The 270,249-nt window shown below is 43.6% G+C and overlaps 5 protein-coding genes, 1 long non-coding RNA gene and 2 pseudogenes across 14 annotated transcripts; 4 read left to right on the top strand and 4 right to left on the bottom strand.

Moving 5' to 3' along the window:
* Window positions 1-39,604: 39,604 nt before the first annotated feature.
* Window positions 39,605-176,118, bottom strand: SPPL3 (signal peptide peptidase like 3). 3 transcript variants are annotated; one of them, XM_030292343.2, is made up of 11 exons: window positions 175,947-176,118; window positions 88,626-88,703; window positions 64,431-64,519; window positions 56,950-57,069; window positions 55,617-55,695; window positions 54,584-54,696; window positions 44,564-44,670; window positions 44,140-44,303; window positions 43,189-43,388; window positions 42,088-42,197; window positions 39,605-41,436 (listed from the first exon to the last, which is right to left on the bottom strand). In XM_030292343.2, the coding sequence occupies exons 1-11, from the start codon at window positions 175,967-175,969 to the stop codon at window positions 41,365-41,367; spliced, it is 1,155 nt and encodes a 384-aa protein (XP_030148203.1). In that variant the 5' UTR covers window positions 175,970-176,118; the 3' UTR covers window positions 39,605-41,364. The 3 variants fall into 3 exon arrangements, with proteins under 3 accessions (XP_030148203.1, XP_030148204.1, XP_030148205.1); XM_030292344.1 differs by lacking the exons at window positions 88,626-88,703; window positions 175,947-176,118 and adding exons at window positions 78,912-79,055; window positions 79,698-80,269 and having other exon boundaries at window positions 39,610-41,436; XM_030292345.1 differs by lacking the exons at window positions 64,431-64,519; window positions 88,626-88,703; window positions 175,947-176,118 and adding an exon at window positions 60,717-61,168 and having other exon boundaries at window positions 39,615-41,436.
* Window positions 51,523-70,256, top strand: LOC115498729. Its single transcript, XR_003963930.1, has 3 exons — window positions 51,523-51,533; window positions 54,127-54,134; window positions 70,204-70,256. It is a non-coding gene; the product is annotated as an uncharacterized LOC115498729 (long non-coding RNA).
* Window positions 61,111-61,945, top strand: LOC115498727 (annotated as a pseudogene).
* Window positions 70,657-73,691, bottom strand: LOC115498728 (annotated as a pseudogene).
* Window positions 175,968-176,446, top strand: LOC115528061 (RNA-binding protein cabeza-like). The gene is made up of 2 exons (XM_030335838.1): window positions 175,968-176,074; window positions 176,161-176,446. The coding sequence occupies exons 1-2, from the start codon at window positions 175,968-175,970 to the stop codon at window positions 176,444-176,446; spliced, it is 393 nt and encodes a 130-aa protein (XP_030191698.1).
* A 30,892-nt stretch (window positions 176,447-207,338) lies between these two features.
* CD3H12orf43 (chromosome D3 C12orf43 homolog) lies at window positions 207,339-248,511 on the bottom strand. Of its 7 annotated transcripts, none has more exons than XR_003973242.1 (10): window positions 248,333-248,510; window positions 243,185-243,227; window positions 242,893-242,991; window positions 240,859-240,932; window positions 240,246-240,336; window positions 224,896-224,985; window positions 219,063-219,194; window positions 212,891-213,062; window positions 212,019-212,219; window positions 207,339-208,440 (listed from the first exon to the last, which is right to left on the bottom strand). XR_003973242.1 is itself a non-coding variant. In XM_030336451.1 (9 exons), the coding sequence occupies exons 1-8, from the start codon at window positions 248,481-248,483 to the stop codon at window positions 213,279-213,281; spliced, it is 711 nt and encodes a 236-aa protein (XP_030192311.1). In that variant the 5' UTR covers window positions 248,484-248,511; the 3' UTR covers window positions 213,020-213,062; window positions 213,277-213,278. The 7 variants fall into 7 exon arrangements, 3 of the variants coding, with proteins under 3 accessions (XP_030192311.1, XP_030192310.1, XP_030192309.1); XR_003973241.1 differs by lacking the exon at window positions 207,339-208,440 and adding an exon at window positions 210,194-210,757; XR_003973240.2 differs by lacking the exon at window positions 207,339-208,440 and having other exon boundaries at window positions 211,504-212,219.
* Window positions 217,113-237,244, top strand: HNF1A (HNF1 homeobox A). The gene is made up of 10 exons (XM_030336448.1): window positions 217,113-217,605; window positions 224,572-224,771; window positions 230,152-230,338; window positions 230,780-231,021; window positions 231,857-232,008; window positions 232,149-232,350; window positions 233,259-233,450; window positions 234,571-234,692; window positions 234,781-234,925; window positions 237,034-237,244. Exons 1-10 carry the CDS (start codon window positions 217,277-217,279, stop codon window positions 237,159-237,161), a joined length of 1,899 nt encoding a protein of 632 aa, XP_030192308.1. The 5' UTR covers window positions 217,113-217,276; the 3' UTR covers window positions 237,162-237,244.
* Window positions 248,512-250,081: 1,570 nt separating the features above from the next.
* Window positions 250,082-268,094, bottom strand: OASL (2'-5'-oligoadenylate synthetase like). Its single transcript, XM_030336794.2, has 6 exons — window positions 267,895-268,094; window positions 264,064-264,346; window positions 262,724-262,899; window positions 255,415-255,656; window positions 252,143-252,290; window positions 250,082-251,107 (listed from the first exon to the last, which is right to left on the bottom strand). The coding sequence occupies exons 1-6, from the start codon at window positions 268,090-268,092 to the stop codon at window positions 250,607-250,609; spliced, it is 1,548 nt and encodes a 515-aa protein (XP_030192654.1). The 5' UTR covers window positions 268,093-268,094; the 3' UTR covers window positions 250,082-250,606.
* Window positions 268,095-270,249: the final 2,155 nt, after the last annotated feature.

Raw genomic sequence — 270,249 nt, 5'->3', positions numbered from 1 at the left:
ATTTAAATTCTTTGAAATTTGTTGAGATTTACTTCATGGTCCCTAAGTCACCTTTTCGTAAAAACCAAATCGTGTTTAAGAGATTCTTTTTCCCACTTTGATATGTCGACCGTAGTTCGTTTATTTCGATTCCTGCCTGGTGTCTCACTGTATAAATATACTTAGGAAGTTTCGAGTTTTGCACTGTCACAAACCGGTGCAGAGAACATCCTGGAATGTGTCTCCTTGTTCGTGTGTGACAGCTTCTGAGTATTTAAGTAGAAGCGGTCTTTGCTGGACTTTGGACTGTTTCTTCAGCTTTCCCAGATGTTGCCACATTGCCTTCCACAGCAGTTGGATTAGAACGCAGCCTTCTAATAGGGCAGGAGCGTGTCTACCCCTCGATGCCATCAACTTTACACTGTTTCTTCACTCTGATTGTGATTTTAACTCGCATCTCCTTGGTTATTACTGCACGGCTTTTTTTTTTTTTTTTAATTTTTTTTTTTAATTTTTTTAATTTTTTTTTTCCAACGTTTATTTATTTTTGGGACAGAGAGAGACAGAGCATGAACGGGGGAGGGGCAGAGAGAGAGGGAGACACAGAATCGGAAACAGGCTCCAGGCTCTGAGCCGTCAGCCCAGAGCCTGACGCGGGGCTCGAACTCACGGACCGCGAGATCGTGACCTGGCTGAAGTCGGACGCTTAACCGACTGCGCCACCCAGGCGCCCCTGCACGGCTTTTTCACATGGTTATCGACCCTTGTGGTTTCTGCTGTGAACGGCCATTCCCGTCTTTCGTCCGCTTCTTCCCTTACTGATTTGTAATTGTCTCGTGGGTTATATTTTGGATGCTAATCATCCGTCAGCTGTCTAGTTGCAAAAAGGCTCATACAGCGTGTGGCTTCCACTTTTTAAAATGGTTTCACATTTTCATGTTCACTCTTTAAAAAGTTGTTTTAGAACTACGTTTTGTTTTCTGCGAACATTTCAAATACATATTTTGTGGTAAAATGACCATCCCTTCTCAGCGATAGTTCCGGTGCATCATTCCAGACCTTTCCCTGCGCATCTGTGAACATCTCATTTATGTGTCCCTGCCCCCACAAGACGCATACTCCATGCATTATTTAGCTTTATTCACTTTACATTTTTTTCACGTCAGTACATTAAAAAAATTTTTTTAAATTACATTTTAATTTTATTTTTGAGAGACAGAGCGTGAGGGGGGTAGGGGCAGAGAGAGAGGGAGACACAGAATTGGAAGCAGGCTCCAAGCTCCAAGCTGTCAGCACAGAGCCCGACACGGGGCTCGAACTCACAAACCGTGAGATCATGACCTGAGTCGAAGTCGGATGCTCAACCAACCCACTGAGCCACCCAGGCGCTCCCATCTGTTGTAATTATTTTGTATTTTGACTGATTTCTGCCATTTTATATTTTCCCTTCTCCATTTTATTTTGCTTTTCATTTTTCTCCCTCTCTGCCTTTGCACGCACTGAATTTTATTTGTTAAAGTCATGCATTCTAATTGTATTCTTCTGCTGGTTGAGGTAACTTAGGCCAGTAGTTAGACTTCATTTTTCCTATCAATTTATCTAACTTCCATCTACATCCTTTTTCTCAGGTAAGGAATTTTAGCATTTTCTCATCTGGTCTCCTTACTCTTCTGTGCCCCCCTCCGCCCCTCCCCCACCAGCCGCATTCACTTCCAGTGTATTGGTTCAGGGTTGTTTGAGATTTCTCCTCCCCTCCCGTTTCCTCCCTCCCAGTCACTATGAACTACCAAGGTGTTTTGTCACCCTTATTTCCCCAGTGTCTCCACATTCTGCTGCATTTATTAATATTCTTGCTGAAGGACTTTATCCAAGGTTGATTCATTGAGGTCCATTGAGGTCCATACAGAAAATGTTCTGAGAGCAGATCTCTGTCTTCTCACTTCTGCTGTCACTCTTGAAGAGTCTGACCCTATCTTTTTTCTTTTCTGTTGTAAATTATCTGCTCTTTATCTCTTTGATCTCCAGAAGGCTTTCCATTTTTTTTCCCATTGTTTTTCTCCTTATCTTTGAGGTTCTTAAGTTTCATCATAATGTGCTTGGTGGTGGGGTTTTTATCATTTGGCTTCTATAGCACTCAATGAGTCTTTGTCTTTATTTGTCTTATTATTTTTTAACATTTATTTACTTTTGAGAGAGAGGCAGAGCAGAGTGGAGGAGAGGGGCAGAGAGAAAGAGAGAGAATCCCAAGCAGGCTCTGCACTGTCAGCTCAGAGCCCAATGTGGGGCTCGAACTCAGGAGCCACGAGACCATGACCTGAGCCAAAGTCAGATGCTTAACTGACGGAGCCACCCAGGCGCCCCTGCCTATATCTGTCTAATTTTGAATTTTTTTTTAATGTTTATTTATTTTTGAGACAGAGAGAGACAGAGCATGAATGGGGGAGGGGCAGAGAGAGAGGGAGACACAGAATCGGAAGCAGGCTCCAGGCTCTGAGCCATCAGCCCAGAGCCTGATGCGGGGCTCGAGCTCACAAACCGTGAGATCGTGACCTGAGCTGAAGTCGGACGATCAACCGACTGAGCCACCCAGGCGCCCCATATCTGTCTAATTTTGTAACATTCTTGGACATAACATCATGATTGAGTAGCTATGTATTCTGTGATCTCTAGGGCCTTGGGGTATGATGGAACAGATTATCAGATGTTAGAATACTTACCGTTAACATTAGGGCTTATGCTGTGCATCTGGTATCTGTTTTGGGGTCCTGAGCTGTAGTTACCACGGCTAGTCACGTAGCAGGGATGTGCCTAGGTGGGCATCTCGTAAGAGTTCTGGATTCTGAGGCTTGAGTGGCTGCCCCGGGCAGAGACGTCTCACATCTCTGTGGTTCACAGAGGGCCCCTGGAAGACCGTGCCCAAACACACAGCCAGTGGGATGTTGAGGAATGGCGGTTGCCTCTCCCGTCGGTCACAACCACCTCCTGTTACCTCCTAGCCGGACCTGGCTTTCCCTGGAGGCTGCCACAGTGGGGAGGTGGCACCTGGGAGGGGCCTGGCTGTGCTCGGCTGGGCTCAGTGTCGGCATCGGGACCCCTCGGCCTCTAGGTGCCCTTGGCTGAGAACTCATGCTCTCACAGGCCACAGAGTGACTGCAGGCCAGGGAAGGAGCGGGACCCCTGAAAACCTTCCGTCCCCCTGCCATCCTCCCTGCCGCACCCCATCCCCCTGCGGCTCTGTGGATGCTGTTGTGATTACAGTTGGCGTATTGAAGGGGTTTTATATTAAGTATGTTTGGTCTAAAAATAAAAAGCACTTCATCTAAAAGAAAATCTGTGCAGCCCTTGTAGAGGGTCTGCTCTTGACCTCTCTGGACGTCACCTGTGTGTGTCTTTTTCCTGCTGCTTCTGTATTGTATCCTTTGCTTAATAAGCCTTAGCTGTGCTGTAACTTGATCTCAGATCATCCACATCTTTCTAGTGAATCACCGGGAGTAGAGGATGGTCATTGGACCCCTGACCTATCTGCTGCATAGCCCCTGACTCTGCTCTGGGCTGCTGTTGATCCCTCTGCGTTTGGTTGTCAACCACCCTCTGTCCCTGGAATTTCACTTGAGTTCCTTAATGCTGGTATGCTCTCCTTAACCTCTGTAGAGCATTCAGGGTTTGGCTAAGGAGGGGACCAGCAACCTAGGCCAGCTTACTGTCTTGCAGGAAACCAGAAATCATCTTATTTACTTATTTATTTTATTTATTCATTTATTTACTTATTATTTATCTATTTATTTATTTGAGCACAAGCAGGGGAGGGGCAGAGAGAGAGAGAGAGGGAAGCACAGAATCTGAAGCAGGCTCCAGGCTCCGAGCTGTCAGCACAGAGTGCAATGTGGGGCTCGAACCCACCAACTGTGAGATCATGACCTGAACCGAAGCTGGACGCTCAACTGACTGAACCACCCAAGCGCCCAATCATCCGTTATATTTTTGAAAATTGTTTATTGCTGATGTAGTTAAGTTCTTTTATTTCTGTGTGTTTATCTGGTTATGCTGAAGAGCTTTCTTGTTTGTTCTCTCAACGGATTGCCTACTCAGAAGAGCTGAGTCATCACTGCCAATGATCCGTTCTGTATTATGCCTCTCATTTCTTTTTCTTATCATGTTGCATTGACACCTGCATGGCCACCTCTGCTTCATGGGAACGCCTCAGGGTGTCACTGTTAGGTATGACATCTCTTTTGTTACACATTTCTGGGGAGGTAGCCATTAGTGACTTCAGAAAATTTCCATCTGTTTCTAGTTTATGGACAGTTTGTTTTTCTTTCTTTTTTAACGAGGAAAGGGTTGCAGATTTTTAAGATGTGTTTGAAGGTGATGGCTTTTCTCTCCAGTTGTAATGTGTGGGAATTACGTTAATACTTTTCTCCTGTTTGGTATGGCTGTTATGCTATGAAGCTTAACTGGTCATGGTTTATTATTCTCATATAATGCAGGATTCAGTTGTTAATATGAGCAGTTTTGCATATATATTCATATGTAGATTGATCTGTAAAGTTTTTACTTTTTATTCTGACCACAGGGTTATGCCAAACTTGAGAAGAGTTAGGTTGTTTCCAACATTTATATGCCCTGGGATAGTTTAATTAGCAATAAAAGTTTTGTTATAACTCTCAGTAAAACCATCTGGGCCCTATACTTTATTTTTCTAGTGAAAAGAAAAAAGAGGTGTAACCTGGTAAGTTCCACAATTTTAAGGGTACAGTTTTTATGGATTTTCCTGCATGACTGTCCTGGAATAACCACCATCTAGGTAAGGCTATGGAACGTTTTCCAGCACCCCGCACTTCCCCTCGCGCCTCCTGATGAGTGAGTGGCTCCCGAGGTGACCGCTAATCCAATTTCTATCACCATAGATTAGTTTTGCGTGCATTTCAACTTCACATAACACTGTGATACATACAGCATGAACTATTTCGATGTCTAACTTTCTTCACTCAACATTACGTCTGTGAGATTCATCCATGATATTGAATTACGGTCACTAGTTCATTTTTTAAAAATAGTTGTCTCTTCACTGTATGAACTTACCCATTCGTTCTACTATTGGGTTGTTGGGTTTCCAGTTTTTGTCTGTTACAAATCAAGCCGATATGAATATTCTTGCCCCTGGCTTTCGGGACACGATCACTCTGTTCTGTCGGATGCTCATAGGGTATGCGTGTGTTCAGTGGCTGCTGCCCAGCATTTCTCCCCAGCAGTTTTACCAACTTACCCTCTCATCCACGACGAGAGAGTTGCCCCAGATCCCCACTGACGCCTGCTATGAGATGCCTTTTTAAGGGCAGGGGACAGATTTTTTTTTTTTTTCCAGTTTTCAGACTTTACACGGCAAAATGGGGAGGAAGGTAAGAGAGTTGCCATATGCCTTCTGCCCCCACACATGCACAGCCTCCTCCTCCATTATCAACATCCCCCACCAGGACGGTACATTTGTTACAATCAACGAACCTCACTGATATGTCATTATTACCCCAAGTCCATCGTTTACATTAGAATTCACTCTTGTTGTACATTCTGTGGATCTGGATAAATGTGTAATGACATATATCCACCATCATAATATCATGCAGAGTATTTGCACTCAGGACAGATGTTTAACTGCTTTTTTAATTTGTTCTAGACTTACTAGTCCATTCGGGGGTTTTTTTGTCTGCCTTGTCTAGGATCAATTTTGTTAATTTATGTTTTCCTAGACAACAGACTGTTTGCATAGATTTTAAATCTAATCAGCATAATTATTATAGGTTTTGATGTGCAATGTTTCCTTTAAAAAAAAATTTTTTTTAAACATTCATTTTTTTTGAGAGTGAGAGAGACAGAGCGTGAGAGCAAGGGAGGGGCAGAGAGAGTGGGAGACACAGAATCAGAAGCTGTTTCCAGGCTCTGAGCTGTCAGCACAGAGCCGGACGTGGTGCTCAGACTCCCAGGCTGCAAGATCATGATCTGAGCCGAAGTTGGACGCTTAACCGACTGAGCCTCTCAGGCGCCCCTGTAATGTTTTCATTGTATGTTATTTTTCTTTAAAGTAAAAGTACAGTGGCTCAGTCAGTTAAGCCCACCAACTTCGGTCCAGGTCGTGATCTCACGGTTTGTGAGTTCAAGCCCTGCGTCTGGCTCCGTGCTGACAGCACTGAACCTGGAGCTCTGCCTCAGATTCTGTGTCTCCCTGCTCTCTCTCTGCCCCTCCCCACTTGTGCTCTGTCTCTTCTCTCAAAAGGAAACATACATTAAACTAAACGTACAAAGATTAAATAGTATTGCAAAACTGTAACAGACCACCTCAGTGCCCTGCCTTTTCATTTCCTTTTCATTTCCTGGCTTCTTTTGGTATATACATATTTAGGCTGTTCACTCAATTCTTGATTTATAATTGGGATTCTATAGGGTCATGTCCTGGTGAAAAGGCTGCCATTTAGCTTTTTCCCCAGCCTGCCCTCCCACTTCCCTTCCCCCAACATTCTCAGCCGGGTTATGTCATGATTCTTGGCTTAATCAGTATTCAGTGTTGACCTCATTATGACCATGTTACTACTGTTACCACCAAGCCAAGGAGTGATTTCCTCCTCTCCTCTTCCCCCTCCCCCTCTTTCTCCTCCTCTCCTTCTCTCCTCCTCCCCTCTTCCTCCTCCTCCCCTCCTCCTCCTCCTTCTCCCCCCTCCTCCCCTCCCCCTCCTCCTCCCCTCCTCCTCCCGCTCCTCCTCCCCTCCTCCTCCTCCCCCTCCTCCTCCCCTCTTCCTCCCCTTTCTCCTCTCCCTCCCCCTTCTTCCTCCTCCTCCCCTCCTCCTCCTCCTCCTCTCCTCCTCCTGCCCTCCCCCCATCCCCACCCCTCTCCTCCTCCCCTCCTTCCTTCCTTCCCTCCTTCTCCTTTCCTCCTCCCCTCCTCCCCCTCCTCCTTTTCCTCCTCTTCCCCTCCTCCTCCCCTCCTCCTTCTCCTTTCCTCCTCCTCCCCTCCTCCTCCTTTCCTCCTCCCCTCCTCCTCCTTTCCTCCTCCCCTCCTCCTCCTTTCCTCCTCCCCTCCTCCTCCTTTCCTCCTCCCCTCCCCCTCCTCCCCCTCCTCCTCCCCTTCTCCTCCTCCTCCTCCCCTTCTCCTCTCCCCTCCCCCTCTCCCCTCTCTCCCTCCTCCTCCCCTCTTCCCTCGTCCTTCTCCTCCTCCTCTCCTCCTCCTCCTCCTCTTCCTTCTCCTTCTCATCCAGGGTTTTTTTTTTCTGGAGTTAGTAATTGTCTCATTTTTCTACTTGCTTATTTCTGTGAATCTGTCATGGATTTCTCCAATCTCTCCAACAAAGTGAAAAACCCCTCTGATTTAATTTTCTACATGTTTACACACATCATATGTCTTGTAAGTTCCATGTTTTTGTTGGTGCCATCCCTGTAGGAGGCTTCCTGTGTTGGTCTAGGACCTTTAAGAAGTGACACCAAGATGGGATTAAGTATGCAGGGATTTTTTCTTGAGGAAATACCTGTGTGAGAGAAAACGAGGGAGCCAGCCCCGGGCTGGGAGAGCCACGGGGCTGAGATGTAATTACACCACGTGGAGGAGAGCAGAAGGGAAGGTCGGGTGGACGCATCCTGAGGAAGTTTCTGCAAAGCCATCAGGGAGTCCTGAAGCTAAGATTGGCTATCACAGGAGTCCTGGGTCCCCCAGGAATCACCTGCCTCAGTTACCCTGTTGTCCTGGGAGGGGCCCATGGCAGGCGAGGCCTCCGTGCAAACTGGAGGATGGAGTTCAAAACTAGGCCGCGGGGGCTATTGGTCAGCTGTTCTCCCTGATGCTGGAGGTCCGCGAGGCACATTTTCAGTTGTTTCCCTACGTAGGTGTGGGGAGCAGCAGTTCTGTGGTTTCTGTGGGCCTTTCTTCTTCCAGGGAAACTCGGGAGGAAGCCAGTGAGGTGAACCACGGTTCTTTGTGCTGCGGTCGACCTTGGGTTTGCAACTTCCTCCTCACTCTCCTCCACTGTCCGTTCTACATTCATCTTGGCCCCAGCAATCACCTTGTGTTGGTGGTTCTGCCTGGTGGAGTGGCCCAAACCTTCATTTCTGACGGGTCTGAACACTTACCGGCAGACCCTTTTCAGCCTGGGGTTGCTGCACCTGTCCGTCCACGGTGGGAATGGGGCAAGAGAATACCAGAAGGTGCCCCGTGGCATCACCTGGATTCCCTACAGACTGTTCCCATCCTCCTTCCTCCTGATCTGCCGCCTCTGCCAGCACAGTGATTCCCGTTTCCTCCTGCTGCCTCCTGCAGACGTCCACCGTGCCCTGGCAGCGGCCGGAACTTGCAGTGCACCAGGATTCTCTCTGCTCCCCCCTCTGGTGACGGGGACTTCCTATCCTGCCGAGCCCCAGGGTGGTGGCATGGGAGGCACAAAAATGGCAAATGGGGGCAACTCCTGTTCCCACTCCGTTCCAATCGAGAGCCATGTATCCTTCCTATGAGGTCTCAGAACTAGATAGAAGTCTCTGATTTTTTTAAAAGTGTTTTTATTTATTTTTGAGAGACAGAGCACGAGTGGGGGAGGGGCAGAGAGAGAGGGAGACACAGAATCCGAAGCAGGCTCCAGGCTCTGAGCTGTCAGCACAGAGACTGACATGGGGCTCGAACTCAGGGACCGTGAGATCATGGCCTGAGCTGAAGTCGGGCGCTCAACCGACTGAGCCACCCAGGCGCCCCAGAAGTCTCTGATTTAATAAAAACACGGTGTTCTGATCGACAACACCTATTCTTTGAGAACATTTCCTTAGCTGGCATTTCAGCTGTGCCTCTCGGCCACTGAAGCTTTGGGTGAGGCGGCTTCTGGAAGGCCCAGTGTGTGACACAGCCAGTGGCTCCCCGAATCGTGGGTGCACTTCTACGCCTCCGTCACGGCCACACGCTGTGCTTGCTGTTTGGCCCGCAGGCCTGGGCGTCAGGCTTTCTGTACGCCCCTGGACAGTGGTGCTGGCTGAGGCTCTGTAGTTGTCTGTCCTCATGAGGACGAACCACTGGCCCTTCCAGGATGGAAAAGGGTCAGTGTTGACTGGCTACCAAGTGGTCTTCCCAAGGAATTATGCCATAACGGGAGCTCAGGGTTGGTCTCTGCTGCTGACCAGCTGGACATCCTGAGGCAGGAGCAAGTAGCTCAGTCTTTTTTTTTTTTAATGTTTATTTATTCTTGGGGGGGAGAAAGAGAGAGCACAAGTGGGGAAGGGTCAGAGAGAGAGGGACACAGAATCTGAAGTAGGCTCCAGGCCCCAAGCTGTCAGCACAGAGTCCGACGCAGGGCTCGAACTCGTCAACCTTGAGATCATGACCCGAGCCGAAGTTGGACGCTCAACTGACGGAGTCACCCGGGTGCCCCTAGATCAGTCTTGATAGGTGGGAGTCCATGCTGTTGAGGGCATTTGTGGCCTTTCCATCCATGCACCTGCTGTGCCAGTTCTAGGGTGGCTGGTGGTGAACACTGGCCAGTGTTGATCCACTGGGTCATTTTGTCTGCTTGGTTGTGCAGCACCTCTTCCTTAGTGGGTAGCTGCGTGTTAGTGTGCGGGTCTGAGTTTCAGAGGTTTCCGTGTGGCCTTCTCTACTATGACAGCCCTCATGCCACACCCAGGGACATAATATGGGCATCATTTCAACTGCCAAGTTTATCGATGCCAATTGTACAAGCAGGGACTGGAGCAACGACCTGGATGTAGGTGAATCTACAGACCCACTGAACCCACTGTGAGGTGGCCTCTAGCCAGGATGCCATCTGGGACCTGGCCCTGTCAGCCCCCACTCTAAGGAGGGGGGACTTGGGGCGCCTGGGTGGCTCAGTCGGTTAAGCATCCGACTTCTGGTCAAGGCATGATCTCGTAGTTTGTGGATTCAAGCCCCGCGTCGTGCTCTGTGCTGACAGCTCGGAGCCTGGAGCCTGCTTCGGATTCTGCGTCTTCCTCTCTCTCTGCCCCTCCCCCGTTCATGCTCTATCTCTGTCTCTCAAAAATAAATAAACGTTAAAAAAATTAAAAAAAAAAAAAAAGGAGGTGGACTATGATGAAACATTGGGCCTTTGGACATCAGGGTCAACTTAGATCCTGTGTCCAGTGGTCCTTGAAATATCTGGTTAGTCCCTTTCCCCCCGGTCTGCGTTCACCCAAGTAAATGACCCTTCTTCTTTTGGGGAATGACTGAGGGGAATTCTCCTGGTTTATATGCTTGCCATGATGTTACAGGGTCCATGGTGATGGCTGGGGTGTCCTTGCTTCTCAGGACCTAGCCACTTTTCAGTCCAGGGGTCCCACAGCAGTCCCTGTGAAGAGATTAAATCTGTGACTCAGATCCCTGGAGTCACCTCAGCAGAAGCGAGAAATAGAGATGAGATTATCTGGGAAAGATCTGTGGATGGCCCTCTTGTCCACTGGTGTGAATCCTTGTGTGCACGGGTGACCCACAGAGTTCTTGAGAGTTTTATACCACTGCCAGCTTGGACTGAATGGGACAGAGAGGGACCAAATGAAAGGAGGCTGTCTTTTAGAATTCTGCAGGCGGGAAACCACCTGAGCAAACATGCCGCATTTCACAAAGAAGGGAGGGTAGAGCCGTAGGCCATGAGAGTTACTCCCAGGCCCTGAAACCTAAGGGGGGGTTTGCCCAGCTGGATTTCAGAATGGTTTGGGACCATGGTTCCTCTTTTCCTCCATTTTCTTCCCTTTTGAATGTCTGTATACTTGTCATCCTATAGCTTCCTGCTGCCAGATTTTGGGAGAGGATAATTGGTTTTCGAGTTTCACGGGTACACTGTGCTCTGGGATGGAGTCTGCTTGGAGCCTGGCTCACAGCTGACCTAAGTGCTGTAGAAGACGAGATCTGAGGCTTTGAGTTGCTGCTGCAGTGGGTTGAGACTCTTAGGGACCAAAGCAATTGGATGGATGTATCTTGCGTGTGGATGGATATGAATCACCGGGGGCTAGAGGGAGGACTATGGCAGGCAGGATAATGCCTCCCCACCCCCCAAAGACATCCACATCCTAATTCCTGGGACATGCACAGAGAAAGGGACCTTGCGGGCACGATGAAGGGTTGGACTGTGAGGAGGGGAGAGTGTCCTGGATTCGGAGTGCCTTTCCAGGCTGCAGTTGGAGAGGGAGAGATGGGCTGTAGAGGGGGTGGGCTGTCGGAGATTCACAACATCACTAGCTCTGAGGATAGAGGAAGGGGGCCAGGAGCCCAGGAACACGGGTGGCCTCCAGAAGTTAGCAAAGAAAAGGCAGTGGTTTGTCCCCCAGAGCCTCCAGGAAGGAACGTGGCCCCTACTGATGCCGTGATTTTACCCAGTGAGACCAGTGTGGCACTTCTGACCTCCGAAGTTGTAAGGTAACACGTTTGTGTTGTCTTAAACCGCTAAGTTGGTTGGTGCAGCAGAAATAGAAGAATAACAGGACATCATACAGCGCCAGGCTCCCCTGACTCCCCCACCAAGCCGGCTGGTCTTCCAGCAGTTGCGCTTTCCAGCTTCTTGCTGTCGGCGCCACCCCTGGACCATGTGATGCGTCACGAGGCCAGCTCTGTGATGGCCTCTCCTATCAGTGCTGGCCCGCGGAGGAGAGCCACCTCTGGACTTCTCAGCGACACGTGCCCCCCCCTCCACTGCATTCCTGATGGCCTCCTCCTGGCCGTGTGTGAAATATCTATTCCGGCATGCCCACTTAACTTAGGCTCTTTATTCTCTTGCCCAATCATTTCTGGCTTTTCCGGGATTCTAAGAGCTAACCAAGCAGTAAGTTGGCTCCAACTCCTGGGTGCTTGCTTGGGTGTTAAACCCCAATCCCGAAAGAAGTGCAAGCAAGTCAACTAATTATCGTGTATCTCACCTTACGTTCCAGCTTTCTTGCTTCAATTCCACCCCGGGACCACTGCCCAGGCTCCTGCTGGTGCGTGCCAGCTACTTCTTTAGTGTTGTGATAGGCATAATTCTACTTTTTTTTTTTTTTTTAATTTTTTTTTCAACGTTTATTTATTTTTGGGACAGAGAGAGACAGAGCATGAACGGGGGAGGGGCAGAGAGAGAGGGAGACACAGAATCAGAAACAGGCTCCAGGCTCTGAGCCATCAGCCCAGAGCCTGACGCGGGGCTTGAACTCACGGACCGCGAGATCGTGACCTGGCTGAAGTCAGACGCTTAACCAACTGCGCTACCCAGGCGCCCCTCTACTTTTTAAAAAATGTTTACTTATTTTTGAAAATAAATAATAAAATAATAAAATAAATAAAAATAAACTGAGAGAGCGAGCGGAGGAAAGGCAGAGAGAGGGGGAGACAGAGGATCTGAAGTGGGCTCCGTGCTGACAGAAAGCCTGTTGCGGGGCTCCAACCCACGAACCGTGAGATCGTGACCTGAGCTGAAGTCGGACGCTTAACCGACTGAGCCACCCAGGCGCCCCAACATGCGAGAATTTATTAAGAGGGACGTGTCTGTGATGGAGAACAGGGAGGGAGTTAGAGAAGGCTGGATGAGCCAACAGCCCCAAGGGAAGGAGAGAAGTTTGGGTGGAAGCATCCTAGGCTTTTGTGCAGCATCAGGAAAGTTCAGCAAAGCCTTCGGGAAGTCTTCCAGCCGAACTGAGCCATCAGGGGAGTCTCACGTCTCCTGGGAAAAGGTCTACCCTCTTTCCCTGTGGCACTAGTCACTGACTGGGAGCACCTTGTGGGAGGTGGCCTTGGTGCAGATGCCAGCGCGGATTTTAGAGGAAAGCGGCTGAAGTCTTCGGCCAGTTGTATTCCCTGTACTTGGGGGTCTGAGAAGTCCATTTCCATGGCCCCCAACCTCCATCTTCATGTTAATCTGGACCTACTACCCACAGTATCATTCTGGAACTTTCCTTGTCATCTTTCTTGTGTTAGATTCCTTGTTTCTTGGATCCTGGGTCTTTTTTGTTTTATTAAGTAGTTTTGATAGAGTATTTTCTCTAGGAGGTTCCTGAGAAAAGATGAGTGAGAGGCAATTTTTTAAAGGCCTTGCATATCTGAAATATTTTTAGTCTATTGTTTATTGAGCCCTTGGTAGCGAGGCAGGGTATAGAATTCTAGTCTGGAATTATGATTCTTCGGAATTTTGAAGGCATTGGTTGTCTTTTAGCTTCCAATGTTACCATTTAGAAGTCCAGAGCCATTTTGTTCTTGAATCTTCGTAGGTGACATGTATTTTCTGAGAGTGCGTAGCACCCTCCCCTTGTCTCCAGTGTTCTGAGAGATGTTTTAGGTTTTTTTTTTTTTTTTTTAAATTCATTTTGAGAGAGAGTGTGAGTAAGCTGGGGAGGGGCAGAGAAAGTGGGAGAGAGAGAGAATCCCAGGCAGCCTCCGAGCTGTCAGTGTAGAGCCCGATGTAGGACTTGAACTCACGAAATGTGAGATCACGACCTGAGCCAAAACCAAGAGCTGGACACTCAACCAACTGAGCCATTGAGGCACTTAAGGCAGTGTGTCCTGATGTGGGTCATTTGCATCCATTTAGCTGAGCGTTTGCTGGGCTTTCTCAAGCTGGAGATTCATATTCTGAGCTTCTGAAATATTACATTATTTCTTTATTCATTTTATTCTCTTTTTGGTTTTCTTTCTAAAACTCCCATGAATCTGATGTTCAGTCTCTTGTTAATTGAAACTCGAATTTTTTCTCTCCTTTTTTCCTTCTTTGTCTCTCCGCCCTACTTTTTGGGGCCCTTTAATTCCATCTTCCTGTTCTTATTTGTTTGACAAACACATATTGAGCACCTGGAATAGGTGTTGGACAGCAGTGAATGAGACAGAGTTCTTGCTGGGTTTTATTTTTCATATTTACTTCTAGTTCTACTGTGCAATAGAGAAAGTGGTCAGTTGTCTTCACTCTTCAGATTTCGAGGTTTGTGAGGATTGCGACTTTCATCAATATTCTGTAAGAACTAAAAAGGTTATGATTTCTAGGATAGTAAATAGGTATTCATAAGATTGATCTAATAAATGCTAGCAATTTGATCCAGATTTGTTCTACTAGTGTTTATTATAGCACCTAGTACATTTGGGATACTGTACAAGCCACTGGGGGAAATAGGAAAAAAACAAAAATTCCTTTTCTTACAGTCCTTATAGGATAATGGAGGTGGGGATGGGAAGCAGACAGACAAGTAATAGCCTGAATAAATACAGTGCAAGAAAAGAATGGAGTTCTATGAGAGCATAACATAGAGGAATCAGAGCTCGAATGGTAGGTCACAGGCTTCCCTGACAAGGCGACAGGTGAACTGAGATCTGAAAGATGAGATGGCATTAATAAGACAGAGAGCCTGGAGGAGAACAGTCCCAGTCTAGGGAACGGCTTGTGCAAATGTCCTGTGGTGGGAGAGGAGGATGGTCTTTAAGGAATGGAAGGGCATCTTGAGGATGGAGGGAGGGAGCATGGTGTGAAAGGAAGCTGGAGAGGCAGGGAGGACCATGTGGCCCCAGCCCTTTGTGTCACATTACAAATTTCTGCCTTGAGAGCAACAAGAAACCACTGGCCCACTTGACTCAGAGGGGTATATGAGAATATGTCCATTTTGGAAAGACCACTCTGGCTGTGTTGTACAAAGCAGGTAATGGGAGATGGAAGGGGAGGGTGGTCAGAGTGAGTTAGAAGGCTCCTGTAATAATCTAGGGATGAGATGGTATTATCTTGGACCAGGGTGGAGACAGAGGAGATGGAGAGAAATGGATTGATCCCAGGGGCGTTTAGGAGTATAAACGACAGGGGTCAGTGATGGATTGACTGGTCATGGGGGAGAGCACAAGATCTGCCGCAAACATTAGGAGCCTTTCTATATACATTCTTTTAAAAATGTTTTTCATGTTTATTTTTGAGAGGAGGGCAGGGGCCGAGAAAGAGGGAGACACAGAATCTGAAGCAGGCTCCAGGCTCTGAGCTGTCTGCACAGAGCCTGATGCGGGGCTCAAACTCACGAACTATGAGATTGTGACCTGAGCTGAAGTTGGACGTCTAATCAACTTAGCCACCCAGGCACCCCTCTGTATATATCTTCAACTACATTTTTATTTCTATCAATTTCTTGTGTTTCATTTTTGCCTATGTAATTTGATATGTTTGGCAGTAAAAGTTCGTAACAACATCAGATTTTAAGATTTCTATTTTACTATTTTTTTTAGAGAGAGTGCGCGCACGTGCACGCACAAGTGAGGGGGAGGGGCAGAAGAAGAGAGAGAGAGAATCCCAAGCAGGCTCGACACTCAGTGCAGAGCCCAACGTGGGGCTCGATCCTACAACCCTGGGATCACGACTTGAGCTGAAATCAAGAGTTGGATGCTCAACTGACTGAGCCACCCAGGTGCCCCATGATTTTTATATTTAATTGCTAAAATAATAACTGAAAACACTGTCATGAAGCACTCAAAATTATGGACAGTCCCTATTTATGGCTCCCAGTCCTGTTTCCCTCTCTAAAAGAAACCTTGGCTCACAGCTTGGGTTGGACAATGATAGATTCAGTGTGGATTAAGGTCTCCACCGTTATGAAACTTTTGTTTTGCTTAATTTACCAAAATTCAACTTTGCTGGACCTATCATGTCCTTTCTTTTCATGTATATTTGCTTGGTACATCTTTGCTTGAACTCTGACTTTGGAAATTTTGAGTCACTTCTCAGTGGTTGGATTTATCTTTTTGGTCAGATTTGAATTTTTTCTTCTAACAAGTGACTTTATCCCACTTATGTCAGTACCAGATTCTTGATCTTTGTTTTCACCTTTTTCACATTGTCCCCTTTTAAATGCTTCCCTATTATTTTCTTTGCTCATCTTCTGCTGTAGTGCCTTCACCTGGGTTATTTGGAAAATTGACATTTTTAGTTCTCCTAGTTGCTATCTTTAACTTTAATATATTTAGGTGTATATTTCCAGTTTCTCCTCTTCAGAAATGAGTCAGGATGCTGACTTCTCTGAGGAAGAAGAAATAAGCATGCATTCCTTCTTTCTTCTCTGCCCTGTACCTCACACATCTGTTGGTGCTTCCCAGTAGATTATTACTGCATCATGTATCATCCGCTTTAGGAATGGTGACAAGTGACATCACTTTGTGATCTTAATTCTCTTCTGTAGGAAAGAAGAGGAGGTGGGTCTGTCTTGCTCTTTTTCACCACAGGGAATGACTGGCCTGAGGCACCTCTGCCCCAAGAGGAGGGTGTTTGCGATGGGACGGCGTGTGCAGCCTGGTTCGGCCAAGAGCCTGGCCTGTGGCCTGAGTCTGTGGTTAATAGCATGGCTTTCCTTGGGTATACTTGGTGACCCACTGGCTCTTTCCTGCCTCTGGGCCGTGCACTGGCTGTTCCTGCTGCCTGGCCAAACGTTCTTTCAGTGACGTATTTTTTTTTTTTTATTACTTAATATAGGCCCAAGTTAAAAAACTCAGACAGTACAAAAGTGCCTGCTGTAGTGAAGTCAGTCTCCTTCCCATCCCACATCCCCGCAGGGCAGCAGCTATTATGCATCCTTACAACTTCCTGGAGACGTCTGTGTGTGGATGATGGTATCGGTCTGGATCACTTTCGCGTGAACAGGCCCACACTGTTCTGCATCTTGCCTTTTCGAGTTAACAATGTCTCTTGCGGATTACCAGATCTGTACTTGGAGATCTGCCTTGTGCTTGTTAATAACTTCATGGTACTCGCTTTTATGGATGTACCATGATTTAAATCTCCTGATTTGAGGACATTTTTGCGGTTCTAGCCACGGTGATCACTGTGCAGAACATCCTTGGCACCTAGTAAACACTGTGCATGTTCGCTTTGATGACGGTCTTTCTTGTTCTCAGAACAAATGTGAGTGGCAGGCACTGTCCTTTCCACCTGGAATTCCTGGGAGATGCAGTTCGGACCCTCTTGTCCTGTTGTCTATGTTTCATAACCTCTCTTTCACATTGTCATCTGTCTCTGTGCGCTCCCTTCTGGAAAATTTCCTCAGCTGTTTCAGGTTTAGTAATTCAGTCTCCATATTTCAGTCCATCAATTAAATTACATTGTTGTTGTTGTTTTAGAATTTAGAAGTTTGTTTTCATATCTAAAAGATTTTAAGGATAATTATTAGCACAAGCATGTGCAAACTAAAAAAAAATGTGATGTCAATTATACAGTTGATTAAAGCAGTGCTTGGAGGAATCCTGAGCAAAGTTTAAAACTGACACCCCAAAACAGGGATTCCTGAATTTGCTTTTTTCCTCATACTTCTATTGTCTGCTGATTTCTTTCAATAAGTGTGATGGTTTTGTTTTGTTTTGAGTCTATTGATATGAATGACATTGATTGATCTTTGAATCTTAAGCCACACTTGCATTCATGGAATAAACCCATCTTGGTCATGATGTATTGTCCTTTCTGTATATTGTTGGATTCAATTTGCTAAAATTTTGTTGAGAATTTTTATGTCTGGGTTCATAAGGGATACTGATCTGTAGTTTTCTTGTATTGTCTTTCTGGTTTTGGTACAATACTGACCCTGCCCCCACCCCACCCCCCTCCCCAGGAAATATATTTCCTTCTTTTCAATTTCTGGGAGAATTTTAGAGAATTAGTATATTTCTTCTGGAATGTTTGGTAAACTCACTATTGAGGACATTGGGCCTGGAGTTTTCTTTATGTGGAAAGGTTTTAAGCTATAAATTCCATTTAGTAGATTCAGGACTACTCATGTCATCTGTTATTTTTTTCATTGGGCTCTGGTAGTTTTTTGTCTTTCAAGAAATTGTTCCATTTCAATTAAATTCTCAAATTATTGGCAGGAAGTTATTAATATTTTTATTAATATCCTTTTCAAAGCTGTAGACCTCTGTGGGATGTTCCCAGTCTCATTCCTGGTATAGTAATTTGTGCCCCTGATCAGTTTGGTTAAATGTTTATGAATTTTATCAATCTTCTCCAAGTATCAGCTTTTGGCTTAACTGATTTTTTTCTCTATTATTTTTCTGTATTTGATTTCATTGCTCTTTCTGCTTTAATCTTTATTATTTCCTCTTATGCTTACTTTAGGTTAATTTGGTCTTCACGTTTTAGTTTATTAAAGTGAAAGCTTAGGTATTGGAGACTTTTCTTCGTTTCAAATATCAACATTTAATGCTATATATTCCATCTAAGCACGGCTTGGCAGTAATCCCCATAGGTTGAAATATGTTTTCATTTTCTTTCCATTCAAAGAGTCTTTTTTTTCCCCTAAAATTTCCTGTGATTGCTCCCTTCTCCCTCTTGATCCATGGGTTATTCAGAAGTGAGCAATTTAAGGGGCTCTTGGGGGAGCTCAGTCAGTTAAGTGTCATACTCTTGATTTCAGCTCAGGTCTTGATTTCATCTTGTGTCATGAGATTGAGCACCACATTGGGCGCTGTGCTGAGTGTGGAGCCTGCTTGGGATTCTCTCTCTCCCCCTCTGCCCCTCCCCCGCGCTCACATGCTCTCTCTCAAAATAAATAAATAAACATTAAAAAAAAAGAAGTGAGCTACTTAAGTCTCCAAATATTTGAAGATATTTTTAGATCTTTGTTAATGATTTTTAATTTAATTTTGTTGTGTAGAGTGTTCTAGAAGTGTTAATAGGTCAAATTAACCTATTAATTGGTTGACTATGTTGTTTGTCCTCATTTTCTATTTACTTACTCTGAATTAGTGAGAGGGATATTGAAATCTCAGCTACAATTTTGAGTTAGACTACTTTTATCTCTATCAGTTTGCTCCATGTATTTTGAAATTGTATTATTAGCTGCATAAACACTCAGAATTTGGGCTTCTGATAAATTAATCACCTTATTATTATGGGATGATCTGCTTTATTCTTGGTAATACCCCTTGTTCTGAAAACTATTTTGATATTAACATAGCCACTCCAGTTTTCTTATGATTTGTGTTAGCATGATATATATTTTCCATTCTCTTACTTTTTATCTATATGTGTCTTTATTCTTAAAGTTGGTTTCTCAGATTACATATAACTGGGTCTTGATTTTAAAGTCCTGTCTGAGAATCTGCCTTTTAATTGTGTCTTTAGACCATTTACATTTAATGTGATTATTGATGTTTGGTTTTAAATCTACCATCTTGCAATTGGTTTTCTACTCTTCTCATCTCGTTTCTTCCCTTATTTTAGATTATTTTTATGATTACATTTTATCTCATTTGTTGGCTTACTTTCTTATTTTAGGATTTACTCTAGGATTTACAGTATACTTCTTTAATTTGTCTCAGTTTATGTTTAAATATTATACTATCTAACATATAAGAATATTAAAACAGTATATTTCCATTTCCTCTCTTCCAAGTTTTGTATGATTGCTGTCATACATTTTACCTTATGTATCTTATACGTATATATATATATATATATATATATATATATATATAATATAATCTTATATATATTATCTTTATATATTATATCTTACTTTTATATATCTTATCCTTTTGCTCCAAACAGCCCATTAGCTTTTAAAGAGATTGAAAATATGAAAGTCTTTTATATTTATCCACATAATTACTATTCCCAGTGCTAATCATTCTTTGGTGTAGATATAGTTTCCATCTGGTATCATCATCCTGCCTGAAGAAATTACTTTAACATTTCTTGTGGTACTGGTCTGATAATGATGAATTCCTTTTGGTTTTGCATACCTGAACTGAAAAAGTCATTATTTCACTTTAACTTAAATAAATTTATTTGTATATGTAAAATATACATGGCATAGTGTTTATCGTAATTATTCAGAAGTGTACAATTAAGTGCCATTAAATACATTCACAATGTTGTAGAACTGTTACCAGTAGCTATACCCAAAACTTTTTCATCGTCCCCAACAAAAACTCTGTAGTCGTTAAACAATAACTTTCTTCCTTTCCTTCTTCCAGCCTCTGATAACCTCTATTCTATCTCAATGAATCTGCCTATTTTAGGTACCTCATATAAGAGGAACCATACACTATTTCTCCTTTTGTGTCGGCTTATTTTTTTAGCATAATGTTTTCAAACTCTATTCATGTTGTAGCATATATCAAAATTTCATTCCCTTTTCTGGCTAAATAACATTCCATTGTATGTATATACCACATTTTATTTATCCATTCATCTGCTGTTGGACACTTGAGTTGCTTTTACCTTTTGGCTATTGTAAATAATGCTGCTATGAGCATGGGTGCACAAATAATCTGAGTCCAGGCTTTCAGTTCTTTTGGATGTATACCTAGGAGTGGGGTTGCTGGATCATATGGCATTTCTATGTTTAACCTTCTGAGAAACTTCCACATTGTTTTCCACAGTGGCTTTACCATTTTACACTACCATCAGTGATGCACAAGGATTCTAGTTTTCCACATCCTCACCAACACTTGTTTTCTGTGTGTGTGTGTGTGTGTGTGTGTGTGTGTTTTAATATAATAGCTATCCTAATGAGGGGATGTGAAGTGGTATCGCGTAGGTTTGATGTGTGTTTCTCTAATGACCAGTGAGATTGAGCATCATTTCATGTGCTTATTGGCCATTTGTATATCTTATTTGGAGAAATGTCTATTCAAATCCTTTATTAAGTTTTTAGATTGGCTTGTTGTTGAGTGGAGGAGTTCTTTATATATTCTAGATATTAACCTCTTATCAGATACATGATTTGAAAATATTTTCTCTCATTCAGTAGGTTGTCTTTAATTTTTTGATAGTATCCTTTGATACAATCTTAATTTTGATGAAATCTAATTTATCTATTTTTTTCTATTGTTGCCTATGTTTTTGGTGTCATATCCTTGAAGTTGTTGCCAAATTCAATGCCATAAAGATTTTCTCCAATCTTTTCTTCTCTTTTTAAAATTTTACTTATTTAAGTTCAAGTTAGTTAACACACAGTGTAGTATTGGTTTCAGGAGTAGAGCCCAGTGATTCATTACTTACATATATAACACCCAGTGCTCATCCCAACAAGTGCCCTCCTTAATGCCCATCACCCATTTAGCCCATACCCCTCCCCACCCCAGCAACTCTCAGTTTGTTCTATTTAAGAATCTCTTATGGTTTGCTATAGTTTCATTTCTAAAGTTTAGGACTTTGATCCATTTTGTAAATGGTGTAAAGTAAGGGTCCAATTTCATTCTTTCGCATGTGGATATTTAGTTTTCCTAGGATGGTTTGTTGAAAAGACTGTCCTTTTCCCATTGAATGGCCTTGGTACCCTTGTTGAAAATCAATTTACTATTTGTGTGAAGGTTTATTACTGGACTCTCTATAATATTCTATTGGTCTATATGTCTGTTTTGATGTCATTGTCATACTGTTTTAACTATTATAGCTTTGTAGTAAATTTTCAAAGTTGAGAAGTGTGACTCCTCCAATTTTCTTCTATTTCAAGATTGTTTTGGGAGTTCCATATGAATTTGAGGATTGGCTTTTCTATTTCTACAAAGACTACTGGAATTTTGTTGTTTTTTTTTTTGTTTTTGTTTTTTTTTCAATATATGAAGTTTATTGTCAAATTGGTTTCCATACAACACCCAGTACTCATCCCAAAATGCCCTCCTCAATACCCATCACCCACCCTCCCCTCACTCCCACCCCCCCATCAACCCTCAGTTTGTTCTCAGTTTTTAACAGTCTGTTATGCTTTGGCTCTCTCCCACTCTAACCTCCTTTTTTTTTTTTTTTTTCTTCCCCTCCCCCATGGGTTTCTGTTAAGTTTCTCAGGATCCACATAAGAGTGAAACCATATGGTATCTGTCTTTCTCTGTATGGCTTATTTCACTTAGCAGAACACTCTCCAGTTCCATCCACGTTGCTACAAAAGGGCATATTTCATTCTTTCTCATTGCCACGTAGTACTCCATTGTGTATATAACCACCATTTCTTTATCCATTCATCAGTTGATGGACATTTAGGCTCTTTCCATAATTTGGCTATTGTTGAGAGTGCTGCTATAAACATTGGGGTACAAGTGCCCCTATGCATCAGCACTCCTGTATCCCTTGGGTAAATTCCTAGCAGTGCTATTGCTGGGATATAGGGTGGGTCTACTTTTAATTTTTTGAGGAACCTCCACACTGTTTTCCAGAGTGGCTGTACCAGTTTGCATTCCCACCAACAGTGCAAGAGGGTTCCCGTTTCTCCACATCCTCTCCAGCATCTATAGTCTCCTGATTTGTTCCTTTAGGCCTCTCTGACTGGCGTGAGGTGATATCTGAGTGTGGTTTTGATTTGTATTTCCCTGATAAGGAGTGACGTTGAGCATCTTTTCATGTGCCTGTTGGCCATCCGGATAAGACTACTGGAATTTTGATAGGGACTGCGTTGAATCTTTAGATTGCTTTGGGTAGTGTTAACATGTAACAGTATTAAGTATTATCCATGAATATGGGATTTTTCTATTTATGTTTTTAATTTCAGCAATATTTTATAGTTTGTGTACATCTTTCATCTTCTTGGCTAAGTAAGTATTTTATTATTTTTTTTTTTTTAAATTTTTTTTTTTTCCAACGTTATTTATTTTTGGGACAGAGAGAGACAGAGCATGAACGGGGGAGGGGCAGAGAGAGAGGGAGACACAGAATCGGAAACAGGCTCCAGGCTCTGAGCCATCAGCCCAGAGCCCGACGCGGGGCTCGAACTTGCGGACGGCGAGATCGTGACCTGGCTGAAGTCGGACGCGACGCTTAACCGACTGCGCCACCCAGGCGCCCCAGTATTTTATTATTTTTAATGCTATTGTAAATGGAACTGCTTTCATAATTTCCTTTTCAGATTGTTCATTGCTAGTATATAGAAATACAACTGATTTTCATGTGTTGATCTTATACCTTGCAACTTTGCTGACCTTGTTTATTAGCTGTAATAGCTTACTTGTGGATTTTGACATTTTCTCTACATAGGATCATGTCATCTGTGAATAGAGATAGTTTTATCTGTTCCTTTCCAATTTGGATGACTTTTATTTCTTGCCTCATAGATTTGGCTAGAACTTCTAGTACAGAGTTGAATAACAGCAGTCAAAGTGGGCATCCTTATCTCATTCCTCATCCTAAAGCTTTCAGGCTTTAATCATTGCATATGAAGTTAACTGTGGAATATTCATAAATACCATTTTTCATGTTGAGAATTTCCCCCCTATTTCTAGTTTTCTAAGAGTCTTTATCATGAGAGGGTGTTGAATTGTCAAATGCCTTTTCTGCACTAATGGAGATGATCATGTCGTGGGGGGTGCTTTCATTCTGTAAATGTTGATTTTCTTATGTTAAACCACTCTTGCATTCCTGGGATGAATCCCATTTGGTCATGGCAAATAAGCCTTTTAATGTGCTATTGAGTTTGATTTACTAACTTTTTTGTTGAATGTTTTTGCATCTATATTCATAAGGAATATTGGTCCGTAGCTTTCTTGTGATGTCTTTATTTATTTACTTTCATAAAACTTTTAGAAGTTTATTTATTTATTTTTTGAGAGAGAGTGTGAGCAGGGGAGGGGCAGAGAGAGACGCGGATAGAGGATCCGAAGTAGGTTTAACAGAGAGGCCGATGTGGGGCTCAACCTCAAGAACCTCAAGATCTGAGCTGAAGTCCAAGGCTTAACCGACTGAGCCACCCAGGCACCCCTCTTGGGATGTGTCTTTAACTGGCTTTGGTATCAGAGTAATGCTGGCTTCTTAGAATGAGAGAGGAAGTGTTCCCTCCTCTTCAATTTTGGGGAAAATTTGGGAAGGATTGTGTGGGATCCAAGGAATTTAACAAAAATCCCCTACCCCTGGACAAGCAGAGCAAGACTAATTCCATTTTGTGCTACACCCACCATCTCATGTATAACCCCCACATGACCTGCTTATTGCTTAAGACACTCCCCCACCCTAGTCAAGCTGCTGAGCACACCCTTACTGGAAACCGACTCAAATACGAATGCGGAACCCCTAACGGCCAAAGAATGTAAACCCTGCCTTTTGCCCGCCAAACTTGCACGCAAATTCTGACCAGAGTGATAGGCTAGTTCAAACAGTTACTATAGGATAAATTATAATTCAATTGGCCACTGCGTGTGGACTGGCATGACTATGCAACTTTCTGTGTGTGTTACAATCTCATTGGCCACTGGCCCCTATAAAACTGCTACGCCTTTTAACCTAGAGGTCCAAGTCCCTGCTCCTCTGTGTCGGGTATACTTGGGCCCAAGCTTGAGCTTGCAAATAAACCCTCGTGCGTTTGCATCGGTATCGGCTCCTTGGTGGTCTCTTGGATTCAAAATCGGGGGCATTACAGATTGGTGTTAATTCTTTGTTCAATAGAATTCACTGGTGAAGCCATCTGGTCCAGGCCTTTTCTTTATTGGAAGATTTTTCACTACCGATTATGTTGCTTTACTTGTTAGAAGTCTGCTGAGATTTTCTATTTCTTCTTGGGTCAGTTTAAGTAATTTGTGTATTGTAAGAAATTTGTCCATTTTTTATAGATTATATAATTTGTTGGCATTTAGTTTTTATAGTATTCACTTGTAATCCTTTTCATTTCTGTAAGGCCGTTATTTAATGTTTTTACTTTCATTTTCAATTTTAATTATTTGTCTCTTTTACTTTGTTGGTCCAGTTAAAGCTTTGTCAATTTCACCTATCTTTTCAAGGAACTTCTGGTTTTATTGATTTTGTTTTTCCATTTTCTACTTTATATTCTAATTTTTATTATTTTCTTCCACATGCTAGCTCTGTGTTTAGCTTGCTCTTCTTTTTCTAGTTGCTTAAGGTGTAAACTGTTACTGATTGGAGATCTTCATTTTTTTAAGTTTATTGATTTATTATTTTGAGAGAGTGCATGCGTAGGGTAGGGACAGACAGAGAGGGAGAGAATCTCAAGCAGGCTCAGCGCAGAGCCTGATACACAGGTCTACTGTGTGAGCCTAATATGGGGCTCAATCCCCCAAACTGTGAGATCATGACCTGAGCTGAGATCAAGAGCCTGACTCTTAAGCGACTGAGCTACCCAGGTGCCCTGAGATCTTTCTTCATTTTTAATGTAGGTATTTATAAGGATAAATTTCCCTAGAGTACTGCTTTTGTTGTTGCCCATAAGTTTTATGTGTATTTCATCTTCATTAAAAAAAAAAAAAATTTTTAAAGTTTTAGCGCACAAGCCAGGGAGAGGGGCAAAGGAAAAGAGAGAAAATCTTAAGAGGCTCCATGCTCAGCACAGAGCCCAATGTGGGGTTTGATCCCATGACCCAGGGTTCCTGACCTGAGATGAAGTCAAGAGTCAGATGGTCAACTGAGCCACCCAGGGGCCCCTCATTTTCATTTCTGAAAGACTTTCTCTTAGAATTATGAGACAATTTGGAATTCCTTAGAATTTTGATCCGGGACTTGTTTATTTCAATACTTTAGAGATGTTGCTCCCGTCTCCTGGTTTGAGTTGTTTCTGATGAGAATTTTGTTGTCATTCTCACTTTTGTTCTGTATTCTCCTCCCCACCCCACCCTGCCCACCATCACCACATGGCTATTTATAATTTTTTTATCATTTTTTTCCAGCAATTTGATATGAGTTCCTTGGTGTAGTTTTCCTCATGTTTATTCCACTTGGGGTTAATTGAACTTCTTGGATTTTGGGGTTTATAGCTTTCTCCAAAATTGAAAAAAAAAAAAAAAAAAGCAACCAAACAAATCTGGAGAATAATTTGGCCATTATTTTTTTAAATGTCTTTTTCTATTTTTCATCATTCTCCTCTGACACTCAAATTGCACATATATTAAGCTATTTAATGTTGTCTTATAATTCACTGATGCTGGTTTTTCTTTTTTTTCTGTTTTTCATTTGTTGGTAGTTTCTATTGTAGGCTGTTTTTAAGTTCACTGATGTTTTCTTCTGCAATATCCAAAGTACTGTTCATCCCATCCAGTGTATTTTGTATCTCAGACATCATAGTTTTCATTTTTGTAATTGTGATTTAGGTCTTCCTTCTGTCTTCCATTTTTTCTTTCAACATGCTCATGTTTACTTTTTTTGGATATGTAGAATATAATCACTTTTTAAACATTCTCGTCTACTATTTCTATTGCTTACATAATTTTTGGGTCTGTTCCTATTGATGGAATTTTCTCTCCTTTGTGGGTCATATACATATTTTTTACTGGATACCAGACGTTGTGTATTTTACACTGTACTTTGTAATGTAAAATGTACATTTTGTGCATTTTGTTGGATATTTTGTATCATTTGTTTTCATTTAAATATTCTTGAGGTTTGTCCTGTGACAGTTACTTGGAAATAGTTGGATCTTTTTAAGGATTATTTTTATGCTTTATTAGGTGGATCCAGAACATCCTTTCATCTGTGGCTAATTTGCCCCTACTTGATACCTGAGAACTCTAATTGCTGCCTCATGTGTTAGCATGTCTTTTTATTCTGATGGTGACAGTATAAAATATTCCTGGCCATGTGTGAGCTCTGTGGATTGTTCTTTCTGCTCCTTTCTTCCAGTTCTTTCCTTGACTTTGATAATTTCTCATACATATGTACTAAAGTCAAAGGTGAGCCTTTGCAGATCTTCAGTGATCTTTTGCTCTCTGAAATTTTCTTCTCTCTTACTCTGTCCCACAATTCTAGGCATTTTGGTCTTACCGAACCATGCACTCTCTTCAACCCAAGGAAACATCTGGGTTCTGTTGTTTTTTTTTTTATTTATTTTTATTTTTTTAACATTTTCATTTATTTTTGAGAGACAAAGACAGAGCATGAGTGGAGCAAGGGCAGAGAGAGAGAGGGAGATGCAGAATCTGAAGCAGGCTCCAGGCTCTGAGCTGTCAGCACAGAGCCCGATGCGGGGCTTGAACCCGTCAACTGTGAGATCATGACCTGAGACAAAGTTGGACACTTAACTGAGCCACCCAGGTGCCCCTGGGTTCTGTTCTGTTCTCTCTGATCCATGGTCTGGAAACTCTCTACATGTTGTAGGTTGGGGCAATTGTACGGCTTACTTCATTAGTTTTCCTTCTCTCAAAGATCACTGTCCTGTGCTGCCTGTTGTCTGAGACAGGTCTGAGACCTGTTGTTTCATAGATTTTTTTTTTCATAATATCGGATTTTTAAAAAATGTACATAGACTCAGGCCAATTTCTGGGTCTTTGGTAGTACAAAATGTACGTAAATATGGAGAATAGCACGTTTGCATATAACTCAGGCATATAAAGTCATTTGTGGTTGCATGTTCTTAAGAGACGATTCCTTTTCTGGCCCTTCAGAAGTTACCTCCATCTATCTTCCCTCTGTTCCCTATTTCAGTGCTGAGTAAAGCCACTGGCTCTAGAGGCTTGCAGACAATTTTCCCAATAGTGTTTCCCCACAATGAGCTCTACCTTTTCTGCCACTTCAAAAGTTCCTTAAGTTTGAAAACGTTCAAACTGCCTGCTATGAAGTACCAGTGTCCGTTTGGCATTGTATACATTCTGGATCTATAATTTTCTAAAGCCTTAATGGTCTTTCAAACTCATCCACTATCCTGGAGCACCCCTGTTTCAAGTCCTCAGGGCTCTAATCTTGGAGCTCTCTCTTGATACCTGTTCTTCAGCCTAGTCTCATCATAGACAAGCATTAACACAGAACAGTGATGTAGCAACATTTTAGTTTTGTGTTTTCAAACTCAAAAATTATTATAAATTGACAGATGATTTGGAGTAGGGAAGTATTAAAGGTGTTTTGATGGCAGAGTGGTGACACAGATAATCACTGCATTGGGAGGTAGATTTTTTTGTTTTAATTGTTTAAGGGGAGAGCTTTAATCTCCTTTTTATTCTGTCAGAAATATGTTGTCAGTCCATTATTTTCTTAGTCCATTAATACTTAATATAATTATTGATATCATTGGTCATTTTGCTATTATCTTCGTTTTCTCTTTTCCTGCCTTTTAAGCAAATAGTTTTTAGTATCCCATTTTAATCCTCTTATTGGCTTTTAAAGTTATTCTTTTGCATTTTATTTTTACTATTCATTTTATTGTTAATTTTTTGGAGAGAGCACACATGAGCAGAGGGAGGGAGGGAGGGAGGGAGGGAGAGAGAGAGAGAGAGAGAGAGAGAGTGAGTGAGTGAGTCTCAAGCAGACTCCATGCCCAGCACAGAGCCTGACGTGGGGTTTGATCTCATGACTGTGAGTTCATGACCTGAGCCCAAATCAAAAGTTGGACACTTAACTGACTGAGCCACCTCATCTGCATTTTCTTATTTTTTAAGTATTTGCTTTAGGGATTACAATATACATCCTTAACTTTTCACAACTTGCCTAGAGTTACTATTTTACCAGTTCACAAAAATATAAAAATATTGCAACCATATAGGTCCATTTACCTACCACCCACATTTTATTCAATAGTTGTTACAGGTATTATATCTTCATATATTACAAACCTCACTATACAATGTTAAGTTTTTTACTCAGTTATAGGTATATTAATGAAATTTAGAGAAAAGTCTTTTATATTTAATCCATTGCCAATTGTATTAGTTATCTATTGCTGCATAGCAAGTTACCTCATATCTTAGTGACTGAAGACAATGATAAATACTATTGTCCAGTTTCTGAGAGGCAGGAATCAGAATTGGCTTAGCTGGGTGATTCTGTCTTGTGGTTTCTTCGAATGAGATTACAGTCAAAATAATGGCCAGGGTTGCAGTCATCTGAAGGCTTGACTCCAACTGGAGGATCTGTTTCTGAGTTCTCACATTACAGCATATTGATGGCTCAGTTTCACGCCGTATAGACAGAGCCTCTCTCTATAGCTGTTTTGAGTGCCCTCATGAATATAGCATCTGACTTCTCCCAGTGTGAATGATCTGAGAAAGATGAAAGTGGCAGGGTTTGTTTTTGTGTGCGTTTGATAAATTGAGATATGACTCTCATGCCATGAAATTCATACTTTTAAAGTATACAATATTCACCAAATTATGGAATCACCCCTTTCCAAAAGGTGGATTGTTAGCAAGTGCAGTTACTGCACTTGTTAACTGTTATTCCCACTTCACTCTTCCCCTGGCAAACAATAATCTCCCTTCTGCCCCCATGGATTTGCCTATTTTTGACATTTGATATAAATGAAATACTTTATGTGGTCTTTTGTGTCTGGATTCTTTTATTTAGCATAATGTTTTCGAGACCCATGTTGTATCATGGGTCAGCACTTCGTTTCTTACCAAATAACATTCCATTGTATGGACACTCATCAGCTGAACATTTGGGCCCCACCTTTTGGCTATTATGAATAGTGCTATTGTGAACATTTGTGCACAGGTTTTTGTGCTGATATAGATTTCAAATTCTCTTGTGTATATAACCACTAGTGGAACTGCTAGATCATATGGTCACTCCACGTTTTACGTTTTGTGGAACTGCCGAACTGTCCTCCGAAACAGCTGCACCATTTTACCGTCCCACTAGCAATGTGGGAGTTCCAATTTCTCCACATCCTTGCTGTTATTGTCTAGCTTTTTAAATTTACTTATTTTTAAAAATATTTTTAAAATGTTTATTTATTTTGAGAGAGGGAGAGAGAGAATTGCAGGCAGGCTCCACGCTTAGTGTGGAACCTGATGTGGGGCTCCATCTCCAGACCATGAGATCATGATCTGCGTTGAAATCAAGAGTCAAATGCTTCACAGACTGAGCTGGCCAGGGACCCCCTCCTGCCCTGCTTTTTAAAATTATAGTCATCTTAGTGGATGTGAAGTGCTATCTCATGACTGATTTGTATTTCTCTGGTGATTAATGATGTTGAGCGTCTTTTCATGTACTTATAGGCCATTTATATATCTTCTTTGGAGAAATGTGTATTCAAATCTTTTGCCCACACAAAAAATTGAATTATATTTTTATTGTTGAGTTGTAAGAGTTCTTTAAATATTCTGGATACTTAATCTTTATTGGTGATTTACAAATAATTTATCCCATTCCTTGGGCTTTTTATAGTCTTGATTGTGTCTTTAAAGCATAAATGTTTTAAATTGTGATGAAGTGCAATTACCTATTTTTTTCCTTGGTTGTGTTTTAGGTATCATGTCTAAAAGAATCATGCTTGGGGTGCCTGGGTGGCTCAGTCAGTTAAGCGTTTGACTTCGCCTCAGGTCATGATCTCATGGTTCCTGAGTTCAAATCCTGCATCAGGCTCTGCACTGGCAGTGCTTTAGATCCTCTCTCTCTCTGCCCCTCCCCTGCTCCCACTCTCTCTCTCTCTCTCTCTCTCAAAAGCAAACATTAAAAAATATTAAAAGAATCATGCTTAATCCAAGGTTATGAAGATTTATGCCTATATCAATGTCTTTAGTGACCTAGCGTTGGAAATCTTATACTGTCATTTCACATTCTGTGGTGGCCACACAGACCAGTCCTGATAGCGTGGGAGGGGACGATATAGAGAACATAAATACCAGGAAGAAAGGATCACTGGAGACCATTTTGAGATTAGACTGACTTCTTAATTCCTGTAAATCTGGATTCCCATCTGGGCTCATTTCCCTAGACCTGAAGAACTTTTTAGTAATTCCTGTAAAGTAGGTCTGCTGCTGCTGACAGTTTATCTGAAAATGTCAATATTTTACCTGCATTTTGAAGAGTATTTCCACTTGGTATAGGATTCTGGGTTGACATGTTTTACTTTCACACCTTTAAATATGTTTTCTCATTGTCTTCTAGTCCCTGTGACTTCTGATGAGAAGTTTGCAGTATTTCATATAATTGGAATGTGGTTTCTTTGTAAAGCGTCATTTTTATTTTGGTGCCCTTAAGATTTTCTATTTTTAGTTTCCAGCAATTTGACTATGAAGTTCTTGAGTGCAGCTTTCTTTTTATTTATTCTGTTTGGGGTTTGTTGTGATTCTTGAACTTTCTCCACGTTTGGAAAGTTTTGGCCATTATTAAAAAACAAAAAACCTGAAGCACCTGGTTGTAGAGCATGTGACTCTTGATCTCAGGGTCCCGAGTTCAAGCCCCACGTTGAGTGTGGAGCCTACTTAAAGAAAAAGAAAATCCTCTTTCTACCTAATTCTTTCCCTCTTCTCATTCCAATTATGTATTTGTATGTTAGACTGTTTGTTGTTGTCCCACAGATCAAAGATGCTCTGACCATTTTTTCAGGGTTCCCCCCCCCCCCCCCCCCCCCGTTCTTCAGATTGGATGTCTATTGTTCTATTTCAGGGTTGAAAAACTGGATCACTCCAGGCCACATCTGTTTATCCCTATTCATTTACCATAGTTGCTTTCACACTACAGTGGCAGAGAGGAGTAGTTGTAATGAAGACTTTTGACCCTCAAAGCCAAAAGTATTTACCATGATTCATCCCAGAAAAGTTTTACCAACCCCGCTCTTTTTCAAGCTGAATGATCCTTTTTTTTTTTTTTTTTAATTTTTTTTTTTCAACGTTTATTTATTTTTGGGACAGAGAGAGACAGAGCATGAACGGGGGAGGGGCAGAGACAGAGGGAGACACAGAATCGGAAACAGGCTCCAGGCCCTGAGCAGTCAGCACAGAGCCCGACGCGGGGCTCGAACTCACGGACCGCGAGATCGTGACCTGGCTGAAGTCTGACGCTTAACCGACTGCGCCACCCAGGCGCCCCACAAGCTGAATGATCCTTTAACAGGTCACTGTCAATGTGTTGTTAATCCCACCTACTGAATTTACTTTCAGGTCTTGTATTTTTCAGTTTTATAATTTTTATTTGGTTCATTACTTTTTCTCTGCTGACAATTCCTCCTTGTGCATTCATTATATTTTCCTTTATATTTTTTGGCATCATTGAAATAGTTGATTTAAAAGTTTTAAGTGTTAATTCTAACATTTGGGTCATCTCAAAGGCACTTTCTGTTAGTGCCTCTTCTCTTTGGTACAGATCACATTTTCTTGTTTTTCATTATGTGTAGTAATTTTGAATTCTCTCCTAGATACTGTAGAAGTTCTGAAGACTATTTTGAAAACAGGCAGTTAGGTTGGCTGACCTCAGACTAAAAATTTGATTCCCCTGTGCCGTGCAGCAGCTACTCCTTTTAAGTTCTTCTAGTTGGCTGCTTGGAGTCTGCTAAGTGTGTATTTAGAGATAAAAGATTTAGGCAGAGTTTATACATAGAACATGGACCTCTCTGGGATTTACTCCCTCATTTTTTAAGGTGCTAGGGTCATGCTAAACCATTTCCTTTGGTGGCTGAAGCAATAACCAGGTCCCCTGGCACCTGGGACCTGACCTCAGGCAAAAAGCCATGAACATGGGAACTCACCCCGTGACATTTCCCTCCAACCGTCAACTAACTCCCTTTCAGTTTCTCTCCAGTTTGGTTGCTCTTCACTGCCTTACAGTGGTGGTTTTCTTCATTTTCTTGAGAATTTATAGTTGTCACTTGTGGGAGGGTTGAATGAATACTTCTACCCTTAGCAGAAGCAGAATCTTCTTTACTGCTTTATAGAAGACACTTTCTAGATTTTAAAGTTATTTTTAGCAGGAGGATTGGTTTGAATTACAGCCCACCATTACTGGAGATCATAACAGCAGCTGACAGTTGTTTTCATTTATTTTTATGGTTTGTTGTTTTGTTTTAATGACAGCAATGGGGGATTCATCATTTTAACATTAAAATCTGGTTGCTTCAGATGCCTCAAAGAGAGGTTTTGTTTGGTCCTGGCCCCTCCTTCTAGGGACTCCTGATTTGTACAAGAACAGTCTTTCAGTTAGTCCACACGGCCATAACATTACTGGGAGGAAGGCCTCGCATTATGCCTCTGAACAGCAGCTGGGTCAGAACAGGGCCCCGGGCAGCCCAACTCCAGCTCTTCCCTGCCTAACAGGGTTGGTGGTCACTGACCTCCAACAGGACGCTGTTTGCGCAGTGCCCTGTTTACGGGCCCTCCACCCCCTTTGTTTAAGCCACACAAGTCCTATCTACAAAACCTGGGTGGGACTGCTTTCCGATAAGCTGGGCAAGGAGGCAGGAAGATCTGAGGCAAATTATCTGACCTTGAAACTCCTTTTTCTGGTGTGTAAAATGGATAATAAAATCTGTCTTCCCTGTATCATGAGGTTTTATTAAAAATACGAGGTGATTACCATCTTGGCCCCCAGAGGTGGAACATGCGCTGGATTTGGGAAGATCCAGGCAGAGGTGGTTGCAATGATCATTATTTGCTTTGGGCGGTGGTTGGGCTTCAAATGTTTCGCACCCAGTAGGCCAGAGAGCCGTGACAGAGTGTCTAATGACTTAGCTGTATTTTGAGGGTGGGGACTATCTGTAGTTCTGTGCTGGAGAGGAAGTACAGTGGTTAAGGTCACAGGCCAGCTTTTAGAGCAAATTCTGCCACTTGCCAGATCTTGGGGGCTTGGCGAGTTCCTCTGTAAAACTGGTGGCGGTAGTGGCACTCACCTCAGAGGACTCTTGTCAGGCGAGGCGGTCCTCATCTCTGGGGTCTGGCTATCACTTGCCAGGACTCTCTCCATCCAATTTCCCGGTGTTCAATGACCTGTCCTGGCCCTCTGAGCTCTGTCTGGATCATGGTTACGTTTTCTCCTTGCTTCGTGTCCTCTTCCACTTTGCTAGCCTGGCAGTCGTGTCCTTAGCCACACTGGCAAGAGAAACGTTGGGCAAGGCTCAAGACAAAGACGAGGCCGTTCCTCCCAGTTACTGCCAGGCCATTCCTCTGCTCATTTGGAACAGAGCCATTCAACCAGTTATTAATCCACTACAACAATGACGTGTGAGCATCAGTGATACTCAGCCCTGACTTCCCCACCTTGTCCCTGAGGATAATTTTCCAAATGCTTGCTGGCGCAGAGGCGCAGAGAGAGAAAGGCATTCTCACTTTTTACTTACACTGGCTCCTGTTCCCCTTCTATCTTGTGGACTGCAGCCAAGTGGCTTAGAATGACGCTGCTCTTTATTTTAAAACAGACTGCAAGTTTGGCCCACTGAGTCTTTTGTTCCAAAGGTGTTCAAGAAAAGCCTACAGAGTTGGGAGCTACTACAAGCCCACAATGACTGAAGGGGTGGTTTCACAGTGCAGCGGTTAACTTTTCCCTCAAAACACATAGCAGGACTCTAAAGTACACCAGTGTAAAAGAGGGCATATGTGGCGTTTATTACGGAAAAGAAATGTACTACAAAAAAGTGAAAACGTCACCAGTGGTTGTTTGCAGAATCTGGTTACAGGTTGATACCCTTGGCCTAGGCGGCCAAAATGTTTAAGGACCTATTAGGCAGAACCTATCCCAACTGTGTTACTGGAAAGACTAATGTGGGGACACGTCACGTTTCTGTTGTGAGCATTCTGCTCAGTCTGGGCTGCAAAAAATTAAGGCCGAAGCTGCCTCATAATGAATGGCTAAGGGAAGGCTCTAAAGGTTCTGGGAGGCCATTCCTTAAACTTAGCCAGGGAGAGGCATACCGCTGGGTCCCACCCAGACATCCCAGGATATGCAGATGTGGGAAACTGCTACACACTCCCACCCATCATCCCTGCTTTGTATCAAGTCCTTCGGTGCTTACAGGAAAATGTCAAGACCCTGGTCTGGCCTGGTTTTATGGTAAAGATCCTATTACCTACGCAGAATCCATTCTGTTTTGGAAGACTGGACTAGGATTCAAGTGCCAGCTCTCTCTTCACGTCTCAACAGTGGAAAGATAACCAGTTTCTTCAGTGATGAACTGGAAGCATTTACAGAAGCTGTGGTTGTTTAGATAATGAAAGTGTGACATCTGTTTAAATAGGGTTATCTTAATTGTATTCTAACTCCATGAAGACTGGTAAATTGTGTGGAATACACGAAAACTCAATAGACCAGTGTAGTGCCTAGTATTTATTTAATATTCTATTCTTTAAAAGCTAGATTTTTAAATGTTTATTTGTGAGAGAGTGCACATGATTGGGGAAGGGGCAGAGAGAGAAAGGCATAGAGGATCTGAAGCAGGCTCTGCACTGTCAGCACAGAGCCTGATGTGGGGCTCAAAGTCACGAATGCGAGATCATGACCTGAGCCAAGGTTGGACGCTCAACCCACTGAGCCACCCAGGTGCCCCTTTAATACTTTAAATAAGGCATTGTTATCCCCAAGGTTCAGAGGGGCTTTGTCACCAACCCCAGGCCACATGTGGCTATGTGAGGCTAACTGCTGACGATGCCTTACCACACAGAATGTCATGGGAGTCACTCTCCTGCCTCTCACTATTGCCCTCACCTTGGTATTTAAAGCCTCGGGGAATGTATGTTTCTATCTTTAAGACATCCCAGTTCTTTTTTAGCTGCTCTACTGGCTAAACCAGAACTCTTCTCCTTTATCTTTCCTTTCTCTCAGTTCTGGCAAATAGCTGTTCAGGTCAAAAGCTGAGGGGTCTCCTTCCGGTCCCCATCCTCTCCATCCAGTATGGCAGAGGGTTCTTCCCAACCCTTAGTCCCAGCCACCTTGCACCGGGACGGCACAGCAGGGGACCTGCTGGCAGAACAGCTCCGTGAAGACCACGGTGAAGGCCAGACCGGATGGCAGCAGGGGGACACATTAGGTGACATCCAGTGGCACAGGCCCTGATTGCACCTGTGGCTGTTGAAAGGGCCAGGGCAGTGGAGAATGGGGGAGGGTGTCTCTCCATTCCCCGAGCTTCTGGGTAGGGCTGGGGCTCATGGCCCGAGCTGCCAGCAGCCTTGGGGAGGGCAGCACTGTCTCCACCGCTGTCATCCATACAGTGCTTTGTCATCTTGGAGGCCAGCGGTGCTCCTTCCTGTACCAGCAGGTCCTTAACCTCTCTTTTGAAATTAGCTGTCTACCCTCCCCAGGAAGCTGCGTAAGTGGGCACAGCAGCCCAGGATGTGCTACTGCATACCCACCAACTGAAGTATGAGGAAATCCACTGTCTCTAGGGGAAAAGGTTCAACTACAAAGGCCATAAGTTAGGTACACGTGCTACCTGCATCTCAAAGTCCAGGCGAGCTGTGTGAACGGTCTCATTAGAAGGTGGATAGGTAGAGGCACCTGGGCAGCTCAGCTGGTTAAGCGCCCAACTTCGGCTCAGGTCATGATCTCGCGGTTCGTGAGTTCGAGCCCCGTATCGGGCTCTGTGCTGACAGCTCGGAGCCCGGAGCCTGCTTCAGTTTCTGTGTCTCCTCTCTCTGCCCCTGCCCTGCTCGCACTCTCTCAAAAAGTGAATAAACATTAAAAGAAAATTAAAAGAAGGCGGATAGGTAACTTGCTTGGAGCCAGTCTATTTGGCAAGGCAGAGGAACTGGCACTCAGAACCCAGAGGCTGGGATGCCGGCATGTGGCCACCCTGCTGCCCTCTCTCCATCTCTTTGTTCTCTGGACACCCCTTCCTTTCTTTCATTCCTCACGAGGCAAAAGCCCACTGGTTGGCATACTTCCCGACTCCCAGTCTCAAGCCTTGTTTCCTCTCCCTAACTTGGTTCCCGTTCCTCAGTCTTTTTTTTATTTATTTTTTTATTTATTTTTTTTATTATTTTTTTTTTCAACGTTTATTTATTTTTGGGAGAGAGACAGAGCATGAACGGGGGAGGGGCAGAGAGAGAGGGAGACACAGAATCGGAAACAGGCTCCAGGCTCTGAGCCATCAGCCCAGAGCCTGACGCGGGGCTCGAACTCACGGACCTCGAGATCGTGACCTGGCTGAAGTCGGACGCTTAACCGACTGCACCACCCAGGCGCCCCTCCCGTTCCTCAGTCTTGTGGATCTAGTGAGGATCCCAGGACTCAGTGGGGGCTGGAGCAAGCTCACGGACTCCTCTATTTCAGGACCACTGTTCACCTGCGAACCAGCGGAAAGTTACACAGTTCTACTTAACAGGGGATAGACTTCTTGGAACTTAAACAATTGACTATGCAGCATCCAAATGAGAGGAGCCATAAGCCTGAGTCCACCACATGAATTTTTAATAATTCAAGTATCCAAGAGCTCTATAGCACACCAAAGTGCTCACCACTAGAAAGCACTGCAGAAAGCTAGAATTGCCACAAACGAACTGCTGGCTCTTGGTAGTGAGACTTCCAAACCATGCTTCAGAGACAGAATGCGCTCGGTGCTTCCTTCGGTGTCGTTTATACATTTAGTCAGGAACATGGCTTCTTCTGCACCATGGTTATAACCCTGCTTTCAACTTTGTTAGTTGGGCGCATCCAGTCCCGTGAACAAGCATTCCCAACTATGTCTTTGCTATTTATGGGAAAGCCCAGAGTCCTGGACTGAAAGCTCTAGAACGTACTTGTCAAAGGTGAAATAAAATGGAGCCGGGAGGCCATTAAGGAGGTGGGCCTCAGGCACATCCTCACCAGGTGGGGCCGTGAACTGGGCTAAACTGCAGATACTCCCAAGGACTCTGCTGGGGCCTGCAACTTGCTACAGTGACAAGCTTTCGCCTTCCAGGGGACAGCCTTAACAACCCATTATGTTCTGCCAAGATTAGTTGTCTGCCGCCAACACCAATGAGAACTCTTCGTAGACAAGATCTATTCGCTCAAAAAAATCCTCTGGTTTTTGCCCCCTAGTGGGACACTACTTGGGATGCTACCCAAATCGGTATACCCCAAATTGCAATTCCTTGATCCCAAATAAACACCCCTGCTTACTACTGCCTCCTGACAATTTTAGGTTGATGCACTCTGACAACTCAGTGCTGTGCTGCTGGGTAACATCATGTGCGGGGACAACGTTCCATGGTTAAGCAGCCCCTGCAGCAGACCACTAGAGTAGGGCATCGGCTGTTGGGTTTTGTTCCCCGGAGCAGCCAGTGCCTGACACGGCTTAAGTTGAAACATGACTGAATTACCACCTATGGGTGGGAAAGGGTTTGAGTTCCAAAGGAAAGGCCAAGGAGGAAACCGATTACATGGCCGAAAAGGAGGAGTGGACAAAGTACTGTCCTGGAAGAGGCTCCATTCACATGAGAAGTTAGACTCCGAACCTGCAGAAGTGAAGAGTTCATTCAGTCTCGGAAACAGGGAGCAGTCTGTAAATTGCACCAGAATAGAAATAACTCATGGGTAAAAAAAGGTCTTACCTGGCTTATCCCTCCCGGAAGAGAGAAGAGCCCGGGTTCTGTGGCCACATCTGCAGGACTTCATACAGACTCCATGGCAAGGCTGACACCCGTGTTAAGAGCCACTGTTCTTGAAGTGATTTCACGGCTGGAAACTGCCAAGGTGATGTGACGGAGCGAAGGGAGGAGGCCGTGCAGGCCATTGTGCGCTGGAACACCAGAAGTAGGATGCGTTGCTTTCCTTCGGAGCCTGTGCGGCCTGGCCTGCCTTGCTTCCGTGGAAAAGAACCGCAGTCGAGATTCCTGAGGAGTGCGCTTCGTGTATATACAAAACGATTACATTCCGAGGCTCTGACATAAATGTTGGCCTTCACCAAACACAAATGTCTACATACAACGCTGGATCTGGTTAGCGGTAACGTGAGAGCTGCTCTGCAGACACGGCAGAATCTATTTTTAACACTTTGTTGACAAAACAGAACTCCCTTCGCTCCAGCCTCACAGAGAACTAGCCTTTTTTCTTGTAGGTAACGTAACTTACCTGTTTAACCAAGGCCTGTGCTGGCATGCTACAAAGGCACCCCCCAAGGCCCCCAGTGCTGATTTGCACCATCCCCACACAAGGCGCTGTGTAGTTGTCTTATTCAGAAAAACAGAAGCTGTAATAACAGTGATGGAACATACAAGACTTTGGGTAAACTTTGCTGTCTTATCTTCATTAGCTCAAATTAGAAGACAGTTACTATGAGAGTTTCAAAGTGCAGTCTCTCTGGAGGTGGAAGAACCTCAGACCAGTGAGGAAGGAAGGGGGACTGTGCTAGAACTTTGTCAACATGCCTTGCCTAATGCAAACAAGACTTCTTAGAAAACACCAGAAGTCAGAGCATCTGAGAAAACAGAAAAAATAAGAGGAAGACAGAAGTCTGTATGAGGCAGGGGAGGGGAGAAGATTGTAAGGAGAAACTGAAATAATGTGCTATAACTGTAGCTGCTCCCTGCCCCCCAAGAGTCCTGTTATTTCCAGAACTAGGGGAAATTCTAATGTGTCTTTTGTGGTTGATTTAAAACAAAGGGAATATTTGCGGTTCCTGTGCCAAAGTTTTAAGGGCTTTGAGGACTAGCAGCTGTAATCCAAATTACTTTCAGGAGACCCGTGTGGGTACTTTTCCCCCTAAACCTGCACAGGAGCAAGGATGACAAAAAATTATATTGTCCGGATTTTAGGTTTTTCATGAAAAGATAGTTAAATAAAGATAATCACTGCCAGGATACTACCTCTAACCATTACTAGCACTTAGTCACTTTGGAAGAGTTCCCCCACCCCCTGCCTTGTTTAATTAGCATCCTCAAGGGCTGAGGAAGGATACAGCTGATGAGCAGCGAGCACATGAGTGTACCTTTGGTATTCACCAAATCCAGAGGCTGTTATGAGTGCTGTGGGCAACGGAAGCTTCAATTCTTTGACATCTCTAGGACTGAACCAGAGCCACGGGTGACCTTGTCTGGAGACAGGGTCTTCCCATCAGTCTTCTGGAACAGGCAGAGCAGGTAGGAGGTGACGGGAGCTCTGTGTGGTACCAACAACCAAAAGTGAAGATGAGGTGACAAAGGCTAGAAAGGAGTCATTTATTAAAAAAACAAAAACAAAAACAACAGAACACAAAAAACAAAACAGCCCTCAGCAGGATTTGAAGACACAACAGAAGAACGCACCATCCTGATCGCTTCCCGCCCTCACGCCCTGCGACGCGCACAGCCTACGAGCTCTGTCCACCGTGGCTTCTGGCAACGGGAAGCCCAGCACACCAGTTCATCACACAGGTTGAGGCAGAGGCACGTCACCTGCCAAAGGGAGAAATCAGGACACGTGGGCCCTTCTCCGACCTCTGCTGTCAGGTAGCCAGGATTCTCTCTGCCTGTACAGTGGGCAATTTCTTACCGGGCTGGGGCTGCTGAGACAAAGGCGAGCTGACACGATCACACTTAAATTACTACCAGAATGCCAGCTCTCCAGCAAAGACCACAGCACATGGTCAGATTCTAAGAGGACAGAGCAGCTCGCTCCTTCCACAACTCCTAGAAGGTAGGGCCCAGCTCAGAGGGGCATGTGACATTTGTCCCCAACACCCAGTTGTCACCACAGGTAAACCAAGACCATAATCACAACAGCAAGGACAGGATCGTGTTGCTTTTTTCCTTTTTTTTTCTTAAAGGAGTGAGGGCATGGAAAATACAGCACACCAATGAAACAAAATGCCAAAAAAAAAAAAAAATACAAAAAAAAATAGAAAATAGAAAAATGTATTTACAAGTAGTACATTACTATGATCAGAAAGCACAAAGACACCTGCTGCTATATTACATGCATTGGTTCAAGAAGAAACTACTAAAAACCCTGCAAGGGAGAAGCCTGTAAAAACAAACAAAAAAAGGGCCAAAAAGTTTTAACTTTTCATCCCTAATTTGCTACACTGATCAAAACCAAATGAGAGCCCCCTAAAGTCCATGAGTATATCAGTACAAATACTATACTGGTTTTTAACTGCACGTTCAGTTGTGGAGGGAAAGACAGCAGCTTATCCATATACAAGAAAGCCAGAGTAAACTGCTCTACATGCTAAAAATTACAGCAAGTCCCTGTCTGCTACACAGCATGATCTTAGCAGGTTTTAATTTTTGTTTATTCATATATACCTATGTGCGTGTGTGTGTATGTATAAAAACCGTGCCCTCGTTCACTGCCAACACAACATCTGGGTGGACATGAACTCATTACAACAAATTCTTATGTTTATGTTGTAAGAAGTCACTCAATGTCTGTGGATTTAATAAGTCACTTCACACCACAGAAAATATTTAATAAATCCAAAAAAAGGAAAGAATAGAACGACAGAAGAGCTTCTGTCTCAGTTCTCTGAAACTGAGTCCCCCATAGGAAACTGGTCCCAAAGTTCTTGAGGGTTCACTGAAGAAACTTCGGTTTGCTAATATTTTTCATCCTTTTAGTGTTCAAAAGGTACAGAACGACTCCTTGCCGTTGTCAGTTTTAAACAGTCACATCTCCATCCCCCACGGGTAACAGTCTGGTGCAGATTCATAAAAACGGGGGAGGAAGGAGTGCTGGGGAGGGCCTGTCACTTCAGGAGGGGCTCCGCCTCTACAACGGCAGGAAGAGAAAGAACCAAGCAGGGCTCCAGCACCTCGCTCCTGCAAACAAGCTCCCTGCAAACGCAAAATCCAGTCACACGTCAGTTCCTTAAACAGGTACATCTCTGAGTACCAGGCCAGCTCTAAGAGGAAACAAAACCACGCGTTGACAGAAAAGGACTAAGATGGCCATTCTGGTCACTCTCTGGGATCCATCATACTTCCAGGAATCGGGAGCTGCTGGACTTGGAGTGGAATGGCTCAGACCACATCCGCCGAAGGTCACCCTGGGAAAGAAGGAACTTTACTAAGTTACAGGTTTAAACGTGAGCCACACACATCTACAAGTCCTTTTTGATCTCAGACCACACTGCTTCTGCAGAGAATCAAAGAACATTTCAATTTCATGCACTGAAAGATAACCACCATTCTTTGAAGAACTCACTAGAAGAGCTCTTAGGCCCCTTACGCCAAGAAGGGTGTAAGTTCTCTCATTTCTCAGTGAGATGCTAAAGGCGAGTTAGTTTGCCTCTCTGCCTCCTCCTCTGTAAAATGGGGATAATGCAAATATTATAAGGTAATGCTCCAAGTCTAGCTGTAATCATACATTTCTTATTTCCAAACTTTAAGGCAGAGTACTAAAAAAGCTGTTAAGTGACAATAGGGCGCTGCTTTTAAGGGAAACAGGAAGTCTCTGCAGCTGAGCTCTAGGGATTTCAGTTAGTCCATCCAAGACCAGGTGGTGTGAGTAGTCTAACTCACTAGCATTTTCTGCCAATGGCTGTAATAGTCTGGAAGAGGTTGCTAATACCAGGTTAGCAAAAACCCATCAACCCACTGTCAAGACCAAGAGCTCTGGGGCTTAAGGAGAACCACCTCTGGCAAGGAGAATATATGCCAAGTTATTGCTTTCATAGGTTTTTAACTGCTTCTCTCACCTTTAAATAGGCCATCGTGAGGAGTGGCAATAAGGTAAATGGCACCAAATAGAGAAGGGCAGGCTGGGCTGCTCGGTGAATGCGAGATGCCACAGTAGCGGTGAGCAGACCTATAAGGAAAGAAAAACACTCGTGAATAATGCCAAGGGGCCAGCCCCGAGAGAAAAGAACCTGTAATATGGCTGCTGCTTGCCAGGGTCTTCAGACTGGACAGCTCTACTGTGACACATTCTGTCCAATAGGTAGGGTATGAAATGCCCAGCCCTAGCAGTTAAAGAAGCATGGAACACTACAGCTTTAAAAATGCTAGCATTGCAAGGACGTGTGAGTGGCTCAAGTCCCTGTCTGTGCTCAGGTTCCTGGTTCAAGCCCTCACTTCCGCACTGAGCGTGCCTGGTCTTCCTCAGTCTTGTGTGGTATGTGATGCCAGACTCGGAGGCAAAAGACCTGGGTCCAAGTTCCAACTGTGCTACTTACAAAAGCTGTGTAACCCTGGCTACGGCACTTCACCTCTCTGAGCCTCAGCCTCCTCTACTGTTCAGTGGGGCTAACACCACTTGCCATGCCTGTCTCTTGAGTTTTTGTACTGAAATGAACCACTATGCTGTAGCCATTGTAGGTGCAGACAGGTTACCGCTATTCCTAGCCCAATCACACAGGTCTCTTACTGCTGGTCCGTAAGTGAGCTGCCTAGAGAAAAACTAGCCTAGTGAGAGTCTGAGATTAGAGGTGATAAACATATTAGAACAAATGAAGGGAAATACCTGTTTAAAAAAATGGGAAATTAAGCAAGACATGGATTAACTTCAAGCTGAAGATTTAATTAGGCACACAGACTGATCCATGATCACTGTGTGGTAGAACTGACCATACTCTTCTTCCAATGTTCTTCAGAGATTACTGCTGGATCGGGAACGGGCTGACCAGTAAGGACAGCACCTGTCATCTCACAGGCCACTGTTACTTGTCCTTCGTGGTTGTCTGTAATAGCAACCACAGTTACTGCACTCCTTCCATCCAGCATCTGCAGCTAGAAGACCTGATTTAACTCCACGGGTTGGAGGACAGTTAGTGGATCACATGCCTCTCCCACTGTCTTACCTACAAAGTATCCAATGAGGGTGCAGTGAAAGTAGGAGACCTTCTGCATGCGTCCAGAGATATTGGCGGGTCCAGAGGCACCGCAGGAGTCACCGTTGGCTTGTTTTTTGTAGTTGTCATAACGAAGGACAAAGCACAACAGGAGTCCAGGCATCACGATGTCCCCAATGCCCAACATAGAGAAGTGACTGCCGGTGGAGCTGGAATGCAGTGGCACAGGTCAGGGATGCCACCCTCAACAATCCCATTTCTCCTCCTGTGCAGAGTCATTTGTCAGCTTTTTTTAAGAAGTTGGACTTACCTGAATGGGAGGCAATCTCTAGCGGTGGAACAGCACTAGTTTGTAAGAGTTTAGAGATTACAAGCCAGAAGAGTACTGACGATGAATGTCTTTGACCAGGCTCCCTCACTGCTTTAAGAGAGCACCTCTAAAGTGACTGCTAAAGTCGTCTGTTTAAGTACTGTCTCCTCTAGAAATGTCAAGCAATTCAGTATTTGTCACACATTCACTGCTGTGACTTCAAACAAGCACCTGACTACTACCAGACACGGATATTAAAGCAACACAATTTTTTCCAAGATTATATTACCAGCCACTGTATAATTTTAGCATTAGGACATATTTTTACAAACATCTTAGAAGAAAAAAGGATCCAGATTCTCCTGTGAATTCCCTTCAGCCAACTCCAAAATATGGTAACAGTAGTAACATATGGTTATTTGAGAACATTAATCAATAATAAAAAGTAGCACCTGTATCATTTAGTGACAAATCTTTGCAAGTCAAATCAATATTCTCTTTCTCATTTGTATAATGGACAGATGACTCACAGCCCTTTTCCAGTCTAGGATAAGAATGCTGATGACAAAGACCAATCAAGGAGCACAGAGGCACAGGGAGAAGACAGTGTATTAACCATCACAAGACGAGGCCCAACATGCTAGTCCTACCTGGGAAAGACCAGTTTTCCAGGCAGAGACAGGCGAGGAACATCACGCCCAACATTGGGCCCCAGGTGGAGCTTCCGGGATAGAACGTCAAGGGGATTGTCAGCCGGTTGTGTGGCCACCTTCACCATGACATTGCTATTGAAGATGTAGGCGGAGAAAAACACCTGCCGAATGGAGAGACGTCTTCAACAGAGGGAGCTAGAAGCAACCTGATCTCAGCATCAGCCCTCCTCGTTCTTAAGAGCAAAGTCTCAGAATATTACATCATCAAGCTTTTTTGACTGCATGTTTTGGAGGTGAAAGAAAATCTTTGCTCCCAGGGCACAGAACTTTGCCTGCCTGCTCTCCCCCCACCCCAAGAGACACACACGTACTCCAATTAAACACAAAAGAGAACAGTGGCTTCAGGGAAACAGACACTTACCCAAAAGACATCATAGATTAGAAGCCCTGAGAGAAGCAGGCAGGAGACCTTGAGGCTGGGCAGGCGGACAAAGGCGATCATGGCGACACAGAGACCCATGGCCAGGGCTGGGGAGGAGGCCACAGACATTGGTCAGTGTGGAGTAGACTCATCCTCTTTCCACAAGCTATTCTGCTTATAAACCTAACAGTCTCTAAGTCCCCTCAAAAGTCAAGCGGCCCAGTTTAAGCTCCAAGTTAAGACATTTACACCCTACTTGTGCAAAGTGCCCACTTTAGCCCATTCTGACGGACTGGTTTTCGGGGACATCCCTTTTCTCATGCTCTTGGATAGTGCTCAACTGTGTAAGACCCAGGAGATTGTTTTGAATGATAAAGCTCTGGGTTGCCTGGATGGTTCAGTCAGTCAAGCTTCTAATTCTTTTTTTAAAGTTTTTTTAAATGTTTACTTATTTTTGAGAGAGTGAGAGACAGAGCATGAGCGGGGGAGGGGCAGAGAGAGGAGACACAGAATCCGAAACAGGCTCCAGGCTTCAAGCTGTCAGCACAGAGCCCTACGCGGGGCTCAAACTCATGAACTATGAAATCATGACCTGGGGCGAAGTCAGTCGCCGAACTGACTAAGCCACCCAGGTGCCCCTATCCTCATTCTTAGGTCAGAAAACTCTTTTTCAGGGAGTCTTTCCTGATCCATCAGATTAAGTAGGGTTTTGTTTTTTTTTTTCTTTTTGACACCACAGAACTCTGAAATCTCTCTCAACTTGCTCACCCATTCTGTAACAGTGTGATTATTTATATACAAGCAAATTTATTGCTTAAATTTGGTACTCCTGGTTGACCAAAACCATGGCTTATTCTTTCTGTGAAGCCCCAGCACTTACCAGAGTAGATGTTCAATAAATATTTTCAGAATGAATGAAAAATTATGTTCCATCTACTTTAAATTTAAAATTACTCCAAGGAAAGTTAGAAAAGTGAGGCCAGATTACACATGTATATCATTTTAATAGAATTGGTGGTAAACTGTCAGGACATGTAGCTAAGTGGGCAAATAGAGCAGTCTGGCAGACCCTGGACATGTCAAATCAACTCATGTTTGGGGAGTTCCTACCATGGGAATGGTGTTGCACAAACAAGAGGAGAAAAACCATTCCTAACCCTGGAAGACAGTGCTAACACTGGGAAAAAGAACAAACTATCTGGATTCTTCCTCTGTCATACCGTTATCAAGCACTCGGTGATCTCCACGCTGTGTACTGCAGTATGCATTTTGGAGAGATGTGGTTGAACATAATTTCTGATTTTACGATAATCTAGGATGTGCTTGTTTTACTAGGGTCTCCTTTATTTTTTTATAAATTTCTAAGAACAGAACCAAGGCCCATGATATAATCAACCCATATGCATTTTTTTTAAACAGGGTTTCCCATTATAATGATCTCCAGAAACAAATAGTTGGCTGTGCTGTGAATCGATAAACAGGGCACTGGCAGGGATAAGCTCAGCTGGCCTGAGGAACAACAGTGGTCAGTGGAGGGTGGGAAGCCCCTGGGGCAGAGGAAGGGGTGAGGGCAGTAGGGTAGCAAGTGATCTGTTCAGGAACTTACAAGTGCAAACGTGGGGTGCAAAGTGCACCAAGGGAACAAAGGAAGAGATGTGTGGCAGTAAAGGTCAGAGGGCTGACTGATGATAACCAAAGGGGCAGGTTCCCAAGGTTAAATGTATATGCCTCTGTGACACATGCAGGTGACTGGTCCGTTCCAGAATTTTTCAATTTACCATACAGTCCCTTAACCCTAAACTGGGAGAAGCCTTTACAGGCCACAGGGTCTAAGCATCCACTCATTGCTTTGTCACTCCTCTTATGCTGATCCTACCCCACCTGAGTCACAACCAAACACGGACAAGACAGAACTGCTCAGGGACATTGTCATTCTATCTCTATCTTCCATACAAGAAACTCTACATTCGTTTTCAATTTATCAGTGTTTCATCACGTGCACTCCATCCACGGCCATTCTGTGTACCACCCTTTGTTGTTACAGCACACCTCGGTCACACTTCCCTAGTTTGATGTGCGTCCTTCTTCACTTTCTCTCTTTCCCACTTACTCTTCACTGCCACTGTAAACAATTCACTTTGCATCATTTCCTGCCTTACAGTCACTAGGCTCCCTACTCTGATGGATCAAGTCTAATTATAAGTCCCACAGCATTGGGCACAACTCACGGGATGGCGTGTCCCCAGAGTCTGTCTTCCTTTGTTCCTACTCCTCCCCAGTTAAGCTGAGCAATACCCTCTTCCCAGTCACGCCAACCAAGCGTCGCCAGCTGTGCTGTGAGTTCCACATTTGAAGCAGAATGCATCCCTTCTGACTGTTTCAGATAACGAGTATCACTCCTACCCCCAAAAGAACACTGCCACAATCTGTCCCATCATAGGAACATACCCTCAAGTATTCTAGTTTGCCTCTCTTTTTCTCCATTTTCATTCAAGTAACTCTTCATAATCTTACCTCCTCCTTAGCACTTTTCCAAGCCAAAATTAAGAGAAGTGATAACTTTCCCTCATTCCATGCTGCTTGAGAGACTCAAGACTCTCCCAAATGGCTTTACCAACCATCTTCACTTTGGGTTAATTTACATTTAAAATTAACCAAAAACGTTAAGAGTAGTAAATTATTAATCTTAGCCACTTGTCTAGAATTACTTTCAACTTAGTATCGATATAATCTTTGCGTCGCTTTGTCTTCCACAACCAGTAGGGTCAGGGACAAAGACAATGACACCAAACCAAGCCAAAATGTTCTTGAAAAGCAACATGCAACCTGTAAATTCTTAAGCAGTGCTCAGTTCTAAGATAAAGGATCTGTAGATAGCTAAGCCCTATGTGGACTAAGTACCAGCGTCTAGCATTTTAAAATTTTTTTTTTCAACGCTTATTTATTTTGGGGACAGAGAGAGACAGAGCATGAACGGGGGAGGGGCAGAGAGAGAGGGAGACACAGAATCGGAAACAGGCTCCAGGCTCTGAGCCATCAGCCCAGAGCCCGACGCGGGGCTCGAACTCCCGGACCGCGAGATCGTGACCTGGCTGAAGTCGGACGCCCAACCGACTGCGCCACCCAGGCGCCCCGCGTCTAGCATTTTAAAACAAGAAAACAAATCAATTGCTAGATTTTTGGCACTGAACATTTTCTAATCACAGATTAGCAGCAAGTGTATTAGATGAGGGGGCTGAACTAGACATCTGTTCAAGACTCTTCTAGTCCCTGAGCTGGTCAGTGGATCCACACTGTGAACCTGGTTTAACGATCCCTGAACAGTAAATGTGTGTGCACAAGATTCATCAGCTTTTAGCTAATGCATGATACCACCTATTGGTCAAATTCTCTCAAGATTTCCCAAATTTAAAAGGTTAATTTGCCAGATGAAACTGAAAGTAGATAAAACTCTAGATTTAGTTCAAGAACACACTGAAACGTCTTCTTACTATTAACGCTTCTTAGTATATAAAATCCTGAAAACACACTTCATGCCAGGGCACCTGGGTGGCTCAGTCGGTTGAGCGTCTGACTTTGGCTCAGGTCATGATCTCACGGTTCATGGGTTCAAACCCCGCATCGGGCTCTGTGCTGACAGCTCAGAGCCTGGAGCCTGTTTCAGATTCTGTGTCTCCTTCTCTCTTTGCCCCTCCCCCAGCTCACACTCTTGTCTCTTTCTCTCTCAAAAATAAACATTAAAAAAAAATTTTTTTAAAAACCATACTTCATGCCTTGCCCTAAAACAACCACATTTATAATTGTCTTCACTTTAAATTAACTTCAAAGAACAGGCTTTAACTGAGAAACATTCATTCAAAAAATTTCTACTACCAAATTATCACTGCCTACAAGATGATTTCTGATTGTGCAGAGAAGTCTGTAAAGATAATTTCCATGTCAGAGAAGAACCTATTTCAAAACATTAAAGACCATGGCTAGAAAGCTACATTTTCTGTAACAGCAGAAAACAAACATCAAACACTAGAATCTGAGAAACAGTAATTGTAAGAAAAGCTCAGGGGCGCCTGCGTGGCTAAGTCGGTTGAGCATCCAACTCTTGGTTTCGGTTCAGGTTGTGATCTCACGGTTCGTGGGTTCGAGCCCCGTGGGCTTGGGATTCTCTCTCTCCCAGTCTCTCTGCTCTCACTCGCAGGGGTGAGCACGCGCGCCTTCTCTCTCTCTCTCAAAAATATATAAACTGGGGGCGCCTGGGTGGCTCAGTTGGTTAGGCGGTTGATTCTTGATTTTGGCTCCGGCCATGATTTCATGGTTGGTGAGTTTTTTGTCCCTGTGTCGGGCTCTGCTATCAGTGCGGAGCCCAATTCATATCCTGTTTCTCTCTCTCTGCCCCACCCCCGCTCTCTAAAAAATAAATATTAAAAACTATCATCAAAATAAATTTTTAAAAAGCTCAAAAGTTCTTTTTTTGGGGGTGGGGAAAATTCTACTCTTGGTCACGGGAAGTTCAACCAGTGCAAACTGGCAGGGAAAAGAGACTCCTGGGTAAGTAAATATTGGGGAATATCAATAATGACAAAAGGTGATGGAAACGTCTACATGTTAGGGTTGATTAGGGTTTGGGGAACCTCACTGGACACTCAGAATTTTAGCTATCAGGTGAATTTCATGATGGAAATGTATTTCTGATGGGTCACCGGGAAAATAAAGGTGCCTCTTATGGGCAGCTTTCTATCGGCTCCACAGTCTAGAAGAAATGTTGCAGTGAAATGTACTCTGCAGCTATCTTACAGACAACTGTTTACCCCATTCTGCTGTCAGCGAGTCTAGTAAGCCTGGCCCCGGCCCCTGCCCCTGCCTGTAAAGGTACAATGAAGAAAATTCTGCTAACTTGTTCTCAAGTATGTGTTTCAGATGGCTGTGTAAATCAGCGTATCTTGAAAAGAATGTCACCTTCTATCATGCCAACTTCTTCTTTTTTAGTGACATACTACTAGAAAATAGGTATTTTTCTCTTCTATGCAATGCCTGGGAAGAGTAGACAAGAGAGTATAAAGAACATTGCTTGCTGTTTTGAGAGGTATCCCTTTTTGGGTCAGCAGCTTGGTAAATTTAAAACCCTTAGCAAAACCTATAAATAGTATCATGTGTGTCTGGACACACGAATAAAGGGCTCCACGAAAGCAGAGTCACCAAAAGTTAGTGGGATTACAGAGAACCTCAGACCACAGAGGGGGCTGACAGACTTCAGGTAATTTTTTTTAATGTTTATTTTTGAGAGAGAGAGAGAGAGAGAGAGAGAGAGAGATTGCGCAAACGAGCATAAACAGGGGAGGGGCAGACAGAGAGGGACACACAGAATCTGAAGCAGGCTCCAGGCTCTGTCAGCACAGAGCCCGACGTGGGGATCGAACCCATGGATTGGACCATGAGATCATGACCTGCTGAGATCATGACCTGCTGAAGTCTGACGCTTAACCGACTGAGTCACCCAGGTGCCCCAAGACTTCAAGGTAATTTACATACCATTTGTCATCAGAAGGACTTTGGGTTTTCCAGTGTTGAGATGAATCAATGTGGTGATGATTCAGGTGATGACTGCCCTATATTACTCTAGTTAAAGCAGTGGCACCTGAAGCTTTTTATCATCTCATTTCACATAATATTTGTACAGGGAGAATCATTATGCTTGCAGTATTCTTATGGATTGGTGTTTACAGAAGTGGACTCTTTCATTTAAGGACATTAGCATAAAACAGTTTCTCTTCAGAATATATAGCTAAAAGTCATTTTATATGGACTGAAATAATCTGGTTTAGGTATTAACCAGCTAACGAGCATTTCTAAATAGTTTTTGTTCAAAAGTAGTAGAGGAGAAATGTCTGTGCTGCCTGCTTTCTCATCAGGAAGCACTGGTTTAGGTGAGACTGAAGGATGTAATCATAAAAGCAGCTATGAGATTGATGTGGACTAATACTTACTATCTCTACTCCAGTCATTATCATGATTAAGACTCCCTAATTTTCTGTAACAGATTTAAAAAGAGATTAGGCTCTATGAAACTCTTTCAAAATCACCTACATGCTTTTCAGGTTAACAAGTCATTCTTCTGCAGAAATCAAGACTTAATCTCAGGAAAAGTCAAACACACACACTTGCTACTTCATCAATACTCTTAATACCTAGTATATAAAAATAGGCATTTACTCTTCTACAATAAGCCGGGCAAGCAATTTATGTGATTTCAGATGTAACTTCTTTTTCTGAACTTATTCTTTATCAACCTCCACAAGCACTGAAGTATCAAGCACCAATCCATAAGAATACTGCAAGCACTGATACTAGATTTGGGAAATTTAATAGTTCTGGTAACTACTTAAAAATCCTAAACACTGGGGCGCCTGGGTGGCTCAGTCGGCTAAGCGTCCAACTCTTGATTTTGGCTCAGATCATGATCTCACGGTTGGTCCTGAGATAGAACACACACATGGAACCTGTTTAAGATTCTCCCTCTCCTTCTCTCTCTCTCAAAAACAAACAAACAAACAAACAAACAAACAACCTAAACACTGCACTTCAGGATGCTTATATACATTCCAAAGCAAATGATCACAGAAATGTTTTTTTATAAGGCAATTTAAGATGCTAAAATAAGAGACCAAACCGGTCAGAAATCAGCAAATATGAATTATCACATGGTCAGGCAGATTTTGACACTGTTTTCCATTCTGACTCATTAAAGGCCTCTAAATAAATCTAAGGGGTAATGTGGTCTGCAACCTCATGGAACTTTTTCTTAAAGTTCATTTATTTATTTTGAGCGAGAGAGCATGTGCAAGCAGGAGTGGGGGCAGGAGGGGGAGAGGGGAGAGGGGAGTCAGTTTCAAGCAGGCTCTGCACTGTGAGCGCAGAGCCAGATGCAGGGCTCGTTCCACAAACCATGAGATCATGACCTGAGCTGAAATCAAGAGTCAGGTGCTTAACCAACTGAGCCATCCAGGTGCTCCAGGAACTACTTTTGGGTCTCAAGAGCTTGGTATATGGTAGGCACTCAATAAAAGTGATGAACAACAACTATGACAACAATTATATACAAACAAATTATGTATTTATAAAGTTATACATATTTTATGTAATATTTAAGTATTAAATATTTTATGAATATGTGTAACATTTGAAGATTAACAAACAGTAATATTGATAGTTTTTATTTAGAGGTAATTCAGTGAATTTTAACACAGGCGTAGACTTATATAGCCACCACCACCCTCAGTGTGTAGAATACTTGTATCACCCCAATAAAATCCTTGAGCTATAGTCACACCCTCTCCCCCACACAACCACTTGTCTGTTCTCCATCACCATAATTTTATTGTTGTTTCTTATTGTTATTTATATGTTGTTTCTTATTCTTATTGTTTTTAAAAATATTTTTTGCTGAAGAAGTATACTGGGTATCTCTGCATGATTTACAATTTAAAAAGCGCTTCTCGGGGCGCCTGGGTGGCGCAGTCGGTTAAGCGTCCGACTTCAGCCAGGTCACGATCTCGCGGTCCGTGAGTTCGAGCCCCGCGTCAGGCTCTGGGCTGATGGCTCAGAGCCTGGATCCTGTTTCCGATTCTGTGTCTCCCTCTCTCTCTCTGCCCCTCCCCCGTTCATGCTCTGTCTCTCTCTGTCCCAAAAATAAATAAACGCTGAAAAAAAAAATTAAAAAAAAAAAATAAAAAGCGCTTCTCTATAATTATCACCTACGATTAAAATCACATGTGCCATTTACCTATAGCTTTACAGAGCTCTCAATCCACTCTATAGCTTGTTTCCTTACAATACTCAGTTTCTTAGAGTTTTTCACTAGTTAACTTGGCACACATAAATTTCAAATTCTTGAACTGGTACAAGACAGAAAAAAAAAACCCTTGAAACAAAAGAATAAGATTTTAATTTTCCTCAAGGTTTAAAATTTCCTCCTTATCAAGATTATATTACTAATTCTGGATCACACGTGCACACAAAGTTTAAAATCCTTTTTGTCAAGTTCTATCTGATTTGACCATGAGCAAAATATTGCGATACAAGTGTGAGCTACTCCTGAACTTGAGGCATGGACAGTGAGCATCACTCTCGCTGGCTCTGTGCTTAGGCAACACTGAATGACAGTTCCACAGTTAAGCCATCCTCAGAGCTGCAGGGACCAGTGCCTTAGTGGAGAGGAGCCTCTCAGACCTGGCAGTTGCTTCCAAAGAGCTCTGTTTCCAAGGTCTTGATTAGCCTTGTAGTTGCTTGGAATGGATAATGGGAGTAAGTGCAATCCATACCCATAATCTCTGATTTTTAAATTCCTCCTTTAAAAATTCTTTAGATAGTACTACAAACAGTATAAAATCATCTTTTGTATTTTAACTTCCTTCCCTTCTGAAACACCAGAGGAAAGGAGAAAGTGAACAGACTTTGTGGGGCAGAGCAATGGTTAAAGTTTCTTGAGATCAGGAAAATGAACTGTGAGAACAGGAGTCAGGACTGAATGAGCAAGGAGATGGAGGTGCTTACATGGTCTTTAAGAAAAATGAAAAACGTCTTAGGGGAGAGAAAAGAGTAAGGGGGGATTTTTGGAAATGTCCTTCCAAGATATTTTGAGAAGTATCAAGTATACACAGGAGTTCTGTGACTGGGTAAGTGACTTCTCTGAACTTCGTTTCCTTGTCTATAAAATGGAACAATAACAGTACCTACTTCAAAGACTTTCCAGGATTAAATGAGATAATCCACGCAAACACCCAGGAAAGCACCCAATGCGTAAGAAGCACTCAATAAATGTTAGCTGAATAATACTGCCATTATTATTTCATCATTATCATCACCAATGAAGGGAAATCCTCACATGCTATGGACAGGAGTATAAACTGCCACAGCCTTTCTGAAAGGCAGTATAATAACAGATAAAAAAACTTTTTACTACAAAAACCCTTTAATCTAGGAATTTAATATCTAGGAACTCATCCATAGAAAAATAATCTTATTAAGTAATCTGACATGTGTACCATGAGGTGGAACAAGAGTGTTTACCTCAGGATTATTTATAAGAGAAGATTAAAATCAATCTAAGGGCCCAGCAATAAACAACATACAATGGAATACTCTGGAATTATTAAAAAGGATAGGATACATCTTTATGTAATGATACAGACATGTATTTGTATCATTACATAAAAGAGTCTATTGTATATAATACATATATGGCATATATTCCACATATGTATTTTATATTACAGTATTCCATTTACGTAAGAAAATACATAGTCTATAGACAAAAAATTACATATGAATGTTCATACTAGTATTACTCATAATAGCTAAAAAAGTGGAAACTGATGAATAGATAAATAAAATTGGCATATCTATACAACTGAAGAGTGTTTGGCCATAAAAAGAAATGAAATACTGATTCAGGTTACAACATGAATAAGAACCTTGGAAACATCATGCTAAGTGAAAGAAGGCAGACACATAGGTCATATAATGTTACGATTTTACTCTCTGAATATACTAAAAGCCACTTCAAGTAGGTAAAAATGTGGACTATACCTCAAAAAGCTGTATTATTAAAAATATCTTGAGGGGCGCCTGGGTGGCGCAGTCGGTTAAGCGTCCGACTTCAGCCAGGTCACGATCTCGCGCTCCGCGAGTTCGAGCCCCGCGTCAGGCTCTGGGCTGATGGCTCAGAGCCTGGAGCCTGCTTCCGATTCTGTGTTTCCCTCTCTCTCTGCCCCTCCCCCGTTCATGCTCTGTCTCTCTCTGTCCCAAAAATAATTATATAAACGTTGAAAAAAAAAAAAATTTTTAAAAATATCTTGAGAATGTGGGTAAAAATAATAACTCAACAATATGTAACACCACCACCTTTGGACACCTAATACTCATGGTAATCAGAGGAAATATTACTAAAACACAAAAAGCAGAGGAAGGGAGGACAAATTTAACTATAAACTGTATTAACACTTCAACTTGTCACATGTTACTCACCATCCATGAGAAGCCAATGGCCAGTGAGAACCCAGATAAGGACGAGCATGACAGACAGAGAGAATGACAATAATTCAGCAGCAGTAAAACGCCCACAGCAACCAAAGGAAATCCTGGAAAACACATGATATTTATTGGACTAACAGCTGATACATTATATTCAATAATCAAACTCTCCCTTGGTTCTTCACGATCAGAGTTCATCAGGGCCAGATTAGAATAGCAGGCAATACCTAGACTCCCAGAAATTGAAAACACCCAAACCTCTTTGGAGTAGGCTACAGGAAATGCAAAGGCATTAATGATCCTTCTGCAGCCCTCTGATATTGTAGTTGTTGTCCCGAATTATCAACATGGATGTTTACAATTTAAAGTGACAATACCAATCTTAGGAGAATGAAGTACACTATAGGGTAATTCTGTTTTTATGAGGAAAGCAAAATCAAGAAGGTCAATAGTTCAATCCACTGGGTGATGATGAATACATATTTATAAAATGGTAACAACTCTATCTGGTTATCACGAATTCCTGGGAAAATCAGCTGCTCCTAGTGACTGGTTTCCTTACGTTCATATGGGATCTCTATTAACACAGCACTTGGTGTCCATGAAGCAATGGCTTTAGGAGTTGAGATGTGAAAGGTGTGCACACTGGGTTTAAACCCAAGTGGTTAGTATATATTCTTGGTCACCAAAGACAAAAGGCAAAGAATGTCTGAGTTGATCACATCCCATTAACTCACTAGTCAAGAGACAAAAGCATTGCTTCAAAATGAAACTGCTCATCTTTCAATAATCTGAGCAGGAAGCATGTTTCAACGACTCCGACTTCCTAAGATTTGTGTATATTTCCTCTCCTATGAAAAGGTGCAAAAGGAAGTACTACCTTCCAGTCTTAAAGATCAAACGTCTCCCTTCCCAGTCTTCTAGCATTTGTGTGCTCTGGTCCATACCAGAAATTTAGACTCCTAACAATGTTATCAAGTGCGACATAAAAACATTTAAAATTTAGAGAAAAATCCCAAGTCCTTACTTGTTCTGAGGTGAACAGGGTCTTGTTAAATACTGGCACATCGGGAGAAGGAGGAAAGCAAAAGCTATTGTGGCAAGAACTAGAGAAAGAAAATATATGGTTAAGTTTTGTTGTTTATTTTCAACACCTATAAGAAAAATGGCAGGACTTATGGAAACACTGACCAGGATACTCTTCTCAATAAGTAGATACAATTAATTAACTACAGAAGAAAAATATCTTCCTTTAGCACTGTACAAATAAAGTCTTGAAAAACAAACAGTACCTGGTTTGAAGGAATGGGAAGCATAGACAGGTTTTCTCATTCTTTTCTATCTTAACACGGAAAGATAAATGGCGAGCCAGGGGATGATCTAACATGTCTGGCATTTTGTTGATGTTCTATACATTTCCATCATCTCTTGACTTGAAAACTGATCAGAGGGTTGACAGTCAAATTACTCTGATTAGTTACCAATGCGTCTGTCTACAGAAACATTGGTGGGGGTTGCCAATGACCTCTTCGCCACACTGGACCTTCTGGACACTTTGACTCCAGACAAGGAGTCAAAGTGGTCCTGTTCTGGTGTCATAAAGCTCACAAGTTTTCAAACCCCTGGCCTTTTGTTCAGACTGTGCTGACAGTCCTGAACTGATGATACGGGTATCCAATGGTTCAAGGAGAAGATGGGGAAGAAAAGCCAGACTTATGGAAAAAAACTTGCATGGCAGGTTGTATAGGTCTTAAGTTTTGAATGATGATTAAAAAGAAGTACACAGAAGATCCTGGGTTCGAGTCTCAGTGGAACCTTGGTTCCAGGAAACTTACCTTGGTTTCCTTTCAAAAGAAAAAAAAGACGTGAGAGGTGCCTGGGTGGCTCAGTTGGTTAAATGTCCAACTTGGCTCAGGTCATGATCTCACAATTCTTGAGTTCGAGCCATGTGTTGGGCTCTGTGCTGACAGCTCAGAGCCTGGAGCCTGTTTCGGGTTCTGTGTCTCCCCCTCTCTTTGCCCCTCCCCAACTTGCACTCTGCCTCTTTCTCAAAAATAAATAAACTTTAAAAAAAAAAAAAAAAGAAGTGAAAAAAATTTCCTTTTAGGTTAATGTTCAAGAATAGAGAAACATGGGACACCCAGGTGGCTCAGCTGATTAAGCATATGACTCTTGATTTCAGCTCAGGTCATGATCTCATGGTTTGTGAGATTGAGCCCCAAGTTGTTGGGCTCTGCACTGATACGGTAGAAAACCTGCTTGGGATTCTCCTCTCCCTCTCTCTCACTGGTGTGTGCATGCTCTCTCTCTCTCAAAAATAAATAAACTTAAAAGAAAAAAGAACAGAGAAACTTATTTACCTGCTGTACATATTGTAAAAACTACTTGAACTGAGTCAAAGAAGAAGAACATTACTAGGAGAGAGACAGATGCTCCAATTGGAAGGAATAGGGCCTGGGTAGAGTCAATAGTTTGGATACCTGAAAGAGAATAAGGGACATATTAATGACTTATATGATAAGTACTGTGCCCATGTACTCCAGAGACATTAACCCATTAAAATGCAGACAGTCTATGGAGCGCCAGGGTGGCTCAGTTGGTTAAGCTTCTGACTCTGATTTCAGCTCAGGTCATGATCTCACAGTTGGTGAGATCGAGCCCAAGTGGGGCTCTGTGCTGACAGTGCCAAGTCTGCTTGGGATTCTCCCTCTCTCAAAATAAATAAATAAACTAAAAAAAAAAAAGTACAGACAGTTCTAGGAGTTAGTATATAAGATATAGATTATCTAGGACCTCTGATTCTTTCCTTCCCACTGAAATTATGAGGTCCTTGCTCTCCTCATGGTGCATTCGTTATAGCAGGTACTCAAATACTTGTTGAACTGAACTACTATCTCCTGGTGCTAACAATCTGGTTGACAGGCTGAAGGAAGGAAGAAATAGGAAGAAGAGGGGGAGGGAGATGGGGGGGTAGAAAGACGAAAGGAGGGAAAAAAAAAACTAAGAACATCAACAGGTAGTAAAAAGATTAGTCAATCTGAGTACATCTGTAATCTCATGTACAGGTTTGGTAAAAGGTAGTTTAAAGCCACTGACTAAAATCCTTTCTCATTATCTACAGATTTACTCATGTTCACTCTTCCCCACTGTTGCTGAGAACTGACTCTCAGTGGAGCATAAGAGTGGAGGGAACAAGACATCTGAAAATCAAAAATCAGAAAGATTATTCTGTGGGAACATCGTAAGGACCAAACAGGAGCTAAATGGGGGAAAATAATTACTTGGGATATAGGATTCTTGGTTAATCATTAGAATCATCTGGAGAGCTTTAAAAATTACATGCCCAGGCACAACCCCAGAACAATTAAACTGAAATTTCTGGGTGTTATTAGGCCCAGCTGAAAACTCTCCACAAAATTTTATTTTGCATATAGAGTTGAGGAACACTAAGTATTTGGTAGAGAAGAGAAACACGGCACAATCTGGTAACTACTGAATGAAAAGAAAAAAAATTACTAATCTTGTGTGCTACTTCCAAATTAACACTGCTGAGATATAAGGTTCTTGAGTGGAGTAAAAAAAAAAAAATGTTCATATGAGCTATTATAAAGAAATACTAGGGACGCCTAGGTGGCTCAGTTGGTTAAGTGTCCGACTTCTGCTCAGGTCACGATCTCATGGTTCATGAGTCTGAGCCCCACATCAGGCTCTGTGCTGACAGCTCAGTGCTCAGAGTCTGTTTCAGATTCTGTGTGTCCCTCCCCCCACCTCTCTCTGCCCCTTCCCAGATTGCGCGTCTGTCTCTCTCAAGAATAAACATTAAAAAAAAAAAAAATTGTAAGTAAACATCTCTCTCCATTAAATTAAGGCAATGAATAAAATATAATGTGACCAGGATTAACATAACTAGGCACAAAGGGTTGTAATTATCAACCAATATTTAAAAATGGTTCTTTGATATATGAATTTACCTGTCCCAAGAAAGCTATTTAGGGATTTTAGTTAAATAAACTATTAAATATTTCTACAAAACACAATTGCTTCCTACTGGCTAGATACATGAGTCAAATAATTCACTTAGGAATAGGGCATTTCAATTTAGGAGGAGTGGCTACGTGTCAAGACAAATAGAGATGTTCTTCAGAAGACAGCTGGCCAGAAGTGCAGTCAAACTTGTCTTCCTGGCCCCTTGATCGTGTGTGTGTGTGGGGGGGGGGGGTATCTTACTTAAAGTGTCTTATGGACATTTACAAAGTAAAACTCTATGAAATCTCTAACTGAATTTCACCTAGTTTTTTATCTGAGTGCTCTACACTAGTTCAAAGAACTACTAGAGGAAACTACAGATTTCAGGTGCCTTTCACAACAGAAAATAATGGTTTCTCAATGGCTCTGCACTGACAGCATGCATAAAAATTAAATGGCTGGCGAAAACAAAAACTGTTTAGTAAGTCAGGTATATGAGAAGTATGTGTTTATAATAAATCTAAATTTTATCAGTTTAGTCTGCAATTAAAATGCAAAGCTGAATACAAAGAGCCTTTCTAGAATATTAGATAAGAATGCATAGATTTTTGTTTTTTGAAAGCACAGATTTTAAAGCAAGAGGTATTAAGACACTGCTTCCATTAGTTCTATAGAAGAATGCCTAAGGGAGTTTACCAAACAGCAATGTCACAGGGTAAAGTGAAGTTCCTTTAGTTGCTGACAATATGCTTCCCAAAAAAATACAAAATTTCAATATTGTACTTCCTAAAGGTCTGGAGATAATAGTCCTGAGGGAGATGGAGCTAATTAATTAGAAATTTCAGTGACTTCAAAACAAAACAAAATAAAATTCTCTGTCAGTATTCTAGCTTTATATTAGATCCTTGGTATTTCCTCCCTCTTAGGTGGTGACTTTAATCTGTCCTGTCAGTCACTCCTCAAAATTAGGAGGAGTTACTCAAATGCAGTGGGCATTACCTTTAAAGCCAAAATTATCATAAGAAATAGGCATGGTTTTCTCTTCACGGCGGACCCTAGAGATAAGACGCTTTAGGACAAAGGCAAGAAGCTGCTGGAGCACAAAGAGATAGAGGGCAGTCTCAAAACAAAAGAAATAGGCATGGTGACAGAAAAAAATATGTACAGAGAAATTATTTTTAGCTTTCAGTGAACAAGGCTACAGGCTAAATACATGGTCATGAAATAGATACTGAACAATACACCAATGTATTATTGACAATCATTAAGAAAGTTAATGATTTAGCACCTCCGTGAGAGAAGCATGTTTTGGCTATTTACTGTATTACACAGTAGGTAACACGAGGGACTGAAAAACCTGCACAATCTTCAGATATATTACATGGGTAGCCTGGTAAAGAAAGGCCTTCAAGATGTCAGATAATGGGGGTGAGGTTGGGAGTTGTCCTTTTCAACCCACCTAACACCGATTCAATGTAGGACTGGTGCGCCAGGGGAAAAAGTATCTACCTAGGTTTCTTGGAGCAGATGTAGGGATGAAACAGGATTTAGAACAAGGTTAGGGAGAATTAGAGAGGCCCTGGAGGGCACTCCCTCCTCCCCACTTTCGAACTCTTTTTATTGCAAAACATAACACACATACAGCAAAGTACATAAAACAAAAATGCAGAGTTCAGTCAATCATCAAATGGCTAATACCACCCAGGTCAAGCTTGCCAAGCCCAGAAGTCTTTCTTGTGCCTCCCAGTCACTACTCTTCCTCCCAGAGGGAACTACTACCCTGGTTTTTATACTTCCTTCTCTGCTCTGATATGTTTTCCACCCAAGCATGCATCCTAAAATACTAATATTTATTTTGCTTGTTTTTGAACTTATTACATGCCTTGAATTACTAGGATTTTTTTTTTTTTTTTTTTTTTTTTGCATCTGGCTACTTTTGCCCAACATTGTGAGCAACATCCATGCTATTTTATGTAGCTGTACATCACTCATTTTCCTGTCTTTTTCAAATTCCTTGATTCTTACTTATTTTGGGAGTAAGCAACCACAACACTTATTTATTTTTAATTCTGCAACCTTTAAAAACCACCTCATCTATCTACACTTTTTCCTTCAATCAGTTCAGAACACTTTTGTCAAAATCTGAACACTAAATTCATACCTTCCTTTCCTGAGAACTTCCCCTTAATTGTTATCATTCAGGACTTCAATCTCTTTGGTGCCTACACAATCTCTTGTATTTCTCTGTTTATCTTTCTGGCTGTTATTTCCTTGAGTTTGATAAATGTACCATGTTTTCCATGCCATCCCTTCAATCTGGAATGATGTCGTGCTCCATGATCAAGTGCTGGCCTTCCCTGCAGCAACAGCCATTTCTTTATGTTTTTTTCTGATTATGTGGAAGTGGAAGGCATTCTCTCCTCATCTATCCCTTTTTGGTATCCATGGCCCAGAAGAGGCACTGAGGAAATACATCTGTGAGGATAATTTAGTGTAACACAGGAGACAGATTTAAGACAATGACTATTTAGCCATTTGGCTCCCTGAGCAGCGCCATGGTGGTAGGCAAGAACAAGCGCCTTAAGAAAGGTGGCAAAAAGGGAGCCGAGAGTGGCTGATCCATTTTCAAAGAAAGAGTGGTACGATGTAAAAGCACCAGCAATGTTTAATATAAGAAATATGAGAAAAACACTAGTCATGAGAACTCAAGGAACCAAAATCACATCTGATGGCCTCCAGGGTCCTGTGTTTGAAGTAAGCCTTGTTGATCAGCATGATGAAGATGCATTTAAGAAATTCAAGCTAATTACTGAAGATGTTCAGGGCAAAAACTGCCTAATTTTCATGGCATGGATCTTACCCGGGACAAAATGTGCTCCATGGTCAAAAAATGGCAGACATGATTGAAGCTCACGTTGATGTCAAGACCACTGATGGGTGTTTGCTTCGTCTTTTTTGTGTTGGTTTTACTAAAAAACACAACGATCAGATTCAGAAGACCTCTTATACTCAGGACCACCAGGTCTGCCAAATTCGGAAAAAGATGATGGAAATCATGACCCTAGAGGTGCAGACAAATGACTTGAAAGAAGTGCGTCAATAAATTGATGCCAGACAGCATCGAAAAGATGTAGAGAAGGCTTGCCAGTCTATTTATCCACTCCATGATGTCTTCGTTAGAAAATTAAAAATGCTGAAGAAGCCCAAGTTTGAATTGGGAAAGCTCACGGAGCTTCATGGCGAAGGTTGTAGTTCTGGAAAAGCTACTGGGGATGAGACCGGTGCTAAAGTTGAATGAACTGATGGATATGAGCCACCAGTCCGAGAATCTGTTTAAAATTCAGGCATTTAATGGTGATAAATAAAAAATCTTATTTGTGATGTTTAAAACAAAACAAAACAAAAATGATTATTTAAAGCAGGTTATGATCTGACAGCTCATGGGTTCGAGCCCCATGACGGGCTCTGTGCTGACAGCCCAGAGCCTGGAGCCTCCTTTGGATTCTGTGTCTCCCTCTCTCTCTGCCCCTCCCTTGTGTTCTCTCTTTCTCTCTCAAAAGTAAATAAACATTAAAATACATATATATCTAATAGAATATCTAAAAAATACACATCTGATAAAGTGCATGACAGGAACCCAGCATCAAGCTCTTAACAAATCAAGTCTCTTTATTTATAATTCAGTTCAGATGCTGGTAATGAGAAATAGAAAACTGACATAACCAGATACCCTTTCACTGTATGGACTGAGGATTTATTTATTTGAGGATAAAATTATACTTAGACACACAGTATCGATTTCTCTTAGGTTTCTGTGATGGAATGTACAATGGATTTATAATCTGATTTAAGTACATCATTTGCATATATGCTATGTAACACAGGACTTATAAAGGAGTTTCAATTGTATAAGGTGATTTGGCTTAAAATGTTGATAGAAGTGCTTTGTAATAATTTAACCTGAAAATTAGATATTGACACTGGGTTTTACCTGATTCCTAGTAAGTTGGTGGTATGGTCTTTTACCTCATATAAGGATCTGTGTCCTAAGAAAAGCCTCATTATGTTTCAGTGATTCTACTTACTAGATTTATAATGCCTACTTTACACTGCTAGGGACAACAAACGCATTTAACTGGGTGAAAACTGGGCAAGTGTGATTTGGCTGATGGGGTAGTAACTAGAGAAACTGAAAGTGATCTCTTAACAAGTTAACTTCTAAAATTCTCCATCAGCATTCTAGTTTTATATTAGATCCTTAGTATTTCCACCCCCTTAGGTGGTGACTTTAATCTGTCCTGTCAGTCATGCTCATTCTCTCCCCTGTGCCTATTACATGCTCTTCCCACCCAGAATGCCTTCTTCTCCAGCAATCCAAGTTCACAGTTTCAAATTTCAAGTCACACTCACCTTGTCTGGGAGGAAGTCCCTTATTAAATTGGCCCTCTGTGGCTCACCCTGACTTGCCTCTTTACTCTCTTTGTACATGGATGTCAAAATCACTTCATCTCTAGTGTGTATTCTGATCTACTGATAGTAGATGCTGATTCAGAAGTATTCTAAGGCTATGGTAAGGGTCTGTGAGAGGAAGTACCTGCTCTAGGGACAGGAAGTGGTATTTGCTATCTCCGTCTCAGTACTTTATTAACACTTGAGAAAGTACTTTGGCCACAATGCCTATGTGACAGCTTGGGTGCAATCTCTTGTACTTCTGCAGCTTTCAAAATATGTAACAGAATATCCAGGGGCACCTCGGTGGCTCAGTTGGTAAAGGATCCAACTTCAGCTCAGGTTATGATCTCACAGTTCATGGGTTCGAGCCCCGCGTCGGGCTCTGTGCTGACAGCCCAGAGCCTGGAGCCTCCTTTGGATTCTGTCTCCCTCTCTCTCTGCCCCTCCCCTACTTGTGTTCTTTCTTTCTCTCTCAAAAGTAAATAAACATTAAAAAAAAAAAAAAAAATATATATATATATATATATAATAGAATATCTAAAAAATACACATCTAATAAAGTGCATGATAGGAACCCAGCATCAAGCTCTTAACAAATCAAGTCTCTTTATTTATAATTCAGTTCTCTTTATAATAAACGTCACCAATTTTATATAACTCTACTGAGGCACAACTTATATATATTCATCCATCTTCACTGTACAGTACTTGCCACATAACTACAAATCTACTTTCTGTCTCTCCATATTTGCCTTTTTGGAAATTTCATACCCGTGGACTCACACAATACGCAGCCTTTCCTGTACGGCTCCTTTCATAATGTCTTGAAGGGCATCCATGCCGTGGCATCTACCAGCACCTCATTCTTGTTAACGCTCAACAGTATTCCTTCGTGTGGATACTTTATCCACCCACTACTTTATTGATCTTTGAGCTGTTTCTACTTTTGGGCCATAATAAACAATGCTGCTAAACATTTGCCATATAGCACACTTCTATTTTTTATAAAGCAAGCTTTATTATCAGGTTGCCACAATACTTAGCTTTACAAGTACTTCAGAAGTAACTATCTTCAAGAACCACTGAGTGAATTTATGATCAACACATACAAAACTATCAACCTCACCAAAGGATTTAAATGAAGTCTTAAGCAGGTGGATACCTATTTTCCTACTTATTTTTAAGAAAATAAAGAATCTCAGCAGTAAGCTTTCAGGCATGAGTTAAAAGCAGTACACAAAGTACACAAGAAATCTGTAGTTCAGATTCAGAATGTAAGCATTTTTACAAATTCTACCATACAGATTAGATTTTATTATTACACCAAACAAATCCTTAACCCCAGTAAATTAACTTGGGTTATAGAAACAATCAAATTAAGCCCAGTGCATGTATGAAAGTTAATTGACATAAAAGGCCTTACTATTATTGGTGCTGTTGCCATTGAAAGACCCAGTAGAACTGCTATTGTCTTTCTCCTTATCTTGATTTTCAAAGTCCATATTAAGGGACCTGTGGAAAAATGTATAGGCAAGTTTTAATTTTGCTTAAGAAATGAGGTCAGAAAAGTCTGTTACGAGATAATATTTTAACATGGAAGGCATCAGGGAAGATAGGAAGGTCTCTTTTGAACAACTCTGCAAAACAGTTCTTGTTGGTACATTTTGGAAAAACCATCTACATCCCTTCCAATATGTCAGTTCAAGAGTTCTCCTGACTGAAGATTAAAAGCATTCCACCGTGGCTGATCTTCCAGACACATCTCCGTGCACATCCTTAATTACCTACTTATGATAAATACCTAGAAAGAGAAATGTTGGGTCAAAGGGCAAGCACAATTTTGAGACTTTAACATACTACACAACTGCTTCCAACAAAGTTATACCAATTTGCTCTCTCTAGCAGTGTATGAAAGCATCTTCTCTATACCTTGTCAGCTTTCATTTAACAACAGCATACACTTGAATTTCTGCTATATATAGGACTGCTCTAGGCAGTGGAGGGATGATAAATAGTGCATAAGACAAGTTTTCATGGATTGTACATTCACAGAGGGGGGATGCCAACAATAAACAAGAAAAGTAAGTTAAATGGATATTAATGGTAACAGCTAATGAGAACATGCAGGAAATGAAAAGACTAGATTTGAAATTTTAAATAGGGTGGGCTGGGGAGTCAACACTGGCATGATTTCCATGTCAAGACATGAAGGAAGTGGTCATTGTCCAGCTGGGGAATGAACAATGCAATCTCTTAAGTTAGCGTTCTTTAACTACTAAACAATTTTGTGTATGTGAGCTCACTCATTTTTTCCTTTTTTGTAAACTATTTAAGTCCTTAGCTCATCTTCAACTACTATGTTACTCTAAGGTGTTTGTGCCCTAAAGAACTTCCTGCAATGATGGAAATGTTCTGTATCTGAACTGGGTAGACATTAGCCACATGAACACTGAATACGTGGGAGTGCAACAGGAACTGAATTCTACATTTAATTTTAAGTAATTTAAATTATTTGGGGGCTATGGGGCGCCTGGGTGGCGCAGTCGGTTAAGTGTCCGACTTCAGCCAGGTCACGATCTCGCGGTCCGTGAGTTCGAGCCCCGCGTCGGGCTCTGGGCTGACGGCTCAGAGCCTGGAGCCTGTTTCCGATTCTGTGTCTCCCTCTCTCTCTGCCCCTCCCCCGTTCATGCTCTGTCTCTCTCTGTCCCAAAAATAAATAAACGTTGAAAAAAAAATTAAAAAAAATAAAATAAAATAAAATAAATTATTTGGGGGCTAAAACTATAAAATTCTTAGGTGAAACATAAGAATAAATCTTTGTAATCTTGGATTGGGAAGTAGATTCTTACACATGATGCCAAAGATACAAGCAAAAAATTGATAAATTGGACTTCATCAAAATTTAAAACTTGTGCTTCAAAGGACACTATCAAAAAAGTCTCTAACCCAAAGGATGGGAGAAAATATCTGCTCTTATACGTCTGTTAAGGGCCTTGTATTTAGAACATATAAAGAACTCCTACAATTCAATAATAAAAAGACAACCCAATTAAACAATAAACAAAGGATCTGAATAAATACTTCTCCAAAGAAGCTATGCAAATGGCCAATAAGCACATGAAAAGACTTTTCACATCATTAGTCATCAGGGAAATACAAATCAAAGCAAAATAAGATACCACTTCATACCCATGACGATGGCTATAAGCAGAAAGTCAGATAATAACCAAGTGTCAGCAAAGACATCACTGGTGGGAATGGAAATTGGTGCAGATACTTTGGAAGCCAGTCTGACAATTTTCAATTTCTTTAATAAATATGAGGCTATTCAGGTTATCGATTTCTTCTTAAGTGAGCTTTAGCAGGGTGTGTCTTTCAAAGAATCGGTCCATTTCATTTAAGCTGTCAGATTTACTGGCATTAAGTTGTTGATAGTAGGCCCTTATTACCTTTGCAATACCTGTAGGTTCTAGTAACATCACTTCTCTCATTCCTGATACTGGTTTTAGGTTTTCTCTTTTTCCTGATTAGTCTGACTAGGGTTAAAAAAAAAATTTTTTTTTTTAAGTTTATTTTGAGAGAGACAGAGACAGCATGAATAAGGGAGGGGTACAGAGAGAGAGAGACAGAGAGAGAGAGAGAGAGAGAGAGAGAGAGAATGCCAAGCAGGCTCCACACCATTAGTGCAGAGCCCAATGCGGGGCTTGAACTCATGAAACTGTGAGGTCATGACCTGAGCCAAAAACCAAGAGTTAGATGCTTAACCGACTGAGCCACTCAGGTGCCCCATAGCCTGGCTAGAGATTTACCAACTTCTATTGGTCTTTAAAAATTAGCTTTTGGTTTCACTGATTTTTCTCTACCCCTAGAGAAAATAATTCACTTATTTTGGCTTTGATCTTCATTCTTACCTTTTGTCCATTTACTAAATTGGTTTCAATTTGCACCCCCCCTCACCCCACCTAGTTTATTAAGTTTAAAGTTTAGATCATTGACACCTTTTTCTTCTATTCTAATCCAGGCATTTAGAACTGTAATCACTCCTCTGAGTACTGCTTTTGCAAAATTCCATAAATTTAGTGTTTTTCACTTTCTTTTCATGCACAATATTTTCCTTTTTTCTACATGACTTCTTTTTTGATGCATGGAAGTGTTATTTTTGTTTTAAAATATCTGGGAATTTTCTAGACATCTTTCTGCTATTGATTTCCAATCTGATTCAACTGTGATCTGTTAGGGACTGAATGTGTCATTCTCTAACCCCCAAAAGTTCATTTGTTGAAGCCCTAACACCTAGTATGATGGTATTTGGCGACTGGGTCTTTGGGATGTAATTCTGTTGTGGTCATGAGGGTGGGGCCCTCATGACGGAATCAGTATCCTTCTTAGAAGAAATACCAGAGAGCCTGCTGAGTGGGCACACACTGAGGAAAGACCATGTGACCACACAGCAAGAAGGGGTCTTTCTGCAAGCCAGGAAGAGTGCTCACCAAAACCCAATCCTGCTGGCACCCTGACCTTGGATTTCCAGCCTCCAGAACTGTAAAAAAAAATAATTTTCTGTTGTTTAAGCTACCCAGCCTGTAGTATTTTGTTATGGCAGCCCCCCGCTAATTAACAGAGATCAGAGATCATACTTTGTATGCTTAGTATCCACTTACTGAGACTTACTTTATGTCCCCAGATATGTTCTAAACTGGTAAATGTTCCATGGGCACTTGAGAAGAATGCATATTTTCCGGTTGAAGGGAGTGTTCTATGAATGCCAATTAGGTGAAGTTGGTGGAGAATACTATTCAAGCCACTATATCCTTACTGATTTCCTGACAACTTGTTTTATCGAATACTGAGAGGTACTGAAATCTTCAGCTACACTTGTGGATTTCTTAACATTTATTTTGGGGACAGCACAAGTGGGGGAGGAGGAGACGATCCAAAGTGGGCTCTGCGCTGACAGGCTGACAAAAGGGCACCCAATGTGGGGGGCTGAACTCACAAACCGCGAGATCACAACCTAAGCCAAAGTCGGACACTCAACCAAGTGAGCCACTCAGGCACCCGTTTTATTTCTCCTTAAAGTTCTATCAATTTTTGCTTCATGTATTTTGAGGATCTTTTATGAGATGCATAAACATTTAGGATTATTACGTCTTGTTGTTTAATTGACCCCTTTATCATTATGAAATAGCCTTGTCTGTAAATATTCCTTGCTCTGAAAGCAGCTTTTGTCTGGTATTAATATAGTTATTCTAGCTTTCTTTTGATGATTATAAGGTATATCCTTCCCCAACCTTTTACGTTAAATCTTTTTCTGGCTTCATATCTGCTTCTTGTAAGCACCATGTAATTGGATCATGCATTTTAATTCAATCTGATAATTGTTGCCTTCTGATTGTAGTGTTTAGGCCAATTTCATTTTACGTGATTATTGTTATGATTAGATTTGAGACTATCATGTTGCTATTTGTATTTTTTGCTGTTCTCCTTTATCTAACTTCTTTTGGATTAATACACTATTTTTAATGATTCTATTTTATCGCTTTTGTTGTCTTATTATCTGTACTCGTTCTTTTATTTTAGTGGTTGCTATAACATTTATATTAAACATCTTTAACCAATACAGTGTACCTTCAAGTTATATTATGGTACTTCACGTACAGTATAAAAACCTGACAACAGTTCACATTTGTTACTCAATCTTTGTACTATTACCATGCGTTTTACTTTTACATGTTATGCTACAAATTCCACAATATATTGTTAATTTTGTTTATATAGTCAATTATATTCTAAAAAGTTTTAAATAATAAGAAAAAATTATTTTATACTTATCAATGTTGTTACCACTTCTGGTGATCTTTATTCCTTTTGTGTAAATCCAGACTTTCAGCTGGTAGAATTTTTAATGTGTTTGAAGTACTTCCTTTCACACTTCTTATAATGGAAAGTGGTTGGTGATAAATGTTTCAGGTTTGGGGTATCCGAAAACAGCTTTATTTTGCCTTAATTTTTGAAAGATACTTTTGCCAACAGAATTTGTCAACAGGAGAATTTTATGTTGACGGTTTTTCCTTTCTGTACTTTAAAGCTGTTGTTCCACTGTCTTCTCATTTATATTATTCTCAGTGAGAAATCCAGTGTTCACCCTTATTTTTGTTCCTCTCTGTGTAATGTGTTCTTCTGCCTACTCCCACCCCCCCGCCATCCACCTCTGGCTCCTTTGGATTTTCTCTTTTATGACTGGTTTTGAGTGACTTGATTATGATGGGCCTTGGAGTAGTTTTCTTCATGTTTCCTGTACTATGGGTTTATTAAGTTCCTTAGAGCAGTGGGTTATAGTTTATTTCAAGTTTGGAAAAATTTTGGCCACTAATTCTTCAAGTGTTTTTTTTTAATGTTTGTTTATTTAACATTTATTTATTTTTGAGACAGAGAGAGACAGAGCATGAACGGGGGAGGGACAGAGAGAGAGGGAGACACAGAATCGGAAGCAGGCTCCAGGCTCCGAGCCATCAGCCCAGAGCCGGATGCTGGGCTCGAACTCACGGACCGCGAGATCGTGACCTGAGCTGAGGTCGGACGCTCAACCGACTGAGCCACCCAGGCGCCCCAATGTTTATTTATTTTTGAGAGAGAGAGAGGTAGAGTGTGAGCGGGTGAGGGGGACAGAGGATCCGAAGCGGGCTGTGCTGATAGCAGAGAGCCCGATGCGGGGCTAGAACCCACCAACTGTGAGATCATGACCTGAGCCGAAGTCAGATGCTTAGCTGACTTAGTCACTCAGGTGCCCCTTCAAGTATTTTTCTTTCCTTCCCTTTCTTCTCTCTTGTAGAGACCCCAATTACCCATATATTAGCCCACTGGAGGTTCTTCTTTGATGTTCAATGATAGGTCAAAGACACTCTTTCCATTAAAAACAATTTCCCCCTTTTCTCTATTCCATTTTGGATATTTTCTGTCACTGTAACTTCAAGTTTATTAATCTTTTCTTCTGTAATGTCTAATTGCTGTTAATCTCATCCAGTGTATTTTTTTCAGGTTTTAAAACTTTTTATTTACACATTAAAAAAATTGTGCATTCTAGTAGTTAAAATAATTTGAACAAAAAAAATAATGCTCTGATGCAACTGCATTTTACAGCCTGCGGGACATCTTGGAAAGCTTGAATTTTACTCTAGATTTCACTGTTGTCCCAGCTAGCTTCTTCCTTCACCAACATGCAAGTTCTTTTCCTTTCCTGCCAGCCAGAGAGGCAGATGGGAGGTGTGGCCTTTGTCGTCAGTAGTCCTAGATTTTTTTTTTTTTAACATTTATTTATTATTGAGAGACAGAGAGAGACAGAGCTTGAGCAGGGGAGGAGCAGAGAGAGAGGGAGACATAGAATCTGAAGCAGGTTCCAGGCTCTGAGCTGTCAGCACAGAGCCCGACGTGGGGCTCAAACTCACAAACCACAAGATTATGACCTGAGCTGAAGTTGGAGGCTTAACCGACTGAGCCACCCAGGCGCCCCCGTTTTTTTTTTTTTAATGTTTACTTATTTTTTGAGACAGAGTGCAAGCAGGGGAGGGGCAGAGAAAGAGGGAGACACAGAATCGGAAGCAGGCTCCAAGCTCTGTGCTTACAGCACAGACACGGGGTTCAAACCTACAGACTGCGAGATCATGACCCGAGCTGAAGTCAGACACTTAACTGACTGAGCTACCCAGGGGCCCAGCCATCGATTCTTTGATGTGAAAAGGGGCAGCATTTAAACTTGATCCAAATTCTTTACAATTCACAAAGTTAAAGAGCTAGAAGCAGCAGAATAAGTAGGCAATGCATGTGGAATGTACAGTGCATATTGTTAGTGCACACTTCACTACATTTTGCCTGCTTGCTTCTTCTGGTTAGCTGTTTCTTTTGAAGGAAGTAGATATCGCGTTTCTATATTCTTCAGTTTGACTTCTTGAATTTCTCCCTATCAGCCATATCGGGTTTGTCAGACATGGTTGCAGAGGAAGCAGAGTGAAGTACATGAGCCTGCAGAGTCTGGTCTGAGCGGTGGCTGCCACTGAGTGCCCATTCGGTGTATTTTTGGTCTCAGACATCGTTGTTTTCCTCTCCAGAGGCTTGATTTGGGTATTTTACAACATCTTCCATCTGTATCTATCTAACTTTTTGTACGGATGGAATATAATTTATAGTAACAGGTTTGATGTATTTCTCTGCTAATTCCAACATACATGTGTCAGTTCTGGGTTGGTTTTGATTATTTCCATCATTGGTCATGTTCTCCTTTTTCTTTGTTGCCTGGTTATCTTTGTACTCCAGATATTGTGAGTTTTACCCTACCGAATGCCACGTGAGTCATACAGTTTTCCAATCTGGCTGACAGGAGCAGGTACTCTTTTAACCCCTTCACATTATTCCTTCCTTAGCCTTAGGTGATTTCCTTACATGCACACACTGATTGATACTCTGATGAATGCTCAAGGAGTGCACCTGCAGATCTCTGGGACTTTCTCTGTTTGTTGCTCTTGTCTTTCATACTCTGTCCTATTAACTCTGGCTGCCTCAGGCTTTCTAGACTCCCAGCTCTGTCTCCACCAGGCAGGGAATGTTTCTCCTACAAATTGTCTTTAATGTTTTCCCTTTTTCTTAAATTTGTTTCTGAGGAGTAAAAACTGTACTATTTACTGTACACAACATGATGTTTTGGTGTGTATATACACTATGAAACAATTACCACAATAAAACTCATTAATATACCCACTGCCTCCCATAATTACCTTTTTTTCATGGTCAGAATACCTGAGATCTACTCTCTAAGCAAATTTTAAGTATATAAATACATTATTATTAACTATAGTCACCACAATGTACATTAGGTCTCTAGAACTTATTCATCCTAGATCTTTCATCAGTCTCTCCTCTTTCCCCCACCTTCCAGCCTCTGGTACTACCACTCAACTCTGTTACTATCAATTCAACTTTTCTGGAGGTGAAGAGGACAGAGAGGACTATCTTAATACAGCTAGAAAAATAGTTTATCATCTCTCAGGATTTGTCCTTTGTTGTCTGATGAACAGTATCTTAGAAATCACTATTTCAGGTGGGATAGTAAGTCCAGTTCCTGTTACTCCATCTTGGCTGGAAGCAGAAGTGCTTCTAGGTAGTTCTTTTAAATATTCAGGTTCCAAACTGAGCAGATTTTGAAGTGAAGGAGAGGTCCCCTTTTATTCTTATTCATGCTGTTTTTAAGACCTTGAGGTACTAGAACATTGTTGAGGTACTGGAACCTTGTCTTTTTAGGAAGAATACAGGATGCTGTCTTGAACATTCAGAATTCTTCCTGGAAGGGACTCTTAACCAAACCATGAGGCTCAGGTGGTACTCGAAATGTTCTTCACTTTATAGTTTCCTACGCTTACAACTCAAAATCTGCTAGATACAGGAAATCTGCCTCCTACTTTAATAGTTTGACTTTGCCATTTGGCTTCCTGTTCTATCAACCACTGTCTAAAACTCCCTTATCTGTTACTGGTGCTGAAGAAGCCTCAATTGGTTATGACTTCAGTTAGAATTGGTGACCTGCCTAGAAAAGCCTGTGGAGTATTGACTAGTTAGGTACCTTTCACCCTGGTCCTCTGTAAACTCGGCTAATTAGTTGCTTAGCAAACTGTCCCACTGGAAGGGCAGCCCTAATGGGTGACAAATTCTCCAATAAGACCAAAGGAGACTATATACGTATGTATATAGATGTGATAGAATCCCTAAAATATGGCTAACACTCCTCTTCTGAATACGGTCAGGACTCTGATGTGTTGGCCTTCCTGGGAGTTTTTAATTAAAAAAAAAAAAAGGCCCTGTATTTTGGAACATTCATCTTTTCCTGTCTAATACTGGGGGCTTCTATTTCTCTGGCAATCAGAGGAAGACACTTTAACAGAGATTAGCAAGTATACGGGTTGTTCTCACCTCAGTCAGCCCTGGTCATTGCTACAGGACTGGCTCTGGGGACAAACTTTACCCTGTCAATTCTGTTTAGTTCCACAACAAACTGGACATAATGTTTTGCATATATTTCCCCTGCTAAGACACCTGCCCTAGTTTTCAGTATATGGTTTCATTTCTATGGTTTTTAAACTTTAATTCATGTTTCTCATGGAAGTGCTAACGATTTGTGGACAGTTAAACTCTAAGACTGGTGGTGCAAGTCATGAGGGCCTGTGTGGAGCCACGGGGATATGAAGACTGCTTCTTCCTTGTGGGCATGCTTTGGAAAAGACCTGTAATAATTTAAACTGCATTTTTCAGATTCACTTATGAATGGATTGACAACAACATTTACTATGCACAGTCTGGTTCTCAGAATCCTGGAGACAGCATAGTAAATTTACAGAAATTGTTAACCCCCATCTCTACCACTGGGACTGGCTAGCAGGCATAGTTAGCTTCTCCTATGCTTTCTGCTGGCATTATATATTGATGTCTGGACTGGAAAGTTGCCAGTCATCTCTGATTTGACCCTAGGCACAGCTGGTACAGAGCCTCTGTCTTAAGACTGGGTAAATGAAACAGGGTGCTGAGAGTACTGCCAGATAGGCTTAGGGGTAGTATCTAAGTCTAGTTCAATTTTTACTAACTGAGAACTATTTAAGACTCTATCCTGGCTTTTTTTTTTTTTTAAGTGTTTATTTATTTATTTTTGAGAAAGACCGAGAGGGTAAGCACAAGTCGGGGAGAGGCAGAGAGAGAGAGGGAGATACAGAATCCGAAGCAGGCTCCAGCTGTCAGCACAGAGTCAAGTGCAGGGCTCAAACCCACAAACTGCAAGAACATGACTTGAGCTGCAGTTGGATGCTTAACTGACTGAGCCACCTAGGTGCCCCTATCCTGGCTGTTTTAAGACAAGGATTCCTCTTCTTTCCAAACACTGGTAGGCTGTGGTTACCTTAAAACCAGTTTTAACTGTTCCATTTTCGTAGAACCTAATTTAAGAACTGTTGCAAAGGACGTGAAAGCTTTAGACAGACTAATGAGGTATTGGGGTGGTGGTGTGGTGGGGTGCAGAGTCAGCAAGCATGTCATATAATCTGAAGCTTACTCTGAATTTCTTATTGCCTCAAATAAACTTAGCTAAAATCAAGCACTGCCTGATCCTTAGAGGCAGACCATGGGTGACTACTACACAAAACAGAATGAAGTTGGTTAGATGAAGTGGTGGGGCCCCACACATTTGCTCAAACAGGAGGTTCATGTATTGTAGCTTTACAAAACAAGATCAATGAACCTGGGTTTAACAGATTCCAAGCCACTGTGACTGAAGTCCAATAAGAGTTACCCATACCGTATAGCTAACAACCAACTTAAGCAGTTTAAGTAAAAAGTCTTTGCTGAAGACTCTGCCTCCTGAGCTATCCAGGGACCATTCTGAAATATGGGCCTTTATCCTGCCTTACTTGGTAATCTCTATTAACTCTACCGACATGAAACTGCTTGGCTGTATCTAGAACAGTTTATTCCATCTTCATAAAAGACTACCCTTCACTCTTCTCCCCTCTCTCCCTGCCATCCCAATTTTACTGTTATTACTACACAATAACATACATTAATTCATCATGATGTTATTACTAGACATTCCAGCCAAACTGTATCTGGGCTATTCACTTAACCTAAGTCTGGGTTACTGAAACCAATGTTTAAATACTCACTGAAAGACTTGGGCTATTGCTATTTCATCACAGACAACCATCTACCATCACAGAAAAAGCCATCTAAATTATAGCATGTTATTTGCTATTGTTCGTTGCCTTGTCATCAACTATGACTGAACAGGAAATAGTTATGGGTCAAGCTTTAGGAGGCAGACAAATTTCCAGTTATTGATGCTTGCAAAGAAGCTACACCAAGCATCTACTACTAAGAATCCAGGTAGAAGAGATGGTCTTTTGCCTAGGAAACTGAAAACTTCCTAAAGGTTAAAATAATGATAATAGTTCACCTTTACTGAGCTTATACTGTCAGGCTAATTATGTAACTGCTTTATAGGCAAGATTTCTTTTGTTTCACAGAATAACTATAATTAGTAATGTTGACTATATTTGGAGACAGAGCATTTAAAGAGGTAATTAAATTAAAATGGGGGTAGATAGGGTGGGCGCTAATCCAATATAATTGGTGTCTTTATAAGAGGAGGACATTAGGTGAGAGAGACCGACCAGACACATGCACACACAGAAGGCCAGGGGAAGAGCACCATCTACATATGAAGACAGTAATCTATAAGCTGTTTCAGAATGAAACCAACCCTGCCGACACCTTGATCTTGGACTTTTGGCCTCCAGGAATACATTTCTGTTTTTTAAGTCACCCAGTCCGTGTTACTTTGTTATGGCAGTTGTAGCAAACTAATACAAAGATGCTCTATTACTGTCCCTACATGGTTAAGGAAACCAAGGTTCTCACTGTACACCTTGCCTTGGCTATATATTATCTTCCCTTCTAAAACAAATGAACATCTATTTTTTTTGGGGGGGGGGGGAGAATATATATGATTACCAAAAAACCTCAAATGATAGAAAAAGGTACAAAATAATGGATTCCCATAATCTCTAGAAATAATCTCTAGAAATAAATGCACTTGGTATAAAATTGCCTTTTTGAAAAATGAGGATTAATATTATTTCACAAATTAAGCTTTCATTCAATAGTACGTCAAGGGCATCCTTTTACATCAATACATACTGCTTTTTCTCATTAAAAAAAAATAACTACACAGTATTTCTCCTTGAGTTAATGTGATCCAATATCATTTTTGGATGAACTGCATATATCCTGCCTTGTTACAGAGAAATATTAAGACAAGCAACCTTTTATAAGCAGATGATATGGTTTTATCTTGAATTGGGTGGGGTTCAACTGACAACTGAGCCTGCCAGTTAATTAGTGTCAGAAGAACAACAGGGGCGCCTGGGTGGCTCAGCCAGTTGAGCATCCGACTTCGGCTCAGGTCATGATCTCATGGTTTGTGAGTTCGAGCCCCGCGTCAGGCTCTGTGCTGACAGCTCAGAGCCTGGAGCCTGCTTCAGATTCTGTGTCTCCCTGTCTCTCTGTTCCTCCCCTGCTCACACTCTGTCTCTCTCTCTCAAAGATAAAGAGAAAAGAAAGAAAGAAAGAAAGAAAGAAAGAAAGAAAGAAAGAAAGAAAGAAAGAAAGAAAGAACGAACGAACAACCACTGATCAAGGTTCTTCCAATTTAAATTAGTGTATAAGTATAATCCTAAGTGTGCCTTTTTGGGGTCACTTTGATGTACAACACAATATATCACAGACACTACATCAGGAAGTGGTTTAATATTCCCTGAGAGCTTTAAAAGATTTTATTTTGGCTAAGGTGGAGATCTGGTCATCGTATTTGCTCTAAATTTTTTGGACTAAAGCTAACTCAGCTATAAGGAACAGAACTTTAGGAAATCAACTACTCATGTCTTTATGTACTGGACTGGATTATACAGGATTTTCTGAGCAAAGTCCTAGGCCTGTGGGAACTTCCCACTGCTTGCCCAGCATAAGGGGAAAGATGGGCTTGTCGTTAGGCCTTTTTAGGTTCCTTGGTTCTGATGAAGATACAAATGTGCTGTGAGCACTGCTAAGACAAAGAGGTCTATATTCAGCTGGCAACAGACTACATGTCTAGACTGCTGCCAACATTTATCAAGAGATCAATACTCAGGAGTAATCAGTTGATGAACTAACAACCCATTCATTTCTCTAGATATTCTAAAACACAATATTAGACGAGCGTAAGCTAGCAATCTGGACCACCACTTTCTGCTGCTGGCTGTGTGCCTTTTTTTTTTTTTTTAATGTTTATTCATTTCTGAGACAGAGACAGAGCACGAGTGGGGGAGGGACAGAGAGAGAGGGAGACACAGAATCAGAAGCAGGCTCCAGGTTCTGAGCTGTCAGCACAGAGCCCGACGTGGGGCTTGAACTCACAAACCAGGAGATCATGACCTGAGCTGGTCAGTCGCTCAACCGACTGAGCCACCCAGGCACCCCTGTGTGCTTCTAATTTTGGCAAAATTACTGTTGCTGAAATGTATTTTCATGAAATGCCACTAGCTTATATTGAAGGGCACTATAATTCATTCAACAAACATTTGAGTGCTTACTGTGAAATGCTACAAAACTCAAAGCTGCATCCTCTTTTTGAGGACCTTCGGGATAAAGGTCTGATCTTAAGACCAAGAACAGATGCAACTCACCTGAACTGGGTTCTTTTTATCCAAAGGCACTGTGAAGTTTTTTTTTTTTCTTCTGAAAGTTGGCTGCTAGAAAGCTTACTGTGGTTATTTGTGGACAACCAGTAGTAAAGGTGTTGGCCAATATGGTTTGCATTTTTAGAATTATTTCTGGCTCTCTGTTTCCACCCATACTTTTTCTTTTCTTTGGCCCCATTTTAATTTACCTTATCTCATCACAACTTGGAAAACAGCGAATGGTCTGAAATCCTTTTGAACAGGGCAGAGCAAAAACAGACAATCGCAGGAAGCAAAACGGAGCCGAGAATGTATTTACTGAGTTACATTTGTTCATTCATTTGAATTCTGATAACAGAGTACACTGTGAATACTGGAGAAGAAAATTGGAACTTTTTATCTTAATATTTTACTTTAAGAATACCACGTTTTTTGATCATCCTAATAGTAGAAGCAGGTGCAATGAAGGAGAAAATGCACTTGGTCAGGGTAAACACTATATGGTTGAACTGGATTTAAGCTAAGTGTGTGTTCCTAAAAAACTCAATGGTTTTTATAAATGGAAAAATATACCGCATCCTACCCTATATTTTATGATATTTTTTAAAAGAGTTGATGAAATTGTTAAATATATCAAGGAACTTGTCCATATACATTACAATGTACACATAACCGTTTCCTACATTACCTGATAAGTCAGATTTCTGTATAGGACGTTTTCTTAAAGTAGGACAGGCTCTGAGAAGGCAACGAGCAGCTCAGAAGGTAAAACATCACACACCATTGTGTGATAAACACACATTCTGACACTGTCAAGCATGGTGGGACTTGTTTTTGTTAACCTGGTCTGATTTTACAATTATACACGTTTAGTTTGAAGGGCAACACCATCATAGAAAGTACATTTCTTGTTATCTCTGTAGTCTCATTAACCTGATGACATTGTCTTCCTAGACCAGGTTAGGGTATAAGCAAATAAACTACTTTGTCATTAAAGAGAGCACAGGTATGGGGCGCCTAGGTGGTTTAGTCAGTTAAGCATCTGACTTCGGCTCAGGTCATGATCTCACAGTCTGTGAGTTCGAGCCCCTGTGCTGACAGCTCAGAGCCTGGAGTCTGCTTCAAGTTCTATTTCTCCCTTGCTCACGCTGTCTCTCTCTCTCTCAAAAATAAACATTAAAAAAAAATTTTTTTTTTAAAGAAAGCACAGGTACTGTTTTTTGTTGTTGTTGTTGTTTTTTTTTTTTTAACATTTATTTGTTTTTGAGAGACAGAGACAGGCAGAGCATGAGCAGAGGAGGGGAAGAGAGAGAGAGAGACACAGAATCCGAAGCAGGCTCCAGGCTTTGAGCTGTCTATTAGCACAGAGCCCGACACGGGGCTCAAACTCACGAACTGCAAGACCATGCCCTGAGCTGAAGTCGGACGCTCAACTGACTGAGCCACTCGGGCGCCCCAAGGTCTTTAAAAGGTAGTAGTTACCCTGCAGTTATAGAAGTTTCATTATTCCTTCATATAGCCAACTTTAGAGATTATAGATAAATATATAATTATTTAGGGAGAGAGGAAATAAAGTATATCTCCCTTTTGATTTTTTAAGATCTATCTCAAACCTGTTATTTTTCTATGATTCCTGACGGGACAGAAGTCAAGTGTCTTACCAGTAATGAGCTGCAGTTAGAAGTTCGTATTCTCTCTCTGTCTCTCTCCTTCTGTTAATGCTCTTCTATAGTTTGTCAAACTCTTCAGGGACATACTGATTAGATGAGTAATTATGCTATGTTTTTTCTGAGTAGCTGGAAAGACTAAGGAGAGACAGGTGTCAGTTGAAGTAATTTAGGAAATCCAGCAGAGCTCAGCCACGGGATGGCAAACATAAGGATTCCTAAACTGAGGATTTATTTTGGCTTTTAGAATCTGGTGTTTTGCGGTATAGTTTTCCCCTCTGTACTTAAAAACGTGAAAGCCTGATGGGAAATAACCAGTACAACTGACAAATCTTTTATCCTAAATTTTATGATATTCACCATGTCTTCACAGCTTTTAATAAATAAAATGTGGGGACACCTGGGTGGCTCACTTGGTTGGGCACCCAACTCTTGATTTTGGCTCAGGTCATGATCCCGGGGTTGTGGGATTGAGCCCTGTGTCCATCTCTGCTTAAGATTCTCTCCCTCTCTCCCTCTGCCCTTCTCCTCTGCTCACACACATTCTCTAAAATACAATTTAAAAAATAATAAAATGTGGTAATTTAACTGAGCAAATAACATATTTTTATGGTCTCAGGGGAGATATGAAAATATTTGGTTGAGTAGCTGGGGGCAATACAGACACAGTTCTATTCAAATTCAAGAAACATTTTTTTGTGCTTGTCTATGGAGGGTAGCAAAAAAGTGAATCACGGAAGCTAAGAGAGGAGAAAATTTCAAGAGTAGGTGGTGGCATACCATCAAGGACAGCTCAAAAATGAAGTCTGGAGGGGAATTTTTTTTTTTTTTTTTTTTTTTTTAAGCAAAAGGGAAAAACTCTTGAGACATCTGGAGAGTTTCAAATAGACCTGTAAAGGGTAAATAACATATTAACGAATGGGCCCTGAAAATGCTATCAGCAATTAAGAACTAACGACTTAGAAAGTTAAGGAAGTTTCCAGAAAGTGTGTTGTGCAGGCCACTTGAATAGGCTTGGGTCCTGGGCCCCCAGGTGAAGCCCAGTGAAGCAATCTTCTCCAGGTGATTTTGATGCACGATAAAGCCTGAAGACCACTGCTAAAGAAGAAAAAAAAATTCACCAAAAAGGGATTTATAAGAAAGCTTCCCATTCCTTCGGGCTTTACTACGAGATCAATGTATTTGGTTCAGAAATGAAATTTTGTTATTGTTCTCAATGGCCAAAAGCAGTAAAGTACTTAAATCCCAGCTCCATCACTTGCTACATTACTACTTAACATTTTTGGGACCAGTTTCCTCATTTGTAAAATGGGAATATCAATATCTATCTTGCGGCACCTGGGTGGCTCAGTCAGTTAAGATCCAACTCTTGATTTCAGCTCAGGTCATGATCTCAGGGTTTGTGAGTTCGAGCCCCATGTAGGGCTCTGTGCTGATGCCATGGAGCCTGTTTGGGGTTCTTTCTCTTTCTGCCTCTCTCCCTCTCAGGTGTCTGCTCTCTCTCAAAAATAAATAAACATTAAAAAGAAAAAACCAATATCTATCTTGTTGAATTAATATGAGGATTAAACAAGACTTTATGTAACACATTTAGCACTGTACCTGTCACATAAATGCTTAGTAAAATATCAGCTATTTTCTTCATCAGATTTCTTTAATATAGTCAATGTCAAAGTAAAAATTTATTAACAGGCAACAGAAACCACACATCTCTACCCAACCTGCTCACGCAAGCAAGAGACATCAACTCGCAATAATTAAAAAGCATCTAAGCTGTAGAAAACCCAAATGGTGGAAGTCAGACAGCAAGTGGGCTATGAAGCATCATGCAGAACCCACAGGGTACCCAACTGGCTATGCCTCAATGGAGAAGTCTCTGTAAATATTTTCATCAAGGAATCTATGTTGAAATAAGTCACTGGCCAGTTCTTCAACCAGCTATCCTGCGTTTATGTGAAAGCAAAAATCAAGGAAATTACTTTGCTACTGATTTTACCTCATATTTCAATTCTCACTTCTATTATCACAAAGAGATGTGTTTGAGAAGAGGCATAAACACCCTTACGTGACCCTAGGTCAATGAGTAAAAAGAATCTATCAGGTTGAACTACATGAAACTGCTAACATTTGACAAGTTTTGATCTACCAGAGCAATAATTACAGTATTGCTTGTTTATTAAATACTTAGAAACAAAGAGATGTGAAATTTTATTGTAAAAATACGTTTGGTTAAGCACTACTAAAATATACTTACAACTCCCTCTGAAAGCTTAAAAAGATAGCATTACAGTCAGAGTATAGTTAATATGACACTATTATTGTTATAAATTATAGTAATACTTGTAATTAATCAAGTATCAATCTTCCAGATGGGGTCTGCAGAGGTTAAGTTTAATTTACCCCAAATTAAACAGTTTGGGAAGAGCCAAACTAGAACGAACATCAGTCTCTTGACAAATTGTATCTGCTTTGTAGATCAAGCTTCCATGAAAAATCAGCTTCTTTTACAGAGCTTTCCATCTCAGAAACTGCATCATCGTTGGATCCAGTTGTTTAGGCCATACACCTTGGAGGCTTCCTTGCCTCCTCTCACACACACACTATCCATTCTATCAGCAATCATGTCCTAAACCCACTGACATTTCACTCCACCACTATTAACTTAGTTAAAGCCACCATCATTTCTTGGGGCTCGTGGGTGGCTCAGTCAGTTAAGCATCTGACTTCAGCTCAGTTCATGATCTCACGGTTTGTGAGTTTGAGCCCTGCATCGGGCTCTGTGCTGACCGCTCAGAGCCTGCTTCAGATTCTGTGTCTCTCTTTCTCTCTGTCCCTCCCCCACTTGTTCTCCCTCTCTCTCTCTCAAAAACATTAAAAAACCCAAGCAAACAAAACATTAAAGCCATCATCATTTCTTGTCTGTACTAGGGCACTGCTTCCTTTATGTCACTTTCTCCCCTTACCCAACAAGCTATTTCTCATAGAGAATCCAGAACAATCTTTCTAAAACACAAACCAGATTATGGCACTTCCTGCTCTCAACCCTCTGTTGAAGGCTGATTTTTAATTGCACATGGAACATTCTTCAGGACAGATCATACGCTAGGCCATAAAACAAGTCTCAATAAATTTAAACGGACTGAAATCATAAAAAGTATCTCTCTGACCACAATGGAATTGAATTAGGCTCTTAAAATTCCTTTCAAAGAGAGAATTTTGAGATATCCCCCAATAGTAGGAAAGTAACCAACATCCTTATAAAGAACCCATGGGTCAAAGAAAAAAATCACCAGGGAAATTACAAAGTATCTTTAATTGAATGATATGAAAATACAACATAATAAAATGTATGGGATGCAGTTAAAGCAATGCTTAGAGGGAAATTTGCAGCTTTAATTGCCTAACTTAAAAAAAGAAGAAAGGTTTCAAATCACTAACTTTAGCTTTCACCTTAAGGAACTAGGAAAAGGAGCACAAACTAAACCCAAAGCAAGCAGAAGGAAGAAAATAATAAAAGTAGAAATCAATGAAATTAGAAAATAGAAAAAAAAAATAAAGAAAAATTAATGAAACCAAAAGCTGTTTCTTTGAAAAGATCAAAATTGAGAGCCTTCAGCTAGACTGACCAAGGGGGGGAAAGAAAAACCAAGATACAAGTGACTACAATAAAAAAATGAAAGAGGGAACATTACTACCGACCAATAAAAATTAATTATACATAAGCAATGTGAACAAGCTAATGCCAATAAATGAGATCATTTAGAAAAGATGCACAAAACCTAGAAAGACACAAATTACCAAAACTGATTCAAGAAGAAACAGAAAATCCAAGTAGACGTATAAGAAGAAATAAAATTAGTAATTAAAAATCTTCCCACACACAACCATAAGAGAGCTGGAATGGTTATACTGACATCAGACAGTTTAAGACTTTTAAGACAAAAATTATTGCTAAAGAGTGATATTTTATCTCACTCTATCAGGAAAATATAAAAATTGTAAACATACAGAAAGTGAAAAGACAAACCCACAGGCCAAGAGAAACTCTTTGCAAGCATTTATCTGATAAAGGACTTGTACCCACAATATATAAAGAATTCTCAAATCAGTAATAAGACGACAATGTAATTTTAAAATGGGCAAAAGATTTGAATAGACACTTCACTACAGAGGACACACATATGGTAAATAAGCATGAAAAGATGCTCAACATCATGAGCCACTAAGGAAATGCAAATCAAAACCACAGCGAAATACACTTCATATCCACCAAAACAGAATACAGTATCTATAATCAAAACAGATAATAACAGAAATTGGAGCCTTCATACATTGCTGGTAGGAATGTAAAATGATGCAGCTCCTCTGAAAAACAGTGGCAGTTTCTCCAAATGTTAAAAAAATAGAGTTGCCATATGACCCAGCAATTCCAGTCATAGGTATCTACTCAAGAGAAGTGATGACTTATGTCCCCACACAAACTTGTACATGAATATTCATAGCAGCCCAATGTGTTAACATAAATGTCTACCAATTGATGCGTGGATTAGCAAAAGAGAGTATTATCGGGCAATAAAAAGGAATGAAGTACTGACACATGCTACAACGTGAATAAACTTTAAAACATTATGCTAAATGAAAGAAGCCAGTCACAAAAGGTCACGTACTGCAAGATTCTACTTAAATTGAAATTTCCAGGATAGGCATATCTATATAAAAGACAGAAAACAGATTAGTAGTTGGCTAGAGCAAGAGAGAGAGAAAAGGGTAATGACTACTAATGGGTACAAGGTTTCCTTTGGTATAATAAAACTGCTCTAAAATTGGTGATAATTGCACAACTTTGTAGACATACTAAAACCACTGAAGTGTACACTTTACATAGAATTTTACACTATATATATATCTCAATAAAGCTGTTAAAAAAAAACCCACACCTTACCAATACTTAAAAAAGGGGGCGGGGGATGGGGAAGGAATAAACTAGTGAGCCAAGCAGGAAAAAAACAAAACTAAAAAAATTTTCCCACAAAGAAATGCCTAGCTTTAGACAGTTAAACTCTATCAAATACTTGAAGAAACAATACAGTTCTACACAATCTTTTCAAGGAATAGAAGAAGAAACACTTTCCAACTCATTCAATGAGGCCAATATTTTCCAAGTACCAAAGTTATAAGAAGACATAATAAGTACAGACCAATATCCCTCATGAATACAGACACAAATCATATATATAGATATATATAATTGTATATATGATACATGATACATATATCATATATATAATAAAAATATATGACCAGGGGCGCCTGGGTGGCTTAGTTGGTTAAGCCTCCGACTCCTGATTTGATTTTGACTCAGGTCATGATCTCACAGTCATGAGAATGAGCCTCACATCAGGCTCCGGGCAGAGTGTGGAGCCTGCTTGGAATTCATTCTCTCCCTCTCCATCTGACCCTCCCCTGCTGGCCTGCGTGTGTGCCGTGGCATGTACATGTGCGCTCTCGCTCTCGCTCTCTCTCTCTCTCTCTCTCTCTCAAAAAAAAAAAAAGCCCTGTGTGTCTTCCAGCTACCTTGGTCCTCATGCTCTTGTGACAAGAATGATATACTAATTCATTCTGTATCTTCTTTAAATATATATACATACATCATATATATGTACATACACACATACACGATATATATATATATACATACATATATGTGATATATATATATGACAAAATCCATTCATGATAAAAACTTTCCACAAACTAGAAACAGGAGGAAATTTCCTCAACCTGATAAAAAGCATTGATGAAAACCTACAGCAAACACTATACTTAATGGTGAACAATTAAATGCTCTCCCCTTAAGATCAGGAACAAGGTAAAGAAGGATGTGTGCTCTTGTCACTTTCTATTCAACACTGTACTGGAGGTTCTATCCTATACAAGAAGGGGGAAAAAAGGAGGAGGAGGAAAAATTAAAGGCATTCAGATACGAAAAGAAGCAAAACCGTCTTTATTTGCAGACCATGTTATCCTGTGTGTAGAAAACCCTAAGGAGTCTGTACACAAAAAAACTACTAGCAGTAACAAATGAGTTCATCAAAGCTACAGGATACCACATCAATATACAAAAAGTCAACTGCACTTCTACATGCTTAGCAATGAAAAATCCAAAAATGAACCCAAGAAAAAAGGAGTACTTAGGAACACTGGAAATACTCAGGAACATCCAAAGAATGAAATACTTAACAAAAGAAGTACAAGCATTGTACACTGAAAATTACAGAGCATTACTAAGTAAAACTAAAGATCTAAATAAATGGAGAGACATTTCAGGTCCTGAACTAGAAGATTCACTATTATGAAGACAGCCATTCTTCTTGGATTGACCTGTAGATCCACAATACCTGCAAACCTCCAGCAGAATGTTTTTTTGGTAGAAATTGACCAGTTAAATATAAATTTTTATGGAAATCCAAAAGACCTAGAGTATTTGGAATTTTGAAAAAGAACTAAGTTGTAAGACTTACACTACTGGAGTTCAACACTTACTATAAAAGCTACAGCAATCAAGACCTGTGGTACTGGCCTAAGAAAAGACCTATAGACCAAAGCACAGAAATGGGAATCCAGCGATGAATCCTTCCATTTATGGTCAACTGGGTTTTCACAGTGGTGCCGAGGCAATTTGATGGGGTGAAGGACAGCCTTTTCAACAAATGGTGACGGCACAACTGGACAGCCATGTTCATAAGATGAATTTAGATTTATTTGTACTTCATGCCACACAGAAAAATTAACTCACATGAATTATGGACTTAAATGTAAGCAGTAAAACTAGAAAACTTCTTAAAGAAAATATGAGAAACTCTTTGTGTCCGTGGATTAGGAAAAGACTTTTTTGCTACAATACCAAAAAACATGATCCATCAAACAAAAAATTGGTAGGGTTTCACTTTATCAGAATCAAAGATGTTCACACTTTGATTTTTTAAATGTTTATTTTTGAGAGAGACAGCGCAAGTGAGGGAGAGGTGGAAAGAGAGGGAGACACCGAATCTGAAGCAGGTTCCAGGCTCTGAGTTACCAGCACTCACAGAGCCTGATGCGGGGCTCAAACCCATGAGCCATGAGATCGTGACCTGAGCTGAAGTCAGATGCTTAACCAACTGAGCCACCCAGGTGCCCCAAGACATTTATACTTTGAAAGACAGTATGAAGAAAATGAAAAGGCAAACCAGAGACCGGGAGGAAACATTTGCAAATCCTACGACTGACAGAGAACTTGTATCCAGAATATTTAAAGAACTGTTACAATTCAGTATAACAAAAATAACCCAATTTAAAAATGGCCAAAGATCTGAATAGACATTTCACCAAAGAAGAAAAGTACGTGGCCAATAAGCACATGAAAAGATGCCCAACATCTTTTCAACATTTTAATTGGAATAATTGGGGAAATGCAATCAAAGCCACAATGAGGTATCATTTCACACCCAAGTATTAAAACAGTCATAATAAAAGTAAAATAATGGACAGCTCCTGGTCATGATCTCACTGTTGGTGTGTTCGTGCCCTGTGCTGGGCTCTGTGCTAACAATTCAGAGCCTGGAGTCTACTTCAGATTCTGTGTCTCTCTCTCTCTCAAAAAAAATCAACATAAAAAAATAATAAAAAATAAAAGTACAATAATGGGTATTAAAAAACCCTCAAATCTGCTACTGAACTGTATACTTCAAAATGGTTAAGACAGTAAATTGTTATGTATATTTTATCACAATGAAAAAAATTTTTAAGCCCTTACCAATACTTAAAAAAAAAGTAGTGAACAAAGTAGGAAAAAACAGAAACAATCTTTTCCCACAAAGAAAAGCCCAACTTTAGATGGCTTTACTGGTGAGTTCTATCAAATACACAAAGAAGAAATAACAAAATTTTGCACAATCTTTTCCAGGAAACAGAAGAAAACACTTTCAAACTTATTCAGTGAGGTCAATTTATTTATTTTTATTTTTGAGGTCAATTTAAATGTGTAATTAAAGGCATCATGATTTACTTTTTGCAGAAATGCATTGAAGTATAAAAGACATAAGGTATTGGACCAGAAGCATCAGGAGCTGGGTTCCAATCCAGAGTCTGTTACCAACTAGTTGTGTAATCTTTGTCAAGTTACTTCATCTTGTTGGGCTTCAGTTTCCCTATTTGTAAAATACGAAGGTTGACTGGCGAAATCCTTTCCATCTATATGATCTAATTCCATGGTATACTTATTACATAGAATTTTGTTTAAAATTTGTCCAATTGTATAATTGCTATAACCTTTCTGGAAAACAATATGGCAATATGTATGTAGTAATAGCCAGCTCATACTCTCTGGCAAAGTATTTCAACTTTCAGATATTTGACTTAAGGATATAATTCAACCAGCCACAGAACACATAAAAATAAAAAGATGGTCACTTTAACCATCTACATGTCCAACAATAGTAGAATAAGAATAGTAACACAAAGAAATATCAAATTACTAAAAATTAGTATGAAGAAGATCAAGGAAAATATTTTTTGTTATGTAAAAATAATCAGAATATAAATGAGTTAAATTACGAAAATGTACACCGTATATAAATACACGCCAAACAAAAAGTCATTTCTACTGATGAAAGTAAGTATTCGAATTTTGAGTCTAAGAGATTTTGGTTTTAACTACAAAGTTTTTTGAAATATTGATACATGATATACTCAAAGAGAAAAAATCAGAAACTCATCCAAAGGACAGATAATAAAATATCAAGATTATGTTGATAAGGTTCTAAATTGCTCTGGCTTGATTAAGGCCTTCTCAGAGTGGTTATGAACCTAGGGCTCTCGGCAGAAATCTCAATGATTAAAACTTTCATCAGCTGATACTGGAATTATCAATGTATTTTACTTGTTCTACCCAGTATTGGGATAAAGCCTGGAGGTCTGATTTTACCAAGTACTCATCCAAATCCAGATATAATACTGGACAGTTCAAAATTCTTATGCCTGATTATTTATCAGTCACCCCCTTTCAAGTTCTCAATTTAAAAATTATCATCCAGCCTCCATTTGTAAATATATAAGCCACAAGACATCTGTGTTATATAACCACTAAAGCTCCTCCCTCAAGGAAGGAGTGTGAAAAGAAGGGAGTATCTAGCTTCCTGACTTTCCTTTGTATTCCTATGGCTGCCTGCTTAGGACAGGAATTTCAAGAGGATCCAGTCTCAGCATTTCCAAGGTCAGTAGACAGAATACTTGGGGAATGATACTGGGCACGATCCTAATAATAGTAGGCTGAACCATATGAAATCATTGGCAATTGCTCAATGTGGCTCAAGCTAAGTCAATGCCTTTGTATTAAGAAAAACTTGCCGTTCCCTTTGAGACCGTAGAATCGTTGTCAAGGCTTCTCTCCTTGATCTTTTCAATGAGTACACTTATGGGAGTCATTACTTTCAGAACCAGAATTTAAGCAATTTTAAATTTTAATTTTCAAGCAATATTTACATGTTTGCATTAAAATGAAGTGTTTTACCGGCAGCCAACCAAAGAATAAATTTCAGAATTATCCCACTCTAACTCGATTCTTGTGAAAGTCATGTTTCCCTTCACACAGCAGCAAGTTTTCATACTTCCCGCACAATGCTGCTTCCACCTCCAACTGAAATTTGTCCCATCCTGAGAGCATCTTACCTGAAACTACCATAGACTATAAGTAGAATGGAAATCAGAAATGTAGACACTTGACTGGAATCCACCAGGGAATAGGCCCTAGAGAAATGAGAAAAAAAAAAAGTTAAATCACATGGCAGCAAGTCCTCATGGAGTTTACAGTATGGTGGAGTTCGATCTCACTAAGTTTCATTATTGTCTTTAAGTTAAAAAAAAAAAAGGTGTAAATTAGCATTAACAAAATAACATAACTGAGACCTGCTAGTTTAACACAAAGAATACATGTGTAGGTTCACAGCTATTATTAGTTAACACTCATAGGATGTTAAATGACATCAATGTAAAAATCCCATCTCCGTATACCACATGATGCTTACAACATCCACACCCAATTTAAGATATGCCAAGATATCTACCATTACCGTACCAAAGATAAAGTCTCAGTGATTATCATATGGTACCAAAATCAAAACTATATGTACCAAAAGGTATACAACCAGGAAGTCTTACTCCCATCTAGTTCCCCCCAGGTCCTCTTGAGATAACCACTTTTACTGGTTTCTTGTATAGCGTTCTAGAACATATAGTATCAACACATATTATTTCTCACCATTTCTCACACAAAAGATTAACACTCTGTACTCCCCCCACCCTCCTTTTACAACATAACCTAGAGATCTTCCTATATCAGTATGTGCAGAGTTTCTCTTCTTTATTTTTATTTTCTTTAAACATCTACATAGATTTCTATTGTGTGGACACATTGAAAAACAGTTTTTGTTTTTTAAAAAAATCCCTTTTAGATGGACACTGTGGTTGTTTCCAAAAATTCTGTTACCCGCAATTGTGTAAAAAAGAGCCTTGTAAATTATACCTGCAACACACACATGAAATGACACGTCTGTGCAGAACAAAGGTCCTAAAAGTGAGACTGCTGGATCACAGAGGAAATGTACTTGCAATTTGGATAGATGTTGCCAAACTGCCCTCCAGAGAAGTTCTATCATTTTGCATTCTCACCAGTAACAGATTAGGGTTCCTCTTTTCCAAAGCCTTGTCAACAGCGAATGTTGTATAATTTTTGACTTTTTACCAATCTGAAACGTGAAAATTGGTATCTCGATATGGATTTCATTTGCATTAATTTTCTGACGTAATTAAAATTTAAAATTGATTAAAAGTGAGCTTAAGCAGCTTTTCACATGATTAAAGGCTAGTATAAGCATTTTAAAAAGAATTTAAACATTTTTTCCAACTCCAGAGCTATAAAAAACAAAGGGAGCCTTTTTTCAGGAAATGGTTTCTTCTAGCCTGAACAGTTTTATTTTTCAAATCTATACAAGAAAATCTGGTAAAAGCTGACTCCAAATCTAGTCCACAATTTATAATAAAACTTTTTTTGTTTATTTTATTGGGGGGGGGCAGGAAGGGCAGAGAGAGAGAGGGAGTGAGAGAGAGTCCCAAGCAGGTTCCACGTTGTCAGTGCAGAGCCCAATATGGGGCTCTACCTCACCAACCATGAGATCATGACCTGAGCCAAAATCAAGAATCGGACACTGAACCTACTGAGCCACCCAGGCACCCCTATAATAAAACTTTTTGAAATGTCATATATTTTCAACTCAAATTATCATTATGGAAGTTTTACAAAAAGCTTTTTTTAAAAAAAAATAATTATTTATTTTTGAGAGAAAAAGAGTGTGCGTGCATGCAAGCAGGGTAGGGGCAGAGAGAAAGGGGTACACGGTATCTGAAGTGCACTCTGTGCTATCAGTGGGGCTGACAGGCGGGGCTCAAACTCATGACCGTAAGGTGATGCCCCGAGCCGAAGTCAACCCTTAACCGACTAAGCCCCCCAAGCGCCCTGGAAGTTTTACAAAAAGCTTTTTAACACAAAGAATTTATTATGCAGAATATGGTTTAAAATTAATTTTAGCCAATTTTAGCATTTTAAAAATAGTATCAATGTTATTTTTTAAAAATTACGAAAATAATTCATGTTCTTTGTAAAAATCCAAATAACAGGTAAGAAGCAAAGGTACAAGTGCCTTGCCCCTCCCCCCTGTCCACATGCCCATTCCCTAGGAGCAAACGCTGTTTACAAGTTGGTATGTGTATCCTTCCACATAAAGTGTGTATGCAGAATGTATACACACCATAAAAAGGGATACACACTTCGTGTCCTTCTGTAACTTGCTCTTTTTTCAAACTCAAGTATGTAACAGGGGCTATTCTTTTCTACTGCCTTAATTTATTGGCCTTTTGCTATAAAATTATGACATGGAAAACCTGATAATTTAAACTGTACTCTTTCTTTTTTTAAGAGAAATCACCTAGGTTCAATAAACACAACTTTTAACCATATACACATTGTCTACAAATTCTCATTTCTGAGTTATTAACCACAGCATACCACACTTTTTCACCTCACTTGACCTCCTGAATTAGGAGGGTAGCTTGTTGTTTCTAACCTCAACAGAAACACATGGGGATGCCTCCGCCTATGCTGTTCTTTTTCGTCAATTTAAGATTTAGTGAAGACGGATGTTTCCATTGCCCTTTTTTCAAAGGCAACCATGGAATCCCACAGGTAAAGATAACATCCACATCATGATACTGAACAGTCAAATATCCTGTTAAAAATATTAGGAAGAGGGGCGCCTGGGTGGCGCAGTCGGTTAAGCGTCCGACTTCAGCCAGGTCACGATCTCGCGGTCCGTGAGTTCGAGCCCCGCGTCAGGCTCTGGGCTGATGGCTCAGAGCCTGGAGCCTGTTTCCCATTCTGTGTCTCCCTCTCTCTCTGGCCCTCCCCCGTTCATGCTCTGTCTCTCTCTCTGTCCCAAAAATAAATAAACGTTGAAAAAAAAATTAAAAAAAAAATATTAGGAAGAGCTGCATCTTGTACTCTCGCCGATGCACCCTAACTCCTGTCTTGGGGCTCCTGGATGGCTCATTCCGTTAAGCCTCTGACTTCGGCTCAGGTCATGATCTCGCAGTTCATGAGTTCGAGCCCCACGTCTGGCTCTGTGCTGACAGCGTAGAGCCTGGAGCCTGCTTCGGATTCTGTATCTCTCTCTCTCTGCCCCTCCTCCCCGCCCCCCCCCCCCCCACACACACTCTGTCTGTCGGTCTCTCTCGCAAAAATAAAACATTAAAAATTTAAAAACAATTCTTGTCTAGCCTAGAGCCTATCAAAAACATTGATATTATACATACTATTACATTTAAAATGTGTATGGAAATCATTTTTGCAAAATAACATCTGCTTAAGAAATGTGAACATGCTAGCACATTTTGTCACTAACACTGAACATGTTAGAACATCCTGCTATCCTAAGACAACTTGACAATGAAGTTTTTCTTTTTCCACACTTACCAGAAAACCTTCTGCTACTTATAGTCTCTGAGTTTAGAGACTTCTCGGCATAGATACATTATGCGTTACGCATCATTTAAGTTTATTTCATTAGAGGTTGCCCGTGTCAAGTTTACGTTGAAACATGTACATTTTACTATTAAGTCTTTAAAAAGCCCTGAAGACAGAAGCACCTATTTAGCTGATGATAAGCCCAGGATGGACATAGAAACATAAGTTCTCCCTCTCATACCAGCTGTGTTAGCCAATAAATAATCTGCTGGATCACGTAACTTAATCAATACAAAGAGATAATAAGATAATTACAAAAATAGCAAAGTAAAGAATAAATGGAACGGGAACTCAAATACAGAACTGCACTGTCCAATATAGCAGCCACTAGCACTAAAATGGCCACTTAGCCACCAGCCACACGTGGCAATTTAAATTTAAATGAAATTAAAAATTTGGTTCATTGGTTACACTAGTTGAATTTCAAGTATCCAATAGTTGATGACTACTCTACTGAATGGCCAGATAAAGAACATTTCCATCAATGTAGAAAGTTCTAATGACTGCACTGATGTATACTTGTATAGGAAGACGCCCCTGTTATAGTTCAAAATTGGGCTTCTGGGATTTTCTTGGTGGTAAGAGCAACATCTAATGTTTTACTGAGTGCTTAATTTTCACAACCATTCTATGACATTAAGTCCTACATGTATACAACCCCTTATTCAAAAAAAATACCTTGAAGATAGATGTGTTGCAGAAAACCCCCTCACTGGGGTCTAGAGCAGCAAGTACCCTGTAATCAAATATTATTATTTCTGTAGTGAAACATGAATAACCACACTAAATAAGATAAAGATTAGAAACCGCTTCATCAGCTTGGGTCAGGTTTTGCTTCCATGTGAATTACAGAAAAACTCTGGGTTTTCAGAATTTGAGGTTTGGAAACTGTGGACCTGTGTGATTGTCACCATTGAGCTGAGGAGCCGGGTGCAGTTCTGAACATAGGCAGACTTACTCCATCATCTCTCAAACTGACTTGATCATCTGATGACAAACTTGGGAGTCAGGAAGCTCCAGTTTCTATCTTTAATTATTCTATAACTAGCCATTTGATCTTCCGTAGGCAAGCTTTTTACATTTTCCTGGTCTCTATAAAATCCTCTTTTGGCCTAGACAAACTTGAAGGCCCAGCTAATTTTTATTTTCAAGACTCTAGGTTTTTATACTGTGTTTTTCCTCCAAAAATGATAAATATTACCATATAAATATGTTTGGCCGATCACTGGCATGTTAATAGGCAAATGAGCTGACAAAGGCAGCACTGTTTCCAGACTACTGAAAACTGTTATTAAATTTTTTTACATTGGACTATAGTTGACACACAAGATTACGTTAGTTTCAGGTGTACAACATAGGGATTCCCCAAGTTTATACATTATGCTGTGTTCACCACAAGTGTAGCTACCATCTGTTACCATACAACTATTATAATATCCTTGATAATATTCCTTAAGCTGTGCCTTTTATTCCCGTGACTTAACTCATTCCATAACTGGTTGGTTTAATCAACCAAGGGAGAATTCTTCTCTTGAGTCATTTTTTACAAAAACTGGCCAGCTCTAGGGTCTAACCCACAGCTCTTTTGTTTCATTATCAAACAGACTGTTTAATAAAGGTTTTAAGTGCTGATAACGATAGGGAGAAGAGGGCCTCATCCATACCTCTATTATTCTCTTTGCCCGCAAAGAGAAGTAAAGAATCAGAAACACTTCACAAGTATGCGAAGACCCAAGAATTTTACTGCAGAGACTGGGGTCTGGGCCTCTGGGGTACGACCAGAGTAGGGCAGGCAGAGGGAAAGGTATTCCAGGGAAAAAGGGTAGGTAGTCTGGCCAATTCTAGGAAAGCAAAGCCCACAATCTTATTTCACAGCCTCTTCCTATCCCACGCTTCAGGCTCTCCCATGGCCAAAAGCAGATGTGTATCATCTCGCAGGACCTTCTCCTAGTGAGGTGTCTTTTCCCGAGACTCAATGCACATTAAAGACAGGAACTTACTCTACAGACTGAAACAAAGGAACTACTACTGAAATGCAAAAAGAAACTAAATGCATGCCTTTCAGATAGGCCAAAATCAGGTTGGCCAAATGTACTGAAGAAAGACTCGGGAGACTTTGCCAAGTGATGTATTAGTACAGGTTAGCTGTTGAGGTATTTTACATGGTCACTACAAAACCCCCTAATTCTTTTACCATATTCCCCCAAACCTTAATAGAGACAGAAAGCTACCAGAAAGTTCTCTCATATACAGTAAGATTATATTCTACACCCTAAGATTTTTAGAACCATGCTGGATTTTATTTAGTAATTGCTCTACAGTCAAACATCTATTTCTAGCTGCTTTACCAGCAAGTGCTTATAACACATATCCTGCTAAAAATCATGCCAAACTGAGACACAGAGAGTACTGTTCTATAATGTGTTCTATGTGTCAGCCTTCCAGCTATACAATGAAAGCATTCTTGTCCACTCAACAAACCAAGCAACTAATATTCCAACCTAGCACTGTCTGGTGCCCTAGACTGGCACTTTGCAAACTTTTTGGTCTTGAAACTATTTACACAAGGAAGACCCCTTAGAGCTTTTGTTCCTTTGGGTAACAGCTGCTGGAAATTAAAACTGAGAAAAAATGAAAACGTTTACTAACTCATTTAAATGTAACAAAACCATTACACATGAGCATAATTCTTTTTTAAAGGAAAAAGAACTATTTTCCAAAACAAAAAAGAATTTAGTGAGACAAGGGGCATTCTCTTACATTTCTACACACCTCTTTAATGTCTGGCTTAAATGGAAGACAACCAGATTCTCATATCTGCTTCTGCATTCAGTCTGTTGCCATATGTTGCTTTAGTTGAACACTATGAAGGCTATGGAGAAGGAAATCTGGCCTGACGCATATGGGTAGCTGGAAAAGGGAGGGGTATTATAACAACATTTTTAGGTAACTGAGGAGACTCTTCTTTAATGCTACACTGCACTTCAACAAGTGGTAATTTCTTAAAGGTTATTTTCAACGTGAAATCTGAAACCGTATCGGTAAAGTTTTTTAAAAAATATATTATGTTAAAATCCAAAGGATTATGCTACACTTTGAATGGATCCTTTACCCATGAATGATTCTGTAACATCATGCACTGGTCATCTGGAAAATATTGGTTCACTGAGTTATGCAGCTTTTCCAGATGTGGTCACATTTTATTACACAGTATCTGAAAAACCACATTTGTTAACATCATTCCTGAGACTAATGATAACAGATACAGTTTTCCAAAATTCTAATTTTCACTTAAAAGTTCAAATTGTATCACTGGTAAACAGTGTGGAGGTTCCTCAAAAAATTAAAAATAGATCGACCCTATGACCCAGCAATAGCACGGCTAGGAATTTACCCAAGGGATACAGGAGTGCTGATGCATAGGGGCACTTGTACCCCAATGTTTATAGCAGCACTCTCAACAATAGCCAAATTATGGAAAGAGCCTAAATGTCCATCAACTGATAAATGGATAAAGAAATTGTGGTTTATATACACAATGGAGTACTACGTGGCAATGAGAAAGAATGAAATATGGCCTTTTGTAGCAACGTGGATGGAACTGGAGAGTGTTCTGCTAAGCGAAATAAGTCATAGAGAGAAAGACAGATACCATATGTTTTCACTCTTATGTGGATCCTGAGAAACTTAACAGAAGACCATGGGGGGGAAAGGTGGGGGAAGGGGAAAAAAAAAAAGAGGTTAGAGAGGGAGGGAGCCAAAACATAAGAGACTCTTAAAAACTGAGAACAAACTGAGGGTTGACGGGGGTGGGAGTGAGGGGAGGGTGGGTGATGGGTATTGAGGAGGGCACCTGTTGGGATGAGTACTGGGTGTTGTATGGAAACCAATTTGACAATAAATTTCATACTTAAAAAATAAATAAATAAATAAATAAACAATCTCTAATCACTGAGAACTAATACTCTAAAAACAAACAAACAAACCAAAAAACCCAAATTGTATTACTGGCAAAACGACTTTATTTTTTTTAAATGACAGGCTCACTTCATTAATTTTTGAGAAATTGCCAAACATCAAAGTGTGAATAACTCTAGTTTGTCCACTAGTCATTCTTCAAGTAAAAACAGTGTTCCAAGAAAAAAGGAGCTAGTTCAGCTACCATCTCAAATGACTGCACAAGTATTTTTTCAAGAAAACCAATGGCACCTTAGTATACAGCATACATGCTTGAGAACTTTCTATTTTATTATTTAAAAATGTGTTAAGGATTGAGATTTAATAAAAGTAATTTTCACTGCTTCACTGTAAGAGAAACTGTTTTTCTGTTTTTAAACAAACACAAAACAAAACAGTGTAGTGTGTGAGGGGCACGTGGGTGGCTCAGTCGGTTGAGCATCCAACTTCGGCTTGGGTCATGATCTCACAGCCTGTGAGTTCAAGCTCCACATTGAGCTGGCTGCTGTCAGTGCAAAGCCTGCTTCAGATCTTCTGTCCCCCTCTCTCTGTCCCTCCCCAACTTGCACTTTCTCAAAAATAAATAAACATTTAAAAAATTATTTATTTGTTTGTTTATTTATTTTGAGAGAGAGAGAGAGTAAGAGCAGGGGAGGGGCAGAGAGAGAGAGGGAGAGAAAGCAGGCTCCACACCATCGGTATGGAGCCCCGATGCGGGGCTTGAACCCACAAACCACGAGATCATGACCTGAGCTGAAACCAAGAATCAGAGGTTTAACCGACTGAGCCACCCAGGTGTCCCCCAAAATAAAAATAAATAAATGAACGGTGTGTGCACAGTGGTGAAGAACATTATGATTACTAGTGCAGTTTGGTGCCACTGCCTTGATTCATGTCGCACAGCAGAGTTTTTTGGTTTTTTTACCCACCACTGCTTTTCACCATAAGGAAAAAATGTCAAAATGAAAAAGACAAGGAAAAAATATAAAAATGAAAAAGACAAATAACTTTAATGGTAGCCCCCCTAAAAGGGTCTGAGGAACCCTGAGGGATTCATGGGCCACACTTTGAGAACAGCTGCCTTATACACTCACCCACCGGTCCTGGCTATACAAATTCCTAGCATTTTCTCATATGAACTTCTAAAATCACAAAACACCAAGAAGTAGTTAAAATTATTTTGCTATGCAAGATTTTTGGCTTTAAATAGGATATGCACAACATGACTTACATTCCAGGCCTCAGCAATACTAGCTTTCCCTTTAAGGTAGAGTATGTTCAAAGAGGATTTCATTTGTATTTTCATCTAAAATATCTAACATTATAGTATCCACAGTTCCCTTCCACATTTTTCCATTATTTTAAGGAAAAAAAACAAATATGTATCCTACGCTTAATAATGGAATAATCTTATTATATAAAATTTTAATAAGTTAAGTTTAATCTTTATGTCCAAGACACAAAGACAGTCACTTAAGAAAGTGACGATCTAGTAAGAAAGACACATCGTACAAGGTGACAGAATGTAATATTCTAATAGAGAAATAAAGTGCTATGGGAGGTGCTATGGGTTGCCACGTACTGGAGGGGGCAAACTATGGCCTACTGCTATTCCAGTAAACACAGCCAAGCTCATTCATTCAGGTATCGTTTATGGCTGCTCTGGTGCTTCACTGGCGGAGCAGTAGAGTTGTGACTGTCTCCACATGGCTCACATAGCCCAAAATATTTACTAACTGGTCCTATGTGGAAAAAGCTTGCTCACCCTTATTGTATATTGTTGTTACTGAATAAGACCACCCAGCTAAGAGGGCCAACGAATGTTGAAATACATCCTACCCTTCCCTCCCGGAGGATGCAGCAGGACTTCGGGCACAAAGCTTGATGAGCGGAACCTTGAGTCCTACAGGATGGATGCAGCCACCTGGTGGGAGGGACACCTTTTCTTTTCACAAAGGTGACAATTTTTGAGCCAAGCCCATCTGGTCAGGGAGGCACTATTTCCTGTTTTGCACAAAGAGGGGTGTGCGTGCATGCGTGCGTGTGTGTGTGTGTGTGTGTGTGTGTGTGTGTAGTCTAGCAAGAGTCACGAACATCTCTGAGTCATACCATGAATATGGGTGGATTTCCAATATCAAAATATTTTTGGATTAGAAATGAAGAATTTTCATTCTTCCTATCTCTTCATTAGCACCAAATACTTTATGGAAAAAAACATATATGAGATGCACCATATGTTACTATTTTATTTTATCCAGCTAGCACGGTGAAAAATTATTTCCAGCAGAGATGCAAAATCTGAGGACTGAGCATATTCCTATGAAAGAAAGGTATTAGTCTCTAAGGCAGTAAAGATAATCTGTAGTCATTTTGTTTTCAGACACATTTTATTGCCTACAATAGGTAAGAGAGGGTTTACAGGGTTCCAGTGAAACAGAAAGAAGACCCCACGCTGAAGGATTCCATGGTAAGATGCTTCCATTCTTTCCTATGAATTACTCTTTTAGACAGATCCTCATATTACAATTTCAAAAGCATGTGCATTTTTTGGTGATTTGAGCACACACCCAGCAACATAATTGTGACTCCTGTGTTAAAACACCAGCAGCCAGAAATAGCCCTGTACTGGCTGTAACATACATTTTTAAGGCAAGGGAAAAACCTAGGCAACTGGTTTTCTCAAAGTAGACAGAAACAAGCTGGAATAAAGTGGTTTATGCATTTCCATTTGACCAAGGGACTCATTTTCAAAAAAGAAAATGATAATGCAGCTTTTGAAGACATTTTTGTATCACTAGCCAAGCCAAGATTGCTTTAGAACTTGAACTAAATAAATTTCCTTAAAAACTTACAAAAATTTGTGTTAACATGCTGGTCAAGATTAGTATTTCATAAAGAAACTGCTCCTGAATGTCTAAATACTTTCTCAGGATATGTGCTCACAAAACTTGGTAAGGCCTATGTATATACCCCAAACAACTGAAAGCAGGGACTCGAGAGATACTTGTACACATGTTCACAGCAACACAATTCACAACAGCCTAAAGGTGGAAGCAACCAAAGTGTCCATCAATGAATGAATGGATACACAAAATGTGGTGTATGCATACAACTGAGTATTACTCAGCCTTAAAAAAGGAAGGAAATGCTGATATGTGCTAAAACACAGATGAACTCTGGAAACATTACATTAAGTGAAAGAAGTCCAACAGAAAAGGACAAATAGTGTTTGATTCCACTCATATGAGGGCCCTAGAACAGGTAAATTCATAGAGAAAGTCAAACAGATGTTACCAGGACTAGATGGAGGTGAAATGGGGAATTCTTATTTAATGGGTACAGAATTCTGTTTGGGATGATGAAAAGGTCCAGAAACGGACAGAGGTGATGGTTGCCCAACCTATGTAAGTGAACTTAATGCCACTGAACTGTACACTTACAAATGGTTAAACTGGGGGCGCCTGGGTGACTCAGTTGTTAAGTGTCTGACTCTTGATTTCATTCAGGTCATCATCTCATCGTTCTTGAGTTTGAACCCCACGTCGGGCTCTGCGCTGACAGCCTGGCATTCTCTCTCTCCCACTGTCTCTACCCCTCCCCTGCTCATGCTTGCTCTCTCAAAATAAATAAACTTTTAAAAAGTTAGCAATTTAGCTTTTATGTTTACATTTATTTTACAGTAAAATTAAAAAAAAAAGAAGGGGATTTTTTTTAACACTGTTCTTAAAAACATTCAGCAAATTGATTTTCACTTCATGAGTCTCATTAAAAGATTATTCTTTGCCATTTAATGCTGATAATATAATAGCTTTATGTATAATTCTGTAAACAAAGTCTTGAAAGCATTCACACAATTCCAAAATTTGGACTTTAAGAAGATTTTCCAATGACTTATAAAACTGGATGCTACAGGTTGACGTTCAGTCATTTCCTGGTAGCTAACCTCTCCTCATGACAGATCTACTTCTGTGGACAAGCAAAAAGAAGCCTGACGACCTAAGTCACAGTGCCTCCTTTACTTCTATCAAGATAAACTAGAGAGGTTCAAAAGGAATGTCCCAGAACAAGGGGATTTCTAAGACAGACCGAATTTCAGTAAGAACTCTCCAATGCCCACGGGGGTACTTGCATCACCTCAAATTCAACACATCTAAAACCAAACAAATCTCCCCATTATCTTGCAAAATGTAACGTCTGTTACAGGCTCTAACGGTAATAACTGCTTCTGTCACTGCTCCATCCTATCTTACGCATCAATGCATGCAGGACTATTTAAATTAGTACTCTCATAAGTGCGGCACTCCGAGATAAAGACCCAGCCCCATATCACCCATTGAGAACTGTCTGATGAGGAACAGAAAAGTAAAAGGTTATCAAATTAAGCCAAACTATGGATCAGTGTAGAAGCTCAGCTTGGAGGCCTGTGTGAGAGTACGGTCTACTGAGAGATGACCAACAGTCCAGTAGCTCAGCTAGGCTAGAAAGAGAGGTGAGGGAGCACGCATGGGTGGGAGAGAGAGAGCAAGAGCTACAATGCACTCCCACAAGAGTATCTGCTGGGGTGGGGGGTGGTGTGGGGGGACTGGTACGAGGTAGTGAAAAGAAAAAAGACCAGAAAGGTGAAACAGGCCAGGTCAAACCTTCTAGGGACTCAGGGGTGGATTGCTGTCTCTGCTAGGGTTTTTGTTTTTTGTTTTTTTTTTGTTTTTTTGTTTTTTTAGTTTATTTATTTTGAGAGAGAGAGAGAGAGAGAGAGCACGAGCAGGGGAGGGAGAGATAGGGAGAGAGAGAACGAGCAGAAGAGGGGCAGAGAGAGAATCCCAGGCAGGCTCTGTGCTCAGAGACTGACACGGGGCTCAAACCTGCAAACCTCGAGAACGTGACCTGAGCCAAAACCAAGAGTCAGACGCTTAACCAACTGAGCTACCCAGGTGCCCCTCTGCTAGTGTCTTCTTGACACAATCTGGCTTCTGCCCTCAGTACTCCATGGAACATGCTCTCCCTCTCCCCAAGATCAGCAACAATCTTGTTGTTTTATCCAATAAACTTTAGTCAGTATCTTACTTGACATGCTCTCTCTGGCTCCTTGCAGGATCTGAAAACAGCGATCGCTTTCTTTCTTAAAACAATTTTGTCCCAGCATCCACGATTTTCTTCTGGACTTCCTCCTATCCCTCTGGCTCCTAAAACTTCTTAGTCTCCTTCTCCTCTGCTCATCATGGCTTCTGTCATCAGTGCCCCCTCACTTCTTACTCCACGCATTGTCTTTGTGTGACACTGTCTACTGTCATGTGTTCAGTTACCATCTCTATAGACTGATGGCTCCCTCCTCCTCGAAACAATAACAATCTTCTGTTGAGTAGTGTGTCAAGTAGTGCATAAAATGCTTTTGCAGATGAAGTAACTGAAACACAGTGAGGTTAATCAACCTTTTTCCTTTTGCTATAGTCATTGTATTTTGTATACTTCACTCCACTATGAAGAAATTTTAAAAGAATAGCATGGAAAAACCGTTACAGGAGGAAGCAGGCTAAAGACCAATATATCACATAATACCACTTTTATTTAAAATGGGACTATTTCACATTTTTGCATTTATGTGAATTTTTAAAATGACACTAACATTTTTTTTTAATTTTTTAATGTTTATTTATTTTTGGAGAGAGACAGAGCACGAATGGGGGAGGAGAAGATAGAGAGGGAGACACAGAATCTGAAGCAGGCTCCAGGCTCTGTGCTGACAGCTCAGAGCCTGACACGGGGCTCGAACCGACAAGCTGTGATCATGACCTGAGCCAAAGTCAGATGCTTAACCGACTGAGCCACCCAGGCGCCCCATGACACTAACATTTTAAAAAATTATATTTAGGGGTGCCTGGGTGGCTCAGTTGGTTAAGTGTCCAACCGCTGACTTCGGCTCAGGTCATGATCTCGGTTTGTGAGATCGAGCCGTGTGTCAGGCTCTGTGCTGACAGTGCAGTGGAAGCCTGCCTGGGATTCCCTTTCTCCTCTCTCTGCCCCTCCCCCCACCCCTACACACAAGCTCTCTCAAAATAAATAAACAAACATTAAAAAAATAAAAAATAAAAACTGCGTTTAGGATCTTAGGAGGACATGCTAAGAAAAGAAAGTGCTTGTGATTTCTGAATAGGCTACATTTTTTCATTTATTTTTAACCATATGCTAAAAGCTTATATCCTTCAGTTAAACGTAACATCCCATCTATGGTAGAATTTATTTTCAAAAAGCCAAATTTAAAGACAAAGGTTTTCTTAAACTTTTAAAAGCACCAACATCATGAGGCTCCCGGGTGGCCTGGCTGACTGATTCTTTTTTTTTTTTAATTTTTTTTTTTTAACGTTTATTTATTTTTGAGACAGAGAGAGACAGAGCATGAATGGGGGAGGGTCAGAGAGAGGGAGACACAGAATCTGAAACAGGCTTCAGGATCTGAGCTGTCAGCACAGAGCCTGACACGGGGCTCGAACTCACGGACCGTGAGATCATGACCTGAGCCGAAGTCGGACACTTAACTGACTGAGCCACCCAGGTGCCCCTGATTCTTGATTCTGACTCAGGTCGTGATCCCAGGGTTGTGAGACTGAGCCCCAAGTTGGTCTCCATGCTGAGCTTGGAGCCTGCTTGAAATTCTCTCCCTCTCTCTCTCTTTCTCTCCCTCTGCCCCTCTCCCCAGCTTGCACACGCTCACGCTCTTTCTCACATACATACATACATAAATTTAAAATTAAAGCACCAACGTTACAATTACATATATATTTTAAGTCTTATTTAGTCATGTAATCACATCAGTTGAGATCTTGATTCAGCACTAAATGCTACTAGATGTTATTTTTCTGGTTATTGACCCCTTTTCACACTGGAAATGGGAGCCAACTCTCATACTGTAATTCATTTGAAAAGACAGGTTAAAAATTTTTAAGTAGCTACTGTAATAGATTTTTAACATAGACAGTTTATTTGTAGATGGGGCTGAACAAACATTAAAGAGTAAACAGACCCCCAGTCCCTTTCCCATAGTATGTCCTCCTATATGATACTACCTTAAATCTATCGGGCAGTCAAGGGGCATGGAGGTAGCTCAGCTGGTTAAACATCTGACTCGGTTAAACATCTGACTCTCAGTTTCAGCTCAGGTCATATCTCATGGCTCACTGGATGGAACCCCACTTTGGGGTGTGTGCTGACACCAAGGAGCCGGCTTGAGATTCTCTCTCCCAGTCTCTGTCCCTCCCTTACTTTTGTGTGCCCATGTGTGTGCACTCTCTCTCAAAATAAACAAACAAACCAACCTTAAATCTATTGTACAGTCATTATATTTAGTAACACAAAAGGAACATCTCTGTTACTAAAGTCAAACTCTGGGAAGAGGACATAGGTACACAGGGAGAACAGTATCATTAGGAGCAAGTATCTTCTCTCACAGAAGAGTGAAATTCCAAAGAGATTAACTGGAAGATGAGTTTCTATCTAGTGATTAGGTTAAAATATGGTATACTTAGATTCTAGGTTTGTCAGTAGAATTTTATCTGCTGAATTTTAATCTCATCTAGAAATACTACCATTATCAATGAAGTAAAATCATAAAAATGACACAATAATATTTCTGGAAAATCAACTAGACAGAAATATCCAGTGTAGATGGAAGGGGCAGAAGAGATGAGACTGGAATGAAGGAGACGAACTAAAACTCTTACAAGAATCTAGGCCTAGGGGCACCTGGGTGGCTCAGTTGGTTAAGCATCTGACTTCGGCTCAGGTCATGATCTCATGGTTCGTGGGTTCAAGCCCCTGAATTGGGCTCTGTGCTAACAGCTCAGAGCCTGGAGCCTGCTTCGGATTGTGTTTCCCTCTCTCTCTGCCCTTCCACTGCTCATGCTCAGTCTCTCAAAAATTAATAAATGTTAAAAAAAAAATTTTTTTTAAAGAAAAAAAAAAAAGAATCCAGGCCTATAGCCCAGATTAATAAGAAGTAGAAATGGAGGAAGTAAACACACTGGGCAAAGGGAATGAAGAAGAGACAAGAGTGAAAATTTCTATAATATGACAGTGACCTGACCACTTAGCCTGACAGTGGAGACACCTGACTGGGCACCAAAATCCAGGTCCAGGTACCTCACATATCAGTACCAGAGGCAGAAGTCACAAACCAAGGCAGAAGAACCTCAACACAGACCGTCTCCTGGCCCCATGCCTACCTCATTCATCAACAAGCCCCAGCAACCTACAATACCTAGACACTCCAATTTCTAACATGGTACTCTACTATCTTTTGTCTTCAAAAGCCCCAATCCATTTCCTCTACTTCAAATCTCATTTCCTAGAGCCTAGACTCTGTACTGGACTGGATTCACTTTTTTTGATGGCAAAACGTTTTCACTCAGTATTTAATCTTTGGTTTCAATTATCCTGAACAGTGCACAATGGAAATTAGGAATTACTACGGGGAGAACTTAGAGCGGAGGGAAAAAAGATCACATTAAAGGCTGAGCATATGTACTGAGCAACTGGGGCTGTGAGACAGATGCTAACAAATTTGCCCCAAGTCCTACAGAAAGTTTCAGGGGGCGCCTAGGTGGCTCAGTCAGTTAAGGGTCCGACTTTGGCTCAGGTCATGATCTCGTGGTTCACGAGTTCAAGCCCTGTGCACTGACAGTTCAGAGCCTACGGCCTGCTTCAGATTCTGTCTCCCTCTCTCTTTGTCCCTCTCCCACTCACGTTTTGTCTCTCTCTCTCTCAAAACTAAACATAAAAAAAAAAAGTGGCAGAAACAGGATGTGAATACAGTATGGCTCCAAAGGTCCACAGTTCTAACCATTACCCCTGTTATTACCTCTCATAAAAGCAGATGAGGATGAAGGCTGATTTAGGAGAGATTACAGGTGATTTTCTAGAGTTAGTTATTCAGTATGAAGTGAACAAAGTACAACAGGTTCAAAGAAAAGAGTAGGCTTGGAAGTATCTTAAGCAGAAATTTCCTTAAATTCAAATTAATCATGTACTTTTATAAAATTCATGTTAGAAACTCTTCATACTGAATTAATATATAAAAAGGGACACTTGAATTCCCTTCAAAGAATAATGAGTATCTAAGTGCTGTGGAAATCAGCCAGGTAAAGATGCCAAAGAAAGGTATCAAGAGTTAGGTGAGGTGAACTGGGGAAGGATTCCTAGAAGACTGGTTGAAAAATGGAGGTATTTTAAGCAGAAAAGATGAAATATAAAATGGTAAGAAGATGGAAATGCAGAAATTGAGGAGGATAAACACCTAATAAAGTTATGAGAGCTGGGTCAATGAAACATGGAGCGTACAGAGAAGTGCACTGTGAGATTGTTACAGTTAAGACAAAAGGCTCTGTAGTCAGATGTCCTGGGTTCAAATCCTGACCCTGTCCTTTACCAACTGCAACCTTGGGCAAGTTACTTAACCTCTCTACTCTTCAATGTTGTCATCTGTAAAATGAGGGTGATAATAACACCATCTATCTCATAGAGTTAAGCTCTCAATGAAGTGATCTGGTAGATGGAATGTTAATAACATAAGTGTACTGTTCAATGGGAATCACATATTCTTCAGCTACGAGATGATGAAAAGGGAAAAGTAAGAAAATTTATTTTAATAATTCTACAGGGGATAAGAGCTAACATTTACCAAAGATTTGGCTCATTCTGAGTAATAGTTATTTAATCCTCATTACCACCCTAGGAAATAGTTAACTTTTATTATCTCTAATTTACATATAAGGAATCTAAGGAATATAGAAATGAAATATCTTGCTTAGGTTACAAAGTATCAAGTGACAGAGTCCAGATTCAAATCCAGACAGTTTGGGTACAGAAGCTCTAAAGTACTCTGTTTACTCTGAATAGCTGCCATTTTGGATTTCCCAAGAAAAGGCTTCCCTCTATTAGTGAAAATATTCAAGGACTGACTGTAGATACAATTACTTGTCATTTTCTAGCAGACAAATCAAGATCAGCCCCAGGGCCCAATTTTTTCCACAGAGACCCATATACTTATATGTATACCTTTTGGCTACTTAGTCCCTCAATCCTTTTTCACTTCTAGCTGTACTACCACATTTTCAGGTGCTAATGTTCTATTTCAACTTGAACCCACCCAATTTATTCAACTGGATTTTTACCTGCATCAGCTAGCTATTACTACAGAGTATGAGGAAAAGGCATACCTACATTTAATGTACCAGACGCCAGGACTGGCCATGGATGAAGGTCCACAATAGGAAAACATCGTTAATTTGTCTGACAACTAAACTGGAGGTAATTCATTAATTTGCCTCCAATTCAGTCATAAAGGGTAAGGTTTCCAAATAATAGATTTCAAAGTAAAAGCTTATAGTGTTCTGAAAGTTTTAACATTACTTTTACTCTATTTCCAATAGATTTTATAAGGAATCTAAGACCAACGGTGCTGAGACTTCAGAATCTAAACAATGTTCTAGTTACAACAGCATGTTAAAAATGGCCAACATTTATCAACTCAATGTAAAAGGCAATTCATTGTGCAACATTCATGTAATACACAAGTCTTCCAACTCTGATAAAAACAGCTTTGCTGCTGGGGCATCTGGGTGGCTCAGTCAGTTGAGCATCCGACTTTGGCTCAGGTCATGATTTCACGGTTTGTGAGTTCGAGCCCCATGTCGGGCTCTGTGCTGACAGCTCAGAACCTGGAGCCTGCTTCTGACTGTGTGTGTCCTCTCTCTGCTCCTCCCATGCTCATGTGCTCTCTCTCTCTCAAAAATAAATAAACATTTAAAAAAAAAAAAGAGCTTTGTTGCTGTTTTCCCAATATTATAAACATATGTTTACTGTAAGGTCATACTTGAATTCCAAGTTCCCCTCAGCCCCATCCCACCCTCATTTGGACAGGAGCCCAACTTCTACTCCTGAGCTCGCACAGCATAGCCCCCTTGTAGAAAGAGAAATGCAGTTGTCTACTTCACCACTGCCTTGATTATACGAGGATTTAGTGATTCAGAAGGAACAGGAATGGTAAGCCAGAACCTTAATAAAATTGGTCACAGCTGAGCTAATGTCATAAGACAAATACAAGGGTGATAATAGGAAAATATCTGGAAAACTTCAGTATTAGTAACAACACCAAACCTCTTAAATAGTGTTTCCCAGATTCTATGGGACATAAGTTTCTTAGGCATTTAAACTGATGTGCATAACTAAAAGTAGTAATGGACAAGTAGGTTTGTTAAATGCTGAGCTAAACGAAATAAACTTGACTACTGTTTTGTTTTTTAAATAGAGAACTTCCTGAAGCTCATTATATATTTCTGGCAAAACTTATACCACTTCTCCCCTTTTTTTCTGGAGCAGCTTTTGTGTCCCACAGCACACTCTTGGAGAAGCTCCGCTCTAAAAGAAGGAATCTTTTTTCCAACACAAGCCTGGTAAAAACCTGGTCTCTAACTCTTGATTCAGAAACTAAACACAAATAATAACCGCAATAATAATAGAAAATGATAACTGTTAAGCACTTACTATGTGCCAAGTATTATTCGGTACTTTAATTTCATGACTTAATTTTCATTACCACCCTATGAGACAGGCAACTTTTATTATCCCCAGATTAAAAGGATGAAACTGCTGAACAGAAAAGTGTTCAAGAACTTGTTCAATGGTACAAAATCAGTAGGTGACAGAGTCTGGATTCAAATCTAGACTATTTGAGCCAGGAGCTCTAAAATAATCTGTGCTAAATAACTCCAAAAACTCATGGTCTAAAGAGGACTCTTCTGTCCTCAGTAATAATATTTAATTCCCTGTTTGTTTGTTTGTTTGTTTGTTTTCAGACATACATGCAAAGAATCAGTGACTGAGGTCTTTAGCTGGAATTAATCCACTTCTGCTCCTCTAAAAAGATTCAGATCAAATAACTACTGTCCAGGACTCTGGGGGTGGGGGAACAATACAAATATACTATTAGAAACAGAAACAAGAACAAGAAGCCCTGGGTTAATTCAGTTATGAATTTTCTGATTAATCTTGACAAAAAGTGAGACATTCATAAGATGAATGTCAATATTTAAAAGTCACACAAAGAAAGACTATTTTTAGTTAGTAGTTATAATGGGTACTGGACTCTTTTATAATTGGAGATTTCTGCTACTTGTAAGAATATTTTCAAAGGAAACTGTTGATTAAGAGTCAAATTCTTGTTTAGAGTTTAAATTACAGTGTTTTAAAAGCTTGGGTTATATAGATTTCCCAAACTTTCCATTTTCCTCGACACACACATGATACAAACCCTCAAATAAGTGTTATTTGGCTTCTCATAAATAATAAATATGAGAAAAACCTTTAAAAGGGGAGTAATTCTTTACAAAGTATCCAGGCAACCAAACAAGGCCCTATCTGACAGGTCTGTGAGACCAAGAAATTACACTGCTGTCATATAATAACAGTAACAATAACAACAGCAAATATTTTGGGGGCTCTTACTATGTGTTAGACATTGTACTAGCTGTTTACATCCAACTCACTTTACATTCATAACATCCATTTGAGGAAGGCACTATTATTATCAGCTCTAGAGATGAAAAGATGGAAGCACAGAGAGACAAACTAATTTTAATTTGCCTAAGGAGGAAGCAGAGCTAAGCAAGCCAATCCAGGCAGTCTGCCTCCAGATCCAGAGGTCATGCTCTAAACCATTTCACGATCCTCAACTCTGCTTGTTCCCCAACATCAGCCCTGATCATTAAGTTGTACGATGGATCAAAATGCATGTTCTGAGTGCTAACAAGAAACAAAGCACACACGGACCATTTTCCTGGATAGGCTACGTGCTAAGGCATAAAAGCAATTTAAAAGAACTGAAATCCTATAAAATATATTCTCCAACTACAATGGGATTAAATTAGAAGAAATCACCCACAGAAAATCTGTGACATTTCCAATATTTGGAAATTAGGGGTGCCTGGATGGCTGAGTTGGTTATGTGTCTGACTATGGCTCAGGTCATGATCACATGGCTGAGTTCAAGCCTCATGTCAGGCTCTGTGCTAACAGCTCAGAGCCTGGAGCCTCCTTTGGATTCTGTGTCTTCCTCTCTCTCTGCCTCTCCCCCACTCACGTTCTATCTCTCTCTCTCAAAAATAAACATAAAAAAATAAAAAAATAGACAACACACTTCTAAATAATCCATAGGTCAAAATGAGAGATCACATAGGATATTAGAAAGTATCTTGAACTGAATGAAGATGAAAACAAAAAATACTAAAATATGCAAAATGCAGCCAAAGCAGTGTATAGAGGGAAATCTACAGCATTAAATTATTATATCAGAAAAGAAAAAGGTTTAAAAATCAATGACCTAAGCTTCCACCTTCAGAAACTAGGAAAAAAAAGAGAAAATGAAATGCAAAGCAAGTAGAAGGAAGGAAAAAATACAGAGCAGAAATCAACAAAACTGGTAATTAGAAAATTTCTATAGGTATCAACAAGCCAACCCTAACTTTTTATGGAAGCAAAAGAACTACAATAGCCAAAACAATTTTGAGAAGAAAAATTGGAAGATTCACATGAACTGATTTCAAGACTTACTCTAAAACTACATTATTCACTGTGTGATACTGATGAAGAATATACATACTGTTCTACAGAACAGAGAGATTCCAGAAATCGAAAAGTTATGATCAACTGATATTCAGACACAAATACCACGTGGAAAGGAACAGTCTTTTTCAACAAAGCGTTCTGGACATCCAAATGCAAACCAACAAAAACCTCATACTGGATATAAAAAGTAACTCAAAATGAGCCATAAACTTAAATGTAAAACTGAAATCCACAAAGCTTCTAGAAGAAAAGAGAGGAGAAAAACCTTCATGGACACTGGGTTAGGTAAAGGTTTCTTAAGACACAAAACACAGAAATCATAAAAGAGAATTTGGTAAATCAGACTTCATCAAAATAAAAACTGCTCTTCGAAAGACACTGTCAAGAAAATAAGAAGTCAGGCAATGGACTGGGAGAAAATTCTGCAAAATACATATAAGATAAAGGACATTAAGATAAGATTAACCACAATATATAAATGACTCTCTCAATTCAGTAAGAAAACAGATAACCCAATATAAAAAATTGAGCAAAAGATCAGAAGAGACACTTCACCAAGAGATACAGATGGCAAATAAATAAAGAGATGCTCAACCACCACTAGTCATTAAGGAAGTGAAAATTAAAACTTGGGGCACCTGGATGGCTTAGTTATGTATCTGACTCTTGATCTGGGCTCCGATCATGATTTTGGTTCATGGGATTGAACCCCACGGCAGGCTCTGCACTGACAACACAGAATTTGCTTGGGGTTCTCTCTTTCCCTGTCTCTCTGCCCCTCCCCTGCTTGTTCTCTCTCCCTCTCTCTCAAAATTGAATAACAAAAAGAAACATTAAAAAAAAAATTAAAACTTCTATCAAGATACAACTATACATCTTTTGCAATGGTTCAAATTAAAAACAAGTTGATTACAACTTGTTATTGTTCGTAACAAGTGCTCTGAGGAAGCTGAGCTACTACCAGAAACTGCAAACACTGCCAGTGGGAATGCAAAATGGTACTCACTTTAGCAACAGTTTGGCAGTTTCATATAAAAGTTACCATATGACCCAAGAGAAATAAAAATATACAGCCACACAAAATCCTGAATGTGAATGCTTACAGCAGCTTTGTCCAGAACTGTTAAAACTGGGAGACAATCTAAATGTCCATCCACTAGTGAATGGATAAACAAAATTATGGAACCTTTACACAGTGGAGTAGACTCGGCAATAAAGAAATACAAACTACTAACACATGAAACGTTGATGGATCTATATATGCTAAGTCAAGAAAGCCAGACTAAAAAGTCTACAAACCTGATTTCATTTATAAGACATTCCAGAAACCATAAAACTAAAGAGAGAGGAAAGAAACCTGTTGCCAGGGACCAGGGATCACATGAAGGGACTGATTACAAAATGATTACAAAAGAGCATGAGGGGACTTTTGGGGGGCAACTGAAGTGTTCTCTCCCTCCCTCTATCTTCCTGCAAACAGCCATTTATTTGGGCAATTAGAAATTTAGGAGACACACTGGGGCGCCTGGGTGGCTCAGTCGGTTGAGTGTCCGACTTCGGCTCAGGTCATGATTTTGCAGGTTCATGAGTTCAAGCCCTACATCGGGCTCTGCGCAGGTAGCTCGGAGCCTGGATCCTGCTTCAGATTCTGGCTCCCTCTCTCTCTCTGCCCCTCCCCACTCAGACTCTGTCTCTCTCTCTCAAGAATAAAAATAAACAAAAAAAAATTTTTAAACAAAACAGAAAGTTAGGAGGCAACAACTGAGGTAGAAACCTGACTCATGTTCCCTCTACTTCTTGATTATGGTGGTCGGTACAAGACTACGTGTTGTCAAAATTCATAAAACTCTATGCTTAAAAAGTGAATTTTATTGTTTGTAAATTATACTTTAAGAAATCTGACTTTCTAAACAGTGGAGGAAAAAGGGGATGACTGGCTGATATACTGAGAACAGATTACAGGGGGTATGGCAAAAGCAGAGAAAATAGACTACTGTAGTAGCTAGCCCTGGCAAACGACAATATATGGTGGCTGTTACCAAGTGAAAGTCATGGTAGTGGTGAGAAATAATCAGATTTCTAGTTGTATTATGAAGATAAAGTCTACAGGATTTCCTGATACGCATGAAAGAGACAGAAGCTAAGGATGACTGCTACGGTTTGGCCTGAGTAACTGGAAACATGAAGCATCCAACAACTGACATTGGAAGGCTACATGGGGAAGATGGTGGGGTGGGGGTGGGGACAGGGGGGGAATTGGATGTTGATTAGGAGTAGACTTCTAAGCTCCAGTCTGCTATCAAAGAAAAATAATGTCATTACGGATCCCAAGGTTGTGTGTGTGTGTGTGTGTGTGTGTGTGTGTGTGTGTGTGTGTAAACATCACTGTATTCCTCCATTTTAGCTAGAAATCCCATCATGTAGACTCTGTTGTGACCCTAGAAGGAAGCCTAGCCACATACAGTTCTGCTTGATGGTTTGACCAGCTCTCACCCCCAAGTTAAGCATACTCTTCTTCTAAGAAAGGCAAAATGTGTTCACTGTCCATGGCTCCTACTTAATTAGGTCCTACTCACACCCCTCTAGCAGAAATTCCTCCACGTCACTATTTCTGTATTTCACTTATTATGCCCACTGTATATGCCCCACTGTTTATGCAAGGGAGAGAGAGGCTGGATACTTTGGGAATTCATGTTGGATCACCTGTACCTCTGATTCAGTATTCCTTTCCTATTATGGAGTTTACTATTTCCACCAGTGTTTGCTTAATACACAAAAACAAAACAAAAAAAGCTTCTCATTTCTCCCATCTCTTCAAGCAGTCATTTCCTCTGAAGTTCTGTAGTTTCTGATCATTTTTGCAGAGGCTCCCTATTCTCTTTTACGCTAACATTTTATTTTTTTTAAATGTTTATTTATTTTGAGAGAGAGCACAAGCATGCACATGTGCAGGCAGAGGAGGGGCAGAGAGAGAGGGAGAGAGAAACCCAAGCTGTCAGTGCAGAGCTAGATGTGGGGCTCAATCTCATGAATGGGGAGATCATGACCTGAGCAGAAATCAAGATGCTTAACCGACTGAGCTACCCATTTTTTATTTATTTTTTTACCCATTTTTTATTATTAATTTTTAAAAAATGTTTATTTTTAAATGTTTATTTATTTATTTATTTGAGAGAGAGAGAGAGAGAGAGAGAGAGGGAGAGGGTGGGGAGGGGCAGAGAGAGAGAGAGAGAGACAGAATCCGAAGCAGGCTCCAGGCTCAGAGCTGTCAGCACAGCACCCAACTCAGGGCTCTACCTCACGGATGGAGAGATCATGACCTGAGCCGAAGTCGGACGCTTAACCGACTGAACCACCTAGGCGCCCCTAAATGTTTATTTTTGAGAGAGAGAAATGGAGCATGAGCACGGGTGGGGCAGAGACAGAGAGGGAGACACAGAACCCAAAACAAGCTCCAGGCTCTGCGCTGGTCAGCACAGAGCCCGACGCAGGGGTTGAACTGAGGAACCGTGAGATCATGACGTGAGCCAAAGTCGGAGGCCCAACCGACTGAGCCACCCAGGCGCCCCCTGAGCCACCCATTTTAATCTGACTATCATTTTAATCTGAGAGTTGGGAAGGAAGAATCAAAAAAAAAAAAAAAAAAGCTACTATGGATTCCCACTGAAAGCTTTTTTCTCTGAAGGGAGAGCCAGTCCTTTTTCCTCCAACAGTACTGTCACCTAGAAACCAAAATTCTCAGCTGACATAACATTTCAGGGCTAATCTAATTCCCAGGAAACTACTCTGCGCAGTTCAAAACATAAAAACCAGCAGCAGCACTTGCCTTTACCCCAACAACAATCTAAAATCTCAAATTATAAATTCCTGATAGTAATTATAGTTGCTTAGTTTTACTGACCATTTAGTATGTGTGGGGTGCTGTGCAAAGTGCTTTAAATAAATTAGCCAATTTAATACTCGAAATAACCCTGTGACAAAGTTATATCATTATTCCTATTTTATTCATGTAAAGTTAGCATTTAAGGTAACATTTATAAAAACAGGAGATATGCCAACCTTAAAAATAAGCAAGCACCAACTATCTAAAATTTGGTTTTAATGACCAATATTTTGGCAGTATACTAAGGAGTATGACGTTTGATTAATTCCCAAAGGATTAGAGAAAGTGGTTTTTGCCTTATGCTGTTATTTTCTGGCTCTAACATAAAAAAAAAGAAGAGGAGGAGGAGGAGGAGGTGGTGGAGGAAGAAAAATACCGGTGTGACTGCTCTTAAAGAAAACAAGTTACTTGGAAACATCACATTTATGGAAATAAAAACAAAAATTTATTTTACTTGGAAATCCTTACAATCAAAGGGAGAACTCAAGGTTGCCCTCACAGCAATTGAGAGCTCACTATACTACACAGTGGGCAGCTTGTTTCCACACTGCAATTTAATATCAGAGATCTAACTGCACAGGAAGACTTTTAAAGCAGTGCACCGAACAGATGTTTTACTGAACCCTTCCAAAGTATAAGGGATTACTTTAGGCACCACATCAGCACTATGGGAATATGGTGATAACTCACAGCTCCTGACCTCAAGATTACAATCTAAGTGGGGAGATAAAAATGTACATACATAACTCTAAATGAGGCAGAGAGAATTATATATTTCAATAAAAGGAACAGACAAGTACAGGAGAGGAGAAAAAGAGTACTTCCAATTGCAGAGGTCAAATTAGCCTCTTCTGCAGAGGTAATACTTGAAACGTTCTCAAAGGATAAGCGAGACCTGGATATCTGGAATCCAGCAAGGAGAAGAACATTCAGAAGCAAAGCGTACAACAGGAATGATGGCACAGGACAAGGAAGTGTGGGGTGTTGGTAAGTACTTGGAGCTCATGTAGACCACGGGGCCCTGAGAGGAAATACAGGAAAACAAGGTTGGCCAGATAAGTGAAGTTGGCCCATGACAGGCCTTAAAAAAGGGAGAGAGCATAGAGAAGGAGCTATTAGAATACACTAGGCAAATACCTGAATGAAGGCTGATACCAACGACATAGGAAGAGGCAGAACAGACACGGTCTGGCAGCTGACTTGGTGTGGTGGAGCAAGAGAGAAATAGGAATGAAGCTGGGTAAATGACAGGATGGTAATATGCAGCAAAGGAGGAGAAGACGACGCATGTGAGTTGGGACGGGGAAAGGAGTGCTGCTTTGCATATACTGAGCTTCAAGTGATAGACACTGCAGTGGTGAGATCCACTTTTATTTTGTATGACTACAGTGGACTGCAAATGTGGGGCTAACGCTCAGGACTGAGATTTCACCTTAACATATACATAAGGAAAGTGCTGTTAAATCTGCATAGTACTGATCTTTGAAGACTCACAATACACATGTGTGAAGGATTAAACACTTTCACTTATAGTTGCCTTTAATCCTAACAGATAGCATTTATCTCATATGATTATCACTGTTTCCCAAAATTGTAATATTCGGTCTATAAATTCTTCCTAGCTAATGACTTCACAGTTAGAACTAGTTTTACGTTAACCACAATTTGGAATGCAGAAACAAAGGAAATCTCACTGAAGAGTTTCAAAAGTCTTCTGTTCCTAACAGGCAACCAGGCTCGTATGAGAATCTTTCAATTCATTTTTACTCCTTGTGTAGCTCCCTGATGTCTACAGCACAATCATGTATGCTAAGCAGTTTGAAACTGACTGTGCCGTGATTAACAGGGAGCTGTAACAGCGTGGCTGGTGAGAGGGCTCAGGGGTCCGTGAAGGCTCCATGGTTGTCTCCAACAGGGGTTGAGGTGGGTGGTGAGCAGGAGAGGATGGCAGGGATTCTGCCCTCTGAAGCACTCTTTGAGAGACTGCTGGGAAGACAGACAGACCATGAACAGCTTCCATGTGAACAACTAACATTCAGGAGGTAGAAAGCAAAAGAGGACTGGACCATGGGTGTTGCCAAAGAAGAAGTTAGCAATGTCTACTAAAACAAAGGAAGACACTTCCTGTCCACTATCTAGGCAATACTGCCTTCTCCAATTTTAAATTCATTCTCCTTTTCTGTCAACGTGGACAGGAATCAGCTGTGCTATTCTCACCCCTAGTATCTGAGAAGCACTACAGAAAGTCTTGAACTACTCCAGTTTAACCAAAAATAAAATCTTTTTGTTTCCCTTTCTGTATTTCATTAACAAATGTAATTCTGTGTTTCACTAACTCATGTTGAACTTCTACGTTATCACCTTGGTATTATATATCAGCTATTCATGTGCATCTTATTTGCCCTGTTGACCACACCCTCCTGAAAAATAGGTACCCTGTTCTAACCTTCTTTTAATGATGTCTAACAAAGTGTCTCAACATACAGTATACAGTAAATGTCTGTGAACTCAGTTATCACTCAAAAGGAAACCAGGAAGGAAAATCGCAAACAAATAACATACTATTCTACAACTCAGAGTGAAAAATTGATATCCATATTTAAAACCACAAGTCTACATATTCTCATGATTCACTAAAGGTTCTCTAAGCATGTGACTCTCACTGGGCAACGTTCCTTTAGTTACCTGTCATTCCAGAAATTCTATGAACGCTTATTCCTTACAGTGTAACAGACAAACAAGAATTCTTCCCCAAAAAGCCCAGGACCTAACCCTTGACCCACTCTACCGCTGCTCTCACAACAAAACAAAGGCTTGCACAGTAACATTTCACAGTCCAAAAAAAAAAAAAAAAAAAAAAATCTCAAGAGAAAATGCTCTTCTGGTTTCAAATTCTTCTCCTACAACTTTATTCCCTATTAAAAGATCTTTTCTATGAAGTCAAACTATCTTAAAAAACAATACCCTTATGCCTTACCTAAAAAGTTTAATACAAAGAAAATCTGTATAGTCTTTCAAAGTCAGCATTATAGAAATCCGAAATATGTATACAAGCCCTTGCTATTTTATGATCACAAGAAAACAGCTAGCCTGGGAAAATAAAAGAGAGGTGAACCATTCTAACATCTTAACAGCCACTTCAAGCAACCACTTGTTCTGTAAATACCACAGGCCCCTTGAGAATCCTTAGATTTGGTCGGTAACTTCAACTCTGGCAACTTGCCCTGCAATGTTCTACTTGAAATAGGCATTAACAGGGGCGCCTGGGTGGCGCAGTCGGTTAAGCGTCCGACTTCAGCCAGGTCACGATCTCGCGGTCCGTGAGTTCGAGCCCCACATCAGGCTCTGGGCTGATGGCTCAGAGCCTGGAGCCTGTTTCTGATTCTGTGTCTCCCTCTCTCTCTGCCCCTCCCCCGTTCATGCTCTGTCTCTCTCTGTCCCAAAAATAAATAAACGTTGAAAAAAAAAAAAATTAAAAAAAAAAAAAAAAAAAATAGGCATTAACAGCCGAAAACTATGAATCTTACATTCTATGTACTTTTTATGGAATTCAAACTAATTCACACTTCAAAATGAAGTAAGGTAACACTTACAACAGATCCAAGCACACACATGTGCCATCAATCCTATACCCTGACTATCTTGTTTGGAGCATGCGGACTGTCTGCAAAGATGACCACCAACAATGCCTCGCTTATTCCTGCACACACCTGCTGCTCCTCCCACTATGAGGTGGCATCTATTCCGCCCCCCCCAACCTTGAATCTGGGCTACCCTTGTGATTGTGCCAACCGAGAGGCTGCTTACAGAAGTGAGGTTCTGTCAGTTCCAGACTTAGGTTGAGAGAGACCTGGCAGCTTCCAATTTTTGCTTTCTTAGAGCCCTGAACTTACATGTAAGGAAGTCCCAGCTCTTCTGCTAGAAACAAAGGGCCATGTGGAAATAGAGGCCCCATGGAAAAGGACACTGTATGAGAGAGGTTATGAGAAGGAGCACTTACACACTAACTGAAAGCTAGTACCAAGGCTGCAGGCACGTGAAGGAGACCATTTGGGATTCTCCAGTGCGACTAGAGTCCAGCAAAGACAAACCATCCCAACTGAGCCCTGCTCCAAAGGCAGATCCACAGAACCATGAGCAAGTATTTCTGAAAAGACAAAATTTAGAAATGACAGACAGTGGTTGCAAAGGGTTAGGGATGGGAGGGAGAGTGGAATATCAGGACTGAGAGGTGGGTATGGGGCACGGTTACAAAAGAGCGGTATGAAGGGTACTTTTAGTGTTAGTCCTGTTGACTATGGTGGTGGATATACAAAGCACAGGTGATAAAACTGTCCAGACCTTACACTGTATGTTAACTAACTTGGATTTAAATACAATTAAAAAAATTATTCAGACCTAACACAAACACACATACACACCCAAGTACAAGTAAACTGATGAAATCTGAGTAAGATCAGTGGATTGTGTCAATGCCAATATCCTGGCTGTGATATTACACTATAGTTTTGCAAAATTTACCACCGAGAGAAAATGGGCAAAAGATATGTGAGATTTCTCTGCATTACTTTTTTTACAGCTGCATGTGAATCCACAATTATCTCAATAAAAATGTCAATTAAAAATGGTTACTTTAGGGGCGCCTGGGTGGCGCAGTCGGTTAAGCGTCCGACTTCAGCCAGGTCACGATCTCGCAGTCTGTGAGTTCGAGCCCCGCGTCGGGCTCTGGGCTGATGGCTCGGAGCCTGGAGCCTGTTTCCGATTCTGTGTCTCCCTCTCTCTCTGCCCCTCCCCCGTTCATGCTCTGTCTCTCTCTGTCCCAAAAAAAATAAATAAACGTTGAAAAAAAAAAATGGTTACTTTAAGCTACTGGGTTTTGAAGTAGCCTGTTATATAGCAATAGATAACTGATACAGAGTAGCAACATTTTAATTGAACTAATTAGCTTAGCTTTCTAAGAAAACACTAACTGGGTATATAACTGATGCTGGGGTGCCTGGCTGGCTCAGTCGTTACAGCATGGAGCTCTCAATCTCAGGGTTGTGAGTGCAAGTTCCACATTGTACATGGAGCCTACTTAAAAAAAATTAAAAAAACCCTGATGCTAACAAGTGCTATTATTACTACGGTACATTATTTTTGCCTTTTTTATTTGCATCTGTTCAAACATTTCTCAATTACATACAATAATTATTCCTTCAACTGGCTAGAGAGAAATGGGAGGAGGCAAAAACCAGTTATGAGAAAGATTAATACTATCAAAGACACATTTTTCCCATGTTTTAACATCTCTAAAATTGGAATGTATTTTACAATTGACAGCATTTTTTTTCCCTTAGTCGTTATGGTCCATTTTAAATAAATAGTCTTAGATTAGCCAAAACACATTATATTAAAATCTGAGCTCTTTTTTTTTAAGTCCAAATATATATTTAGCTTCATTTTAATTTTTTTAATGTTTATTTATTTTTCAGAGAGAGAGAGGGAGGGAGGGAGGGAGGGAGGGAGAGGGACAGAGAAGGGGGGAGGCAAAGAGAGGGGGAGACACAGAATCTGAAGTAGGCTCTAGTCTCAGAGCTGTCAGCACAGAGCCTGATGCAAGGCTTGAACTCATGAACCATGAGATCATGACCAGAGCCAAAGTCTGATGCTTAACTGACTGAGCCACACTTTAAAACACCAAAGATTTTTGTTTTCTATAGTTCTTTTCCATATATATGCCACTACTGTCTTGAGGGTTTTTTTTCTTTTTTTAATGTCTATTTATTCATTGGGGGTGGGGTGGGGACACAAGCTGGGGAGGGGCAAAGAAGGAGAGAATCCCAAGCAGGGTCCATGTTGTTAGCACACAGCCCAATGCAGGGCTCGAACTCATGAACCACAAGATCATGACCTGAGCAGAAATCAAGAGTTGGATGCTTAACTGACTGAGCCACCTAGGTGCTCCGGTCTTGAGTTTTTTATCATATATAGTTAAACCTAATCCTAACTAATAAATCCAGCCTACAACAATGTTATCCAAAATATATCCCCATGGAATCTTAGGAAAGATTCCACAGAAAATATCCTTTTCTTGTGGAAGAGTTGCATATTTGAGTAGGAAAACACTGTCCTACCCATTAAAACCTAAGATTCTTCAAAGTCTACAAAATCATTTTTCTACCAGCACTGGAAACTTTCTAAAGGACAAAAACAAACCTACAATTCTTTCTATGGGAATGCATACAATGTTCCTGATATGTTCCTAGATGACCTAGATGTTCCTAAATGTAATTTTAGATGCCTCACCTTTTCACCAATTCTATATTCTAGCTGTTAATGAAATCCATGTAACAGCTGATGTATAAATTGACTAATTAGTATTTGCTAAATTCTAGAGAAATAATAGGAATTAAGAGTTGGTTAACAATTTGAGACTGACCATGAACAAGGATTTCAGCCCTTTTTACAATTTACACAAGAGACCAGTATTAAGAATCACTAAAGCAATTTAGGGAATGTCTTCAGACACTGAGAGGAGGAGTTGAACACAGTACCATCGTTGCTTTCTCAGAGGAAGCAGTAAATAAAATATCATTAATTTAGTTTTAACACTTGTGGTTTTAATCAGATTATTAAAATGTACCAATTATGCTCTTATATAATCCTAATTTACTCACTCTAAGAAGAAGTCTGCTTTGGTCATGACAGTTTCATGCATCTTTATTCCTAGGATAATACCTATGGCTCAGCAGATTAGCATTCCCCAACTGAGTAAAACTCAATCCCTCATTAGACTTATACACCCATGGGGCTCCTAGGTGGTTCAGTCAGTTGAGTGGTCGACTTTGGCTCATGTCATGAACTCATGGTTTGTGAGTTTGAGCCCTGCGTTAGGCTCTGTTGGAGCCTGGACTTGCTTCAGATACTGTGTCTCCCTCTCTCTCTGCTCCTCCCCTGTTCACACTCTGTCTCTCAAAAAATGAATAAACGTTTTAAAAAAAAAAAAAAGTATTATACTCCCATGTTCACTGCTGTGTGACTTTATAATGCCTCCCACTGTGGGAGCAGTGTATTTCCTGGTCCCATTAGTTTTGGGCGTGGCCATATAATTTACTTTGGCTAATAAAACCGGGAGGAAGTATCAGTGTGCCAATTCCCAGATAAAGCTTTAAGAGACACTGCACGTTTCCAATCACCCTTCTCATACTCCTATGATCCTATATGAGAAGAACATGTAGCCACATGCCCAGGTAGCCACTGCCGCTCAGCTCAAGCCCCAGAATAAAAACTTACAAAATAGACCGGACCTTGGCCAGAGATTTGAAGTTCAGCCTGGCCTAGATGAGCAAAGCCCAGATGAGTGGAGGAACTGAACCAACTCAAAACCCATAGGAACAAAAATAAATGTTGCTGGTTGTAGTCCACTGAGGCTTCAAGGTTATGCAGCAGGCCCCCACCACCACCACTCCCCAAAAAAAGGAAGGGAAAAGAAGACTAACAACATCTACACAAGGAAAGTTATTAAACTGGATAAAATTCATATGATGCTCAGAAAGCTTATTTGCATTCTTGTCACTGATGCCCAGAAGAGAATGTTCAAGCCACCCTATTTACTGCCTTGACCTGTACTTATTAGAATAAGCTGGAAGACTCATATAGGGATGCTGCTTCACATAAAATTCAAGTTGGACTCAGGGCGCCTCGGGTGGCTTAGTTGGTTAGGCATCCAACTTCGGCTCAGGTCATGATCTAGTGTGTTGTGAGTTCGAGCCCTGTGTCGGGCTCTGTGCTGACAGCTCAGAGCCTGGAGCCTGCTTCGGATTCTGGGTCTCTCTCTCTCTCTCTCTCTCTCTCTCTCTGCCCCTCCCCCACTTGCGCTCTGTCACTATCTCTCAAAAATGAATAAACATTAAAAAAAATTTTTTTTTAAATTCAAGTTGGACTGGTCACTAAAAACCCAACCCCTGTATCGAGCAAGACTATCACTAAACAAAAATAAAACATTTTTCACTGCTGACAGATGTTTCTTTAGTATTAAATCTCAGACACAATGATTTATGAATATAGCCCATACTTATCACTTAAAACAAAGGAACCATTTTTGTTTAACAAAGTTATACAATACTTTACCAAAACAAAACTTAAGAATAAAGAGGCACAGGGGCACCTGGGTGACTCAGTTAGTTAAGCATCTGACTCCTGATTTCAGTTCAGGTCATGATCTCACAGTTTGTGAGATCAAGCCCCATGATAGGCTCTGCGCTGGACATACGCCTGCCTGAGATTCTCTCTCCCCCTTTCTCTCCACTCCTCCCCTTCACTCACTCTCTGTCTCCCTCCACCCCCCCCCAATAATAATAAAGAGGCACAGATATCACAGATTGGCCACAAAGGCTAGAAAAAGAAAAGGGTTGGTCTCTTGAGGAAAGATGGGCTTCTTGAATTCAGTACGTTATCGGGTACGCGCTCAAGTGCAAGTGCAGTTGGATATGAATTTTTTTTTTCCTTATCAGCTCTACAGAAAGAGATGTGTGACTCTGCAGTGGACTCTTATTGGATACATCTCAAGCATACATTCTCCCTTCTTCCCCTAAAAGAACCCTAACTTGGACTATACCCACTCCCAGCTCTAGCTTATCCCAAATCCTGGCCAAACAAGAGCACACAACCCAAGGCAGATCAATCAGGGCCGTAAGATTCAACTGGGACTTCCGTTTAAGCCATCAGGGAACTCTATCTTAGAGTGGAAGAAGAAGTCTTGCCTGAAGCCAGTACCACCTGGACTTTTCAGTCATTGTACTAGAGAAGCCTCATTACTACTTAAGCCATTGGGCTTTCTGTTTTATTATTTGTATCCAAACATTCAACTGATAAAATTTTCAGGGTTATCAAGGAGCAAATGTGAAATCAGAATTAGAGGTATTACCAAAGTACATAGCCATCATCCTAAGAAAGTAGGCAAATTCAAAAAACCCAATGAGCTTTCCTCAACTCATCTTAAATTTAGGAGCCTTTCTCTTTAAATAACCAAAGGTGGAAAACAGCAGGCATAATAATATCCCCAGCTCTGTGGCTAAATTGCTTCTCAGTATGTAAATACATTTAACACATTCCATTCACTGGACTAGTCAACAATGATATTATTTATGAAACAGTAAGACAGATTTTAAAATAGAGCAATTCTGGGGCACCTGGGTGGCTTAGTCGGTTAAGTGTCCAACTTGGGCTCAGGTCATGATCTTGTGGTTTGTGAGTTCCAGCACCGTATTGGGCTCGGTGCTGACAGCTCAGAACCTGGAGCCTGCTTTGGACTCTGTGCCCCCTCTCTCTCTGCCCCTCCCCCATTCTCATACTCTCATGTGCTCTCTCAAAAATAAATAAACATTAAAAAAATGTTTTTAATTGAACAATTCCATTCTTTGGTACATATTTAAAAGAAGTGAAAACACATGTTCACACACACAAACATATACACAGATACTCATATATCAGCAGTATTCATGCTAATTCAAAAGTGGAAACAATCCAATGTTCACCACTTAAGAATGGATAAACAAATTGTGGCATAAACCATGCAAAGGACTATCTGGGGCCATAAAAAGGAATGAAGCACTGATACGTGCTACAACATGGATGAACCTTGAAAACATTATGCTAAGTGAAAAAAGTCAGACACACAGGCCACATATTGTAGGGGTCCAATTATGACACGTCAGAAGAGGTGAATCAACAGAAAAGAGATTAAGGCTGCTTCAGGCTGGGGTAGGGGATAAGGGAATGGAGACTGACAGCCTGGTAGGCATGGGTCCCCAGGGCGGGGGGGGGGGGGGCAGGGAGGGGGGATGGAAATGAGATAATGGAAACCAATTTCACAATAAATTATATATCTTAAAAAAATGAGATAATGATGAGGGTTGCACAACTAAAAGCGGAACTGCGTATTAGGAGAGAATAATTTTAAGGTATATAAGTTATCTCTCAATAAAGCTGGTATTAAAAAAAAAAAACAATAAAAGCTTTGAACTGTTCAAATCTTTATTAGTCACTGACTTTCTTTGCCATGCCCTTTTAAGTGAAAAGAACAGATTACTTATATGCTGGGATGTCTCCTTCCTCCAACTTTGTTTTTCATTATTACAGATTCCTGAGACCTTCATGCTGTAAGAGGATGAGAAAGAGCCAAGTTACGTATTTTCCTTAAAAGAGTAAAAAGAGACGCTCCCTCAGTTTGCTCTTTGGTGTGAATTAGGTTAATTTACTTGACTGTATCAATCAGAAGTTCTGGAATATGAAACAAAATGTGTTAATTGGGCAAGTCCCAGTCTGTGCTTTATACAATCAGCCCAATGTTATAAAACAAGTACCCCTTGTTGTCCAAATCTATTCAGTTTCTGAGTTTGAAAAGTGAAAGGTCAGACAGAGAGTGATAACTATTTTCTTTTAGTTACAGAGTCTCAGCAATACAACTTCTTTCTTCAAAGCAAAATAAACATCAACACAACAGACTTTTCTGCTTTTACTACTAATCAATAGCCTGAATCACAGAACTATTGGTTTGTACTTTTAAACATGCACCAGTACTACTAGGCATGTAAGGCAAAATATGATACTTTATTATGTCTTAAACTTCTATCACGCCCCAAGTCTTAAACTTCTATCACGCCCCAATACTATCTTACCATCTAAAACAGTAAGTCTAAGGATCTACAGGTTGAATTAATTCTGATCACCAACACAGACTGCCTAGGTCTCTTCTGCTGGACTATCACAGTACAGATAGAAAAAGCACAGCTACAAACTGTGATAGCAAAAAGAACAGAAAGGCTCAACTTTGAAATGATGGGTCTGACTCACACACAGCAAGTTGATACTTTTTAGGGAGAGTAAAAAAAAAAAAAGTAGTCCTAAAAGACCCCTGATGGTCTACTTGGTTGATGCTAACAGGCACCACAAAGTTAAAGATGGGTACATCAGAAACTCTTGTTCATCAACCTTAGATAGTGGCAGAACATTATAAAACACACCAAGAAGGGGCAAGAAGGGGAATCTTACCAAGAACTTATAAAAATGTTCCTCTAAAAATGTTCCTGAACAAATTATTTTTCAAAAATAATGAAAGGGGAAAATATAGTGTTGAAGATAAAACTCTAGCAAACATTCAGTAAATGGAAAAAAACACCAAGAAGGTTTTTTGGTTTTGGTTTTTTAAATGCAGAAGGACCTGCTAATCAAGGATTTGGAACCTGCAGGAGGCAACACACACACACACACACACACACACACACACACACTCCTTCAACTACACATTTTGTACTATTTCTAATTAGAAATATACTGAATTACAGCCTCAAACTGGTACAGTAAGGTTCTCAATACAGCCTATGCCACATTCAACAGCATTCACACAGTGATGGATCATAGATCTACTAATACATGTCTTGGGTCCACAGGTGGGAGGTACACATATATAAACCATATAGGGGTATTTCTATAGATCTGCACTGGGAACAAAGTATGTTTGTTATCCCAGTTCTCTCTTACAAAACATAATTACCTGTGGTATCTATTCGGGACATCATCCTTCCTGATATAAGAGTTGTCTGTAACTGTCCCTTTCCTCACTTCTGTTCTCTCTGTGACCATTCATTCATATCAACTCCACTGAGAATGCTCTCATTAAGATCATGAATAGCTCTCAAAGCCAACATTACTGTAGTTCTTATTTAACTTGCCCTCCCAGGAGTGTTTGTCAGTTTCTATCCTTCCTTTTTGAAACTTTCAACTTTTGGTTTCTGATGCCACTATCACTGGTTTCCTCTCACCTCAGTGGTTGTTCCTCCTCAGTTTACCTTTGCTGGCTCTTTTCCTGGGGTCCCCAGGGTACCAGCTCTCCTCCTTTTCTCAATCTGCACAATTTCCTCAGTGATCTTATAAGTCCAGTGGTTTTAATTTTTTTTTTACGTTTATTTATTTTTGAGAGACAGAGTGTGAGTGGGGGAGGGGCACAGAGAGAGGGAGACACAGAATCCAAAGCAGGCTCCAGACTCTGAGCTGTCATCATAGAGCCCGATGCAGGGCTTGAACTCATGAACCTTCAGATCGTGATCTGAGCTGAAGTTGTACGTTTAACTGACTGAGCCACCCAGGCACCCCTCAAGTCCAGTGGTTTTAAATACACACTCTCTACTGCTTAATACCTGTCAGTCTGGGCTTTTCTCTGGAACTCTGGGGTCATTTGGTAATCTGATATTTCCAGTCGCTATCTAACAACAGGTATCTTAAAATGGACAAAACAGAAACTCTTGGTTTTTCTCAAAAAGCTTCTCTTTCCCAGTTTTTAGATCAGTAAAGGTACTACCCACCCAGGTACTTAAGTCAAAATCTACAACACGAGTAAATCAAGCATGCCCTCAAAATATATCCCCAGTCCTTCCACTTCTATCTGCATTATAAGCATCCTGATACAACTCAACACCATCTCTATCCTAAACCACTGCAACAGCCTCCTAACTGGTCTTACTTCCATTCTCCTTCCTCCAATACACACACAACCAATTCTTTATGTCTAAACAGCACTGCTGTGCCTGTTTAAAATCCTCCAATGGCATCCCATCAAAAGGATAACATCCAACCTCCTGTCTACCTATCTGACCTCAATCTTACTCTTATTTCCTACATGACCCCTCCCTAGCACCCCACACCTCATCCCTTAGCTACACAAACACTATGATTCAGCCTCACTGGCCACCTTTCTGTTTTTGAATATTCAAACTCATTTCCACTTTGGGACTATTCCTTCTGTTTAGGATATATATCCTCTGATCTTTGCATGGCTGGCTCTTGCTATTCAGACACCAGCTTAAATGTCACCTGCTCAGCCATTTCCTGCCTGTCCAATTTCAGTCATCGCACTCACCGTATCATTCTATATTAACATTAATTATATTAATTCTCTGCTTACAACTCATTATTGATATTTTCCTTATTTGTTTACTGCTCCCTAGAAGGTATACTGCACCTGAGCAGGGATTTGACACCTTGTTCACTACTGTACCCCCAGCACCTAGAACAGTGCCTGACATAAATACAGCACAGTAAATATTTCAAATGAGTGAAGAACTGAGAAGGAGGGACACTCTAAGAGAATTGATAAAATAATTTACTAATTTCACAAATTCATTTCAAACACATGCACAGTATGGCACCGTTGTTTAGTGTGTCACTTGACTCTACCAAAGATGGACGGTGGGCTCTTCAAATAGATTTTTAATTACATTGAAGGCAATGAAATTTTACTGTTTTAAATTGATGAAACAACAGTCTCTGGTTTACTTACATAGCTGTGATTTCAATTTACAATAGTTGTCTTAGAATTTTAAAGCCTGAACATGTTTTATCCTATAAGGGCTCTGGAGAGTAAAATAGTGAGCCAAGGATGTTTTTTGCTTATTTAGTGTATGTTACTTAAGGCTAGAAAGAGAAACAAGTCTTAAAATTGGGAGTTTTTAAAACTTGGCAGCAAATTAAGTACAATGTCTTAAGAATACAATCACAAAGTTTTCAAACAATTAAATTAAAGAACGGCCTGGAGAAAGCTGGCAAAATGGAAGACAAGTCGTAGAGTTTTGGGCATTTAGTTGAGACATATAAAGTTTCTAAACCAGTTCCACAGAAGCTCTTGGAATGGAGTCCATATTTTTGTTTGTCAGACAGAGGGCAGGAATAGAAAAATAGAAAACCCCAGGGAGTTCACGAGGGTGGAAGTGTGGAGGCTTCCTTCAGGCCCTGTCTGGGTGTTTATATTGTGACAGCAAACTCTGTGGTTAAGGCTGTGCAGTAATTAAGTAGTGTGTTTAAAACTTAAATCTCAATGGATTTTTCTAAGATTCCCCTCAGGCTCAGGAAGAAGTGAAACAGGATTCTGACTTATAAACACAAATAAATCAAGTTTTATGTTACTGAACGCCTGCACCAACAGCCTCAAGCTTCACTATGCACAGAACCAAACATAAAAAAAAGGAAAAAAGGAAATTCAGCAAACAAAATAAACCAAAAGAAAAGAAGATGTAACAGTGATTTCAATGCTAACTAGAAAGAAAGGGAAAAAAAAGAGAGAGAGAGAAAAAGACAAATTTAGTCTCTTAAGGAAAGCTAGAAATATGGATCAGGTTGATTTTTTAAGGTAGCCATTTGAAATGGCTTTCAATCTAATAAAAAGATAGTGCTGATATTCATAATTCATGTTTTATAGCAGAGCATTGGTCTTCCTGTTCTCCTATAACTACATACCATAATCACTTTGTGTGTGTGCCCTCACTTTTAAATTGCCACAGTGAATACGAACTGTGTTCATTTTAACTGACGAGATAAAAGGAATAATCTCTGGTTCGGTAGAGTGTTTGCTTATTTTTTTTTAAGTAGGCCCCATGCCCAGCAGGGAGCCTAACTTGGGGCTTGAACTCACAACCCTAAGCTCAACACCAGAGGTGAGAACAAGAGTTGGATGCTTAGCCTAATGAGCGACCCAGGTGCCCCAAGGAGTGATTTTTTTTTTCAATATATGAAATTTATTGTCAAATTGGTTTCCATACAACACCCAGTGCTCATCCCAAAAGGTGCCCTCCTCAATACCCATCACCCACCCTCCCCTCCCTCCCACCCCCCATCAACCCTCAGTTTGTTCTCAGTTTTTAACAGTCTCTTATGCTTTGGCTCTCTCCCACTCTAACCTTTTTTTTTTTTTCCTTCCCCTCCCCCATGGGTTTCTGTTAAGCTTCTCAGGATCCACATAAGAGTGAAAACATATGGTATCTGTCTTTCTCTGTATGGCTTATTTCACTTAACAGAACACTCTCCAGTTCCATCCACGTTGCTACAAAGGGCCATATTTCATTCTTTCTCATTGCCACGTAGTACTCCATTGTGTATATAAACCACAATTTCTTTATCCATTCATCAGTTGATGGACATTTAGGCTCTTTCCACAATTTGGCTATTGTTGAGAGTGCTGCTATAAACACTGGGGTACAAGTGCCCCTATGCATCAGTAGGAGTGATTTTTATAATCAACTGAATGTCTGGTGACAGAAAGGAGAAGACATTATGCAAACAAACAAAAAACAAAAACAAAAACAAAAAAACAAAACAAAAACAAAAGCCCACAAAAACCCCTCAAAACTAGCCTGGTCCATGAACACTGGCGTGGGATGAGAGGGTTTACATGTGTCGAAGAGTAGTTTCTGACCTAGATTATTTACCACCTCTTGATGAAAAGAGTGGCCAGAATCTGTTAAAAGAACATTACTAGCACTGCCTTGACAGAGAAGCTCAAGGCTGCCTTAACTTGTCACTGTAAACAAAGTTGTACTTGCAGCTTCTAACCTCACTTTCTCCACAGGATATAAATCTCAAGGAAAGGGTCTGAGAACACAGGTCAAACCATTCCTAAAGCCCTGGAAGGAAGCTGAGGACTACATGGAAGTGTACAGGTCTCCAACTATTCTCATACTCACAGAACTGAGCCCTCAAGTTAAAGGCCTCCAACACGGGAAGACCCAAGGGAGGTGGCACACGAGCACTGCTATTCTTGTCTGGTCTGAATGACTGAGAACAGTGGTACCATTAAGAGAATGGCAAGAGTTTATTTTAACTACTTTACTAGCTCCCCCTTGAACCAAGTAAACTAGCTTAACAAGTATTATATTAGAATTGCTATATTACTTTAATCACCTAACATATTTTACATGGACTTGTGGAATTAACCTATATACTTAAGATTAAAGGAAGCCAAATTTATAGTTTTCATAACTACTTTCTGATTGTTTCATTTCCAAAGTCACAAAAATCCAGAAGGTTACAAAATGAAAAGCTAGGTTTCTTACAGGTACTTTACTGTTCTTTTAGCATACCTCATTATATCTAAAGTATAAGGAAATAGTAAAGCAAGTAAGCAAACAATAAGGAAAAAATTTAAACAAATTTGTGCAGAAACTACTCTTTATCATCTCTATATGATAAACTACACTGATAACTAAAAAATGAGCAAGCTAGAGAGGATTTGTATGACATCCCATTTTTTTTAAACTATCTTTCGGGGCCCAGGACAAAACACTAACTTGGTTACTGTGTGAATGTTTTTACATCAATAAAGTAAAACTAAAGCTAAACATACCTCTGATATTCTCTTCCCTCTAACAAAGCTACCAGAGATGGAATCATCAACTCTAAAAAGCTGTACTGTGTATCAAACCATCTAAGTCAGTCTTCTAAAGGTAAAAATAATAATAATAATAATAATAATTTCATGTAATTAGGACCCACTTCTACAAAGTTGTAGTCAACTGGAGGATGGTTTCCTGAGCTATTGTTTAGGTAGCTACTAATGGATTAACGAGCCACCACAGAGACAGTTGAAATGGGTGATCTGTTTATACCAGCAACTGCTTAAGAGATTTGGGGCAGTTCGATTAATATATAAAAAAAAATCCAAATTGCTCAAAACCAGAGACTAACATATTTTGTATGATTTTTCCATATGGTACTGAGACTATGTCCAAGAAAATGTCTGGCTTGTACTAGGCATTCCAGTTAGGCTGTGAACTGGTTTGACTAGTGAATAATACATATGGTCTATACCTTTGGGGACTAGGAAAATCCTAATAAGCAGAGATTCCTGAAAACAACTCTGGATTACAGGCTCTAAATTATCTCACACATACCATCCCCCTCTGAAGTTTTCATATCCTCAAGCCTTATCACTTCTTTATGACAGCTGCTGCTTCATACATCTCTAAGTCTAGTGTGAAAAAAAATTTTTTTTAATGTTTATTTACTTTTGAGAGAGAGGGAGACAGAGTATGACCAGAGGAGGGGCAGAGAGAGGGAGACACAGAATCCGAAGCAGACTCCAGGCTGTCAGCACAGAACTCGACGTGGGACTCAAACCCACAAACCATGAGATCATGACCTGAGCTGAAGTCAGACGCTTAACCAACTGAGCCACCCAGGTGCCCCTAGTGTGAAAAAACTTTTCTCTAATATCTGAGATTGAAAAGATGTTGACAAAGACTCAGTAAAAAATAACCATTCTTAACAGTATATGAGATACACACAAGCAGATACCGATCAGATGCTTCCCTCAGATGAATCACCAGTCCATGGAAAACCCCAACTTTGCATTTCAGAGAGGCTCTGAAACACTACCCTCTGGTGTGCAAACTTAAAATACATTAGGCCTGGAGAAACCATTCTAAAGTAACTTGCTGCATCAAACTCATCATGATGGATGGTGGGTAAAGGACAGATCCAGAGCTGCCAAGAAAACTCCCTGGAACCCTTTCCACTGCATTAAGCCTCCTACAGAAACTCTTACTTGAGACGTTCCAGAGGTTTAGGAATCCTCCCTACTATCCCTATCCAATCTAATTTCTTAAGTCTCTAGAGCCATCTGAGTGTTAAGGCCAAAGGAAATCTTCTCAACACGTACACACCATAGAAGTTTATGCCACAGTGTAGAGAACTCGAAAAAGCCAACCGCTGCTATTCCAGACTCCACGTTATAAAAAAGAATGAGGAGTCTTCTGACCCTGGACTACTGGTTTCTTAAAGAAACTGTCCCCTTTTCAACTTAAGTAACACCCTGTCTGTATTCATTTTCTCTTGCTCCTGTAACAAATCACCACAAACCTAGTGACTTGACACAAATTTATTCTTTTGTCATTCTGGAAATCATAAATCTACAATGAGCCGTTTGGGGCTAAAAATTAAGGTGGTGGCAGGGCTGGTTCCTTCCAGAGGCTCTGAGGGGAAAACTGGTTTCCTTGCCTTTTTTTTTTTTTTTCTTTTTTTTTAGCTTCTAGGGCCCTCCTCTACTCTGGCTCAGGTCCCCTTCACCACACCACTCACTCCCACCTCTTGCTTCCATCATCAACTCTCCTATTACTCACTCGGATCTCTCGCCTCCTTCTAAGGACCTACCTGGATAATCCAGGATAATGTCCCCACCTCAAGATCCTTAACTTCATTACATTTACAAAGTCTCTTTTACCATACTTATGGTAACAGAAACTAGAATGTGGACATCTTTGAGTAGCCACTATTCACCTTATCACAAACCTATCTAGAGATTTTAAATTCTATAAAGCATACTTACCTAGAATATTTCATTTAAACCTTATGAGGTGTTATTCCTATTTTATAAATGCTAAGGCAGGTCTAGAAAAGTTAATTTCTCAGCCATAGTCATATAGTTAGCCAAAGAACCAGGACTTAAAACCGGAGAATATGGCCCTAAGGAACCAGAGAATATACACCATCATCACATATTGCCTTCTCCCCAGCCGTGCTGTTTACAATTCCCCTGCCTTTCTCCTCCCATTTTCTTGTACGACTTTTTACCATACCTGAAGTCCAAACTGCAATTTATCAAAAAAGTTTAACCCACAGCACAGATCCTTACACTTTTTCAGGTCACCGTTCCCTTATAATCTTGGTCATTTTCTCATGGTATTCCCTGGGCCAAAAGAAATGCCAAAATATTCTGTTAGCTCCAAACACACTAAGTATTTATGTCCTAACAACTTAGCACCTTTTGGGTACTCCACAACTTCTCAACTTGATTCTTAGCATCAGGTTAGACACCGCCACCCTTACTTCCTATTTCACTTTGACTTTCATACTACAGTACTTCCTTAGTTATAGCAATGGTCAAAAATATGACAAAATATCAAAAGGAATGCAGTGATTTAATGCTGAATTGTAAACCACGTTAAACTAGCAGTTTGTGTGATGTCTGACAGATGTCACTGTGTTTCCCAGAAAATTAAAAGTATCCTGTGATGCCCATGTGAATTTGCTGGGGCACCCCTCAGTGTCTGGGCAAACTATTTGGACCTGTGGGCCTATGTATTTGGTATGCAAATAATAGCTGCATCTCTGAATAATGGGCTAAGACACACAATACAGGGAACTCCCAGTCTGTTTCCATACATATTGACATGCCAATTTGACATTTTCTATTAAAGATACATTCTCTATTACCACATGTGCTCATCATACTCTCCTGAGAAAAGCGACCAGATCAAGGAAAATATCTGTACATAGTAAGGATTTTTATTTATGTCTCTAGGAGCATGTTACATCTGAAAGAGAACTGTGTGAGACAAATAAAATACACTGACATTTTCATCTGCCCAAATGAAAGGTACTTACTCATTAAGACATCACAAGAATGCCTGACACCAAACACCAAAAAAATATTTAAGAACCTTAAAAATGTATGCAATACTAGCAAAATAAAAAACTGTTAACATAAACGGTCTTATTTCCTGATTCTTTGGTATCATTTTAAGACTAATGTTAGGGGGCACCTTGGGTGACTCAGTAGGTTAAGCATCTGACTCTTGATTTTGGCTCAGGTCATGATCTCATGATTATGAGATCAAGCCCATGTCAGGCTTGCACTGAGCATGGAGCCTGCTTAAGATTCTCTCTCCCTCTGCTCTTTCCTCGCTCACACTCTTACTTGCGCACGCGCTCTCACTCTCTCTCAAAAAAACCTAATGTTAGGAAGGAAGGTATGATGTAAATCAAAGCACATGTAGAGAAAGTTTCAGAGTTGGTCCCACATGATACAAATTCAGGGATCTTCTAAATGAGTATTCTCAAACTTGAGGGTACGCTAAAATCACCCTGAAAGATTTAAACACAGGCTGCTGGGCCTTACCCCCAAGTTTCTGGTTCAGTAGATCTGGGGCATTTCTAAATAGTTGCCAGGTGGGGCGGCAGGGTGGCTCAGTCGATTAAGTGGCCGACTTCGGCTCAGGTCATGACCTCACGGTTCGTGGGTTCGAGCCCCACATTGGGCTCTGTGCTGACAGCTCAGAGCCTGGAGCCTGCTTCAGTCAGATTCTGTGTCTTCCCCTCTCTCTGCCCCCTCCCTCTCTCTCTTTCTCTCTCTCAAAAATAAACATTAAAAAAAAAAAGTTCCCAGGCAATGCAGATGCTGCTAGTACAGGGACCACACTTTAAAAAAAACACTGTTTCAGATGAAACTCACATTTTCATGGCAATTCGAAAAGCTACTAAATGCATTATGAAAGCTGGTGAGGAAACGGAACTGCAAAACAATACAAACCCACCACAAACAACAAAAAACACCCAGAAAAAAGAAAACACACTGACAGTCAATACTTTCCCAAATAAGAAAACTTAGCTAACTCAAACTGAGCTCCTCATGGTTTGTGCAAGTTCTCAATTTACCCTTCACTGACTGCTCTGCAAGGATTAAATGAGACAACACATACATGTAACAGCCCTCTGTAATGTGGCCAGAGGACACCAAAGTTCAGAAAAGCCAAGAGTTCACCATTAAGCACCAGAATAATTTTCAACATCTAGTGAGAGGGCATTAAATTTGTAAACAGAGCCTGTCCATCCCTAAACTGCTTCAGAATGAAGAAACAAATAAGTTTTGCTGGTGTTTGCCAAATTACACTCTAATAGGCAGATGTAAATAAATTACACTCTAATAGTTAAATGTAAGTAAATCTAGTCCCGCTGACATAAAATGGAGATGTACGCAAGCAGGCAGCACTTTTTAATCAGGGGGAGATGTGCTGTGTTGGTCACTACTCTCTTACAGAATCTATATCTAAAATCGTGAAACCACAGGAATGCAAGCTGGTGCAGCCACTCTGGAAAACAGTATGGAGGGTCCTCAAAAAACTAAAAATAGAACTACCCTACGACCCAGCAACTGCACCACTAGGCATTTATCCACAGGATACAGGTGTGCTGTTTCAAAGGGACACATGCACCCCAATGTTTATAGCAGCACTATCAACAATAGCCGAAGTATGGAAGGAGCCCAAGTGTCCATCGACGGATGAACGGATAAAGAAGATGTGGTGTATATATATACAATGGAGTATTACTTGGCAATCAAAAAGAATGAAATCTTGCCATTTGCAACTACGTGGATGGAACTGGAGGGTATTATGCTAAGTGAAATTAGAGAAAGACAAATATCACATGACTTCACTCACAGGAAGACTTTAAGAGACAAAACAGATGAACATAAGGGAAGGGAAACAAAAATAATATAAAAACAGGGAGGGGGACAAAACAGAAGAGACTCATAAATATGGAGAACAAATGGACAGTTACTGGAGGGGTTGTGGGAAAGGGGGATGGGCTAAATGGGTAAGGGGCACTAAGGAACCTACTCCTGAAATCATTGTTGCACTACGTGCTAACTAATTTGGATGTAAATTTTGAAAAATAAAAAATAAAAAATATGGGGCGCCTGGGTGGCTCAGTCGGTTGAGTGACCGACTTCAGCTCAGGTCATGATCTCATGGTTTGTGAGTTTGAGCCCCGCGTCGGGCTCTGTGCTGACAGCTCAGAGCCTGAAGCCTGCTTCGGATTCTGTGTCTCCCTCTCTCTCTGCCCCTCCCCCACTCATGCTCTGTCTCTGTCTCAGAAATAAACAAACATTTAAAAAAAAATTTTAATAAATAAAAAATAAAACCAAGTTAATAAAAAAATAAAATAGAATCAGTGAAATCATAAACAATGGGCAAGTGTATGAAGTGCTATCAAATCCTTAATCAATTAAATGCTAAATTGCGTTAGTATGTTTTATTAAGCAAGAAAGCATCTTAATGATACTAAAAAACCTCAAACAAAATTAGCTGTTACCTGAGTCAATCTAAAATTAGCCTAAATGCCCCAAAGCCTAAGTACCATTAAGTTACAGAACTTTACAAAGTTTATCAACAATGAAAAACTCAATCTCCTGATAGTCCTACTCCTTTTATTTATTTTAATTTTTTAAATGTTTATTCACATTTTGAGAGAGAGACAGAGCGTGAGCAGGGGAGGGGCAGAGAGAGAGGGAGACACAGAACCCAAAGCAGGCTCCAGCTTCGAGCTGTCAGCACAGAGCCTGACGTGGGGATCAAACTCATGAACTGCGAGATCATGACCTGAGTGGAAGTCACGTTCAACCGACTGAGCCACCCAGACTCAGACCTCACCCGAGTCCTATTCCTTCTAAATAACCACCACTGGCAAGTGTTTCCAAAGTGAGCATGTCTTTGGTACAATCAAAACTGGTTCCACTGAGAGAAACAGTGCAATAATGAGAACGTCCTTATACTTATATATATTTTTTTATTTGAGAGAGAGAGAAGTGAGAGAGCACATGAGCAGGAGAGAAGGCAACGGAAGAGAGAGAGAGAGAATCTTTTTATTAAAGTGTTTATTCTTTTTTAAATAAATTTTTTAAAAATGTTTATTTATTTTTGAGAGAGAATGAGAAAGAGAGAGCATGAGCAGGGGAGGGGCAGAGAACCCAATGCAGGGCGTGAACTCATGAACCATGAAATCATGACCTGAGCCGAAGTCAGCCTAACCGACTGGGCCACCCAGGTGCCCCAAGAGAGACATAATCTTAAAATTTTTTAAAAATATTTATTTATTTTTGAGAGGCGGTGGGGAGGAGGGAACAAGCAGGGGAGGGGCAGAGAAAGAGGGAGACACAGGATCTGAAGCAGGCTCCAGGCTCTGAACTGTCAGCACAGTGATGAACTACAAGATCATGACCTGAGCCAAAGTTGTATGCTTAACCAACTGAGACACCCAGGCAACCCCCCAAGAGAGAATCTTAAGCAGGGTCCCTGCTCAGCAGGGAGCCTGACATGGGGCTCGATCCCACGACCCTGAGATCATGACCTGAGCCTAAATCAAGAGTTGGATGCTCAACCGAATGAGCCACCCAGGCGCCCCTATTCTTATATTTATGATATTTATGCTACTTACATGGACCTAACAGCAAATCAGGATTTTCAGCGCATACGAGTAACTAGTGGTGGCACTCCACAGGGGAAGGAAAGAGAGAAAGAAGAAGCTTGCCTGATCCTACCTCTACTATTCAGGAAAGAGGAGAGGGAAATCAGTATCCTTCCAGCCACTCTTTCTTCTCTTTATATAGAATGATCACAAGACCCCAGAGAGTGCTAGAATTAGACCAGAGAGGTACGGAACACTATCAATGACTACATCCTTTTTCTGCCACCATGATGAGCAATAGAGTAAAGAAATAATACTTAGGTGATGGAAAGCACCAGAACAGGGTAACCCACATCCACGTCCACAGTTCTAATAATTTATGAAGTAGATCCCCTGGTATAAGACCTTCTGGAGAGCACAATAAAGGAACAGAAATAACACAGTATAACGTCATTTTTCAACTACTCAATTAGAAACTGACAAACGTATATAAACCAGTTTTTCATCAAGTAAATCACAGGTCTCTGCTACTTAGCATTATGACTCCAAAGCTTTATTTTCAAATAAAGTTATTGGTCTCAAGTAAAACAATACTTGCTTCAGAAATGTGTGCGGTCTTCTCTCAGGCGGTAAAAATCTTACTCTTCTTCATACACAGAGGAAATATATCACCCTGCAAAGGAGCAGAGGTGTACCTACAGCCCAAGAGTCACACCAGGGTGGAATCACTGTTAGATACTGTTGTCTATTCACTATGCAGATGTCCCTAGAAGGCTGGAAGGCAGTGGACAGAATTCCAGTCTTAAGGGTGAGTGTAATTCTGAAAGGCCCAGAGGATAAATCATGTTAACGTAAGCCAGTGCTTATGCTAATGTAAGCTAGAACTTTCTGTGATGATGAAAACATTTCTGTATCTGCAGTGTCCAATAAGTGAAATGTGATGAGTGCCACTTGAGGGCCACTAAGGAACTGAATCTGTAATTCTATTCAATTTTAATGACTGTAAACAGCCACATGTGGTTAAAGGCTACCTTACTGGATAGCACAGATGCAAGCAAATTCTGGAGATTCCAGCGCCCTCGACAGTGATCTAGAATAATTGTGGCCAATGAGATAGGAGGAAAAGATTTTCCTTGATCTAGAACAAACAAACGAACAAAACAACACACATACACAAAGAAGAAAAGATTCTTTTTTTTTTTTGCCTCTAGATGTGGTCTTGAGGAAGTGATGTCTAGGAATTGTTGCAGTCATCTTACAAACAGTAGGGTAGCAAGCCTACATATGAGACAGATATGCTGAAAAGAGCAGAGCAGAAGAATGGAAAGAATATGGGCCCCTGATATGATCACTGAGCTGCCCAACCAGTGCTATGGAGATATTTTCATCTATTTACTCATTCAGATATTTTATGTATTTTCATTTATTCAGGTCCTAAGCACTGACAAGATCCTACAATAAGCACAACAGATAAAAATTCCCGACAATATGAATTCAACAAGGTCTTATTATATCAGTCAAATCAGGATTGCTGTTAATTGTAGCTGAAGATATAGCAATTCATAAGATAAGCAAAGTAAAAGTGGATGAAATAAACTGTTTTCCTTGGTACAGGAGTGAAACAAACCCTATGTATTTAAAGACACTGATGTCAATTCCAAATTTGTACCTCAAAACAAATATATCCTAAATAACGGGTTACAAGTACTTTGCTAAAAATAATTTTGTCAGCGTGTATTAAGGCCGGACTACTAAGAAACATAAATAGATATGGTTAATAGTAAACCAACCACCTGTACACTACCATCCAATGACACGTGAAAAAATGCTCAACATCACTCATCATCAGGGAAATACAAATCAAAACCACAGTGAGATACACCACCTCACACCTGTCAGAATGGCTAACATTAACAACTCTGGCAACAGCAGATGCTGGTGAGGATGAAGAGAAAGAGGATGTCTTTTGCATTGTTGGTGGGAATGCAAACTGGTGCAGCCACTCTGGAAAACAGTATGGAGGGTCCTCAAAAACTAAAAATAGAACTACCCTATAACCCAGCAATTGCACTAGTAGGCATTTATCCACAGGATATAGGTGTGCTGTTTCGAAGGGGACCATGCACCCCAATGTTCACAGCAGCACTATCGACAAGAGCCAAAGTAGGGAAAGAGCCCAAACGTCCACTGATGGATGAATGGATAAAGAAGATGTGGTATATATATACAATGGAGTAGTATTTGGCAATCAGAACAAAATCTTGCCATTTGCAACTATGTGAATGGAACTGGAGGATATTATGCTAAGCGAAATTAGAGAAAGACAAATATTGTATGACTTCACTCAAATGAGGAATTTCAGATACAAAACAGATGAACATAAGGGAAGGGAAGCAAAAAGAATATAAAAACAGGGAGGGAGATAAAACATAAGAGACTCTCAAATATAGAGAACAAAGGGGTTATGGGAGGGGGGAAGGGCTAAATGGGTAAGGGGCACTAAGGAATCTACTTCTGAAATCACTGTTGCACTATATGCTCACTTGGATGTAAATTAAAAAATAAATTATTAAAAAATACTAAAAAACATAATTTAAGAAAAATTTGATGAAACAGAAGATTGAAACTGTATATTGAATCAATCCCTAATGACCAATTCTAAGACACAGTTTAGTAAAATTACTAGATTTTGAAAACAGCAAAAATCATGGCATCCAGGAAAAAAGACCAAATCACTTGTAAACAACTATCAGAGTATCTTTAGTCTTTGACAGTGACACAATATGGCAGAAGACAACAGAGAAAAACAAATGTGAGCCAAGAATTTATCGGCAGCCACACCTAGCAGGAGTGAAACTGCAGGGTCATATGGTAAATATGTTTAACTTTTTAAGAACCAGTTTCTTTTTATCATCTATTAGTGTTTCCTTATTTAGTCACTCTATTTAGGGTCCTTAATATAAGTAGTTACGCTTTCATTTTTTTATTCTGTCTCATCATGTTTCCTGGAGGCACACTAAAAATTTTTTCCAATGGGGAGATTTTATCTATAAAGAAAACTTATATTGTGTCACAAGCAAAATACAAAAATAAGTGCTCACATATCTTCCTAAATAAGGTAAGGATTACTGAATCCAAATGTTTTCAAGCAATAACTGAGGTTAAAATTGTGATAATATATACATCATATAAAGTAGTATGTCTGTGTATATATGTTTTATTTTGACCCCCCAAAAAAGTACCTGAAACAAAAATCCTATAGAAACCACTAATTTAAATGCAACAGTTTTTAATAATAGATTGACTACTAGGGCTATTCAAAGTGTGACTCAGCACTGGTGTTGGTTCAGAAACTATTGGCAAGTGACCCACTTCAAGTTAAGCACAAAAACAGAGTAAACTGATTTTGAAACCTTTACAGTAGTTTGGTAATTTTAGGTCTGTTGCCTCTAATAACAAAATTTTAGGGCATACATTTATAAGCTCTTATTTCCTTTTTTTCTGGTAATTTACTTTAATATATTTTACCAAAAAAATCTGTTCGTGACAAATTGGGGGCAGGGACAGAGGAGGAACTGGTACTTTACCAGAAATAGCATGAGAAGCAGAAGCCAACAAATTTTCTGTAAAGGGCTAGACAGAAAATATTTTAGGCTTTGCAAACCATAGGGTCTCTGCTCCAACTATTAACCTTTGCCATTACAGCATGAAAGTAGCCATAGATAGTATGTAAACAAATGGGCATGGTTGTTACAATAAAACTTTATTTATAAAAATAGCTGGTGGGTCAGATTTGGCCTGCAGGCCAAATTCACTGATCCCTGTACTATAACATTCAAGAAAAACAGAATGAGGAAGGAGACAAAGCATAAAATTATCCAAAAGGACAAAAGGTTTTGGCAATGAAAAGGAAGGGGAAAAGAATAAGAATTTTGGAATCCAATCCTTAAGAGGTTGTTATCAATGTAGTCTAGATTTTGTTTAGCTATGCCAGCAGTCACATTTCTAGTCATATGTTAACCAGGCTGTGATGGATCCTTGCTTTATTACACTAAACTACAGTGCCTTGTGGTGATACTACATAAGCAAGATGACTTCATTTATATGCATCAGAGCAAAGGACTGAACCCTGGTTTATCTGGCAGGGGAGAACACCATCTGCTATTACCCTTAGCATACAATCAAATTTCTAGTAGATTAAAAAAAAATCACATTCTTGAAATCATAACTTATAAAAAACAATCCAATCTCTAACAGGTTAGTCCTATCCCTCATTATTTGTTTTTTGAAACAGTTCCTGTACCTAATAGGTACAAAAGTCTGCTTGTGGTATCCACTATTAAGGATGTAAAAATAAGGTTTGCCTTCAAAACAGTTATATTCTAATAATTAAAATAAGAGACACCTAGGAGCGCCTGGGTGGCTCCATCGGTTCAGTGTCTGACTTAGCCACTTTCGGCTCAGGTCATGATCTCATGATTGTGAAGTTGAGCCCTGAGTTGGGCTCCATGCTGAGCATGGAGACTGCTTAAGATCCTCTCCTTCTCTGTCTCTCTGTCTCTCTCTCAAAACAAAAATAAAAACAAAAAAACTATAAATAACCCAAATGCAAGGCAAAAATGACAATACTTCTACTATACCCTATGTTACTTGACAGCAGGATTCATGCCTGATTCTTCTTTGCATCTTCTCTACCAAACACATTTAAAAAAAAAATCAACTATTTACTGAGTAAGATGTGAGTAAGGGTGGGTAATTAGTATCTGCTTTTCACAGATAAGGACACCAAGGGTACGAAAAATTTCATCTGGTTAAAAGTGGATTCAAGACCACAATCCAGGTTTCCTAATCTCTATTATTCAGGTTTTCCAACCAGACCATGATTTCCTCAGTACATACAAAGAACAATCCCATCAGCACTCAGACTTTCAACCATCTGAAATAAAACCATAAAACCTTAAAGGTATCTGTAATACCTCTCAAGAACAATCTCCCAAACTGAGGGCCAATAACTATATCACAGTAATCTAGCATATTACAACAAGCTTAACAGAGGTGGTACGGAAGGAGGGAAGAGCAGAAAGTACCCTCCAAAGTAGGCTCTTGAGTCCCGAAACCTAAAAGTTTTTGAGACCCCAAAACGAAGATAAGGAGCCTCAGGGGTAAGAGAGAACTGTCAACATGGCTCTGGGTGGTAGTTCTTGAACATTTTCATTTTTTCCACATGGTTTCAATTCTAGAATTTTGATCAACATACTTGAAGGGATTAGGCCTTTAAAACAACAGTAAATAAGCCAACAATAATTCTAATACAACCCGTACTACTGCAAAATAATACCCACAGTGTCTAGAGAAGCTGTTCTCAAACTTTTTGGTTTCAGAACTCCTACTGGGGGCCCAAAAGGCTCCTGTTTATGTACATTATATCTACTGATATGTATCATTAGAATCAGAACTGAGAACATTAAAAATATTTATTTTAAAAGAATATACTGATGGGGCACCTCAGTGGCTCAGTTGGTTAAATGTCTGACTTCAACTCAGGTTATGATCTCACGTCAGGCTCTGTGCTAACAGCTCAGAGCCTGAAGCCTGCTTCGGATTCTGTGTCCCTCTCTTGCTCTGCCCCTTCCCCGCTCATGCTCGCTCCCTCTCTCTAAGAATAAACAAACATTAAAAAAGTTTTCTTAATAAAAAACAAAATAAAACACACATTACATACTCACATAAATCACATGCTTTAATTAAAACGTAAGTTTTCTTTTAAAGAAAGTTAAAATTGTGGCACTGTTTCACATTTTTACAAATATCTTTAATGTCTGGTTTGACAGAAGTCAGCTGCATCCTCCTATCTACTTCAGCATTTAATCTGTTCCGATAATTTGCTCTGGCTGAAGTATATAAAGAAAATACAGCCTCACACAAATCTGTAGTTTAAAAGGGAGTTTAATAGTCTTTAAGAAAATTGTCAACATTCTTCTTCAACACTGCCACAAAACTTAACAGATGGCAGTTTTCTTAAAGGTTACATACAATACAGAATCTGAAACCACATCAATGAACTTTTTGTACACCATTACCTTAAAATCCATTGGTCTATCTTGTACTAGGCATCTTTACTCAGCCAATATTACTTCACTGAGTTATACAGCTCTTCTAAACACTGATATACTTCCTTATTCAATATCAAAAATTCCTATTTCTTAACATTGCCACTGACCTCTTCAGAGAAGCCTTTAAATACTGGGAAGCTGTCAAGTCCAAATTTTATCACTGGCAACAGTTCTTTCATTTTTTTTTCCAAGTTTCAGACATTTATTTATCAGTGTAAATCCCCACACAATACACCAACATGATTTCATGCATTTAGAGGAAAGATATTTCCTAGATAAGTGGAAAATTGTGCGGACAGCTTCTGGAACACCTTCATTCTAAGCAGCTTTATGGTGAAACATTTCATTTAGAAGTCTGGACCTCTTTTATCAGTTTGCTGTAATCTGCATTCACTGAGTGGAACTTGTATTGATCACGGAGATCGTTTGTTCCAGGGTTCTGAGTTACTCTTCCTATCCAAACTGACATCTGGATTGAACAATGCCAGGCACAAGACAGACAGCGTTGCTCCAGTACCTCCCGCTCCAATAAATACGAAGAGGGGGATCAAGCTCAGATGCCTGAGGATCCAACATAACACGGCTGCAGCAGAGGCCTCAGGTCTACAGGGAGAAAAGATCAAATCTGCAAGGCCCAGCACTAAGCAGTCCCTACACCAAGGATGAACAGACATCCAAAGTCACCCAGAACCTCCTATTTCTCAGTTCTTTCATTTTGTGAGAAAATGTCTGCTAATTACCCAAATCAGAATAACCATAGTTTTTCTGTCAATTATTCTTTCAAGTAAAAATGATGTTCCATGAAAAATTCTGCTAGGTCAGCATGCAACTCCAAACCTCCAAGTGCTTTTTCCTTAAAATAACCACAGTACTTCAATATGCAGAAGCTCCATATATGTATTTCTCATCATATCATATAGACTAATAAAGGGACGTGTTCTCTTTTACTCTATTTTTTACTTCAATAAAGGCATTCTTAAATAAAACCGGCTTTTTTTTTTTTTTTTAACTGCAGAGTATATGGCAGTGAAGAGTATAATGGCTTCCAGGACAATCTGGTTCCAGGGCACTGGAATTGCTCACGCACCAACACTTTACCCACCGATGCAGCTATATCAGCAGTACAAATATTAGCACACATAAAAAGTCACAATTTCTCGGTAATGTTATAAAAACAGTTTGACCTTGAGGACCCCTTGAAAGAGTTCCAGGGCTTCCAGGAGAATAGAGGCCTCACCGAGAACTGCTAATCTACAGAAGCATTAACAGTTATCTAATTGATCCCTATGTGGCCCTTTAGAACTGGTTATTGTTTTCTGCTCTGACTCTAACTCTCTCATATAGTTAGGAGGCCACACTCTGTTGGGCATTCAACCTTACGTTCTACCACGTCTCTCACTTCATACACACGGTAAATTGTACACTACTCTACAATGTACTGCACAACCAGCTTAGCTCAGCATTTGCCCTGCAACAGCCAATACTGTGTGACTAAGAGCACAGGCTCTAAGTCAGTTTGCCTGGGTTCCAATCCTAAGTCTACCACTTACTAGGTAACCTTATATAAATTACTTAGCCTCATCTGCAAAATGAGAATAACAGTACTCATTATCTCCAAGAGTTTGAGGATTCAACCCATGCAGTGTTTGGCATGGGGCCTGATACAAAGGAAGTACTTGCAAGATACCAGCAATATTCAAAATATCACTGTACTAGAACATATGTATCCTAAATTATAGCAAAGAAATTTTGTATAGCAGTCAAAATTAGGCAGCACCCCCAGGAACAAGCCCAGTATCTAGAGCAGTACTTGCCAACTATCCTGGAAGAATCACTTAGGGTGCCTACAAATCTAGATTCCTGGCCTCTACCCTAGACTTAGTATATCAGAAACTTCAAGGAAAGAGCCTAGGAATCCTGCATAACACATTAGGGAATTCTTATTGTCATGCGAGGGTGGGAAACATACCACTGGAGGAAATACTGTAATTGAAGGATTTAGATCATGGCTATCATCACACAACTTACACATTTTATTTTATTTTGTGGATAGTGTGAACTTCATTACAAACACGACTATTAAAAGGTTGATATAGGAGTGCCTGGATGGCTCAGTTTGTTAAGTGTCTCTTGAACTGAGCTCAGGTCCTGATCTCAGGATCGCGAATTCAAGCCTCACATTGGGCTCCACACTAGGCATGGAGCCTACTGAAAAGAAAAAAAAGAAAAGAAAAGAAACAGAAAAGAAGAAAAGTTTGATACATAAAGTCACTTTCTGAATAAACTGAAATGGTAAGGCATAATCTATCCTGAAGCAGGCATGTTTGAAAGGAGGAAACATTTAAAAGGGAGAAATAACTCATTTCTTCCATTCTAAGATGCTATCTTTAGAATTTCTCAAAGTAATTACATACCACTTTCCTCTTCAAATTCTGATCCAAGTTTGGATTGAAACTATCTTCAAATTCAGAGTTTAACAATTTTTCTGAACTTCTGGCCATCAGCAACCATGCATAATATCAGATTAACACATCACTTTTCAAAAACCATAACTCTGTTCTCTTTGACATCTTTAGAACTGACAGCACAATTTTGAGGCGTATAGAGGAATATCTGGGAATCCTCTAATTTTTACATGTAGTTATCCTCTGTTTCATTTTTAACTAGATAGTAACAGAAGTTGAGCAATTTCTGTTAAGAATCAGAAGGATTTTTAAAGATGTTAGCACTTGAATTATAATCCATCACAAGTCATGAATCAGTCACACTCAACTCCCTTATCTCTCAAACTCTCAAGATGTGTTCCAATGAGTTAGTGATTTCTGTCACTTTTAATTGTATCATGTCTTGGTACACAGGCTGTTTCTTGCACATAAAATAATCTTTGTATCTCCTTCCTTTTGAAGAAATATAAAACAAATTCTATATCTACATTTAACTTAAAATTCAACCATGTGTAATGTTGTCAGTGCAAATAACTGAGGTGGCAAGTGGGTGAAAAGACAACTCTACACGTGGCTAAATTGATATATAAGCAGGCAATAACATCTGTAATACAAAGTAATCTGCCAGTACATCACAAATTTTGTTTGCCATTAAGGACTGCGAACGCACATCAATTTAAATTTAAAACAATTTAAAACAACACAAATGTTTTAAACATTTTTTAGGCAGGCACCCACCCAGTGTGGAGCCCAGCGTGGGGTTTGAACTCACAACCCTGAGATTGAGACCTGAACTGAGATCAAGAGTAAGATGCTTAACCAAATGAGTCACCCAGGTGCCACATCACATCAAAAACATTTAAAAGCACTGAAAAGGTTCATTCTACAGTTGGGCAATTATGGTATTAGATAATTTATGTATAAGAAAATTACAGTGATAAATATAAGGATCAGATTTCTTTATAAAAAGTTACAGCAGAATGAACTGAAACCCAAATTCAATTACAAACTGTTCACAAACGACAGACTAAAGGGTAGAGTTTAAGTTGTTTTTTTTTTTTTTAACGTTTATTCATTTTTGAGAGACAGACCATAAATGGGGGAGGGGCAAAGAGAGAGGAAGACACAGAATCCGAAGCAGGTTCCAGGCTTTGATCTGTCAGCACAGAACCCAATGCAGGGCTGGAACCCATGAACCACGAGATCATGACCTGAGCCAAAGTCAGACACTTAACTGACTAAGCCACCCAGGCACCTGAAGGGTAGAGTTTAAAAGCATCTTGGATGACTCAGTCTGTTAAGCATCCGACTCTGGATTTTGGCTCTGGTTATGATCTCACGGTTTGTGAGTTCGAGCCTGCTTGGGATTCATGCTCAATCTCTCTCTCTCTCTCTCTCTCTCTCTCTCTCTGCCCCTACCCTCCCTACTCTTGCTTTCGTTCTCTCTCAAAAATAAACATTTTAAAACAAAATAAAACTAAACTAAAATAATCTTGGAGTACACCTGAAACCACTACGCTGTATGTCAGTTTATCTTAATTAATTTAAGATAAAATTTAGGGGTTCTTAGGTGGCTCAGTCAGTTGACTTCGGCTCAGGTCATGATCTCACAGTTTGTGGGTTCAAGCCCCACAATGGGCTCACTGCTGTCAGTGCACAGCCTGTTTCAGATCCTCTGTCCCTCTCTCTCTGCCCCTCCTCCACTTGCACTCTCTCAAAAATAAAAATTAAAAAATAATTTTTTAAGTAAAATAAAATAAAATTTAAAACAAAACAGGGGAGCCTAGGTGGCTCAGCTGGTTAAGTGTCTGACTCTTGATGTTGGCTCAGGTCATGATCTCAGGGTCATGATAGAACCCCTCATCAGGCTCCCTGCTGAGGGTGGAGCCTGCTTAAGATTCTCTCTATTCCAGGGCGCTTGGGTGGCTTGGTTGGTTGGGCAGCCTATTCTTGGTATCACATCAGGTCATGATCTCACAGTCGTGGGATCAAACGCCACATCAGGCTCTGCACTGAGCATGGAGGCTGCTTCAGATTCTCTCTCCCTCTTTCTCTACCCCTCCCCCACTCACATGCGTGTGCTCGAGTGCATGCTCTCTCTCTCTCTCTTTCTCCATCTCTCTCTCAAAATAATAAACTTAAAAAAAAGATTCCCTTTCTTCCTCTACCCCTCCCGCTCCTCACTCTCATGTTCTCTCTCTCTAAAACAATAACAACAATCAACAAACAAAAAGAGTTTTGCAATAAAAACTATATAGAGAGTTTAGAACAAAAACGGTAATTGAGAAAAGGTCAATGTACAAAAGCAAGACAAGATATACAGCAATGCCTCTCAAAGTACTATTGGTATTGCCCAGTCATTCATGAGACAGTGTGGTAATTTCCAAAGAATATTGATAAAAGAATATTTTCAAACATATCTGAAATGTAGTATTAGTGGTAACTTCACAGAAATACTAAAGCAATCTTAAAGCCTGTGTATGTGTCACAGGGACTATGGAGTTCAGTTGTTTCTGCTATTTAATCAGTTCAGTGGCTCCAACATTACCAAACTCAAAAGCTCCTATTTATAAAAAACGTTTTAACAGTCCCTTTATTACCCTGAAATTATATTAAGTGATAACTTACATATCCATTTAACTTTAAAATATCATTACAATGCCCCAACTATAAATACGAAAAAGAAAAGGAAAAGGAAATTAATTTAATAAAGCACTAAGATGTAAAAACTTGAGCATCACTACACTAGAAGATACATAAGATATATAAGATGTTTGCACCAATACGAAGAATCACAATGAAAATGACAGCTACAAACGCCAACTGAATCAGGTATGTGAAACAGTGACTAATATACTGAGGGGTACCACTGTGATGCATTTTTCTAAAACGGCAAATGCATTTTTCCAAAACGGTAAACAACTCTTGGTAAAGCTCTACATGAAAGGACATTACTCACTCCTTGACATACATACTAGTTGCATTTACAGACTAGATTATATATTAACATCATGTAAAAAAAATGCCTTGTGTATACAGGTAGAATATTTTAGACTGAGGTAATTACATGAAATGAGACAAAACAGTTATTCCTTGTACAGCACTGTCCTGAACAATGTAAGGCATCTAGAAACTTAGCCCCTTGCTCACTAAATGCCTGTGACAACCTTCAGTGTGGTGACAACCAAAAATGCCCCCCTCTCCCAAACAGCAAGCACTACCCTAGCTGAGAACTACTGAGCTCAGTAACTAGGCTATTTAAAAATCACTGGCATGCTACTATTTCTATTTCTTAAATTAGCATTTTGCTACTACACAGTATTATTCTGTAGCTATAATTCACTATAATGGATCAACATAAAAGTAGTTATAAAAACAGAAACAAATACTACATCTAAGCATATCACAAATATATGTAATCAAACACGATTTAAATACAAACCAGAATGGAACTATGTATCTTCTGGAACAAAAGAATTTCGAATGTAGTTGATTTCAAATATACAGCTGAGAATCCAAAAATAGGAATATTTAAAAACTGGCTTTTACTGGATCAGCAATCTACTCAGTACTAGGAACTACTCCTGAATGTCTCAATATTCTCTCAGGATATGTGTCCATAAAACTTAGTAAGGCCAAGGTATGTGCTCAAAACGATTGAAAGCAGGGACTCCAACAGGTATTTGTAAAGCCATGTTCATAGCAGCATTATTCACAATAGCCAAAAGGTAGAAATAACCCATGCCCATGCCCACAAACAGACAAATGGATATGCAAAATATGGTATATCCATACAACGGTCAGTCTTAAAAAGGAAGAAAATTCTGACACATACTACAACATGGATGAATCTTGATGACATTATGCTAAGAAAATAAGACAGTCACAAAAGCAGAAATATTATATGATTCCATTTGTATGAGGTACTTAAGAATAGTCTAATTCATAGATACACAAAGTAGAATGGTGGTTGCCAAAGCTTAGGGAGAGGATGGAATAGTGATACATGTTTAATGGGTACTCAGTTTCAGTTTGAGAAGATGAAAAAGTTCTGGAGATGAACAATGGTGGTGGTTGTACAACAATGTGGATATACTTAACGCCATGGAACTGTACGCTTACAAATGATAACTTTTTATTTTTATATTATATGAACATATATTAAAGTATATTTATATTTTCTTACTTATTTATATTTTATATATTTAAAACAAAAAGTTAAATGGGGGGAAAAGCTGGAAAATCAGAAAGTAGAAATGACATACACTTTGTTGGCAAATGAAACTGTTAAATCATTGAAAGTATTAATACAATTTAAACAGGAAGATTTGAAATTCTGAACATAAAGTTCTAATTGCTACAGGAATTGCCCTGTTCTTGTAAACAACTAGAAAACCTGACAAAACACATGAAATAGCAGTTTTTAGACATTGGGCAAACAGCAGCAGAGGCTGTGATCCTCAAGGGAAAGGAAACAAAGAAAGTAAATTCCATGACTGACCAAACTTTATGGCCTGGAGGCAATTTCCAGACTTCACTGCAGGGACAGAAATTTGACACAGGATTCCTGGCTCTGACTGCACAGAGGAGACAAGAGTCGGGGAAGCTGAAGCACCTGGAATTTGCAGCTAGAATTTGCGGGACAAAGTACTGAAGAGCAAGGAGCTGCATGCATGTGGAGATCTGATGATCTGTGTAAGGATTCTCTTCAATCTCGGAAACCTTCTCAAGAGCAGGGAACAAACCACCAAAAAGCAATCAGCCCAACAATCTCCAGAGCTCACACAGGGCTGGGACTAGTTTGTGATCCTACTGGTCAGAATGTAGAAACCTCAGAATCACTAGAAGGACCACGCTTCTGTAGTGGGGCTAAATTAGTCTAAGGAAAAAGACTGCTGTGACCAACCATAAAAACCTTAAAAGCAAGCTTCCCAAGGATCAAACGGACCAAAAAATTACTTAATAACTGTATGACAATAAAGTCTGACATTCTTTAAAGGAATATAGCAGAATTCAGTGCCCAGAAATGTAAAATGTAGGGATGCCTGGGTGGCTCAATCGGTTAAGTGTCCAACTTCGGCTCAGGTCATCATCTCATGGTTCGTGGGTTTGAGCCCCGTGCCGGGCTCTGTGCTGACAGCTCGGAGCCTGGAGCCTGCTTCGGATTCTGTGTCTCCCTCTCTCTCTGCCCCTCCCCAACTCACGCTCTGTCTCTCTCTTTCAAAAATAAACATTAAAAAAAAATCAAGGGGTGCCTGGGTGGCTCAGTTGGTTAAGCATCTGACTTCAGCTCAGGTCATGATCTCGCGGTTCGTGGGTTCAAGCCCTGCATTGGGTTCTGTGCTGACAGCTCAGAGCCTGGAGCCTGCTTCAGATTCTGTGTCTCCTTCTCTCTCTGCCTCTCTCTGGCTCACACTGTCTCTCTCTCTCTCTCTCTCTCAAAAATAAATAAACATAAAAATTTTTTTTAAATAAATTCAAAAAAGATGGAAAATGTAAAATTCACAATGTTCAGCCATACAAAGGAAAGAGGAAAAGATCCACATCCAGAAGGAAAGTGAATCAACTGAAACAGAACATAAATGATATAAACATGATGGACTTAGAAGACAAAGATGTTACAACAGATACTATAAATATGGTTCACAAAAATGTGACATGGAAAAAAGAGAAATAGATGAAAAAAGACCCAATGGAACTTGCCGAGTTTTAAAAAGTATAGTAGGTAAAATGAAAAATACACTGAATGGGAAAAAGAGATGAGACACTGCAGAAGAAAATAACAGTGAACTTGAAGATACAGAATATAGAAACTATCCACAGAAAGAAAGATTGGGGGGCGGGGGGAAGGAAAGAGCCTCAGTAACCTGTGGGACACTGTCAAGTGGTCAAACACACATGACTAGAGTCCAGAAAAAATGAAGGGAGAGCAGAAAAAACAACAACAACAAAGAAATAATGTAACAAAAAAATAATATAACAAAAAAAATCTGACACATTGATGAAAATTATGAGAAATCCAAGAAACTCAAGTCCCAGAAGAAACACAAAGGGAAAAAACACCAAAGCACACAACACTGCTTAAAAACAAAAAACAAAAAAAACTGATAAAAAGAAAAACTTTGAGTATCCAGGGAAAAAGGCCATACTATTCAAACAGATACACAGATAAAAATGAAAGTAGACTTCTCATTAGAAATCATGTAGGATTAAAAAAAAAGAAAGAAATCACACAGGACAAAAACAAGTAAGATTCTAAAGTTCTGAAGAAAAAAAAACTTAGCCAACATAAAATTCTATATCCAGTGAAGTATTTTTAAACACAAAGACAAAATAAGGGCTTTTTTAGACCAATAAAAGCTGACAGAATTCATCACAAGCAGACCCCTGCTATAACAAACATTAAAGGAAGGTCCTCACACAGAAGAATATCAGATGGAAATTTGGATCTACAAAAAGGAATAAAGAGTGAAAGAAATGGTAAATAGGTGGGCAAAAGCAAAAGACATGTTTAAAATAAAACGTACTGTGGTGTTTACAACATACAAAAAATTACATGGAATGATAATAGAGGCACAGAGATACAGGAGAGTCTAACAGACTGCATTTTCCAAAGGTTGCCTCCTGTTGCAATCCACATGCTCTGCTTCCAATGAGACACTAATATTCCTCCACTAAGATGGGTGAGGGGTGCTGGGGGGGAGTCTATATTCCCTCTCCCTGAATCTGGGCAAATCTTTATAACTGCCTCCACCTACAGAATACAGCAGGAGAAACACTGCCTGACTCAAGATCAAAGTTAGGTCATAAAAGGCAAAAAAAATTTCTATTTGTCTGTTTCTTGTTAGGATACGTGCCTTTGGAACCCAGGCAGCTGAAAAATTAAACTGTACCATTGTAAACCCTGTAAGTTATAGGTGACGTGGTGTAACATTATTTTAACACAGATGGTAGGAAATTAAAGATGTATACTGTAAGCCCTGTATCAACCACGAAAAATATAAAACAAAGACATAAACCAAGTAAACCAAGAAAGAAGATAAAATGAAACCATAAAAATTCTCAACAAATGTTTTAATAAAAAGAAGACAGAAGGAAAAATGAGAAACGAGAAAGAACAGATGGAACAAATAGAAAACAAATAGCAAGAAAGAAAATACAGGGGGTGCCTGGCTGGCTCAGCCAGAAAGCATGCGCCTCTTGATCTCCAGGTCATGAGTTCAAGCCCCATGTTGCACATGGTGCTTACTTAAAAAAGAAAAAAGAAAAAAAAAAAAAGGAAAATATGTGTAATACTAGCATATTAAATTACATATAATTACAGAAAATTTAAACAGTCTACTCCAATTAAAAGACAAAGGTTGTCAAACTGGATAAAAAAGCAAGCCCTAACCATATGCTATCCACAAGAAACAGAGTTTAAATATAAAAACACAGACAGATTAAAAGTAAAAGGATGGGAGAATACAAATGAAGGCAAACACAAAGATGAAGCGGTATAAATACCAGCAAAGTAGATTTTGGAACAATGACTATTAGGAGGGATATAAATAATGATAGAGAGATCGATTCATTAAAAGGACTTAAATAACAATCCTAAATATGCATGTATCTAATAACGAAGCTTCAATAGTCACAGAACTGAAAGCAGAAATACACAAAGCAACTAAAGTCGGCAACTTTCAACACACGTTTCTCGGTAATGGATAGAATTTTAAAAATCAGCAAGGATTTGAACACTATAAACCAACTTGACCTAATAGATATTCATACACTATTTCACCCAATAGCAGCAAGATACACATTCTTTTCAAGTGTACCTGAAACATTCACCAACATGAACATATTCTGGACCACTTAAAAAAAATAAACTACTCTGGGGCGCCTGGGTGGCTCAGTTGGGTAAGTTATCTGACTTCAGCTCAGGTCATGATCTTATGGTTCGTGAGTTCAAGCCCCATGTTGGGCTCTGCAGTGACAGCACAGAACCTGCTTGGGATTCTCTCTCTCTCTCTCTCTCTCTCTCTCTCTCTCTCTCTTTCTCTCTGTCCCTTCCCCATTGTCTCTCTCTCAAAAATAAACATTTAAAAAAAAGAAATTTTAAAATTTAGGTTCAATAGATATGCTATTATCAGATACCAAAATTGATACAAAAAGACATGGCTAAACAAATCTGTAACAGAAGACACTGACCAAGATAACAAATTACCCAACCACCTCTTCTTTATCCCTACAAAAGCGCTAAAACCCCAAACCTAGCTTTACACAGAAATTTTTAAATTTCTTACAAAAATGTGGCATACTGACCTCAAAGTACTGTGAAGTAAACATTATCCTGGTCTTAAAACCCTTAAGATAAAATTAAAAAAGAAAATTACAGGACAGTCTTATTTATGAATAATGATGTGAGAAATCTTAAATAAAATTTAAGCAATTAAAGCAGTACCTCAAGAGATTTATTTAAAAGAACTACTATATAGCTTTTGTTAGAAGAATGCAAGGGTTTTAAACAAGTAAAACTATTGATAGCACATGAAAGATTCGAGCAAAATGTCATGATAGCAATAGACTCTACATATTATAAAATTCAATCAATCCCACTCCTTTCTATAAAAAGCAATAAAAAACTTTTGATTTCTTTTTTAATGTGATTACAACAATCCACATTACAAATCTGATGGCTGAACATTAGTGGTCTTCCACTTAACAGACCAAGAGGTACCTGATTTAGCTATTCGTAATAACATATTACATATTCTTTACTCCAGATTAATTTTTAAGGGACAATAAAACAGAGAATTACAAAAACTACTGAAATATACAGATCACTACCTGAGTCTGTATAGAAGCTAAGCAAAGAATCATTAGAATAATTTGTCTACTATACTTGTTGGATATAAAAAGCAAGTCTGCAAAAACCAATGGTAATGCTATACACCAGTAGTAACCAGCTAGAAAAAGAACGCGGAAGAATCTCCGTTAAAACAGCAACAAAAAGAATAAAACATTTGTTAATTGGTGTAGTGAATGTATAAAAAAACCTAAACTTTAACGCGGAAAAACTTGGTTAATTACAGAAAAGGAATATGCCACAGTATCATGAAGCAGACAATTTTGTCCAAGTTAAAAAATAAACGTGATGTACTTCCAATTAAAACACCAACGGGGCACCTGGGTGGCTCAGTCGCTTAAGCGTCGGACTTCGGCTCAGGTCGTGATCTCACAGTTCGTGGGTTCGAGCCCCGCATCGGGCTCTGTGCAGACAGCTCAGAGCCCAGAGCCTGTTTCAGATTCTGTGTCTCCCTCTCTTTATGCCCCTCCCTGACTCGCGCGCTGTCTCCCTGTCTCAAAAATAAATAAACATTAAAAAAAATTTTTTTTAAACACTAACAAGATATGTTACACAACTTGAGAACTTGGAAAAATAAATGGGGGAAAATCAAAGAACATTCTGTAAAATCATGAAGATAGGATTAGGCCTATGGAATACTAAAAGCAATGCCTAAGCAAGGGATTGGGTCTCAAACTGAAAAATGGCTTTCTCTTGCAAAATAAATGCAAATAGGCTGCTGATTCATTCATTTGCTGACCATCTCTGACACTAGTTTCTGTTCAATGTTTAAATGGCACACTCATAATAGAGACAATCTTTCATTTCCTAAATCATAGCTTATATCATCTGTGGTACAGCTAAAATGCACAATTCATGACCAAGATAGAATCCTTAACTGAAAGCTCACATGTAAGAAGAACTGCGGGTCAAAGTGTTATTTTTTTCTTAAATATTTCCAAATGAACCTCTTAAATTCTTCTATTGTATTGTAATTTTACCATATCATACACAATGAAATAAAGCTAGAGCTTATTATTTACTTGTGGACAAGGGAAGTTGTAGTCACACGCAATTCACCTCTGGAAAAGCAGCTGGCTGCCCATTTGAGTTACCTTACAGATTTTGGGAAATAAGCTCCAAATGCTGCATACCTGCTCTGTGTTAGGTAATTCTATAGATTGTTTCTTCACCAGGTTAGGATTTAATTTCCTGTCCTTAGCCTTTCTTGAAATTTGATACAACAAAGAAAACACAAGTATGACTGGAACTTCCCAAAATAGTGTTAAGGGGGAATTGTTCTAGGTACTGTTAAGATGCCAAACTCTTCCCCTGGGCAAGTGTCTTTTAACATCTAAAACAAAATCAAACAGATTTCTTTTTTACCACCTGACTTACCAGAGCTCATGATATGCTAATTCAGACTATGAATTTCCAAGAGAAGAATTTAATATGCAGCCTTTCTCAGGCTTACTTGATTAAAGGTTCCCTTTATTCTCAGAGAACCATTAATGGCAAAGAGCCTAGGCTTTGGAGTTAAAAATATCTGTGTTCAAATTCTAGCTCTGCCATTCATTAACTATATAATCTTGGGTGAGTAATCAGTTTTTCAATTGTAAAATGGCCGGGGGAAGGGAGCAATACCTACACTTCAGAGGACTGATTTAAGGATAAATTATATACACACAGTGTGTTAAGAATGTATAAACCTGATAAACTTTCAACAAAATTGCATTTGTCCTCCTGAAAGCAAAAGTTAATGATCTTTTCCCTTATATTCCCTCTTTCTCCCTTCCTTGCTTTTGCCTTTTCTTTTCAGTTTTCATTCCTGGGTTTAACATTCCTACGTGATTTTCTTTTAATTTAACTGTTCGTTAAGGTAGCCAGCATACTCAAAAAGCTCTCCTACATACTGACTTACACTGTTCAACTGAATGCTGGATAGAACAAAAAAGAAACAAGTTAGTGGGGCTGAGATACATTACTAAGTGTAAAAAGCAAGACATAGCATGACAGTGTGTAGAACACACTATCACTTCATCAAAAAGGGATTACACAAAAGAATGAAGTTGAATGCTTACCATAAAAAAAAAAAAAAAAAAAAGGATCCCAAATAGATCAAAGTCCTAAGCATAAAAGCCAATGCAAGAAAACTCGTAGAAGAAAACACAAGGGAAAAGCCTTACCTTGGATTCGGCCATGATTTCTTGGATAGGACACCAAAAGCAAAAATAAACAGGCAACAAGAAAAAAAAAAAAAACACATCAAAATTAAAAATTTTGTGCACCAGAGTAAACTATTAACAATGTGCAAACACAATCTATGGAATGGGAAAAAAATATTTGCGGATCATATGACTGATAAGAGATTGATATCCAGAATATATAAACAACTACAACTCAACAACAAAATCAAGCAACCTGAGTAAGAAATGAGCAAAGGACTTAGAGACATTTCTTCAAATATATATAAAATAGTCAATAAGCACATGAAAAGACACTCAACACCATCAATCATTAGGAACATGGAAATCAAAACCACAAGGATACCCTTCACACCCATTAGGATGGCAATGATCAAAAAACAGAATACGACACGTGTTGGAGAGGATGTGGAAAAACTGCAACCCTATGCACCACTGCAGAGAACATAAAATGATGCAGCTGCCATAGAAAATAATATGACAGTTCCTCAAAAAATTAAACTAAGAATTACCACACAATCTGCAATCTCACTTCTGAGTATATATTCAAAGGATCTGAAAGCAGGGATTTGAACAGATATCTGTACAATCATGTTCATGGCAGCATTATTCAATAATATAAAGCCAACAGAAGGATAATGGATTAGAAGACTGTGGCATATACACAGAATTGAGTATTATTTAGCCTTAAAAGGAAGGAAATTCTGACACATGCGACAACATGGATGAAACTTGAAGATCTTATGCTAAACGAAATAAGCTGGACACAAAAGGGGAAATAGTGTATGTCCCCATTTAGACGGGATACTTACAGTAGTCAAATTCACTGAGACAGTGAAGGGGAAGGAAAGGGAGGAGGGTAGAATGAGGAATTAGTGTTTAGTGTTTCATGGGTATGGAGTTTCCATTCTGTAAGATGAAAACGCTATGGAGATGGGTGGTGGTGACACCACGGATGCACAATTTGAATGCACTCATTAATGCCACTGAACTAACTGCACATTTAAAAATGGTTAAAATGGAAAATTTTATATTTTGTATATTTTACCACAATAAAAATGGAGGATTACATAGGATTATACTTATACATGTGCTTTCAAGCATACATTTCTAGAAGAATGGAGAGAAAGCTGGCTATATTTTCCTGGAGAGGGAGACTAGAGGATCAGGAATGAATAAGACATAATAAAGAAGGGCTGAATATAGTGGTCTATTATGTACACACTAAAAACTAACCTATATTTAATGGTTTGAAAAGATGTTCAAGGTATTTTAAATAGAAAAAAAGGCAGATAACAAAATACTATTTGCTGTTTAGTAACAAAGTACTATTTACCATCTAACATTACTTAAACACACCAAAAAGAGTCTCAGAGGTAACATCGGAGATCAGTGAGAAAATAGGGGACTATCAATAAATGTAGCTGTGACAACTGGATTCCTATTATCCTCTACTAACAGGATATAATAATATAATTAATAACCTTACAGTCCTATTACCCTATGGTTAAATAAAACAATTCCAGATGTCTTAGTCTTAACTAAATCCATCTTAATTTAGACAAAATTCTAAATTTAATCTAGATTTTAGATTAAAAATTTGTACATGAAAGGCAAAGTATTAACACTAACTCCAATTTAGAAAAAAATACAGGAGAATACCTTTAAAACCTCAGGCCAGAGAGGGATTTCTTATGACACAAAAGCACTCACCTAGGAGAGATGGTTAGATTCTAGCCCTAGGGATAAATCCTAGGAAAACTCTCAAACATGAACACCAGGCATGATCTCACAGTTTGTGAGATTGAGCCCCGCGTCAGGCTCTGCACTGACAGTGTGGATCCTGCTTAGGATTCTCTCTCTTCCTCTCCCCATGCTAGTGCTTGCGTGCTCGCTCTCTCTCTCTCTCAAAATAAATAAACATTAAAAAAAAAAAAGAGAACACCAAGAATATCTATAAGAATGTTCACAGCAGAAATCTTTGAAACAGTTCCAAACTGGAAACCTACATATCAGTCAACAGGAAAATAGATAAATAAATTATGATATAATTCACAGGCTGGAATATTATACATTAGTGGAAAATGAGTACAAAAAGTGGGACACGTCTTAGAAATAATATTGATTTTAAAAAAGCAAATTATAAAAGACACCATATATATCTTTACAATACTCAACTGTAAAAAATTAAAGTAAAAATAAACATTATATCATACAGTAAAACATAGTAAAACTAGTTTTTTAAAAAACAAGGGAATGTTAAACATCACATTCGTGACAGGGGGAGGAGGGTAGGTAGGAGGAGGGATCAAGGAGTACACACACAGGTGCTTCAAGAAAGTACTCGTAATCCTGCAGTTCTTTAGGTGGTTGGTGAAGTTCATGAGTGTTTATTATGTCTCATAACTAACATACACAGAACATTTATTCTTCTGTAGATATTAAGTTTGACACAAGAAGGAAAATACAGTATGAATCTATCCTTATTTTTGTGAAAAAAATAATCTATACTTCCTATAATACCCAGAAGGGTACCATGAAATGTTGCCACGAATTTTCTAGGTAAGTTAAATTTTAGGTAACGATAATTTTTTTTATTACTACTTATTCAAGATTTCTGATTTTTTATGAACTAGCGTGTAATTAAACAACAACAGTCACAAGCATATGCATTTTTTAAAAGACCTGAAAGATACACAGCAAATTTAATGAGGGATTGGGGGGGGGGGGTGGTAGGTAGAAGTGTTTTTCTTTTCTTTTTCTGTTTATCTACATCTTCTAAAACTGCACCAATAAAATGTGTAGTACTAGAGTTCCATAATTCCTCATCTGATACTCTTGCAGCCAGGGATGTTTCAGAATCCTGATTTTTAAATCTATTTTTGTTTTTATTTTGTGAGAGAGAGTGCAGGGGAGGAGCAGAGGAGGAGAGAAAGAATCCTAAGCAGGCTACATGCTCAGGGCAGAGCCCAATGTGGGGCTCAATCTCGCAACTGTGAGATCATGGCCAGAGCCGAAATCAAGAGTTGGATGCCTAATTGTCTGAGCCATCCAGGCACCCCTTTTTGGCTTTTAGAAAGGCAACACACACACACCCACGAAAAAGAAAACACAGAACCTGTACTAGGATTACCCTAGCACGGTTTCGGGCAGTACCCCATAACCAAACACAAATATTTCTGCAGCAAAGCAAAGAGTCACCCTAACAGGGATAAACAGGTAATATAAAGAACTTCATGTCAGTTAGGGCTTGTTTTTTTTGCCATCAGAAGAAGTCTAAATTAGGTTTTACCACCGGAAGAGTGGAATTATTTAGTGCCTAAGACCAGAGAAGAAGTAAGGCTTCCAATTCTATCCCCACTGATGATCCAACCAACTTGGAGCTTAGTCACTGCAGTCTGTGCACTCAGTTGAGAACAGGTAAAACAACTGTTAAATGAATATTTTATAATACCAATAAATCAAAGCATTTCAAATTCTAAACTAAAAAGCATTATTTCTCTCTTTCAAGCACATTTCAAAAATGAAGTTAATGAACAAGTGTCAAACTAAACTTGGAAATTATCAAAATCATAATGTGTATCAAAAACTCAAGGGGCACCTAGGTGGCTCAGCTGGTTAAGTGTCCAACTCTTAATTTTCAGCTCAGGTCATGATCTCACAGTTTGTGAGTTCAAGCCCCGCATCGGGCTCTGTGATGACAGTGCAGAGCCTGCTTGGGATTCTCTCTCTCTCTCTCTCTCTCTCTCTCTCTCTCTCTGCCCCTCCCCTGCTCATTTGCTCTCTCACACTCTTATCTCTCTCAAAATAAATGAACTTTAAAAAAAAAATAGAAAGGGAATTTGGCGTCTGGTATCTGGACACTGGTGGGAGGTCTCAGCACTAATGGAGAGGGTGAGACTTGCCCGGGGCCATGCCCTAGTCAGCAGTGGGGCCAGAGAGAAAGAAGAAGCTGATGGAACATATATTAGAACATTAAGACATCCAATAGTTAGTAAAACTTAATACAGTGGTCAAGTATGGAGTATTTGTGTCTCACGATGGAAGTACTCATAAGATAAAGTCTTTTTTTATCCACTGTCACTGGGGCACTGATCAGCCATCTCCTTATCCCTAACCCACCCTTGTGGCAATGACCTAGAACTGATCATAGACATCAGGAGGGGGTCAACACTCAACTGCCTGCAGGGGCTAGGTAAATGATATAAACCAGTAATATACAGATTCTGTGTGAGGCAATAGAAAGTGGTGAGGGCTGAGGCAAACTAGAAAATATAAGCTATGAGTAATGACACTCAAATATTAAGACACTTGACCAAATTCAGTCCCTCTAGTAATCAAATGATTGACTGGGACACACCATCCATACAATGGCCCATTCTGAAATCTCTTCTCTTGAAGTGGTCTTAACTACATCTGCTGGCAAAATGCCAGCAGTCTCTATCAACAGTGTAAACTCATGGAAGAGAGAATCCTGTTTATTCTGCATTAGTTACTATAGTGAAGCCCCAGCAGGCAAAGAGTCAGTCATTAATTACAGAGATCAAACCCACAGCCTTATTTTGTCTAACCAAGAGAGAACTATGTGGTCAAACAGTACGAGTGGTATATAACTGATAAACAGCAGGCCAAATGAGACCCTGAATGTACAAGAACAATTAGAATAAGAACCAAATGGTAGCAGTTCTTTCACTTGCCAAGAACTACAGAACCTGGTACACACCCTTAATGATGAGGGAGACCAAAGTTCTTCTTTCTCCTGTTAACTAATCTCTACTCACAGCCAAGAATCTGAGCTGTAAGGAGCTGGTCTCTCTGTACCCCTCTGAAGATTCTCTTCCACATTGGGGCGCCTGGGTGGCGCAGTCGGTTAAGCGTCCGACTTCAGCCAGGTCACGATCTCGCGGTCCGTGAGTTCGAGCCCCGCGTCAGGCTCTGGGCTGATGGCTCGGAGCCTGGAGCCTGTTTCTGATTCTGTGTCTCCCTCTCTCTCTGCCCCTCCCCCGTTCATGCTCTGTCTCTCTCTGTCCCAAAAATAAATAAACATTGAAAAAAAAAAAATTAAAAAAAAAAAAAAAAAATTCTCTTCCACATTTAAAAAAAGAAAAGGCAGTAACAACATAAAACTGAGAAACTAGAAATACAGGCTGATCAAGCACTCATCTGTTTTTCCTAATGATACAGATCATCATACATGTGAGCAGAAATCCAGATCATAAGCTCTTAGACCTCCAGAATGGTGTTTGTTGTTCAATATGGCAGCTGCCAGCCACTTGTAGATGTTAAGTTTTTAAAATGTCGCTACTCTGAACTGAAAAGACTATGTACTAAAAAAATGTAAAACATCTTAATTTTTGTTTTGATTACATATAATCAATGATATAAATATTTTTATATACTGGATTAAATAAACTATATTATTAAAATTAATTTCATGAGTTTCTTTTTGCTTTTAATGCAGCTACTATAAAATTTTCAATTACATGTGTACCTCATTATATTTCTATTGAACAGTGCTGCCCCAAAAAAGGTCGTATTTTACAACTAACTCCTCTAGTGATTACCTTGCTGGCAAAGAACAGATACAGAGGACTCCCTCCATGCAACCCCCGCCCCCCCCCAAAAAAAAAAAACAGCGACTTCAGTCATTAAACCAGTCACAGTCCCAAGACTACTGATGACACAGCAGGCTGCTGGAGTAATCTGGGCATTCACTTACTCAAAGGTAAAGAACTAGTTTAACAATCACCTGAGGTTAATCTCTTGCTAAATGATTCTAGCATGTAAAATAAGGAGTAGCCTGAAGAAAAATCTGAGTCAAAATATTACATTTTTTTCCCCTCAATTTACCTTTTTTTAGGTAATTAAAACTGAGGTGGCAATTCTGGTACTACCCTGTTAAGTGCAAACAGATCTAACATTTTAAACCACTGCTTTTATCCTCTATAAACCCTTAAATATAAACACTACACAAGTAAGAACCACTTCACACTCACTAGGATGGCTATAATAAAAAAAACATGGCCAATGACAAGTGCTGGTGAGGAGGTGAAGATATCAGAACCCTCAAACATTGTGGGTAGGAATGTAAAATGTACAGCTGTCTTGGAAAACGATTTGGCAGTTCCTCAAAATGTTAAACACAGAGAAACAAAATGAGCCAGCAATTCCACTCCCAGGTATTTACCCAAGAGAAACGTAAATTTATATACATCTGCACAAAAGCTTTTACATGAATGTTCATAGTAGCATTTATTCATCATAGCCAAAAAATGAAAACAATCATCACCTGATGAACAGATAAGCAGAATATGGTATATGCATAAAATGGAATATTATTTGGCAATAAAAAGGAACGAAGCACCAATACATGCCACAACATGGATGAATCCTGAACACAGCATGCTAAGAGAAGTCAAAAGACCACATATTGTATTATTCCATTTATATGAAATGGGCAAATCCATAAAAACCAAAAGTACATTAGTGGCTTCCAGGAGCTAGGGAGAAGGGAGAAAAGGGAGTAATTTCTAATGACAGGGTTTCTTTGGAGGTGGAAAAAAAAATGTTCTAAAACTGATTGTGGCAATGGCCCCACAACTCTGTGAATGTACTAAAAACCACTGGATGTACACTTATTTTTATTTTTTGATATTTCATTTATTTTTGAGAGAGACAGAGAGAGAGTGAGAGCAGGGGAGGGGCAGAGAAAGAGGGAAACACAGAATCCGAAACAGCTCCAGGCTCTGAGCTGTCAGGACAGAGCCTGATGAGGGGCTGAAATGCACAAACTGTGAGATCACAACCTGAGCTCAGTAGGACATTTAACCAACTGAGCCACCCAGGGACCACCAGACGTACACTTTAAATGAATGAATTATATGGTATGTGAAGTATACCTCAAAAATGCTATTTTAAAAATATAAAAGATTAGAGAGAAAACCTGAATGCTAGAGAAAGAGACCTACATGAAATCTGACTATATGATATGCTTCATTTTAGAACAAAATGAAAAAGTGACACCTAGTCACATGAAAGGGAAGTGGGAACTTCCAACTGTGGTTGACTGCTTTTATTGGCACTAATTCCTCGCCTCTCCCAGAATCTACTCTGTAGCCATGTGATTTTGCAGCTCCTCCCACAAACGGGGAAGATTTAGTTTTGTGGCTCCTTGTCTTTGGTTTCCACCAAAGACTTGCTTCGGTTGAAAGAATGAAGCAGAAATGACAGTATGCCAGTTTTGAGCCTGAGCCTCAAGAAGTCTTGCAGGTTTCCACCTGCCCTCCTATGCTTCTGCCACTGTCATGAGAAGAACTCCCCCCCCACACACCCATGCAGATGCTGCTGCCCATTCAGTCTAGACCCCAAATTAAACACACATGCAGCAGAGCCGCCCAACTGACTTACAGATCTGAAGCAAGAAGCAAAGGTGCCCAGCCAACCTGCAGACTGCTACTCTAAGCCACCGGGTGTGGGGATAATTTGTTATGCAGTATTACTGCAGCAACAGCTAACCAACACAGTGATCAATTCTCCCACTGTATTTTGAAGAGGTTCCATAAACTAGTTATAACCAAGGTAGGTCCAGCCTAACATCTTCAACAATAATATTTTCAATTACTTAGTGTAAAAGACTGACCTATAGACCCAAATGATATTTGATGCTTGTCCCTTCAAGCTCTTAAACTGAAAGTTGAAAGCAACAGAAGATATCACATAACCTTCCATCTTACTAATTTTACTTTTAGGGTTATTTTAAAAAATAAAATACAGAATATTTATTTTTTTAATGTTTACTTATTTTTGAGAGAGACAGATTACGAGCAGGGGAGGGACAGAGAGAGAGGCAGACACAGAATCTGAAGCAGGCTCCAGGCTCTGGGCTCTCAGCACTGAGCCCAAACCGGGGCTCAAACCCACAAGCCATGAGATCACAACATGAACCAAAGTCAGACACTTAACCAACTGAGCCATTCAGGTGCCGCTAGAATAACACTTAAATAAACTATGTGCCAAGCCACTGAGGATAAAGACACAAAATATAATCAGGCCCTCAATACTTTACAAGGAAACAAATAAGGAAACAAACAACAACTGAAAAAGGTAAGTACGGGGGGCGCCTGGGTGGCTCAGTCAGTTGAGCGGCCGACTTCGGCTCAGGTCACGATCTTGCGGTCCGTGAGTTCGAGCCCCGCGTCGGGCTCTGGGCTGATGGCTCAGAGCCTGGAGCCTGTTTCCGCTTCTGTGTCTCCCTCTCTCTGACCCTCCCCCGTTCATGCTCTGTCTCTCTCTGTCTCAAAAATAAATAAAAACGTTGAAAAAAATTAAAAAAAAAAAAAAAGAAAAAGGTAAGTACGATGTACTAAGGGAACACAAATAAGGGTCATCTAGGGACAACGATGGGAATGAAGAGGAGACAAATTGTTTCTAAAATTGAAGAAAAAAAAATACATACATACATATGTGTGTGTATATATATATATATATATATATATATATATGTATATGAACAGGACTTACTGGCTTGTTTGATGGGGATTAAGAATGTCTCCAAGGTCTCTAGCTGTGATGCCCCACCAGAAGCTCTTGATAGCTATGGGACAGGCTAAGACTGCCTCATCACCAAATGTTGACTCATTATCAACTTGCCTAAACTGAAGCACAAAGCTGGATTTGCAGAGATGTATGGGGCTATTTGCACCTTTGCCACATGATGACTCTGGCTGAGTTTCCTATTCTAGTAGCTGGCTATCTTTTCCATTTGGTCTCACTACTTGAGTTTCCTGATGCGTGAGTCTCGTAACCTTTGCCTTGCTTCTACTGTCCAATCACATCTGCTATTCACTGTTCTCTCTCACTTCTACTTGTTAGTCCCTTTTGTTCTAAATTGGTTGGTAACCTTTAGCATTAGGTCTTGGAACCTTTGCTATCCATGAATACCAGCCTAATATATCATCCTTAGGTCTGTCAGTTATTTTCACCATTGCACAGCATACAAAGGTGCAAAACAAAAACAAATTTCTAATCCCCCAAACTCCTGATTTATCCCTATCCAGACGACTAGGTTATTGAACTCTAAACTAAGATTGAGGCACTGCTGTATCTATGCAATTTAAAATATGCACTCACTAGGCCGAGATTTTTTTTAATTGCCCTTTATGAATTACAATTATTAAACAAGAGAAAGAAATGAGTTAAAAGAGAAAACAGTCTCTTAAAAACAGGGAAAATATGAAGGCAAAATAAGTTTCTATTTAAAAAAAAATTAGCACCATTTTTTTCCAGAAAAAAATTGTATTTTTAATCTAAAGATTAGACTACATTGGAGGTTCATTCTTTATAACATAAGGAACAATTTGTAAATTGAAACAAATAATATTATTGTGAGACATATATACTTTCTTGATAGTAAAAGCAACAAAAATATGAAGGAACTGAATATTTTCAGACAAAATGTAAAGAAAATTAAGGAAAAATATGATAAAATCCTCTTAAGATAAATCATCAGAAATATATCTTTTAGATCCTTACTTATAAAATCTATTACTTTCCAAAAACAATTTCTCTCTTAAACTTCTGATATCCAATCCCTTACAGATATCTCCTATACCACCACCAAATTGTACCTGAACACTGCAATGCAATTTTAAAGACACTCATGTGAATGCAACCAATAATATAAACATTTCTCTTGTAACTCAGAGGTACTGATCATGCTATCAACTCTTTAAACAAAAGCTTAAATACAAGGAATATGAAACTCTGAAATAGAAGCAAGAGAGAAAATGTTAAATTGCTCAGAAGCTGGTTTCCACATAACTTATTGCTCCTCATACCTCAAAGGAAGTTTCCTGCAAAATATTTTCATTTGAGCATGTGACTGAAACTCGTCCCCTGCTAATTACCAAAAAAAAAAAAAAAAAAAAAAAGAAGAGCTTCTCCATTTAAAAAAAATAGTATTATATCACAAAGTGCCTGTTTGGGAGATCAAATATAAATAAATTGGTAGCAGTTGGTCTGCAGTCAAGTTGAAGAAGACTGAGATAAACGAAGACGCTGACTCTAAAGAGCCTGTGGTCCTCTGTAAACGCCTCCCATAGGTGTTTGGTTCGGGGGCTGAGCCACTTTCCTTCTCAAGGTGCTATACGGATATTAGAAAGTTAGGCAAATCTGGCCACAGCACTTGATCCAACTTAACAATAACAATTTTACTTTTGTATTTTCTTCAAAGAGCTGTGAGATGTTAGGTAAGTATTCTCTCCTCTCTTCTATGTGCCCTTTCATTATATTTTTAAGGAAACATTATATTCTAAAATCCAGCACCTGGCAAATGTCACCTCTAAAACATTCATTCTTTAAAAAAAAGAAAACCTCAGCCTCTACCCAGAGTTCACGGTCAAGGTAGGAAGATAGCCACGTAAATATATTCAATGCAAGGTCAGAAAATCATCAAAGTGCTGCCACATGGCAGGATCAGATAAAGAACTACAGGCATCAGAAGAGTATTTCTTCTAGACAAATCAAAAAGATTCTGTAACAAGAGGAAAGCATTTCAGCTGGACCTTCAAAGATGCATAGGACTTACATATTTAGAGACTTGGGAGACAGGCTAACCAGGTATAAGAGCTTGAATAAAAGGGGAAACAGTGAGTAATCCAGTTTGGCAGAAATAACAAGTATTTTAAAGAAAATACAGGGAAGTAGGATTACAAGGCAACAATGTTTCAAATGACCAAAGAGGTTGGACACAATTAACACATACACACACACACACACACACACACACACACACACACACACGAAAACAAGACATCCAAAGGAAATACAATCCGAAATAGTACTAATGTAAAGATCCAAAGAATCAAAGACTAAATGTCACATCCCCATTAAGTGTTGTTCATTTCCCATTAAGTCCCCTTCACAACTCCTAACTGAAATCCATGACTGCAATAAATAAATAAAAATCTCTAAATTTAAACTACAGTAAAATAATAATAATCTCTTTCCAAGATCAATTTCTCTTTCTCCCTGGCTTCAAATATACAATTCTCTACCTTATCAATAAAAACAGAAGACCCTGTCTATACCAAGCATACTCTTTGCTTACATCTTTCCCATCTTATTTGGCAAACAAATGGCCAGTACCCAAAGGATGCCTTTATTTCATTACCCTTCCCTAATTTGCCTTTCACCCTCACTACTCTGATCTTTATTAGTGCACTTTCACTAATGACTTCCTTTGCAAATTCAATAGCCTGTTTTTTCTTCATTCTCTTTGAACCTTGTAGCTTTTTACACTCTTGCCCCCCCAAATTCTCTGTGCCTTTTCTTTCACTGCCATGGAGCTTTGCTAATTACCCTACTTCTGATGGAACTTCCTTTGATTCCTCTTCTTCCTCCCATTCTCAGTTGTGAGTTTCCCAAGCCTCAACTTCCGGTCTTCCATTCTGCCCTCTCTATTCTCTCCCTCCTAATTAACTGATCTTATCTCAAATCTTTCACTCTGCTAGCCTTGCAGCAGTATCAGGTGGCATTTCTGTAACAAGACTAGACTTAGCCCCTCTGAAAGCTATGTTTGAAAATATTTTTTTTTTACGTTTATTTATTGTTGATAGAGAGAGACAGAGCACAAGTGGGGGAGGGGCAGAGAGAGAAGTTGACACAGAATTGGAAGCAGGCTCCAGGCTCGGGGCTCGGGGCTCCAGGGTGTCAGCCCAGAGCCCGACACAGGGCACGAACCCACAAACCACGATATCATGAACCGAGCCAAAGTCGGACGCTTAACCGCCTGAGCCACCCAGGCGCCCCAATGTTTGAAAATATTTTTAAGGTATTGGTGCTTGCACTAATCAATGCATAGATAAAAGAATTCACTCTCTTAAACTAACTTTTACTTCTAATAGTAGTATTTTTCCAAGCATTTTTGAGAAATGAATGTAAATTTCTGGGGGTTTATAAAGTCAGTAAAGCATACAGTCCAATGTTTAAAAGTTAAGGCTGTCAGGCAAAGCCTGAAGATTTACAGATTTGGAGAGTAAAGCTAGACAACTCAAGCAAAACTTAAGACAAGGAAACAACAAAGTCAAGTACTGTACTTAAGTCAAAATGTCTGTATAACTAAGTTGAAGAAACAATTAAAACTTTGCTGCACATGTCCTATTTAGGTCAAGAGTGAAGCCAAAATCTGAGGCCTTCAGATGAGGGGAAATGGGTGTGCCTGGCAGACCTGGTATGGAGTAGGGAAACAGATAAGAAACTGCTAACAGCCCCTCCTCACACATTTTAGGGTCCAAGTGTCCTGGCCATTCCAGAGAAAACCAGGAAAAGACTAGGTTTATCCATACCACTGCTCTCTTCCCCTCACATGAATACATTATGAAGGAAACTGCCTTCAAGCGATCAAAATAAAACTATTTTATGAAAAAACTTAGCTTTTATTCATGGTTTTTCTTGTTTGTTGGACTTCAAAACAGGACCAGAAGATGACCTTACAGCACATTTCAAAGGCAACAATACAAATCAATGACAATTTGCAAACTATTCTCATTCTTTTTATAAAACATTATTTGAACATCTCAAAGTTAAATGCTAGTTATTTCGTGAAATGAGAAAAATCATTTCTGTAGTGAGGAACCTGTATCTGGAACCTGTCTGGATCTTACAATGTAGAGAACAAATACCTTGCTTTTTATATTTCACTTAGCAATTACAAAGCATTTGCACTTACGTTATCTCATTGAATCCTTGCAACAATTCTATGGAGGACAGGCATAACCACTGTACAGAATATAATACTGGGACCAAGACAAGACTAGCTCACAGTTCATCAGAGATGGAAATCACCCCCGAACAAATGTTTCCCAATTCAAAAAAAACCAGAAGTAGATCCTCGTATTTTAGAATTTCAAACAAAAATTTAGTGAATGGCATTGGCAGAATCAAATACTTTCTGAGCCATCACTTACGTTCAATACAATTTACATAAAAAACAACGGGGGCACACCTCTACTTTAGTGCACTTTTGTTTTTTATCCCTTAATAGTTCTTCACTATCAATACCAGAAGTCCAAAATAGAGATTATTGAGTTTTCTTACCAAGCTAGGGTGCAACCTACAAACCAAGAAATGGGATTTTCTACTAGGTCTCTATTAGGCGACTGCATATTAATCAGTCTAATATCTTAAAAATACTTTCAAATCTTTTCACAGGTCCTCAATCTAGTCTAATCACAGCTAATGAGTAGGTCTGTTTTATGTTAAGCTGTGGACCTAGTGAGACCTACTAATAAAACCTGAGAGGTAAGAATTCATCGTGAGGATCATCGGGACTAACTGTAGATTTTCCCTGTAAAATTGAATTTGGTCACCTGAAGCTCCTCTACACACCTAAGAGGTTAAAATTACGGAAGAGGAGAACTCTACCTCTCACTTTTTAAGTGAGGATTGGAGAATGTGTTACAGAAACTTGTTGCAAAGTTCCAAAAATTTCTTGATTTAAACATACAACGAATAAAACCAATACTTCCCTTTAACTCTCAAGAAACAACCATTAAACGCCAGAAAATATATTATAGAATTTAATAAATCAAGTAATTCTTATGGCTCTATTGCCAGGGACAGCAACCACATGAAGTTCAGATGCCAAACGTAGCCAACTAAAACAGCACTTGATTAGACACACTCTCTCCTCTTAGAACACCCCTGGATTTTCCCTGAGATAGTTTGATGAAACGTGAGAATAATAAAAATGAAGTTATTATGTTGAAGTAAAATACAACTATACAGAACTACATAACACCTCAATTCAGTGGCATTTGTCATCTCTAAAATAAGTGGTCATGTAGAAATCTGTTTTGAGAAATCCACGGGCATTAGGCATTTTAATTCGTAATACTACTTGCTAAATTATAGGCTGATATGGCTACAAACTCTCCAGCTTCCCCCTTCCCCCTCCCCAGGCTTCATAAGAAACACTGAGGAAAATGATTTTGGTACAAATTCTTGGTTTTAGTTTTGGTTAATTTTCAGCTTGAATCATGCATCACCAAACCATTATTACAGCACCTTAACTCTAAGCAAAACATGTTTTTAAAATGAGCAAATCTTGGGGCGCCTGGGTGGCTCAGGTGGTTGAGTGGCCAACTTCGGCTCGGGTCATGATCTCACGGCTTGTGAGTTCGAGCCCCGCGTCGGGCTCTGTGCTGACGGCTCCGAGCCTGGAGCCTGCTTCGGATTCTGTGTCTCTCTCTCTGCCCCTAACCCACTCACGTTCTGTCTCTGTCTCTCTCAAAAATAAATAAACATTAAAAAAATTTTTTTTAATGAGCAAATCTAAAGTTTATACTAGAGACATATTTTCAACTGAGTATTTTCTCTCTGAAAAACTTGTATTAGATGCAATGACCACAAGATACAACAATCAGATATGATCACTAGAGATAAAATGACACACAACAGTAACTGCAAAGTGGAAGTGACTTCCGTGAGTTCCAGAGATCTGTGTTATTTCTCACTCTCAGGTTTAGCACTATTTGTAAATACCTCACAGGATAAAGTCCATTATCATAACACTATATCACCTCAACATAATGCAATCCTTAGAGCAGATCTTAAACGTAGGCCAGAGGGAAGCATTATCATTCATTTGTTCAGTAAATATTTACGAGCTACCCATTACGTGCCAGGCCCTGGAGAGAGTATCAAAATAGATTCTTACCCTTGTGTAACTTTTAGTTTGTTTATGGTCTGTCATCCCTCAGAGACACACACAAGATGAGACTATGAAGAGTCTACCAAGGAACTTAAATTTTATTCTAAGTGTGGCCACCAAAGGGTTTTAAAAGCAGAGGATTGACAGGATCTGAGTCAAGGAGTTAGAAGGCCACTCAGAAGGGCCATCGTGTGGAGAGTGGGGGGAACCCAGTGAGGAGGCTAACAAGGAACTCACTCAAAAGATGGGCTGGCTTGAGTGGCGACTGTGGAAATGAAAGTAGATTCAGTGACAGAATCTTCGTGTCAGTCTGGACTTTGAGCCCTTTTACCATTTACATGTTATCTGGCAAGTTACTTAAATTCTTTGAGCCTCAGTTCCCTTACTTAGCAATGCGTGTAAAGCCCTAGCATAGAGAAAACACAATAAATTATTATGATACTATTTTGGTAACAAAATTCATCCCAATGAGGTTCACATGTACTTATTTCCTTTTCCCCCTACACCAACATTAACCCTAACATAAGTAACTTTTACCACCAAGATTCAAGTGCACTTATAAATAAGTACTGCATTGGCTCCATCAAGAGACAAGCCTAAAAAAAAAAATTAAAAAATAAAAATAAGAGAGACAAGTTCCCCTTTCCCACAGAACTTAAGCTAAAACAATTGCTCAAAAATATTTATCAAGCAAGGTATTTTTCTCAAATTAATAAAAGTCTGGTTTGCACCTTCTATTTGTGTTTTCACATGCATTCCTTTACTTCCTCACTTAACAAGTAAAAAGGATACAAGCAGAATCTTGTGGTTTAATCATGATAAAGACTGTGGTGTTACTACCAATAACTTTAATTTCATATGTCAATAGCTTTTATTTAGAACTTTATTAAGGATGGCATTACTCATTCTTATAGCAAGTGATACCAGGAAACTAAGTTACCAAAAGCCCTCTTCTATAAGTATATGGATTATAATAAACACTCATCTAACTGTAGCTTCCCTTTACACTTAAAATATTCTTTCAACAAGGGTGCCTGGGTAGCTCAGTCAGTTGAGCGTCCGACTTCGGCTCAGGTCATGATCTCACGGCTCATGAGTTCGAGCCCCACGTTGGGCTCTGTGCTGACAACTCAGAGCCTGAAGCCTGCTTTGGATTCTGTGTCTCCTTCTCTCTCTGTCCCTCCCCTGCTTGCACTCTTGTCACTCTCTCTCTCTCTCTTTCAAAAATAAATAAACATTAAAAAATTAAAAAAAAAATCCTTTCAACAAAGGATGAAACACCCTGAAAATCATGTTCACTCAATCAGCTCCTAAGCAGGAGCTATGGGCAAGACAGAGGTTAGTGTTAATAGTGTCCTTACCCTCAAGGAGTCTACAATCTAATGAAGAGGCTTAGGTATTCACACATGTAAAGGGAGGAATGATGCAGACTACAAGTATCAACAATAAAGAGATCACTTTCAGTTGGGGTGTTCAGAAAATGTTTCACAGCTCAGTGGAATTTGCAGTGAACCCTTGGGTGACAGGATTTTGATAGAATTTGCTAGGAAGAAAGTGTGATGAGGAAAACAACTATTGAGAACAAGAACTTTATTTTTCTGAGTTGCTACCTAGCCATTTTTTAGTATGATATCCATAATCACACCCAGAGTCTGGACATTCAGATAAGGACTCAAGTTTGGGATACTCACCACAAGTCCCTGCTTTGCTTTTCCCTGGGCACCTTTTAAAAATAACCACTAGCATTAAGCCCCCCAAACTACTGACCTCCACACCAATCACAGGTGCTTGCTACCCGGCTATGTATCTCCTGCTCATGACGTGGGACACAGGTCTACCCTCTCCCTGGCTCATGGGGCCCCACGATTTCAGTTACCAGGGTCAACCACAGTCCAGAAGCAGATAATCCTCCTCCTCACGTACTGTCAGAAGGTCAATAATAGCCTAATGCTACATCACAATGCGTATGTTCATGCACCTAACTTCAACTCATCACATAAGCATCTTATCATCTCCTATCATCTCAACAAGGGTGAGTACAGTACAGTAAGATGTTCTGAGAGACCATACATGACTTTTATTATAGTATGCCATCATAATTATTTTATTTCTTGTTGTTAATCTCTTACTAGGCCCAATTTAGCATCTACACTTTATCGTAAGTATGTATGGATAGAGAAAACATAGGATATATTAGGGTTCAGCACTATCCTTGGTTTCAGGCATCCACTGGAGTCCTAGCATGTAAACCCCACAGACAAGGGGAACTCTGCACTTCTGCTGTATGGGTGTACTGAAACTGCACCTTCAACCAGAGCAACCCCATGGATTTCATGTGCCCAAAGTGGAAGCTCACATGCTCAGGGAGCTACCTGCCCACTACCTGGGTGGCTCGTGCCTCCTCATTCATCAGGTCATAACCTACATATTCTTAATACAGCTACTCACAGAAAGCTTCTCAACACAGAAAGCAAGCACAAGAAATCAGAAAACAGCATGAACAGCATGTGTGGAGTTTTTAAATTAACTTTTTGTTATGAAAAATGTAAATATGTCCAGGTATACAGAATAAAATAATAAACCCCCATGTACTCATCACTAAGCTTCAACAATTACCACCTCATGGCCAATCTTGCTTTATGATTTACATTATCTTATTATATGAAAATCCTAAAGAAACCTATTTTCATTCTTCTGACTTCTACATTCTTCGCTGACTCCATCCTCAGACAAATCTATGTTGCCACAGTGGTCTCCATGAGGTTGATTTTCCTCAAGGCCACATACAAATAAGGCATAAGTCTATTAAAAAAAAAAAAAAAATCAACTCTTATTTGCCTGAACCTAAGGAATGGTGACAAAGATACTGCAAATGAGAGATATTCCAAAACTCAGTTTACATGTACTTTTGGAATACCTTTTCCATACTTACATTTCAAGGAGAATGAATAAAATGATGGGAGAATTCATGTCCAACAAAATAAAGCATCACAGATGAAGTATCTTAGACAAATCACTTGTCCTCCTGAGCCTACATTTCCTCCTCTTTAAAACAGGGAGTGATCACCGACCTCAGGGCCTTGGGAGAATTAAACAAGTACCTTACTGCCAAATGGATCATTACCTCTGGTAACTATCAGAACCTAGAAAGCTGCCTGGTTTTCCAGTCCTCTCACCTCAGACAACTCCCTCTCTCAAGATGATGTAAAAAGTTTCTCCATCTCAAAACATACCAAAGATGACAGGCTAAGCATTCTGATTTCAAGGAGCTTCTCTGCCTGTAAAGCCAAAGGGAGCTGAGATTGAAGTATTTCAGTAGGATGAATATTGTAAACTATCAAACTTCACAAAATAGTCCCTACTGAACGAGCAGAGCTGTCCAACATCACACAGAGACAGTGTGTGGCCAACCTACCTAGTGAAACACTCTCATTTCCCCCACTTCTTGGCCAGTGTATTTCCTCCAACCATCCGCGGCCTGTATACAGCACAAAGCAGGGTAGCCATCAGGACTCTCAGCTGGGCCAGAGTGTTAAGAGCTTGAGATGAGTTAGCTACCACAAGGCGAACTTACTCTGTCCATAAGAAAGCTCCAGCCACAATCTTGTGTTCCTTATTACCTGCTAGGGAGAGGCAGCTCGCTGTTGCTCAAAACTATCCAATTAAACAGCTTTTAAAAATACATATGCGGTCACAACTGTTTACCAACGTTTTAATTCTTCTTTTAGTGTTACTTTATTTCAGTCTTTCCGTTATCTTCTTTTTGAGCTTGTATACACATCATTGAGGTTCCCTTTTGAATGATCATCTTCAACCATCAACCCTCTTTCCCTCTGTGAAGACAGAATGAGTTCCTGACTTATCCTAACGCCAACCACCACAAAGCATCCACTCAATTAAAGCCCTCCACCTAAAACCATTCTTTGTTTTCACTTATTACCCATTCTCTGTTTCCCTAACTATAATGTAGTAAAATGTAACACTTTACAGTTTGCCATGTGCTTTGTAAAGTTATTCATTTAATCTTTACAACCCAAGAAAAAGGCAATTCTCCTATCGAGTAGTAAGGGAAAAGAAATGGAGAACTTACTATCCTGCCCAGTTATAAAGCAACTTAGTGGTGAACCGGACCTCCAAACCAAGTCTTCCAAGTCCAAATGCCCTGCCCTTCCTACTCTATTGTGCTCTTTTCTAACAAGGGAAAGCACACAATTCTGTCCCAAGTCAAATTTGCTTCAAACCAAAGGCAAACCATCTTCAATCTCTCTAGATTGCAACCGGATTCCCCATCCCCACACCATCATCCCATTTCTTGCCTCCTCACCCTCCCGTTACTACCTCCTCCGCACTATCCAATTTCCACTCTTCAAGGAAACTATCATCATTCCCTCAACCCCTCCTGCAAATATTCCACCTCCACATGCTACAGGGAGGCCTCTCATCCCCTTCTCCCCAAACACCGCACTCCCTTCTCAAGACAGGTATGTTCTCACTCTATAAACTACATAGTAACGCTTCTCAGTCCTTAATAAGCTATTTAATAACTTTAAAAGTCCTATAAAAATGGGCAGATCTTGCAGATCTCCCATCTCCACACTTGACCCAGGGCACCAGGCCACTTTAAATTCTGAAGAACAGAGTACCGACCCTCACAAAGATTCTACTCATGCCCCACTGCCACCAACGACCTCCCTTCCAGAATGTGGTTATCCAAACAGGCTCCCCTTCCAAACTCTTCACAAGGGACTTCCCTCCATGGCTCCCAAGACGCTCCTTCCGCCGTTAACCCTTCCGTCATGCCCGGGCCTCTGCCCACCTTACCAACTCTCCCTTCACTCGCCCTCCAGGTGCTGAGCAGCGGCCCCAGTTAGACGGCCCCTCCTCTCTCACAACTTCCAACTTCGTCCTCTTTTATCACCTGTTTTTCCCACCAGCTTCCTCGCAACCCAGTGGCTCAACCCTTGCCCCGGCCCGCCTCTGCCCACCCTTTCAATTCCTCCTGCCCGGGAGCCACCCCCTCAAGTCGGTTCCGGGGTGCCCAGGGGATTCAACTTCCCATCCGCGGGCCTCCCACCTTTGGGGTCATGCTCCCCTTCTCCATCACCTGCTCCGCCCATGACCAGATGACATCCGCCGCGGCCGCTGCCGCCGCCGCCTCCATCCCCCTTCTCGGGCGCCGGGTCCCCGGCCGCTGACCGCCTCCCTCCAGCGCCAGCCGCCCCCTCTGGTGGGGACGAGGGGGGCGTGCACCCCCAACCCGTGCCCTCCCCCCCCCCCGCAACGCGCACCTGTTCCTCCTCCTCCTCCTCCTCTTGCCCCCAGCCGGCCGCGCCGGCGCCCCGACCCCCACTTGCGCCGCGCCCCGGCCTCCCGAGCCCCGCACTCACCACGAGTAGGTCTGCTCCGCCATGGCGCTGACTCTCGTGGGCTCCGCTGCAGGCTCTGGCCGGGCCCGGCGGCGGCGGCGGCGGCACGAACGGGCGGGCGGCGGACTCGCTCGGGCCGGGAGCGGAAGGCGCGGCCGCGGCCCGGCGCTCGCTCTCTGGCTCGCACGGCGGGCGGGCCGGGAAGGCGGCTGGCGGGGAGAGGCCGGGCTCCAAGGCGGCCCCGCTCCCTGGGCCCCGGGGCGGGGCGGGATCCGCTCTCGGCCTCCCTCACCGGCGGCGGCGGCGGCGGCTCCGCTGCGGCTCTAAACCCAACATGGCGGCGGCGGCGGCGGCGCGGAGAACAAGGGGGCCCCGGGGCGGGCGAGCGGCGAGTGGGCCCCGCGCTCACTGCGCGCTGGGCCGCGGGAGCGCCGCGCTCGAGCGGCGGCGGCGGCGGCCGGGGGACATGGCCGGCGGGCGGAGGCGGAGACGGCGGCGGCGGCGGCGGCGGCGGCGGCTGAGGGGGGCGCTAGGCGTTGAGGCGAGGCCGCTCGGCTCACACCCGCCGAGGGGAGGAGAAGAGGGGGCGGGGGCCAGCCTTGGACCCGCGCGGGTCACGTGCCCAAAACACGCTCACGTGACGCGCGCGCCCCGCCCCTCGCGCCAGGCCCTTGCGCGGGGACGTCGGTTCGCTGGTTCGAGGCGACTGTTGCTCGCAAGGCTTCTGGCGGATGGGCCGCCTCCCGCCGCCTGGTGCCGCCTCCTCCCCACGCGGAGCCGTCGCCTCGGGCCCCCTCCCATTTCCCTTTAAGGGGGCTGCAGCAGCCAGCCAATCAGGAGCCCCGAAGCGTCCGTTGGCTGCCAGTCAGCTGTCAGCCGTCAATCAACAGTGTGCTGGCCGCGGGTCCCCCAACTGTCAGTCAACCTGTCAGTCCGCAGGCCGAGCGCCGCATCCCTTCGTTCGTTGGTTCATTCATTCGTTTAGCAAATGTTCCGTGCTGCCAGCCTCTATTGCGCCAGGCTCTGTGCCAGGTCCTCGGGGTGCCAACTCGAATACCCCACACTTGCCTTCACTTAATCCGTCATCCGATATTTATTGGGAACCAAACGATAAATCCACCGATTCTGCTGGATCTCTGCCCTCTAAGAGCTTACATTCTAGAGGAAGAGACATAGTCCAAGCCGACAAATAGGTGAAGATGATGTCAGGTGCTGTTTCATGAAGATGATAACTCAAGGGAATGGGACAGAGTGTGTACGGGTGGAGGCTACCCTTAGATAGGGTGGTCGAGGAAGGCTTAGCTGAGCAGATGACATTTGAGTGGACACCTGAAGGATGAGAAGGAGCTGGTCCTGCAAAAGCAAAAAGCTCAGGGAACTGCCCATCGGGATGACGGGAGGCAGGCACAAAGTAAAATAACAGCGCTAGACCAGAGACCAACAGAGTGAATCTGGGGCGTAGGAGGAGAGAGGAGAGATGGATTGAGCTTCTAGGCATCAAGGGATGCCTCTCCAGGAGTGGCTTATGAGGAGAAAAGGCATTCTATGAAGAGAGAATGGCATGAGGCAAGGCCCAAAGATGTGAAGGCTTGGAGTGAGCTTGGATCCGGGAGTGGGAGTGGATAGTTTGTGCTGGGGAGTGTTGAGAGAAGGGACTGATAAAGTGCATTGAGGCCAGACTCTGAAGGGCCAAGATAAGCCAGTTACTATGTTCATGAATGAAAATGATCAGTGCAGCTCCAGGTTTGAGAAGCATGCTTGGGCAACAGACACACGAGTCCCCCCTGGACCCCAGTCTCCAGAGGGAGCAGACCTTGCACACCCGAAACCAGCATATTCAAGCTCCTCTGCAGCTTGGCCAATTTCAGGCCGGGATCTAGCTCTGCTCCAGTTTCCCAGGGCCTGCCCGGGCTTACAGGGAACACCACACCCCGAATCTATCTCCAAATGGATCAGTTGGCCACTGCCCATACATCTGCTGCTTGCCTGTTCCCCAAAGGGAACCCATTAATGAGAAAGCCAAGTACACTTTTCCTTCAGAGGCATTCTCTCCTTCTTCCTCCTTGCCCCACTGCCAGATGCCAAGACCAGTCAGGTTCGACATGTTTCCTGAAGCTCCACCACAGAGCCCTGGGAAAGGGCCAGCTGATAAGATCAAAGTCCCAAAGAGGGTTTGAGATAGGGCCCCAAGAAAATGCCAGACCACCAAGTGCCCTTCCTCTGACCATTGACAGAAAGATACCAGCCTGCAAATATCTTCCCAGCTGTAAATAGCACTGGACGTAGGGATATCTTGGGGAGATAGGAAGGCAGAGAGCCTACGTTTTGATGTTCACTTAGCTCTTACAGCTTTGCCAGGTGCTTTTACAGAATGCCAAACATTCCCTTGAATGTGACATACAGTCATTCTGAGTCTCAGAGGAGCATGAGTTGAGGTTTCAGACCCCATGGGAAAGACCAGAAGCCATTGGTACAAGTGGCTTTGAGAGGTGCAGAAGCTTCTTGCCTGGAAAGCTAAGAACAAAACAGACCAGACGTGTTGCTAATGAAACAAAAAGATGGAGAGCCTCTGGGAAATTCACTTGGTTTTTAGTTCCCAGTGAGTCATTAAAGGCAAAGCCAAGTGAAAAGTTGGTATCTGCTGGATGGGACAGGAGGTGCTGAGGAAAGAAAGTCAAGGCTTTCCCAGAAGCAATGGGACCATTCATTGCACTGAGAAAAATCTGGTGGAAGAAAGGAAGGAGAAGAGGTTTGGGTAAAGGTATGGGGTCAGAAATGAAAAGAAAGGTTTTTGTATGTTTTCACTCTTACGTGGATCCTGAGAAACTTAACAGAAGACCATGGGGGAGGGGAAGGAAAAAAAGAAGTTACAGAGGGAGGGAGCCAAACCATAAGAGACTCTTAAAAACTGAGAATAAACGGAGGGTGGATGGGGGGTGGGAGGGAGGAGAGGGTGGGTGATGGGCATTGAGGAGGGCACCTGTTGGGATGGGCACTGGGTGTTGTATGGAAACCAAGTTGACAATAAATTTCATAAAAAACAAACAAACAAACAGCATTTGACAAGACTAAGAGAGTGTCTAGGCCACAGAAACCCTGTGTATGTGGTCCAAGGAGGATGGAGTGTGAGCCCAGGCTAGTGGCTTGAGCATCTGGAGCTAAGGTTGCCAAGATGTAGAAAGCACCTCCAGGTCCCGGGCAGGATCTCTGGGGAGTGACTTTCAGTGACTCTGCCAGTAGCACTCAGCTCCAACCTGGAGCAGTCCCTGGTGTATCTATGGCACCTCTGGGCCTCAGCCCGGTAGTCAGGTGCGCTTGGCGCTTGGCAGGAGGAGATAGATGCAGGTGTTCGCTTCCCCCACGGGGGATGCCTGGCTTCCTCCCCCCCGCACCGCCCCCCCCACCCCATCCCTGAAGATAAGAGGGCCACATTTTATGCAATGTTTGTTGAAAGAAGCAATGGGAGTTCCTCTAATTATCACCACGGTAATTATAGGATCACTTCTTCTATCAGCTGTGTTCAAAAGAGACTTGGTGAGTCTCCCCAGGACCTGTCATCTGCCTTAGGCACAGACTCCTGGGAGCAGGCTTTGCAGGTCTGGTTGGGCTGAGTAGGCACTAGTGAGAGGGTAAAAGGCTTGGGTCCCACCGTCCCCCTTGCCTCTCCGACCCATTTTCACCTCTATCGTCCACTCCCCACCCCCACACACATGCTCTCTATTTACATTCCACAGTGAGTGGATGGCACTTCCTGATGGGCTCTGTTCTTTTGTGTTTCTAGATCTCTGACCAAGCCCGGGAGGCATTTCCATTGCTTCTTCACTGCTGCTCATAATTTTGAGGTTTGCTTCTATGTCACCCAGGAGGGAAGTCTCACTTGACCAAACGTAAGCTCGGTTAGATACTCCTCCCCAGGCCTCCCCCAGGCCCCTGAATCTACATGTATGGTAACACTTAGCACACTGAACTGTCACTGCTTGTTTACTTGTCATTCTCTCCCTCTGGATCGTGAATGCCTTGTGGGAAGGGACTGTGGCTTGCTGCCAGTTACACCTTCAGTTCCCAGTGCAGAACTTAGCTCAGAGAAGCTTGAATATTGTGGAATGAATGCTTGAGTGAGCAAGAGGCTAACTAGGTTTTGAACCAGAACAACTGGTTTCGCCTGATGTTCCCATGATTCTCTCCATGACCTTGTTCGTATTCAGCATCCCCTCCTGTCCTCCAAACCCCCTCCCTGACTGAGAAAGAGAATCCTTCAAGGCAGATAAATCTCGGTTAGAAATATTATGGGAAGGCAAAAGATTGGAAGGAAGGTATATGGTAAGCTTAGGTATCAGGTCACCTACAATCTTTGGACATGGGTCTTTCAAAAAAAAACCTTAATTTTTTGTAGAACGTTTTTAAGTTTATAGAAAAGTTGATGGGAAAGTACCAAGGGTTCCCGCATACTCCCCTGCCCCCAACACATAGTTTCCCTTATTATTTATATCTTGTGTGGTACCTTTGTTACAATTGGTGGGCCAATAATGGTATACATTATGATTAACCAAAGTCCATAGTTTACATTGTGTTTCACTTTTTAAAGTCTTTTTTTAAAAAATAATCTCCACACCCAACGTGTGGCTCAAACTCACGACCCTGAGATCAAGAGTAGCATGCTCCCCCATCTGAGCCTAGCCAGGAGCCCCTAGGTTTCACTTTTTGTGTTGTACACTTCTGTGGGTTTTGACAAAAGTATAAGGATATGTCTCCACCAATACAGTATGGTACAGAATAGTTTCCCTGCCCTGAAAATCTCCTGTGCTTCACTTACTCATCATCCCTCCTTCCCAACTACCTATCTTTTTACTGTCTCTGTAAGCTTACCTTTTGCAGAATGTCATATAGTTAGAATCATACAGACTTTCTGGATTGGCTTTTTTTTCTCTTTGCAATATGCTTTTAAGGTTCTCCATGTCTTTTTTGTGGCTTCAAAGTTCTTTTTATCGCAGAATAATATTTCACTGTATGAATGTACCAGTATCTGTTTATCCATTCACCTACTGAAGGACATCTTGGATGCTTCCAGATCTCGGCAAGTGTGAACAAAGCAGCTAAGAATATTCATGTGCAGGTTTTTGTGTGGACATACGTTTTCAACTTAATTCAGAATGTCATGGGTTTTTTAGAGGTGTGTTGTTTAATTTCCCAATATTTGGGGTTTTGCCTGATATCTTATTGCCATTTATTTCTAATTAATCCTGCTGTGGTCAAAGAATATATTCTATAAGATTTTAACCTTCTGAAATTTGCTAAAACTTGTTTATGGCCCAGGATATTTTTTTTCTTTTTTAATCTTCATTTTTGAGAGAGAGAGAGAGACAGAGCACGAGCAGGGGAGGAGCACAGAGAGAGAGGGAGACACAGAATGGGAAGCAGACTCAGGTTCTGAGCCGTCAGCACAGAGCCTGATGCAGGGCTCAAACTCACAGACTGTGAGATCATGACCTGAACCAAAATCCGACACTCAACTGACTGAACCACCCAGGTGCCCCAGGATATGGCTTATTTTGATGAATATTCCATATGCACTTAAAAAGAATTTGTATTATTTGATGTGTAATGTTCTATAAATGTCAATTAAGTCAGAATAGTTGATAAGGTTCAGATATTCTACATCCTTACTAATTTTTTTATCTAGTAATTGATTTTTTGTATCAATTATTGAGAAGTATTAAAATTTTTCATTATAATTGTGAGTTTGTCTACTTCTCCCTATAATCCTATCCATTTTTGTTTTATACATTTGAAGCTCTGTGATTAGGTTAATATACATTTAAAGGTGTTATATCTTCCTGATGAAGTGCCTCTTCTATCATTGTGAAATATCTGTTACAGTCTGCTTTGAAGTCTACTTTATCTGGTATTGATATAGTCACTCCAGCTTTCTTATGATTTGTGGTTTTATTTTGTATCTTTTTCCACTCTTTTGCTTTCAACCTATGTGTAGTTTGTGTTTAAATAATGTCTTGTAGATAGCATATACATGGATCTTGCTTCTCCGCTGTCTCTGGCAATTTGTGCTTTTTGTCCATTTACATTTAATGTAATTATTGATGTATTTAGGTTTAGTTCTACCATTTGCTATTTGCTTTCTGCTGTTCCATCTTTTTGCTGTTGTTGTTGTTCCTCTGTTTCTCCTCTCCTTCCTTCCTTTGGTTTATTTGGATAACATTTTGTATTCATTTTAAATCCTCTATTGGCCTTTTTAGCTACACCTTCCGTGAATTGTATTTGTGGTGGTTGCTGTAGTGATTATAACACAAATCCTTAACTTATCACAATCTACTTAAAATTAATATTGTAGTACTCGGGGCGCCTGGGTGGCTCAGTCGGTTAAGCGGCCAACTTCGGCTCAGGTCACGATCTCACGGTTCGTGAGTTCGAGCCCCACGTCGGGCTCTGTGCTGACTGCTCAGAGCCTGGATCTTGTTTCGGATTCTGTGTCTCCCTCTCTCTCTGACCCTCCCCCGTTCATGCTCTGTCTCTCTCTGTCTCAAAAATAAATAAATGTTAAAAAAAATTAAAAAAAAAATTAATTTTGTAGTACTTCACATAAAATATAGGAACTTCACAACAATATATACAGGAATATATATACAGTGCCAGAATATGGATTCTTAGCCTGTATGCTGTTGTTACTACATAAATTACATCTGTTATAAACCCTATAATATAATGTCATAATTTTAGCTTTCAAATAGTTATGTCTTTTAAAGAAATCAAGAAATGAAAAAATAGAATTTTTTAAAAATTATTTACTCACATATTTACCATTCAAGCGTTTTTCATTCCTTCCTTTAGATCTGAGTGTTTATCTGATGCCATCTCCCTTCTTCCAGATAAACTTCCTTTGGCATCTCTTATTATACAGGTTTGCTGGTGACAAACACAGTTTTTGTTTATCTGCAAATGTGTCTATTTTGCCTTCATGTTTGAAGTATATCTTCACTGGATATAGATATCTGGTTCAAGAAGGGATTTACTATGTTTTGTTTTGTTTTCCTGAATTTTAAAGATGTCGATCTGTTAGGTTCCAGCTTCTCATTTGCAATGAGAAGTCAGCTGTCATTTATATCATAGATCCCCTGTTTATAATGTGTCATTTTTCTGTGGCTGTTTTCAAGATTTTTCTTATTCTCTTTGGATTTTGGTTGTGTGACTATGCTATGCTGGGTATGGCTTTCTTTGTATTTTTCTTGTGTGGGCGCCACTGAGCTTTTTGAATGTGCAAATTTATCTTTAATTACATTTGAGAAATCATCAGCAAATATTTCTTCAAATATTCTTATGCCCCATTCTCCCTCTTTTTTCTAAAAATTCAATTACGCGTGGTATATAGATCTTTTAATGTTTTCCCACAGGTCCATGAAGCTCTGTTTAATTTTTTTCAATTTTCTTTTTCTCTCTGGTATTCGGAATGGGTAACTTCTTTCTTTCTTTCTTTTCTGAAGATTGTTCACGCTTCTTTTTTAAATGTTTATTTATTTATTCCAAGAGAGAGAGAGAGAGTACATGCATGAGAGAGCATGAGCAGGGGAGAGACAGGAAGAGGGAGAGAGAGAATCCCAAGCAGGCTCCACACTCAGCATGGAGCCCAATGAGGGGGCTCAATCTCACAGCCCTCGGATCATGAACTGAGCCCAAGTCAAGAGTCAGATGCTTAACCGACTGAGCCATCCAGGCACCCCCAGAATGGGGTTCTATTGATCATGTAATCCTTACAATAGCCCTGTGAAGGATTCACAGAGTCTTTGGTCATCTTCATACTGCTATTGAACCTATCAAGTTAATTTTTCATTTCATTTGTTGCACATTTTAATTCTTGGATTTTCATTTGGTTCTTTTTTATAGTTTCAATTTCTCTGCTCAGGTTCTCCATCTGTTTCTTCACTGTGACCATATTTTCCTTTAAGGCCTTGAAAATATTTATGAGTTGCTTTCAAATCCTCGATATTTAATTCCAACATTTGGATCATCGCTTTTCTCCTTGAAAATGAGTCTTGAGTATAAGTCAGTTTTCTGTTTCTTCACAGGTCTACTACAACTTACTTGGTTTTTGTATGCTGGACATTGTCAATGATCCATTGTAGACACCCTGGATTATGTTATGTTCCTCTCAAGAGCGTTTAGTTTGGTTTTAGCAGGCAACTAACTTGGCTGGACTCAAAACTCCCAACTGTGCCCCCTTGTAGAGGGCAACCCCTGAAATTTCCACTCAGTTCTTTGAGCTTCCAGGTGCTGATTTCACTGGGATCTCTGGAGCCTCCTGTGCATGTGTGTAGGTCAGTAGACAGCTAAGGATTTGGACAGAGTTTGTATCTGTATTTGGGGACCCATCTCTTCTACAGCTCATGTCTTTCTGGGATTCCCCACCACCACGCCTTAATTTTCCAGCAATTTGCATAGAATTCTGTACCCTTGACACCTCAAACTAGTAAGACCACAGCTCTCTACACATTCCCTACCTCCCACACAGATTAGAGAGTGCCTCAGGCAAGAGGCCACAACAATACAGATTTCACCCAATGTAGCTCCTGTCTCTCAAGTATCAACTCCCCTCACATTTCTGCCTCCTGTTGGGTGCTCTACAGTGCCATCAAATAATTGGAGGTTTTCGGTCTATATTTTGTTCAGATTTTATCATTGTTATCTCATGGAGGGTTATTCTGCCCAATCTAATCTCCTATTACCACCCCTTTTCCCTTACACTCTTTAACTTTTTTATTCTTCAGAGCACCACCTCAAGGTCAGTATAATCAGTCCTATTTTTAAGCTAAGGAAACCAAGAATTTGAAAAGAAGCATTTTGCCCAAGGTCACACAGCTAGTTCATGGCACAACCAGGATTTGAAACAAACCAGACGACATAACCCTATCCTTGCTGTAATTCCCAGTACTTCCTATATGTCTTTAAGGTGGTTTGGATTCCACCCTAGAGCCCCCTGGAAAATATTCAAGGATGGGAAGAGGTGAGATCCCTGAAAACCCCTATTCAGGCTAGGGCAGTAGTTTTCAACCCACAGTCTCAGAATCATTTGAGAAACTGTGAAAAATAGAGATGCTAAGCCCCATTTCCTGGAGAGGTATCTCTAGTGGGAGAGACTTGAAATCTACATTTTATACTGTTTTTTAATGATTCTAATGCCCAGGCAGGGTTACAAACCTATCTGGTAAAGGCAAAGTAACCGCCACCAGGATTCTTCTGTCTCTTGTAGCTCAGGATTCTTATTTTTCCATCATGCTTCACCAAGATACTAACACTGGTGTTGACACTGGTTAAGGCTGTGGGCCCTGGAGTCACTCCACTTAGAGTCACATCCCAGCTCTGCCACTTGTCAGCTGTGTGGCCTTGGGCAGGTGGCCCCACCTCTCTGAGCCTCCTGCTTTCTCTTATCTTAAATGTGGATCACAAGAGCACCACCTTCACAGGGCTCTTGTAAGGATTACATGAGATAATTCAGCGGAACCATTTCACAGAGTGCCTGACTCCTGGTAAGCCCTCAGTTGATAGTAACTATTATTATGAAAACCCCCTCCCTTAGCTTTTCTGCTTGCATAAACTGTGTTTTATCACTTATCTAAACCCAGCTTCTAGAGTTAAACTACACCCGTGTTTTCTAAGGTACTTCAAAATCCCCCTCTCCCAAAAGTTAACACAATCTCTGACCTTGCAACCGATCCATTCCCACCCTGAGCAGGAGGCGTTTAAAACAATTTTTTTTAATGTTTATTTATTTTTGAGGGACAGAGAGCGACAGAGAACGAGCAGGGGAGAGGCAGAGAGAGGAAGACACAGAGTCCGAAGCAGGCTCCAGACTCTGAGCTGTCAGCTCAGAGCCTGACGCGGCTCGCACTCAGGAACTGTGAGATCAGGACCTGAGCTGGAGTCGGACACTTAACTGACTGAGCCACCCAGGCACCCGCAGCAGGAGGCATTTTAAATTGAGCCCAGAAGGGCACCTGGGTGGCTCAGTCGCTTAAGCGTCTGACTTCCGCTCAGGTCATGATCTTGCGGTTCCTGAGTTTGAGCCCCACGTTGGGCTCTGTGCTGACAGCTCAGAGCCTGGAGCCTGCTTCAGATTCTGTGTCTCCCTCTCTCTCTCCCTCTCTGCCCCTCCCCCGCTCTCTCGCTCCCTCTCTCTGTCTCTGTCTCTCAAAAATAAATAAATATTAAAAATAATTTATAAATCGAGCCCAGAACTTGAAAGAACTTCTTAGCGGTGACTAAGTAGCCCTTAGCGTCAGGCTGTGCCCCTTCTTGCCTGTGCGTTGGACCTTACAGGCCACACCTTCTGTGAAGCCCTGAGTGACAGCTTTGAATACCAGAATGGGGCGTTACAATGGCAAAACCAGATTTACATTGTTGAAACTAACTACCTCTGTTCCCGAGCCAGGCCTGAGTCAGAGTGTCCTAAGGGGAATCCAGGCCTGGCCAAGAAGATCCAAGGAAGGCAAGCTTCTCACACCCTGTTCCTGGACACTGGCTGAACAGCGGGGGGTATGAGAGGACTCACCCGCCACCCTTGAAGCTTGCCCCATCTGGTAGACTTCACTACAGGACTCCCGGCCGGGGAAGCCTTTCCAACGTGGCACATGCCCGCCAGAGCATCCCCTCTGCTTCCATCATATGTCAGGTCTGTAGGTTTCAGGAAACACCGAGGACCGGAAGGGTTCCCACAGCTGGTTCCTGGGAAGGAAGGGAAAAGGATCCCCCGTTTTACTGGGGACCCTCTATGTGCCAGATGCTGCACATTCTTTATCGTACTCCATCTGTACTGTGAGGTGTCTGTTTTCCTCAGCACTGAATCCCCAATGCCCAGCAGAATAGACACTAGGTAAATACTTAATCGTGATAAGAGTAAAATAGGTACCATTTATTGAGTGGTTATTATATGCCAAGTACTGTTCAAAGGGCTTTATATGTCTTAACTCATGCTGTATTTGCCGAATGAAAAATACAACAACACTATGAGGCTAGACTCTTGATTCCTATTTTACATAAGAGGAAGCTGAAACAAAGAGAAGTGGGTGGGGGGGGAGGGAGTCAAAGGGCAGACAGGTAATAAATGAAGAGTGGGGCCAGGCTTTGAATCTAGGGAAATGTGGCATCCCAGGAAGTAGAAGGGAGGGTCTGGGTTGAGTGAATGAGATAAAGGTGCAAAGGGAAAAAACCTAGTGGGTTTTGAAGGAGGCATCTCTGAGGAAGAAGGGGCAAAGACCAGCGAATGTTGGTGGGGGCCGATGCCAGCTGGCCACCACTTAGAGCATATGTTTCACATGCAGCACTACAAACCCAGGCCAGTCCCCTAAGAAATGCTGACATCGTGGGGGCACCCGGGTGGCTCAGTCGCTTAAACCTCTGACTCTTGATTTCGACTCAGGTCATGATCTCACGGTTCGTGGGGTTTGAGCCCAGCATCGGGCTCCAAGCTGACAGGGCAGTATCTGCTTGGGATTCTCTCTCTCCCTCTCTCTGCCCCTCCCCTGCTTATGCATTCTCTCTCTGTCTCTCTTAAAATAAATAAATAAACTTAAAAAAAAAAAAAAGAAGAATGCTGACATCCTGTCCTCAAGGACCACACCCCCTTCCTACAGGAAGAGGGTAGAAATGAACCTTAAATTTCATCACGGCCACAGGGCACAGAGGGGTATGGCTCCTGCCCCAGCGATCACAAGCCCCTGTTTCTGTGCCTCTGGTCAGATCCTCTCCCAGAGTCCTAGAGTCAGGGTAGTGAGGGGAGGTGGGGAGTAGCAGTCAGCTTCCCAGCTCCGCCTGAGATGAGTCAAAGGTGACGCCCCTGCCCTGGAGTCTGGGCGTACCTGGGCAGGTAGGAGCACATCGAAAACCCCACCAGTGGTTCAGAGGACGCCCACCCACTTGGCCTCATTCTTAGGTGAGACCCCTGGGGTCGTCTTGGTGAGGGGGCTACAGAGCTGGCCTGCCTTCCTGGGCAAGCATTCGGTGGACCTGACTTCTCGGATGGGACAGAGGCCCCAACGGGGCAAGGGCTGGGGTGACACCCAAGAAAAGGAAAAAGCTGTGACCCTTCTGCCCCTAGCTCATCCCCTGGTGACACAAACGACCAAGTCTGCTCTGGTCACTCAGCCCCACCCACCTCAGCTGCTCCAGTGTATCACATCATTTTCTTCACAACACATTTCACCACAGGATTGACCCTGACCCATCTGATGCACTTGCTTGGTATCTCCCTGCTGCTTTGAAGCTCCTGCTCCCTGTTCACGGTAGGTGTGGAACGGAACTGGGCACAGAGCACGTGCTGAATAGCTGTGGATGAGCCATGAGTATGACAGGACCACGCCTCCACCTACGGTCTTGGTGTTCCAACTGCCCCCCCACCGGCACCACCACAGCTGGGCCAGCAGGAAGTCCTGACCCGGACGTGGGTCCCCTTCACCAAGGATTCCAGCCATGCTCTGGGTTCTGGTAGGGGCTGTGGCTCCCTCCGAGGTCCGGGAAGGGAGGAGACGCCTCGGATGTGGCCAGAGCTGCTCCTTGCTGGCCCGAGGCCCCTCTGCCCACTGTCCGTGGGGCTCAGGCGCTGCCCCACTGCTGACTTCCCTTCGGGGCCTGCCTACCTGGGAGGCTTTATGCTCACTCCTCTCTGTGGCCAGTCCCCTGTAGTGTCTCCTGTTGAGCTCCGTCAGAGAGGGGGATCCCTTAGCAGAGCGTTTTGGGCCCCACGTGAACCCCTCCTTGCCTTCACCCCACAGCCTTCTCATCCCAGAACAAATGAGGGCTATGTGGGGACGAAGAAGGGCAAACGCATCCTCAGACTGTTCCCTGAACACCTGTTCCTAACAATCTCTCAGCCTAGTCCTCTGTCAGGCCCTCTCCGCCTGGTGTCTTCCTCCTGGGATCTTCTCTCTCAGGGGCCTTTCCTCCCTGCACGTAGTTATGTCTAGCCCTGCTGATGCTGTTGGGTTGGTGTGACCTTGTCTGAACCCTAGGTTCAGATACCTGGACAGGCTATCAGCTCTTTTCCTTGAGGCCCATGGGTCCCATGCAGATCAGAGGGTGTGTCCAGCCATATTGCAGGAGGTACCATGCCCCCCGCCTCCCACCTAATGTTCCACAGCCATTTGGGAACCAGTCTATTTCTAGCCCACGGGCCCCTCTGGAGGGTACTGTGGCCGGATTGCTCTGCTTTCGCTGAGCCAAACAGTCCTACCCAAGAACCCAGCAATCAAGAGGCTGGGGGGAGAGAAGGTATATTTTCTAAGCACCCACCATGAGCCAAGCGTCCTGCTGGGCCCTTCCAAACGGAAGGTCTCAGAATCCCCTAACTGTTGAATAAACTTTTGGTGAACACCTACTCTGTGTCACGCTTTATGGACCTCATCTTTTTTTTTACAACATTCTTGGGAAGGATTTTCATCTCAGAGTTGAGGAGACCGAGGGTCCAAGAGGTGAAGGGGCCTTCCTAGGCTTACAGCTGGTACCTGACTCCAGAGTCCATGCTTGTCTCAGCCTGCCACATCCTATCCCCAGTTGTGGCCTTAAGAGACACACTCAAGGGGGCACCTGGGTGGCTTAGTCAGTTAAGCGTCTGACTTTGGCTCAGGTCATGATCTCATGGTTCATGAGTTTGAGCCCCACATCGGGCTCTGTGCTAACGGTGCGGAGTCTGCCTGGGATTCTCTCTCTCCCTCTCTCTGCCCTTCCCCCACTTGCACACACACACACACACGCACACACACGCACCTGCACACGCGCTCTCTCTTACTCTCAAAATAAATAAACTTTCCGCTCAAGGAAAACAAGGCATGAATCACAACACTCTACTCACCTAAACAAGGGGTACGAACCCAAGAGCCTCCGGGGCCCAAACAGATCATTTAAATAACAAAGCAGTCCAGGCCAACAGGGATGAGTGGAGACCATGGAAAACTGGAGGAGGTCACACCCCATTGAAAGGCAACAGGTGCTACTCATCTTCTACCAAATGTTAGCGCGTGGGACCGTGTGTCAGTGTGGCCAGATCTTCTGATTTTTCAAGAAAATCTGGAAATCTGAAACTTTTATGTGAAATTTACAAACAAAGCATTTCTGGGGCACCTGGGTAGCTCAATTGGTGAAGCATCCGACTCTTGGTTTCAGCTCAGTCATGATCTCATGGTTTCATGGGTTCAAGCCCCACATCGGGCTCTGCACTGACGGTGTGGAGCCTGCTTGGGATTCTCTGTTTCTCTCTCTCTCTCTGCCCCTGCCCTGCTCCCGCTGTCTCTGTCTCTCTCAAAATAAATAACATTAGGGGCGCCTGGGTGGCTCAGTCGGTTGAGCGTCCGATGTCGGCTCAGATCATGATCTCACAGTTTGTGAGTTCAAGGCCTGCGTCGAGCTCTGTGCCGGTAGCTCAGAGCCTGGAGCCTGCTTCGGATTCTGTGTCTCCCTCTCTCTCTGCCCCTAACCCACTTGCGTTCTGTCTCTGTCTCTCTCAAAAATAAATAAACACTAAAAATAATAATAACATTGAAAAATAATAAATAAAAGCCATTTGTTTAAAACAAACAAACAAAGCATTTTTACTTCTGGCTGTATCAGGCTGACAATTTGGCCCTCTGAACTAGAAGATGCTCCACCATCTTGGAAAGGATCCCATGTCTATGAATCTGCTGTTTCCACTTTTGCACTGTGTTTGGGCCCTCAAGATACCCCTCAATCGGGGGAGGGAAGGTTAGAGATGGGAAGACATAAGACACGCACACCCAAAAGGCATGCCACTCTTGAAGAAAAGACACAGTTAAGAAAAAGAAAAAGAAAAAGACACATGGTTGTAACACAGGACTACTTGAAGGTCTGAGCTCATTAGCTGCCAACAACAGAATCCATTTCTAGGTAACTCAGGCAGAAAGGAATTTGTTAGAAGGGTATCTGGAAGCTTAGAGAACCGGTGAGAGAAATAGAAGCAGAAAATTGGCAGAAACCCAGGGGAGGGAGATGGATGGAATGACGCCTAAGGATTTTGCCACAAATAGCCTGTGGCCATTGCTGAGCATCAGAGGCCCCATGAAGCCTAAATCATCTCTCCTCGTAGGTAGCCCTCACCCTGTGCTTCCAGAAGTTCAAGCCAAATGATCCAGCTTGGTGAGAATGAATATCTGATACTTTTATTTCATAGAAAATCTGACGTTTGATCCAGAAGGTGGACCCCTCCCAAACACAGGTATGAGGTTCAGATGCTGGGAAGCCACACATACACACACCTACCGTCCAACCCATAGTCTAAGCCGGAAGGGGTCTTGAAGAGCCTCTTGTCTTCCATTTTCAGAATGGGGAAACTGAGGCACCAAGCAGGCCAATGGCTTGCTCAAAGCCACACATAGAGCTTGTGGTCAAGCCACACGTTGACCTCCTGACTCGGGCTTTCTAACTGAGCTGTAAAAGGCTTCAGAAGTCACGAGAAAGGAGAGAAATGTGGGGTGTGGCAGGCAAGAAGGCATCGTGGTGGAGGGGAGAGAGGAAGGTGAAGGAACATCATAAGAAGGCTTAAGCGGGGTTAGGCCATAAGGGAGAACTAGAGATAATTAATACGAAAGCCATAGCTTTGTTGTTGGAAATGCAGAGCGTCGGGCCTGGCCTGCATTTTTCACCAGATCCCCAGGTGATCGCGGTGCATGTGCAAGCTTGAGACGCAGTGCTTTACTCAGTGGGGGGAGAGCCGAGCTATCAAAACAAAACAAAAACCCGAGCTTCAGGAGTGATAATATTCTAGCTCATAAATCAGGGGTTGGGTTCCCAGATAATGTTTATTTTGTGATTAGGCTTTATAACATATTTCAGGGTTTTGCTCAAGAGTTTCCTCCTCAATGAAGCTTTTTATAGTCGCACCATTCAAAATTATATCCACGCTGTGCTCCTTCGCCTCTCTCCTGCTTTATTTGTATTATTTTTTCTTTCTGGAAAGCTTATTACCATCTGAAAGACGAAAAGTGTCAGTGTTTTTGTTTGTGGATTCTCTCTGTACGAGGTACAGAAGCAGCAGTTGGGTCCGTTTTCATCCCTGCCATATCCCCGGCATCCACAGCAGGGCTGGTACCCCATAGGTCCTCAATAAGTGTTTTTGGAATGAAAAGGTTACGTGGCATACATCAAATATTATACAATAAAATGGCTTTTAAAATGTAAAAACCATACCTAACAATTAGTGGGCATTGCCACAGGCCAAGTCCTGGGTTGAACACTTCAGGCACCATTAAGATCTCACTGAATCCTCATGATGCAGATGAAGGAACGGAGGCTCGGGGAGCATGACATTCGCCCAAGGTCATACAGCTAGGACGTGGCAGCAGCAGAATTCGAACTTAGCAGAGACAGGAGGCCGGAGTGATTCTGGAGGTGAACTGGGGACAGGGTTGGGCTCCAGAAGCAGTGGCACTGAGGTGAGGTCACGGAGGGAAAACGCTCCTCTGAAGCCGGGCTGTGCTGTTTCAGAGCGGGGGTTGGCTGGGCGCGGTCGGGTTTGTGCCTGGGGACTCTGAAACCACGCTGAGAAGGCCGCATGTGGACTCTGGCAGGTGTCAGTGCTGCCTGGAGCTGGTAATGATGCACTCAGATTACAAGGTGCTGAGGAATGCTGGGAAGGCGGCTCAGAGCCTCATAGACTCACCCCTCCAGTCCCTCCAGAGGCCCAGGAGGGCAAGCTATGTGTAGAATGACAGGCAGCCAAGAAGCCGGCGAGGGGAGGCTTCAAACTCTGAGTCTTTCTGGGGTTACTGGGTGGCTCAGTCGGTTGAGCGTCTAACTCTTGATGTCAGTGCAGGTCACGCTGAGTATGGAACCTGCTTAAGATTCTCTCTCTCTCTCTGCCTCTCTTCCCTGCTCACGCTCTTGCTCTCTCTCTTAAAAAGAAAAAAAAAATCAGACTTTCTGAATCCCAGAGCTGCATGGTCTCTATGCTCTGAGCAGCTCAGACTGTGGAGCCGGGGACTCCCTGCTACGGGCTCTCTGCTTGCGGCTGCTTCTGCTCCCCTGCCAGTATTACATTTGAGGGAAGCAGGGACTCCTACAGAGCCACCCTCTGCCCCACTCTGTCCCCTGAAGGAACCCATCTTCAAAATACGTCCCAGATCCAGCCACTTTCCTCCACTGGGTCCGAGTCTCCCTTCCCCTTCTCCCCTCCCCTTCCTTCTGGTTGGGATATAGTTCACATATACGTTAGCCGAGGTTCTCTAGAGAAACAACACCGATAGGGGTAGGGATAAAGACAGCGATGGGGGGGCGCCTGGGTGGCGCAGTCGGTTAAGCGTCCGACTTCAGCCAGGTCACGATCTCGCGGTCCGTGAGTTCGAGCCCCGCGTCGGGCTCTGGGCTGATGGCTCAGAGCCTGGAGCCTGTTTCCCATTCTGTGTCTCCCTCTCTCTCTGGCCCTCCCCCGTTCATGCTCTGTCTCTCTCTGTCCCAAAAATAAATAAACGTTGAAAAAAAAATTAAAAAAAAAAAAAAAAAAGACAGCGATGGGGTAGGTATCGGTATAGAGACACGTAAGAGGAGATGTATGAGGTGCCCGGCTGGCTCAGTCAGAAGAGCGTGTGACTCTTGATCTCAGGGTCGTGAGTTTGAGCCATGTTAGGTGTCGAGATTACTTAAATAAGCAAATAAACTTTTTTTAAGAAGGAGATCTATTCTAGGAACTAACTCCCATGGTTATGGAGGCTGAGAAGTCCCATGATCTGCCATTCGCAGGAAAGTCCGTGGTATAATTCAATCTGAGTCCGAAAGTCTGAGGACCAGGGGTGTAGATGGTCTAGTTCCGATCTGAGTCCAAAAGGCCCAGAACCAGGGGCACCAGGGTCTGAGGGCAGGAGAAGATGGCCGTCCCGGCTCAAGCAGAGAAAGTAAATTCTCCCTTCCTTCAGCTTTCTGTGCTATTCAGGCCCTCAGCGGGTTGGGTGATGCCCATCCCCATTGAGGAAGGCTACTTGCTTTATTCAGCTCATTAATTTAAACACTAATCTCTTCCAGAAAAACCCTCACAAGACAAATCCAGAAGTAACGTTTCACTGGCTACCCGGGCATCGCTTAGCCGAGTTGGCGTAACACATAAGATCAACCAACCCAACGTACTAAAAACTTCACCTTTTAAAATTCAGTGAATTTTAGTATAGTCACCAACTTGGGCCATATCATCACCATCTAACTTCCAAATTATTTTCATCACCCCCAAAAGAACCCCCCTCATCTGTTAGCAATCGCACGCTCCCATTGTCTCTCCCCCTAGCCCTGGTTAACCTCTTATCTAAATTCTGCCTCTAGGATTCCCCTACTCTGGACATTTCATATAAATGGAATCACAGAATACATGGTCTTTTTGTTTCTGGCTTCTTTCACTTAGCGTAAGGTTTTCAAGTTTCATTCACATCGTATCACACGTCAGTACTTCCTCGTTGTTTTTTTTTATGGCCAAATATTCCATCGTATGGTTAGACCACATTTTGTGTATCAATTCGCCAGTGGACATTCGTGTTATTTCCAGTTCGGGGGCGTTATGAACAAGGCTACGATGAACACGTGTACAGTTTTTGTGTGGACACCATTACTTTTTGCCTGAACCAGACCACTAACACCCACGCTGGAGTCCAAGCTCCTGCCCTTGGCCCCCAAGGGTCTGTTCTCACAGCAGCCAGAGGGGTCCTTTGAACATGGAAGTCAGGTCATGTCATTCCTTTGTTGTAAACCTCCAGTGGCTCCCCATTACCCTGAGGATAAAGTTGAAGACCCGGCACAATCTGTACCCCACTTCCAGCCCCGCGGTCACCCGAGGGTGTCTGTACTTCTGCTGCCCTGGCTGGGTCTCGGTTCCTCAAAAGAGCTATGATCCTTCCCACCTCCATGCTTCTGCAAGTGCTGGCTTTTGGTTGGGAGCATTCTTCCTGCTCCTTCCTCTCTTCTGTCTGCAAACTCCTCATCATCTCTTAGGTCCCCTGGGAAAAATCACTCATATTTGCAGACAAGCCTTCTGTGACCTTGAAGGTGGGGCAATCGGGTTCAGCAGGGCAAGGCTGGGGGGTTTGCCTTGAGGCTGCATTTTGGCAGCTGTAGAAGATGCTGTTGGTATTCTGTTCGGGTCCCTCTTCCCAACATCCATTGTCCAGACACTAGGAGCATTGCTGCTTCTTTTTCCAGAGAATTGCCTTCATCTTAAGGGGTCCTGCCTCACCTAGGAGGTTCCAGCACCTCCTACTGCTCCCCCTCCCAGCAGCCTGCAGGCAACGACTGATACAGCGACGCAAAAGACTGGACGTCATGCCTCAGTGTGGGACAAATCTATGGTGTAGTTTAGACTCCAGGGCACCTCGCCCTCTGCCCCAGCTGTGGTAAATCAGGCCAAGGCTAGACTTTCTCTAGCCCCTCCCCCACCCCATCCTGCTTCCCTCACTCCTTCACTGGATCTCAGGCACCTGCCTCAGACTCAGCCTAAGATAATCACATTTTACGTGAGACTGAAAAATTGTCCATGTCAATATCAAATACATCCCCTCCCGGCTTCTGCTGATAGAAATGATGGGGAGGAAGGCTATGCCCTTCCCCAAGTCCCCTTTGGCACTGACCCTGTGACTGGGCACCCCATCGGTACTCCCAAGGCGTCATGCACTTCCCTTTGTGCCCCTACATATTTCACTGGCTTGTTGACTGTCAATTGTCTCTTCCTCACTTGACCTTAAGTTCTCCAAGGGCACAAACCACATCTGTGTCATTTTCTACCTTATCCTCATTATCCACCGGGATAATGGGGGAGCTTAACCAATATTTGGAGAAGGGTGTTCCTTGCTTCAGCGCTCATGATACCAAGAGGTGGGAAACAACCTAAACGTCCGTGAAAGGGGAATACCTATCCGTGGTACTTGTACAAGAAGCCGTGGCCAGCTGGCTTGCTTACCTAGCAGGTAATTGATTTCATTAGGTTCACACGCAGCCGGAAGCTCTGGACTCCAGCTTTCTTGATGCCTTACATGGAGGCCACAGAAGTCAGAGAAACCTCAAGGACCCTCCCAATCATCAGCCACCCACTTAGGAGCCAGCACAGGGCAGAGGAACCGGTGTGGGACTTACTCGGCTATATACATTCCACAGCCACCCCCTCCCATAAAAGTACGCAAACACTTTGACCTAGAAATCCCGTCACTAAGAACGCATCCTAAAGGAAAATTGAGGATTATGCACGACGGTTTAGCCGGAAGTATATTCACTGAAGGATCACTTCGACGGTGGAGGGAAAGCGGGAACAACCGTCACCGGGCTGGGGGTGGGGGGGACTCTTGCTGTACTCTTTCTGAACAGCATGACCTTAATTTACTCAACTTCCCTGGACCTCTGTTTCCTCATCTATAAAACGAGGACACCCGCAGACGCCCTGTGTTAATCAAGATTGGCTCGCTGCTGAAACAAACAACTACGAAGTCTCACTGGCTTAACCCAACCACGGTTCATTTCTCTCTTGTGCCAAGTCTGATGCAGATGTTCCTGGCTAGGTAGACGAGCCTTCTGCCAAGTGATAGACTCAGGGATGGGGTTGCTTTCCATCATAAGGGTCCACCATCTTAAACTCCTTTGTTCCCTTCCATGTGGCCGGGAGAGAGAACATGAGAGGTGGGGCGGGATGTTTCAGGGCCAGGCAGGGTGGAGTGGACATCCTTTCCGGCCACCCTCTACTGGCGGCACAAGGCACACGGCCCTCCCTAGATGCAAGGGCGCTTGGAAATGTGGTGTAGCCAGGGCCCAGGAAGGGAAGGGGGTGCGGTGAACCCTCGGCTTTGTTTCTGATCCACGCCTCATGGTGGGGGGGCTCCTCTGGATGAATGAATGAGCTTAAAGGAAGTAGCACATAGTAGGTACTCAGGCTTTTCCTCGTTCCCTTTCCTTTGTGATTGATTCTGCCCTGACTTTTCAAACACTGGTGCCCTCCAGATAAGTTTTGTGTAAACTGAGGCAAGATGTTTATGCTGGGTGGGGGGAGAGGGGATGGTAAACGGGAGGTCAGGGTGTCCATTTATTTATTTATTTATTTTTTTTTTTTTTTTTCAACGTTTTTATTTATTTTTGGGACAGACAGAGACAGAGCATGAACGGGGGAGGGGCAGAGAGAGAGGGAGACACAGAATGGGAAACAGGCTCCAGGCTCCGAGCCATCAGCCCAGAGCCTGACGCGGGGCTCGAACTCACGGACCGTGAGATCGTGACCTGGCTGAAGTCGGACGCTTAACCGACTGCGCCACCCAGGCGCCCCCAGGGTGTCCATTTAAAGGAGCCCTAGAGAAGAGGTCCTCCCATCCGCCACTCCACCCTCAACCCACCTAGATGACTCTCCCCCCAAAATTTATATCCTGGGGCACCTGGATGGCTCAGTCGGTGAAGCGTCCGACTTCGGCTCACATCACGGTCTCGTGGTTCGTGGGTTCAAGCTCCGCGTCGGGCCCTGTGCTGACAGCTCAGAGCCTGGAGCCTGCTTCAGATTCTGTGTCTCCCTCTCTCTCTGCCTCTCCCCCATTCATGCTCTGTCTCTGTCTCTGTCTCTGTCTTTCTCTCAAAAATAAACTTTGGGGCGCCTGGGTGGCTCAGTCGGTTGAGCGTCCGACTTCGGCTCAGGTCATGATCTCACGGTTCGTGGGTTCAAGCCCCGCGTCAGGCTCTGTGCTGACAGCTCAGAGCCTTGAGCCTGTTTCAGATTCTGTGTCTCCCTCTCTCCCTGCCCTCCCACTCACGTTCTGTCTCCCTCTGTCTCAAAAATAAATAAACATTAAAAAAAATTTTAAATAAAAAATACACATTAAAAATAAATAAATAAATAAATAACTCTTACCCTCATTAAAAACAAAACAAAACTGTAAATACCATGATGTTTCTCTTCTTAAAGCCTTCAGTGGTTCCCCATTGCTGTAAGGGCCAATCTAAACCCTCTCCCTGCTCGTGGGGTCTGGCCCCAGCTCACTTCTCCAGCCTCCTCGCCCTTCGTGGCTTTCTTCATCCTGTCCACACTTCCTTAATTTCTAGAATGTGCCTTGTTCCACACAGCCTTTCCACGCTATGGAGAGGCCCACCCAGCACTTCCTCAGGAAAATCTCTCTCTCTGACTCCCCATTCCAGACGGGGTTCCACGGGCCCTACCCTCATGGACTCTGCTTTTTCTCCATGGTGATGAGCTAATTTTGTGATTTAATACTGGTCTCTCCCACCAGGCTGTTAACTCAAGAGGGTGGGATTAGCGTTCATTTATTTACCACTGTAAGTACCCAGTCCTTTATCTTCCTCACCTGTAAAATGGGGATGATAGCTGCTAACGACTGAATGTTTGCCTCCCCTCACTTAAATTCACAGATTCACAAGTTGAAGCCCTAATCCGCAGTGAATGGTATTTGAAGATAAGGCCTTTACAGAAGTAATTAAGGTCAAATGAGGTCATAAGGATGGGGCTCTGATCCAATGGGATTAGTGTCCTTCTAAGAGACACCAGAGAGCTCATTCTCTCCCGCAAAACGTACAGGTGAACACATGGTGAGGAAGTAGCCACCTGCAAGTCTGGAAAAGAGCCCTCAGAATAAAACCTACCTTGGAGCGTCTGGCTGACTCAGTCAGTGGAGTGTGAGACTCTTGATCTCGGGGCCGTGAGTTCAAGTCCCACACTGGGTGTAGAGATTGCTTAAAAATAAAATCCTGTGGGGCGCCTGGGTGGCGCAGTCGGTTAAGCGTCCGACTTCAGCCAGGTCACGATCTCGCGGTCCGTGAGTTCGAGCCCCGCGTCAGGCTCTGGGCTGATGGCTCAGAGCCTGGAGCCTGTTTCCGATTCTGTGTCTCCCTCTCTCTCTGCCCCTCCCCCGTTCATGCTCTGTCTCTCTCTGTCCCAAAAATAAATAAACGTTGAAAAAAAAAAATTTAAAAAAAAAAAAATAAAAAAAAAAAATAAATAAAATCCTGAAAAAAAAAAAAAAAGAATGAAACATACCTTTCTGGCACCTTGATCTTGGACTTCCAGCCTCCAGAACTGGGAGAAATAACATTTCTGTTGCTTAAGCCACCCAGTTTGTTATGGCTGCTTGAATGGGCCAGGTATAATAGAATCCACCTAAATCATTTTTTTCCGGAACGAATTGTTAATACCTATAAAACACTTAACACTGTGCCTGGCATCTAGTTACACTGTTAAACTGCTTAACACCAGATGTAAATATTTGTGGAATGAATAAACAAATCCTTTTCTGCAAGTTTGAGCTCTTATGCGACGGTTTCCTTAAAGTTGAACCTACCTGCATTACCATCCCAGAATATTCAGACACAGATGAACTCCTTAAAAAAAGGACCTTATTGGGGCGCCTGAGTGGCCCCGCTGGTCGAGCATCTGACTCTCGGTTTTGGCTCATGTCATGATTTCAGGGTTCGTGGGTTTGAGCTCCACATCGGGTTCTATACTGGCAGCATGGAGCCTGCTTGAGATTCTTTTTCCCCCTGCCCCTCCCCTGCTCTCTCTCTCAAAAATAAATAAATAAACATAAAAGAAAGGAATTTATCAACAAAAAAAAAGTCTTAAGAGGCTGTGTGTGTGTCAACTCTTGTTTTTTTGGGTTTTTTTTTTTTTTGTTTTTTTAGAATGCCCACCAGAGGGCTCCCTGAGGTCTTTCTCCTTCCAGATCATGATTGGCCCCCGGGGAAAGGACCACTACGGGAAGGAAGAGAAGCTGTGTTCTCATCGGGCTTACCCCACGGGAGTAAACAAATATATAAACAAAATTGTTCAGTATGTGCTCGGTGTTGCCTGACTTCTCTCGCTCAGCATAATAACTTTGAGATTCATTCACGTAGTTGTGCCTGAACGAGTCGTTCGCGAGTCATACTCGATTGCATGGAGAGAACGCACTTTATCTGTCCACTGGTTGATGGTCTTTTGGTCCGCCTCTCATTTTTGGCTACTACGAACATTTGTGGCACACGTTTACATGTGGGCAGGTGTTTTCATTTGTCGTGGGTAAATACCTAGAAGTGGAGTGGGTAGATCAGAGGGTAGTTACGTATTGAACTTTTAAGGAAACTACAAGCTACTTTCCAAAGTGGTTGTACCCCCTTACGTTTCTAACAGCGGTGCACCAGGGCTCCAGAAGCTCCGTGTCCTTGCCAGCACTCGTTACGGTCAGTCTTTTTAATTGAAGCCATTCAAATAGGTGCGATTTTGGAGTAAGCACTTTTTCTTTTTTTCTTTTTTTTTTTTAACGTTTATTTATTTTTGAGACAGAGAGAGACAGAGCATGAACGGGGGAGGGCCAGAGAGAGAGAGGGAGACACAGAATCTGAAACAGGCTCCAGGCTCCGAGCTGTCAGCACAGAGCCCGACGCGGGGCTTGAACTCACGAACCGCGAGATCATGACCTGAGCCGAAGTCGGACGCTTAACCGACTGAGCCACCCAGGCGCCCCAGTAAGCACTTTTTCTATGCAGAGCAAGGCTTCTTTAAAACACAGTTTCTCGGGGCACCTGCGTGGCTCAGAGGAGCATGTGACTCTTGATCTCGGGGTTGGGAGTTCAAGTCCCACGTTGGGTATAGAGATGACAAAAAAGAAATAAACAAAAAAAGATGAGGGAAAGAGTATGAATAATCACACCTAGGTAATAATATATTAGCTCATCTCACCCTCATATAAACCCCAAGGGATTATAAAGATCTGTAACCAAATTGCAGGGAGGAAGAAACAGGCTCGGAGAGAAAATGACTTGCCCAGGTCACACAGCCAGATCCAGGATTTGAATCCAGACCCACCTGGTTCAAAAGTTTGTGTTTGCTCCTCTCCTACAGACGCCACTATTTTGGATGCCATGATCTTAGAAGATCCCCACCTCGCTCCAGAGGTAACAAAAGCGGGTCGGGGCAGGGCGGGGCGGGGCGGGGGGGAGGGGGGGAGGGAAATTAGGGCCTTTTAGCCAGGAAGAGAAAACTAGCAGTGGTGTGAAAAGTCTTCAGACATTTGAGGGACTGTATTTGACCCAGAACACATCACTTTTTTTAACTCTCCCTTCCTCTAGATGATAAAAATGTTTTCGATTAATCGTGTGATAATCGACAAAGATCATTTCTCGATTCATTCTTTCATTTTAAAACAGTCAACAGTTAGGAAGTAGGAATCCATTTCAATTTTAAAGACACTATTGAATTGAGTGAAAACACCATGCATGAACTAAAATCAGCACTGACCACCAAGAGTGTTCCATCTTGCTGTTCACACGGTGCTTCGCGGTGTTAAATGTTGGAAGCAAAAATTCCAAGTGGCCACGTAAAATGACCGAATTCTAGGTAGGCTGAGTTCTGTTACTTCGTCTGTATAGTCACTGTATTCTGCTTTTTTTTTTTTTAACCCAATGACTTTATATTATTACAAACTTGCTCTTGAAACCAAGATAGCTGAGACCAGCCATGCCACCAGCTGTATAACTGGAATTCTCCAAATTAACTTCCCTACGAGTACTCTACGATGTTTATTTAAAAAAAAAAAAAAAGGTAAGTTATTTCAAAGTGCTAGTTTTACATTTATATGACTTGTGTTCTATTTTTAAAAAGTTTTTTAACGTTAATGTATTATTGAGAGACAGAGACAGGGCAGAGAGAAGAGGAGACAGAATCCGAAGCAGGCTCCAGGCTCCGAGCTGTCAGCACAGAGCCCGACGCGGGGCTCGAACTCACAAATCTCGAGATCATGACCTGAGCCCAAGTCGCGCTTAATGGACTGAGCCACCCAGGCGCCCCTACTTGTGTTCTATTTTAATTTATAGTGTGCACTTGTTATATAATCGTTTATATTATTAAAACCTAGCAGTAATTAAAGCAATTGTTTATTTTATTTTTTAAAGATTTTATGTAGAAATTTTTTTAATGTTTACTTATTTTTTTAATTTTTTAAATTCCTTTTTTTAATGTTTATTTATTTTCGAGAGAGACAGAGACAGAGCTTGAGCGGGGGAGGGGCAGAGAGAGAGAGGGAGACACAGAATCCAAAGCGGGCTCCAGGCTCCGGGCCGTCAGCCCAGAGCCCCAGGTGGGGCTCGAACCCACGGACCGTGAGATCATGGCCTGAGCCGAAGTCGGACACCCAACCGACCGAGCCACCCAGGCGCCCCTTTAAAGATTTTATTTTTAAGTAATCCCTGCATTACTTATCTCGAGCTCACAACCCCGAGGTCAAGGGTCGCATGCTCCACCTTGACTGAGCCAGCCGGAAGCCCCAGCAGCAATTGTTTTCAGAACAATTAAACCAACTCAGAGGGGAAAGTATTTTATCACTCACATTGGTGAGAACTTCTGCTGCATTTTGGTAATAAAAAACTTCTACTGCACTTTGATAAAAACTAACTTTTAGCTGCTTTCCCATTATGTTAAAATTCTCTACACGAAATGTTCCCCTTTGTTGATAGCTGTTCCCATTGCCCCGCCCGTGGTACATGACCGGTCACATGGACGAGAGACTGGCCATCTCAGGTGGCATAGAGGGTAGGACCCAGGTGGGTGGCTGTGTATAGCTGTGCAACCTTGACTTTCCTGAACCTCAGTTTCATCATGGCTAAAATGAGCATTTCATAACATCTCTTTTAAAGGACAGCTGTGAGGGGCACTTGGGTGGCTCAGTCTGTTAAGCGTTCTCCTTCGGCTCAGGGCATGATCTCGCGGTTCGTGGGTTCGAACCCCACATCAGCGCAGAGATGTTTGGGATTCTCTGTCTCTCCCTCTCTCTCTGCCCCTCCCCCACTTGCTCTTGCAAGCTCTCTCTCTCTCTCTCAAAATAAATAAACTCAGGGACGCCTGGGTGACTCAGTCAGTTAAGCGTCCGACTTCGGCTCAGGGCATGATCTCACGGTTCGTGGGTTCGAGCCCCGCATCAGACTCTGTGCTGACAGCTCGGAGCCTGGAACCTGCTTCAGATTTTGTGTCTCCCTCTCTCTCTCTCTGCTTCTCCCCTGCTCCTGCTCTGTCTCTCTCTCCCTCAAAAATAAATGACAAACATTTTTAAAAATTAAAAAAAAATTTTTTTAAGAAAAAACCAAAATTTTTTCTTTTTTTTTTAAATTTTTTTTCAAGGTTTATTTATTTTTGGGACAGAGAGAGACAGAGCGTGAACAGGGGAGGGGCAGAGAGAGAGGGAGACACAGAATCGGAAACAGGCTCCAGGCTCTGAGCCGTCAGCCCAGAGCCCGACGCGGGGCTCGAACTCACGGACCGCGAGATCGTGACCTGGCTGAAGTCGGACGCTTAACCGACTGAGCCACCCAGGCGCCCCATTTAATTTATAAATAAATAAAGGACAGCTGTGAGATCCAATGGCCTAATGCACGTGTAGACGCTTGCTCTGTCCATTGGGTTCATCCCTTTCCTTTGGGGGTCATAACAGAAGAGACTCCGGGTCTTACTGATCTTTACCGCAGATGGGGACTCCTGAGTCCATATTGTCCTTGTCATCTTATTACCCACAGCGTGACTTGCAGTCCCACTGACGAGGGCTTTCTTTCCCTCTCCCTGACCTCATGCCGCCTCACCTACCTTCCTCCGAAGCCGCCCACACGCCAGGACCTTGAGTATGGTGGCAAAGACCTTTCCTTAAGGCAGTGGTTCTCCAGTTTGAGCCTGCTTCAGAATCCCCTGAAGGGCTTAGGAAACGCAGGCTCCCTGGGTTGGCTGGAAGATTTGCATTTCTAACAGGTTCTCAGGTGAGGCGAATGCCGCTGGTCCTTACCTGCACTCTGGGAACCACTGGCCCAAGTCAATTGTGGTAATTCTTTCTCCTTTCGCCCTCAGTTGATTCAGAGCTGGCCGAACCAAAACGGTGTAAGCAGCTCCTCCCTCTGCTTCTTCCCCTGCTAGGCCAACATGCCTCAGTGAGTGGTGGCAGCCACTTTGTGACCATGAGGGGAATCGCCAATCAGGGAGTCTCATGCTATGGACGGCTGAGAAGGAACATGGCGAGAACCTGAGGTCCTAATGATGCCATGGAGTTGTCCTTAGCTGCCCTGGGGAAGGCTGTGGATGGATAAGTTTTCTGGGGAGAAGATGGAGAATTGATTTGATTTGATTTGATTTGAGGTTTGTTTGTTTGTTTTATTTATAATCCCAAGCAGGTTCCACGCTCCACACGGAGCCAGACTCGGGCTTGATCTCACGATCAAGAGATCATGACCCGAGATCATGACCTGAGCTGAAATCAAGAGCCAGACGCTTAACTTGACTGAGCCACCCAGGCGCCCTGGAGAATTTTAATCCAGGCTAAAAATCATCCTTTATAGCTTTAACTTTGCTTCCCTTGTTTCCAGAATTACACTTTTGATCAGCCTTGGCCTTTTCATTTTTTTTTTTTCCATTTCCCTGTTCATTGCTGAAATATAAAAAGGGCAAAAGTGAGGGTGGCCTGGGGACCCCCAAACTTGCAGCTGGTGTGAGATGAGGGTGGTCTTGTGGAAGATTGTGTCCCTCTCCTTGAGTTTTGCCAACTCATTGCAGAAGGATCTGGCCATCCACCTAAAATAACACCTCCCTTTCCTTGCAATTTGGGGCAGGTATGAATTTCCACCACAGATGCTAGGGAACAACACTTTATTTTTCTGAAATTTTCCAATTATTCCTGACCCAAGACTTGTCTGTGTTCAGAGGACGGCGTTTCACGCTGGGTCATAACTCGGCTTCCTCTTTTCAGTCTGGTACAAAGGTTGCGGGATTTTTGGTTGAGGGGGGCCTTCTGGCCTTTGGTCTACACTGGTTACACTAATATGCCCTCTGTTCAAGCCTGTGGAACCCCCCCCCCCCAAGGCTGGCAAGACCCTGTGCCAAGCTTTGGTGCAGGTGTCTTGGTTCAGACCGGCCGCTCCCTACCCAGGATCAAGCCTCCTGGGGTTTTGCCTCCATCGCTGATCCTCAGGCCCCCCAAATCTTGGGATAGCTTCCGCTCCCCAGAGGATGGGCTCTGTGTCAGCCATCGTCTCTCCCAGCTCCTTCTCCCGCCAACCTGCCTGGAGGGTCCCTCGTAATCTCCTTTCAACGGGCCTTTAGAACCGGCGCTGGCCTCTCTTCTCTGTGGGGGGCGTGACCCTGGAGTTGTGCAAAATGGCAGCCCTGTGATGTTCCCTTCCTCCCCGCCCGCCTACTTCTGTCTCCTACCTTTGCACAGCTCCCGCCCTCCCCTCCTCCTGCCACTCTGGCCATCACCCATTTCTGTAAAGGTGTCAGAGTCCCCACCGAAGCCCCTTTTTGTAAATTGCTAAGTGCGCAGTTCTGGGAGTCTGCTGACTATCAAAAGCCTTTCTTCTCGGAGTTTCTGCTGACTCGCAGAGGGGAACAGAGGGACTTTGGTCTCACCATCTGTTGACTCCTCTGGGGGCAGGAGCGAGGGGAGGATGGGGTCGGCTGGAGCGACGGGGGTTTCCATGCCAGAGAGGGGCGGCCAGTCTTCTCTCAGTGTATTTACAATCAAACCTATCTCAAACCACAGAGATTAATTTCCTTCTGAAAACATTCCCCCCCAGTCTTCTGCTTGGAAATTAATATTTCCCCAAGTCACACCATTTTGATTCCATTTCAGGAGAACCAGTAACCCTGACCTTATTATGCTAAGGGAACATTCCCCCTCCCTGCTTGGGGTCACGTTACAAAGACTTCTCACATCAGCTGCTCACAGTTAAGGGGCCATGCCCAAATGGCTCCTCTGTGTGTGTGTGTGTGTGTGTGTGTGTGTGTGTGTGTGTGTGTGTTTCCCTGGCTACGGAAGGGGCAGAGGTCAATCTGGTTTGACCAGGCCACACTTAACGAATCGAGTGGCACTGTGTCTGGCACATAGTAAGCACAGAATAAATGGAGGTGTTATTGTTATCATTTGTAGCTAGTTATGCATCCAATATACTTTGTTTCCATTTTTCCTTAGTAACAGATCCTGATCTTGTCTAAAGGCCTATCCCTGCTTCTCTTCCATCTAGGTGTGGCCACGTGACTGCATTTTGTTCAGTGAACTGTAGGTAGATGTACTGTGTGAGACTCTAGGAGTCTCAGCCTTTAATTCGGTTCTGACGCTAACTACCCAGGGTTGGTGCAGAGCCCATAGACTAAGGGCTCAGTCCCGCGATACTGCCCCCACCTCGGACGCCAGTCACAGGTACTGGGTTCCCAGGGTACCCACGCTTCTGTCCGGCTTGGCCTCAAATCAGAAGCTCCCAGGACCCTGTCCTTAGGCTCAGTATTCTGTTGTAACAGCTCATAGGATTCAGGGAAACATTTTACTCACTATCACTGGTTTATTGGAAAGGATATTATAAACGATGCAGGTAAGCAGCAGGAGGAAGAGGGACATAGGGCGGGATTTGAAATGGTCCCAAGTACAGAAGCTTCTGTCCCCATGGAGTTGGGGGGCACCACCTTTGTGGTGCATGGATATGTTCACCAACCCGCCAAGCTCTCCCAACGCTCTCTCGTTTAGGGTTTTAATGGAGGTTTCGTTATGTAGGTATGGGTGGTTGAATCATTGGCCTTTGAGGATTAGCTCAGTGGGCAGCCCCTCGTCCCTCCTCAGAGGTCAGGGGTGGGGGTGAGGAAGGTGGGGCTGAAATTTCCAATCCTCTAATCCTGAGTTGGTCTTTCTGGTGGTGAGCCCCCATAGTGCCCCTCCTCCCCCTCCACTCCCCCCACCCCCGCTCCCCCCAGCCATCAGTCATCTCCTTAACATACAAAAAGACAGTTTTTTGTTTTTTTTTTTTTAATTTTTTTTTCAACGTTTTTATTTATTTTTGGGACAGAGAGAGACAGAGCATGAACAGGGGAGGGGCAGAGAGAGAGGGAGACACAGAATCGGAAACAGGCTCCAGGCTCCAAGCCATCAACCCAGAGCCTGATGCGGGGCTCGAACTCACGGACCGCGAGATCGTGACCTGGCTGAAGTCGGACGCTTAACCGACTGCGCCACCCAGGCGCCCCACAAAAAGACAGTTTTATCACTCTGGAGATTCCAAAGATCTTGGAAGGTCTGAAGTCTGGAACCCGGGACTAAGGTCAAAGATTGTAACAGAAGATATTCCTATCACCCCATCACTCCATTTTACAAGGATTTAGGGGCTCTGCCAGAATCCAGTGACAAGGACCAAATATATTTTTCTTACATCATCAAAATCACAGTCACCTCGGGGCGCCTGGGTGGCTCGGTCGGTGGAGCGTCCGACTTCAGCTCAGGTCAAGGCTTGTGAGTTCAAGCCCCACGTCGGGCTCTGTGCTGACAGCTCAGAGCCTGGAGCCTGCTTCCGATTCTGTGTCTCCCTCTCTCTCTGCTCCTACCCAGCTCGTGCTCTGTCTCTCTCTCTCAAAAATAAATAAACATTAAAAAAAATTTTTAAAAATCACAGTCACCTCCATTGTGTGGTGGTCTGGTTTGCCCTGCAGCGGTGATCTCCGGTCTCCACTCCGCTCTGTGTCCCAGGGAGTCTTCCTGTCCCTGGTGGTTGCATGGGGCAGGTGGGGAGACCCTGGGGCAGGTGGGGAGACCACACTGGAGTGGAGGTGGAGGTATTTACTGCCCTCCCACCTCCTGGCTTGGAGTCACCTGGTTCCGGCCTCTCAGGACAGCCCTTTCCAAAGCACTGAAGGCCATTCCCACCCCTCACGTGTCCAGGCTGCCGACCAGCCCCAGCCCCAGCCCCCACCCATATACTCCGTCCCTCGGGTTTTTCTACATCTCCCACTTTGGGAAAGAGCCCCTTTACGGAAAGTCTCATCATCTAATTTGAGAATGCCAGCTGGATCCTGCCAAGGTGCCGTAAAAATGAAACAGCACAAAAGAGAAGACTTCATCCCACCTTGTCCTCCAGTTCTTGGGTCCCCCCCCCCGAAAAAAACAGTGTTCCCACGCTCCTTTGTCTCCATCCACCCAGAAACAGAATCACAGGCTTTTGGTTTATTTGTCCTGGATCATCAATGACTCGCGAAGCGTGAGGCCCACCGAGGCATGTGAATGGATGTGACTCCAATGCCAGACCCCGGGGACACCTGCTTGAGTTTGATGGAGCAGTTCCTTCATGTCCCTTCTCCTCACAGGGGCTCCGTTTTCAGTGGGTGGAGTCCAGAAGCTACGGCTTTCTGGAATTGCCCATGTCCTGTATTGAGGCTGTGACTAACTGACATTTGTCCATCAGCGATGCCAGGGCATCGGCACTTCCTGGTCCCCCAAATTCAGGTGCATGGGGGCCAATCTGGGAAAACTTGTAGGGCGAGGACTCTCACCTGCACCTGCTTTCCACCCCTCAGCTGCTTTTTGGACTTGCTCAGCTGATTGGTCGACTCTTCTCCAAAGAAGCCAAGGGTCAATGTTCGTGGCTCCCGAAGGACACGGTAGTTTCGTCACCCTGAGGCCATTTCATCCTGGGGCCCAGAGCCAGGCTTCCTGGACCCCAATTTCAGCTGTCACTTCTAGCTGGGAGACCTTGGGCAAGTTGCTTAACCTCTCTGGGCCTGTCTCCTCATCTGTGAAAGGGGGAGGATAATACAACCTATTTCACAGGGTTATTGTGAGGGTTGAAGGAGCCGATAAAGTAAAGCACTAAACGTGAGGCTTGGCACATGGTACTTAATATTAACTATTTTTGCTGGGATGAAAACCAACATGTCATCAACGCCTGCTTGTCGTATAGATTAGTTCACTGAATTTATTTTATTGAATTATCCCACCCACCCTGGGAGGCCCACCTCATGCCTACTTTGCAGAAGGAAACTAAGGCTGGACCTGCTTCTGGGACTTGTTCAGCCACGCAGCTGGTACATAGAAGAGCTTTGCAACAGTTTACTCTGTGGCCAGCACCGTTGCCTCGCCCTGGGGCGGCCGAGCGAAGTCCTGGCTAATGTATTCATTTGCTTACTCTGATTCCTGTCTTTGTATTCTAGTAAGTGTCCCTGGGCTTTGGCTTTGCTCCTAAGGAGGGCAGAAGCCACATCTGAGACATCCAGGCAGCTGTGTGAGGCAGTTTCTTCTCCAACTTGCTTGATCCCGAGAAAACGGCCCAAGGTCTTGTTCAGAGAAGAGATTCTCTGTCATTTCTGCCAGAGTCCGATTCAGGAACAATGCGGGCGGCGCCTTGGAATCCGGACCTCTTTTACTCTGGGACTGGGGAGTTCATAGGAGAATTTTTTTTTTTTTTTTTTGGCAATTTTTGCTGCTTGGAAGTAGAGCGCCCTCTGCTGTCAATGAGGAGGATGACATCGAAACAGACGAAGGCACTCTGAGCAGGCCCCCCCCCCACACCCCCTCTTCCACTGGTGTTTTTCCGCCTCACCCCTTTGTTCTACCCTGAAGGGCCCCTATGTGCCCATATTAGAACCGGGCAGGGGCAAGGGGGGTAAAAAGGTCAGGGTTCTCCTGCTTTCGCAGAGCTTACAATCTAATTCCACTGACAAGGTACCTTCAGAAAATCCTAGGAAACGGGTTCAGAAATCGTACTGGACTCCATCCCACGGGTACTGCCTGGGCATGTGCTGTGTATAGACCCCCAGGAGTGTAGAATCAGAATGTATGAGCTCTGGGTGCCCAGTTGTAGACATACCATGGGCTTTTGCCACCAGGTGGGGATCCAGAGCCGAACATCTGAGATGGGGAACAAAACCCTGGGTGCCACCATAGCCTGGGGAGCCTGGCTCTTTGGCGGGGGGGGGGGTAGGTAGGAGTTACCAATCAAATAAAAATAACTTTATATTAGGGCGTCTGGTTGGCTCAGTTGGTAGAACAAGCAACTCTTGATCTCAGGAGGTCCTGAGTTCAAGCCACATGTTGGGCGTAGATATTACTTTAAAAAATTTTTATTATTTTGGGGCACCTGGGTGGCTCAGTCGGTTAAGCGTCCGATTTCAGCTCTGGTCATGATCTCGAGGTCCTTGAGTTCAAGCCCCATGTGGGGCTCTGTGCTGACAGCTCGGAGCCTGGAGCCTGCTTGGGATTCTGTGTCTCCCTCCCTCTCTGCCCCTCCCCCACTCACGCTCTGGCTCTCAAAAAAAAAAAATGAATAAACATTAAAAGAAATTTTAAAACATTTATTACTTTAAAAATGTTTATTTGTTTTTGAGAGAGAGAGAGAGAGAGCGGGGGGGAGGGGCAGTGAGAGAGGGAGACAGAATCCCAAGCAGGCTCCATGCTGTCAGTGCAGAGCCTGATGTGGGGCTTGAACTCACGAACCATGAGATCATGACCTGAGCTGAAACCAAGAGTTGGACGCTTAACCGACGGAGCCACCCAGGCGCCCCCCAAAAACATTCTTTTTGATATAAAAAGTAAATATTCATGTTAAACTATTCAAATCATACAGAAAAGAATAAGCAAGAGAGTAAACATTACCTGAAATCCCACTATCTAGAGATAACTGCAGATACATCTTTGGAGGCCATCTTCCCATAACCGCTCACCGTGGTTTATACCGACACACGTACACGCACCAAATCACTTCATTTTACATGTGGTGTCTTTTTTTTTTTTTAAGTTTATTTATTTATTTAAGGGCTTACGTATTTGGGCCACACTCCGGATCTACTAAAAATCAAACCCTTTGAATGTGCAGTCAGAAACCTGTATTTCTAACCCTCAGTCCGGGGTATCCTGGTCCTGCCCCAGGGAGGTTAGGGAAGGCTGGTTAGTGAAGGCTTCTGTTGCTAATGGCAATAGAAGGGGTCAGAAGGAGGCCCGGGAGGATCTTCAGGACAGGTTAACAGGTGGAGGTGTCCAGGTAGAGGAAACAGCTTGTGCAAGAGCGTAGATGTGAGAGTTGCAGACGTGCTCCGGAAGTGGCCGAAAGTGTGGCTGGTTAGAGGGTAGAGTTGAGGTTAAGGATGGCCTTGAATGCCAGAATCAGCGCTTAGTAGTCAAAGGGGATGGGCGACAGGGCCTCTTATGGGAAGAACTTCTGCAAAAGAAGAGAAAGCCTGGCCAAGGGGAGGGGGGCACTCGTGTTCATAACCATGTGACAACACTCTTCCGGTGGGGGGTGTGCTTACAAGGTGCCCGTCACAGTGCCTCCCGTGTATTATCTCATTAATCTTCCTGCCAACTCACAGGGCAGATAGTATTTTCACCTCCACGTCAGCGAAGAGGAAACCGAGGCACAGAGATGTTAAGCAAGTGGCCCAAGGTCACACAGCTGGTAAGTGGCAGAGCCAGGCTCAAACCCAGGCAGCCACGAGTGGAGTCTGTGCTCTTGACCACTGTTTTATTCCTTGGCACCTCAGTCTCTTCATTTGCAAAACCAGCTCGAAAGTGTCAAGGCCGAGAGGCAGAATCGCCCAGAACCACCACCACCACCAAAGTAACAGTAACAGGGGTTTGGTGAGAGCAAACTGCCTCAAAAAAAAAAGAGGTAGCGGGGCACCTGGGTGGCTCGGTCGGTTGAGTGTCTGACTTCGGCTCAGGTCATGATCTCAGGGTTCGTGAGTTCGAGCCCCTCATTGGGCTCACTGCTGCCAGCATGGAGCCTGCTTTGGATCCTCTGTCCCCCTCTCTCTCTGCTCCTCCCCCGGCTCATGGTCTCGTGAGTGCACATGCTCTCTTTCTCTCTCTCTCTCTCTCAAAAAAAAAAAAAAAAAAAAAAAAAAAAAAAAAAAGGTAGCATGGAATAGTGGTTAGAGCTTGGACTCTGGCATCCGAAGGACTTGGATTCAAATCCTAGCTCTGCTATGCACCAGCTAGACAGGTTACAGCCCTGGTTTCCTCAGCTGTAAAATGGGATAGACGTCCCTACCTCCTGAGGCTGTTGAGGTGTTAAAGGAGAAAGCGGGCAAACATTGCATACGCCAGCCACTGTTCAATAAGGGTTAAAGGGTAGAGGGGCTGGGAGGAAGAAGAGTCTGAGTCTGAATAGAGGGGGACCCTGAGATGGGGGTGGTAACTGATTTCCAAGAGAGCGCGGAGATTGGCTGAAAGGGCACCCCTCTTGTGCTGTCTCTGATGCCCAAGGGGGAAGCCTTATGCTTTCCCTGAACTTTGGCCTTGCAAATCGCTGCTCACCGAGTGGGGCAGAATGGCGATAAAGCTCACAGCTACTGAGCTGAGTGTACGGAGTACCTACCGTGTCCACGTCGCTCCGTTATTAGGTGGGCAGGTCTCAGCCTGCGCGCAGGTGCCCCAGGGGACCGCAGACCAGTTCAGAAGCTTTTTGAGAGGTCCACAGCGACACCTGCCGGACACCTTGAAAACTGCTAGCTCTAGGTAGTTCGCATTTTCAATGTCGGAGCTTCATAACTTCGGATGATGTTGCAACTCGGTAGAGCTGGGTTGATGGCAGTTTCGATAAAAAACAAGTATAATGTGAAAATTACTGTGGAGCAGGAAATTAGGATGGTAATGACCAATGTAATTCCAAGGGTTGAGTTGTTGAGAGTCCAACAAGCTCTCATTCCATTAGGGTGTACTTAGCATTATTCAGGAAGGAACTAAAATATTACTCTTTCTTTCAGCTTTTGTGTATTTTGCAAGTGGCTACTAAGTTGTTAGAACATGCAGATTTAAGAGTTGTTTTGACCTTAGGGGTGCCTGGGTGGCTCAGTCAGTCAGGCGTCCTACTTGGGCTCAGGTCATGATCTCACGGTTGGTGGGTTCGAGCCCCACATCAGGCTCTGTGCTGACAGCTCAGAGCCTGGAGCCGCTTCAGATTCGGTGTCTCCCTCTTTCTCTGCCCCTCCCCTGCTTGTGCTCTGCCTCTCTCTCTCCACAATAAATAAACATTAAACAAAATTTTTAAAAAAGGGTTGTCTTGACCTAACGTAACGGCTAGGTTTGGTTTTGGTTTTGATGTTTTGTTTTGTTTCGCACGGGTGGGAGTAGGAGGTGCCCTGAAAAAATTTCTGAGACCCCGGGGGTGCCTCAAACCAAGAAAGTTTGGCATCTCTGCATTGCGCGCTTTACGAAAAGTCATCTTAAGCAACCCTAGGAGACCCATACCTCGTCAAGAAAGGCTAAGGTGGCCTGAGGCCAGCCAGGGGTGGGGGTCGGAGTGCGGTCAGTGACAAAGTAGGTCCTGTGTCATTCTCTAGAAGGCGAACAGCTCCTCAATTTAGCTTTATCTCCCGATGGTGGGGAAGGGCAGCCCTTTCTGCTCGTTGTTCCTTCGTCCCTGTGGAAAAGCAGGGTCAGGTTCCTGACGTTTCCCTTCTTATTCACACCAGGGAGCCCTACTCAGGGGACCCAGGACAGCAGCCTCTGTGGGTACTGGGACCGGAAGCTCCCCGGAGGCTCTGCCACCCCATCTCTGTGGGTACTGGGACCGGAAGCTCCCCGGAGGCTCTGCCACCCCATCTCCACCCCCCCACCCCCCCCACCAAACCCACCTTCAGTTCAGAGTCCCAGGCTCAGCCGCCAGGCTGCGCAGGACACAGCAGTTAGAATTCAAAAGTGGTTCGAAGAATCCAGGCCCCGCCCTCCCGGTCCCTCCTGGGTGAAAGGTCGCCACGGGGAGCTGCAGGCGGCCTCCCGGCAGGGGATAGCGGCCAGGAAAACCATGAGACCATGAAGGGGCAGCACACAGCATCCTGTCCTTCAGCTTGGACTTGAGAATCCGGCCCCGCCCCCGCAGCGAGCTGCCCGCTCCCCAGAACAACCTGCATCGGAGGAGAAGCCCTGGAGGAAAGGCGGGGTCCCACTTTCCCAAGGGGCAACTGCCAGCCTCATCCTGCGCAGGCGGGCTGTTGGCTCTGGGGGACTCTGAACCAGTCACTTAACCCCTCTGAGCCCGTTTCCCCCCCTGCAGATGGGAACAGCAGCACCTACTAGGCGGAGTTGTTCTAAGAATTGAATGCATTATTAAAGCCTCTGCTTAGCGCAGAGCTAAGTATGCATGGCCCTTGCACAGTGAAATTTAGCTAGCGATTCACTCTCAACAAATATTTATTGAGCACCTACTGTGTGTATGTACATTACAAGCACTGGGAATACAGCAGGGCACAAGCCAGGCAAAAAACGCCTTGCCCTCAGGGGGCGTCCGTCCTAGCAGAGCGAGACCGACCATTAATAACAAACAGAATGGGTAAGTCAATTATAGAGCAGCTCCATCCAATAGAAATATAGCGTGAACCATGTATGGAATCAAAATTTTTCCAGAAGTACCATTACAAACGTAAAAATAAACAGGTGAAATTCATTTTTCTTTTCTTTTTTTTTTTCAACATTTATTTATTTTTTGGGACAGAGAGAGACAGAGCATGAATGGGGGAGGGGCAGAGAGAGAGAGAGACACAGAATCGGAAACAGGCTCCAGGCTCTGAGCCATCAGCCCAGAGCCTGACGCGGGGCTCGAACTCACGGACCGCGAGATCGTGACCTGGCTGAAGTCGGACGCTTAACCCACTGCGCCACCCAGGCGCCCCTGAAATTCATTTTTCTAATGTTTAATTAAAAAAAATTTTAGGGGCGCCTGGGTGGCTCAGTCGGGTAAGCGTCCGACTCTGGCTCAGATCACGATCTCATGGTTCATGGGTTCGAGCCCCTGCATCGGGTTCTGTGCTGATAGCTCTGGGCCTGGAGCCTGCTCCGGATTCTGTCTCCCTCTCTCGCTGCCCCTCCCCTGCTCATGCTCTCTGTCTCTCAAAAATAAACTAAAAGAAAAATTAAAAAAAAGAAATAAAAAAATATTTAAATTGTATTTTAAAAAAATTGAAATCTCACCCAATATATCCAAAATATTATCATTTCCACCAGAGACATTAGCCACATTTCCAGGACTCGGTAGCCACGGGTTACGAAAAGTGTTAAGAAATGACTGGAAAGATGAAGACATAGTTCAGGGCAAGGGGGACAGGAGTCCCAGGCAAGGGAGCATATGACGGACAGAGAAGGTGAATTCCCGTGGACAGAGAGCTCTGTTTCAGTGGTTAACCAGCTCCCTTTCCTCTGTGCTGGCCTGGCCTGGCCCGCAGGAGGGTTTTCCGGCCAATGACATGTCCTCCTCTCCTCTGCCCCCAAGCATGACCCTAGTTCTGCAGAGCCCTGAAAGATGCACCACCCCGCTCATTCCAGGAAAAGGCGTGCACCCCTTTTTCTGGGAGCTTGGGGCCACCCCAGGGGGACAAACTGCAGGAATTTTGTCAAGGATCTTGACCAGAACTGGGAAGAGGTTGGGGTGGTGTGGTGTGTGAGGGACGAGTTCTTGCCCAGGGCTGGGATTAGGGGGAGGCCAGTGAGGACTGCAGCCCGTCTTTATTTAAGATTGTGATATTTTAGGGGAGGCCGAGTGGCTAAGTCGGTTAAGCCTCGGACTCCTGATTTCGGTTCAGGTCACGAACCTCGCGGTTTGCGAGTTCGAGCCCTGCATTGGGCTCTGCGCTGACAGTGTGGAGCCTGCTTAGTTTTCTCTCTCTGTCTCTCTCTCTCTCTCTCTGTCTCTCTCTCTCTCTCCCCCCCCGCCCCTCCCCGCTTATGTGCGCGCGCTCTCTCTCTCTCTCAAAATAAATAAAACTTAAAAATAAATAAAATATGATAGTTTGCTCATCACAGATACTTTTGCCTGAATTAAAAAAACATACCTTATTGACTCTTGTATCACAAATTCATGCTTTCAAAGTGCTCAGTTCAGGGGGTGCCTGGGTGGCTCAGTCAGTTAAGCCACCGACTCTCAAGTCATGACCTCACAGTTTGTGGGTTTGGGCCCTGCGTTGGGCTCTGCACTGACAGTGCGGAGCCTGCTTGGAATTCTGTCTCTCCCTCTCTCTGCCCCTCTCCTGCACTCTCTCTTTCTCTCTCTCTGTCTCTCAAAATAAATAAATAAACTTAAAAAAAACAAACAAACCAGGGCTCAATTCAGGGGCACCTGGCTGGCTCACTTGGTAGAGCGAGTGACTCTTGATCTCAGAGTTGTGAGCTCGAGCCCCACGTTGGGTGTAGAGATTACCTAAATGAATAAATTTAAAACACTTAAAAAATAAAGTGCTCCATTCCGTGGTTTTTAGTATTTTCACAGTTGTGTGACACTGCCTAATCAATTTTAGAACATTTTCATCATCCCCCAAGAAACCCCGGCACCCATTAAGCAGTCACTCACCCCCGCCTCCCATCCCCCCCCCCCCCCCCCAGCCCAGTCTCCCATCCCCAACCCCTGGCAACCACTAATCTACTTTCCGCAGGCATGGATTTGCCTGTTCTGGACGTTTCCTATCAGTGGAATCCTATGCGACCTCTTGTGACCGGCTTTTTTCATTTAGCGTAATACCTTCAAGTCTCAGCATGTCACTCCTTTTTATGGCCGAATAATATACCATTGCATGGATACACCACATTTTACCTGTCCATTTGTCCATCAATCGATGTTTCTGTTTCTTCCCCTTTTTGGTTATTGTGAACCATGAACTATGAACATTCACACGCAAGTTTTTGTGTGGACACGTTTTGAATTCTTTGGGGGCCTGCATTACCTTTTATTTTTAATACATTGCATATATTTATGTACTTTGGTACACCAAATATTTTTGCATATGATTACTGGAGTCTTTGATGCCCCCTTAAAATGTATACTTGAGTCAAGTGCCTGACTGGCCTCCCCTTGCTCCCACCTTGCAAGTCCTGTCCCTTGCTAGCTGTGTGACTTTGGGCAAGTTGTTTAACCTCTCGGTGCCTTGGTTTCCTCGTCTGTAAAATGGGGATGATCCCTGTACCTACTGACAACGATTAGGGGGATACAATGAGGCAATATACACAGGGGGGCCTGGTGTTGGGCCTGCACAGGTGGGTCTCAAAATGGATGTGACCTAGCCTTGACCTTCAGGAGAGCCGGTCTGCCTGCCTAGAACCCCTTGCTGCTTCAGTTCCCGAGGGAAACCCGCTATTTTTCCCTCTCTTGCCTCGGCCTGAACCCCCTACAAAGTCCTCGGGGCGGGACCAAAGCTGTTCGCCAGAAGGCCTCGGTGGCCCCCAGCCCCTTCCGTCCCAGCTGCCCTGCCCCCTGCCACGGCCTCCCCCACCCTCCCCGCTGCCCATTCCCGTTGAAGGCCTCGGCTCCCCCGTCCCTCTGCGCTGCCGTGAGGCCTGCACTTTGCAGGGCTGAAGTCCAAAGTTCAGTCCCTTCGCTAAGCACACGGATAAATATGAACCTTGGAGAATTTCCCCAGCTCCAATGTAAACAGAGCGGGCAGGGGCCCTGATTCACTGGCCGCTGGGGCCAGAGTTGGGGGTTGGGGGTGCCCACAGGGCTTGGTTAGTGGGGTTTGGGGGGGCAGTAGGCGCAAAGAGCCTGGTTCGTGACTGCCTGCCGATCGGCCAGCCAGTAGACAGCCCACTCGGTGGGGGAGGCGGCCGGTGTGGTGGCCCCAGGCCGCGTGGCCCGGTGGTGGTGGTGGAGCCATGGTGTCTAAACTGAGCCAGCTGCAGACGGAGCTTCTGGCGGCCCTGCTCGAGTCAGGCCTGAGCAAAGAGGCGCTGATCCAGGCCTTGGGGGAGCCGGGGCCCTACCTGCTGGCCGGAGATGGCCCCCCGGACAAGGGGGAGTCCCGCGGCGGTGGCGGTCGGGCGGAGCTGGCCGAGCTGCCCAATGGGCTGGGGGAGGCAAGGGGCTCCGAGGACGAGACGGACGACGATGGGGAAGACTTCACGCCGCCCATCCTCAAAGAGCTGGAGAACCTCAGCCCCGAGGAGGCGGCCCACCAGAAGGCGGTGGTGGAGACCCTGCTGCAGTAAGGACCCCTTGCCCGTCCCCGGCGTTCAAAGAGCCCAGGGAGGCCCACCCTCGGCTCTCGACTAGCCCTTCGTCTGGGAGCTATGGCTCTTAGCCTGGCTGTGAGGAAGGGGGACAGGGCCCCCGAGAGCTCAGGGCGTCCTTGCTCAGAGGCTGGAGTCTCCCAGCCCCTGAGCTGGCCCTCGGCAAGGTCCCCAGTTCCCGTGAGCCAGGGCTTTCCACCCAGTGCTTGAGAAGGAAGGGCATGCTCCAGGGGAGCTCTGAGCCGGGGTGGGGGTGGGGGGGTGGAAAGCAGGAAAGCTCATAATTCAAGTGCCTGGAGAACCAGAGGGTGGTGGGAGTTTTTAGCCACCAGGGCCATTTCTACTTCCCAAACCCTAACTTCCTGCTACGCACTCAGATCGCAGGCTCCAGGGTCAGGAAGCACGGTTAGCGAGAGGGGGTGCCGAGGTTAGGGGCTCCCTTAGCCACCCAGGGACTCAAGCATTAAGCCAGGAAAGCCCAGGTCTTACCTGAGCGAGATGGAACCTCGGAGCAGGACCTGGTTCCCCTTTCCTGCACAGTGTTAGTTAGGCCCCCACAACTCACCAGCAGGCACCATTAGAGGCCTCCCTGTGTACCCCCATCCACTGGCCGGCTCCCCATCTCCCAGAGAACTGGGTGGGTCTGAGCCCGATGCCTCCCCTCTCCTCAGCAGTGCTGACCTGGTTACTAATTACCCACGAGCTTTATTATTTCTCTTTTGTTTTATAAATTTATAAACGGTAAAAGGCTCTGATAAGGCCTGTGATCATTAACTTGTAAAGATGGCCTGGGGAGACCTGGGCCAACCAACCTCCCACCAAGCCGGGGTGGGGGGAGGGGGCCCAGGGGCTACAGGGACTACCTCCCCAAAGGCTCCTAAGCTCTAATCCTAACAGCCAGGCACTGTACTGCAGTTTTATACGCAGATGTTCAGATAATGTTGAGACGAACCCTGGAAGGAAGCTAGGCATAACTCTGCTTCACAGATGAGGAAACCGAGGCCCAGAGAGGGAAGGTAGCTTGACTAAGGCCACCCAGCTGAGACTCCACAGCCACTCTGTTTGGTGCTTTCAATTGCCAGGACGAGGCAGCCAGAGGGAGAGTCCCAGAGACGTTCTCTAGGGGACCATCTCTTTTTCTGTCCAAGGTCCTGATCCCAGCTTGGGGTGGGGGAGCCCTCAGGGTCTGCCTGGCCTTGTGAGGGCCTGGGCAGGGGGCAGGGAGCAGCTTGGGCCCCCTGACTTGGCAGGAAGAAGAGGGCAAAGGGCCCTGCTGAGCTGCAGGGGAGGGGCAAAGAGTCAGGCATTGCCAGACCCAGGGCGAGGGCCACCGGGACAGGGTGGGGCTGGGCCAGACCTGCTCAGGGCCCCAGATGGGACTGGGGGCTTTGGGGTGGGAGTGGGGGCAGGAGGTGCCAAGGGCCTTTCTTACCTGGCTGGGTGGGGCCTGTTGATCAGCAGCCCCTTTAGTGGAATGGTGGGTGGGGGGGAGGCTCGATCCACAGCACTTGAGGGGGGAGCAGAGGTCAAAGTGCTCCCTGGGGACCAGCAGAGATCCTGGAAGCTGTGAGAGAGAGAGAGAAGAGCCACTGAGGAAGACAGAGGGCATGGGGGGGGGGGTGAGATGCAGAGGCCTGGAGAAGCACAGGATAGCAGAGGAGCCAGGAGGGCAGAGGGGCTCACACCCAGCTGGGAGAAGGGGCTGGGGAGAGAGCGAGACGCCCCAAGCTGAGAGGAGGCTGGAGTGCTTCCCCGCCTGCCCCGATTGGGTTTTCTTTAATGCTAACAGCATGCTATTTACTTTCCATTTAAATTTGAGATGTTGCTATAAATTATCAACCAGCTCCTTGTTCCTGCGGAGTTTATAACTAACTACCTGGGTTACTTATTGTTCAGGTAACAAAAGGGATCTGAAAACGCCCCGAGGGGAAAAAGTGGGGCCTCTACCCTCAGGGCACAGGAGGGAGTGGGGTGGGCACCCGTGAGGAAGGCCTGGACACTGGGGGTGGGGGAGGTTAAGGCTGGAAGGGATGGTGCACAGGCCAGGTTTCCAGGAGAAGCCATGTCTTTGGAGAAGACAGTGTGTGGAAAGAGGCAGGGTGGGTCCTAGGTGAGCAAGTGGTGATCGGGAACCTGAGCTCTTCCCTCAGACCTCCACCCTTAGTTCACCGCGTGACCTTGGGCAAGTCACTTCTCCTGCCTCAGTTTCCCTAGCTGGCCAATGAATAAAATTCAAATTCTCTGTCCTGGTTCCCTGACCTCTTCTTGAGGGACCTTCTCTCCCTCCCTCCCTTTCCTCCAGTTATGTTGAATGCGCTGATTCCTACCTCAGGGCCTTTGCATGTACAGTTCCTTCTGCGGACACTTCTTTCTAGATCTTCCCATGACCGATTCCCTCTTCTCCTTTTGTTCAAATGTCACCTCCTCAGGGAGGCCCTCCTTGACTCCCTATCTAAAGGCAGGACCCACTACAATCATGCTGTCTTCCACCACCTTCTGTTACTAGCCTTTGTCCCTTAACTTTATTTATGATGATCTATTTTTGTGTGTTCTCTATCTCCTGTCATGAAAATAGAAACTTTTCAAAGCTTCTGTGTGGCCTGGTTTACCACCCTGATATCTAGCCCAGTGGCTAACACAGAGCAAGAATGAATGGGTGGCTAGGGTTCCCTGAAGCCCTGGGGACATCTGTTAAGGTCAAGGGAGGAACCTGTACCCAGGGCTCCTTCCCGGGTCTCCTCCCGGGTCCTCCCTGTTCCTGAGCAGCTCAAACCACAACCTGAGGGTCTCTGATCCTCTCCATCAGGCAGCACCAGGGCATTGAGACCCAGGAAGACAGCGGTTAGGGTGGGACAGTCTGACATCTCTGACTGAGGCCAACCTGCGTGGGTTCAAATCCCAAATCAACCCCACCCTAACTTGGGCAGGTGATTTCATGCCTCTGAGCCCTAGTTTCGTCCGCAAGGCAGAGATGACACTAACACTTACCCACGGGGCAGTGAACGGTTACTATGAGTAATAGTCCCATTTTACAGATGAGCAAACTTAAGGCTCAGAGTGGTAAAACGACTTGCCCAAGGTAATTTACAAAGTACTAAGGCTGGGACTGGGACCCCAGGTCCTCCTAATCCCTGTGCTCTGCACAGCACCCTTGAGGTTGTATGCCCTTCCTTGATAAGCTTATTTCCTTTTTATCCTCCCGAGTTCTTCTTGCTCTCAACCTCCCATCCACTCACGTCCACGCAGTGCTCTAGAGGTCACACGGTGGCTTACAAATCATGGAACTCATTTTCTCCTCCTGGCAACCTATGAAATACTATTAACCCAGTATCACAGCTGGGGAAATTGAGGCACACTGAGGTTAAGCCATTTCCTAAGGCCACCTGGATAGCGAGTGGCAGAGCTGAGATTCAACCTGAGATGGGAACCCTCCCCCCTCCACCAGCCACATGCACTGAGAACTCAGCTCGCCTTCCAGCTGGTCTCCAAGCTCCACAGCCTTGGACCCTCTGAAACACCCGGGGCCAGCGAGCCAAAGGCCCAAAGTCTTGAACTTCTGCTTGAGCCCATAATGTGTAGCAGGTGGGAGGAGGAGACATGCGCAGATCTTCACCTCTCCTGGGTCCTCTGCCCTCTGCTCTGGGGCTGGGGGTCCCATGGCCACATCATCATGATGACGACGATGATGATGATGATGGTGACAAATTGTACTTACTGAGTCACGGGCCAGGCCCCGCTCTACACGGTTCACTCCTGTTTGAAACTCACTCATTTGTCCCAAGGGCACTGGGAGGCAGACGTGGGCTTCCTGCCATGGTACAGATGAGGCGTGGGGCACGCGCACATCGTGCTAGGGCGCCGTGGTGGGATGTGAACCCGGGTTGGCTTGACCCTTAAACCCATTAGAATAAGAGCAGGAGATATCTGGAGAGGTGGCCTCTTCGTGCTGGGTTGGGAGAACTGCCCTGAAAAGGGTCGGGTCCTTGAGACTGATGTGAGCAAGAGACAGAGCAAACAACAGAGACACAGACAGGAGAGACAGAGAGAAAGAGAGAGAGAGAGAGGCAGAGAGAAGCTAAGACAGATACAGAGAGAGACACGGTGAATCAAATGGACAGTGACAGATAGTAAATCTTTAGTGTGAGCCAGGGAGGCCCCCCCCGAGAGAAAGACTTAGCTCATTCTCTCCTGAGAAGAGAGAAAGGAGGGAGGGAGGGTTGCTCAGGAGGGTGATGCCTACAGCGGGGGGAGGAGGGAGGCCAACAGGCAGCCTGGCTCCAGAATCAGATAAACATGTTTGCCTCGAAGCACAACACCGGACTTTGTACCTCGTTTCCCTCCTGGCTCTGACTGGCATCCAGGGAGCAGGGGAGGGGTTGACAAGGAGGATCCTAAATGCAGGGAGGAGGAAAAGCTCCAGGAGAGCTCTGGTTGGGGTGGGGGGAGGTGTCTGGAAAAAAGAGAAATATTCTGGAGTCCCAGCTAGGTCGCTTTGCACAAGCACTCCCTTTCTGAGGTTCTGTTTTCCCATCTGTGAAATGGGCACATAAGTAGCACCTGGTTCCCAGGGTTACATGGTAAAATGTAAATGACCGGCCTTTAGCGCAGTGCCTGGTTCACGGCAAGTAAGAAACACGAATTCTCATGTCGGTCATTCTTCTACAACTGGGACTTTGCCGTACCGACTGCCGGCCGACTTAAAGTGAATGGCCCCTGCCTCCCTTCCCTCCCTACGCGTATGGGAACTGCTGATAAAAAGGAGAAAGTCACGGGACCCAAGCTGCTGAAAGGCTCTGTGCCTATCACACCTGAGAAGGGCATCATCAAGGGGGCAAGGCCAGGCTGGTTCTTTGGGAAGGAGGGAAGGAGGGAAGGGGAGAAGGCGGTATGAGGTGGGCCTCAAAGTGCTGGGGGGCTTATTTGCTTTTTGTTCTTTTACAATTTAGTTTTAAGTGTTATACATGCATGAATAGCATATGGTACAATGATATATTACATTATTTTAAAAGTGCAGAAAAGCAACAGAGGACACCGTCCTCTCCCCCTGGCCCCGGCACTCCATTTCTATCTCAAGACCACTGGTGTCAAAAGTGTCTTCTGTGTTCTTCCAGTATTTCATGCAAACACAAGCAAATATGTGGAAATCTGTCAGGCCATTTCACATTTTACACAAATCGCACAGCAGACCTACCAGAGGGGCTCTGTTCCATCAGGGCGCAGGGAGAGCTTTCTCACCGGGTTTTTACGGCCACATCTGCTGGAGGTACCGTGATTGGTACCCTTTCGCTGGCACTTAGGTGGTTTCCCATATTTTGCTGTGCCAAACATGGCGATGAACTGCCTCCCACACCTGCTATTTGTCACACATGCGAATACCGGGAGGCTCAAATTCTAGAAGCGAACGGCTCAGCTGAGGAGGCGAGAGCCTCAGGCTTTGGAGCCACACAGAGCTGGGTTCAAACCCCGCCCCCCGCCCTTGCTCTCCTGTGTCAGCACTGTTGTGTGGAGCTGTTTTCATCAGACATATTTGTCCTACCAGCTCAGGGGAGGACGGGGCAAAGAGAGGAGGGCTGAGACAGAACAGGAGAGGGAGAGAGAGCATTTGTGTAGTACAGGCAGTCAGAGCCCCCCATTCTCCACAGTGAGCAGGGGATAAGAACATGAATCGTGGATGGCTGTCTCTCCAGTGAGAGAGTCTCAGCCCACAGAGTGGGATTCAGGTGCGCGCGCACACACACACACACACACACACACACACACACACACACAGAGCTGTATACCAGCTGACAACCTTTTCACCTGGACCTGTCTGCCCCTGTGCTCTGGGAAACTGGCCAGGCCACAGCCTAGGGGTTAGTACAGATTCTCAGGGGGTGTTTTGACCCTATGTGATTTGTACCTGATAGGTTGACTTAGAACTGAACCCCTTCATATGGGATGGGACTCTGCTGGGCTGTCCCTGTGACCTTGGCCAAAAGATGCTATGCCAGCACTCTTAGCATCAGTGACCCTGCCTGTAAAATGAGAGAATTGCTTTTCTCTCCTTGTTTTCAGAAACACCCCCCGCCAAGTAGGTCTCCCTCATCCATCCATCCATCTGCTCACACCCCTATTCACTTATCCATCTATCCTCCTATCCATTCATCAAACTACCCACCATCCCATTTACCCAGCCATCTACCTGTCCACCCATCTGCATATTCCCCTGTCTACCTATCCATCTACCTTCCTATCCATTCATCCAACCATCCAGTCACTATCATATATTTATCATCCATCCATCCATCCATCCATCCATCCACCCATCATCACATTTACTCACCCATTTCTCCATCCCTCTATCCACCTACCCTCCCATCCATTCATTCATCCACCCACCCACCATCCCATCCATCCACCCACTCACCCATCCATTCATTCATTCATGCATTCACCATGGGCATGCAGGCTTATTCTGGGTGCTGAGAACCAGAGAGTTCCTGCCCTCCAAGTGTTTACGGTCTCTCACAGTGGATAAGACACAGCCACAAACAACATTTTGAGGTAGGAGGAGGTGGGGGGTCTTCAAAGGAGGCACAAAGGTGAGGATCTTCCCCAAGTGGCCTGTATAGCTTCTGGTGGGAGTCAGTTCATGTCTTCATGTCAGTCCATATGTCTGTGCATTCATGTTTCTAAACTTTTCACTGTGCCCGCGTCTGTGTGGCACTGTTTGAGGCCTGTGTCCACACGTGTGTGTCTATAAGTCTCTGTTCCCATGTTCGTGTGTCTGCGTTCCTGTGTCCTGGCACGAGTGCCCCTCCCTTGCTGTCCCTGAGTCTAAGTGTAGGTCCCAATCCCCACGCCTGCTTTCACCCCCAATCCCCATTCTCAGGGCTGACGGGACCCCCGACCCTGCCTGCACCCCCACGCCCAGCAGGCTCTGTCCTGGCCCCTCCTCCTAGGGAGGATCCGTGGCGCGTGGCCAAGATGGTCAAGTCCTATCTGCAGCAGCACAACATCCCACAGAGGGAGGTAGTCGACACCACTGGCCTCAACCAGTCGCACCTGTCCCAGCACCTCAACAAGGGCACCCCCATGAAGACACAGAAGCGAGCGGCCCTGTACACCTGGTACGTCCGCAAGCAGCGAGAGGTGGCCCAGCGTAAGTAAAGACCACAGCCCGTCCTCCCTGGCAGCTCTGGGGTGGGGGCCGGAAGCTCCTCCACCGCACGACGGGGATAGGCCGTCTGAGCGGAAGTCCATGCGAGTCAACGGGCGCTTAGTACCTGTTCCGCGCAAGGCACTCTGGGGGAGGGGAGTAGGTTGGTCCCGGGCATCCGCGGATCGGTGAATGGAGTCCTTGCCTTCTAAGTGTTCTGTGTAGATGGGAAGCAGAAAAGATCATCATGACACAGCGAGAGAGACATGTATTACAATGTGATAAAAACAACAGTAACGGCTAGTGTTTATGGAGCATTCACCGTGTGCCAAGCCCAGGGCAGAGTAGGACTACATGAAGTATCTCAAAATGTTGAACTGGCAGAGGACCAGAGAGTAATCTATTGTCAGCGGGGAGGCAGGGGCATCAGGAGGGACCACACCAGAGGCAGAACTTTCAGACTAGGTCTTTTTTTTTTTTTTTTTTTTAATTTTTTTTTTCAACGTTTATTTATTTTTGGGACAGAGAGAGACAGAGCATGAACGGGGGAGGGGCAGAGAGAGAGAGGGAGACACAGAATCGGAAGCAGGCTCCAGGCTCTGAGCCATCAGCCCAGAGCCCGACGCGGGGCTCGAACTCCCGGACCGCGAGATCGTGACCTGGCTGAAGTCGGACGCTTAACCGACTGCGCCACCCAGGCGCCCCCAGACTAGGTCTTAAAGTCAGAACAGAATTTTGGCCCATGGAGGCGGCAGGGAATGGTGTTTGGGCCAAAGGAGCAGCCTGAGTAAAGGCTCAGAGGCAAGGTGTAGGCTCAGGGAATCCTCCATTGCAAACTCCAGGAGATGTGGCCACGCTCTCTTCAGAGAATTGTGGGTTTCCTTACTCCGACCTCACACCCCACAAAATCCCAAGTGCACTTTCACACTACGGAGCCTATGTGTAGACATTTAAAAAAAACGTTTATTTTATGATTTATCCAAGTTTTTTAAAAAGGCAATACATACTTAATTTAAAAAAATAGGAGGGGGCACCTGGGTGGCTCAGTCGGTTAAGAGGCCGACTTCAGCACCGGTCATGGATCTCAGTCTGTGGGTTCCAGCCCCGCGTCGGGCTCTGTGCTCACAGCTCAGAGCTTGGAGCCTGCTTCCGACTCTGTGTCTCCCTCTCTCCGCCCCCACCCCCCCACTCACGCTCTCTCTCTCAGAAATAAACATTAAAAAAATTTTTTTAATTAAAAAAATAGGAGAAAATAGAGTTTACAATAAAAGTTAGGTGTTCTTCTCCTAAAGGACATCCCCAGTTTTATGTATACTTCCAGAGATATTTAATGCATATACTAGCAATATATATGTATTTTCCTCTGCTTTTTTTTTTAATTTTAAGCGAGATTTTTTAATTTTAAGTGCACATGAGTGGGGGAGGGACAGAGACAGAGAGGGTGAGAGAAAGAATCCCAAGCAGGCTCCGTGCTGTCAGCACAGCACCCAGTGAGGGGCTCGAACCTGCAAACTGGGAGATCATGACCTGAGCTGAAATCAAGAGTCAGATGCTTAGTTGACTGAGCCACCCAGATGCCCCTCCTCTGCTTTGCTGCTAGTTATTCTGTTATTTGGATGTACCGTTATTTGTTTAATTGGCTCCCTACCAAAGGACTTTTATTAGGGTTTTTCCAGTGTGCTGTTAGAACCAATTGCTTCAAAGAACATCCTTTTTTGTATCTATTTGTGCTCACACGAGAGTATCTATAGAATAATTTCTAGAAGTGAAATTCTAGGTCAGAGTGTAGGTACTTGAAAATTTTTGATAGATACTCCCGTAGTTCCTTATGAAGACATAGCGACAATCTGCATGTTTGGTAATTAAAAAAATAAACTTTCCTCACCATGCTTCCTAAACGTTTATTAAAACGTTAAAGTCCTAAATTTCACATATTGATTTGCTGTTTATTTACTTATACAAGCTGGAAATTTTTTAGAATGTCTATTTATTTAAAAATTTTTTAATGTTTATTTATTTTTGAAGGAGAGAGACAGAACATGAGCAGGGGAGGGGCAGAGAGAGAGGGAGACACAGAAGCAGAAGCAGGCTCTAGGCTCTGAGCTGTCAGCACAGAACCTGACATGGGGCTCGAACTCACAATTTGTGAGATCATGACTTGAGTGAAGTCGGTCGCCCAACCGACTGAGCCACCCAGGCGCCCCTATGTTTACTTATGAGAGAGAGAGAGAGAGACAGAGAGAGAGAGACAGAGAATGTGAGCAGGGGAGGGGCAGAGAGAGAGGGAGACACAGAATCCGAAGCAGGCTCCAGGCTCTGAGCTGTCGGCACAGAGCCCGATGCGGGGCTTGAATTCACAAACTGTGAGATCATGACCTGAGCTGAAATCGAGAGTTAGATGCTTAACCGACTGAGCCACCCAGGTGCCCTTAAAAAAACAACTTTTAAAAGCTGCGAAAAACTATGATATTGGCATTATCAGCAGGCTGATTAAGACATTAAGTGAACTAACATTTACCGAGCAACCACTATGGGAAAGCATTAATATTTTCTTACAAAGATGATCACTGATTGCTTACTCGTGCAGAAATTGCAACACCTCCTGATGCCCGAGGGGCCAGTGAGTGTCTGCGCCACCTGTGTCTGCCAGGAGCATACTCTCGGGTCTCAAGGGGCTGGGACTGTAGATGACATACTTTGAAGGCACTAAGTGCTTTTAGAAAATTAGCATGGCTTTAATTTACGCCTCCTTAGCAGATAAAACTGAAATAGCACATAATAGACTCTTAATTTTAGAGTAAGTGTTGATTTTCAGAACTTCTGGGCAGATGGTAGAGAGACTCCCAGTTTACCCCAGACCCAGCTTTCCCTATTATTAATACTAGTATGGGACATTTTTTAAAAGATTTATTTATGTATTTATTGAGAACACAAGCTGGGGAGGGGCAGAGAGAGAGAGAGAGAGGAAGAGAGAATCTCCAGCAGGCTCAGCACCGTCAGCGCAGAGCCTGATGCGGGGCTCCAAACCACGAACCATGAGATCATGACCCGAGCCTCAATCAAGAGTTGACGTTTAACTGCTTAACCGACCGAGCCACCCAGCCACCCCTAGTATGGGATATTTGTCATGATTAACAAACCGACACTGACACAGGATTATTAAGTCCATACTTCATTATTCAGATTTCTTCGGTTTTTCCCTAACGTTAATGTCCTTTTTCTGGTCCAGGATTGTATCCAGTTGTGGAGACGCTGTATATAGTTGCCATGTCGCCTTAGGCTGCTCTGGCTTGTGACAGTTTCTCAGATTTTCGTTGTTTTTGATGGACTTGCCAGGATAGTTTTTAATGTTTATTTATTTTGAGAGAGAGACACAGTGTGAGCAGGGGAGGGGCAGAGAGAGATCAGACCCAGAATCAGAAGCAGGCTCTAGGCTCTGAGCTGTCAACACAGAGCCCAACGAGGGGCTCGAACTCATGAACCGCTAGATCATGACCTGAACTGAAATCAGATGTTTAACAGATTGAGCTACCCAGGCGCCCCGACAGAATAGGTTTTTTTTTAAGCTGAAATATCTTAGTTTTCTGGGCCAGATCTTGGTCCAGCCCGCTGCCAGGAGAGATGGCCAATGAAGTCAGTTGGAATCTGAGTCAAGCGGGCTTCCAGTGGCTTCTAGGCGGGTCTAACCCCACCTGTCCCCAGAGCACTGATGCTGGCTTCTGCCTCTTGAAACTCAGATGATGAAGGCACTCCTGCACTATCCCCGACTCGATCTTCCTGCCTCCCCTCTCATAAAAATGGCTTGGCATTTATCTGTTCTGTTCTCTTGGAGGCTTGCTCGGGGATAATCCAACAGTTTCTATTAATGTAGAACCAGCTGACAAGGGCTGGCTGGGTCTCTCCTCTCTTGGCCAACACTTGCATTTTAAGTGTGCTTTACAGGTCTGAAAAGTTTGAAATAGCTCTGAACCTACTCAAGAAATGTGGTTCAAGTTTCTGTTCTACTGTGCATCCCTGGAAAGATATTTAGCCTCTCTGAGCCTCAGCTTCTTCATCTGTAAAATGAGATAGCAAATGTGTTAGATCTGAACAAATGCCAATGCTTACCTGGAGCCCTGTATTGGGAATGATTGCGAGCTTATGTCTTGGCTCAGTAGAAAACTGTGCAGGTTTGTTTTTTTTTTTTAATTTTTTTTCTTAGCAAATTTAAGATTTATTTTTTATGGGTTTTTTTTTATGTATTTTATTGTCAAGTTGGCTAACATACAGTGTATACAGTGTGCTCTTGGTTTTGGGGGTAGCCTCCCATGATTGTTTACATATGACACCCAGTGCTTATCCCAACAAGTGCCCCCTCAACAATGCCCACACCCATTTTCTCCTCTCTCCCTGCCCCATCAATCCTCAGTTTTTTTCTCTGTATTTAAGAGTCCCTTATGAGGTTGCCTCCCTGACTCTTTGTTTGAAACTATTTTTCCCCTTCCCTTCCCCCACGGTCTTCTGTTAAGTTTCTCAAGTTCCACATGTGAGTGAAAACATGGTATCTTTCTCCAACTGACTTATTTCACTTAGCATAACATGCTCCAGTTCCATCCATGTTGTTGCAAATGGCAGGACTTCATTCTTTCTCATTGCCAGGTAGTATTCCATTGTATGTATAAACCACATCTTCTTCATCCATTCATCAGTGGATGGACATTGGATGCAGGGGTTGATTAGTAATGTCTGCCTTGGACACAGGTTGAGACAGTGGTGGTATGTGTGCTGTGTGACTGTCATCACTGGATTAGATGATTTCTAAAAACATTTTTTTCTAATGTTTATTTATTTTTGAGAGAGACAGAGAGAGAGAGACAGAGCACGAGTGGGGGAGGGGCAGAGAAAGAGGGAGACACAGAATCCAAAGCAGGCTCCAGGCTCCGAGCTTGTCAGCACAGAGCCCGGCGCGGGGCTCTAACCCACAAACCATGAGATCATGACCTAAGCTGAAGTTAGACGTCTAACCGACTGAGCCACCCAGGCACCCCTAAAAAAATTTTTTTTAATGTTTATTTATTTTTGAGAGATTGAAAGAGACAGAGCATGAGCAGGGGGGACAGAGAGAGAAGGAGACACAGAATCCAAAGCAGGCTCCAGGCTCTGAGCTGTCAGCATAGAGCCCGACGTGGGGCTCGAACCCATGAACCGCGAGATCGTGACCTGAGCTGAAGTGGGACGCTTAAGCGACTGAGCCACCCGGGCGTCCCCGGGTTAGATGATTTCTAAGTTCTAGCTGTAAACTCATTTGGCTCAGCACCCTGGGAATGAGAAAGAACCGGGAGCGTGGTCAGAAGCGGAAGGCGGGAGTGGCCAGGGCCCTGCTGATGGCTCTCTGTGCCTACAGAGTTCACCCACGCAGGGCAGGGTGGGCTGATTGAAGAGCCCACAGGTGATGAGTTGCCGACCAAGAAGGGGCGGAGGAACCGTTTCAAGTGGGGCCCAGCCTCCCAGCAGATCCTGTTCCAGGCCTACGAGAGGCAGAAGAACCCCAGCAAGGAGGAGCGAGAGGCACTGGTGGAGGAGTGCAATAGGTATAATGCCTGGTGGGTTAGCGGGGCTGGTTTGGTCTGGGCTGGGGCAAGGTTGGGTGGCTCTGGGTTCTGAGGGAGGCTCGCCAGTCCTTGAGAGCTCCTCCTGCTGGCCCTGGGGCACTCAACTTCCGCTCAGTGTCTGCAACCTAGCTCCACTCCTAGCACCCACTCCCCACCCACCCGAGCAACACTTGCGTGGCTGCTCATCTCATTCACCCTCATCTAGCCTCATGGCTTTTGCTCACTTTATAAATGGAGACACTAAGAGAGGCTAAGACACTTGCTCAAGGCCACACAGCAGAACTGGGATTAGAACCCAGATCTGCCAGTTTTAAACACTAAGGTAGAACCCTACCGCTCAGAACTCTCTTCGCCACCTCCAGCCCAGGAGAGGGTTCCTCTGAGCCTGGCTTGGAGGCTCATGAGTGGCCATTTCTGCAGGGCGGAGTGCATCCAGAGGGGGGTGTCACCATCGCAGGCACAGGGGCTGGGCTCCAACCTCGTCACGGAGGTGCGCGTCTACAATTGGTTTGCCAATCGGCGCAAGGAAGAAGCTTTTCGGCACAAGCTGGCCATGGACACATACAGCGGGCCGCCACCGGGGCCAGGCCCGGGCCCTGCGCTGCCAGCCCACAGCTCCCCGGGACTGCCCCCGCCCGCCCTCTCCCCCAGTAAAGTCCACGGTGAGTGATATGTGGGCAGGGGGGTTGAAATGTAGAGGGTAGAGGGGACACGAGTGTCGGCTGGGGAGCTGCGGAGCACCACCTCAGTTGCGGTAGCCACCCAAACCGCTCAGCACTTCAGCTTGGATCCTTATCACTCCACTCCACTCATTACAGTCTCTATCCAGTCCTGTCCTGTCCATCCCACTGACCACGCCCCTCTATTCTCCAGTCCAGCCTAACTTGACTTGGGTTACTTCCATTCAGTTCATTCATTCAAGATCAATTGACTTCAGTTCAATTCAATTCACTTCAATTCAATTCTGTTCAACTCCATATGATCCAGTTTCGTTCCTTTAAATTACACTCCGTCTAATTAAATATAATTGGAGGAAATGAAATTAATTTTGTACAGCTCAGTTCAATTCAATCCAATTCTCTTTGATCCGATTCAGTTCAACTCCACGCGCTCAGTCTAGCTCAGTTCATTTCAGGCTCAATTCAGCTGGATTCCATTTCATTGAACTAATTCCAGTTCCTTCTATTCAACTTGGCTCACTGCAATTTCATCAGCATCAGCTCATGTTGATTCAAATGCCTTTCACTGCACACCTACTGCCTATCACATGTAGTGCGAGGAGTGGGGGCCATGGAGCTAATAAAACTCAGGTCTTGCCTTCAAGGAGTTGGAGGCAGCCAGCCCAGGAGCTGGCAGGAGGATGCTCAGGTGAAGTTTGCCGCTGGCACACAGAAACACGGGGCAAGTGGCCTAAGCACACCAGTGCGGTCTGGGGTGATGAGGGCCAAGGAGGGCAGGGAAGTGAGGTGCTGAGGCTGGACGCTGCTCCCATTCCAGGCGTGCGCTATGGACAGCCGACAACCAGCGAGGGGGCAGAAGTGCCCTCAAGCAGCGGTGGTCCCTTGGTGACGGTGTCTGCACCCCTACACCAAGTGTCCCCCACGGGCCTGGAGCCCAGTCACAGCCTGCTGAGCACCGAAGCCAAGCTGGTGAGTGTCCTCATACCCCCCGGGTGGAGAAGCGCCTTCCAACCCCATCTTCCATCCTCCCTTGGCCGGGAGATTCTGGAGTCATCCCCAGGGAGACAGTGTGGGGCTCCACCCTCACTCAGCTTGGTTTCCCCTTCAAGGTCTCAGCAACCGGAGGCCCTCTCCCCCCTGTCAGCACCCTGACAGCTCTGCACAGCTTGGAGCAGACATCCCCAGGCCTCAACCAACAGCCCCAGAATCTCATCATGGCCTCACTTCCTGGGGTCATGGCCATTGGGCCCGGTGAGCCCGCCTCCCTGGGGCCCACCTTCACCAACACAGGTGCCTCCACCCTGGTCATTGGTAAGTTGGTGGGCATGGGGGTGGGGGGGACCTGGGTGGGGGGGTTCGTGGGGCTGCCACAGAATCCAGAACTTGGAAGAGCCACTGGGACTCATTCATTCATTCATTCATTCACATACTTATTCAGAGCCTGTGCTGTGCCAGGTACTACGCTACATCAGTGATACATAGGTGAACCAAACAGACTGAAATCTCAATGACTCCAGTGGGGAGGCAGACAGCAAACATAATGCAGACGTCACACAGTGTCTTGGAAGGCAAAATGTCTATGGGAAAAGTAAGCGGGGAAAGGGGGATCAAAGTTTTGTAGGTTTTGGGTTGCGTGTGTTTTTTCTAAGATGTCTTATTTATTTTTGAGAGAGAGGGAAAGAGAGAGAGCAAGGGAGGTGCAGAGAGACGGAGACAGAGGATCCAAAGCGGGCTCTGTGCTGACAGCACAGAGCCTGATGTAGGGCTCAAACTTAGGAACCGTGAGATCGTGACCTGAGCTGAAGTCGGACACTTAACCAACTGAGCCACCCGGCGCCCCTGTTTTTTTTTAAGCCCAGAAAGACTTTATTTGTAGGAACCAGGATGCAGAGGCTCAATATAGAAGACAGAGAGACAGCTGCTGGGAGAGGGGAACAGAGCTAAGCTGTAGGGCCTTTGCACTGCTGTGGAACCAACCTAGTTGGACAAAGCCCCTGCCCCTATAATGAATTAAAGGCTCAGAGAGGGGGAGCGCCTTGCCTAGATCAAGTAAGTTAGTGACAGCTCCTAGGGCAAAGGTGTTTCCTGGTCGCCTCTTCCCTTCCCCCAACCCTTTGGCTCTGGGAGGGAGGGACAGTGCCCCCAGGGGTCGGTGCGGGGCCAGGGGAGGCAGTGAAGGGGGTAGGAAGCCTGGCTGACTCCCGTTCCTCCCGCTCCAGGCCTGGCCTCCACTCAGGCACAGAGCGTGCCGGTCATCAACAGCATGGGCAGCAGCCTGACCACCCTGCAGCCAGTCCAGTTCTCCCAGCCACTGCACCCTTCCTACCAGCAGCCACTCATGCCCCCCATGCAGAGCCATGTGGCCCAGAGTCCCTTCATGGCCACCATGGCCCAGCTGCAGAGCCCCCACGGTGAGTACCCCTAGCCCCACGCTGTCCACGAGCACGGGGTGGGCGGGTGGAGGTATAGGGTGGCTTAGCAGCTGTTGTGGTCTGTGTGTGTGAGCGCTTCTGTGATGAGGTGGTCTGCAGGCCAGAATATGACTCCGTGTGTAAATATGCGTGGTGTTTCTGTGAGTGGGAAGGCACGTGGGCGTTCACGGGTGTTTGCAGGGGCACACCCACGTGAGAGGACACCACACGTCCTTTCTCTGCAACCCACGGGGCCACGTGTATTTCAGAATTCACTACTTCTCAGATTTCACATATGGTGGATCCGCCGTATGTTATATCACACTCCCAGCGGGGTTCGGGCAGTGTCTCGTCATCAAAGCCCCGGGATGTCTGCAGCAGGAGGCAGAAGGCCACGAAGGAGGTTAATAAAGACGGGGCACAACCTCACAGCGGGCTCGGGTGGGAGTTTGCCACCAAAAACGCTCTAGTGCCGACCTTATGAAAGTCTGTGGGTTTTTCAGACCTTTGTGGAGTTCGGAACCGGGCCTGAGGGACTGTGCACCTGTGTATCTGTGTGGATTTGGTTCAGTGCACGTATTTATGTGCGTGTATGGTTTCATCTGCGTCGATGTGAGAATGTGTGCTCATGTGCTTTTCTGCTGGTGTCCGTGTGCGTTCTTGTGGGGCCGGGCTGTAGGTGAAACTTTGGGTGACATTTTGGAGAGGTGTCCTGGAGGCAGAGCTACACGGCCCTCTGTCCCGCTCAACCCCCTAACGGGAGCTGCCAGCCTTTCCCTCCGTGGCCTGTACTTAGCACAGTAGCACCTGTGCCTCCCACTGCCGGTCACGCCTGTCGTCCTCAGGCGGTGGGTGTGGGTTCCTGTCCTCCCCCAGCCTTCCCCCCATGGAGCCAGCCTGAGCAGGGTCCTGCAGTTGGGGAGAGGGTCTAACCCCTCTATCTGGAGCTCCCAGCTTGGGATATCTGTCCTGAGACCCCAACCACTGCTCCATCGGGCCACTTACCAGGCCTTGTGCCTCACCTCCCCCACAGCGCCCAGCTTTGAGGCCCTCTCGGGAGGGGTCCAGCCTGGCCCAGCGTGTCTGGTCTTTACCCCCCTCTCTCCTCCCTCCCGGCCAGCCCTCTACAGCCACAAGCCTGAGGTGGCCCAGTACACCCACACGGGCCTGCTTCCGCAGACCATGCTCATCACCGACACCACCAACCTGAGTGCTCTGGCCAGCCTCACGCCCACCAAGCAGGTAAGGCCCAGGCCCGCCTGGCCCCTCGCTCGGGCCCCACCCCACAGCGCACCCACGGGGGGCTCAGGAGGCCGCTCTGTTCCCCCAGGTCTTCGCCTCAGACACGGAGGCCTCCAGTGAATCCGGGCTGCATACGCCGGCGTCTCAGACCACCACCATCCACATCCCCAGCCAGGACCCCACCGGCATCCAGCCCCTGCAGCCCACCCACCGGCTCAGCGCCAGCCCCACCGGTGAGCCACCTTTCCCTGCTCCCTCAGGCGGGGAGGAAGGTGTGTGCGGCAAACGGGAGGGTGCCCTGTGCTCCCCCGACGGGAGCCAAGAGGGGCGTGAAACCACAGGGAAGTGGGCCTGTCTTACAGGAATATCTCACTGACTCGGACGGGGAAAAGATTAATTGCGAGAGACAGGGGAGGGTGACGGTGAGGAGCGATCTGATCTGGCCTTGCTTTGGGCCAGAGGTGGCTCGCAAACGTGTTGGGTGGCTCAGGGTTTAGCATGGAGTTCGTTGCCCACGTTTAAAGACGAGCTTTCACAAAGGAATCGTGATTTCTGGCTTTTCCGGGAGAATCGGAGCCCGCAATCTACGATGTTGATGAAGGGCGGGCACCGGGGAGTCAGGCTGCTGGGCTCTGAGGCCGGGGGTGGCCACTCGCTAAGTGCGGGACGTGGGCAGCCGCTTCATCCCGTGAGCCTCAGGTTTCTCCGTCCAGCCCTGGTGGCTGCAGTGACAGGAACTGAGGGCTCCCTGCTCTACCCACGGGGCACGCATCATCATCCCCATTTTACAAATGGGAAAGCAGACGCCAAGGAGGTGAGGGACTTGGTCTTGCCTCCGACAGCTACTACCAGGTGGCAGGGCCAGGACTTGAACCCAGGTCCAAACTCAAAGCCCATTCTCTTAGCTGTCGGAATCAGTCAGGGTTCTCGTAAGACACAGAACCAACAGGAATACAGTAGATCCCTGAACAACATGGTGTTTGAACTGCACAGGTCCACTTACATGTGGATTTATTTCATTGTTTTTTTAAGTTACTTTTTTTTCAAGTTTATTTATTTTGAGAGAGAGAGAGAGAGGGAGAGAGAACGAGTGGGATTGGGGCAGAGATTGGGGGACAGAGAATCCAAAGTAGGCTCCTTGCAGACAGCAGAAAGCCCGATGTGGGGCTTGAACTCACAAATTGTGAGATCGTGACCTGAGCAAAAGTCGGAAGCTTAACCGACTGAGCTACCCAGGCGCCCCCACGTGGATTTTTTCCGACACAGCACAGGACTGTAAATGTATTTTCTTTTCCTTAGGATGTTCTTCTTTTTTAATATTTATTTATTTTTGAGAAAGGGATGAGAGAGAGAGAGAGAGAGAAGGAGGGAGAGAGAGAGAGAGAGAGAGACACGGGTTAAGAGAGAAGAAGAGGGAGAGAATCCCAAGCAGGTTCCCAGCTGTGTGCGCAGAGCCCGACACGGGGCTTGAACTCACGAACCACAGGATCGTGACCTGAGCTGAAATCAAGAGTCAGATACTTAACCGACTGAGCCACCCAGGCTCCCCTTCCTTATGACATTCATGATACTTTTCTCCCTCTGGTTTACCTTTTGTAAGAATACAGTGCCTAATACCTCTGACATACAAGATATGTGTCAATTGACTTGTTTATATTATTGGCCAACAGTAGGCTATTAGTAGCTAAGTTTTGGGGGAGTCAAAAGTTACCTGCAGATTTGTGACTACGCAGGGGGTCAGCGCCCCTGACCCTCGCACTGTTTAAGGGTCAACGGTATAGATATATATTCAAGGAACTGGCTCACACGCCTGTGGGGCCGATCAGTCTGGCAGCAAAGGCAGGATGTGATCCTGTAATCTTGAGGTAGGATTCCTTCTTCTCGAGGAAGCCTCAGCTTTTGCTCTTAAGGCCTTTGACTGATTAGATGAGACCCACCCGTGTCAGCCAGAGAAATCTCCTTTACTTAAAGTCAACTGATCAGCGGTGTTAACCGCGTCTACTCAATACCCCCACTGCAACACTTCAGTGTTTGGTTTCATGACTGGGCCGCAGCCTAGCAACGCCGAAGCCTGAAAGCAACCACACCGCCCCACCAGGGCTCCTCCGACGTTCCTACTAAACCGTCCTGAGGTGGCCACCCCCCCGCTGGCCCCGGAGCCTTGCTGGGGGTTAACAAGACCCAAGGGTAGAGGCGTGGCTTTGGGGGTCTGGTTATCTGCTGTAATTCAGGAGGTGGCGAGGCCCCGTGCGGCCTGTCCCAAGTGCCCCCAGGGATGGGTGGGCGAGGTGGGGTTGGGAAGGGTTTGGCAGACAGCCAGCTGTCTCACTTGCCCCTGCAGTGTCCTCCAGCAGCCTGGTGTTGTACCAGAGCTCCGACTCCAACGACGGCCACAGCCACCTGCTGCCATCCAACCACAGTGTCATCGAGACCTTCATTTCCACACAGATGGCTTCATCTTCCCAGTAACCACGGCAACCGCCCCCCAGGGGCTGGGCCCTGCCTGGAGCGTGCCTGGCGTACTTGGGGGGTGACTGGGACATGTGAGCCTGTGAAACTTCCACTGCCACAAGAGAGCGGCCTTCCCTGGAAAACTGCCACCCTGCTCTGTCAGCAACGGAAAGGAGGGTTTCAAGGCGCCCCGACCTCAGGAGGGCTGTTTCAGTGCACGAGAGGGGACTGTGGAGAGCTGGGAAGCAGAGCAAGACGCGGACGAGAGGGACTGTCCCTGCTGCTCAGGGTGAATCTTGCCACTTGGAACAGAAGGGGACAGCCTTTGGACTTTGGTACCTCCAGCCTGTGCCTGTGGAGACCCCCGGGAACCCCCAAGGGAACCCTTGTAGCCGCACTCCTCGGGACACAAGCCTGCGTAGCTGTGACTCACGGAGCTCAGTGAGAGGCCCAAGATCAACATGGCCCCGTCCTGTCACCTGTGCCCTGACCAGGCCCCTCCGCCCTGCCCCAGTTCCAGCTATTGACCCCTGCTCCCCACTCACATAAGCATTCTCCGAGTGGCTCCCCAGTGCCCGGGCTGGGGCTCAGATGCCCACGCCCCAGGAGGGCTCAGGCTAGCAGCCGAGGCATGCAGGGCTCTCCAGCTTCTCTCGTCCTCAGCCACCCCTCCCCTGGCCTCCAAGATGGCTGGTTCTCTCGGCCATTCATCCCCCCCACCCCGGGCACCACACCTTCTCACGCCAGCCCGGCATCTCACCTCAATGGGAAAGCCCCCCTCGGGACTAGGAAGTCCGTCTTGCCCCACGGGAGCCTTGTGACTCTGCGCCTGGTGCCGCTGTTGAGATTCTGATAACAGCTCCTCTGGCCCGTGGGGCCCTGCAGCCCCTCCCTGGTCTGGGGGACAAGCTGCTGGGGTCAGAAGGCAGCAAGGCCTGAGCAGATGACAGAGCTGAGGTGCCCAGAGGGTGAGGGGAGAGACGAGACCGGTGGGGAGGAGCTCCCCGTGGGGACGGGGCTGATGCCTGGAAGCTTGGGAGCTCGGCAGGCTGAGGGATGTGGAGGCCAGGTGGTCACAGCCACACCCAGGAGCCTGAGGTCCTGAGTGCCACCAGGAGGAACACTGTCAGCCCGGGGTTCTATGACCTCCTCTCCAGGAAGGGGCTGCTGCAGGTAACTTGGCCTTGAGGGCTGCTCCCACCCTGGACGGAGGAAAGGGCCGGGGCAGAACCAGCACCCCCGAGGCTTGCAGCCAGCCAAGAGCCAACCTGTACATTTATTTAACTTGTAGTAAAGGAAATGAGGAACGGAGTAGTGGAAATGCATACTGGAAAGTTCTTGCTTGTCCACACGTTGCCCAGACGGGGCTGGGCAGGCAGAGGGAGGTGGTGGTGGGTCACACTCTCACGTCCCGCCTCTGTCTTTCTCGCTCTGCCAAACCTCAGAGTCAAGGCCACAAAGCCAGAATTCCACTTTAACCTTGAGCTTCTGCTCTTCCCCTGCAAAATGCTGCAGGTGTCTGAAAACCGGTCCACAAGTGCTGTGGTACTTCTCGAAGTCTTGAGGCTGGGGTGCAGGAACACAGCTTGGGGTGTAGACAGGACCCCACCTACGTGAGGTTTATTTAGCATGTCTCATCAAGATTCGGCACGGACAGGGAAGGAGCACCCAGATCACTTTGTTATGTCTGGGGTCATTTATTTTCAACAATCTGGTTGGCTCAGAGACACGATCATGTGTGGCACATTCACAAATGTGGAGAAAGAAAATTCTGGCAGCCTAGGGGGGAAAAAAATCTCTCTCCTTCTTTTTATCAAGTCTGTGCAACCTGGAGGGAGAAGTACAAAACTCTTTCTTGGCCTTGTCATCTCAGGGGCCCCTTCCCTCGTTAAGGTGGTCTCCCACACCAGGTTGGGAAGGTGGAGGGGAAGGAAAAAAGCTCCTGTCACTTACTCTCCTCAGACAGTGCTGGGAAGATGGAAGCTTTACCATGTGGCCTTCGGTCTTGAGTAACTGGAAGGCTCCTTTTTCCTGAGGCCATGGAATGTTCTGGCATCACAGGTCTGCCCCAGTTCCCAACGGGAGCACAGATGGGCAGGCCTTGATTAGGCTTCTCACCCTACAACCCTGTCTTTGTCCCAACCCTCAGGGGAGCCCCAGTCATGGGCAGAGTCTGGACCTCTGTCCAGCCAAGTCCTTGAACTTGAAGAGGGAGGCGGGGCTTGCAAATGCCTCGTCCTCGGGCTAGTTGGGCCCCATGCCTGTGGGGCTCCGATCAGTTGGCAGGCACAGCCACTGCCCTCTTTATCAGTGGGGATGGGGAAGCCTCGCTGGCCTTTGCTTTTTTCCTCCTTCTCTTCTTTTTGGTCCCAAGTGATGCCTGGTCTCCATTGAGCCTGGGTGAATGCTTTTCCTGCTTCCCTACGTTGGCCCCGCTTGTGGTGGTGATGGCGGCCGGGGCGACCGAGTCGTCACCGGCCTCCTTCTTGGCTTTCTTTTTCAACTTCTTTTTCTTCTTCTTTGCCTCTTTCTCCACTTTGACAGGGCCGTGGATGGCAGATTCCTGGAGGATGTCGGAGGCTGACACGGCCGCCTCCCGGCACCGCTGCCACTCCTCGTCGCTGTCCTCGCTGCTACAAGGGGAGGGCACAGAGTGGGGACAGGGCCCCAGAGCCAGCAGGAAGAGGTCACGGCGGGGTCGGGGGGAGGGGCGGTGCTAGAAAGCTCCAGCTTGGGAATGAGGCCGGCCTGGGTTCCAACATTGGCTTCTCCGCTTCCCAGCTGTGTGATCTCATTAAGTGACTTAACCTCTCTGACCCTCAGTGTCTCCATCTATGAAATGGGTGCGTGGGTCTCACAGGGATGCCCCAGGAGTGAGGTGTCTGGCGCAAGATGATGCTCAAAAAGCAGTAAAGATCCAAAGCGAACTCCCAACAGAACCTTCTTCCCTCTCCCACTGAGGGTACTACTTCTCGAGCTCCCTGACACGGCTCCTTCTTGGCCTAGATCTGACCAGATTCTGCATGGCTATTCTGGGGGGCTGGCAAACACAGACGACGGGCAAAAAGGAGGGAACGTGAGGAGGGGGTGTGATTCCCTCACCTGGAGCCGGAAGGGAAGCGCTTTCGGCTGGGCTGGGGAGCAGCTTTCTTGTCGGAGTCTCCGGGGATGGATGTGAAGAAAAGGCGGAAGCCTAAAATCCAAAGGGGTCGATCGAGTCAGCACTGCCAAGGGCCAGCCCCTCCTCCCAGGTGCCAAGGCTGCCCCGCCTCTGCCCTCGAGGAGATCCAACAGATGTATGTTGAGAGGCACCGGGTGCCTCCTGGAGCCAGGGCCCGAGGTGCCAGAGGGGACGCGAGCTGCGCATTCAGAGCAGCAAGCCCTAAGAGGCTTCTGGAAGCCAGAGGTTGAGCCTTCTGCCTAAGGCAGCTTCCAAAGTGGCAGGTGGGTTGGGCGCGGGACAGACACTCAGCAGGGAGAGGCTGTGAAGTGCCGTGGTTAAGATGCCCCTGCTTGGGGTTAGACTGACAAAGGTGCTTCAGGCAAGTGACTTCGTTTCTCAGAGCCTCAGCTCCCATGACACCCTGCCCTGCAAATAGGGGTATCGTCATCATACCCACCTCAGAGATCCCAGAACGTACCAAAATGTATTTCCCAGCTCCAGATACACATGAGGTGGGAGACAAGAGCTGGCCTTAGTAGTAAAACCACTCACCATCATCCTCCGGGGGGACTTTCTGTATTTCAGTCTTTTTCGGCTCCTTCACTACTTCTGAGATGGTAATTGAGCTACGGAAGGAGGAAATGGTTAAGGATGAGATTTTGGGTAACAAAAAAATTTTTTTAAGTGGAGGGGACGGGGGTATGTGATGTTAAATGCAATGGCAGCAAGCACGCTGGCCTGATAAGAACGGTTAACGCCTACAGCCATAACATGCTGATCAGCCCCCAACAGCTGAAACTGCAGTGCCTCATTTGTTTGAACCCCACTTTATTCCAGGAAGTACTGAAGAAGTTTTAAAGATATACACAGTACCACAGAATGAATGCAATTTTGAATAGAGCAAAGAAAATAGGCCAGGAGGGACAGAAAGTGCTGGAGAGCAGGCACATGTTTTGCTTTGAGCATCCTGGCAGCAAGCATGAAAAGGGAAATAGGACCGACCGATCTAGAGAACTAGTTCAAGGTCAGCTGTCAGCTCGGACACAGTGTTTTTCTGTTTTGTTTTGTTTTGTCTTTTTTTTTTTTTTTTAAGACAGATAGATTTATTTTTTAATTTTTTTCATGTTTATTTATTTTTGAGAGAGAGACAAAGCACGAACAGGAGAGGGGCAGAGAGAGAGGGAGACACAGAATCTGAAGCAGGCTCCAGGCTCCTAGCTGTCAGCACAGAGCCCGACACGGGGCTTGAACCCATGAACCATGAGATCATGACCTGAGCCGAAGTCGGACACTCAACCGACTGAGCCACCCAGGCGCCCCTCTAACACAGTGGTTTAATATGGGTCTGCAGGGCATATTAAGCAATGTCTGGACACATTTTTGGTTGTCACAACTGGTGGTGGTGGCGGGGGGGGGGGGGGGGAATGCTATTAGGATCTGGTAGGTAGAGGCCAGGGATGCTGTTCCCCGTTCTATAGTGAAACGGGAAGAGCCAGTCTAAAAGGTTAGTGGTGCCAAGGCCAAGAAGCCCTGATCTAACACAAGAGACCAACTAGAGCACCATTTAAGTCTCCTTGCAGAGAAACACAAAAACGCCGCAGGGAATGTGCTGGCTGCGGTTGACATGCATCTGGCTGGATTTCCACCCGCGGAAAAGTCTGATGTGGATCATCGCAGTGCTGGGTGGGCCTTGTTCACCCTGAAGCCGAAGAGTCATGAAGAAAAACTGCACCCATGTGTTGAAATGCCAGCAGACCCTCCTACATGTTTACCACATTCTCGAGCTGGGGCACTGGTACTGAGACCGCGGTGGTTCAGGCTGCTAAGGTCTGGCCCACCACTCTATCTCAGAGCAGCTGGTTTACACTGTGATAGGACACGTTTGTCCTTTTCATGTTTCGGGACTAAGGCCTGAACATCCTCATTTCCCTTTCAAAATCTGGTAGGGCTCAGTCAATCAGGGATGGATCTAGGCCAGTGTCTCTTGAAATGTGTTCCTTGCTACACCGATCGGCCTTCCATGAAGCAAAGCCACTGTGGCCAGATGAGTTTGGAAACTGCTGGGCCAAGCAAAGTCACGCATGTCCCTTTACCGCAGATTCTCAGAGCCTTGACTACACGATTAGGAATCTAAATCTCCGGGGGGCACCTGGGTGGCTCAGCTGGTTAAGTGTCTGACACTTGATCTCGGCTCAGGTCACGATCTCATGGTTTGTGAGTTCGAGCCCTGCGTAGGGCTCTGTGCTGACAGAGTGGAGCCTGCCTGGGATTCTCTCTCTCCCCTTCTCTCTGCCCCTCCCCAACTTGTGCTCTCTCTCAAAATAAATAAATAAAGGTAAAAAAATATCAGCTCTGCTCCCTCCTCCCTATGGCTTCGAGCAAACGCTCCTTCTCCCAGAGAGCCTGTTTCCTCACCTGCAGACGAGGACAACGACAGGACCTACGTGCCAGATTGTGCATGCCGTGAGGTGACACAGCATGTGCTCCCCGCAGCGCCTGCTTGCACACCCCAAGCTCCTCACCGACGTGGGCCGCTACTGTTCGTATCAATGGAAGCAGGGGAAGAGAAGGAACATTTTTGGTTACCTGTCCAGCAGGGCTCCCAGTTTCTTGGCTACGTGGGCTCGGAATTCAGGGGTGGTCTGAAGCTCATTGCCATCTTGTTCATGTTCGTCCGCTTTCCGCCTGCAATGCACACGAAAGGACCTCACTTCCCGCCAGCTCAGAGACCGCTCCCCACCCCCCACCCACGAGGGCAGGGACGACATGTGTCTCATTCACACCGATAGGCCAGGGTCTATCCTTGCATCTGGCACACCGTAGGGGATAAATATTTGTTTAGAGAGTAGATTAAACTTGGACCCAAAGCGCACAGTACCTGAGGCTTGGCTGGCTGGCTGGCAACTGATTATTTGCGGCATCTGTGGAAATAACGAAAATTGAGGCATTTATAGAGGAAATGACAGGAACAGTATCTGTTGTGCGTCAGAGGTGATTTTAAGTGATTTACACGTATAACTCATTGAATGTTCTCAACAACCCTGTTAAGGGAGTTATTATTCCCATTTTGCAGAAGAGGAAACTGAGACGAGGAGATAAGATAACTTGGCCAGAGTCACACAGCTAAAAACCGAGAGGGTTGGGGCCAGACCCAAGTCATCTGGCTCCAGAGCCCCCTCTTAACTACCATACTGAACAAGAAAGTGTATTTGATTCCAGTATTTATTGAACACCTACTATGTGCCTGGCTCTGTGCTAAGTGCTGTGGGGGACAGAGAATCCATTATGTAGATCACATTTTTTCAAGCTGAGACTGGAAATGGCCGGCCTGGTGATCATTCACTCAACTGAATACTGAAGCTCTAACACTACCCAGGTGGTGTTCTAGGTGCTGAACAATTTAGACATAGATGCCAGTCCTCACGGAGCTTACATGCTGGTTGGTGGATACGGAGGACTAAAACACACAATTAAAATATAAAATTAGATCATGATAAATACAGAGGGGAAATAGACACAGCAGGAGAGAGAAGTGGTGAGGGCTAGGCGGGGGATCATTTTATAAAGGCAGGTAGGGAGGACTTCACGTATAGGTGACAGGTGAATGGATTTCAGAGAGGCAAGGGAGTGAGTCAAGTGGACATCTGGGGAAGAGTCTTCCAGGAAGAGGGAAGAGCACCTACAGAGGCCCCGAGGCAGAAGCCTGCCTGGTGCATCTGAGAACCAGCAAGGAAGCCGGGGTGGCTGCGGCCCAGTGAGTTAGGGGAGCAGCAGAAATGGGGACCTTATGGGGGGCCAGATCATGAAGGGACTGGTGGGCCAGTGTGACGACCTGGGCCCTGAGGGAGGTGAGGAGCCACTGGAGTCTGCACAGAAGAGGGACATGAATGGACTTGGGATTTTACAGCACGTCTCTGGCTGCAGTGTGGACATAGACCCTGGTAGGGCAAGGGCAGAAGGAGGGGGACCATGGCAATCATGGAGGCGACGAGAAGGGGCAGGACTCTGGATGTATTCTGAAGGAATCAACAGGATTTTGCTGACAGATTCGATGGATGGTGTGAGAGATGTATGAAAGATGGTTCTGAAGTTCTTGACTTGAGTAATGGGACAAAACGTTCTTGTGAGTTTAAGGAGCCAACTGGTCAAAATGACCACTTGGCAACTCTGGGCCCACGACAGGGCCATGTGGTGTTAAAACAACTGCGGGGCACACAGTTCACATTGCGATCCATGTCAAAAGTGCTGTGGAGCATAACACGGGATGCAAAGTGCCCGACGCCCCTGGAGTCGGAGAATGCAGATGGCCGGGATAGACCCAGAGTCCTTCCTTCTGAGCATGCCATCACAAGGAGGAGAAGGATTTCCTCTGTCATGACTACGGAGCGAGGGCTGTGATACAATGTCATGGAACAGAAACAGCATTAGACCCCGGGCCTCAGAAGACGGGTTTCAGTTAAGTTCTGGTTCTTCCACCGTGACTCCGGACAAGTCCCTTTACCTCCCCGAGCCTTTGTTTTGGCATCTAGAAAGTGGGGATAAGACCTCCAACTTCCCAGAGTCCCTGTGAGGATACAGCGAAATTTTACATGGGTTTGGACACTCTGTTTGCACGTCTGTCTCCGCCTGGATTTGAAAGCTGCTGGAGCACGTGGTCTGCGTCTTGCTTTCTGTACGGCTCCAGCTCTTGGCATGGTGCCTTGGTGTGAAAGAAACATTGCATAAAGTAATCACAGTGTACGTTGCCTTAAAATGTAAGTGGTTTGAGGTGTGGGTGACCAGTGCTTCATTACTGGATTAAAGAGCTGTATCAGGGGTTACAGTAATAATATAGTAACCTACAGGGGCGCCTCGGTGGCTCAGTCAGCTAAGAGTCCGACTCTTGATTTCGGCTCACGGCATGATCCCAGGGTTGCTGGAACTGAGCCTCAAGTGGGGCTCTGTGCTGGGCATGGAGCCTGCTTAGGATTCTCTCTCTGCCCCACCTCCACGCTTGCATTCTCATGCTCTCTCTCTCTCAAAAAAAAAAAAAAAAAAAAAAAAAAAAAATATATATATATATATATATATATATAGTGACCTACATTTCCACATGGTTATGGACCAAAGGGTCAGAGTTTTGCCCACAATGGGCAACTGTCCGTGGCAGGGAGGGGCAGAGGGCAGTTAATAGCATTGGCTTGGAGGCATAAAGACCTAGATGGGATGCCTGGGTCTCCTACTTACAAGCTGGAGGACCTTCCTGAGCATCAGCTCTCGCATCTGTATAATGGGGCTAATAGTTGCTGGAATGGTATTGTTGGAAAAATTAAACTAGACACCAAATGCAAAGTGTTTAGAGCAAGGCACACAGTAACAGCTTCACCCGTGGCAGCAATTTTTATTATCATACGGCCCAAGAATGCGTGTCACGTGTTCAGGATCTTGCCTGGCACACAGCTTGATAGGTAACAAGACTTGTCATCAGCAGTCACATCTACTTTGATCGGCAGAAGCTTCATGAATGCACAAAAGGGTAGGCTGTAAAAGTGGTATCTTGGATGCCACCCACTCCTCACACGCGCATTGCTTCACATGTTGGCCAAAGCTGTTCATGTAGGAGACTCACCACAACCCTAAGACCCAGGCGTTTTACGGATGAGAAAACTGGGACGGATGAGAAAACTGTGGCTTTCAGAAATGATTTTCCTTGTCTAGGACCAGCTTCAGAGCTGGCACTTCCTATCAAGTGCTCCTCCCTCTGCTGCCACAGAGAAATCCATCCTGCCAAGGCGGAAGCAACTGGCCCGGAAATCTAGTTGGAGTCTCGGCCCCCCCCCCCCCCCCCCCCCCCCGCCTCATCAGAGAAGTGCCTTTCTGGCCAGGTCATTCATTCAAGAACTATTTTCCTGAATGCTGATATGACCTGTGCCAGGCCCCGGGGGAGGGGATACCACGGTGAAGGGACAGGCCAGATCCCAGCCTTCATTAAGCTCCCGACAGGTAACCTCTCCCTTGCCATATTTGTCGAGTAACTCAGGCCAGGTGCGGCTCAGGTCATGATCTCGCGGTTCTTGAGTTCGAGCCCCGCGTCGGGCTCTGCGCTGACAGCTCGGAGCCTGGAGCCTGCTTTGGATTCTGTGTCTCCCTCTCTCTCTCTGCCCCTCTCCTGCTTGTGCTCTGTTTCTGTCTCTCAGAAGTAAATAAACCTTAAAAAAATTTTTTTAATATGTGCCAAGCATTGCAGATGTATCATCTGGGTTACTTCTCAATCTTGGGGGCAGGGGTACCCACCATTATCCCTACTTGACGGGTACCTTGCCCCAATGCTCATTGCTAGTGAGCGATGGAGATGGAGAGGCAGACCTGTAGATAGAGCTTGAATGAGAAAACTCCCGAGTTTTGGTGTCCAGAGATGGGAGGATATAATACTGTTTGGCGTCTACCTATGGGACATACGATGTGGCAGGACAGCAAGAAGAGAGAGGCAGGGGGGAATGAATTACCAAAAGACTTGTAAGTCCTTTTATTTATTTTCTTTTTGTTTATTATTATTTTTTAACATTTATTTATTTTTGAGAGACAGAGCATGAACAGGGGAGGGGCAGAGAGAGAGAGGAAGACACAGAATCCAAAGCAGTCCAGGCTATTAGCACAGAGCCTGATGTGGGGCTCGAACCCACAAACCTTGAGATCATGACCTGAGCCTAAGTAGGACGCTTAACCGACTGAGCCACCCAGGCGCCCCGACTTGTAAGTCCTTTTAAATAAAAGCAGAGGTTCTTAACCTTGCTTTGCTATGGCCTGCTCCGGCAATGTGGGAAAGCTTGGATCCTTTTTCAGAATAATGTTTTAAATGCATAAAACACAACACATTACAAAGAAAGCCAATGATACAGAAATTCAGTTATCATTAATAGTTAAAAACAGGGGCGCCTGGGTGGCTCAGTCGGTTAAGCGTCCGACTTCAGCTCAGGTCACGATCTCGCGGTCCGTGAGTTCGAGCCCCGCGTCGGGCTCTGGGCTGATGGCTCAGAGCCTGGAGCCTGCTTCCGATTCTGTGTCTCCCTCTCTCTCTGCCCCTCCCCCATTCATGCTCTGTCTCTGTCTCAAAAATAAATAAAAAACGTTAAAAAAAATTTAAAAAATAGTTAAAAACAAACAAACCCAAATTTGGCACATTAATAATATATGTGCTTCTTTATTAATGCATTAAATCTTTATGAATGCATTACGATCTACTAGTGGGCCCAAAAAATGGCTGTAATTTTTTAAATGGATTAATTAATTGATTTTTGAGAGAGAGAGAGGGAGAGAGGGCACAAGCAGGGGAGGGACAGAGAGAGAGGGGGACAGAGGATCCGAAGCGGGCTCTGCGCTGACAGCAGCAAGCCCGATGCGGGGCTCGAACTCAGGAACTCGAGATCATGACCTGAGTGGAAGTCCCATACTCAACGGACCGAGCCACCGAGCGCCCCCCAAAACGACTGTACTTTTAAAGCAGGGATGAGTGTCAATTATTTTTCCCCAACATTTTACCGTGACTAAAATGATACTTTGATATACATGCAGACGGTAACGGGATATGGAAATCTGTGATTTTGTTAGGACCAAGTAACAGGTACTGCCCAAACTACTGTCGCACTAGATTGTCACCGTCAGACACGTGGAGGACCCAGCTCGCTGACAGCCCCAGGGTCTGAGAAGGTGCTGGAGGCGGGGAAAGGCTGGATGCCAGCATCCGGGAAGGGGGGCTGTCCCAGCCATCTCGGAGAGGTGGCGGGCTGCCAGCGTGCGGCAGTGAGGAAGGACCGAAGGAAGCAGAGTCAAGAGGCATTCAGGTGCCTCAGTTTCCCCGACCGGGGTAATGGAAGTACCCTCCCTGTTGCACCTGCCCGCTCTCTGAATCTGAGTCCCGCGCAGTCCCCGGAGCTTTCTCAGGGAAAGAAGTCGCGTGCCAGTCACCCCCTCCTCACCACCCATGCTCTCAGACCCCAGGGGAAGATCCCACGCCTTTCGGCCAGACTCCCTGCACATAGCCTCCTACCGGCTCTTGGCTTCTCCGGTCCCCTCGGGCGCTGCTCCAAGCCCCAGGCCGGCATCGCTGCCTCGCGGCACCGTGCCAACTCCTCCTCATCGCTGCTGCTGCTGCTGCTGCTGCTCTCCAAAGCGCTCAGGGGGCCACTGGGCGCGGCCATCTTGGGCCACCGCGAAGGATTGTGGGGAGCGTTCCACTAGCAACCCTTCTCCACCACCGCACTGAGGGCGGAGACGCGCAGGGCATTGTGGGGATTGTAGTTCTCAGGCTCAGTCCGCCCTCGGTTCCCCCGGACTGCCCTGAGGGTTTCCTCAAATATGAGAGCTGGAAGAGCCTAAGAGGTGAACTCCATCCTTTTCTTGATGAGGAAAATGAGACCTACAGAGGAAAAGGAATTGCCTAGGTCATACCAGAACCTTGACTCCAGCCCAGACCTACTGCATCGGAACTTGCATTTAACCGTGATTGCCTGGTGATTGGTGTGCACATTAAAATTCAAGAGGCACAGTCCCGGGTGATTCTGATGCACAGTTTGGTTTTGAAAACATTCTCCAATTTTTTACCTCAGGACTTCTCCACTCAGCCTGCACATTGGAAACACTTGGGGAGCTTTTACATACTGACTCCTAGGACCCACCCAGGACCGACACATTAGAATCTCTGCAGTTAAGATACTCTGCTATGTAGGATGAACAAAGTGACTTTTGTCTTTGGGATGCTTCTCTTCATGTTTTACCTTTGAGGCTGCGTGTCAGAAATTGTATTAAAATAAACTCTCGGGGTGGTGGGGGGGCCTGGCTGGTTCAGTCGGTAGAGCATGTGACTTGATCTCAGGATTCTAAGTTCAAGCCCCACCCTGGGGCAGAAATTACTTAAAGGAAAAATAAAATCTTAAAAACAAAAACAAAACCTCTTTGGCCTTGGGCTTTTCTATTATGAAAGAGAGGAAGGTGACTTATTCATTCCTTTTTTCTTTTTTAAACAAGAATTTTCCCGTTACAACGTGGGTACTGGGGGCACTATCAAGAATAAAAGCCGGGAGGGGCGCCTGGGTGGCGCAGTCGGTTAAGCGTCCGACTTCAGCCAGGTCACGATCTCGCGGTCCGTGAGTTCGAGCCCCGCGTCAGACTCTGGGCTGATGGCTCGGAGCCTGGAGCCTGTTTCCGATTCTGTGTCCCCCTCTCTCTCTGCCCCTCCCCCGTTCATGCTCTGTCTCTCTCTGTCCCAAAAATAAATAAACGTTGAAAAAAAAAAAAAAAAAAAAGAATAAAAGCCGGGGGTGGACTAGCCTGTCTACCCTATGGAAAGGAGGCAGTTGTTCTGTCCCTTAAGGCAAAAGAGGGTGGGGAATAGGTTACTATTGGTAAATTGCCCAGAGGCTGCTGAGAACCAATTATAAAGTACATTTTATATTCTACAGTAAGGGAGTAGTTCATCAGAAACCAGGGCAAAGGGGAGGAGTAAAAAGGAAACTTTTTACTGGTTGATGGGAGGAAACCTGATCACATGATATCCTCTGATGATAAAGATACTGTTCTTTTCCTCAAGTCCTTGGACCATTATGTACTGTTTGTGTGTGTGCATCAGGAGTTGAAGGGATCGTTTTACACTTCATCGTCCTCGCTGTCCTGGGCTTTGTCTCTGTCTGTCTCAGGTTCCCTGCAGTCCTCGCCTCCCAGAGTTAGGAGGCTCCAATGAGTAAGCAAGAACCACCAGGACGGCATCAGCACCCGTAGAAAGAGATGACGACCACCCAAAGGAGAATAAACAAAGGTTATTTATTTCCAACTTGCTATTGCAAGGGAGTCAGCCAGCATCCCTCGTAAACTGGCAGAGATTCCAAGACAGGGAAAACTTTATAGTGGAAAAAAAGGGAAGGCTTCAGGTATACGCTGATTGAAGCTGTTGGCATGGGGAAGCAGTAGGCAGCTAATTAGAAGCAGGGCCTCCTCTGTGATTGGTTAGGGAGCCTATCTGGATTTTTCTGGTTGGTTCTAAGTTGGAAGTGAGGTCGAATTAGGGAAGCTGGCAGTGATCAACCAAGTCCTGATGATTTGGGGGTGCTTGCTGCAGAGGTGATAGTTTGGCTTCCTGGCCTAGGGGACTGCAGAGGCTGTGGGTCAGAATTCTATTGTCATGTATGGTCTGGCCATTGTCCATCGTATAGCAAGTGTCCCACATCCCTCCTGGCGGGGCTACGCTCACTATTTACAAAGCTGGTGAAGACATGGGACCTCCCCCAGGCGAGAGCTGGAGGAAGTGGTTGATATGCTGAGTCCCGGATTAGTTGGGCAGAAAAGGAAACTTTCCAGCTCTCTTCTCGGAGAGGATGAGGGTATCACTATCCCGGATACCATAGCTCCACAAAGACACCCAATCCTGCAGGACTTGCCCTTGGAACTCCAGCTGCTGCTGACTTGTGGGCAGCCCCTGCTTGTCTTCAATCTGCTGCTTCAGGCCCAGGATGAAGCTTTTGGGGTCAATGGCGTAGGCGTGGCTCCCACCATTGGGATGATTCACAAAGACCTGGATCTCGGGGGAGATGGTCTCCACCAGACAGATGCGGATGTTGGAGAAGACTCCGTAATAGGCCAAGGAGCACCGGCTATTGAGGGGCTGTCGCTTGCCACCAGGCTCCTGGAAGGACAGACGCTGTAGGCCCACACAGCCCCGGCTCTGCCAGATCTTCTCTTTAAACTTCTTTATGGGTTCATAAGGGTTCACCCTGAGGATCAGATCTGAGTAACCCCACTGTTCCACGGTCACTTGGATGTCTCGTGCCCGCTGGAAGGGAGAGAAGAGGGAGAGGGTTAATTCCACCCTCCTCTGACATGCAAAATTTCCCTTTACCCACCCTCGTGTTTCCAACAGCAGTAAACATTTGGGTTGTGCCAACCACCTTCCAGGCCCTGGGCTGGGCACCTGTCACACTCTTCTGAATGCATTTTATTGTCACAGCAGCCCTACGACCTTGGTTCCTATTATCCCATTGTACAGATGAGGAAATTGTGGTCGAGCATGGTTAAATAACTTACTGACCATCACAAAGGTGGTGAGGAGCACCGTGGGTATTTGACTCAAGGTTGGTCAGATTTCAAAGTCTGTTCTGAACCACCATCAGCGGCCACGCTCGAGGGCCTGGGAGTCCCTGGTGGCTGAAGAACACCACCTGGAAGGTGCTGGGGAGGGTTGGACACCAGCTGATCTTTTCAAGAAGGAACATAAGCCCGGAATCCCCAAGTCTTCTGATTTTACAAGATAAAAGTCTTTGCACAACGGTTTTTAGATTCAGGAAAAACCCAGAGGCATATACTTTTCAGTCTATCTGTGGGCCTCAGTTCGCTGGTGGGCCCCACAAAGACCTGGGTGCAGATTCTGGCTCTGCTGCCCCTTTGCAGTGTGATCTTGGTTAATTAACTGAACCTGCCTGAGCCTCAGTTTCTTCATCCCTTGAGGGTAGGGGTTAAGTCTTATTTCTGCACTACTGTTGTTCCATTGCCCCTCCGCACACCAACCCCAAATGCTGGCACAAGAGAGCTGTTGAATTGACTCGCCTGGGCTCAGCTCATGCAAAGAATGCTCGCGAGCATGACTGATTCTCCAGGGGGTTGTGGGAAAGAGAAAGACAAGGAGAACACGAGTTTGTAAGGAAGGCTGAGGCTCAGAGGGTTGAAAAAATGTCCCCGAGTTCACAGAGCTGGTGGGTGCCCCAGCCAGGCTTCCAACTTCCTGACTCCATCGACACAGAAGTAAGTATATGCTATGCAGTTATCCGCTCCTGAGCTTCAAGCCTTTGACAACCCCAAGAGGAGCCATTACCTTCACGGTCCAGCTGGGGACTGGATTCTCCTTGTCGTCATAGCAACAGTTCTGTTTCAGGCACTGGGAGGCCCTCTGAGCGACGATGTCCCATCTGTACCCTTCTGCCACATTGTGGGTGGGGTCAGCTGGATCCAGGATGACAGGCCTGCAACACAGGGAGAGGGTTCCCAGACTCTCTTCCGTCTGGAGGCCAGCAAGCCAGAAAGAATCCTGCTCAAGCGATCATCTGTTCCAACCACTGAGCACGTGCTGTGTCTGGAGCCCTGGGCGGGCTGTCAGGCCGAGAGGACCCAAGAACATTGGTGGAGAAGAAGCGAGTGGGGATGATTATATTTCCAAGAATTCCTCTTGGGGAGAGTTGCGTGCAAGGTGTTTGGGGGTGTGTGGAGTGTTGAGATGCCCCAAGGGCATGGGTAGCGATAACAGGTACCCGCTTAGGCAGGTGGGCAGAGCTTTTGTTTTGCTGAGGCTCCATACGTAAGTTGAAGGCTAGGGCTGCTGAAGTGCTTTGGATGATAGAAACACCACCACCACCACCAACTACTGATATTTATTGAGGCGCTGGGCCACACCCTGTGTGAATTCACCTATTTTAATCCTTCTAACAATTCTGAAAGGCAGCGACTATTGTGTTGCTGTTGTTGCTGTTGTCCCCATTTCACAGAGGAGGGAACTGAGGCACAGACTTCTTTCTGTGAGTTCTCACAGCCAGCAAATGGGTGTTCTCACCCATGAGCTCTGCCTCAGTAGAGCAGGGGTTAGGCTGCCACCAAATGTCTCTCTTCTGTATAAATGGTGAATGAATTTTTAAAGAATATTGGCTTGAAGGAGGTCTAATCACTTCCTTAAGTGTTGTGGCATGGCCATACGTGTTGGATGCCAAGCCCATGATTAAGACCTGGCCCTTATACTCTAGGAGCTTTGGGCGTAGAAGGGAGCTGTGACTTTATCCATGACAGAATGCAACATCCCTGCATCCCTGAAATAATCCTGCCTGAAAAAGGGGGAGGTGCCAGGCTGTCCTAGAGGGTGAGATCACCTGACCCAAAGTGACCCACCAGGTGACCTGACACATAGGGCCTGTGCCCAATGGGTAGACTAGTTTCCTCTGGGGATTGGGCCAGGGATGATGCAGGTTCTTCATCAAACGGAAGTAAGAGAGGAACAGGGCAGGTGTGGGGAGAGCAGCAGAGGTCATGGGAAGAAAGAGGGCGTGGGGACCACGAGAGAGACAGAGAAAGAGGGTGTCTGCAGGTTTGCCTTGGGTCCCAGTGGCTTTCTAACCTCACATTCCTGGGCATCCTTATAATAAAAATCCCCTTCTCATCAGGAGATTGGGGTTTTCTTCCTTGTAAAGAAATAAAAAGACCCAATACTCATATAAGGGAAACAATAATATGCTTGCAGCTACCTAGAGCTAATGTAAAGACTTGTTTCAGCTGGGTGCCCCCAGAAGTAGGTGCCAAGAGCAGGATCTGAGTGCTAGGGGTTTATTTGGAAGGGTATGTGGGAAAGCACCACATGTGGGGAAGGATATGTGGGCCACTGGCGGTCAGTTCCACTGCAGGGCCTCTGGGAAACAGTGTAGCACACGTGATCCAGACAGAGTCCTCCCATCTGAGACAGGAGGGAGCTGGGGTATTTATCCCCCAGCTTCCACCAGTCATTAGGGGAGGCTGAAAACCCTCAGGCAAAGGGACCCAAGTGCTGACGCTTCAGGTTGAGCCAGCCTTCGCTGAAATGGTTGATGGCCCAGGGCTTGGGGGCGGGCGCTGGTGCTTTTCCTAGAGCTACATGTGCTCCAACGGCGTGAGCTACAATAATTAACATTTCCCCGGCATCTACCATAGACTGCACCCCGTAGGCCCTTCAGACTCTGACCCTTACAACAGCCTGCACAGTGGGTGCCAGTTTCTCCTGTTTTCCAGATGAGGAGCTGAGGCTCACAAAGGTGAGACAAAAAGGCAGGACTGGGATGACACCTGGCTCTCCGTGATTCTTTCCATTTTTCCGTGCTGTCGCTAAAACGCACCAAAATGGGCTTTTGGAAGCCAGAGAGGAAAGCAGGGCGAGGTTCCTTGAGGGACAGGGAAACGCCCCTCAACCCCTCAGGGCCCCTGCGAGTTTGAAAGGTGGCCAACTTTTTTTTTTTTAGTTTGGATACCATTAATTTATTATAAAAGAGAGACATGAAAATTATTTACACGATGGAAGATTTTGCAACTTCACTGGAACAGACAGCTTCACTTCACGCCATTTCAATAATGATTTGTTTCAGTCTACATACTTTCCGTCTCTAAATAAGAGATAATCCATCTCTAAATAAGAGATGCCACCATCTCTAAATAAGAGATAATCCTTGACGAGGCACCTGGGTGGCTCAGTGGGTTGAGCATCCCACTTCGGCTCAGGTCATGATCTCATGGTTGATGAGTTCAAGCCCCACATCCGGCTCTGTGCAGACAGCTCAGAGTCTGGAACCAGCTTCGGATTCTGTGTCTCCCTCCCTCTCTGCCCCTCTCTCGCTCATGCTCTCTCTCTCGCTCTCTCCAAAATAAATGAACATTAAAAAAATTTTTTAGGGGCGCCTGGGTGGCTCAGTTGGTTAAGCATCCGACTTCGCTCAGGTCACGATCTCACAGTTCGTGAGTTCGAGCCCCACGTCGGGCTCTGTGCTGACAGCTTGGAGCCTGGAGCCTGCTTCAGATTCTGTGTCTCCCTCTCTTTGCCCCTCACCCGCTCACACTCTGTCTCTCTCTGTCTCTCAAACATAAATAAACATTAAAAAAAATTTTTTTAATGTTTGTTTTTTTTTTAAAGAAATAATCCTTGTCATCTAGAACTACTTTGGTGCCTCCATATTCTGGAAGAAGAACTTTATCTCCAACTTTCACATTGACTGGTTGAATCTCTCCATCCTTTCCTTTAGATCCCCATCCACCGGCCACCACTGTTGCTTGCAATCCTTCTCCTTGAGATTTTTCTGGAAGCACAATGCTTCCGTGGATTACAATTTCGGCGGGACCCCTTTCAACTAAAACTCGGTGCAAGAGGGGAAGAAACTTTCTAAACGCCTGTTCTGCCATCACTCCGGCCGCCCCAGTTGGTACTCCGAAAGACGGCCACCTGGAGGTGTGCCCTGAGTCACTGTGAGATTCCGGTTCAGTTTTACTACTTGATAAAGCCCAGCCAATCAGTGCGACACCACTTTTGCCTCCCTTCTCTCTCCAGTCTCCGTGGGATGTGGCGAGCAAGCAGGGGCCCAGTACCTGTCTCCTTTGAACTGTTTTCTGACAAAGCCCTTGATGAGTGGGTTCTGGAATGTGTAGTACTTGGTCCAGTAGATGCAGAGGAACTCATACTCCTGGAGCAGCTCCATCACAGTGGCAAAGCCCTCGTCCAGCCTGAAGCTCTCGTCCTCCTGGGCACCTACTTCCCAGGCGTAGATAGTCAGCAGCTCAAGGGCATAGACAGGGGGCAGTGCCGCCCTTGGGCACTTGGCTTTCACGTACTGTAGAAAGAGACCCGGGAGAGAGAGACCCCAAGGTTGTGTGTCAGGATCCGCTCTGGACGGACCACAAACTGGAAAACCCAACTTCCTGTGTCAGCTCTGCGACCTACCGGCTGTGTGATCCTGGCCAGTCACTTTCCCTTTCGGGCCCTACATGATTTTCCCGGTTTTAGACTTAAGGGGCTCGCTCAGTTGGCCCAGTGGGTTTCAGAGTATGCTTTTTTTTTTTAAGGTTTCATTTAAAGAATTTTTAAAATATTTATTTTCAAAGACAGAGACAGAGAGAGCAGGGGGAGGGGCAGAGAGAGAGAGAGAAAGAGAAAGACACACACACACACACACACACACACACACACACACACAGAATCCCAAGCAGGCTTTGTGCTGTCAGCCCTGAGCCTGATGTGGGGCTCGCGAACCCTGAGATCATGACCTGAGACTAAATCAAGTCACTTTAACGAACTGAGCCACCCAGGCACCCCTTAGAAGATTTTATTTTTAAGCAATCTCTACACCCTACACGTGGGGCTTGAACCCACAACCCCGAGATCAAGAGTTGCATCCCTCAAACTAGGCTTGACATAACCCCTGGTGTGGACTTACAGAGAGATGTCCCACGGAGTGAGGGGTGGGGACTCTGCTACTAGATCCCAGCCTAAGCAGCTCAATTTCTATCTCTCTTAGTGTACTGGGCTTCTGAAAGTTTTCCTTCAAAGAAAAGTCTTCTTTGCTGATAGAAAAAAAAAGGGAGGGGTGGGAGGTATCTATAGAATTTGTCAATAGCTGAGATTCTGTGGGGAACGCAGAATGCTCTAGCAGGAATCTCTTTCTTCTCCATTGTATAGCGGCGATGCTGGTTGGAGGATGGGATTAGCATCCCCCTCAACTCCAGGGTGGGTCCTGACTGGACAGGGTCATCAGCATAAACCTATTCCCCTTGCTGAGTGATTGGTTCAAGAGAAGCTTGTGATGTGAGCTGGCAATGTGAGTGAAGCCCAGGGGGGCTGAAAGGACAGAAATCTTCTCCCATGTGTGGATATGAGGGCAGAAATAGCTGTGGCCATTTTGCCATCCTGAGGTTAAACCAGCCTGAAATCTGAGTTGGGAGAGAGAGAGAGAGAGAGAGAGAGAGAGAGAGAGAGAGAACTTGAGGCAATTCTAGAGAAAACAGACCTGTAGAACCCCCCACCCCAACAGTGCCTGAAACCCCATCCCCACTGTTACAGGTTTTCACCCATGAGCTGATAATTCTCCTTGGTGTTTAAGTCAGTCTGAGTTGGTTTTTCTCTTACTTGCAAAAGAAAGCATCTTAACTTAAGCATCTTAAAGAAAAGCATCTTTTCTTAAAAAGAAAGCATACCAGTCACTTCTTGTCTAAACAATTTTTCTAGTATTCAGTTAGAAAATGAAAATTTCTGTCAAACATCCAGCTATTTGGTTCGTGGATGTGAAATTGACATCTTGCCCTGTGGCCACTAACACCCCATAGTCAAAGGGGGAAAAAAACCCTACTTCGACCTTGAAACAAACAAAAACAGGTCATCTAAAGGACAACAACTTTATTCTCAACTTTTAGAAGCATTTTTTCATTGAATTAAAATTTATTTACAAATTAATGAATTTGTTTTCATAACATTTTTTGAATTCACACTTAAAACTCAAGACTAATGTAATTTTGTTAAGAATTCAAACTCGTAGCAATACAATTTATTTTCTCCAGTATTAGGGAGATTTTACTAGTGGGATTCTTTTTTTAAAAGCTTGTTTATTTATTTATTTATTTATTTTGAGACAGAGAGAGCTGGGGAGGGGCAGAGAAAGAGGGAGAGGGAGAATCCCAAGCAGGCTCCACATTGACAGAGCAGAGCTGGACGTGGGGCTCAAGCCCACGGACCGAGAGATCATGGCCTGAGCTGGAGTCTGATGCTTAATCACCTGATCCATCCAGGTCCCCCTGCTAGTGGGATTCTTAAAATTTAGATGATAAATATAATGCAGAATGCCTGTAATCGTAAGATGTAAGCCTTAGGGAACACGAGCCCCTTCATTCTCTTAGGAGCTTCAACAGACTATTTAATGGTACAAAGAAAAACAACAAAACAAAACAAAACAACCCAGAAGAAAACATCTGTGTTCCCTTCCAGGGCTGATCTTCAGAGATACTTTGCTTTCTCCGTGTTCAGAATGTTTCTGACTCTTGCAATGGAGCCGTCTGAGATATGTCATGACCTTTCTAGATATGATAAATGTGAGAAAATTGCCATTTTTCCATGACCAGACAAACTCTAAACCTAGTCTTGATAATTGTTGTTTCTTTAAACACCTATTATATTTTCCACTGGCTTAAGCCTTTTCTTCTGCAGTCTGATTCCCTGGCAAACTAGCCTACAAGTTCTTATTTAATAAGTGACTTTTGTCTGTTAGTTTCTTTTTGCAGCAGGAGGTCTGTCTCACTGAGATTGCCCAGGAGGATTGATTTCCCAAACGACCTGAACTGTGTTGCCTGAGAAATGTACCCCATGGGCTTTGACATTTGGACACTCCCCTTTTCCCGCTCCCAGGGTGGACCTTGTGTGGCAACAGCTTTACCCTTGCTGATGTTTCTTTCCACCTTCCCCAATCCGACTGTACGTCTGATCCTAATTAAGTCTGATTCTTGGCCAAATCCGATTCTGGTTCGTGTTCTTACTTATTTGTACAGGGCCATTTATGTCCCTTTTGGTGACAATGACCTGTGCATCTAGTTTTATGGTTTGACCATTTGGTCTCTATGGGGAGACAGATGATAGGACTTTATTCTCTGCTGGGTGGCAGTTGATGGGACTTTGCTTGTATTTTGCGTCTTTCTCTGTTTCTCTTTTGGTCTGTTTTTTTTTCTTGAGGATTCTGGGATCTCCCAGGAGGCTCACTGTTGTTGTCTTATGGGTTTTTAAATTACTCAAAAAGTTGTCTGCATGTGTGAATATGTGTGCATGTGTGTGCACATGTATACGTGACTCGTGGAAAACAGCCCTATGAGATGAGGAGCTGACTGATGGCTGGATTTCACCCTGTGTTTATTTTTGACCATAATTAAAGTAGTAAGACCAAAGGTGGTAGTTCTTTTTGTTTTTGTATATAAAAGAAGAAAACATTTTACAAAAGAATGATCTGATTACAATATAATCTATTGGTAGGTAGATTTCTTTCTTCCCACTCAGAGATTGGAAATTTATGGAGCATAATTGGGAATAAATTCATATTCCCAAAAGGGGACTGAGGCAGAAGTTCACCAGATTCTTTTATTCCAGAAGCGATGACTTCATAAAAGCAGATTGCTTAACCAAAGATCAACAAAATGAGAATTAATTACCCAGATTAATGTTCTATTTTTTTTTAAATTTTTTTTTCAACGCTTTTTATTTATTTTTGGGACAGAGAGAGACAGAGCATGAACGGGGGGGGCAGAGAGAGAGGGAGACACAGAATCGGAAACAGGCTCCAGGCTCCGAGCCATCAGCCCAGAGCCTGACGCGGGGCTCGAACTCACGGACCGCGAGATCGTGACCTGGCTGAAGTCGGGCGCTTAACCGACTGCGCCACCCAGGCGCCCCATTAATGTTCTATTTTTGATGGATATGTGACAAAAGAAAAAAAAGACCCATTCTTTCTTCTTAATCTAATTTCTATCCTCAATCTATGGCTATACTTGGGCAAGCTAAGTTTAAACGTTCTTTAAATGACATATTATTCCAACACCTCAGGATAAAAAATGCCTATAAAAATTTCTACCATCGATTATAATCTAACAAATCCTCAGAAAAACAAAGATAATGATGCTGTAAAAGCATAGCATATATAAATTGGCCCTGTTTACAAAACTATTCAGAATGATGGTTAAACATTTACAGAGTGATTTTATTAACTTCTTTTTCATGAATACGTACCATTTACATAAGTTCAATACAAATTTATCCTTCTTCCTACGAGGATAGGTTTAGATAAGGCAATGTGTCAATTAACCGATAACCAATAATCAAGTTTATAAATAAAATTGTTTTCATGCAAGAAATCTCATTTCATTAGGTGTGAAAATTCCACTATTAAGAATCAAAGACAGGGGTGCCTGGGTGGCTCAGGTAGTTGAGCGCCCAACTCTTGGTTTTGGCTCAGGTCATGATCCCAGGGTCATGGGATCGAGCCCCACATCAGGCTCTGTGCTGGGCATGGAGCCTGCTTAAGATTCTCTCTCTCTCTCTCTCTCTCTCTCTCTCTCTCTCAGTCCCCTCCCCAGCTCTCTCTTTCTCACACAAATAAATAAAATAAAATTAAATTAAAATTAAGAAAAAGAATCAAGGACAGGGGCACCTGGGTGGCTTGGTCAGTTAAGTGTTTGACTCTTGATTTTCAGCTCAGGTCATGATCTCATGGTGGTGAGATCCAGCCCACGTTGGGCTCTGTGCTGGGCATGCAGCCTGCTTAAGATGCTCTCTCTCTCCCCTCTCTCTCTCTCTGCCCCCTCTCCCTCAAAAGAATCAAGGACAAAATAAAACAGACCAGAAAGACAGATAATGTATGATTCCATTTAAATGAGGGACCCAGAGAATAGGCCAATTCACAGAGACAGAAAGTCGAATGGTGGTTGCCAATGCCTGGGGAGGAGGAGGATGGGGAGTTACTGTTTACTGGGTGCAGAGTTTCTGCCTGTGAGGATGAAAATGATCTGGGAACAGACAGTGGTGAGGTTTACACAGCATTGTCAATGTAATTAATGTTGCTGAACTGTATACTTAAAATGGCAAAAAAACAAAAAAAAACCCCAAATGAACAAAAAACCTTGTGTGAAAAGCACAACTAAAACACTGGGAAAAGTCCCATCTTGTTCCCAGAACTGTACTGAATTAAATACTTCCAAATATAAGAAACAAACATCATTTTGTCCGTAAAAGAAAAACAAAAAAAACAACAAAAAAAAGCAAGAATAACCCCCTCCTCTTCACACATGGAAATGATGCTTATAAAATCCCTTCCAGAAACTGATCTGATACTGTTGTAAGGCTGATAGAAGCCCAGCATTGTATAGATGGCAAAAATGACACTTTGGGGACAGGCTACGAGCATGAACACACTTAGACGTCTCTAAGATCGGTGATAACCTTACAGTCAATTTGAAAGATGAAACCCCCGAGGAGCTAAGTTGCATGCTCCCTGGTCTCCCACCCCCTAGTTGATGGACTGAAAAGAAGAATGAAATACTTCTGAGCCATGAAAGCACATGACAACTCCTGGGACTTTACAAAGCCTCCAAACAAACAGACAAACAAACAAACAAACTTCAATCTTTTAACCACAGTGAGACTCTAGTTGTGTTTACCAAATAGCATGAGCTCTTTATGTCCTTCTATATTGACCAACACATCTTGCAACACTCAGCTAAACAAAACTAGTTGAACCAAAGATATCAAATCAGTAACACTGAACCAAAAAACTGTTTTAAGAAACCACACGTGATCAAATCCCTGTTTTAAGGGAGAAGGCTTGAACAAAAACAGAAGGGAGGATTATAGAAGTAAAGCTGATATGTTGTCCCGTGGATATTACAAAAAAAAAAATGTGATATCTTATGCAGGAAGAAAACATTCAGCGCTCAAGCAAACAGACAAAGCAAGCAAATGAATCATTCTTTTGGGTTCAAATTCTTCAAGTCCACAAAACCTTGCATCATTTCCTGTAAGTAATTGACTCACCAACAAAACCAATTTTATTCTTGGCTTTGGCGATGCTGGTGTGTGAAGATACATCACAACCTTGGTTGATGTGATAATCATGTAAGAAAATGGCTATTTTTCCACCAAGTAACTGCAAACTTACTAACCTTGGAAAGTTTTTAAGTTCTTAATGTTTATTTATTTTTGAGAGAGACAGACACACACACACACACACACACACACACACACACAGTGTGAGCGGGCGAGAGACAGAGAGAGAGAGGGAGATACAGAATCTGAAACAGGCTTCAGGCTCTGAGCTGTCAGTACAGAGCCTGACCCGGGCCTCGAACCTACGAACTGTGAGATCATGTCCTGAGCCAAACTCAGATGCTCAACCAACTGAGCCACCCAGGAGCCCCTTGATTTTTAAAAAAATACTTTTTTCTTAAAAAAAAACTTCCTTTTTAAAAATGAACAAATCTTTCTAAAATATGACTTTCTGACCATTTATTTATTAAAATTTTTTTCCTTACCATTTTTTTTAAATAAGAAAGCAGCTCAGGGCGCCTGGGTGGCGCAGTCGGTTAAGCGCCCGACTTCAGCCAGGTCACAATCTCACGGTCCGTGAGTTCGAGCCCCGCGTCAGGCTCTGGGCTGATGGCTCAGAGCCTGGAGCCTGTTTCCGATTCTGTGTCTCCCTCTCTCTCTGCCCCTCCCCCGTTCATGCTCTGTCTCTCTCTGTCCCAAAATAAATAAACATTGAAAAAAAAATCTTTAAATAAGAAAGCAGCTCCCCCCCCCACCCTGCCCTTTTTCATTTTTGAGTTTGTTTCTGAATTTTCCTTTTGTGATTTTAGAAGACTTGTTCATTTGGATATTTTGGAATATCCTTGGTGCCTTGCAAACTATCACGTGTGAAATCTAAAAAGTAGCTATTAGTGGATATATTTAGTCAATAGTGGTTGTGATAGGAACCCGACCATTTGTGGGGGGAAATTGGTGTGGGCGCAATTAAACAAAACTTTCCTCTGGTTAGTCCTTAACCAGCTGAGATTAACTAATGTCCACAGAACTCAGTGAAGTTGACATTAGCCAACATAGACCGTAACTGGGGTTTTACAAACATTTGTTTACTGAAATACTGTGTGTTCCTTATTTTCCTCCTTCCTTCTCTGTTCCTCTTTCTCCTCCTCCTCCTTTCCCACCTTTCTCCACTGTTTCACTTTACTTTTACAGTTTAAAAGATTAGCAGTTTCTTCCCCCTCCCCCAGTTTCCTGGAATGACAAATCAGCCCCGCCCTCCCCCCTTTCCCCACCCCCCCCCCCCCCCGCTTCTGCCAGCGACCCCTTCTTTCCCCATCCTGGCAGCCTCCTCACCTGCAGGTACCAGTGTTTTACCAGCCGCAGGAGGCTTTTCAGCTTGGTTGGCCGATGTTTCACAAAGTTCCTCTGCAGCTCGCTGAAGGATGGGGAGAAGTTTCCAGGGTAACCGTGGGCCTCAATCAGACTCACATAGACCTCAGGAGGTGGCTGAGAGTTGGAAACAGAAGGCCCTGAGTGGGAGGAGGCAGAGGTAGAGAGTGGGGATTTAGGAAGCCTCAGGTTGATAAGAGGTCTATGGAGCTAGCCTGCTCATGCATTGGAGTGTCTCTCCAGGGAAACCTGAGACCTCACAGTCTAAGGGAATCAAGGTTTGCCTTGCTTGATTGTACTTCTGGAGAACCAAAAGTGGGCTTTCCACTCCTCGGGTCTCAGAAGACTGTGGTCTTCTCTCCACATCCCAATACCCCAGGTTTCCTTAATGTCCGCTTTGGATTTCTTTCTCGGGGATTTATTCCAAACTCCTGACCCCAGAAGCAGAGAACCAGTTCCAGATAAGAAAGCTGGGCTCCTCAAGCAGTGTGCTGCTGAACTCTGTGCTTTCGTGGCATGCATCACTAATGCATCTGGGCACTCTCTTTCTTGCTCACGTAGGATCCCACTTCTGACACCTTCTCTACAAAGCAACTCCTGGCAACCACTCTAGTTAACAGGAGCTGGCACAAGAGGAAACATGATCATCTGAGGTTGTAGCTGATACTGTTTACTTCAAACATCGAGGACTCTTTGCCTGAGGACAAACCAGAAGTGCTGGGGAGTTAATGGTCCTGGGAAGCAGCCGTCAGCCAAGGGTGACTGCGAAGTTGGGGAATAAACTCCAACATCCCACTTGGGATTCAGTTGAGGGGTACTGTACACGGTGACTTAGAGTTCTCCAGGAGCACAAAGCCCTGTGGTTCATAATGGTGACCTTACGATGCTTCTTTCCTCCCCTGTCCCTCTCCCGTACTTCTCTATCAGCATCTCCTGGGACTGCTTGTCCTCAAACCCTTGTCTCAGGGTCTGCTTCTGGAAAAGCACAAACATTACACCTGTGATAAATGCTACAGAAGCACCCCAGATTATGCTTCTAACACATTCCCCTCTGTGGGTCTCGTCTCCTCTTGCAATCATATATTTATCCACATGATTATTTGGTAAACGTTTCCCGAGTTGGGTGACACAGTGGCCCAAGTTGGGCCAGTCCTGGGCCCTGTGGTCGCTGAGCCCCCAGCTCAGAACATGGGTTGAATGGATGAATGCAGGTGTCTGCATGTGGTCATGAATGGGAGGTGAGGGAATCCGGGTCTCCCGGGGAGGGCAAGTGTGTGAATCAGATCGGCTTCCCCTCCCCTTACCCAGGGCCCTGTAAGCAGGCACGACGGTGACAGTGACGAGCTCTGCGGTCTTCCTGGTCTGGATGGTAAAGACGAGGGCGTCGGGGACTCCTTGGACTATTTCCACGTTCTCGAGCCCAAGGGCCAGTAGGTCCCGGCAACACCACAGCTTTTTCCACATCAGACTCAGAACGGCTTGGTGGTACCTGGCCTCCTCCCGGAAGCTGTGGAAACAGCTCAGGAACACCACCAGTTCCACCTCTGAGGTTCTCCTGAGCACCGTGCCGTTCCCAAAGGAGCCTACCTGCGGAACACAGAGCCCCGTCACCCTGAGCCACTGCCCCTGCCAGGCAGTCCCTGAGGCTCTTTATAGGAATTATCCCACGTAATGTCCACCGCAGCCCAGAGGTACGGGTGGGGGTACCGCCATCCCCCTCTTCCAGGTGAGAAAACTAGACTTTCAAGAGACTAAGTCACTCACCCAGGGTCACACAGTGCACAGAAGGGTCTGGGTCTGAACCCAGGCAGCCGGACCCCAGAGCCTACACTTCTTATTAATGACAACGCATTGCTTCTGAGACGGGGTATTCTCAACCTGTGGAGTGACGCCTCCTCCAAGAAACCTAGTGGCGCCTTCTGTACAGCGCATTCTGAGCCTTCTGGGTGTCTGAGTAATTTCATGACAGTAAAAAGAGGGGCACAGGATTGCCTGGTGGATAAGAACCGTAGGGCAGCCTGCGGGATGGGGCAGCCTGACTTTGACCCCGATTCTTGCCCTTGTTTCTCAGCTGTGTGATCATCGTGAACCCTCATTTCTCATCTGTGAAATGAGAAGAGTAATGGCACTTGAGTCACTGGGAGGAGACTCAGTGTATCACTGGGATGATACATAAGGCATGGCAAGGGCTTACCACGTGCCCGGAATGCAGGAGGTCAGCAATATATTTCTCATGCTCTTCTTTGTCTAGTGGACTGAGATCATCCCTCCTCTGCCTGGGATTCTGTTTCCCCATCTGGATGGAAGGGGCCTGAGCTGGACAAGTTGGAAGTGATCTATTCGATGTTCTGAGAGGCTAGACCTGCTCTCCCGCCCCTCCTGCCTCTGTTATACAAAGCCCCACAACTCTCCAGCCTCAGGTTGGGCGGTAGATTTGCTAGTGATGCCCCAGACCTCAAGTTGGCTACCACTTCTGGGGGGTAGAGTCACCAAGGGTTGATTATAATCCAGCTGTCACGGGGTGAACACTCACTACATCACTGAAGGCCCTTTACACATACAGTATCTTTTAATCCTAACACCCGCTGATTGAGGTGGGTACAGGTATGATTGTCCCCAGTGCACAGATAAGAAAACTGAGGCAGTGAGGATTAATCAACTTGCCTTGGACTCAGAGCCAGGAGTCATAGTCAGTCAGATAAAGGGGCAGAAGACAAGGGTGGTTCTTCTCCCTTTCTGTCCTGTGACCCAAGTCTCTGAGGCAGGCCCTGGTTCTGAGGAGAAGACTGCCATCTTTTCTTCCCCCGCCCTTTTGCATTCTCTTCCTTCACTGCGACCCAGCATTTCTGCCCCATTTGGCAGGGCTGGGGATGGAACCCTGTGTGTGAATGAAGGGCTCATCCCCCTGAAAGCTATAGGCTTCCTGCCGTTTTCAGTGGTAAGACCCAGGCAGAGAAGAAAGAATATTCTAGAATAATCTTCATGACTTGCTTCAGCCCAAATCTGTTTAAACCCAACTCGTTCAAGGACAAGCCCAGTAAATCAGGTTTTTGGGGGTGGGTGAGGGGGGGAGAGGGTTTAGGGTCTGAATAAAGCAATATTTCTCATTGACCATTGCTTTTGAACTATCTCTTTTATTTTGTGGTTTCAGGGAGAAGGCAAGGGCTACAGTCTTCGGGCAGAGTTTGAGGGCTGGGTAAATACCACTTCCTGCCATCAAAACTCATCCTCTTTGTAGCATCCTATAGTCTCCGGACCTGCCCCATTTCATCTACTCCATTCTCTGGATTGTTAGGGGTGGGGTAGGCTGGGAGGCTCTGCCTGACTCAGAGCAAGAATTTATAACAACGCTTTTGTTTTTGAGCATGTACCAGGTGCTAATTTTTTTTTAAGGTTTGTTTATTTTTGAGAGACAGGGCATGAGTGGGGGAGGGGCAGAGAGAGGGGGAGACACAGAATCCGAAGCAGGCTCCAGGCTCTGAGCTGTCAGCACGGAACCCAACACAGGGCTCGAACCCATGAACCGTAAGATCATGACCTGAGCTGAAGTCGGATGCTTAACCGACTGAGCCACCCAGGCGCCCCCAGGTGCTAATCTTTTAGCTTTTAGCTTTTGCTGGACAAGGAGGAAATGGTGATGAGGAGGCAGAAGCTTGAGGGAGAAGAGGAGTTAAGATCACGCAGCTGGTAAAGAAAACATGCCAAGAGTCAAACCCAGGTCTGTGGAAATCATACGGCCCCAGGCTCTAGGCGCTAGGGGTGGGTGTAAGGAAGGGCTAGGGACCTGAGATTTCTAAATCCTTCCCTGAGGTGGCTGCCCCTGGAGACAGAACTAGAGCACTGGGCTGGAAGTCAGGTGCCCTAATTCTAGTCTTGCTTTTGCCACTAGCTCTCTGTGTGAATTGGGACATCTATCACCCTCCTGTGCTTCAGTTTCCTTCATTTTTAACAAAGGTGTGGCTGAGACTGTCTGATTCTCCAGGGCCGTTCTCGCTTTGACCTTCTTGAATTTTGACTCTAGCCAGGTCAAGAGGCAGCTGAAGGAAGGGCTTGGGGGGACATCTCAGTGAGGGCAGCCTGGAGCCCGGCTGTGGAACCAGATAGATCCTGGTTCAAATCCCGGCCCCACCACTAGCTGTGTGACCTTGGGTAAGTCACCTCGCCTCTCTGAGCTTCCGTTAAAGAAAACTTCTTTTTTTTTTTAAGGTTATTTTCTTTCTTTTGAAGGCTTCATTTAATTTTTTTTTAAATTTACATCCAAATTAGTTAGCATATAGTGCAACAATGATTTCAGGAGTAGATTCCTTAGTGCCCTTTACCCATTTAGCCCATTCCCCCCCTCCCACAACCCCCCCCCCGTAACCCTCAGTCTTCTCCATATTTATGAGTCTTTTCTGTTTTGTCCCCCTCACTGGTTTTACATTACTTTTGTTTCCCTTCCCTTATGTTCATCTAAGAAAACTTTTTTCATCTAAAACTTAAAACGTAGAAGAATAGAAAGAGAACACAACGAGCACTCATAGATCCAGCCAGTGAGATTCAACAGGTTTACACTTCTCGCCACATTTGCATCATCAAAACACTTTAAAGCAGATTACAGATACTTTTTCCCTGAATACTTTAGGGAGCACATTTCCTCCATGACCGCCAAACTGTTACACCTGATAAAGTCAACAATGGCTGCCTTAGATTACCTAATATCCAGGCTGTATTAAAATGTCCTTAATTGTCCCCACACTGTTATTTTCCAGATGGTCTGCTTCACACCTGGATCCAATCAGAGACCTCGCATTGCATTTGGTCACTAGGAACCTTAAGCCTCCATTGTGCTCATCTGTAAAATGGGCAAAGGACAGTGCGTACCTCACAGGGTGCATGGATTAGAGACAGGGTATGTTAAGGGTTTGGGCTAGTGAACTACAATCACTAGTTTCCTTATCAGGCTTGTTCGGCTCAAGGCGGACAGTACGTACGTACGTACTACAGGGTGCACGCGGCTAGCTGGGGTGTCCTGACGTGTCAGCAGCGCGGGCTGAGGATAACGAGGCAAGACGTCCCCAAGCATCCTCTGACGCGAGGACCCCCATGCTGCCTTTGCCGGGCCCTGGCCTGTGGATGGGAGGGACCAGTCTCACCTTGACCACCTTCAGCACCCGCGCTTCCTGGTCCAGCCCATGCTCCCCCTCAAAGTGCTCTTCCCTTAGGAATTTTTGCACCGTCCGCACGGCCTCCAGGACCTCTTCTTTCCAGTCCCGGCTGGGCTGCAGCCACTGAGTCACGAAGGAGTCCAGCCGGGAGGCAGGGGTGTCATAGAGCTCTGGGGTCAGCGCCATCTCTGAATGAGGAGAGTACCACTGGGGCACAGATTTATAGCCACGCACCTACCCAGCTCCCTGCACACGCCCACTTCTTTAAGGGGGCTCCCCCTCGGCTGACTGCCAGCGTCCTGTGGGGTAAAGGGACCAGAGAGGAGACGGAACCAGGGGTGTCTGGGCTGACCTGGGTTCCTCTTCTTGGAGACCCCTGGCCGCGGCGAGGACACTGAGGGACAGCGAGCCAAGCTGGGAGATCTGGGGCCACCTTAAAATGCTTGGCTTCCAGTCCACCGTTTTGCTGTTGGTTTCGATTCTCAGCTTTTAGAGTTTCTAGAGTTTCCCTTTCATGACGTTTGGAAACTGAAATTGGCTTGGGTTTGGCCCCAGAGGAGGCAACTCTCCCAGTAGGTCAGAGTGGGATGGCATCCATCGGGCCGGCCACCCCCTCTTGTCACACAAAAATGAGGCTCAGAAAGACAAGGGACTTGCTCACGGTCGGTTGGTGGTCGGTCAGGGTGAGCCAGGGGAACCCCAGAGTCCGGCAGAAGTCATAGACTGCCCGCCACACTCTTAACTTCTGTGACCCTCGCATAATTCATCTGTAAAAAATAATGCTAACCCACCCCCTAGGAGGCTGTGCAGATGAAGCACGGAGCATTGAGCACAGAAAGCACCCGGTAAATGCAAATATTATGATTCAGTCACTGAACACCTATTGAATGCCTGCTAGGTGCCAGATGCTGCGTTAAAAAGACAATGAGATGTAGTTCCTGTCCCAGGGGCTCCCAGAGCAGTAGGGGAGCCGGACAAGAGACTCTGAGAGTCCAGTGTGAGCCTTAAAAGACCGGGGACGCGGCCAGAAGGGAGAGGGCGTTCCAAGAACAAAGTAAAAGTCCGAACGATCCCGGTGTGTGCCAGGGACTCAGCTGTCAACTATGTGTTGGCACAGAAGTAAGGGGGGGGGGGAGAGGAGAGGGATGGGCCTGGACAGTTGGGCAGGAGTCGAATCTTGGCCATTCATTCGTTATTCAACAAATATTGATTAGCTACTACGTGCCAGGCAGGTGCTGGGGGATACAGCAGTGAAGAGACAAAAATCCCTGCCTGCAGAGGGCTTGCATTCTGATGGTGGGGACAGAGAATAAACAGGATAACTATGTCAAGTTTTATAGTAAATAAGATGGCTAGAAATGCTAAGGAGAAAACAGAGCAAAGCAAGAGGTTATAAGGTACCCGGTGTTGGTGCGTGTATGACTGTTTAGACGTTCGGCCTTAAATGACGTGGTTGGAAAGGCCTGAAAAGGAGATATTGAGCAAAGACATGAAGGAGGCGAAGAGTGAGCCACATATATGCTAGAGGGAAGAGGCTCATTCGTGGCAGAAAGGAGCAGCAGGGTGCAAAAGGTCCTGTGGTATCAATGCGCCTGGTGGGTTTGAGGAAAAACAGCGGACTGGAAGGGAATGACCAAAGGGGGAGAGCGGGAGGGGATGATGTTTAAGTGGCAAAGGGTGGGGAGTAATGCTATGGGATCTTCAAGACCACTGGGCCTGACTTTTACTCCTGAATGAAATGGGGAGCCACTGGAGAGTTTCAAGCAGATGAGTGACATGGTCTGACTTTTTTTTTTTTTAAAGTTTATTATTTATTCTGAGAGAGGCAGAGAAGCGCGAATGGGGTTGGGACACAGAGAGAGGGAGAGAGAGAGAATCCAAGCAGGGCTCCATGCTGTGGTCACAGAGTCCGATGCGGGGCTCCAACTCCCGAAACCTCGAGATTCTGACCTGAGCTGAAGTCGGATGCTTAACTGTCCTGAGCTGCCCAGGCGCCCCTCTCCTGTGTTATTTAAATGTGAATCCTAGACATGACATCACTTCCCTGCGTATATTTGAATATAAACAAGTCTGCTAATGGATAGCATATTGATGTGAGACAAAGACTGGACTCAAGGACCACTTGGAAGCTTGGGGTTTAACAACTGGAAGGATGGAATTGTCCTTAACTGAGTCGGGAAAGACTGGGAAGGGCGTGTTGTGGATTCTCACCTGTAAAATGGGAGAGAAGATGTTAATCCTACTCCTCCATCTAACTTCCCGGGTTGGGGTGGGGGATAGGGATTCAATGACATCATGGTGGTAGAGACTCTTGGTGTCAATGCCATGTCGACGCATGGAACT

Source organism: Lynx canadensis, chromosome D3 (genome assembly GCF_007474595.2).
Source record: "Lynx canadensis isolate LIC74 chromosome D3, mLynCan4.pri.v2, whole genome shotgun sequence".
Classification (NCBI taxonomy): domain Eukaryota; kingdom Metazoa; phylum Chordata; class Mammalia; order Carnivora; family Felidae; genus Lynx; species Lynx canadensis.
Note: the sequence above shows the minus strand (reverse complement) of the source record. Positions and strands in the feature narration are given on the sequence as shown.

Bases quoted from the DNA above. Each gene is read 5' to 3' on its own strand.
- LOC115528061 (XM_030335838.1), top strand. From the start codon at position 175,968: ATGGCGCTGACTCTCGTGGGCTCCGCTGCAGGCTCTGGCCGGGCCCGG. The intron at 176,075-176,160 runs GCGCGGCCGCGG...CCGGGCTCCAAG, and splicing joins GCTCGGGCCGGGAGCGGAAG to GCGGCCCCGCTCCCTGGGCC.
- SPPL3 (XM_030292343.2), bottom strand. From the start codon at position 175,969: ATGGCGGAGCAGACCTACTCGTG. The intron at 44,304-44,563 runs GTAAGTGTCTGT...TCCATTCGGCAG, and splicing joins TAATCTATGATGTCTTTTGG to GTGTTTTTCTCCGCCTACAT. The intron at 42,198-43,188 runs GTAAGACAGTGG...CTTTCCTTATAG, and splicing joins CCTCATTGGATACTTTGTAG to GTCTGCTCACCGCTACTGTG.
- HNF1A (XM_030336448.1), top strand. From the start codon at position 217,277: ATGGTGTCTAAACTGAGCCAGCTGCAGACGGAGCTTCTGGCGGCCCTG. The intron at 230,339-230,779 runs GTATAATGCCTG...CCATTTCTGCAG, and splicing joins CTGGTGGAGGAGTGCAATAG to GGCGGAGTGCATCCAGAGGG. The intron at 232,009-232,148 runs GTGAGTGTCCTC...TTCCCCTTCAAG, and splicing joins TGAGCACCGAAGCCAAGCTG to GTCTCAGCAACCGGAGGCCC.
- CD3H12orf43 (XM_030336449.1), bottom strand. From the start codon at position 248,483: ATGGCCGCGCCCAGTGGCCCCCTGAGCGCTTTGGAGAGCAGCAGCAGC. The intron at 240,933-242,892 runs GTAACCAAAAAT...CTCCTTCCGTAG, and splicing joins CTGGGAGCCCTGCTGGACAG to CTCAATTACCATCTCAGAAG. The intron at 239,777-240,245 runs GTGAGGGAATCA...CTCCCCTTGTAG, and splicing joins CGCTTCCCTTCCGGCTCCAG to CAGCGAGGACAGCGACGAGG.
- OASL (XM_030336794.2), bottom strand. From the start codon at position 268,092: ATGGCGCTGACCCCAGAGCTCTATGACACCCCTGCCTCCCGGCTGGAC. The intron at 262,900-264,063 runs GTAAGGGGAGGG...CCTCCCACTCAG, and splicing joins GCCTGCTTACAGGGCCCTGG to GGCCTTCTGTTTCCAACTCT. The intron at 252,291-255,414 runs GTACTGGGCCCC...CCTGTGTTGCAG, and splicing joins AAACAGTTCAAAGGAGACAG to GCCTGTCATCCTGGATCCAG.